The following is a 272776-nucleotide window of genomic DNA, read 5'->3' as shown; positions in this document are numbered from 1 at the left end:
AATAATGTTTTGGTGCTGTGACATGGACAGAAATCCTATAGCCTCCAGAGGGAATTCAGGCTCTTTGCTGGCTGCCCATAGCTGCTTTGACTTATTATCTGACCTGGATCTAAATTAGGTTTTGATTAGAGTCAAGAATAATTCTACTTGGAAAAATCTCACCGTTTAGGTTCAGAGTTAGCAAAACCTACGGGGGAATTAAAACTAATTTCTCACTTTGGGGACAGGGACCCGAAGGGACCTTAGATGATGCCCAGTCGCCCGCTGCGAGAGGCAGCCACACTGCGCCGTGTCGTTCATAACCTGACCAAGCTCCGCTTTCACAGCAGCCAGGTTCTCTCCCCACTTCTCTGAGATCGCTCCCGGAGAGACTGACGGCTCCGATGCTTGGTCAGCATCTCCTCATTTTGAGCGTGGGTTTATACATAGTCTGTTTATTCCTACTCGTTCTTGTGCCAAGGTGGTTTGGTCCATGTCCCTCCCTGGTTTCTGTCTCTTGATTGTCCACAAATGTGTCTTCTCTCAGCATTCATTTTGCTGACATCAGTGAGCCAAGTCACCTCCGTAAGACACTCTCCTTTCTCCTGAACAATCCAGCAAAAAACTCTCTCTGCACTAGTTTCAGGCTAAATTCCCTCACTATGGCTAACCAGAACCAGACAGCAGTCCGGAGCTTCACCAGAGCCTTTATACTTCTCTGTACCTCCCTCAAAATGACTCTCCTGAGACAACTTGGGATAATTCCCCTTGTTCTTGACTGCATCCCATTGGTGGATCACAGGTCTCCCATTGGTGGATCACAGCTCAACTGTTGGTGGATCACAGCTGTCCCGTCAGTGGATCACAGGTCTCCCACTGATGGATCACGGCTCTCCCATTGGTGGATCACAGCTCTCCTGTTGGTGGGTCACAGCTGTCCCCTTGGTAGATGACAGCTGTCCCGTTGGTGGATCACAGCTCTCCCATCCAGCCTCGGATAGGTGAACGTCTCAGACGCAGGCTGTGCGAGACACGCAGGGTCCCTTCGTGTTTGATGGAAAGAATAAGGCAGCTCCAGCGAGCGATTCGTCTCACTCCATGATAAGCGTTTAGAGCACCAGGATGAATGGTTTCCGAAGGTGCTCATCACCGCCCATTGACTGTAGAGGCAGTCGAGACACCCAGCTAACACTGGCCGTCCGGCTTTGAATGACCAAAGTTACGAAAGCCAAACACATCTGTAGTGATCCCATAAGTACATTTCTCTATCCTTTCCCAAGGAAGCACTTCCAGCTCCCAGCAGAAGTGATGGTTAATAACTCCTGAGCTCACTTGGTGCTGCTCGGTATCAGGCTACGTCCACGGATGGGTTTAGTTGCCCTGTACCCACCCCTCTGCCAGCCTCCCCGATCTCACCCAGCAGCACTCAGGGGTATTTGGTAAATGGTTCCAGTTTGGGTCCTATTCAAGTGCAAATCCAGATGCTGACCAACAAAACCAGTGTTGCTGGGGACAGCGCTGTCTCCAGCTGGGACCTGTGGGGCACTTGCTGCTGTCCTGCTGTACAGGACTTTTTACGTGGTATTTGGCTGCCCTCATTTCCAGCTGATAAACCGCCTTTAAAACAGCTCTGAGGAGAAGGGTACTTTCCAGTTATGACTTTCCCACGTAAGCTGTAAACGTAACTGTGGGGGTGTCCGAGGTGACGGCTGGGAAGTGTCCACCACTGCCACCCCCCTCATCAGCCGCTATCGGGGGGGGTGGGAGAGTCCCTGGCACAGTCCCGCACAGATTTGGGGGGGGGGGGGTGTGTCACCGCTCCCACTCTTCCCGGACCCAGCTCTCCCACCGCCATGCCCCACCTAGGATCCTGCCAGGCTCTGACGGAAGGAGCGGGAGCCGGGAGCAGAGGCTGAGGACTCGCTGTGCCCGTGGTGCCGGGGGCACGGCGACGACCGACCACTGTCGCTGCTGAACAGGACGGCTATGGGAAATACAGGGAATGCGGGAATATGCCTGAGCTGAATCAGTCCCTGCCCACTGCTGTGCCGACCCTGCCCTGATAAGCATCAGACACTTCAAAGGAAGGCCCGAGTGCTACAGCGAAAAAATGGGGCAGGAAATATCCTCAAAGGAAGCATCTTTCTCACTCCTGACCATCAGTTTTAGACTTACCTCTGAAGCACGGGTGCTTATCTCACCCTCCTCTTTCTTAAATCTGTACCTTCACAGGTGTTTCTCCTCCCAGCAGGCACACGGTCCTTTTGCATACACAAACACTCTCCGCGGTGATAAATTCCACTGGTTAGCTATAAGACGGGTAAAAATCATCTGGTTTTATCAGTCTGGATGACTCATCCTTCTGTTCATCATCCCTTTTTCTTCTACCTTGAGAAGGGACCTCTACGCACACACCATGTACCTTCTCTGGACACTCACTGTGCTACAGAGGTGCTACCGCAGCCTTCCCTCTTCATAGATTCATTGCATGGTTTGGGTTGGAAGGGACCTTAAAGATCATCTTGTTCCCACCCCCTCTCTCACAGGCAGGGACACCTCCCACTAGACCAAGTTGCTCAAAGCCCCATCCAGCTCCCGTCGCAGCTAAACTGCCCTGATGTCTCCAATTAAGCATTTTCTAGGTATTAGGATTGCTAATTCCTGATTTCCTTGTTTTCACCTACGTAAAAGAATAATCACAAACCAATACCATAGCCTGGAGTACCCCTACCTGAAAAAAAACGTTACAAAGAGAACTAATGTCTAGTTTATATTTGTTGAAAGTTACTAAGAACAACTTTTATTTATATAGTATAACTAGCAGTGGACCTGGAGTTACCACTTGTTCGTTCCGTCTATAAAAAAACCTGCAGCAGACGCCCTGCGCTGTACGCCACCCAGTATCTGTCATCCAGAACTGACAGTTTAAGGTGAGCACCACCAAACACTTCCACTTTTTCCCCCCCCTTTATCTATAAGGACAAGAGCGGCCTCAATATCATGCATTATAATCTGGCGTGTCACGAGATCGCTCATGCAGTGCAAGTTAAACCCTCGTTGAATCCGTGCTGGATTGGGACCTAAAATATTGACCTGAACACTCCGCCCCCGCGTGAGTGGTCTTCCCAAAATCCTCATGCCAGGGATAACAGTTCTTGGTTTGGCTGGCCTTGCCTGCCCAAACTGGGGAAACTCCCGTCCATTCTCCCCAGAGAGTGACCCTCTGTACCGCTTTCTAGGTGGACCCCCAAACCCTCTTCATAGAAGGACTAGACAGATTCAGCTACTCACATCAAAGAGCAGACAAAACATTTAACTGCAACGATTAATAAATCAAACCAGGTGGAGGACAGGAGAGACCCAGTCAAAGGAAAGGCTTGCAGGACATGGCTCGCCACAGCTAGAGGACCAGGACACAAAGACATCAAGCCCAGCGACTGCTGTACCCCGAACTAAGGTCATTCACTGGAAATAGCACGGTTTCCAGCAATTTTCTACAGAGAACAGTCACTGCTGGAGAGAAGACTGCTGAAGTCCTTTCCTTCCGTCAGCCAACCCCACCATTTGGCTGGAGCAACTGGCTCGCCCCAAGCCAACTATGCGTCCACCCAAACAAACTGCTGTCTGTGAGCAGGCTCAGGGAGTCTTGTGACCGACCGACCACCATGCGCGGCCCCTCACTCCTCCCTCAGCCCCCTGGGCTGGTTCCTTCCCCTTTTCTGGGACAGACTCACATCCTTCAGCTGATGCCTTCCTCTGCAAAGTGTCATTCGTGCCAAGGCGGACTGTCTATTCATCATTAAGGAAAATGTAATGCTTATCACTCTGCTTTGCACTGATGGAGCTAACGTTTGATGGTCATCATGACCAACACGGCAGTGATAAAACCCAAACTGGTGCTGTTCCTATGAAAATATCCAGGTTCAATGGACATGCAATCTCCTACCTCAGCTTCAAGTGGGTGGGCTAAGGTAGGAGAAGACTTCTGTCCATGCCTGCAGTGGTGTGGGAGGACATTCCCTTTTCCCGTGGCTCCTGAGCGGTTGAACAGCAAGGTGGGGAATTTGGGGAATTCAGTGATAACCTCAGATGGGGGGGGTCTGATCATGACGAAGAAGGCAGCACCACCCCTCGCTAGAGCAACTCCTCAGCAGAAGTGAAGTGTCCTTTTACTGTCTTCCTCACTCAACATCTCCTGCAGAGCAGCTGGACTCCAGTGCCGAGTGCTTCCCTGGCACTCCTGGACAGCGAACTTCCACCACAGCTCCTACAAAGCCTATTCACAGAGTTCTCATAGGAAATCCCACCCAACCCTCCGGCCACCCCAGTGCCAGCCAGTTCTGGACACTGAGTTCAGCTGGTCACTGCTTCGTGCCGTGCAGGTGGGATGCCCACATGCTGTGGCAGGCTAAGAGCTGAGCCTGACTTCATCCGCAAAGCCTTTGGGAGAAAGTTGCCCACCAGACCCCAACTGTGCAAAACATCCTTCTCTTTTCTGCCATTTCCATCTCCCCCAGATGCTCCTTGCAGCAGTGCCCTGCGAAAGCTGTACTTCCATGGCTGACTGAGGCTTGAAAGGATGTCCGTCTTCTTTTAGTGGTCAGCAAAAATACTGCAGTGCACTAGCAAGTTCCTGTAGGCATCCTGTATTACTTGGTAAAAACCCAAAAGAAGGAAGACCTTCTGCGCTCCCCAGGTCCCTCTCCATCAGCATCATATTGGGCCCAGTGCAAGCTGGATGGTTACACTGGGAATTTTTTGAGCAGTGCCCAGAGATCCAGTGGGGGTAGAAAGGCACAATATGAATTACGATGGCACATTTCAATAATCAATTCAATGCTCCAGTGTCACAGACATCCCCTATTTTCACCATACCCTCTCTGGCATGGCTAACCCATGGCTCAGTTCCTACAGCATTCAATTCCCACCTTGGGGATCTGTCAGATGGGCACAGTGTGGCTGGCACAGGGTGAGAGGCAGTGACAAAAACTGCCCTTCGGCCAGTGAAGTGCCCTCACCTGCTCTCCTGCCACCAGCCCCGGACTTGCGGCACTATGGCCGCCTGTGTGCAGGCTGGCTCTGCCACCACCATGCCCTGCACCTCCAGCACCAGCCTCAGACAACTCCCTGACGTGGGCATGGAGCGTACATGTGGCACCAATGGACAGACCAGGAGCACACACATGGCACTAATGGACAGATGGGGACCACATGTATGGCATTAGTGGACAGACTGGGAGCACACATGTGGCACCGTTGGGTGGGCATGGAGCATAGATGTGGCATTGATGGACAGACCAGGAGCACACGCATGGCACTAATGGACAGACAGGGATCACATGTATGGCACTGATGGACACACTGAGACCACATGCGTGGCATTGACGGACAGACAGGGAGCACACACGTGGCACTGCTGGGTGGGCATGAAGCACACAATGTGTCACCAATGGACAGACTGGGACAACATGTGTGGCACCGCTGGGTGGGCATGGAGCAGACATATGGCACCAATGGACAGACCAGGAGCACACGCATGGCACTAATGGATAGTTGGGGACTACATGCATGGCATTGAGGGACAGACCAGGAGTGTACATGTGGCACCGCTGGGTGGGAATGGAGCACACACGTGGCACCAATGGACAGACAGGGACCACATGTGTGGCATTGATGGACAGACCAGGAGCACATGTGTAGCACTGCTGGGTGGGCATGGAGCACATCCATGGCACCGATAAACAGGGAACACACGCGTGGCACCACCACGGCACATGCGTGTGACTGCCGGGGAGACACAGAGCCACAGAGCCACAGCTGCCGACTGGGACGGGCTGCCCCATGTCGCCCCCCGGGCCAGCTGTGACCGCCCACCACCACAGACCCCTCGGAGATGGAGAAGCGGGACCGTGGCCCGAGCTCCCCCCACCTCTTTGCCCCCCGCTGCAGTGGCGGGGCTCGGTCACGCCGCGGGACAGCTGCCCGGCCGCAGCCCCCCCCGCCGGGACAACAGGGAGGATGCTCTCCCGGCTCCTGCCCAGGGATCAGGCGCAGAGGGCGGGGGCGGTTGCGGGGGAGCGGAGCGAGGCACCGGGGCCGGGGTCCGGCCTTTGTCTCCCTCTCCGGTGCTGCCCCGGGGCCGGGCTCGGGGCGGGGTGCGGCTCTCCCGGTCCGGCGGGACAAATCCCAGCCGCTACGTTCAGCCCCGGTCGAGGGCGCTGCGGGGCGATCCCGGTTATCCCGGCTCCGTCCCGTTCGTTCCAGGCCGTTCCCGGCGGGGCGGTGGAATACACCCCACCACCACCACCCCCCCTTCTTCACCACCACGGTTACCGCTGCCCCCGCGGCTCCTCCCCGGCTCTGCGGCGGCTCGGCAGGTGCCCGCCTCCGCCCCCGCCGGCCCGTCCCGCCGCACACGTGCGCCCGCGCCCCGCCGGCCCTTTGTCTGGGACCGGCACCTGGACCCGCTTCCCCCCGCTTCGGCCGGTCCCCCCCCCCCCCGCTCCCCGCTCCCCGGGCCGTCCGGCCCGGGGAGCGGGGAGCGATGGGGGAGGACCGGCCGAGCGCATCCCACCGGCGGCGCTGCGGGAAGCGGTGGGCGGCCGGCGCGGAGCACGAGGGAGGCGGGGAGGGGGGGGGAACGGCGACCCCGGAGCGGGCTGGCCCGGGGGAGGGGGGTTGTGTGTAGTGGGGGGGGGGGGGGGGGCCCGTCGTCGTCGGAGCGGCCGCTCTAACAGGTGGGATCCCGCTGAGAGGAGGAGGCGGCCGGAGGGGGGCGGAGGAGGCAGGGACGGGCGGGCGGGCGGGCGGAGGGAGGGAGGGAGGGGGGACGAGCCGGAGCCGCCTGTGATCCTGTGACAGGAGCGGCTGCTGCTGCTGCTGGCGCCGCCGGTGCCTCCCTCCGCCCGGCTCGCCGGGTCGCTGTCCGAGCCCCCCGGCCACCCCCCCCCTCCCCTCCCCCGGTTCCCTCCTCCTTTCCCCGCTCCATCCCGGGCCGTCGCCCCCGCAGACCGTCCCGGGCCGCGTCAGCGCCAGCCGGGCTCACCGCGCCGCCCCGGCTGCCCCTCCGCCCGCTCCGGGACAGGGCGCGGGGCCGCCGCCGCCGCCGCTACTGCCGCCGCCGCCGCCGTCGCCGCCGCCGCCGCCGACCGGGCGATGCCGAAGCCGCCGCTGCTGCTGCGGGGGAGCCGCCCCGGGGACAGCGAGCTGGGGCGGCAGTTCCGGGACTGGTGCCTGCGCACCTACGGGGACTCGGCCAAAACCAAGACGGTGACCCGGAGCAAGTACCAGCGCATCGCCGAGGTGCTGCAGGGGGGATCCGGCTCCGGCGGCGGCTCCGGCGGGGGGGAGAAAGGCAAGTTCCAGTTCTGGGTCCGGTCCAAGGGCTTCCGCCTGGGAAACGGCACCAGGGAGGCGACGAAGATGGGTCAAGTGGTGGTATATGTGCCGGTGAAAACGGGAACGGTTAGTGCGCTCCGTGCCCCGGGGGGCTCTGTGTGTGTCTGTCTGTCTGCCTGCCTGTCCGTGTCTGTCTGTCCTCCCCAGGGGTGCGGGCGGGGGGGGTGGGGTGGGGGGGTTGCCCCGGGGCGGGGGCGGGCATCCCCGGGGCCCCTGTCCCCGCCACCGCCACCGCCGCTCCGGCCCTGTCCCGTCAGCACCGGGCGGCCCAGCCCCGCCGCCGGCCGCCGGGAGCGCGCATGCCCCATGCGGGGCGCGACGCGGGGCCCGGCCGCTCCCGCAGCCCCCGCCGCTCCCCGGGGCACCCCGCCGCGCCCCCGCCGCCCCGACCCGCCCGGGATGCGGATGGGGAGAGGCGCCCGCCCGGAGCCTCGCACCTTCCGCCGACCCCCACCCCCGCTCCATCCCCATCCCCGTCCCCGTCCCATCCGGTGCGGCCGCCGTCCCCGGGCGCTGCCGGCGCTGATGGCGGGGGGTGGCGGTGCCCCGCGCCCGCCGCCGTGCACCTGCCCCCGCGGGGGGGCCGCGCCGCCGCCCGGTGCGGGCCCCGCCGCCCCCTTCCCCCCCACCCCCCCCACCCCCCCGCCCCGTCCGATCACGTTCGCCCGGCATTTCCCATCCGCCCCACGGCCGGGGACAGGTCTGCAGTCAAGGGCAGAGAGCGGCGGGGAGGGGGCGCCGGCACCCCCCCTTTCCCCCCCCCCCCGCCGCCGCCGCGCCCTGCCCGCCCGGCCGCCGCGCCGAGCGGAGCGGAGCCAGCCCGGCCCGCTGCGGCTCGCCCGGCCCCGCCGTCCCGCGGCGCTGCCCGCCCCGGCGCGGCCGCTGCAGCCGGTGCCCTGGGGGTGGGGGGGTGAGGGGGGGTGCGGGCAGCGGCAAAGCCCGGATTAGGGCAGCCCCCCCACACACACCCGCGGGCCGCCGTCCCGGGAAACTCCCCCGCCGGAGCCTCATTGTTCGGCGCCCCGCCGGGCCGGCGGCGCGGGGCGCACCGGCCGCCTCCCTCCCTCCCTCCCTCCCTCCTCCGCCCCGCCGCCGCCCGGGGCTGCCCCGCCGCCCCCATTGTTCCCGTCCCGAGCGCGCTCCGCTCCCCGGCGCGCAGGGAAACGCGCAACTTTCGCGCTCCCCCCCCCCCCCCCCCCCCCCCCCCCCGGCCCTGTGCGCAGGGGTGCGCCCGGCGCGGCGGCGCTCCCCCGGTCCCGCTGTCCGGTGCGGGGGGGGGGGGGGTGGGAGGCGGGGGGAGACGGGACAGGGGACACGGCCGGCCCGCCGCCTCGCCGGGGGACCGCTCCGGGCCAGCGGGCACAGAAGGGCTCCGGGAGGGATTTTTTTTTTTTTTCTCCCCCCCTTTTTTTTCCCCTCCCCGTCCCTCCCCTCCTCTCCCCGCTGCTGCTGCTGCTGCCGCTGCTCTAAAGGGTGCAGTGTTTTCTGTGCACACACAGACTCCAGCATTGATGTGGCTGGAGGATGCTTCCATTGAGGGCAGCCCATCTGTGGCAAATGCTTCTAAACGCACTATTTACCTCCCATCTGGTCTGCCTTATTATTGGGGGGAGGGGGAAGGGTCATTATTTCTCCCTTTCCCTTCGTGGTGCTCAGAGGCGCCTTTCTTTCTCCCCTTGCAGCCCCCCTCCCCCATGCCATGCCCCAAAAAAATTCTTCGCAATTTTTTTTTTTTTTTTTGAGACCTCTTTGCAGCCCTCCTCTCCCGCTTCCCCCCCCACACACACCACCAAAGAGCCCCTGCCGAGGGCGGATGAGGAGCGGTACCCCCGTTCCGCAGCTATCACACTTCCCCCGGGTCCTCTCCATCTAGCCGGCGACTCTATCCCAGATCTTCCAAATGCTGCAGAGTCATGGTACCCCAGAGAGGCCGAGCCAGACTCCCTCGACCCTGCCGCTAGCTAGACGCCCCCTCCCCTTTGTCCGGGAGGGGGTCCCTAGGGTCAGCAGCTCAACGAGGCCGGCGCAAGCCCGCGTATTCCCAAAGGGCTTCCGCACAGATGAAGTTTCAGCAAAGGAGCGTGTCTAGGCCCCCGCATCTTCCGTGGCAGAGTCCCTGCAGGCTACAGATAGGAGATACACCCAGGCTCCTGTAAAACCAACAAACAAAAAGCAGGCATGCCCTCGGGGGACAACTGAATTTTCCAAGGGGCAATACTGCTTATTTCCCAGCGCCTGCGGCGCCTGCCGGACGTTTGGGCTGGGAGCGCTTTGCAGAGCCACTGGCTGTAGGGAACACCAGTCATCCCGCTCCCCCAAATCCTCTGGTGCTGGGTCTGTAGAAGTTGTTGCCTCTGTCCCGGCCCTCCCCAGCCCGCCATGCCCCTCTCTGCCAGGAATCCCGTGGACGGTTTCAGACGGATGCAGTTGCTGCCTTTTGGTTTTGCCTGAAAGTGGCTCTCAAATTTAGAGATAACTTGTCAGGGATTTTCTTCAGCTCCTGATAATTCAGTGCTCCCCTCGTCCTCAGTGGTTTGGGCTGGGTTTGTGGGTGTATTTCATTTCTCTCATGCATGGAGTCAAATAATTCCTGAAGCTGATACGAGCCTTTTGCTCGACAGTAAAGCGTGTATTGTGGTTTAATGCCTGTTTAGCTGCTTTTCCCAAATACTTCTGGAGTGGCATTTCGGTTGCTTTCTCCTGGCTCTGCTCTTCAGCAACCTGATCCCGCTCCTCCTGTCCGCTCGTCCTTCTCGGAGCACATCTGCGGGAGGAGCAGCGTGCTCGGGACTGTCCCACAGTTGAAGAGACAGGCAAAGCACAGCACCCAGGCGGGGTGCAGCACCGGGGAGGGCGGGGGGGAGGCAGGGGGTGCGCGCTGCTCTGCTGTATCTGCAGGTCACTACAGGAAATCGGAGGTACCGGGAGTGAAAGCTAGAAGAGAGGTGGTAAAGAGCGTGTAGAGGGCAGCAGTGGGGATAAGATCTTTCCTTCCCCTGACAGGGCTGGGGCCACTCATCCTCTGGAAAAAAAAAATATTAAAAATTATCCCAAATGCAAAAAATAATAACCCCCCCTGCAGCAGCACGGTAGAGATTTTCCTTTTGGCTTAACGCATCCTGAGCTGGTTTGTGCATTTTCTGCGCATCTGTAGCGAAAACATAATTAACATGTGGTTATTATTTTCTCTCCTGAGTAACTTTCCCTTGCCCTCCTCCAGGCCTCTCATCAGAACAGGCCTAATCAGATTTGGGTGGCTTGAGAGCTGGGACTGTGCACTGAGAAGGGGGCATCTGCCTTAGGTGGTGGTCAGAGCAGATGGTGGTCTTCTCAAAGAATGCACTGGGAATAGGAACAGCAGTGCGGACGGATGTCTGGCACAGAGACTGTTCAGATTTCTTTTTCCCAGATGAACGTCCCAAAGATGCTGGACATTTAACACATACAATTAAAAAACCCCTCCGCAGATAAACACATGAGGTTTAGCAGTGTAGGACATTGTTGTCTGACAGCCCTATTCAGGTGCGGGCTGGATGCTGCATCCTTTAGGACAAGGTGTTGGAAAAAAACGCATTTAGGCTGTGCCGAGGAGGAGGAGGAGGAGGAGCAGGGTATATCTTTGTGTGCTACTGCAGCACAGACAATGGATACAGCCCAAAGTGTCCAGGTCTGCCCTTCTTTCACATGGGTAACGGGCGCTAAGGTGTAAAACACCTCCTTATCTACAGACTGGACCAAACCCCGGCACTGGATGCGCAACCCCTCTCCCTTCTCCCCAGATTTGCTAAGAACTGTGGGAGAATCTGTTCGTGACAAGGTGCTAAGATGCGGTTCATTATAGTCTCGCGTCCCTCTTGTCCTAAGCATTTAGCATCATTTAGACAGTCTTTCTCATACAAATGTGGAGTGAGATGGAGACACACTGGCAGGCATGGGGAAATGGGCAGCGTGTTGGTGATGAGGGGCGCTGGTGACGAGGGGCGCTGGTGACAAGGGGCGCTGCGGCTGGGTTTGGCTGTAGCAGCAGCAGGGTGTGCAGGGGAGGGTCAGCCTCAGACTCGGGATCGGGCATTGTCCGCGGGGAGAGGTTACGTGTCCTCTCTACATCGATGCCGTACTTCGCCCGTGCCTGGTGGGAGCTTGTCACAACTCCAGAGCGGTGGCCAGGCTCGCAGGACAGATTCATCCTGGCAGCCCGTGATGGAGGCTGGAGGGCTGCGGGATGCGGCAGGGGGAAAGCCTGGCGTCAGACGGGCCCTTCGGGAACTGTGCGGAGGCTGGGGGATTCGGTAGGCTCTGCAGCGCTTTTGATTTGTCTTTCCTGCTCCATCCCTGTCCCCGGCAGAGCTGGCACAAGGTTCTGGGGTTCCTGTGGGCGTTACTGAAAGGCTGAGGACATTTGGGCGGGTGGGTTGGTGTTGTACAAGTACAGTTCACCTGTGCTGGCTCCCCCGGAGCCAGATGTTCAAAATTATTTCACAGTTGTGCCTGGTGAAACTCACCCGAGCAAAGGTACTATCGCAGGGGGAGCGCTGTAAAAAGAATTGACGAGACCAAAAAGCAAAATGGATGGAGGCCTTTCACTGACAGCAGGAACAGCATCACAGGGGACACCGGATAAATCTCACAGTACAGCCTATCCCTAAATACGTTTTAGCTCCAGAGACAGGGAGTGCTGTGATGCGAAAGCCGCGGTGCCAGGCCTTAGGACAGCACAGCTCAGTGGCAGAACGCTTGAGCTGAGAAGCCAGGCATGTTGGAAAGATGCTGCTCCAACAGCTAATAGAGGCTACATTTTTCCTGGTACAAGTACCCTTCAGTGCCCATATTCAGTGCCCCAAAAAAGCTGCACATCTATAACCTCTAAGAACATTAGTCAACAGAAGGTTTTCACTATGTGAATAACCACTTAGACTTTCTGTGGACTTCAAGTGATAAAAAAAAAATAAATCAAGCCTGTTCAGAAGAGCCTTAGACAAGGCAAATGGGCCTGAGGGTATTATCTGAGAAATTGTCTATTACTTCTATAGCACAAGCCTTACTTAGAGCATACAGAGCCTTCACCTGCTATGAAATAGCCCACCCCCAAGCACGTGGGGCAGCACCGGCTTTTCCAAGGAGCTGAACCGATGGCAGGTTTACACTGAAATGTGCACTTAGGAGACTGGCACGATGCTGGCCCAGGTGCGCGGTCCCATCCAGCCCCATCTAGAGAAAATCTGCTACGTCGATATCCCTTCCAGATTCAGCTCCAAGTCTGCACCACGTCAGGAGCAGTTTTTATTTCCGAAGCTGCTCGTGGTAAGAGTCACAGCAGTGATACCCAGTCCTCTGGGCCTGAGAGCTGGCTTAAGCTCACCAGGCAGCAGCAAAAGCCTCCAGCACCTCAGCAAGGTGAATTTAAAGAGCTCTGATGATCTGCAGTTACGCAGACTGGCAGAATGAAGTTCCTTGCCCAGCTGGGAACAGGAGAGTTGGCAGCAGAGCCCGTTTCCAGCTCCTGCCCACTCGCACCCCTCTGGGACAGCCTGCTGAAACCGCTTCTAGGGATAAGGGGGGAAAACAGCATCTAATTCAGTCCTTCCTTTTTTTTCTGCCAAGGCTCCAAGCCTGATTATAAGGCAGCCCCACCGTGGTTGTTGGTATGGTGGTAGAGCGCACATGGTGCAGCTCCAGCGGGAGACACCACCATCCCCAGACAGCCTCAGCCTCGGGGACTGGCTCTGGACGTAGAATCATAGAATCATAGAATGGTTCGGGTTGGAAGGGACCTTAAAGATCACCTAGTTCCAACCCCCCTGCCATGGTCACCAGCGCTTGCGAGACCTGGAGTCATATCAGCAAAGGTCCCGCATCCCACCGCTCCTCCTGGGCCCAGTCCCCTGATACATGTCTGACTGAATGGTTTCTAAAAGAATAATTTCTCTCTACCATCTACACTGTACATCCTACATGAGTCCAGAAACACCGACGGCACTGCTGATCCGAGAGGAACAGCTTTTTTTGGGTAACTTCCATCCGGAAGTTATCTCCCTCACCCCACAATTGCTTTCAGATTGGTGGTTCTTGGTGGGTATTGCTCTGAAGAAGGTAAAAAAGCAAACAAATGAAGCACAGCTCTGCAAGGCCTTGTTAAATGCATCTAAAATGGAAGGAAATCCAGGTCTGATGAGGGGCCGTTGTTCTGACTCTTCAGGTTATGTCCTGCCTTTGCAAAGGAAGAGGGGTCCAAGCCCTCAGGGCCCTGAATGATGGAGGAGCTGAGGGGACCGTCTGTAAGAGCGGTGTGTGGGCTGTTCTCAGCTCTCCTCGCAGGCCGTGACTCAGAGGGGTTCGCTCTGACCAGGGGAATTCGGTCGCTGACTAAGGAGAGCCACAGAGCCCCGGAGAGGTGGCCACGCTCCTTTCAGTGAGGACTTTCTCATGAATCTCTTTGTCCAAAGCATTCTCAGCAATAACCTCCTGCTAATAGCATTTCTACAGTCTGCTCTTACGTTAGGCCTGACATGAGCAGTCTGTGAACTACATTTTGGACAAACAAATGGCGGGGAAACCACGGAGGCGCAGAGGAGCATCGATGCGGTGTCTGTTCACCCGGCCCGCACGGATGCTCTGGCTTCCCAAAACCTCGTCCGCATTGCTGTGACAGGGGAACGCACGTTCATATCTCTTTCTTTAGTGCAAATTAGCAGTTATGTTACCCTGATCTTATATCAGCTGTGCCCGCCTCTAAAGAATTGAATCAAGATGGGCCAAAGCCACCCCTGAGTTTCGGTGCCTGGTTTAATTAGCTGATTGTAGCGAAGGCAGGTACCTGTTGGCCAAAATCGTCGTCTTTGTTGGAATGCTGCTGACTTCCATTTTTATGGCGGGTGCCAAAGAGCAGCGATTTATTTGAGGAGAAATAGCTGCAGACTGCGTGTGCGTGTACATGGGAGCAGACAGTAAGAGCAGAGGTTTGGCGTAAGGGCTTCTTCCCTGCGTCTCTGAGATGAAGGCAGCGGAGTTAAGCGGAGGGTGGTTGTGTCTTGCCAGTGCGGTACGGGGCCTCTCATGGAATGACAGGTGGGAAGGCGAGATGCTGTGTGAATGGTTTCTCTCTGTCCTTTGCTCTGCTTCGGCTCAGCAGCCCAGAGGGACGCGTTTCCCTTCCCACACACAGGCAGAGGCGATGCTGGTGGCTCAGGATGGACCGTTCCTCGCCGAGAGGGAGGGGATATTCTGGGGGAGACGGGGTAACTCAGTCTCCGTGAATCAGAGTTTGGGCTTTCTGCTTGCCAGAGACGGTGATGGGTCTGTGTTATGGGAATCTGTGGGCTAAAGAATGATGTGTGATCAGGCACCCCCCCAAAAAAAAAAGGAGAATAAACTTTGGGACTCCTGGCTTGGCTTGCATTTGAAGGAGTGACCCCAAAGCAAACCCTGAGTCATCCACTCATCCATGCTGCCGAGACATCCCAAACCTTCTGGGTTTCGATGCTGCAAGTACCGTTTGCAGAGGTGCCCAGTTACCCACAGGGCGTTCCAGTTTGCAGTCTCACAGCACTGGGACAAGCAGCCAGCCCGGGGGAGCTGGTCCCTTGGGGACACGCTCACATTTGTCATTCCCATCAGTGGTTTGGATGCTGGTTGTGCGGCTCCTTGAGCCGGGACCAGGCATCTCTGCCGGGTTGGGAGGAGGCCTGTCTGCTCCCGCTCACCTGCGCTGGGCGTTTTGATCCAGCAGAAAGCCCTTGAGCTGGTGACAAAGGTCTGGATGTGGGCTGGAAAGTACAGTCCTGTCTCTTAGCAACTGGTTCCTACCTCTGAGCTCTCGGAGCCGTGTGTGGGACAGAGAGCATCAGTCACGCTCCTGCTGCAGCAGCAACGCGCTGAGGAGGGGATGGGGGATCAGGCCGGCTCCAGCCACCGCCAAGACGCTTAAAGAAGCTCAGGCATTTCTAACACAAGCAGTCATCTGTGAGTCCTAATCAAAGCTTCGGTTTAATTGCTTTCCTCGTGCCCTTCTCTGCACGGGGAAGGGAGCACGGATTGGCTGGCAGTGGCGGCTGCCTGCCAGCTACCTCCAGAGGCTGCTCCGTGCTGCCCCGGCTTTTTTTGGTCACAGGGGTGGGGACCAGGGAGGGAGGAGGAAGAGGGAGGACACGGCCCATGTATTTCTAGAAAAATTAGATGTCATAGGGTCCTTCCCTGAACTCCCCTGCACCGCACTTGGGAATCCCCCGTCCCTCTTACGGACATTTGCATTGCTATTTTCTCTCTCGGTGCTCGGTTCTGCTGTTTCACCCTCATGTTTCCTCCTCCTAACCAAAAGCAGCTCCTCTCTGGTGAGCGTTTCTCAGAGGCTCCCTTGCCAAGCACAGTTTCATAAACACTTTCACGAATCCTCTGCTTTGTCCTCCTAATTAACCATCCAATTGGCCCCCAATGGAGCCTTCACCTCTCCTGCGAAGATCCTGCTTGCGCAGATTATAACCTGTCAGCTGCCAATTTATTCCTCATGCAGAGGGCAGGTTATATTAATTGTCTGGCTTCCCTGCCCCGTTTGGTTTGCCCTCCCTTTCTTCAGCTCCCAGTAGCATCCCTGTTTGGAGACACAGACTCACAGAAAAGCAGAGGGACCCAGATGTGAAGCAGCTCGGTGGGACCCATGTGTCCAACCTGCCGTGATGCAGCTCTTAGACCAGATGTGATGGGATGTTGTTGGCCTGTGTCAGACCTGGGAGAGGGGTCTCTGTGGATGGATTACCACGATGGAGCGTTAAACAACACACTTGACGTCTGCTCCCCCCACGTGTAGTCTCAGTCAGGAGCTCAAAAAAATCCATTTGGCCATCCCAGGTTAATGGGGAATCCTTCCTGGGCATCATTTACAAGTCAGAGCTCAGATTTTGGAGAGTTGGGGTCCACCTTGTGTGCTTACGTTGGAAACATCCAGAATATTGGGGGGGGTACCTGAATGCAGGGAGAGGTCTAACAGATTTCCATCAACATCTCTCCCCCATGCCCCCCCAGTTCCCTCCGTAGGACCCCCCCACCCTTACAGAGCCACGTGTGCAGCCCAGAATAAACGCGCGCAGGGACAACAGTAAGCGCCTGCTCTCACCGAGGGCACCTGCCGTGTGTTTTGCTGGGTTCCCACATTGGGAAGGGGGGTGATGGAGTCCAGCCTGACCGTCGTGGTTCAGCACCGTCCGCATTTAAGGCGCCGTATTTTTGAACCCAACGCGCGCTCATGGGGAGCAGCAGCAGCGAGCGACGTGGTGGGGTAAAGCGGGAGATCGGCATTTCCAGGCTCCGGCACCACGGACGGGCTGTGCTGAAGCCATCGCAGCTTGGCAGGGCTCAAGTCCTGCCTTGCCCTTACCTGGCGAGGAGGCTGGGTTTGGGGAAGGGAGGGCGTGCAGGCGCTTTACCCCCCACGAACGGCTGCTGAGCTGTCAGCGTTTTCCTAGAGGCACATCTTGCTGTTCCTGTGGGAGTCTCCAACTGTGGCCCACATACTCAGAATTGCCAGGGAACAGGGAGCTGACACTGGGATGCCAGGCATCCAGGGCTCAGCCTCTCAGCCCAGCCTGACCTTGATTCACTGTAGCATCATTTGTAACTTATTTTACATAATTTTGCTTGCCGTTGACGAGCTGAACTGCCGCTGCTGCTCTGTGCCGCCTCCTACTTAGTTTCATTTTGACATCCCCGTGTCCTCGCTGTAGGTGTGACGATGCTGCACGGCTGCCCTAACGCTGCTGGGTCTATTCCCAGGAAGAGAGGGGTCACCTTGCTGTGACAGGTAACCTCATCACTTGTTACAGTGCCTCGTCCCCCTCCAACTTGAAAGATTTTGCTTTGGTAGTGATCTTTATTAGATTAGTGCCTCAGTGCTGGGGAGATGGCTCACGCTGATAAGTTACTTCAAGAAAGAGCCAGCTCTAAACATGTTTGAGTTTGCGTTATAGCTGTATATTTTCAATATCTTTTAGATTTCTAGTTTTAGATTTCTCTCAAGATGCTATGGAATATTAACCCTCTTCTAATTATAAATGCAGTCTACCAGTTTCCCCCCTTTTTCCCACCCCTGCAGCTTCCCCCCCACAAATCACCTAAAACAAGGTTCAAATGATATTAAGCAATAGCTAGCCATCTTTACAGATTTATTACAAAAAAAAAACAACCCACAAAACCTCACATTTTAACTCTACCTATTTCAAAACAGTAAAAAATACTGCAACATTATAATAATCCCCAAATAATAATGTCCGTGGTACCGTCCCTGGTGGCAAGCCACTGTGTGACACTTCTCCTGCGCCGGTGGCATGCTGCAGAGCCGAGCAGTGCCATGGTCCCCAGTTGATGGGTGGGAAGACGGTGGCCCCAGGGAAGCGATTTTCTGGGCAGGTCAGTCAGATGTTCAGCCTTTCTCACCAAAACCAGGAGAAATGGTGCTCTGACAGTGTAAGAGACGGTCTGTAAATTCCCTGATGAGGGGGATCCACAACCCCCAGTATTTTGTTACCTTTCAAACATCCTTCTCGCCTGCCCTGTAACCCGCAGGCAGGGCAGTGCCGGCTCCCCGCTCCTTCCTGGCAGCCGGGCGTGGGGTCACGTTTATTGGGGAGCGCTGCACTTGCCTCTGCGTGCCAGATCCTGTGGCTCCTGCCGGTAGGCAGCCCGCTGCTCGCGGGGAGGCAGCTCTGCTCTCCTGCGTGGTGCAAAATGTCCTCTGCTTCCCAGGCGGAGTAGGCATCTGAGCAAACCTCTCTGCCTGCCGGGCTTCTCCCGGTCCGGGATGGAGAGCAGCACCCCGTTCTCCATCCACCAGATCCCGCGTTCACCCACCCCCCCTTGGCACCAGCCGGCGAGGCAGCCCCTCAGCAAAGCCCACCTGGGCCCTCTCCGCAGCTGGAGAGAGGGCTGCCATTTCCAGGCTCGCCCCTCCCAGGCCGCCGTGTTTTCATTCCCAGGGCTGGGAGCCGGGAGAGGAATAAGTCGAGGTCAGAGCAAAGGCCTGGACCCATCCTGACAGCTCAGCTGCGGCTGCTGAAAGAGCAGCTCGCTCCTAAGAGGCGCCTGTGCCCCCACTGAAAGACATACACCTCAGCTTTGTTTGCCGTCTAAAAATAATGCGCCCAGCTCCCCCTCACAAGGAAGTATTTACTTTGCAAAAAAAAAAAAAAAAAAGTATTGTGTACAGTTCTGGGTAGAGAAACAATGCAAATGCACCCAGAGCAGGCTGGTGGCCCGGGGCCTTGGGCACACCGGTCCACCGGCTCCTGGCCTGAGTCAACGCGTAGCTTTGGGAAAATGACTTATTCTTTGTGCTTTGGTTTCCCCTGGAGAAATGAAGTCTCCTGGGCTGGAGTGAAGCTCGGCTGATCAGCAGAGCCGGGGCTGGTTTTACTGCAGTAAGTAGGACTGTAGCTGGAAGCGCAGGATGGGACTTCATGTTTGCTTGGTGGTTCCCGGGAAATGACATAAATGCTTAGCGCAGAGAAAACATCATCAACATTTCAGCAACCGCTTTCCCCCCAGTTTTCAACCAGAAATGATCAGAAAAATTTCCCAGCAAAATATTTCCAGGAGAAAAAAGAGCAAAATCTGTAAAGGAGACTATTTCCCATATTCTTCTGATGGGTTCTTTTTATTATGAGAAATACATCTGGTATTGTTCTCAGCCTAGCATTTCCCCAGTGCCTATTTCTAAGGCACGCACTGTGCCCGTGGCATGAGGGACAAGAGGAAGAGGGAAGTTCGAGGAATTTAGCTCTTCTTTCTCCTCGCAGCATTAGCAGAGGGAGCCTGCTGTGGTTTAACATATCCCCCGCAAAAGCTGCTTTCATCCTACACCTAAATACCATGAGGAGTGAACTTCCTAAAGCCCTGGAGAAGTCTAAATATAGAAGCCAATCAAGGACTGACTTCCCAGAGATGAGAAGTACCAAGAACAGTTTCTTGATCAAAAGTTGTAAGAGCCCATATTGAAATAAAACGTCGGTTTTGGTACTGAGGCCTGTGCAGAAGGAGTAGTTGCAGAGGTGGGCTGTGCTGCCTGTGCTCGCTGCTCTGTCTGCCAGTGGTACCACGGCGCTGGGTGCGGGACGCAGCCAGGGAGGCCGTGGGCTGCCGGGGAGATGGACTCGAGGTATCGTCTCTGAAGCACCTGACGGGGATGTCTCTGACAGGGGTGTCTCTGACGGCACGGCAGCATTTCATCCCTTGCTGGATGTCGCAGTTTCTGTCTGACTGCTTTGTCCTGTGCACATTGGCTCCTCGTCACAGCTGATAATTTTTTTCTAAAGAACAGACATTTCCTTAGAACAAAACACAAGTTGTAGAAATTAGAAAGGCGCCTTAAGGAGAAAAGAGAGCAGAGTGCTCCAGGTAAAACACAAACCCAAGTTTGCTGATCTCAGAACAGGTATGTGACGGCACCTTTGCGCATGCGGCAGAGGGAACCACCGAGGGTTGTCAGTGCGGGTGAGGGACAGCTGATTGCTGCAGAGATAGCGCTGCCAGGCAAGGGCTGGGGAACACGCAGTCGTGCCGTGGGGTGGCTCGCTCCAGTGTGGGACTGGGGAACCCTTATCCTGACCCGTCTGGGGGAAGGCGGCCGTGCCTCGCTGCCGGCGGGCAGCAGGAACGCCAACAGAGTGAACCACGCTGCGTCTCTCCTGCATGCAGGGGAGGTGACCTTGAGGGGCAGCTCGATACAGCTGGCCCCAAACCTCCCGTTTGGGTGGCCTGGGGATGAGGGTGACAGCAGCCCTTCCAGACAGCAGTGGGAAATTAATGTTTAACATACTGTGGGGGGGAGATGCTGTGGTTGGGAGATAGGGAGATGAACGCTTTCATGTGGGAGATGCAAGAAGAGGTGAGGGCAGAGGGTCTGCTCCCCGGCCAGGGAACAGAGTGCAGCCATTATCAGGCAGGGCTCTGCTGGCAGGAAGCGGCTTTTGACTCACAGGAAGCTGAATTCGGCTGGTATCAGCCCCTCGCGCAAAGGCCAGGGGAGCATTTTATCTACCGTTGAACACAGCAGATGGGGAAGCGGTCGGCGCTCCCTCCCATCCTTCTGCTCCAGCACCCCCTACCCAATGGCCCTCCCGCGTCCCCCCTTCTGGAAGGGGCAACTTTTCTGTGGAGCAGCGAAGCAGGGGCAGCTTCCCAGGCCCCAGGGGAGCTGCCAGCCCTGCTGGAGGAGGCAGAGATTGTCCCTGCCAGCCGGTGCCAGGGCAGAGCCAGGACCTTCCAGGTGTTTGAGCCCAGCCCAGGCAGGTACTGGGTCTTCCAGCAGTGCCCACCCCAGTTAATCTGAAGAGGAGCACACAGGCTTTGGACAGCTGTCTCCCTGGCTTGCAGTGCAGATGAAATCCCCCCAGATTCTCCTAAATCAGAAAATCTGAGGCAGGGAAGGGCTCGCAGGGACGGGGAGCCCTGTGCGTGGGGCCTGCTGCTCGTCCCTTGGCCTCTCCGTGGAGCTGCCCCGGGCTGGGAGTCTGGTTTCGCGCCGGGGCGGTGGCAGCTCGCAGGGTCTCAGGGTGGATGGAGGTCACCGCGGAGGGGATCGGATGGCAGCTGCCAGCCGCAGACCTGCTGCCCTGCGGAAAACCCAGTTTGCTTGTCAGTGCCGTAGTTTAGCTGCGAATCCCTCCGGTTGTGACAGTTTTCACAGGCAGGCCGGGCAGCTGAGGAATGGAGGCAGGGGCCTGGGTGGCTGGGAGGGGGAAGGAGCCGGCTGGGTGGGGGGAGGCCGGCCATGGAGGCGTGCGGGTGCCGCTGTGGGGCTCCAAGGCAGGGCAGGTCCATGTGGGAGCCATGGCAGTGCTGCCAGGAGAGCGGCAGGGAGCAGGCGGGACAGCCGGCGCCTGGGGCGGCGGGAGCCTGCCCGGTCCCCGGGGCCAGCCCACACCCTGGGGTGCCCGCAGCCGTGTCGGGGCCCTGCCCGTGTCCGGTCGGGGCCCTGCGGGCGTGAGGAGGCGGCGGCGGCGGGCCCGGCCCGGCCCGGGGGAGCGGATTACCGCCGGCAGCGCGCGGCCCCGCCGGTTGCCATGGTTACCCCGCTACCTGCCGGCGGGGCCTCAGCCCGGGCCGGGCGGGGGGGGGGCGGCCTCCCCCCTTCCCTCCCTCCCTCCCTCCCTCCCCACCGCCGCGGCAGATGTCACCGGGCCCCGCCGCCGTACGGGGGCTGACCGGGCCCCGTCCCCGTCCCCTCACGCCGAGCCGGGCCGCCCCCGCCCTGAGGCCCTGGCCCCGGGGAGCGGCGGGGGCTGCTCTGCGGAGGGCGGGCCGGGGGAGCAGGCCCCGGGGGTCGAGCGGGCCCTCCGGCGGGCAGGAGGGAGGGCGGCTGCCGAGAACAAAGATGCCGGGGCAGGGGCTGGGCAGGCGAGCGCTGGCAGCGCCATGGCCGGTCCCCACGCCTGCGGTGGCGCAGCCCATCCTGGTGCCTCGCCCCAGGGCATCTTCTTCTGCCTGAAATGGCTGTCGCCTCTTCACCGGGCACGCTGGCCTCGGTGATGAGGGTCACCCCTGCGCGGTGAGGTGACCCCGGCCCGAAGCGGCCCCCTCCCGGCACGGCCCTCGGCTATAAATAGAGCCCGGTTGCCCGAGAGCAGGAGGTGGCTGCGGGAGAACGGGAGGTGAGGGCGCTGGGTGGGCAAGATGGAGCCGGGGAGGTGCGGGAGGGACCCGGGCACTGGGGCCATGGAAGAGGCTGGAGGGGGTGGCTGCAGGGGGCTACTGCGGTGGGCAAGGGGGCTATGGGGGCTGGTGAGGTGTGAGGAGGAGGCAAGCGAAAAAATGTGGGACTAGAGGAGATGGGAAAAACAAAGGGCAGCTGGGGAGGAAAAAGACCTGATGGGGAACCTGGAGGAGAGGAGGGAGAGCACTGACGATGCTGGGAAGGTGGGGAGGAGGCAGGAGAACGTGGCGGGGGCGAGATTTGTGGGATGGGATACGCAGGGATGGATAAGGAGAGACTGGAAAAGGGGGAGACAAACTAATGCTGGGCAAATGTAGGGAAAAGGAGGATGCCTGTAAGGTGGGAAAGGGACTTCCTCTCCTCAGCACCTGAAATGCCGCCCGTTCCCAAATGCTTATCTCAAGGCTGAGCTTTTGCTCCTGAAATCTTTTACTCATTTTGGGGGCAGGTGACTTCCCATAAAGCCCTGGCATCAGGAGGGGGTAAAAGCATCCCTTATTCCCATCCTTCTTCCCAAATTAATTTTTATTGCTTTTTAAACCTTAGGGTTTTTAAGCCGTTCTGAGATATTATGGGCTCTGACTCATGCCTTGAATACTCGTGAGCAATACGGGGTGTGGAAGGAGGAACCAGAGGGGCGTGGGCCCCTCTGAGAGGTAGGCTATAGTGTGTGTGTCCTCTTAAATCCTAGGTCAACATTTGGTTATATTGCCAGATATAAACCTCTGTAATCCTAGAAGCACTGACTTGATACAGCTTCTTATATCCAGTGGCTTTGATACCGCATGCATCTCACCTACTTCCCAGAGCTAAATAATCATCACGGGGAGAGAAGTCACAAGGCTGATGAGGGGATGGAGAGATGCAAAGAATCAGGGGAGGGTCGCTGCAGGGAATGGGATGTTGAGGAGGCAGCTCCGGCGTTCAGCCAGGGTGGAGAAGGCAGCGCTGGAGGTGCAGAGAGGCTGTAGTGATGCCCAGACCCTGAGGTTACCTTAACTGCATTCATTCTGAAACCGACGAGGAAATAGGGAACCGCTGGCCATGCAGGGAGGAGGGTTTTAGTTGCTTGGGATGGCCCTGGAAATAGTGATTTGCGCATGGGGTTGGTTACAACCTTAATTTTGAGGGCTGCTCTTGTTGCATCTGACTGTGCTTTTCTCCTGATGCATTTTTCTTTGTCCTGTTTCTGTAATTATCCTCATTTCAACCTTGCTCTGAGGATTATTGGTCAGTAGGAAGCCTCCTAATGCCCATTCCTCCTTGGCAGGGGAACACCCATGCCCTCGATTAAAGCGAAACTCCCTGAATGGTGACAGAAAAAATTAGATCTATATTCCTCAAAGACACTCCCGCGGGGGGAAGTTTCCCGACCCTCACCACAGCAGCACTGCCACCCTGCCCCTTGTGTTCATTCTCAATATTCTCTTTGTTACAGCCACCTTTATATACGGCTCAGGGCTCCCTGGGGAAGGCAGAGGTGGTTTGTATTGGAAAATCCTTGTGCCCGTGTCCCGGGTGATCACACCGCCCTGTTCCACTGTAGTCCATGCCCAGTAAGGCAGTCTCTTTTCCGAAATTGGGGTGAGGAGCCAACTTTAATAGGCAACGCTTTACATTAAAGCCTGCTTCCCCAAGAAAATAGTCTAACAGGAGGCGGTCCCTCTAAATGATTGATTTTTGAGAGTCCCTTGACTGGTGGCTTAAGAACAGCATTTATTCAATCTATAGACCGTGTAAGATACACAAGAGCCCAACCTCCAATAACAACAAAAAATGAAGGGTAGAGGAGTGGGTGTTCCCTTTGCCTGCAGACCTCTGCCAGCCTCCGCCTGCATTCACAGATGCCTGAATGCACGTGAAAAAAAGATAGTTTGCAGGTCATTGAGATGTGCAGGTTGCTGCTCACCAGCCTGGTGTGTACCAGCCAGACGGCATCCAAGCATACCTATTTGGAAAGCGGGCCTCAAAGGGACGCATTGTGTATATATATATGTATGTATATGTGTATATAATACATATATTTATGTATATATGCAGCTGTCTATGCAACAATGGCGTTTTTTCAAGGAAAAAGCTAAGCGACCTCTCAAAGCCTGGCCCTTTTTCAGTACCCCCTGCCATTACAGCAGCCTCCGATTGTCTCCATTAGCACTCCCGGCTCTGGCGCTCTGTGCTGGAGCACCGTTAGCAGCTGCCGGGTACCAAAGGCTGCCTCCCCTTCCCGCGGCGCACCCTGCCAGTGTGAGCTGACACTGACGGTGCCAGTCAGCTCGGAGGAGCACTGCTCCCCACACTTCCCACTCCCACCAGTCTGTCACCACTGCCGTGTGGCAGAATTACTGCCTCCTGCTCTCCAGCACATCCTAACACACAAAGAGCTGTGCTGCTGCTGCCAGCGCTCAGCTGCTCTGCGTATGCGAGAGAGGGAGGGTGCCTTGGAAAGGTCAGTGCAGGGAAGGAGGGCGATTCTATCTCCTTCCTTTAGGGGCCGTATCCTGGCATCGCAGTGAAACCTTGTCCTGCCGGCTGATCCGTGTTCATGGGGATGGCAGCCAGCGAGGGTTGTGGGGCTTCCCAGGGTGGTTTAATACCATGTGCAGGTCCAAAGAGCTTCCTCTGCCTGTTCCCTGCCTAGCAAAATCACCCTAAATTATGAAAATTGAATTTCTTCATTGGTTGTGACTCCACTCTGGACTCTTCCCTTTTTTTTTGTTCCTGGCCCAATTTCACTGGCAGCTTTAGCAGCACAACAGCAGCAGCCGCCACTGCCCTGGCTACAGCAAGATCCTCCCTGGAGCACTGTTTAATTTATCCCCCACATCCCCCATGCCCAAGGCAGCCCGGAGCTGGAACACTGCGACTCTGCCCCCTCCAACCGCATTAGCCCCGGGCCAATCTTGTCACCCCTGTCACCCATCGCTGACACTAACTCAACTTGCCTGCACTGTTGTAGGGGGCAGATGGACTGTCGGAGCCCGAGGGCATCTCTCTGAAACGCGTGGCGGTGGTGGAAGATTTCTTTGACATCATATACTCGATGCATGTGGAGAGCTCGTCGGAGCCGGGCAAAGCACCCAAACATGCCGGGCAGAAGAAAACCTACCGAGCGGTGAGACTCCCCCTTCGCGTGCTCCGGGCAGCGAGGGGATGGGAGCAAAGGGGCAGAGGGGCCGTGGGCATCCCATGGGGAGGGGGACAGGGATGGGAGGGCAGGTAGAAGCAGAGCCGCTGGCGGGAGGCAGAGGCGAAGGACAGTCCTGTTTGCCTGTGCGGGGAGGCGTGAGAAAGGAGTCGTTTAAAGGCAGAGCAGCTCTGCTTGGGAGACGGGAAACTGGGCTGCAGTGGCAGCACGATGGTACGGCTGCTTGGAGAGGAAAGATCAAGTGAATCATACAAAAACAACTCTACATGTCTGGGGGGAAAAAAAAAGAGAAACGCTCAGTATTACTGATGGACAAGGGGACGTTTGCCCAGTCCCCTGCGCACTCTGCCCTGCGCCATCTGCTTTGTCTCTGTCGGCCAGAGGGAAGTGTCTCACCTGGGTTTTGAAGGGCAGGAACAGCCAGAAAGAGGGACTAGGACATGGCCAGAATCTACCCCTCTTCCCCAGTGGGGTGGATGCTCTCACCAGCCCATGGCTGGGCTTCCTCTGTTGCAAAATGGAGGCAGCCACCGAGCTAAGTCTCGTCAGGTGCTCCGTGGATGCTGAGAACCAGCTCTATCCATCCTGAAACCACTCTAGTTAGGTCAGGAATAATTTAGCTTGAAGTGTGCTTCTCCAGGGAGCTTGCTGTTTCTCCTGACTCTGCAGAGCCCTTCAATGCAAACATTTGGGCTCTCCTTTTACAAGAAGAGCTGAATTTACTGTCCAAAACTGAGCTACTCCCTTGAATCCTACAGCCCTAAGGACCAAGTCGCTTAGAGACAGAAGTGGCTGGCTGGTGGCTCGTGTCTCTGGTGTATACATCATCTTGGAGAGGTCTGTGCAGGCTGCCCTGGTCTCTGCCATGATGCCTGAGATTATGCAGGGCTCGATGGCTGCCAGAGCCAGCTCAGGGGTGGAGTCTGTCCTGCCTGCCTGTGTCCCTGGGTTCAGCCATGGCTGTCTGTGCCGGCAGTGACCGAGGGGCAGCCCAGTGCCCTGCAGCCCCCCACGTGTGGTGGGAGCCCCCAGGGAGCGGGGCTCTGTGCTCACCACTCGTGGCACCACTCCATGCCCTGTGCATTCAACTCCTGCCCCTGCGGCACAGCCCTTGCAGCCAAGGGCAGGTGACCTCTTTATAGTCCGGGGGGGGAGCAGCCCCACCAGCACGACCACAATTCAAAAACTTTCCACTCATTTCCCCAGCAGACCACTCCGACCCTCCCCTAATTCCTTCAATTCAGCCCTCTGGAGGACTAATCTGTGCCCTGCACAGCCTCGGGGGAGCAGGCTGGATCCGTCTGTTTTCCCAGGCCTGCTCGCAGCAGTCAGAGCGCTTCACGCTCCACCCCTCTGTCTCCCTCTTGAGCTGAGATCATCACATTAGCAGCGTGTATCCCCTCCTGACCTGGCAGGACGCTGCTGGCTGGGCTGGCTGGCCTCGCTCATGCCCTGTCTCCCTGGAGCGCCTTTGCAGCCGGGTCTGGAAGGTGAAATGCTGCATAGCGGCACCCCGCGCCGTGGCTTGGGTGCACAAGGGGATGCTGCTGGGTGGTCAGCTCGGGAGGTTTCAGTGTCCCCTGCCATTTCTCTCCCTCTCCCTTTCCCCACCGTTTCTGATTAGAGGCACTGGAGAGTTTGCCCTTGTCCGTGACCTCCGGAGGGAGGCAATCAGAAAGGGAGTTTGGATGGGAGATAACTCATCAAGGAAGCTGTCTGCTCTGCAGAGCATCAAATCAGCTGAGAAATAACAACTGTATCACTAAAATTAGCTGAACGTTTGCAGCAGAGACTGTGGGCTTGCTGGAGCAAAAGAGGCAGGGAAACCGGGCTCAGCCCCGCAGGCAGCGCGAAGGGACATTTCCCTGCCTGCCCCACAACACCGCGTTTGCCACCGGCAATTTTCAGGCTCCTAATTTCAGCGTTTCTGTGGGAGTCCCTAGTGCTCATGCATTGATAAATATCGCAGAGAGGCAAAGGCTGAGCTGAGCAGCCCCTCAGTCACAACAGAGCTCGGTGGGGCTGGAACTAAAGAGGAGGAGAATCCCATGAGGACCGGGCACCGCATCCTCCATTTGAACGGCTGGGACAAGGTCCCTGCCTGAACTTTCCACCCATCTGGCATTAGCATGCATGTAAAACCTCGGGCTCTGCTGCCGCTCAGTGGAGATAAATGTCTCTCCCTCCCACGGCAACGGCGGGTCACGGGGCTGCTTTAGCCGTGATCAAGCAAACCCTCTGCCCCATTGCACGCCTTCTATAAGATTATTTTATTCCAGGTTTAAGCATCGCCCTTTCCCGTAGGGGAGAAAAAGGCTTGGAATTGAGGTATTTTTAATTTTTGTCAACAAAATAAGGTGGGAGGGTGATGCCCCCTGGCCAGAGGAGGGAGATCAGGACATCCCGGGCTCCTCTCCCAGCTCGGCCCATCACCAGCCATCGCTGGCGAGGTGTCTGGTTGCAGCCCTGCTTCCCGTTATGAGCCCCACTTCTGCCGGGCTAGCAGCCCCGAGGACTGGCACAAACAATTGAATTTCTGTCTGCTTTATGACCCCACTTGTAAGTGCTGTGACCCCTGCTGGGGTCACGGCCCCTGGTTTGGGAACCGCCGTGCTAGGACAAGTCACTTAGACCAAACAGGATGGGTGATTAACCGTAGGAACCAACCCCAAAGTAAGAGGTGGGCTCTCCACCTCTTAATGCCTTCCAATTAAGACCAGATGTCTTCCTGGAAGATGTTTTAGGCAAACCACAGGGCTGCAGGAGAACCTGGGTGAAGTTCCCTGACTTGTGCTACACAGAAGGTCAGACTCCATGATTTGATGGTCTCTCATGGCCTTACAGAAATCTATATTAAAATTGCCTCATTCCTTCTCCAAATAACCTAGTCTTGATCTTTAGAAATACTGTAAAATTGCTGCTGGCGGGGATTAATTGGAATAAGAGGACTCTGTGATAGCCAGGCATCTTCTGTGGGTGCTTAAGTCTGGATATAGTGTTTAACTTCAGGCATCCAAGTTTTAAATATTTATCCTTAGCTTTTCCTCATCTGTGAAATACAAATATCCCGCAAAGGTTCAGGAGACTTAATTCATTACTGTTTGTAAAAATGTTTTCAATTCCCTAGATAAAATATGTCACAGAAGTGCAAAGTATTATTAACAGTAATTGATTGTCATTGTGGGAAAAAGTGACCTGCCCTTACAAAAGATTAATGGATTCTTCAGGTTACTGGTGTGATGGTAATTAGCAACGCAAACAGAGCTGACGAGACCTTACTTTCCCATTTGATTCTTACACGTTTGTAGCTTTCCTCTTCCCAGACTTTGAGGGGGAATGGAAAGGAGTTTCTGGGAAGGAGTGGCTACGCAGGGAGCCCAAAGGTCTGTTCATTTGCCTCCCAGTGCCTTTCTGACACACCAGTTACCCTCCCAAAATGTTCTTCCATCAACAGTTGCTCCAGAGGGAGGGATTCTGGGATCCCAGGACTGGGCTGGAGGGAACGGTGTGTTGCTGTGAGTCGCTGATGTTCTCATCCAGCTGAGCAGGCGAGGTGGGAGGGTGCCGATGGCCTCCCGCGCCCCCCGCCCGGCTCTCCGTTAGCCATTCTCCCTCACCCAGGACATACAGCTGTCTCGTTATTTTCCCAGATTGCGGAGACATACGCTTTTCTCCCGAGAGAAGCTGTGACCAGGTTCCTGATGAGTTGCACCGAGTGCCAGAAGAGGATGCATTTCAACTCCAACGGACTGGAGCCCAAAGGTAAAGGCAAATGAATTCTGCCAGCAGAGCTGACACAGCGTTTCGTACCAGCGTGGTATCACTGATAGCTGTCGGGATACTGCCCCATCGATGAAATACTTCTTAACCTGATGGTTTTCTTAACCTGTCTTATTTTTCGTGCACTTTTATAGTCAAGCTGAAAGAATTGTTTAAATCTGGTTTGCCTGTCACTGTTTTCAGCTTAGAGAGCAGAAGCAGCCTAGCTTTCTTTCCGAGCATCCCCAGAGCAAAGCTTGGGTCAAAAATATTGCAGATATGTCTGCAATCAACTCATAATCGTATGTGGGTGGAAACTTCGATTTCTGAAAAAAAACATGAGCTAAAATTTTTCCTTTAAACTATTAATTTTGTAATGAAAGACACTGAATATGTCTGAAATAACTGAAGTTTCTGATAAAGAAGTAATTTGAATTAATAGATATGCACGTCATGATCCTATTTTTGATAACGGAAAGTGTTTTGATAATCAAAGTTATATTATGCCTATGCATACAACCAATTAGTGTGGCCATTGTGGTAGTTGGCTCATTATGGTTCTTTTGTAAATGGAACCAATCTGCAGCTCCTAGGCGGTACATAAGATGGGACCAGGTTTTCTTCCAGAGTAAATGGTTAAAGTTGACGTTTGTGTGTTTTTTTTCTGAATTACAAACTCATGGTCATGATCAAGTGCAAAGGATCAAACTGACTCTGAGAGGTTTCACCCAACAAAATTGCTTCTTTAAAAACACATAAGCAAACTCCAGAGAGTTAGACTATTTCAAAACTGTTAAGGCAAACAGGCTCATTTGGCAGCTCTTATCAAGCAGAGAAGCAAAATTAAATGAACAAAGGACCCAACAATAGAAAATTTCTAATATTAAATACCGATTTCTGACTGTTTACTGCTAGGAGGAGAGCTAGGGACAGCCCAGAGGTTCCGTTTAAGTGGATTATGTGTGCCAGCTACCCAAAGCTGGTGACTGAAATGCTTTGTACTTGTTATATTTTTTAGAAACTCTCCAAATAATCCTATGTGACATTTATTAGTCAAAGCTCCGTTACTGCGGCACTTCCCACTCTGCCAGCTAAGGGCCCGATCCCTCTTTCCAATTAGGTCAAGAGAAGTTTTGGCCTTTGGCCTCACTGGGAGCAAATCTGACCTTTACACTGATGGTGCCGCATCCGTCACGGGTGACATTCCGAGTGCTGCCGCTGCAGCTGTCAGCTCCATGGACGGGAAGGGCCATGGGATGAGTCAGGCCAACAAGGATGTCGCCTCTTGGCTTGACCCAAAGCAGGACACTGCACTAAACGCCTGGCAATAGCTGAGCCCTCCACCATGGAGCTCAGGATCCCTTTTCAGGAGGAGGCTGATGAAAAGGGCCATTGTTCCTTCAGGGACTCCCTCCTGCCCACCCACCATCCCCGGGTCTCCCCGGAGCACCCATCCTGGCTCAGAGGCGGCTCAGAGAACATCAGGTGCTCAGTACCCTCTCCAGAGCGGTCCTAGCTGTGGAAATTGGGGCTTAGATCTGGCTGTCCTGAGCAAATTTATAAATTAATGTCAATAATAATTTCATAAAGCTTTCCCTCTTAGCAGTTCTCTTCCAAAATAAATCAAACAGGAAAACAAAGGATCCCGCGCATAAAAAATCCTGCTTCTTACCCACCCGCACTGGAAGGACAGAAGTGCCTTTCTGCTCTGAATAGTACCTAAATAGTGACTAAGTACCTGTGAAAATGCATAGTGTAGATTAGATAAGGTAACTTTTACTGGGGAAACGTGTCTGATTTCACTAATACATACTCAGGAATTTATTGGGAGCAAATCACCTAAAAAACCATTGGGGTTGTAGAAGAGTTATGTGGGTGTACATAAATAAGCTAATATAATACACACACGTACAAGCATACATAGGTAAAGTTTAACTCAGTAAGGTGAAAAAAAATTAAGTCATTCCCATCTCTTGTCCATTAAACAAGTCTCAACACATTTCCTTAGTGATCACAAAAATCCCTGATTAAACATATCTGACATCAAACCCTGCAGGGCACCCACATAATTCATAAAAGCAAATTGTCTCGCTTATGGGAAACTTTGAACATCACTGGACTTTGCTGTGATCTCTTTACCCTGTTATTAAATTAGGACTAATTCCAGTGGAGTTATACAAGTGTGGAATTAGGATCGAAACCATTTCACTTGAAACCATTCTGCCTGCTCCATCTGTATGTCAAACACATGGGGCATGTGATACAGAGAACGTTTTGAAAAATGAGCTAAAGGATTCCAGTAGCCCCCTCTGGTGACGTAGGATGTGAGGATTGTACCCATGGAGTCCCTCAGGCCTTTTAAAACAAAGGTTTTCTTTCTTTTCCAGTTAGCTTAAAAAAGAATAAAGGTTTTGGTTTTTTAGGCTCAAGCTCTTATCTGTTGCAGTTGCACAAATTCACAGTAAATTTGCAGCTGCTAATGGGATTGTTCCAGATTTACATCAGGATGGTTTCAGGCAGAATCTAAGCACCAGAGATCATCTACCTCCTTCTTCCTCCCCACGTGAGGATGCTGAGCTGCTTCTGTTGAGCCTCAGTCATTTCTGCAGCGCTGAACTATTAAGCAGGGGGTGGCAGGAGAGCAACATATCATCCTCACAGGTCTGAAAGACTCATCCATGCCTGTGCTTCAAGGAAAGAGCAGCTCTATCTTCGTTACTCTTAGCAAATGCTTTCCTAAACTCTTCTTAAAGAAGAGTTATCGGAGAAAGAAATATTGATGACCCCAGCCAGCCTGGGTAAGGTGGCAGATTTTGTTCCTGGGAGCTGTTTCCCCTTTCACCACAGAACCAGCCTGCGAGAAGCACCCCTTGCACCAGGATTTTAGCATCTTTTCATCACAAAGTAACATCCTTGCACAGTAGAATAATGGCTTATTTTGGGTGCTTAATATATAGAGATGTAGAAGTGCTCTTAGTTAATCTGTAGGTCGAAGCATGCCAGACACACTGACATACAGCCGTGAGAAAAGAAGGGAGGAATTAGTTTACGAGGTTCCTAAAAGCTTTGCACCTTCATATTTGAGCAAATTGATGGCCTGAGTAGCTCTGGCCCCGCTTTCCTGTATCCACAGGCAGGAATGCTTCAGCTGCCCAGGATCAAATTAGATGGACCTGGAAAAAAAGCATAATATTTCCACAAACCCAGTTAGTATCTTGATACAGAAGATTTGCAAAAACCTATGTGATGTTTAAGCCTGTTACAGGCAGTTTTTCAGTCAGGTCATTTCTTAATCAGACATGATAGATCTGGTATTTCCAGAGGTGTGGAGCATCTTCGGGTCTGCTGAGTTTCACTGGGATTTTTTGATATTCAGCATTTCTGAAAAGCAGGCCCATTATGTTTGGGTTGATGGGTTTTCTAAGGTGCTGTAAAACATTTTGTGAAGGCTCTTTTTCAAGGGGCTGTGTCAGAGGTGCCTGTGAAACCAGTGACCCCAGAAAATGCAAGCCAGCCAGGGAGATTCAGAGATGGGAATGGAAACCTCCCACCATTGGTTCACCTTCTGCTCCTGGAAATCCTTCCCCATCCGTCGTTGTTTAAGCTCACTTTCCAGTGGACACCACACATCCCTTCAAAGTGTGCTGGAAGGCTGGATTAATTCTCCACACTTGGATCTGCCTGTACTGAGGGCAAAGAAATCTTCCTTTTAGCCAGCAGCCATCCCTGTGGGAAACGGCAACTTTCCTCTTGAACAAACCCATTGCACAAACCTGTAAATTCAGTGTTAGAATAGATCCTTCTGGTGGTCTTCATGTCCTACGTGGAGGGCTTGCAAGCTCCACGGTGATGACGGCAGAGCTGACAAATCTTTGAGGGTTCAGAAAAATCACTGAGAATTTGCTTTGTGGGGACTCCTCTGGTCTGGCTCAACAAAATGATCTGCAGGAGCAGTCTAAATCTAGAATGATCTCTAGAGCTCAATGTGATGCAGCCAGAGGAATCAACAGGAAGAATTTAAATTAAAGTTCGTTAAAATTAAGTTTATGTTTTAATGAGCGTGTTAAAAATAATCTTCATCACCAGATAGAGATACTTAATAAGTTGCCTTAATGTTAACTCCTACCTGAGGGAATCCCAGCAAAATTGGCAAGACTTTGCAATGCTAAAGCAAGCTGCAAATATATTCTTGTTCATCAACCTCTGCATAAATCCCATTTGCATGGAAGTGCTTCGGAGGCATCAGCAAGACTTGGTGCCTTCCTCTGCTACAATCTAGTTTGGTAGACTGAAAAATCATGTATTATGGGTAGTCTTTTCCGCAGGTGACAGCAATGCTTTTTTTTTTTTTTTTCCAAAACAACATCTGTTCTGTAATTATGTTCTTGGTGGGGCCGTGTTCTTATAGGAACCTTAGCTCAGCGGGCACCAGCTCTAGCAAGGGATTTTAAGCACTTCTAAATACATAAGTTTAACGATTATGAGAACACATCATAGCTTTGTGCTTCCACATCCCTGTATCTAAATAAAGTTTTTCTTCCGTTCTTCAGAGAGCGAACCACCTTCCTCTTTGGTTTCTGGGATCATTGACTACAACATGCCCCTCACCTCTACTTACCTGAAGCAAATGAAGCTGCGGGTAATGAATTCCCAGGAACAGGTGAGTCGCGCTCCGGACGCAGGGCGGTGCGAGGTACAGAGCGGGTTTCTGCCCATGCTTAGGGGGTGAAGGTGCTTGATTGGTGCTTGGCACATCAATTTTTGGAGGATGCTTTTGGAAATTGCCAGTTTGTCCAGGCGGGCCAGGCTCTGACCAAGTACAGCGAGTGTTGGTGCCTGGAAGTTGGAAGGGCAGCGTGTCTCTGGTCTTCTGGCTCAGAGAAAGCAGAGGGGGCTACTTCAGTCATGTCAGTGGAGAGCAGCAGAGGTGGAGTTGGTGCAGTTATTGCTTATAACAGTCTGCTTGTTCTTTAGATGTACAGTTCTTCTAAGAAATTGTCTTAAAAATAAATATGGCAAATAGAAATTTGTTTCTTTACCACCTCCTAATTGTCTGGGAGCATTATCAGAGGGGGTCTGACACCCAGACCTTGCTTCGGTTGCTCCAGTGCTCTCTTAAACGGATCGGCAACTTGAGGAAGTTCAACCGCAGCTACTTGGTTCTTGTGTCAAATTAGGAGAAGGCTCAGTTGTTTGATGAAAGTGTTAAGCCATCGGATTTTGATTTGGGAATGGATGGGGCAGACTGCCACAGGATTATACCCAGGCTGTGCAATTTTCTGAAGTTCTGCAGCTGCAGAATTAGCTATGGGAACCTCTGTGCACCATGGAAACAGTCTATAAAAAGAAAAGTATGTTTTAGTTGCTCCCCACAATCTGCACTGGAAGCCAGTGCTGGATTTTCTTTCCAGCACACTGAAACCTGAATCTGATCTCATACATTGCTGCCAGTTGCAAGAAGTGAAAGAATTTGCATTGTGCAGTGGTGGAAAACCTTGCTGATAGCTTGAGCTGTGAAGTTGTGCCCAGTGGGTACTTTTATCTAAAGGGACATTGGTTAGAGCATCTCTTGCCAGGGTGTAAAATTCCGGATGTGGGTTTGCTGTCAGGAACTGGAGAGATACCGAGCTCCTCCATCGCTTCGGCAGCAAAGCCTTCTTGCTGGAGGACAAAATGGCATCTGGCTGGAAGCACTTCTGTGTTTTGGAGCTTTTTTCCTTTGCGTGTGTTGGATGCTTGAGTGGGTTTAAGGTTTTGTTTGCAATACGTTATGTTACGGGCTTTTGAAACGTGAAAGGCTGCGATGTGCCAGGTTTGGCGCTTGGGCTGCATCGGGGGGTAGAACTATGGACAGCTCCGGGGCCGGCTGGGCTGGGGTAAACTGGGATGAGCTGGGCTGGGGTAAACTGGGGTGGGCTGGGGCAAACTGGGATGAGCTGGGCTGGGGACATGGGGTGGATGGCTGCACCGCTTTGTGACATCTGATGGCTGCTTCGCGACCAGTTTTGGATAAATAGGATCAAAAGCTGACATATTCCAACCACATCTGGCTTGTGCAAAGTGTTTGCCGGGTCTCGGTGCAACTCCTAGCAGAGAGGCGTTGAGATTGCAGGCCCTACCATTGTCCGTACCGATGACTACCAACCTATTTTTCAGAAAGGCGAGGAACTCAGTGGTCCATGAAGGCTAACTGTGCTTTTCAGCATTTGAGGCGGTTCTTTCAAGTTAAGTTTCATGTCTAAAAAGAGATGGTCTGAGAGGTTTGTCTAGTTACCATTTATGCATTTCCTACCAGTTCCTCTTGGCTCCAAACCTTTGTTCAGGAGAAGTGTGTTATGAAGCTTCATTAAACTCCCGTACATGGTTTCTACAGGTAGAAAATTGGATTTACAGTTTGATCTTATTTCCGTAATAAAAAACGCTCCAGAACCTGGCAGGCTTTAGTACTGAATCTTGAGTGTTGAAGCTGCACATGCTTAGGGATGCTTGTTTTGAGAACTTTGGTTGGTAATTTAGAGATTTGAGAATTTTATACCCTGAATTTTGGTTTAGCAGTTTGCACAGGAGCTATCACTAGATAGATAGATATAACGTGCTGCCGACACGAATACTCTTGAAGCTAGCTAAGATCGGAATAGAAGCATATGTCATATGGGAACAAAAAAGGGACCAGCTGAGGCAACCAGCAGTTGTTGGTTTAGATCATAAATCAAACGGCTTGATGTTATTCCCTGCCTCTAAAGTTTTTCTTTTCCTGAGCTGTCATCGGTATGTTGCAGTGCAGCTTTCTAAGCTTTTCAAGCTGTAGCAGCCAAGGGAAAAACCTATTTGGAAGAAGTAAAATTTGCCATTCGGTGTATTACTGAAACTGATTCCTGAGAGCAAAATAAGAAAAGATCAGTCTTATCGCTCAGACTTCTGAAGCATTAAAGCTTTCTGTCAGATCTGGAGGTAACGACAGTCTGGAGAGGATACAGGTGGTTGGACGTGGTGGAGAAAATCCAGCGGGGCTTGGGTGCTGACCGTTCTGAGATACGGGACGCTCCCTGACGTCCCCTGGGGAAACAAGTGCCATGCTCCTAAGGCAGCTCTGGCTCTAACTGGAGCTGCTAATCCTGAAGTCTGTGTGAAGGAAGAGAGGAAAAGCAGAATTAACCCAGGAATTGCCTGCTCAGCACAGCTCAAAACACGCTCTGTTTCCTATTGCCTGTGATAATATCAAGACCAGGCTTCGGTTCCTTCCACCAAGCAATCTCCTGCTGTTTTTTCCCTTCTTCATACTTTGCACTGGAGACACTACAGTACCATCCTTTTTTTCCTGGAGGATCCTGGCAATCTTTGTGGAGCACGGGCTATGAAACAGGGGCTGCTGCTCTGTCTCTCCCCAGGCAGGGAGCTTTAGGGTTAGGGAGTTGCAGGTGTTGGGGTTCCAGGTGTTTACAAGCTGTGAAATTCCTCTAATGATAATAGAAATAATTCTGACTTTGCTACAAATGCAAAACAGGAAGAAAATACAACCTGCTTTTAAAGTTTGTTTGCACTACCCAAATATACACTGCATGGGTTTTATATCTCAACATTTACAAAACGATGGTGGTTCCTCTCTAGCTCAGCTTTGCTGCCGTGCCGCCTCACTGCCTTGCACTCACCAACGTTTGATGGTGATAACAGAAAGAAACCAAGCGACTGCCTTGTGTTCTACTTGGCTTTTGCCAAAAGCAATTATTTGGATGCAGCAGCACCAGGAGGAACTTGCTTCACTTGGGGTAACAATGAATGAATTTATGCCAAAGTGGCCTTTTAACTTCATTATTAGGAAAAAAAAAAGTGTGCCTGTAACTGTAATTTATTAGTGCTGTTAAGGACGTCAGTATTAGGGCAGGAGTGTCTCCACAAGGAAGCACAGCCAGAAGAACCTTAAAGAAAGCATTTTATCTCTGCTTAGGGACAAAAAACAGTCAGGAGAGGAGCTCTTTACATGGTTGCTCACAAAATTAAGAGAGTTCCTGCAGAATATGTTTCAATATATTTCTTGGAGTCAGTACATTTATTCTGCCATGACGGAAAACAACTGTGACCCATGTTGCTTAAATTGGGTTCACTAGAACATGCAGGAGCTCCTGGGCTGTGAGTCTTCCTTCATTCCCATTTTATACCAATTCTCACATGGGTGAGAAAAATCAGGCCCCTTACCCTTGCCACAGAACGCTGCACTTCAGGGTACCTACTGAGGCATTGAAGCGTCTCTGAACTTCTGACCTTCCCGATCTAGCAGCAAAAAGGAATGAAAAGAAGATATTTGATATTTATCTATAATGATCCTTCCACCTCATTTTCAAACAATAAATATTAGCATTTTTAACTGATTGGTTATTTGAGTTTATTGCAGTCATTTTCCAGACAGTCTTTTCTGTCCTATTCAAACGCAGCCTCGGATTTATTTTTCATGCCACACTGTCGGGCATGATTTCCACTGGTGGCTGGTAGAATATGAAGATTTTAAAAGAAGAAATCCATGAAATACCGGGCTCACTCCTGCTCTGGAGATGAGATGTTCCTAATATCTTGGCAGACACAGTCTAGGGCCGAGTAACCAGGTTTAAATGATACAGAAACATTTTCAAAGGTTGCTTCAATGACTGCTGACAGAAGGTCATGCAATCAGTGAATGGCAGGAGCTGCTCTTGGATGGGAAATAACACAAGGGCTTTTCTTGTTGCTATGGCTTTGCTACACTGACTTGTGAGTGTTTGAAAGGGACGGAGCCTTGTCCTGCACCGTCACACACTCCATCCATCCAGTAATTTCCCTGTAAACCTGGAGTGTGTGACAGCGGGTGGATGTGAAGTGGTTTTCAAAACACAATTTCAACCTACGTTTTAACCCGAACAGCAGAGTAATCCTGGAAGGGGACATGGAGGGGTTCAGATCCCACGGATGTACAGGGAGTTGGCTTCGTCTAGTGCTGGCGAGGATCGAGCCTCCTCTGCAGGATTCGGGAGCTCATGGAGCCTCATGACTGTGATGTTAAGCCCTCCTCCTTCCACTCTCCTTTCTCCCTGGCCCACCTGTATTGTGCTCGCTCACTTCAGTGTCTCAGAGGGCTCCGGTATTACCAGAACAGCTAAGATGCATCTTCCCCTGGCAGCTCACTTGCTTCCTTCTGCTTCGGATCCATCTCCAGGCTAATCCTGGGGGTGCAGAACTGGCAGAGGCAGGGAGGGGAGTGCGCAGCTGGAGAAGAGAGCAAGTTAGATCTTCATTTTCAGTCTGTAAGTTCACTAGCGAGAATTGTGGACATCTCTTCTTATGCAGTCCAGAGACCAGACCCAAATCTGGCAGAGCTGGCAGCTGCTGTGTGAGATCCAGGACCTGAATTTATCTGTTTGAGTGCTTAGCGAAGAGATCCCAAAGAAACACTGTATGTGTTCATAGATGTGCAGAGAAGGCAGAAGCATGCAGTCAGTATTTGGAAGGAAGTGGGATGATGTGTTTGCATCACATGAGGATGATAAGGTACTTCCCAGTCCATTAAAGAGGGTGTTAAACATCATCAGGAATAAATATCTCTAAATCAACTTGACGAGATAACTCTTATTCAAACGGCCTTTCCTTGGCTTGGGAAGATGTTTCCTGATGTTAATTTTTAAGACGTTTTGGAGCACTAGAGAAGTTCCCTAATGCACCCTTACCCACAGAAGAAAAGGGAATATTGTCTGTATGCACAGAGCGAGGCACCATGACCAGAGCTGTTTGAAATACAGATTTAATCTATGCGATAAAGGCTTGCTCGTAGATCTGCATCAGCAAAGCCCTCTAGTGGAGATGCAGCTTCTGCTGGCAGAAGTGGGCTTTGCCAGATAAATTTAAATTATGCCCTCAATGAGAGACTTTGTCCAGGCAAAAGCCAGGGAGGCAGGTTCGGCCGTCATAACAGCATTCTTTGCTGGCAAAGATAGTTTAGCAAAACTTTCATCCTTGGCCTTAATGGCTCATGCGATGCAGGAGGTCAGATGATCAAACCATTTAGCCTGGTTTCAAACTCGTGTGAATGGCTTGCTTTCAGTGAAGGTCGGCTCATTTTTGTTATTGGAATTAACTCTGGCGTTCCCAGCTAGTAAAAACTTAAGAGCTTTTCTTTCCCATTGTGTAGATCTTTCAGTATTTTTCCTAGTGTAGCTGCATTACAGGTGAGCTTTGGGTTTCTTCAATGCGAGCTCAACACAAGCAATCAATTTGAGACCCTGACTTGGGCTGGCTGCAATAAATTCTGCTGCTGCAGCTTTCACCTTCAAATGAGGTGCGATGCCAAGGCCCTAACTCTTTGCAGTTTTGGGGCAAATCACGTTATTTTCTGTAAGAAAAGAGGTGTTAATTTAAACAAAGTGGCATTGCCTGATTCCAGTGATGCCAGGCACAATTTCCTCCTCAGCTGCTCAGGTGTGTTTAGTTGCTGCGTGCAACTGGTCTGGTCCATTTTCCTCACTGGGAGCTGTGCACTGGTGGAGAGAAGCTGGTCCCTTTCCCACTCTGTTCGCTTCCCTGTGATGTTGTGCAGCTTAACGAAGGTCCTGGAGAGGCGGCTGGGGGATGTTTAGAAATTTGTCTCACTCTTGCTGCTGTGGTTGTCATGCTAGTGAGGGCTGGGTTGGATCAAGCAGGAACAGGGCATGGCAGACCAGATGCGAACCGGGCAGTAGGAACCAGCAGCGAGAGTGCCTGAAAGGATGGATGGGTCGGTGGCACTTGGCTGGGGAGCGTGGAGTCCCCTGGGCTGGTGGAAGTGACTCCACGGAGCTCAGCACTGCGCGGACGTGGCCATTGGGACAGGATGGCCCACAAAGCCTGTGTGGGTTCCTTGCTCGCCCCACAGCAAGGCTCTTCGGCCCTGGGGCTGATCCACCCATGGGTGATTAGAACCAATTGCCCTTGGTGCACGTTATCCAGCGGTGCAGTCCGAGGAGCCTGATAAAGCTGAGCTGCCTGAGCCTGTTTCTGGGAACACTCAATGAGAAGGGCCAGAAACCACATTGTGTGTCTTTAATTCATCGTTTCTTCCAAGTAGCTCCCCTCTTGGTGAGGAGAGATGCTGCCCATTCCCTGTGCGGTAATCAGCATCAAAGGCAGCTGTTCCCAGTAGAACTGGAAACAAAGTTTTGGTTCAGGTCCTGTAAAGCAGAGCTAGGAAACATTCCCAGGGGAAAAACCTGAACCTCAGGGTGATAAAAGCATTTAACATCCATGGAATAGTCTCATGGATCCAGTTAAAGTTATCCCGTACCTGTGGAAAGATTTGCACGGTGAGGTTTTCGGCATCGTCTCCCAGGTTTGGGTGCTGACGTGCTATATGTTGACTTTGATCAAGTCACACAAATGGCTGTTTCTTAATTGCTTTCTCCCTTTAAAAAGGGGGTAATACCTTAGAGAGACTTCTGAGGTCTCGCTCACTAATAAAGCTCTTCAAGAGCTTGGATGGCAACTACTTTGAGAGTGCGAACTATTATTAATGATTTCCGTTATTATAGAAGATGAAGCTGTGTGGTTCAGCTTTTTAACCTTGAATCGTGTACTTGCTTTTGTTTCCGCTGCTGTTAAACCTGCGCAGGCAGGCTTGCACCTTGCCTGCTTGCACAGGCTCCTCAGACCCGCATCACGAGCCTTATGTGCGCAAAAGGAGTGTGTGTGTGTATCTGAAGAGTCGGTTTTACTCGCAAAGATGGATTCTGAAGAACGCAGTATGGCTTGAGAATGGCTAAAAATGGTTTTAGTGGGGGTTCTGTTTATGCTGACTTGATTCTGATCTGGGTGCCCAAGAGATAAGCTGTGAGGGTTGTCCTCAATGTGTAACGCAATGCAGACGTTCCTGCCAGCGCTGTGGGTTCAAGCTTTGGCAAGAAATGTTAGGGGATATTGGGCTGTGATTGACCTGGCCCTTCAAACACCCGTTCCCTGTACTCCAGAGGAAGTCAAATTCCATGCATAGAAAAACTCCTTTCCTTGACAGTGACTGGTGTACCCTGCGAAGTACAGAGCTGCATTTCCTTTCCATCTCTTGGTCTTGGCTCCTGGGAAAAAAAAACCCTTTTATTCATGCATATGCCAGATGCTAACAACTGCTACTTTTACAGAAGGAGCAACCAAGATGAAGTGGGAATGCAGCCCTCAGCCCACAACAAATCTGGTCTATAATAAAGTTTCCCAAATCTTTACTCTCCTTTTTTTTCCCTGACTCTGCTGTGGATGCCAGATAAGTTAAAATACAGTGTTGATAAAAGCTGCGTATCCCCCTCGTGCCATGCGAGTGGGGCCCTCCATCGGCAGCTCTTCTTGCCCCCCTTCCCTTACTGGCCTTGCCCCTGAGAGATTCGCATTTTAATGCTTATTACCCAGTAGGGTTTGATGGTCATGGAGGACCCGATGCAGGAGGTCCCATTTGTTATTTAACCTACTTTTCAGAGGCACAAGAACATCAAGTGACTCGCACAAGGTCGCCCGTGAGTCAGTGACTCCTCTGGCATGATGGCCGGATCCTGCCGTCCTGCAGTCCCCTGCTCTCACCACTTGATCACTGTGCTCACACTCCTCAACAACACAACTATTCAATTAAGCTCCTACGGTGTCTTAAATGTAGTTTATTCCTGGGTTTGACAGCAGCCCTGGCATTCTTGCAGAGCCTTGCCTTAGGAAATTACGACAGATGAGGTCAGGGCATCGTTAGCGATGCCCTTAGAAGCATTGCTGCCTGGGACGCAGGCAGGCTGCGGGGTGCAGGGGCCATTACAGCCAGGGCACGGCTCTTCTTGGGACCTGCAGCTCAGGTTCTGGTGGCATCCGATGGGAGCCTGTCTGGGAAGCACAGCCTGATAAGGAGCCCCAAGTTTTCTGCATGGGCAGATCTGTGTCCCTGCGAAGGGGTTTGCAGGGACCAGAAGTAATGAACACATTGCAAGGAGAGAGGGAAGGAAGCGACTTATAAATAATATATTTGATGTGTATTACATATATATAATATAATAACAGTAGTACGGGTTTATTATGTTGTGTTTTTTTTTTTAACGTGTGATCCCGTAAGGCACTTACCCCTGTTCCTGACAACTTGATAAATTATTATTACCAATTCTGTATCTAATTGCCAGTTATTTCCCCCTAGATAATTTGAATCTGAAAAATACCCACTAGAAAGGAGCTTGCCATGCCGTTTCCCAAAGCTTCCCTCCCTGGTTCTGGAGGCAGCCCCTCTTCCGCCAGTGAGCCCCACTTCTGCCAGCCTCGTGACCCCGCGCGCTGGCACAAACAATTGCATTTCTGTCGGGCTCGTGACCCCACTTGTAACGGCGGTGACCCCCCTTGGGGTCAGGACCCCTCCCCTACACGGGGAAAAGCTCCTGCCCAGCAGCTATTGCTGGATGCTGTTCCTCCCTCGCTCCCTGTGTGGACGCGGCTGTTCAACACTAAGTTTGCCGATGTGAAATTTAGGTTAATCCATTTCCAAAGTGGATTAACCTAACCCACACAAAGGCACTTAGTATAAAATAAGAGTGTCCACATGGTGAGGCAGCACAGAATAGTGACCGAGCTTCAAACTCGCACCCTGGCTGGTTTGTGTTGCCTGTGAGCTCCCCAAAAAGAGGGGCAGGCGCCTCACTGCCAGGGGGATGTGCTTTCCTAAATGGCTTTAAGCCAGTCTAGCTTGAAGCCGAAGGCAGCGCAGGGAGTAAACAAAGCCCAGCAATGGGAAGGGGTTAAAAGCCCGCTCCACTGAGGTCCACAGCAAGTCTCCTGTTCACCTTAAATGGTCAGGATTTTATTTTAGCTTCAGGGAGGAGCAGCAGCCATTGAGCTGGAAGTAAGCACGGAGCAGGCCCCCAGGCTGGGGGCTCACAGCCCGCTGCCCTCCCAGCCGGCCGCTTCCTGCAGGAGCACAGGAGGCTCCCAGGGCTCTGCTCTCACCCTTCAGCCTCCGGCTCCATAGATCAGCCTGGAGGAGATGGAAGTGCAATACTGAGCGATACTCATTTTCACCTCCAGCCTCTGATCTTCCTGAGCCGCCCCTCCTCCCTTGCACGCTTTCCCTGGCAGTGAAGTGGTTAACACTGGAGTAGAAAACATCATAATTGGACATCCGCACTAACAAGCCATAAACATGAATGTGGCGGTTCCCATCCTCGGCTCTGGCACCGGCCTACCACAGGCTCCGTCGCGGAATCCGTTACACTTGGTTTATTTCGTAAAATTTCCTTCATAACCATTAAACAGCAAGAGACTTGAGATGGGCTGGGGAGAGGGATGCTGAGATGCTGGCGCCCATCGCGGTGATCCCCAACCAGGCGGGAGGTCACCAACCCACTGCCCTCGGGGCCCTGCCTGGGAGCGGGTACCATCTTGGGGGATGCAGGACACCAGGCGCTGCCTGCCCCGAGCTGGGTCGCAGCATCCCGGTCCCCCCCAGGGACCTGGCAGCACGGTGCCCTGTACGGGGCTGTGCTGGGGGCGATGGCCGAGATCGGTGGGCAGCTTTGCTGTCAAGGAGCTGCCCTGAAGAGCTGCTGATTTAACAACAGCCGAGATCCAACGTTGAGACAGAGGCTGCAGCATTGAGTGATGCTGGTGCTGGCAGCGTAGGGTCGTCTTCTGCTCCCACGGTGGGAAAGGGAGAATCATCTGAAACAAAAGGATTCAGCAGAGGAGGAGGAGGCAGCGCAGGGCCTGGGCACCGCTGCACCCACCGAGCGCAGGGGAAGGGGGGCTGGGGGACACCCACCCGGCTCCGCGGGGACTCACAGCCGGGGGTCCCGTAACTTGCGCCCCGTAACGGACCTGCGGAGGCCGGGCTGGGCCGGGCGTCCCCGGGCGGGCTGTGGGTCACTGGGCCGTGCCGTGCCGGTTGCATCCCCGCCCCGTGCTGTGCCGAGCCGTGCCGAGCTGAGCCTCCCCGGATGGGTTACAGCCACCCACCGGGCCGTGCCGTGCGGAGGGTGCCCGGGCGGGTTGCATCCCCCCCGGGCCGGGCCGTGCCGTACCGATCCGTACCGAGCCGTGCCGCCGGCCGTGCATTCTCGCTGCTCTCCAGCAGGCGCCCGGCCCTGGACATTGTCTTCTTCCTCCCGGAGGAAGGGCCCTCCCCGGCCCTCCACAATGTGCTCTTCCAGGCGCGGCCCCCCGGTGCTCCCGCCCCCCGCGGCCCCGCTCCCCTTCCCCCGCCCCCTGCGCCCGCCGCCGGGCCCCGCTCGCCCCCCTCCGCCTCCCCGTCCCCCGTTCCCCCCCCTCGGGAGCCGGGAGTGACGCGCTCCGCAGCGCCGGCCCCTCTCCCCGGGCAGCAGCTGGTTGTCAGCCTCTCCGGAGCGCCGCCAGCCCGGGCCCCCTCCCTCCCTCCCTCCGTCCGTCCCTCCGTCCCTCCGCCCCGCGCTCCCAGCCGCGCCGCCGGGCTGGCGCAGGCCGGCAGGCCCCAGGCTCTGCTCCAGGTAGGCGACCGTCCGCAGGGGGCTCCCGGTACCGGCCCCCCTCCACCCCGACCCCGGGGCGGGAGGGGATGCGCGGGGGCTCCACGCGGTGCTGCGGGAGGAGGGGGGAGGGTGGGGGGGGAGGTTGGCGGGCGGGGCGGGGCGGGGCGGGGGGGGGGGGCGGCCGCGGGGCCCTGCCCCAACTCCGGGGGGAGCGGCCGCGCCGCCCCGTTTCCCCGGGAAGTTGCCGGTCGCCTGGCCGGTGGCGGGAGAAGGGGAGGGACGGGGCTCGGGGCGGGGGGGTGGGTGGGGGTGTGAGGTTGGCGCGTCCTTCCCCGCTCCCGGCGCGGCTCCCCCCTTCCCCGGAAGAGCACAAAAGCGCAAGAAGAAAGTGGGAGGAGGCGGCGGCGGGAGCGCTCCGGCCACATCAATTCCCGGGAACCGGCCCCGCCGCCATCGCCGCCCGCCCCGGCCCCGGCCCCGGCCCCGGGCGGGGATTGTGCTGGAAATAGCCGCCTCCCTGGAGGTAAAGCCCTACTTACGTGTCAATCCCCGCCGCACGCTGAGCCCCGTGCGACAGCCCCCGTTCCCCGCACACGGGCGGGCAGTCTCCGTCGCGGGTGTATTTATTTACCTGCGGGCGGAGGCACGCGGGGGACCGGGACGGGGACGTTCACCCGGTTCCTCGCCCCGCGCTGCTGCGGGGAGACACGCGTGGGAACCGCGTCCCACCGGGGGAAACGCCGGTTCCCGCGGCCGCCGGGGGTGGGGGGGACCCCCGGCCGCTCAGCCCCCTCTTCCAAAACCGGGACTTCTCCCGCCTCGGCACCGGCTTCCCGGTGCTCGTGGCAGAGCAAAGTGCCCTTTCACACCGCGCGGTTTATGGGCATCAAGGCACCATCCCCGCCTCGGGTGGAAAAGCAAACGCCTGCCCGGCTGGGAGCAAGTTCAGGTGCTGGGGAGGGGGGGTGCGGGGCACCGGGGAGGGGGACGCGACGGGTGTCTCGTCCGGGTCGCCCTTTCCTCCTCCCCGCCCCCCCCGGCCCGGTGGCCCCCGCGTTCAGCACCTCCCCGCTGAACAGCAGGAGCTGCGGGAAGGGGCTGCCGGGGCCGCCTCCATCACCCTCCTGCATCCCTCCACTTCGGGGCGGTGGGAACCCTCCTCCTCCTGGTGCGGGGGGGGGGTGTCCAAGGAGAAGAGCTCTTAGAGAAGGGGGAGGGGGGGGAGGAGGTGAAGATTCTCCCTTCCTCTTCCATTTGCCGTTCGCCTTTTAAATTAACTCTTTTGCCCGTTTTTGGGAACTAGCAAATGCTCGGTTTTGCCGTGTCCCGTAGAAATCGGCAGAAATCGCAGTAAATAAGGACGTAAGTGACCTGACAAAGAGAGCGCTGGGGATGTTCTGTTTGGTGTGTGAATTGCACACACGAGTAGGCAGCACAGTCACAGCTCGCTGCCACCACAGCCAGCGTACACCCTTGTGCTTTAAGGCTTCTCGGGCTCTTTGAAGCAATGACCACCACAGTATTTGTGGCTGCAGTATCAGTCTTTGACCTGGAGTGTTTTATCTTCCATTAGTAAGCCTTTCTCTGCGCTGAACTGGTTAAGTTAGGGTCAAATCTGGTTCAATACCTTCTTGGCATGCTCAGAGGGCCGGGTTTAAACAGTTGCTGAGACGGAGATGAGGCTGCCTTCCTGAGAGCTCGTCCCCAAGCGCTGTGCTGCTGCCGTGGGTCACAGCGGGAGGTGCTCTGCCCCAGCCAGGTTTGGCAGGTCTGGGGGCTGCCTGTGCCCAGCAGGTCACGGCTGGCACGGTGGTGGAGCAGCTCCGGGGGCTGGCGATCACGCGTTGTCTTTTGTTGACTCTAAAAACACGGCTGCTGCTGGTGGGAAGCTGAGCGTGGCTGCGTGCTGGGGAGGTTGCACGGCACACAGCCTCGGTTCCTGCTCCGTGGAAGGAAATCCCGTTGGGATAGTAGGCTGTGGCGTGAAAGGACACGTTTTAAAATAAAAGGACTCAAAGAGAAAAAATAAACCGTCCTGAGACTCGGAGCCTGGAATATTAACCGCGAGGCACAGCGTGTAAATGACTGGAGAGAGACTTGCAAGGCAGTCCCCGAGAAACTGAGCCTGGCTGTAAAATAAGCAGGTTACCGATAGCCTTGCATATATTTACGAGATACGGTTATAAGAGTAGCTTCCCCCCCTGCCCTGTTCCAGCCCACGCTATGGGAGGTTGTTCTCCAGGAAGGAGAGCCGCCGGTGAAGAAACCCTGTCTAGCAGTTAAAGCCTTGCCATCCGGAGGTCCTGATTGTGTTCCTGGATCTGCCAGCAACTCGCTGTGTTCTTGGACCAGCCAGGGCGGCTGTCAGTACCCGGGGTTTCCAGCTCTATAATAGGAAGAATACTTTTCTAACTCGGAGGGAAGTTGGGAGGCTCAGCAGACGCGTGCACGCGCGGTGCTGGAAGATTGGTGTATGGAAAGTGGGACAGAAATGCCGAGCGCGAGTCCTGCACATGTGAGTGTCTGCCTTTGCCGCTCAGAAAACATTGGCCGCGAGTGTCTGCAGAGCAGCTGTGAATGTTGGACTGTAGATAAGGAGGGGAGCAAGGATGTTGTTTTCCAAACCCTGCGCGGTGCCGGGAGCCCTGCTCCGATGTTTGGGTGTGGCCTGTGAATGCACCAGCAGGATCCGACTTCCCCTTGCAGAAGAGGAGCTGCACGCACATTGCCTGACCCTTGATCGCTCAATCTCTTGAACGTTGGAAACAAAGCGATGGGGCTTTACTGCGGGGTGAGGAGATCTCTCCGCAGAGCTGGGAAAGGCAGGAAGGAGGAGGGCGGCAGCGGCGATGACGGGGTTCAGGGTTTGTCTCTAGGCTGGCTGATTGGGGCAACCACTGTCACTTCCATCCATGCCACCAGTGGCGTGGAACTGGGGAAAAGGCAGCCGGTCCTGAGACAGGCGCTGGTAATGGATTGCGTTCTGTTTTCTAATGAAAGTTTCATTTGAAGTTTGTTTACAGGAAAGAAGAAATTAGCAGAGAGAATTCTCCTGAGAACCCAGAGAGGAAAAAGAATGAGCTGCCTGACTTGCAAGCCAAAAGAGGGTGGAAGGGTAGATTAGATTTACCGTATTGCTCCGAGTCGTAGCTGTTGCTGCTGTTGAGAAACGCTTCCTTGTTTGGCTGGATGGTGGAGCCCGCTTCGAGGCTCAGACTTCACCCAGGTTATCGGCATCCAGGGGAAATCTGGAGCTTAGATTTTCATCCTGCTCTGGTGTCCCATGTTTGGACACTGGGTCGTGTGCTGTGCTGTCATCCCTCCTCTCCAGCAGACTGAAATGGGGCTGCTCCAGGGCCGTGGCCGGGCAGTCAGTGCTCTGGGCATTGCTGCTGGGGCCTCCCATCCCAGGGATTGTCCCTGGCGTGAGGGGGGGCAGTGCCAAGAGTCACTGCTGGCTGTGCCGGGCAGCACGAGGAGGTCACAACACTCAGCCTTTGGTCTCTGAGGGGTGCCCTGAGGAGGGAGCTTGCTGGTGGCCCCTGGCGTCCCAGTGAGCAGTGAGGGATGCAGCCAAGGGGCAGCGGAGGATGCTGGAGCCACAGCGGTGGGGATGCCAGAGCCGTGCTTGCGGTCGGGGCCTTTCTCTTGCTTTAGGCAAGAAGCACAAAGGTGTGAGGAGCTCTGGGGCACCAGGGCACGGGCAGAGCTGCAGGGGCTGCCCCAAGCCAGCAGGCAGCAGATGCTCTCTTCGCAATTCCCACCGCCAGCTTTGGCCATCCTCCGCTGCCGTGAAGGGTTCACCCCGACGCCACCCGCACGGTCGGCTTTGCATTCACTCGGGGTCGGCTGTGCTGCGGGAGCTGTGCGCTGCTGGGAAGTTTGTCCCATTGGTGTTTTGGCCAAGGGTGTTAGTGCTGGAAAGCAGAACACTCTGGCTGGAAAGCAGGGGGTGACACTGGGGATGTGGGAACAGGCCTGCCTGGCAGGGTCTCACAGCAGGAACCTGCTCTTTCTGCTGGTGGCTGGATACTGGACCAGTGAACGTGCGACGGCCTTGTTTGACTTGAGTAATTTATAGCTTATCAGTTTCTGGTTTGATACCCAGAGTATTTCTAATAATAGGCAAATGTTATTGCACCTCAAGAGGATTGTACACATTTATAAAGCACTTTACATAGCACGTGCATGCGAGGCATCCTTCATGTCACCGCTTTTCCACCATGCATGAGTGTGTGGAGAGCGGGATGCCTCCCCTGTTGCGGTTTGGGTGCTGAGGCTGGGCGTCCTCCGCAGCTGAGCCCTGCAGACGCTCTGCCTGAGCCAGCCGCTTTCCGAAAACACTGTGGGTCGCTCCCAGGGCTCCTCCTCCTCCTCACCGGACAGGTGAGAGCCTGTGGGCAGCAAGGACCTTGGCATTCGTGTTTGTCTCTTAAGCTCTGACAGTAATCTTGAGTAAGCCTTGTGAAGAAGGCCAGATATTAGGGTGGCTGCCTCCCTGTAAATGCTTACAATAAAGAGACTATTTATAGTTTGCAACAGGGAGACCTTTGCAGTTCTGTTCCTGTATGTACAAGATGGAGTTTCTGGAGAGGCAGGATCGCTTGGTGGCTGGTGTGGCAGCAGTGCTGTGCTGAGCCGAGGGGATGCCATGCCTCCCCCCTGCCTCTCCTTCTCTGCTCGACCTGGGCGCAGGGGGGGCTGCACAGGGGCACCTGGCTGGCAGCGCAGGTGGGTCTGGGGGTGGGGGTCTCCCCGTGCTATTGGCGGGCGTGTATGGGGCTGCTCAGTCCTGTCCGTCCGTTGGTGCGTGCGGGGTTTCACAAGCCGTAAATTCCAGGAAACTCCCCGGGAGGCACATGGAGGGAGCGGGCTGGGGGCGGGCGCGAGCCCCGAGCCAGCAGATGTGTCTGCAGGGATGAGGAATGGGGAGGAAAAGCACAAACCTGTCTTTAAAGACATTTGTTTGTTCACAATAAAAACTGTCAGCCAGCGGCAGCCAGACAGGGCAGTTTTTATGAGGCGCAGGCGTAGGTTGGAGGGGTGCTTGCCAATTGCTTCTTACACGGAAAGGGAGCGGGGATTGTATTTTATCTCAGGACCAGGGGGAGGAAAAAAAATATGAGAGCAGAGAGTTTACAAGCCTTTGAAATGGTTCAATCAAAGGAAAGCACAGTTGAAAGCGGTTCTGGAAACATTTTCGGTGTTCCCCTGCACCCCAGGGCTCTGGATGAGGTCTCTGCCCATTGCTTTGGGAGGGGAGCGGGGAAAGGAAGGCAGATAAAGGGATCGCCAGCAGGAGCGTGTTAATACAGGGACACGTATCTGCTTCCTCCCAAGCTGCATGTTCGGAGAGTTCAGCCTGGGGAGGTCCCACAGCCCCTCCTCTCATTCAGGATCTCAGTGCTGCCTTTATGATGATGGTTTTGAAATCCTGTGGCTGACCTTTCCGGTGCTGGAAGCGATCCAAGGGCTGTGTCTCGAAGTACTGTAAAGGTTAGCGAGAAGGGAGCGAGAAGGAGAGAGAAAATGTCCTTTCAGCTGCAGGAGTGGGAGAGAGGAATGTCATCTATGCTGCCGGGGAGCAAGCGGCTGGGCGGGCTTCTCGGCCCGAGCTGGGGTGTCCTTGCCTTGATGGGGACCTCACTCCCCCAGCCCTTTCCCAAGGTGTGTGTTGTCATTTTTGATCAGGGTACGGAGGCAATATCCCTTCGGAGAGGGCTGGAGGAGCAGTCCCTTGGGGCTGTGCTCCAGGAGCCTCCTCGGCAGCATCAGGCAGTGCCGGTCTATGGGGATTGGTGCCGCTATCCAGATCTGCTCCACCGACCACTCCCTGCCGGTGCCAGTCCTCCGATGATTCCTGTTGTAGCAGATTATTTGATTTCAAAAAAGTCTGAGATGTTTTACGGTTTCAATGGAGTTCCACTCCATCCTCGGCTCCCACATGCCGCTGCCTCGCCAGAAACATGCTGGGGTGGATGGAGATTAAAGGGTAAACTCCAGGGCTCAGCCATCCGCTCCTACAGGATGCGAGCTCTTTCTAATTGTCCTCAATTAGAGACAGTGCCATTGCTCAGGCACGTCTTCAGGCAGGAAGCAGAACCCGGCCGTCCCTAGCCCGGCGGAGGGAAGGGCTGCTCGCTGTGGCCTTGGGGAGTGCCGAGGGGCCAGCAAGCGTTCTTGGGGGGCAGGAGCTGCCATGGCATTGTTTTTAGGAAGGAGTGCAGTGAGAAGATGTTAAAGCCAGAGAAAGGAGGGAAGAAAATAGCTCAGCGAGTTAACCCTTTCCTGCTTGCCTCCAGGATGAGACATCGGTGAGCAGCGAGGACTTTGATATGAACGACTCCACATGGATCTCAGCTGACCAGCACCTGAACTCCAGCCTGAGCCCCAGCCAGGACGAGAGCATGCGCAGCCCGCAGAACCTGCACGGCCAGGAGGACGGTGAGTGCCCCAATGGGAGGGAAGCACTCTGCGCCTCTGCCACAAGATGTTTTTGTGACTTATTAAACATTAACCAGTCCTTTCTGATCAGGTGTCCCACCTGTAGGATGGATTTCGTATCGGCACAGGCTTCGAAGCAGCGCCGACTCCCAGTCCTTCCCGTTTAGCCTCTGGGTTCTTGCTCAGGCAGGGCCTTCTCCACCTCGGAGCTGATGGTCCTTGTGTGGGGACCTGTGTCCCAGCTCCTCCAGAAAGAGGTCTCCAAATCCTCTCCTAAGCCATCAGGTTGTAGTTCCCCGGGTGTGACAAAGAAATGCTGAACTGCGGGCTGCCCCGCTGCAAAAAGGATGTCAAGGCTTCGCAATAGAGGTTACAGCTTTCCACACTTGGAAAACTGCACCTTTGGCAGTGTCTGGGATCCCCCAGGCAAGAAATGTGTAATCTGCAATAGCCGACAGCGATGAGGGCATGGGGTGGATGTGGGTGTCACCTCGCCCGGGGCAGGCGGTTGGAAGGGGCTGAAGGCGGCACACATGGGCTGGGTGGGAGGAAGCGTTTGGTGAAGAGAGGTGGTGTGTTAGTTCTGTGAAACACACCAGTTTAAAATAAAGGAGCAAGTAAATAAATGGTAGAAGTATGAGTTCGGGTCAGAGTTCATCTCCGTGATGCTTGGAAGGATTCGGTGGTTGGACTGTTACTGGCTTTTGCTCAAGAGGTTGAATCCCTCGTTATCCCCAGTCCGGCTGCTGCTGGGAGAGCGGGAAGGGAGTGGAGGAGTCGAGGGACAACCCGGGCTGGGTCGGTGCTGCTTTAAGAAAGGGAACTGGAAAATCACCCCAGGGGAAAGAAAGGGCTTTTGTGCTGGCAGGTCTCCCTGGGGTGGCTTTTAGCTACTTGTGTGGCCAGTGGCAGGGACAGCGGGGACGCTGCTCTCTTCAGCGCATTGTGGCACTTCAGTTTCTATTGCAAGTCTGCACTTCTGTTCTGAAAAACCGCTGTTTTTAACTAACCAGCACCAGCCCCGGAGTCAGGCAGCCTTGGTGAGGATGTGAAACCTGCCTGCGCTGCACCACGGCCCCGGCCGGTGGGACGGGCAGCGGCGCTTCTGCTTGTCCAGGGCCTGGCAGCGGGGCTGAGCCCGTGGCAGGAGGAAGGGTGTTTCGGTGGTAACGCAGCTGCTCACATCAGATGCGTTCGGCTCTTTGGCACCAGGCTGCAACCTCTGCCCCCAGCCAAGCGCTGCGTCTCATACCTGTAGTCTGGCTGGGTCTCTCTGCACCCCCTGAATTTTGCCATTTTCCCATCGGGGCATTTCAGACTTCCGTCTTATCCCTCACCACTGAATTCCCAAGTCTCATTTACAATCTAGAATGACATGGTTTTGATCCCTTTGCTGAACACTATTATTCAACGGGGCAGTAATTTAATAAGGGACTCACGTATTTAGGCAAATCAAGATGTTCTCACTAAAGCTAAATCCTCTCTCTCTCTGCCCTCTTAGGAAGTGCTTCCAATTTTTCATGCCCTGTGGTTTTTCTTCAGAAGCAGGTGTCCTCTTTGGGGCCCTTCTTGGCTCCTCTAATTTCTTTTGTAAGGTTCAGTGGTGAGCAATAAAGCACATAGAGTCCCTTCCTTTTTGTGAGGAACTCAAGTGTCCCAGGCTGTCCCCGGGATCAGCAGAAGGCTAACACAGGTAGACTTTGGCAAATCAGAAGTGATGGAGTCAAAGAGTCAGCAAGCCAAGCCCAGGGTTACTAACGAGATCCTTCAAGTAGAAGACAGGCATTGGGATTTCCATCAGGCTGTCATACTTCAGGGGGTATTTTATGGGACTGAAAAGAGGTTTTGTGACTGTGGTGAATGTCCCTGTCCTGTATTGGAGCTCTGGCTGATGCTGCGGGGGTGGAAGCCCTCGTATCAGTCTCTCTGCCAAACCAACGCTCCCACCCAGGACTGAAGCACGCATGAGGCTGGGAAGGGAAGAAGGAAGATGGACCAGCCCAGGCGACTCAGGAGGGCAGCAGGTGGTTAGAAGACAGGAGCACAGAGCAGAGAAGGAGCACGGTGAGAGAGGAAAGGCAAATTACTGGCACAGGGAAGAGAATGTGTGTGAATCAAAGTCTTCAGTTTCCTCTTCTCTTGATCCATGAAAGCTCTTTTTTTTGGAAGCAAGTGTGTTTTACCTAGTTCACACTGGTTTTCTAAGGCTGCGCACATGCAAGACTTTCCCGAAGAAATCATCTAAGTGTGAGTAACCAGCCTGTGTGAACTGCGTGCTCCTGGGAGCCCAGCTGGCCAGGATGCCCCGTGCAGAGCACCCACGCCGGGGCAGCCCAAGGGCTCTGGTCAAAGTCCTCCATGCCAAAACTGGATGTTTGTCCACATCTCCCGCGCTCAGCTGTCAACCGTGCCCCGCAGCAGCCCTGCAGAGCTCTAGCCTTCTTCCACCAGCTGTGGGAGACACAGCCAGTGCTGCAGCGAGCCCCGCTGGGCTCAGCTCCGAGCATCCCGGCACTGCAGCGGGGTCTGGTCGCACGCCACCTCTTTCAGTCGGGAGCTTGTTCAGGACTCGGTATTCTCCTCCCTCTGGAAATCCTTTTGATTTACTAAATTTCTCTTGCTTGCTGCTGTCTGACGGGCAGGATGTTTGGAGTGTGTCTTCTGTGAAAGGGTTCCTAAAGTATAAAGTTTTAATGAAGAGTTGCCTAGTAGGAGAGCAGTATCATCTAACGCGCTTGTTAAAAAAGTCTTGTTTAAAGTACCGAAGCACCAACTCCGGGTCTTTCAGAGACTTGGGAGGAGCGAGTGCTCTCCTATGGCATACAAGAAGAGCGGTATGACATCCAGAGAAGTGGGAGAGCAGGGAACCATCATCCCATGCTTTGATATGCAGGTATCTGCTAAATCTTCAGAGAGGTAAGAAGCAGCTAGGACGAAAGCCAACACCTTCTTTTGTCTCCGTGCCCAGAAACCTTGGCCCAGTATAACCACGCTGCAACCAGCCTCAGCCCTTGGAACAGCAGGGAGAACAAATTAGACCTAATGACTTTAGTGGGTAAGGGACAGAGAAGGCACCACTGGGAGAGTCTCGGCAGCAGAGCCCGGGCTCCTGCCGGGTTGGCGGGTGCACAGCGGGATGCAGGATGCACTGGCCAGCTCTGAGCAGGGACGCCGACATGCAAACACTCACTCCTTCCATTTTCCTTTGTTACTCATCCTGCGGGCCCCAGCACGGAAAACGTGAAGCTCCCTGCAACATCCCTTCCCCATCGGATGTTGCTCACAGCATATGTGCCCGCAGGAAGCCGTCGGCTACCCAAAGCGACAGCAAAATCAACACGAACCCTTTGCTGCTGAAACGGAGCTATTGTGCAGGACATCCTGGAGGGATGTGTCTGTGGGAGCCAGCACGCGTTCGGAGCAAAGTGACCATGAAAGCTGTGCTGTCTCGCTGTCCCCCATGCCCATTGCTGTCCCTGAAGGTGTTCCATGCCCACTCATAGCTGAGTGCAGGTCTGGTGCCTGGCCCTGTCTTGTGGCAGCAGCTTCAGCTGGTCTGTCCATCTTTGGAGCCTGTCTGCGTTCACAGGCGAGTGCAGCATCGCAAAACCTCCCGGTTTAGTCTGGTGTGTGGGTCTGAGCGGGGTTTCTTATCATGGGGACACTGTGACCTGGCGGTGAGAGCAATGGCCTTGAAAAGAAAGCAGCAGGCAGACCCTGAACTGCCGTGTATGTGACACGGCAAAGTACTTGAATTAATGTAGAAGACGCCTCCATCTTTCCTGCTAATAGGCTACATCTTGCCTCATCCCTGGCCGTGCATCCTACTCCATCGCCCACGAGCAGGGGTTGCTGCTTCAGCTCAGCCTGCCCCATCTTTTTGAAGAGCAGGGAAAGCTCCTAGGTATAAGATCTGCTTTCCCTGCATGGGGGGCATGGGATCACTTCATGGCACCATGTTGGGACCGATCCCGTTCCAGCTGCGGTCCCTGCGTGCAGTCCTCTCTGGCAGTGTCACCGCTGAGCCTGTTCTGCCTGGAGCAGCAGTGGCTAATCCAGACCTTGGAGAAAGGACTTTCTTAACCTACTTAACTGCGAAGGCACGTGCTCCTCGGGGGCATCCCTTGAGGTGGCTGGCAGGAAAGGCTCCTGGGTGTTGGGGACATCCCTCAGGAGTGCTCCAAGGAGGGACCTCAAGGATGTGCAGGCAGGCATTATTTCAGGACGCCGTCCCGGGAGTAGCTAGGGCATGTTGCTCCTCTGGACACCCTGCCCGGGGACCGGCAGGGACAGCACTGACCCGTCCCCAGCATGGTCGTCTTTCTTCTTGTACAGCATGGGTCCCACAGCTCCGGGTCACACCACCGTTATTTGGCGATATGTCCACGATGTGCTGCACATCACCAGGTTCCCTGAGCCACCAACCAAGCAGAGCATTTTCTGGGGAGGAGAGCAGCCTTCTTGCCAAGTGCAGACCAGAAGCCAAGCCCGTGCCTGCACAGTGAGCTCAGCCCCTGCCTGCAGGACCCCGTCCATGGCTCCGTCCCCAGGGCAGCCGTGATGCCCTGCTCCACACCTGCACTTCCCCGACAGCTGGTACATGGCCGCGGGGCGATGGCACCCTCCTCACGTCACCACAGCAAGGTCACTTACCGCAGGTTCCCGCTTCCCCACCACCACCGGGGCTTTCCTCGGCCGGCCCCATCCCTGCTTCAGGTGAACACAAACGCACCTTTGCCAGCCACAGAGAAGCCACAGCAGATGCACAGACAGCCATGCGGTGGCTGGCCATTGCAAGAGGTGGTCTGCGAGCCCTGAGACCCTTGCTTTTCCCAGGCTGTAAAGTCCTCACTGTTTTCAGGGCTTCCTGCACCAGCGTTGGATTTCACCCTCCCAGAAGCCGTAGCTCAAAGCTTAAACAAGACTAGGACCAGCATTCAGGCCTTACAGCAGTTAGACGTGACCTTATCTTATTTTGCTTAGGCATATATTTCCCCTCTCCCTCGGGTGTCCCCACACCACGCTGTCCCCGCAGCAGAAGTCAGCGAGCACGTCCCTGCCCTGCCTGAGCGGTCTCGGCTGGTGGCTCCGTTCCCTGTGACCTCTTTCAGGGGCACGTCTGCTCCTCCCGAGCAAAGGCCCTCGCCAGTGATAAACACCCTCCTTTCGGCTTCTTTTGAAGAGCTGCCCTTTCCTGCTGCAAGGCTGAGAAGTGCAGCACGGGCGCTGCGGGGCCATGGTGGCTTCACCAGCCCCTTGTGCTGAACTTGACTCAGGGCTCCCTCCTGGCTGATGTGGGCTCTGCCAAGTCGATCGGTTCATCCTGCTTGTGTTTTGGAGGGGGGCTATTCCCTGGTCTGGAGCAGAATCCGCAAATCTGAGCACCCCCAGCCTAAGGGGTGATCAGGGACAGCAGGGTGAGCCCCGCAGTGTGTCCCTTGCCTGGGAGGTGTGCAGAGCCCGGTGGCTTGGGGACGGTCCCTGCTCTGTCCTGACGGAAGGACTGGGGGTGAGCAGCAGGGTCTCTCTGGTGACAGGTCTGTGCTGGAGGCACTGGCTTGGCGTCAACCCTGCCCAAAGCCACCAAACCCGTTTGGCATGGGGAGAGGCAGTGCCCGGGCAGCGCAGGGCCACAGCATGTCCCCTCCCTGCGGCAGGATCCGGGTGGCTGCCAGCGGCAGTGGCACAAGGAGAGGCTTAGTCTGCACCACCTCCTTCCCCGCGGGCATCCCTCAAGCAGCGAGGTGGCTGGAGGAGCAGCCGCAGGAGGGACAGGGATCAGGAGAAGGGAAAACCGAGAGACAGAGCACATTTGTGGCAAGGCTGCTTTCTGCAGCGGGAGCTGCCGAGCTTCAGTGCACGGGAAAATGTCCGTCATGGGGCCAGAGCGGTGAGGTCCCGGTGACAGAGGGAGCTGCTCCCACAGGCTGGGCAGTGGAGCCGGGGGGAGACGGCACCGGGGGGCACCTTTCATGCCGAAGGAGGGGGAGCTGGCCGCACAGCGCTGCCTTGTCCGGCCGGGCTCGCCTGCGGACGCGCATTGTGTCCAGCCGTGCCAGATGTCTGGCTCGTCGAGGGCTCTGGTCGAAGGCAGGGACCCAGGGAGGGAGGGCAGAGGGTGGACACTTTGTCTGGGACATAACGAGGTTTGCATTAACGAAGGAAGACAGGAAATAGAGTGCCTTAACTGGACACCGGCCAGCCCCACTGCTCCCTGGCCCCCAGCGACATTTCTTTTTTCTTTCTTATGCATCTTGGAGGCAATGAGCCGGGCAGGACCTGGAGAAAATAGGCTTTGGGCTCCGGCCGTGTGAGCGGTGTGGAACTGGGGTGGCCATGGCAGCCAGTGCATGGCCAGGGCCTCTCCTGCCGCTCACCGCCCAGTCGTGGGTGCGAGAGCCCCAGGGTCCTGCTCGCTTGCCCTAATGAATGCGGCACTGCTGCCCAGCCATGGCCCCCCACGGGGCCCCCGCTCCCACTCGGTCTCTCTAATTTGTATTAAGTATCCCTTCCTTGCAGGCTTTCCTCCTCCCCTTCTTCCCCCTTCTCGTCTCTTTTGTGAGTGAATAATTTATGGCACTTTTCATCTTCCTGGCTGTTGTTCCAGGCAGGCGGCGGTGGGATGCTCTGCGCCCTCCCGACAGCCGCTCTCGGGCTGGGTGTACAGCTCCAGCCAGCACTGGTGCCACGGCGGGGTGGAAACGGGGCAATCCCCTCCCGGTAGTGATGGGGAGTCAACCGGCAACACCAACCTCAACCATCACCCTGCCGGCCATGGGCAGGCAGGGCCACGGCTGGTGGCTCCATGGTGGTCCACGAGGGACCAAGGCAGGCCCCGGGGCTGGCTGTAGCGCCCGAGGCCGGGCAGGCGGTGGCCAAGCCCAGCTGCCCCGGTGGTGGCTGGGGGCTTGCGCCACAGTGGGGCACGGGCAGGACCGGGTGGCCCCTGGCCCGCCGCGCGGTGCGGGGCTGCGGCGAGGTTTCCGTGGGCCGCTGGCTCTTATATAAGCTCATTGTTTTCTGAGTCAAAAGAGGTTTTGTCTCCGCTCTGGAGATGTGACAGGAGGAGGAACAATTTGCCCCATTCATCTTTAACTCTGCCTTTGGAGAGCGGTGCGGTGGCCTTCGCCGACAGAGACGTTAAACCCAACCACTTCCCCGCCGTAAAATCTCCTGGGGAGCAGGTGTTGGAAATCGCCCCTTCCCCTCCTGATCTCCGCAAATCCAGCGCCACAGAAATCAAGGATAATCCAGCAGCCTCTTCAAAATGAAAACGCTGAGCCCTGATTAATTCATTTAATAAGTGACTGATCCCCTCCTCCCCCAGCATCGCAGCCCAAGAAGCCATTTTGCTTCTCACTCTCCTGGGCTCGGCGCTGCCGAGGAGAGGCCGAGGCCACAGCAGAGGCACGAGGTGGCTTCCCATGGCCTCCTCGATGGCCTCGCCGCTTGCCCAGCCACATCCTGGCCTCTGTGATGGGGCTGAGGAGGGCAGTGCTCCAGGGACCTTGGGGCTGGCCAGCTTCCATTGGGCTCTCCAGCCTCACCAGCATCCCCCACGCAGTGCCAGGGTCTCCTCCACCTCCAGCGTGCGGAGCCCCGGCTCCAGGGGATTAAAACAGGAGAACGAAATATTCCGTTTTCCAACCCAAAGATCAAACCGGTTAGAAGTGACATTGTTTTTACAGTTCCATCTGCTTCAATTAGGGCACGGGGGTGGAGCAGGGGGGCTCCCAATTATCCTCATTAGAGGGGCTCCTCGTGCAGCCAAGCTCCAGCCGCGAGCGGGGAGCTCACCAGGCTCGTGCTGGTTGATAATGAATATATTCATGGCTGCGCAGCCTGGCCTTGCTCGCCTGCTGCTGCCGGAGCCCTGCTCGTTACGTGTGTTTTGGGCACTCGCTGGCAGTCTGCAGAAAACCTCTCCAAGCTCAGAAGTTTGGTGGGTTTTACCAAAACGGTGATTCTCTGGGAGCAGGACCAACACAGCCCCGCCGCTGCTCCGTGTGCTGCCACAGCTGCTGTCGGCAGAGCAGGAGCATAAACCAGGTCGTGGCATCCGAGGTGGGAGGGGTCCTGCTGTGTCTCCCCCAGGTCCTGCTTCACTGCGGGGTGCCCTGGGCACTGCTCGGGGCTGGCCAGGGGTTGGAGATATCCCAGTGAAGCTGTCTGGGGAGCAGCACTGGGCACCGGCACCGTCCCTGGCACCGTCCCATCCGCGCCAACCAGGAGAGCGCAGCGCTCCCTCCCGAGCACATCCGCGTTTTTAAGCTGGCTGAGGCCATTCCCGTTCGGACCCAAGGACCTCAGCAATCTGCATTTGTGGCTGTTTCTCTGCTTGCAAGGCTGAGATTAATCCACCACTTTATATGCGGAGCTTCTGGGAGAGCATAACCTGCAAAAATATATAAATAAGAAAATTATCTGTAGCTAGTGTGTTTAAAGACCTCGTTATTTACTTACGTTCAGCTTTGGTTTAAACTAAATTGTTCTTTTAGCAGGTGCTGGTCCCTTATGTTAGATTCCCATTTCATTTTCTTATTCCACCTGAACAGGTTCCTGGAGACATCTTCCTCTTTGCTTTCAATATTTTTTGGCTGTAGCAAACCCAAGGTTCGTAAATGCAGCGGAGTCGGGTAGAAATCTGATTTGCAGCTACTGTGTGTGTTTTGTGCAACACAAAAGAAATACCGAGACATTGAGAAATCGGGGATCCAGAATCCTGCCCACTGTGAGCAGCCAGTGTAGGACTGGCACTGCCAACTGGGACAGGATCTGCAGGGACCAGGGGCAGGGCTGGTGGCCACGGGGAAGCTGGAGGTGGGTGGACAAGGTCAGAGCGGGATATCCAGGGAGGAGTGGTGGTGCTTAAGGCAGTTTTGGGATGTTCAGAGAAGGTTGAAGGTGCTCAGAGCAATGCAGGGATGCTCGGGGCAGGCTGGGCATGTAATGGGAGAGGCTGGGGATGCTCAGGGCAGGTCGAACGTGCGCAGAGCAATGCAGGGATGCCCAGGGCAGGTTGAGGATGCCCAGAGTGATGCAGGAATGCCCAGGGCAGATTGAGGATGCTCAGAGCAAAGCAGGGATGCGCAGGCAGGTTGGGGATGTCCGGGGCAGTTGGGGATGCTCAGGGCACCTGAACTGTCTTCTCCCAAGTGATGCTTCTCTTGTTGCCCCTTGCCTGGCGGGGTTTTCGCGGCGTGGAGGGCCTCCAGCCGCCACTCTGTGCAGGCAGCCGTGCCGGGGGCTGCCTGTGGCCCCGGGAGCTGGCAGGAGGTCCCTGCCATTGGCCTGGGGGCCGGGCGCTGATTGGCCCCGCGGCGCTGTTGCTGCGGCTGTGCCCGGGCTGACGGTGGGGCCTGGCGTGCGGCTCGTGCCTCGGCGCACGGGAATAATTCTCCTTAATCCTTCCGAGAGGCATCGCTGGATGAGGCTGGAGCCTCCCTCTGGGAGCCCCGTCTCGCCTGGCGCGCAGAGCGGAGCAGGGGGAGGGACGGCCGCCATCCCACAGGCAGGGAGGCCTCCATGCCCCCAGCCACCTGCCCGCTGCTGCACGGGGCCATGGCGAAGCCGGCACCGCTCCTGCGCCCACGCTGAGGGCAGAGAGTGCCGGGGGTGGGTCTGGATGCGCACCCTGGCAAAGTGTGTGTGGGGCAGAGGTGCAGCAGCCTGGCTGGGGCAGAGAGCCCCGAGGAGCACACGCTGGTGTAGGAGCTGATCCAGGCAAGCCGGGCTGCATCTCCCGCAAGTTGGAGAGCAAAACCCACAGGAGCCTGAGAGCCCCAGACCCCAGTGCTTTGGGACAAGGAGGGGTGTAGGGGCAGGAGGTGGCAATGCCGCTGGTATCCTGCCCCTCTGGGCTGGGCTGAGCCAGCAGCAAATGCCCTGCTGCCATGATTCAGGCTGCAGCTGCCCGCTGGAGCCCCACTGTCCACGGCACAGGGGCAGGAGACCAGAGCCGGTCCTGGGGGGTGGCTCGGAGGGTGCCGCAGGGTAGTGCTGGCTGCTGAGTTCCCCCAGAGCCCCACACTCCAGAGCCAGCGCTCAGCCCCAGCCAGGAGCAAGGGGCTCTCCCTGGAGCCAGCCCTGTGCTGGGGAGGGTGACGCCTGCCGCTGGGCCGGAGCACCCGGCACTTAAACACCACCCCGGGGATTAGGTCAGTTCTGGTCATTGCTCAGACGAATAAGTGGATCAGCGCAAGGGAAAGGAGGGGGAGGGAGCTCCGCTGAGCAGGGGGCTCAAGAGGGGACCTTTTAATTTAGGGGCTCACGGGGCCAGGAGCAGCCTTGGCGCAGGCGTGAGGCTGGGCAGCGAGCACTGTCGCCCGGGGCAGCTGGGGACACATGGCGGCAGCCCCGGCCGGCCCCCACGGTCTGCTTGGATGCCCAAGTGTCCTCAAGTCTGTTTATTTTAAGGGATACAAAGTCCTGGGCTGCTGCGCAGTCACAGGAGCCCTCGCCGAGCCTCTCATTAAAGTTTGCCGCGGGCGCTGGCGGGGGGAGGAGGAGGATGGGTGGCAGCACCCGGGCGCCATCCTGACACCCCACACACCTTTGGACATGGCACCCATGCACTGGGAGCTGTCGTTACGGTGCCGGGACCACCCCGCAGTCCGACCCCATTGTCCTGCGGCGGCGCGGGCCGGGCGCGGGGACCGCCATCTGCTTGTCGCTGCCGGCAGCTTCTTTGTTCACCGCCCGGCGCACGCTAGCGCAGGAAGCGGCTCCCCACGTGCTTCGCCCTTTCCCTCTCGCGGAGGCACCTAATGAAATAAAGGATTTACTGCAGCGAGGGGGAGGGAAGGGGAAGCGGGCTGAGCAGTTTGAAAATGTCGTGCCTGGCCCCGGGGCTGGGCTCTTTGGCCGGGTGCAGGCAGGGCTGGGTGCAGGCAGGGCTGGGTGCAGGCAGCGCCGGGCATGGGCAGGGCTGGGCTCTCTGCCACGGCCGCAGTGTTCTCCAGAGCAGCACAAGGCAGGAGACTGGCATGGTGGGAGCCATGCACGGGCAGGGGACAGTGCCAGGCCCTGGAGGTGTGGATGTAACCAAGATGGAGCAGGAGCCGGGCTGTGCGCCGGGTGTGCGTGGCACCGCCGTGGCTGGACCCCTGGGCCATGGGGTCTCCCCGTTCAGGTGGTGGGGGAAAGGGGTGGCCGTGCAGCTGCCATGGGGATGGCTCTGGGCCAGGTGGAAACAGGAGTGTCCACGTAGGCTGTAGGAGGTCACTTGTGCTTTCAGTGGGACAGGAGGGACGTCCGTGCAGTCCCTGCCCCATCCCAGCAGCAGGGTGCCAAGGAGCCTTGCTGGGCAGTGTGCCCGCTGTGAACCAAGCTCCTAACGCTGCTTCCAGGTGGCATGAACTCAGGGTTTTCCCATCCAAGTGAGCCTGTCCTCGTGTGCCATCCCCAGACCCCAGCACTCTGCAGAGCAGCGTGTCCCCGAGCCACCAGTGCTGGAGCTCGTTGCCTCCCACCACACCCAGCCCCAAATGGGGCTGGGAGGACCGTGCCAGGAGGCGAGGGACCCGGCGGGGAGAGGCAGTGCCCCCTTCTCCTCCCTGCAATGCAAACAGAAACCGAAAAGGACCAAATTCCAAAGTTCTTATTCAAGCCAAACCGCCTGTGGCCCCAGGTGGAGGCGTGGGGACTGTCACCTGCCGGAGGGACTAGTGGCCCAGGCGCAGGGCATGGCAGCAGCCAGCATGCTTTGAGGGATGAGGGAGCAGAGATGTGTGATGGCCCTGCAGCCGTGGGCACCGGTGTCTGTCCCTCCAGCTGCTGCATCCCAGGGCACAAAGCACGGCTGTGCAGGCCTGGCTCCCAGTGGCACCTGTGGCAACTTGGCCACCAAGTGAGCCCAGAGCAGCCCTGGCCAGGCAGGGGCTTTCCAAGCAGTGCCGTGTCCTCGCTGCACGTGCCCGTGGTCCCGCAGGCGGGCTCTGGGGAGGCTGGCACTGTCAGGGGCAGAGCCACTTACCCACCTCAGGGACATGGTCGCAGGGCACCATGGGGGTGACCACACACCCTTCCTTGCAGATGACTCCTCGTCAGAGAGCTGCAGCGGGAATGGCTCCTCCACCCTGAACCCCTCCACCTCCAGCAGCACGCAGGGCGACAGTGCCTTCCCCGAAATGAACGGGAATGGCACCGCGGCCCCCATGGACTTCACCGCCTCTGCCGACGACCAGCCCATCAACCTCTGCGACAAGCTCGCGCCTGCCCACGTCACCCCTTCCTACCAGTCGGACGGCTGCAGCGCCGACGGGCTGCGCAGCAGGGTCAAGTACGCGGTGAAGACTACGGCAGAGGTACGGCCCAGGCTGCAGGTGGCTGCCACCGGGGCTGGGTGAGATGGGGTGGCCACGCATCCCCAGCCGGAGCTGGTGCGGGGCATGGCACGCTGAGAGCAACCGCATGTGAGGTGCCTGAGGCCAGGCAGGGATATGGCTCCTGCCCCCGTGCCAGGAAAGCACAGCGGGGTGGCCCGGGAGTCTGTCCCTTGTAGGGAGGGAAGGACAGATGAGTGCCACACTTGCTGCGGCAGAGCTGCTGTGCCTGGCCGTCCTCCAGCCTCAGGGCTGCTGCTGCTCGGCAGAAATCGTGGGGAGAGTTGGAGGGATGGTTTGGGGGAGCTGGGGAGCATCCCCCGTGCTTTGCCTGCTCCACAGCCAGAGCGCTGCAGGGCCTCCTCCCCGACCAGCTGTGCCGCTGCCCCCCTGCAAGGAGGAGCCCATTCCCGCTGGGTCCGGGCAGCGTTTCCCACAGGGTCAGGCAGAACCACGGCCCCCACCAGCCAGAGCTACACTGCCCCACGTGCTTTGGGCCATCACACGGTCCCTGAGGCTGGCGTGTCACCCCTGCCCGAGGCAGGCAGGAACTGTCACTTGGAGGAGCTCATCCCTCGGTTCATCTCTCCAAGTTGCAGTGGAACATCAGGAGATGGGCCAGAAGCAGTGAGCCAAGGAGAAAGGGCTTTTTCCTCAGGATTGTGGGCAGCGGCGGGCAGACGAGGGCTTGTGGTAACCCCTGTCTCCTCTCAGTCCCCTCCGTACAGCTCTGGCAGCTATGACTCCATCAAGACAGAGGTCAGCGGCTGTCCCGAGGACCTGACTGTTGGCAGGGCCCCCACGGCCGACGAAGATGACGATGATCATGATGACCACGAAGACAACGATAAGATAAATGACTCGGAGGGGATGGACCCGGAGAGGCTAAAGGCCTTCAATGTAAGGAGGGCTGCTCAGGGAGGGCGAGCCCACCTGCCTCTCGTCTCGGTGTTCCCACTGTCTGTCTTCTCCTTTGCAGATGTTTGTGCGCCTTTTTGTGGACGAGAACCTGGACCGGATGGTTCCCATCTCTAAGCAGCCCAAGGAGAAGATCCAGGCCATCATCGAGTCCTGCAGTCGGCAGTTCCCCGAGTTCCAGGAGCGGGCGCGCAAGCGCATCCGCACCTACCTCAAGTCCTGCCGCCGCATGAAGAAGAACGGGATGGAGATGGTGAGCGGCCGCCCCACTACTCTGCCGCTCACCACCGCCCCTGGGGCAGCAGGTCCCTGAGCACCTTCTCTGCTTGTGTCTCCACAGACCAGGCCCACGCCGCCGCACCTGACCTCGGCCATGGCGGAGAACATCCTGGCCGCCGCCTGTGAGAGCGAAACACGGAAAGCAGCCAAGAGGATGCGGCTGGAGATCTATCAGACCTCCCAGGTACAGTGCTCGTGGCCGGAGGTGGGTTTGGGGAAAATAAGAGAAGTTTCTGGCCAATTTGGCAAAGCATTTTTAAAAGCCTTTCTAAAAGTCGAAGGGCTACAGAGCAGGTTCCTGTGTTGCATCCTGAGACTCAGGACAGCGGGGCTGGGGACATTGGTTTGTGCTGGCCACACTGTGGGAGACCAGGCGTCCCCACGCTGTCCCTCCCACTGTCCGCAGAGGATGGTCGGGCTTCACGCTGGAGTAAGTCTGTGTTTCCTCCGTGCAGGACGAACCGATCGCTCTAGACAAGCAGCACTCCAGAGACTCCACAGCCATCACCCACTCCTCCTATTCACTGCCAGCTTCATCTTACTCCCAAGACCCGGTCTACATCAATGGAAGCCTGAACTACAGCTACCGTGGCTACGGGTCCCTGGGGGGCAGCCTGCAGCCACCCACCTCCCTCCAGACGGGCAACCACAGTAACGGTAAGTGGCCACATGCTGCACCGGGTCCCGCGGCAGCACAGGGAGCTCACCCAGCCATCACCTCCACCCCGTGCCCGGGCATTCTGCGCTCTGCTGGAGCTGGGCACTGGGGGAAAGCAGGGGCTGCTGCTGTGGCTCACACTGAGCCCGGTCACGGCAGCATCTCTCCCGCTGCCATGTGGAGCTGCTCCGAAACCCCTCTTCTCCTGCAGCCGACGGAGGCCTCTGCCCAGCTGCTCAGCTTGCCTCATCAGCAGGTGGTTAATTGTTGAATTGAACTTGGAAGGACAGCCTAGGTGGCACTGGTGGAGGGAAGGAGTGTCACTTAAAAAAAAGGGGAATCTGTACCAGTGATTAATTATTAACAGGAGCAGGCGCCTATCGCTGCCCTGATCTCGTTGCTAGTATGAGCTGTTCCTTTCCCAGCCTGTGTTGGGAGGTTGAGAGGAGCCTCCTGGCTGTTCTCGGAGGTGGGGACAGGGATGGGGACAGGGATGGTGAAGTTTGGGGGCTCCGCAGCAGCGCCTGGGGTGCAGCCAGCTCCTGCCGCAGATTGGAAGGATGGCGAGGGGCTGGGGGCTGCGTGGGAAAAGCAGCCGGAGCACCTGAGGCTGCAGGGAGGGATGGCAGGAGGAGGGAGCAAGCAAGGCTTGAGGGGTCGGCTGAGTTAGGAGCAAGTGAACAGAATGGAGTAGCCTGGGGCCGAGCAGGGCACCTGGGGAGGTGCTGTGGTACCTGGCGACTCCCTGGCACCCAGGCGAGGCGAAAGAGGTGCGGGATGGGGCAAAGGGTCTCCCCTTGGGCAGCAGCCCTCTGGCTTTGCCCTCCCGGCAGCCGTCGCAGGAGGGGCTGAAGCCCATGCCAATCCTTGGCCAGACCTTTGGCAATCTCCAGGCTACCTTCGCTTGCCCCGGTGTGCTCTGGGCTCCTGCCCTGCCCCTGCCCGCCCCAACAGGAGTGAGGATTTGGAAGGATGTGATTTCCGGAGCCCTGAGAGATGCCTGTCTGGGATTAACTCTTATCATCCCTTCCTAATGCTTCTTAACCCTGAATAAAGATCCCACCCTAGCCTCCAGCTGCTGAGACCTAATCCTCGCAGCCACGGCGGAGGCAGCTATGGTTCCTCCCCAGAGCCCCCTGCGCTGCCCAGCACCCTCCTCTCGCCCGGCCCCGCCGTGAGCGCTGGCTCCTTGACAAGAGGCAGCGAACTTGCAGAACTGTCTCCGAGCAGCCCCGGGAGGAGCAGCCGGGCCCTGGGTGTAGCACACAGCAGCAGCACACAGCAGCAACTTGCTTCTTTCTAATGAATTTTTAAACTTACTGCTTCGCAGTTATTTTTTTTTTCCCCTTTGCCCAAGCTCTTTGCCAGTCCTTTAGAGGTAAGAGCGTGCTGCCGTAGCGCTGGCAAGGAGCGCTGCGAGGAGCTGCGCCTTCTCCTCCCTCCGTGAGCACAAAGCCTGCAGGGGTTTGCTGCCCAGAAGTGTCTTCTCCCTCCATCCCCCACCTAAGGCGATTCTTGCTCAAACCCACATCCCCATTCCCAGCTCCTTCCCCCTTGGTGAGCCGGGAAATGGGCTCCGCTTACTGCTGCCTTTTCTGTCCAGTGAAATCGCTTTCGCATGAGAGCCTCCTCCTCCCCTTCACCGAGCGCTGATTAGCTTGGCGTGGAAGTCCTCTGCTGGTGCCACTCCTCCAGCAGCATTTGCTGCTCCAGCATTGCTTTCCTTGGATGCTTTCCTTCCCACCCCAGGGCAATGCTCTCCCCTCCCTGCCACCGTCACCAGTGGGACCCACCTGGTCTCGGGGGGGGCTGCTGAACTCTCCTGTCCCCGTTTGCAAACTGCTGCAGCCCCCGGTCCCTGCTCCACCTTCCTGCGTGTCCCACCGCTGCGTCAGGCCACCCAGCAGGAGCTCAGCCCTCCTGAAGCCTTCCTCCAGCATCACCAACTGCTCCATCAGCCTGCAATCCCCCCAGCCCACAGCCAGGGGATTAATTAGTTCAGTGGCTTCTCTTTCTCCTTACCCCCAGGCTGCAGCCTCGCCTGCCTCCTCTCCCTGACTACTGTCACATCTCTAGTACACATCTTCCCGCTTAGCTCCATTTCTAGTTGGGTGTGTGCGTTTAAGGGCTACCAGGATGATGAGGGGACTGAAACACCTCTCTTATGAAGAAAGGTTGAGGGATTTGGGTCTTTTTAGTCTGGGAAAAAAAGACGACTTAGTTGAGGTCTCATCAATGCTTATAAATACTTAAAGGGTGGGTGTCAGGAGGATGGGGCCAGGCTCTTTTCAGTGGTGCCCGGCGACAGGACAAGAGGTAACGGGCACAAACTTGAACGTAGGAAGTTCCATCTCAACATGAGGAGGAACTTCTTTACTTTGAGGGTGGCAGAGCCCTGGCACAGGCTGCCCAGAGAGGTGGTGGAGTCTCCGTCGCTGGAGACATTCCAAACCCGCCTGGATGCGTTCCTGTGCCACCTGCTCTGGGTGACCCTGCTCTGGCAGGGGGTTGGACTGGATGATCTCCAGAGGTCCCTTCCAACCTCTGCCATTCTGTGATTCTGTGATTCTGTGAAATGTGCAGCCTAGTAAGAACATTTAGGTCCCCTACCCCCAAACCTTCTACCTACGGCTGAGCAGGTAACCGCGTTGCTGGCCGGGGTGGTGTGCCAGAGCCTGGGCAGGGCAACCTGCCGGAAGGTTCCTCCTGGCTGCTGTGCTGGGCAGAGGAGCCGGGCAGTTACCCAGCACCAAACCAGGGAAACACGCCTCGTGTGGGATGTTACTCGCCATATGCAAAGGAAAAACCAGAACGTGGTGGGTCATTTGGATGGGTAGGGAACCTCAGGCACAGGTTTAGCTCCTGGAAAAGCGTGGCCACAGACTTTCCCTTTGTGGAGTGGATGGGACAGGCTGCAGGATGGGACTTTTGTCACCTTGACTCTGAAGTTGAAGTCTCTCCCCTGGTTGTGGCTGTTGTAGAGGCCTGTGCTGGCTGCTGCGGGAGCTGGGGCTTCTCACGGTGGAGCAGCGGCTCCCACTGGGAATCTCGTCATGGGAGAACAGACGCGGACAAGGCTGCTCTGCCTGAGCTTCTCTCTTGCTTTTCCTCGGCAGGTCCGACCGATCTCAGCATGAAAGGTGGGGCCTCCAGCACGGCCCCCTCCAACAGCACCAGCAGGGGAATGCAGGCTGCCCAGCTCAGCCCCACGGAGATCAGCGCGGTGCGGCAGCTGATCGCTGGCTACCGAGAGTCGGCGGCGTTTCTGCTTCGATCTGCAGACGAACTGGAAAACCTCATTTTACAGCAGAACTGACTCCCCGTGTCTGCATCGCTCCTCTGTCGAGAAGACAATTTATACCTGCTAGAAAGAGGCTCCCAGCGGTGTCCTGCTCAGGACCACTATCATCCTCCCGTGAAACGGCGGGTACATGTAGTTTTAGAAGGTGGAATCCAAAAGACCTGTTTTCTTTTACACTCCAAGCACCTGGGACTTCAGGCACAAGGACACGTTCTTGAAGCATACCAACACCCGTGCGTCCGGCCGACCAGAAGCCAAACCTGCAGCTTGGAAGGATGTGGGACTTTCAAGGGCAGAAGGGAGCCTGGGGAGGTTTGGGGCTGCAGATGTATTTAGAATAACCTTTGTGGACCCAAATGTTAGATTCCCGTCCCCAGATAATTTCCAAGTCTTAGGTGAGCTGAATCACATATTTATTGAGAAATGGACCCTCCTCTCCCCTTAGTAATTTATTTTTCTGAAAATGGATTCTTTTGAGTTTGTACAGATTGCCAGTTTTTTTGTCTGTCTGATCAGAAGGAATTTATTCCTGTGAAATAACACATTCCATATCACTACACTACTAATTTCCAGGCAGCTCTGCCTGTTTCTCTGGGGAGCCCTTGTCCCACAGGGAGCAAGTTTGCCATCCAGCCCTAGACTTCGAGGCTGCTCAACCTCCAGTAAGCGTAGGTGGCAGCTGACCGACGGAGCAAGCAAGCGTCCTGCTTAGACCTTCGTTCTAAGCGGTCCCGTAGCAGCAGTGGGGTCTAAATCTCCCGAGAGACTCGGCAAGCTCAGCAGACCTCCGCCTAGAAGGACGTCTCGCACTCGTTTAAGTCATTGCAGATAAGAGAAAGAAGGAAGGAAGGAAGTACCTGAGAAACACTGTCTTGCGGTCACCATCCGTACTCTACCTCACACTCCATTGTGGGCTTCTTCCAGGACTGGCCGAGCTGGGCCTGGGGGACGGTGAGTGTCGCAGACGCGTGGATCGCGCCGAGGAGGCTGGACCCAACGCGGCAGGTCCAGCGGATCCGCCGGGGTCCTGCTGCTGGGCGGCAGCTCGCCCCCACCCCGCTGCGCCCGGCTGGTTGTTCACCGGTCCCTGTGAAACCAGCCCTGGGGTAGCACCAGGAGAATAAACCGTTCAGGAACCGCATGGGTGTCATAAAGGCTAATGCCGAGTCTCTGCCCGAAAAGCGAGCTCAGCGTGGCGAGCCGCTCGCGCCTCTGCAGACGACAGAGACGGGCGACATTCAGCAGCAGAACTGACAAAATCCTCTCCAGGGCCCAGGATCCTCCCCCCCTCCCTGCTCACAGTCCTGGAAAAAGCCCACAATTCCCAAAGTGTGGAAAAACCGTAGTCCGATGACCATTCTGCCCCGTTACTGCCCCCCCCCCCTCACCTCCCCCAATAATGCACTTCGTTTTGCTCAGTGCAATACCTACTACCAGTGCTGCTAAACCCAGGGACTTCGCTCGGGCACGGTGGTGCTGAGCCGAGCCAAGCAATGGACCGTGCTCCGGAGCCACGTAGAGCAGCAGAGACGGCTGCCGGGGATCCCGGCTCCTCCTCATCCCCCCCCCAGCGCCGGCGCAGCTCCCCCCCGCCCGGGCAGGAATCCTCACCACAAGATGTAGATTGGATAAACGTAAACCCCTGTATGCTCCTTTTAAAGGTAGATACTTTCTCTCTATGGAGCCAGCTTTTTTTTTTTTTTTCTTCTTTTTTAACTTCTTTTTCGGCCACTCTGAGCCGGCGGAGGGAGGCTGCTGCACCGGGGGGGGCTGATGCCGCTGGCGTGGGCTCGAGCTCGGTGGCAGCGGCTGGTCCCAGCCAGGAGCGGACCCGGGCAGTTTATACTCAGTAGCCTTTCTACCCAATTATCCTCCCCACACACTGGAAGAGAAGCAAAACCTCTACCCTGCTCTTAGTCTTAGTATGGAAAAAAAGCCGCCGGCTCCTGAGGACGGGCTCTCCTGGCCCCGCCAGCAGAAGGGATTAACCGTTGCGTTGACTGTTTTCCCCAAACCTTAAACTTTCCGCAGCATTTGGAGAAAAGGGACCTAACTCCTGGCCGTGGGGCGCAGCCAGGGTGTCTGTGCAGAGATGAGGTGGTGCCTCGTTAGACCTGAGCCGATGCCGGAGCCGGGAGCACCGCGGCCATCCCGAGACGTGCCCGGGCTGAGCCCCCCGTCCCCCTCCCTGCCCACAGCGGGCAGGAGAGTGGGTGGGGGCCAGCCCAGGACATCAGCCTCCCCCCCAGCCCCGAGCCAGGGTTCAGCCTCACGCTTTCCCCAGCACTTCACAAGCCTGCTTGGTTTGTCCACTGCATCCTCCCATACTTGGAATTTATGTAAATATTTATTTTTGTGTGAATACCATGAAGTAACAAACCTTTGACAAAACAAAAAAAAAAAAAAAAAAAAGATATGTAACTGCAGCCATTCGTGAAAGTCTTAAGGAAGGAGAGGCAGAGACAATCGCTGTCCCGGAATTCTCTCTCTCTGCGCTATCCCACCCGAGTCGGTGCCTCCGTCCCCGTCAGAGGCCATCGAGAACATTTAGCCATAAGTTTGCCATCCAGTTTACTGAAAAAAAAAAAAAAAAAAAAAAAGAGTTTACCCAGGGGCTTATGGACAGATCACCATCAGCGACACTTTGTTTAAAGTTTTATTTATCCAAGTTTTTAGCTGTCGTTACCAGATCACCTTTGAACTTGTCTTAGCATGTGTTGAAGTTGAGTAGCTCTTACGCTTTGTTAAACTGCTGTAGCAGACAGATGAGGCTCACGGCTGCGTAGGAAGGTTTCCAACGGTCTACCCCGGCCGAACGACTGATGTTCGTAACTTGCAGCTGAATGGTACAGACTCAGATTCCCAAAGCCCCGGTGACAGCCACAGCTGTGACGAGTTATGAAACAAACGGGATTGACTATGAATTTCTGTCAGGGATCTTTTTCTTTCCTTTTTTTTTTTTCTCTTTTTTTTTTTTTTTTTTTTAATTTTGGTGAGCCGCGGCTTTATAGTTTCTTTGGAGCGAGCTCCACCGACATCTCAGCGCTCTTCAGCTGATCCGTGCTCAGTCGCGGCTCTTCTGTGCTCCAGGACTGTTTCACAGCCACATTCCTGCGCTCTCACTAGGCAGGACGGGGTCAGGAATCGCTAGTCCGGGTTCTCAACGCGAAGGAATGAGCAGGAGCAGAATACACCGGCTCTCCAGCTATTCTGAGAGGTGGAAGGAGAATGCTGGGTTAGCAAACGGTCTGGATGTTCTTGGTTTTGTTTAAGAAAAGCTAATCACTGGTCGAGAAAAATAGATTGTGTTTTGTTTTGTTTTTAATTTAATTTAATTTTATTTTAAACACAACCATCCTGCCCTGGATGTGCGGTTCCCATGACAGTGTTTCTACATGGGAGAGCGTTCCCGGGATTGCGAGCAGACGTAACTTGTACCTCCCCGATCCAAAGGGCCACTTCCCTCCCACGAGTGGCCGTCGGATTTAGTACCAGTTCATGAAAAAAAAAAAAAAATGCTGCTTTGAACTCAGAGGGTTAATATACTTTTGATTTGTAATTTTTTGTAAAACTTTTTACAAGGTAGCATAGTATTTCACCAGAATACCAACTACAATCCGTCCATGGTCTGATTTTTATATAATTTAGTGGTGCTTTAGAAACTTTTGTTTGGTTGTTTCGGAGCTGTACGGCTCAGTTTTTCGCCTGTATCTACCTAAGACCAATGTGAACCTTTGTATTTTTTGCTCCTAATTTTGGACTCAGTGAAAGTGTACTGTTTACATGTACAGAACTCCCGGCCCCTGTGTGTTCTGCGAGACCTGCTGTTGAAGAGGAAGATGCACCTCACCCAGTTCGTCTGCTTAACCAAGCCACAGCTTCACTCACCCACTGCCACACGCACCTAACCCTAAGGAAGACACCCCCCCCCCCCCCCCCCCCCCAGAAATTGAAACGCCCTTTAAGCAATTTTGGGTTTTGCACAAGCTATTGTATTTTATTTTTTTTCCCCCAGTAGTTGATTTACGGATTGGCTGCAATTCAAAAGCAGAGCTGAGAGGATGCTCGGTTAACTGAAGCGCCAGAACTCAACGGGCACCAGCGCTGCTGTTTCACCGTCCTCCTCCTCCTCTCACCCGAGGCGGGGGGGGTGAAGGCCACCCAGCTCAGCATAGGGTTCAAACAAGGCAGAAGACTCGAGCCAAGGGGGCTTGCGAGGAAGCCGGGGAGGGGTGGGAAGCGTGATGGTGGGGGGGGAACCACTCGTTGAGCATAATTGGAAACATCCTTTAACGAACCTGGTGGAATCGCCCGAGCTGGCCGCTGATTTCAGATGGAGAGGGTGGGAGCGCCTTCCCCCGGGAGGCGGGGGGCTGGGGGGCGAGGGGGGGGCGCTCCGAAACGAAGCGGAGGAAGAGAGCTCTTTGGAAAGTCCCCTCTTTCCTCAGGGCTCAGACAGAAAGCTTATGGCACTTAATCCAGCTTTTAAGGTGACACTTTATTGCTTAATCAATTGATTCATTTTGAAATGATATTTTTGCAGATAGGCACCTATGCAACTTAATGTGGCTCTTAAGCAGATGAGCACTTCCTCCTCAACGAGCTTGATAAGAGTTATTTGTGTTATATACTGTGGATTTTTCCAGTAAATGTGGCTTAATATTTTAATTCTTAGAATGTGTGTCTATTATATATGTGATGCAACTTAATTCTGTTCTGTTTGTGGAATGATTAGCACAGGCCAACTCCCTGTTCCCCTCACTTAACAAAGACCAATGAGCTGTTAATCGAGCTGTTCTCTCCATGGTATTACTTGCTAAATGCACTGATTTCATAAGTATGTGGAATCCTTTTTTTTTTTTTCTTTTTTTTTTTTTTCTTCTTTTGAATCTGTATATCATATATAAGACTGAATCTACTTAATAAACACTGTATAACAAAAAGGGCTTTTTCCTCCACTGTCGGGCACCGCTGGGGTGCTGCCGGCACCGGCCGCTGCCCCTCGCCCCGTCGCCGGCCCACGTTCGCTCCCCAGCCCCAGCCTACGCGCTGTGCGAGAGGTCGGTGCCGTGGGTCGCCAAAGCGGGATCTAAATTGAGGCGTTAAAAGGAAAAAAAAAAAAATCTTTATCTTTCCATAATTTTGACGTAAGCTGTGCTTTCCATTCCTTAACAGACAGCCGCGGGTACCGTAGAGAGCAGCGTTAGCACTCACGTGTGGGGCTAGTCACAAATTTTATGCTTAACTTATATTTTGACGAAATTAATTTTGTGAAGTGTCTGTTTTTTGTGGAAAAAAAAAAATAATAATGGCGTTTTCATTGAAGTTTGTGGAAAGTTCTCCCTCTCCTCATGGAAAATACTGAGTTTTCATTATCAGCTTTATTCACTAAGTATAATAAATCTTTGCCTCCATAAAACGTTTATCTCAAAGCACTGTGTAGATAAAATCTCCTCCTTTGCATCAGTCAGGAGGACCCAGGAAAGAGGAGTCAGTTCGCAGCTTTGGTGGAAACTTTGCCTTTCGATCCGCAGGGGGGGTGCCTGCGACGCGGCGTGGGCAGGACCTTCCCTGGGTTTGCTGCTGCAGCCTTCAGCCACGGCCAAAAGGACCCACCGGAACGTTTGTGCTTGGAAATAGTCACCCCAGGACAGCACATCCCAAATGGACCTTCTATAATAATTAGTTAAATTATGTGCGTACACACTCCCCTGCGCACACGGAGGTAGCACGTGGTTTTTGCAGTACACACAAAAAGCATCTCCCGCCTTTCCTTGACACCCGTTTAATAACACGAAGCCTCTGGATAAGGTTTGCTCCCAAATTTCAAACGGAGCAAGGGAGACGGCCGCAAACGGCGGGGATCAGCAGCGCGCGTGCGGAGTCGTTTTCAGAGCCTTTGGACATACCTGCTCTCGCTTCCGCAGCTCCACGGTCGCAGGAGGCTTGGCTGACTCGGAAGGTCCCCTCCGCCCGCAGCCAGGACGCTGCCGAGCACCGCGGAGCCGGACCCAAACAGCAGATGGTCTGTGAGAGAGAAAATCTATTATTTATCAGATAAATATCACTGAAAAAAAAAAAAAAATATTTGCTCTGTGAGAAATTGTGACGTTAATAGGATTTTACTCTTGAAATCTCCGAGCTCCTCCGTGCGAGAGGTAACTCCTGCCATCATCACGCACCACGCCAATAAAACAGAAAATTGATGTCAGTTATTTAGCGGTTTTAAAGCTTACCTAAGTAACAACTCTGCTTATTTTCTGCATTACTTATTCTTAGCATATTTAGATTATCTGGATATCTTTAACCACACCTGTGTTTGCAGACCAAGTCTGCCAGAGTCAGGAGGACATCAATGAACTTCCAAAAACCACAAAAGCCTTTTTTCTCCCAAAAAAGCCGGAGCGGCCACTGCCCTGGCCACAGCTCCTGTGCGACACAAAGTTTAAACCATAAACATTCTCCCAGGCTCGGGAAGAGCTTCCCTTTGCACTCAAACGCAGCAGAGCCCAGCTTTGCCCCTCCTCACCACGATTTTTAAAGCCAGAAGTTGGGCTTCGCTGCCGCTGCGCTTGTGCCACCAACCCCCAGCACCGGTGACGTGGAGGGACTGGGGGAACGGGGCACCATCGCCGCTGTGTGCCACACTGGAGCACTGCGGAACGTAAAGAAGTTAGATATTATATCACCACACGGAGGGGAACACTCCCACAGCCCGACTTCGGAGATCACCATCTGCCTTCCAGAAGATCCACGCGATGAGACCAGAGCTGAGACACGGAACATAATAATTCATGTTATTCTTCTAAAAAATGCTTACTACCTAGAAACGAGAGAGAAAGGCCATATCAATATATGAAGTTTACAGGTAGTTTCAAAAAAACAGTGTAATTGTTACACTCTTTAGAAAACATTTCCAGATCCAATTATTCAACAATTGAGTAAGACAGAAACATAAAAGCCACGTAGCAGCAGCAGCAAGACCTGCCTGGTGACACTTGGGCCAGTCCCGGTGCTGCTGCCCATAGGTGTTACCCCAGTAGGGCAGGAACCTCCCCCCTTTACTGGAGGGGGGGATGACACGGGACAGACTCCCACAGCATCCCACAGCCACGCTGCTGCTCTTGGAGCCCCCGGGGTACCTATTTCCCAAGAGCCACACAGTGTCCGCAGCAGGGACACTGTCTTCGGTTATCTGCAAGTGCATAAAAAACGATTTAATGAAGCAGAGAGAGCAACGCAGCCCCCCCACCTTATTAATCATCTGAGCAGAGCTCTGGAATGCTCCCGGTTAAAAAAAAAAGAGGAAAGGAAAAGCAGTATCGCCCGGGAGAACGCAGAGGATAATTTCAGAAAAAGAGGATTGAAACCACAAATGCAGGGTTTACAGAGTGTTTATTTTTCCAATACCACAAGGGACATACATGAGCAGGCCCCCCCGCGGAGGGCTCTGCAAACCAGACCAGTTCAATCTGTACACTACAGTGGCCCCAGAGGGGGCAGAGCCAGACCCCCCCACCCCAGCTCCGCTCCCCATCTTTGGTAAGCAGGTTTCACACCTCCGCTCCGTCCTCACCAAACCTGTAGTTCTGTCCACCCCAGGGTGCTTCGGCCTCCCTCCCTCCTCCCCCCAACCCCAGGCTGTCCGACGCGTTAAGGATAAACCATTGCAGAGACTAAACGTGTTGCATCCCTCGGGGTTGTGTTGTCTCAAACAGGGACTTGTACGGTTAACAAAAAAAAAAAAAAAAAGTGCATGGTGAAGGGAGGTAGGATAGAGCTAGAGAAGGGACAAGAAGAAAAAATAAAAATAAACCCCCTACAATTCTTGCTACTGCTGCTTAAATAAAAAATAGCTGACTTCTCCCCCCATGGAAGCAATTCACTCTTGATAATCAATTGCTGCAAAGGGGAAGAAGGTCACGTTTTTCCTCTCGATCTATGGATGCACAAGGATGTTCACCTTCTTGCAACGCAGCTACAGCCATGCTCTAGGAGAGCAGTTACAGCAACAACCGGCAAATGGCTCAGAGGAGTGACCAGCCAAGAACACCCGACTCGGAGCCCGGGGGGGGTCAGCCTGGAGCCCGCACCCCCCCATCCGCCCACAAGGCCCGGGCAGAACCGAGAGACACCTCTGCGTGTTGAGCCTCGCGTCAGGCAAGACAGAATACAGTGGCTCTGACTCCAGACGCAGATTAATAACTAACACCACTTTAATGCAATACTGCTGTAGAGCCTGAAAATCCAAGGGGGAAAAAAAAAAAAAGAACAAAAAAAAAGAACCCTTTATGTTCTATGTACATTACATCCATTTACAGAGTTGGCCAGTACTGTGTACAACATATAAATACATGATCAAACAGATGCATAGAGGATACTTACAGGAGCCAAATAATTCACTTTATACATCCAAGAATGAAAATTTAAAAAAAAAAAAAAAGCAAAAAACCACTGCTTTAAGTGTTAGATGATCGTCACACAGATGCACAGCTAGACGCTTGCAAGTGGTCAGATGCTGCCATGTCAATGTCCCCATTGCAGGGCTGCAATGCAGAGACCGCTGGCCACACACACGAGCTTCTAGGAGCCTCCGACGTTTCACACTAGGTGGTGGCAGGGCAGCCACAAGAGGCAGTCACATCTGCTGGTCCAAGAGTTCAGCCAGGCACACAGTTTCCCAGGCCACACATCGTCCTGCAGACCAGCAGAAGGCATTCAGTTGGCACCTGCCACGTTTTTTGTTGTTTGGTTTTTTTTTTCCTCCTCTTCTTCTTGCATCCTCCGAGTTGGCTCCATCCAGCATAGGGTTAGCTGGATCCGGCTCTACAGCCACCTGCGGAGTGCTTTACCGGGCACCACGTTCTGCTGTAGCATCCAAAGACCGTACAGAACCGTCGCTGTGGAGCAGCTCTTTGCTGAGACGTAACTGTACAGCGGTACTTCCCGCACAAACCGAGAATGGAGATGGCAGAAGGGGAGAGTGGAAGACTGTAGGGCCTCACCTAGCGCAGCCCTGAAATAGAAAACACCCTGTTCCAGTTCCTTTGGATGTAAAGATTTCCTCGACAGAGGGTCCACGGATTGCCACAGCAAACTGCCTCTCGCTCAGGTGTTGGCCTCAGGACGTGTACCAGAGCACAACCAGTATTTCCACGATAGCACTAAGCAGAAGGATCGCTCTGGCGGGACGCAGCCCACCGAGATTGGAGTGTAACCGTGAGCAAGAAAGGGTTTTGCACTGTAGATTTTTAGTGGGAAGGCAAGTCAACTTTCCTCACCAAAACAAAATGTAATAGCACTTCTACTATAAACAGAATAGTATTTTGTGTACAGGTTTTAGGATCAGTCGTTATCAAAATACACACACTGAATATACAATTTGTCCCATGGCCATAATTTATTATCTCACCACAAGGCACAATACACAAAGCTTAGAGGGTCCTATACAGTCATCGTGACAAAATGCCCCGCAGCCTTTACACATGATCATGGCTTTAAGGCTGCACGAGCACTTGAACGATATCTCGTCAACACTGCTGCTATCAGCAAACATCTGCACAGAGAGGGACGTATTATGGTTTGCAGCAAAGTTCGCTTTGTGGCTTAGCTGCATCATGCTTCCAGCAAGACTTCTGGGAAAAGCTGGAGTGTTGGATGAATAATTAAAGCTGGTGGAATTAAGCTGCAGCTTAGAAAGCTTCCCATAAAACGCTTGCTTGATATTGAGCTGAGAGGGTATGGAAGAAGGCTCCAAAGGGTGATTGTGTCCTTTTCCTGGTTCCCTCGAAAACTTGAAAAACGGCAAGTCCATAACCAACGGAACACTTTGCAAATGCTCAGTCAGCTCCACGGGGTTTTGCGCTGCATCCTTCCGGTTCTCCGCGTTACTCTTGGCTGAGCTGCCACACGCCAGCACATTCTCATTTTTAATTCCTCCCAGGGTGTTGGGGTGCTGCTTTGAAGTCCATTCTTCCCTTGGAGCCGGCATTCCTTCTCCTGATGCACAGCTCTTGTTCAGAGGAATCTGTTTGCTGGGGGACAAGGTTCCCATGGCTGAAACTTGATCCAAAGCCCTGGAATGATGTAGTCTAACACTGGGGTTGCAAGGAAAACCAGAACCAAAGAGTTTTTTGCCTTGAACTCCAACGTAATTTTTATTGACCGATGTACCCTCTGTCTGATTTGGACCAAGAGAAGTTAGAGCTGGAGATAAAAACCGAGGCTCTGTCGAGGTGTTCAGCTTCTCCGGACTTTTATTTGTGATGACACTTGTTAACGGGTTGTGCTGTGGCACCCGGTGGACCTTGGGCAACTCCTTTTGCTCCTCAAAGCTACAGGAAGAAAATGTTCTTTCCCGAGGGCCCACATCTTCAGGCTTCTGAGAGGCACTTGCCACATTTGCCAGTTGGTCTTGGCAGCTTAAAGTTGAACCAACTTTGGAATGTTTTTCTGGAATAGACTGATCCTCTGCATCCTCTGCTCTAGGCAATGCTGCCCCTGATCCGCACTTCTCCTGGGGATCTATGGAAGATCTCATTGAGTGTAAGTCATCACTCCTGCTTAGGGCACTCGTCTTTATTCCTACATCTGGGGAAGATTCTTTGCCAAAATAGCAACTGCTACCTCTCTCCATTTGCAGGGAGAGGCTTTCCGACTGCTTGTCCAGCGGTGGCTGTGTAATTTCCAACTTGATGTTGGCTTGAGGTACTGGGAGAACTTCTTCCAGGGGAAGGTTCCCCTTAAGCAGCTGCATCACCAAAGGGTTGTTGGATTCAATAGAGGACACGGGCCGAGCAGAACCTGTCGGCCGCTCGGGTTTCTTGGGCAATGGTGCATGTGGTCCCCATCTCTGAGCTGGAGGTGCAGTGCTCCTCACTGTGACTGCAGGGAAGTCCACAACGTAGGCCGGACTATCTGCTTCCACAGATGGTTTTGATCTAATCCTACCACATCTCTCAGCGCTGCTGTGACCGGAGGAGTCTTTCCCAGCCACCTCCCTGCAGCTGACACTTCTGAAACATACATCCATCTCTATATTCTCATCAGCGACGTCACCTTCAAAATCCGAAGCGGTATCTGTTGTTTCACTGTGTGTACTCTGTATTTCATCATCTCCGTTTGTCTTGAACTCTTGAGTCTCTCTCAGTGGCTGATGTGCATTTTCCGGTTCTGTTCTGGGGCACCTCTCCGTCAGCTGCAGAAGTTTTTCAGAGGTATCTATCCTATTCTGAGAAATAAAGCCATCGTGTAAAGAGTGTTTCCCCAGAGACTCTCTGCTCTGTTCTTCATTACTTAGTTTGCCATCACTCTCTTTCTCTGCCTGCAGGTGTGAAAAGTTATACAGCACAGGGACTGCTTTCTCCACTCCACTAGTCGCTGTTTTGGAGTTATCACTATCAGTGACAGATTTTTCCACAAATGTTTCAGAGCCATTAAATCTAAATCTAGATACCGTTTCTGGCTCGTGGCGTTCTTTACTGCCTGATGACAATTCTGGCAGAAGAGCAGGACAACTGGAGGAATTTTCCTTTATGTCAGAACGATAATCCAGCTGTACAGCGGGAGCACTAACACCTTTGTGTTCTGACACAACCCTGTCTCCCGTAGGACTGACCACAGCTCCCTGCACCTGAGAACACGACAGACCGTTTACTGGAGGAACCACACATTTCAGCTTTGTACTGTGCCTCTCCTGTGATGCAACAGAAGGTGGGGTTTCGGTCCTTGGGTCACAGAGGAGCTGCTCAGGGCTTTCCTCCTGCCTCTCAGAAGTTGCATTGTCTAAGGATGACCCAGTCAAAGCACCACAGAGCTGCCTTCTAGGTGACCCATCACCAGGCCGAGCCTCCCCTGAGCCCGCAGTGCACTCCAGAGCGCCAGTTCCCTCACTCTTTGAGGAAACAGGATCTTGTCTTGAAGGGACGAAGGAATTCGTGTTAGCCTCCTGAGCAGCCACCTCAGAGTTCGCCTTTTCTCCATTCAGATGGAGAGACGACAGTAATTGTGTTCGTTGTAGATCTGACGAACGCTTTCCATGAGTTCTCTTTGATCTCCTGTGCTCTGTATGGCTGCTGGATTCTCCTCCACCACCTCCTTCATCAGTGCTGCTTCTCCCTCCACCTGGGCCACCCCCACCTCCAATGGCGGCTGTAGCAGCTTCTCGCTGGGCTCGGGCTTGCAAAGCACGGGCTTTAATGTCTGCGAGTGTTCTGGCCCCAGTCCTGCCCCGGTTGGAGGACTCCGTGTTGGGGATGATCCTGGGGCATATCTGGTAAGCGGGCTGACCTTTAACCACCCAGGGTGGTTTAATACGTGAAAGTTGAATCTGAAAGAAAGGGAAAAACAATTAGTTCTATTATTTGACCATTTTCAGACAGTGAAATGCATTTTATTAGCATCTGTGCATCACAGTTCGTATCACAAGAATTCAACAAAAAATTAAAATTCCAACAGAAAACTGATTTTGGCTGAAAAGTAGCATGCTCCCTGTAACCTCTGCTTACGCACTCCGTCATGCGATGCGTAAAGCTCACTTAATATTAACATTTTTTTACCAGAGCCAGACAACAAATACAAAATGAGTGATCTGCATTCAGATCTGCAGAAATCAAAATGGTCTCCTTTACATCAGGATGACCACCCTGAAGCTAACACGACGGATACCTCTAGTCAAAATCGGGAAAGTCAGAAGGAACAGTAAGATTCTGCCCAAAAGGAAAGGAATGGAGAAATTACACAGGATATTACAAAGAATGTGATTTGAAGGTCTCTTTTGCCACAAGTCAGCCAGTTTCAGGAAAAGTGATTTCTCTATCCACAGAAATGCAAACTAACAGAGTAAGTCAAGGTTACCCCGTGCTCTTGTGCAAAGACCTTGGAATGATTTTCCATTCCTTGCCTGTCTAAATAAGATAGTAAACTGTGGTAATCAGAGGTACTTAGCCAGCTCTACCAATGAAACCCTTCCACTTCTTCTCTTAAGATGACAACACTTGACATTTTAATAATGTTTTGATGCTATTGAGCGTGACAGCCCTGAGATACCAAGCAGCTATAATTCTCTTTCCTACCCGGATGGGTGGGACTTTTGGCTCCTCTTTAGTAGGCTGTGGCTTTTCTGGGTGAACACTTTCAATTGTGTTACGAAAGGACTGACGATCTTCAAGCCGGGGCTTCTTTTCGGGGAAGGACGCAGAGGCAGCCTCCTCAAAGCATTTCCTCTTCTGGTCCTTGGGCTCCCGAGCAGAGTTCTCCTGGGGCAAACTGGGAATTCTGTTTGCAGCTGCCAACGACAGATCTTCCGATTTACTGTGCAATTTGGAAGGCTCTGGAGAGAGGTGCGGTTCTGAACTCTCTGGCTTCAGTACTGTGGCCGAAGGGCTCGTCAGATCATCTTTCTTCAGGTCTATCTCAGGCTTTGCCTCTTTATGAAGAGAGGAATCTGGTCCCACAGAAGCAGCCTCTTTGGAAGCCTCTGTTTGCTCAGGTTCACGCAATTTGTACAGGCTCCTCCTGGCTCTGCATCGCAGGTCGGCCCGGGTGCGTTTCTTGAAGTGTCCATCTCTCTGCCGTGTCGAAGGACCGCGTGGCAGTCTTGCCTCTCCTTTAACAGACAGTCCTGTCCTGTTCTCAGCATCTTCTTGCACCAAATTCTGCTCCTGGGATTCTTCTTGGGTCAAGCCCAACCTATGAGGCAAACATAAAAACTAGCTAAAAGCTAAAGCCCATCCTAATTTAAGCATTTCATCTTCTCCTTATAGCTGTACTGTCACCACTATACATAGTACCATACAGTTTACAAAACACAGACTCGTCAAAACCTCATCAAGTCGGTCTGCAATGAGATAACCTATACCTTTACTATCCCATATTACTATCACAGGGAACGAGAAAAATAAGAAAATGTAAAGATTTGCGATGGAAAGCGAGTAATATTAACTTGTCTTGAAAACACAATAGATGGGCTACAAAATTCTGCTGTGACCCAGCCAGTTCCCACTAAGGATTTCCCTGGAGCTGAATGATTCACCCCACAACCTGTATTTTTTCCAAGGAGTTCATGCCGCATCTTCTCAGGTATGCACAAGCAGAAACACCCTCTGCCACCTGCACAAACACAGATAAAACAGGACAGATGAGGTAAAATTTCTCACTTTTGTCCATAGTAGTCCTCAAAGAACTTCTCTTTCCATTGCTCCACTCTCTTTTCCTTTTCCATCTCCTGCCGAATTCGAACTTGCATCTCATGGGTGAATTCACCTACATGGAAGCAAGAGACTGAAATTCAGTTCCAAACAAAACTCATTCTGCAAATGCAACCTTTTGTGTTTTAGGAGTACAGTACAGTAGCTATATATACAAAGGACAGATTTTCTGCTATCGCCCTGCTCTCCACTTTACTATGGATCCACGTGCTGCCTGCAACTCCTTAAGAGCAATGATCACACAGGCTCAAGAGAGTGTGAAAAAACCCACCAGTGGTTTACCAGACACAGGCCACCATTTAAGGAAAGATAAGTCTGGCACTACTTTACACCTCCACCACTTTGTTTGGAAGGTCTCATGGCACCAAAGGAAAACACATCTGTGATTTTAAAGGAAAAAAAAAAAAAAAAAAAAAGAAAAGTTGGGGGCAACATAGCCAGATACATTGCAAAAGGTGGACTAAATTCCCATTCATTAACTGTAAAAGAAAAACAAAGAGATCCCATAAAATGAGTACCTAATTCTCCAGCCACCTAGGAAAGCAAACCCACTCACCATCAGCTAGTCGCTCTCTCCAGCTCTGTGCAGCGTGGGTGAAGAATTCATTATTCAGAGCACTGCCACTGAGACGCATCAGCCCGTCAGCCCCAACCTAATGGGACAAACCCAGGACAAACAGAAAACATTTGCTCCAGCCATTCCGCAAACAAGAGGGAATGCAGTGAGTGGAAAACACCCCAGTGCTGCACCCTCATACCTGTCTATCAACTTCTGGAAGGAGGTAAAGCAGCTGCTGCTGGAAGTGTGATGGGAGCGCATTAAAGGTTCTGGAGTTTATCAGAGCTCGCAGGTTTGTATTGACAAGAATGGAACCAGGTGTTTCAAAGTCAATATCCTCACCCCTGTTTCGTTTCATTTGCCCTGTAGTTTAAGGAAAGGCAAATAAGATAAACATAGTTGTATAAAAATATTTCATAATTATGGGAAAAAAATTCACGTTGAACTACTCCAGCAAAAGGAGCAAGATATATGAGAAAAGACCATAATACTCAAGTATGAAGAAAGGCTCTCAAACACAGTAATTAACAGACAAGCATCTGGAATTTTGACACGAGGTCACATTCCTGTCACATTCAGGTACAATTCTCAATACTGCTAGTCAGAGTAGGCAAACTTTTAAACAACTGTCTCACTAATGTTCAGGGAGGAATGTCCATCTTGCGAGCCTTAAGATCTTCACGTGCCTTCCGAAGGAAGGGAACCTTGTTTTCTCAGATACACGCAGACTCCAACATTGCCTGCTTTTATGGACAATTATCCTTCTAACTTTAATCCGAAGCACCTACCAGCTGTGGGCTTTCGGATACCTCTCAGAAGCTGCGGAGGATCCCTGTTTATTTCTGTTCTACTACGCAAGGTGGCTTTGCACAGGGCCAAAGAGCTGCTGCTGCTGCTGGATGTGCTACTGCTCTCCCCATCAGCGTGCCTTCCTGTGAAGCCTAAAAGCAAAACAATTTCATTAAATTTGCAAAGAACAGCAGAAGCCCAACTTGGGAGAGTTGTTTCATGTACAAGAATTATCTGCTAATAACAGATCCACTATTACAGGGTATTGCCCAGTTACCAACTATTTCGATGGAGTTAAACGTATACAGTCACATGCATTCTCACCAAGTGCTAAAGAAATCCTCAGGCAAACTTACAGATACCTAGGGATAACTGATTAAAAGCTATCTATGCAGCCATTAGAGAACCACCACAACAAAAGCAATGCTCACCAGAGGCAGACTCCATGTGTGCCCCATTTACTTTCAGTGGTGTTAAGACAACACGTGGCAGCATGACACCAGTCTTTTTCTTTTGTTTGGTTGTCTGCGGTCCAGAAAGAAATGAAAAACAAAACAAAGGAACACAGACATTATGGAAGGATAAAATATGATTTTAAGCAGCCTGTTTCTCAGTTAAAAAACTACTTGGCTCTTAGGTAAACCTTCAGCTGCCATTACATTTATGAACAGCAGAGCAGAGAATTCAAAATTACTTCCTTGTATATGATCCCTCCCCATACTGCAAACTCCCCACCTAATGAGACAGCCCTGTAACTCTCTCTGAGGCACCTGTGCACAACTAGCCCCGTCACACTAATCCAACTATCACACAGGAAGAAAAGCTCCCCTCGAGAGGCCTCATGCTTCCCATTAGTCCCACTTTTTCCTACCTGGGAGGCAGTTCTGTAGCTCTCCCTGGTAGTAGCGGGTCCCTTGCTCTGAGATTCAGTGGAACACGAGGCGTTAGAGGAGGTGTCGTCAAGAGACACTAAAAGAGACGGGCACTCAGTCAGACACCGAAGTAGATCCTATAGTTTAAGATTAATGTCATCAGACACTTACCATCATTATCACCACTCACAGTGCTTGCTTCATTGGACTCGCAACTTTCTGCATCTGCTGTATCCTCCAGCTCCTCCCCTTCTGGCACAGACAGGTTCCGAGACCACTGCAAGGCATCCTTCTAAACGGGCAAACAGAACCGGGGTGGCTACAGTCCTCCCTCCCAACCATTTCGACTTAAACCAACTGGAACAGATGGTTTAGTGTATATAGTTTTTAAGCTTTACTTTTTTCATCTTCCCAATTTTAATCCTTGATGCAGAAAGACATTTTTAAGTATATTTGGGCTCACAGTGGAACAGAAGTCATCTAAACTATTAGCACACTTCATCGACACCTCCTAGGTAACTCAAACATATCCAAAATACGTAATGTTAATAATTGGTTGCACTTTTCTGCAGGCAAGCAGTTTCTAATAAAGAGAAATATCTCGTTCTTACTGTGAAAGAACAGGCAGCATCAGAGTAGCCAACTACAAAGATAGTAAGCTTAGGAGATGTTTACTACTTGTATAATCAAAGCCATTTAAATTCCATCTGTTTTCAGCAAAATATGGCAATTCAACACAATTTTCTGAGAGGAGAAAAAAAGATGCAAATGCAAAGGCTGAGATACCTGTTGTCTATCAGGCTGATATTTATCAGGGAATCCAACAGTACAAAACAATGCAAAAGGAAAGCCTAAGACCACAAAGATTTTCAACATTTAAGATTATTGGGACAATAAACGAAAACACATTCCAGAGAGACTTCAAGATCTGAGGAAAATGGTGACACTAAATATACACAGAATGCAGCAGAACACAAACCAAACAACCAGAAGAATGAATATACATTTTCCTATCAAGATTTTACTTGTAGCTACAAGCTCTTGGACCAATTTAATTTATTGGTTGGCTGTGTTCCCTTGTGGCTGGCAGAAAAGGAGTGAATGGGACTGTTTCGATAAGCAGCCACCTGAGTTGGACACCAAGTACTGGAATAAGAGGATTTATCTTGCTTGTGCGGTTCAAGAAATAATAGGGCTTTTTTTTTTTAAAGGAATTTATCATATATGGCTGAATGTAGCCGAAAGGTACAAGCTCTAACAAAATAATGAATTCCAGACACTCTTCCACATGATGATCTCACATGCAGCACATTCAGCTCCTATGATGCTCAGTGGCAGTTTAACACTCAGCTGTGCATAACAAGCAGAACTCACACCTCGACCCTCAGCTCAGCATTTACCTTGAGCGTGAAAAGGCTGATGCGTCCAGGCAGTTTGTAAAAGAGTCCGTCACCTCCCCTTGAATTGGAATGGAGCATGGCGTTGAGGCAGGCTAGGGGAGAAGTGCCACTGAAACAGAGAAAGAAAGAAAACAGTAAGTTTTAAGAAACGTCCTTACCAAGAAAACAGCCTGAAAGACCTGTTTAAACGGGCATCAGTTAGCCGACTGAGGAGAACGGAGACGACGCTCATTAACTTTACGGACGGGCACTTCAGTCGGAGCAGTGTTACTGTTTTCCTTTTGGACCTGCACATCATCCTCAACACAGCACAGCAAAGTAACCGGCAGGAAACAGGAAATGTTATGCCAATTTTAAAGCTACTCGCAGCCATTTTTCAACATTTGTGATATTTATTACCTGTTTCTTCCCTTTCTCTGCTTCAAGCTTTCAGAGTTGGATCGACCTTACAAAAACCCCAGATTGATTCAGCAGTAGAAAGATGTGAACAAAACCAGCATAAATTGTACGTATGTGCTTCTAGAACACCTCCCCTGACATGTCACAGACAAAACTGCACTACTGGACTGAGATATAAAAGGACCGATGCACTAATTTGTCAAGTCCTATGTAACGCCCTGGTTAAAGTAACCATCCTACGCTCACACTGATGGAACTTCTGCGCCACGTAATCTCATGTTTTCCAACACGCCACACATGTACAGGCAGAAAGTTACCTAGAAGAGACATTAAAGCAGTCTTGATTTCATTATTATTAAAAGTGAAACTGAAAACCGGATCAAGACAAAATATTTCAAACAAAATCACTCTCAAATTGAAAACTCAGAACAATTTCTGTTTCTACCCTGAATGCGTTTATTTTTTGGACATTTCCTCACAAGCCTCGGCAACAGACAAAATTACCCTGTATCGCTTTTAGATACTACGAAAAAAATTTCCAGCCTTCTGTCCTGTTAGACAGTGGTTTCCCTTCTGTGTTTAACAGAAGGCTCCAAACATGCTAACCAGCCACAGAGCACACTTTCTCAGAATAGCAAAATAAATAGTTTTCCCTGAATTGGGAAAAAAAGAAACTATTAAAACTCTCGTAGGTGCTAGAACTCAGCTATGGTGCTGAGCCCAAGTGTCCTGGCTCGAGCAGGACCATTGCTGCCACCCATAAGGACATGGCCCCCCGAACAGACCAGCATGACCCCCAAACCAGGGAACATTGCTCAGGATTGATTCAAAGGGAAAAACATCTTGAGCCACCAAGCTATTTCCTTCAGGAAATGGAGTTTCAGGAAGGGCTTCTATACAAGTACCAGCAAAGTCCACTGCATATTTAGCTAGGCGGGATCACTGCCTTTATTCTGTGAACAATTACGCTCTGAAAAAAAAACAGTCTTTTCTTAAAGCAGAGAATTAATGGCCAGGGAAGGAAAAGCAGATATCCCGAGGGAAAAACACCAACCTTTAAGGAACGATTTAGCTCTATGGGATTTAACTTGACACATGCTCCAAAGTCTGGTCTTTAGTTATGTACTGTGACAGGTCACTTGTCAAAACTGGGAGGGCACCAAGATAATTCATATGTGTGAAGAGATCTGCTATTACCTTTAGCAGAGGACAGCCTATGCACGTAGATCTTCAACTACCTACTCAAGTGAAAGGACTGATGTAAGAAAGGTGCAGAGTACTGATTAAAACAAAGCTATAAAGCTATGTGAAGGTCCTCATTAAAAGCCTGTCTGAATTCTACTCAGAGCTGTGAAACCACTGTCCGTATCTAAACCAGCGAAGATCTTCTCGGCGAGGATCACCAGCGGCAGGTGGGCATTCTAACAGCTCCAATATCGATGCAGTAACACACACCGGCATCGTCCCTCTCCAGACAATGGCAACTCCTACACACAACATCTCTGTATGCATCACCACTTTTCACTATTCAAACCATCCCAGCTGCTTCCTGATTTCAGACACAAATAACAAGCAGAAACAAGCTAACATTTTGAGGTGTTAGGTCCCAGAAGAAATCGATTTACGTTCTGTAGCTGGGTAAGGTACAGGTTCAGGAAACACAAAAGCCACAGTGGAAAACAGTCCACAGAACCAAGGTGAGGGGGAAGCAAGACTAGAAACAGTCCATGCATCTGGATTCCCCAGAAGTCAATCAATGCCTGACCAATCTGATAGCTTTCTATGATGTTATAACGGGTTGGCTGGATGAGGGGAGAGCCGTAGATGTCATCTACCTTGACCTTAGCAAGGCTTTTGACACTGTCTCCCATAACATCCTCATTAGGAAGCTGAGGAAGTATGGGCTAGACAAGGTGACAGTGAGGTGGATCGAGAGCTGGCTGAGTGACAGAACCCAGAGGGTTGTGATCAGCGGCACAGAGTCCAGTTGGAGGCCTGTAACGAGTGGTGTCCCTCAGGGGTCAATACTTGGACCAATTTTGTTCAATATATTCATTAATGACCTAGATGAGGGGACAGAGTGTATCCTCAGCAAGTTTGCTGATGATACCAAGCTGGGAGGGGTGGCCGACACTCCAGAGGGCCGTGCTGCCATCCAGCGTGACCTGGACAGGCTGGAGAGCTGGGCAGAGAAGAACCTAATGAGGTTCAACAAAAGCAAGTGTAGGGTCCTGCACCTGGGAAGGAAGAATGCCAAACACCAGTATAGGTTAGGGGCGGACATGCTGGGAAGCAGCTCTGAGGAGAAGGACCTGGGGGTCCTGGTAGACAGCAAATTATCCATGAGCCAGCAGTGTGCCCTTGTCGCCAAGAAAGCCAATGGCATCCTGGGCTGCATAGGGAAGACTGTGGCCAGTAGGTCGAGGGAGGTCATTCTCCCCCTCTACTCTGCACTGGTGAGGCCACAACTGGAGTACTGTGTCCAGTTCTGGGCTCCCCAGTTCAAGAGGGACAGGGAACTACTGGAGCGAGTCCAGCGAAGGGCAACCAAGATGATTGCGGGACTGGAGCACCTCCCTTACGAGGAAAGGCTGAAAGAGCTGGGACTCTTTAGCCTGGAGAAGAGAAGGTTGAGGGGGGACCTGATTAATGTTTACAAGTACCTAAAGGGTGGGTTTAAGGAGGACGGAGCCAGGCTCTTTTCAATGGTTCCCAGCGACAGGACAAGGGGCAATGGGCACAAGCTAGAACATAGGAAGTTCCGTTCAAATACACGGAAAAACTTCTTTACAGTGAGGGTGACAGAGCACCGGAACAGGCTGCCCAGGGAGGTTGTGGAGTCCCCTTCTCTGGAGATTTTCAAGACCCGCCTGGATGCAGCCCTGAGGGATGTGCTTTAGGCAACCCTGCTCTAGCAGGGGAGTTGGACTAGATGATCTCTAGAGGTCCCTTCCAACTCTGAAGATTCCGTGATTCCGTGAAGATTCCGTGAATGCGCAGCAGCCAAAAGAGACTGCTTTTTCTGTCTCTAGAAGTCAAACTTTTTTTTTTTTTTTTTTTTTTGCCACACAGCACTAACTGAGGCATTTGGACTATCACGGTTACCTACTTTCTTTGATCTGCAAGACACTCTGTACTTCTCTTCTACTACTGTCACAAAAACAGATGGAAGTTCACAGGAACTTAACCAAGGAAAACAGTCTCGTCCCACTCCTGTTGTTTCTGAGGTTCCATATCAGATTCTTTTCCATACGAAACCCACGTTGAGATGGGCATCTCCTCCACACAACGTCAAGAGCCACAACAGCATGAGCTGCACTATCACAGTGCTTGAAAATCTGAGCAGAAGCCGGTACAGCAATAAAAAATAAGGACTTTTTTGAGTCTCATAAAACATAATGTCTGCTCTAGAAATGAAGCATTAGGAGACAGAATGTAAACCGTTCTCAAACTAGAGTCACCATAGTAGAAACTACTAGGAGCTACTTATGAGAGAACCATACAAGTGGTAAGTACAACACAATGCAGGAGTCTGAGCTGCAATAGGCATTTATTTTACAATAGATGGATGAAGGAGACTCTATGTTATCAAAAAAATCCAAGAACAGCTTCCAGTTATTGTCAAAGTAAAAAACAACCAACAACACACAGCCTGTATGGAAGTGCCTATACTGTCATCTGAAATTGCCATGCTGGAAAGAGAAAAAAGGAAGAAGAAAAGCGGGCTGGAGATGAGGCAGAACTGCACGAAGCAACACAAGCCTTCATATACAGCCTCCCCCATGGTCCACGCTATGTTTTAGACAAGATCATCAATACTAACCTCATTTCCTTTAGTCCTTCAGCCTCTATGACCTGCAGAATTTGTTTTGGGGTCATAGGAGCATCAGAGTAATTTTCCAGCACCTGAAAAGACAGAAAGACCACGTGTCATTACAGAATTTGCTTCTGCATTCACAGAACTACTCCATAAGCTGCAGTTCAGCTCCAATAATATGCCTCTTAAAACTTGACTCATCTGCAGAAGACACACGCTAAAAATTTCAGGCTACCTCAAGACTAGATCATGGTAAGCATCACAAAAGGCACCCCTTCATCTCGTCCCTAATTAACTAAAATACAAACACAAAGGAAAGAAAAAGACGCAGAATCTTGACCTCATAGCATGAAACCAGTGGAAGCTTCACCACAGACTTCAATATACATTAGACCGAGCTGCTGCCGCATACAACCTTCAAAACTGTACAGTGGTTAGTGACCTTTAATGGTGTAAAATCTTCTCCCTGCCATACACCTTCCTACCTCTCAACAAAGCATCCAGCATTTTTCTGCCAATAAAAGTATTATTGTATAACTACAGAATTCAATAGCGTACCCCCCTTGGATTACTGTGTTTGTTTCATCTTTGCTCCATCTCAAGAAGGGTACCATGGGTAAGAGTCAGAATTCTTGTCAGAGAAGGCCAGAATTCAGAAAAGGACAACAATAACAATAAAGGATGTGGAAATAAATTATGGCTAGAGACACTGAAGAGATTTAGACTGCTTGCCTTCGAAAGAAAACAAGTAAAATCAGATATTAAAAAGGCAATACAATAAAAAACAACTCATCCTTTCATATTTTATATGAAGAATAGAATTGTCACTTTCATGAAAAGAACTAAAGAGGCTATTACTTTTTTTTTTTTTTTTTTTTTTTAAAAAGCCTGGGGAACTTACTGCTCCAAAATGTCTAGAAGCAAGAACTCAAGGATTCAAAAAGAGGACCGGACATTTCTGTGGATAAGAAGATTACTCACATAAACAGGAAACAATGAACAAAAATAAGCTGCAGTAGATGTAAACCACGATGTTTCTTTGGGAACAGATTACCCTACAGCTGCCTAACACGCGCCGTCTCCTGCGCCTTCCATTGAAGCAGACAGTGCTGCTCTCTGAATGCAAAAGACACCGAACTCAACAGACCTCAGGGTCTGATCGAGCAAAAAGGCTGCGATGGAGGCACAGGACTTGGCCTGAAACACCCAAAAAAAGCAGCAGCGGGTATTCACTCGGGAACTTTCTGAACGTAACTGTGGTCTAAATTCCCCTAACATAATGGCCACGATGATGCACAAGCCTGATCTCGTTTGTCACCATGCTTTAGAAGAGTGAGCAACACAATGCTGCCTTTCAGTTTGACTTGTGTGAGAAGCCAGTGGAGGAACCCAAACGCCCCAATTTGTATCAGCAACATCTAGAACTGAGTCACTGCAGCACCATGGCATGGCACAAAGCCTGCAGTCTGCCTTCTGGGGTTGCACGAACTGGACATTTGCAAAAAAAATGTTGCACAGGGCACCATTTGCATCTCCATACCATCTCCAACCTCTGCAAGTAAAGAAAACCCCAACCCATGTCACTGTAGTTCTGCACTTCGACTATATTTTGTGATAAAAAGGAATTTCTTCACTCATATCCACCCAACATATAATTTTCAGATGCTTGAAGACTGTAAGCATCGGTGGTGCTAACCTGGTAGGGGATGGAAATTTGAGAACTACGTAATCTGAGATAAAACACAATGAAAACACAAAGAGTTTAAAGAAAAGATAAAAGAAAGTGATAAGCCATATTCAGAGAGAGCAAACAATTTTCATTCTGAATCAATACAGCTCCATCACACTTTTTCCTTCACTAACCAAAAACCTCCATAGGTTACGACATTTCCATGCCTTCCTCATGAACTGTCACCCCCCGTCACTCAAAGGGAGAAGGCAGCTGACAAGGGGAAACACATCACTCCAGGGCTGAGTGCAAGATCCACAAAATGGAACATGCCTGTTCTGAAAAATAAGGAAATTCTTCACAGCTTCTAAAGCCTCTCTCAAGTGGCAGACACAGCAAGCAAAATACACAGCCTAAAACTGAGCATGAACGGGCATTTACATAAAGATAAAAGAATCTATGCTCAGGGGAACAATTTCCAATCAACAGCTATATTAAGTGTACAGACTGCTTAATGGAAGAACCAGGGGAGCAAAGATCCTGCAGCTTTAGCCACCAAAGCCCAGTCTCCAGCACTGGTCCTTCATCCCTCTCCAGCCTGACACATCAACCTTCCATCAGGAGCTACAACTTAAACAACATTAGCTATTCATTAGCCCCAAAATGATTTTTTTTCTCCCCTCCACTATTTATAATACTGATAGTCAACAGTTCCTATGTCCCTAATTATGGAAGTTTACATCACTCCCTCAATTTACTAGACATCTAGCTCTGACAGCACTTGTTGAATAGTCCTATGTCTCTGGGTGTTAAAATGAATCTTTAAAGGCTTATTATATGGAACGTGCATAGTATTAGCTCCGTAGATGCAGCAGCACTGAAAAGCGCTTTTGCCTATGATTCTCAGAAGCATCGAGAGGAATACAAAATACAATAGTGCACGTCAGAAAGGAAAATTAAAAGCATTTTGACAGGGAGCATGTGTAAGACTAGTGTTAAATAAAGATCTATTTTTAGTGGAATTACAATCAGTCCTGCAAGCTGGAAGTGCAGCTACGCAACTGTAGGTCTCTCTAAGTGGATAATCTAGTATGAGATCGTTCTATTTCTGGTTCATCAATGGCTCTAAGATGCTGCTGAGGCTTAGATACCGCATGCACCCACTGTGCCTGAGGTTCTACCCAAAAGACAGGTGAGAGGAGCTGTGTGATCCCTTCCCCAGCACACAATGAGGGTGAGGAGGTGTGCTAGGAGGCAGCTTTAGAGTCACAGTCTCGTGTGCTGCTTTGGGCAGCCTATAAATACCTATTTTTTTCACCGTTAGAGCTCAAGATATTTGAATGAGATGACTTTGTGCATGGTCCCTTAGCACTGCCTCTGACCCCGAGGTCACCTACCAGGAAAGCATCCCTGCCACCTGCAGTGACACGCTTGGCTCCCAGAACCAGGACGTCAAAGGGAAATGCACCATGAATTACTGAGACCACCAGATTCCTGCAGCAAAGTTCTACAGGGGCCGGCTTATGTTCTTTCACGCAAATTCATATAAGATTCTACAATGTTATAACTTGCACACAAAAGATTATGCAAGTTGCTGGAAGACAGATGCTTGTCTGATTAGGATGCCTCCTGGCAAGCAGTAAGAAAACACTCTGACAGCCAAACACATCTTACGCAGGAGGAGCACCAAGACCTAACTCAAATACCCTCAAATACCAGACACAAGTCTCAGCTGGACTCACTCATACTGCTCCTTCCAAATGTTTATGCGCCCCGATGCATAACCTGGCCAGGCAAAACCAAAACAAACACACACACACGAGGAAACAAAACACCCTCGAGCCCTGTACATCCCTTTCTATAGATGTCCATACGCTACACGGCAAGGATGCCCATATCCTTGCAAGTCAAGTCCTACTGTCAGGGTTACGGAGAGAAAAGTGCAGAGATCCCTTCACACTGGCCATAGGTGGTCGGATCATCCCTTACTCCACACACTGGCACTCCCGTACCTGCACAGATCTGCATCCCCCTATCACCAAGAGAGAGCGGCTCTAAGGCAGGGGCCAAAGGGGGCAAGATCCTTCCAGCCAGCCACAGGAGCACAGACAGCGGCAACCACTGGTGCTCCATGGCAAGAAACAAGCCCAAACACCTCCAAATGCACCCCTTAAATAAAACTTCTGACTGGTTCATGTTCGCTACCTGGAAGACGCTGAAGTTATTTTTTCTTCTCATATTTATAAATGGGGTTCAAGGTAGACATGGCTTAAAGGCTTCATGGAGGGAAACCACCCTTCTCCTATTGCAGCATTCCAACAGACCTACAGGAACACCACCAGAGCAGTTCTGGGTTGGGAAGTTCAAGCCTTCAACAAGCAGATTCCCAAAGCCAAAAAAAAAAAGGGTTAAGATGGACCCCAGCGACATCCCCTAAAACCCAAAGTGACCAAACAAGGCCTGGTGGCAATAATGCCAGCCCCGAGGCTAGGCACGGCCAGACAGACGCCGCTCATGGTCCGGGCATGGAAGAAAGCTACAGCTTCAGGGATTAAAACCACAAACTTTTGAGAGCGGCAGCGCCCGGCCACCAGCCAGGCCTCCCCCGAGGGGCTCCGGTTCCTCCCGCCGAGCCTTAAGTCATCTGAAAGGAAGCAAACGAACCGTGCCCACCCCAAGAGCCCTGTCACCAAATACCGAACCGCCTCCCCGAGAGCCGGGCCCGGGTCCCGCCACCTCTCCCCGGGAGGCGGCAATGGCCGCGGGGACCCCCGAAGGGCGGGCAGCTCGTCCCAGAGCCCCCTCAAGAAGGCAAACAACCAGGGAGGAGACAGCGGCAACGGAACGCGGTGGGCGGCCCGACTTCCCCCACCACCACCACCCCACCGGCCCCGCTACTCGAGGAGAGGCCGGAGCCCGGGGGAGGCCCATCGGGGCCCGGCAGAGCCCCGCGCCCCCTCCCCGGGGCCCGCCCCAGGCCCTCGGCGGCGGCGGCGCGCCCCCCGCCCCGTCCTCACCAGGCGGGCGGCCTCGGCCCACGTGCGCTCCTTCTTCCTCCGCTGCTTCATCTCCTTCATCCTCCTCCTCCTCCTCCCGCGGGGCGCGGCGGGCGCGGACCGTTAGGCGCGCGGGCGGGCGGGCGGGCGAGGGCGGGGCGGGCGCGCGCGGGCGGGCGGGCGGTGAGGCGCGCGGGGCGGGGGCGGGCGGGGCGCGCGCGGGGCGGGGGCGGCTCCGGGCGCTGCGCTACGGGAGGAGGAGGAGGGGGAGGCGGCGGCGACGGCGGCGGCGGTTCGGGCCCGACATAACAACGGGGTCAAAGGGCTGGGGAGCAAAGGGAGGGTGGTGGGGGGGAAGGGGGCGGAGCTCAGCGACGGTGGCCGCGGCGGGACACAACGGGACCGCGAACGGAGGGGCGGGGCCGGGCGGCGGGAGGCGCGCGCGGCGGGGCTTGGGCCTGGTTTGAAGGAAAACAAACCGCAAGGGCTGCCGGGAGTTGTAGTCCCCGCACCGCACACAAGCCCCCGCCGGACTACAGCTCCCGGCGGGCCCCGCCCGCGCCGCATGACGGGAGAGGCCGCTAATTTCCACAGCGCCTCACGGCCGCCGGCGGGAAGCGGTAACGCCGGGGCTGGGAGGTGGCTTTGTGACCGGCATCTTTGGCCCCGGCAAACCGGGGCGGGAGGGCACGCGGCCGACAGCTGCGAGGATCGGGAGGAGGGAAGATGTCGGCCCCCGCCGCGGGTCTTCGGGTTCAGGGCCCTGAGGTTACTTTCCCGAACTGCCACGGGTAGAGGTCGGTGGGATTACACAGAATCGTGGAATGGTTTGGGTTGGAAGGGACCTTGAAGACCATCTCGTTCCAACCGCCCCTGCCCTGGGCAGGGACACCTCCCACCAGCCCAGGTTGCTCCAAGCCCCGTCCAACCTGGCCTTGAACCCCTCCAGGGATGGGGCAGCCACAGCTTCTCTGGGCAACCTGGGCCAGGGGCTCACCACCCTCACAGCAAAGAATTTCTTCCTTTCTTCCTAATATCTCATCTAAGTCACCCCTCTTCCAGTTTAAAACCATTACCCCTCGTCCTATGGCTCCCCTCCCTGATCCAGAGTCCCTCCCCAGCTGTCCTGGAGCCCCTTTAGGGACTGGAAAGGACTCTAAGGTCTCCCTGAAGTCTTCTCTTCTCGAGGCTGAACACCCCCGACTCTCTCAGCCTGTCCTCACAGCAGAGGGGCTCCAGCCTTCAGAGCACCTTTGTGGCCTCCTCTGGACTCACTCCAACAGGTCCATGTCCTTCTGCTGTTGGTGGCCCCAGAGCTGGAAGCAGCACTGCAGGGGGGTCTCCTCAGAGCAGAGGGGCAGAATCCCCCCTCACCCTGCTGGCCACGCTGCTGGGGACACAGCCTAGGGTGCAGTTGGCTTTCTGGGCTCTGAGCACACACAGATGTCTCATGTTGAGCTTCTCATCAACCAACACCCTGAAGTGCTTCTCCTCAGGGCCGCTCTCAATCCATTCTCTGCCCAGCCTGGATTTGTGCTTGGGATTGCCCTGACCCACTTATTTAACTCAAGAGGCACCGGGGGCTGCAGACCCCTCTGGCTTCGCCCCCGTTGGGGAAGGGACCCTGGCCAGGGCTCCTGCTCATGGTTCCTGAGGTGCCATGTGCCAGACAGCAACAGTGTTAGGTGGTTCCACTCTTGTTTACATTTTACAGTTTAATAATAAATTAGTATGCCCAGAGACTTTTTTTGTGGGAAGGCTTTGTAAAACATGAAGTCAATGACCCTGCCATTTCTTACAAATTAAGAATGAAAAACGGGCACATTTTGATAGATGCAATAAATCTTATTGACTTTATTACACATTGTATTTTAGGATCACTTTACATTCCTAGACAAAAGAGATGATACAAATAAATATAAGCTGTAAAACTATGGACAGAACTATTGACAGGTTCTTTGTCTACAGATCACCTAAGAGAAGGCGGAGATCGGCATATCTCCGAGGAGCTGTGAGTTCTCATATGGACAGCTGTGCCCGCAGAGAGCGCCACGGGCAATCCAATTCAAAAAGAAAGAGGACTGAAGAAGGGAGTAAGCGCCTGGACCGCGGAGTTAAACCCACCATCGCGTGGTGCAGCACAGACAGGACCAGTGTTCTCAGTTCAGTTCCATCTCTGCATCTAATTATGGCTTTTGCAGGTTATCTTTTCCCATTTGTGTTTTAACACAGCAGAAACAGACCCACAAGAGTCACACTGAACCGTTTAAAACCTGGTGCACATTAACTGTTACAGACAGAAGAGAGGACAGATCCAGGCTTATAGATGTCTCGCTGGCGCTCGGCAAGCACTCTATGTTCAGTGAAGGCAGACTTACTACACCTAAAAAAAATACTGAACACAACTCTGATCTGATCTGTATAATGCATCAGTGTAGCCCGAAATGCTATGATAGAGGTATGTATTTTAGAAGATTCAAGCAGCATGCAAATAGTTTAAAAAAGGCGCTAGACCTATGTTAAGGTTTTTAAGAAAGTGCTTTAATTCCTATGCTTCAGTGTCACGCGGTGCTTGCTCCGAGAGCCGAGGGCTGACTTCTGCTGCGTGTTCACTTTTAAAAAAAAGATCCCATTGTACAGATCAGAGCAAAGATGGGAAGGACATTAAACATTCCTATGGAGAAACTATGACAGCGCACACTGTCCGAGGGCCTCTTCCAGGAGTTGGCTGAATTTCCTGTCTTTGGCTGTTAACCTGCAGGAAGCCCAGATGGTTCAGATAACACCCAGAGAGGGGCAAACTCGCCAGGAATGTTTCTTAAAAACTTCAACCCAGAGCTCAGTATGTTTTGTACAGCTTAAGACAATGTATTTTATCTTAATATCAGTGCCACTGAGTATCTGGTAAGTCCATCGGAATGAGACTCTAAAAGCTTCTGTAACGATCTGAGATTGCCCATGAATACACTAACCAAATCTCCAACCACAGCTCCAATTTAAATACAATGACTAAATATGCAGTTTTATTCTTTTTCCACCCACCTTGCTAATGAATTTCTACGGACTTAAAAGCAGAGCCTTTCTGACATATTAACCAGCTAGCTTATCAACACTAAAACGAGAACAGTTCAGGTTTGCATGGCAATTTCCACTGTACCAGTCCTGCCACAAGGGGAGTTTCCAGCATATGAGTTTAATATAGAATTCCCTGTGGAATAGTAGTGACTGAGGAGGTGTGCGCATGTACAGACACAGAGGTGTCTGTGTATCACATAAAACATACATGTACATTGCTATGCATGTATTTTGTTGCCATTTCAGGTTTTAGACCCCCCCCCTTGTTTCATTTCAATTCTCTGAGCATTTATACCATACAATCATCTTTTAAAATGTCAATGTACATAAGATTATGTGCTAGAGAGAAAGAGGGAGGAGAGGGAAGAGAAGGTGACATTATACTATGCAACAAGAACCAATTAAAAGGCTCTCTGTACATAAATAGTGCTTTATAAAAAGGAAGGTTATGACAAGTTTCCGTGTTCAGGTTGAAAGAAATTTGTCAGATGCCTGCTCTCTCAATTATAAGGAAACTCCTCTTTCCTCCACCAAAACTAATATATATATATAGGCATATACATGTGTGTGTATGTATATATATATATTAATCTTTTCGTCCAGAACAGGACTCCATGTATCAAAGCAGCTGAGTTAGCATTTAACCGGGCCCACCTGGGCAGCTGGCTCACCGAGGCACCGTGCCCGCAAGATGCAGAGGTGAGCTGTGCTGAGCGTTCGGTTCCTTCTGCTCATGGGGGTCAGATAGGATGGAGTTCTCCAGCCTGGGTGAAGTCACTCAGTGGATATTTAACGAGCACACAAGGCAGAGTCCACACATCAGAGCATTTCTAAAATCAGGCAAGTCCTCATACACTCACACATGTCAGTCTGGAGAAAGTCATCAGTGAGGGAGAGGAAATAGGTAAAAACGTTCATAGGATGACAGTCAACAGCAACCAGAAAAAGTGAGATCCCAAGGCTCGATATACAGTGAACTAAAACTTACAAATGAGCTGTGAGACACTAGACAGGGACACCTTACTCTTGTCCTCAGCGCAGCAGCTGCACCTCCCTCTACCCTGCCACACGAGCCTGCAGTGTTACAGTAGCCTGCTTTAGTCATAGGGCAGCTTTGCAAAGAGACCATCAAAAGCAGGGGTCCTTCCTCCCTTGTTTTCAAAGAAAAACCCCTGGAATTAATACCAGATTCCGTTACCCAGACTTGGTTACATGTGCTTTCACTCCCAGTGGGCTCTGCGTAGGCTGGGAGATGCAAAGGGAAAGTTAACGTGGAACAGGCGAGGCACAAAAGGTACCAAACGCTGAACCTCCAAGGGAGGGGACCATACTTAGAAGAAGAGAGCACTCAAAGGCAGCTCCACATTACAGTGCTCTACCCTCTACCCAGCTTACAGGGGAGCGCAGAGTCAGCCCTATGAGCCTGCTAGGAAGATAGCTCTGAGCCAATGCTACATTTTCTGTGAACAGTGGGAGACATGAGAAAATGGCCATACGCCACCCCACAGGTTTAAAGACTTCGTATGGGCACCGGTTTCAAATGCCAGGGGTAAAGATGGAGGCAAGAGAGAGGAAGAAAGCTGTGGAGCTGGCACTGGTATGCAGATGAATTCTTTGACAAGGTGGTTCCTGTTGGTAGGGGTGAAGTCTGTAGGAGATCAGTTTAGAGGAGCTCTTACTTATGCCTGTAAACAAGGAAAGGACTTCAGTTTCTATTGCTTCCTTTCTAGAGAGCGCAAAGTTGCTTGCGAGACCCCTTTTTTCTCCTACAGTTCTAAAGGGAGACACAGCTATCTGGTGGTGAGTACACGCTGACCGCTGCCATCCTGCCTGTTCAGACCAACTTCTTAACCCCAAATGATGATGCCAGTCTTTCAAGCAGGAAGAGGAAAAACTATGCACTTAGATAAGTTTGAACAGATCCTCTGCTTTTTAACCTCGTTTGGTTCTCACTGTGGAGCTCTGGAGTGGTGGTTCTGTTGAGATGACTTTCAACTGTCTTCTTATTGCCCAACAGCAAAAAAACCCAGTGCAGCAAAAGGGCTAGTGCAGAAGGAGAGACGGTGATGCTGTGAGGTGGTCCCCATGCTTCCCATTGCTTCTAATACACTTTAACGTACCTCATGCATTTCTGATTTCCTAACTAAAATCTGTTTCCCACAGAGGCCAAATGCTGAATTGCAAGCACGCATTTTCCTGTGGCTCAGTGCACCTGGACTGGCTCAAGTCAGTTAAACAGCAAAGAGGCCATCTCCAGGGGAAAGGAGCTGGAGTCTGGCTGGGAGTTATCTCTGCAGGTTTTTACTTGTCTCTGCTCTCAGAAGGCAAAGGCTGTTCGTGCCCTGGAGAGGAACTGCTGGTTTTACTTTGGAACCAGCCCTCGGGACTGTGGGTAGAGCTGAGAACTATGGGTGCCTGCTGAAGAGGATCCCCCTGATTTCCTTCCAGTTTTAGGCCTGAAGAAGTAAAAATGAAAAAAAAATAAACAAAAAGCCCCAACAACGTCACCTGTTACTCATCAAAATTAATCTTCCAAAAGCTGAATTTTTTTACTGGATTTATTCTCTAATCAGTCTCAGCTTTCTCTTCTGTCCTATGTTCCTTTCACGATCTCTCTGCTTTACAGCCAAGCTCACCTTAACTTTACTGACGAGAAGTGCTGACACATAGCAACGGTACTCGTACTGTTGGCTAGTCTGCCTGCTAAAAGTCCAACTCACCTGGGTTTTGTTTTTTTATTTGAAGTACTCTCAAAGGTTGAAGCGTCCACCTGTATCTCATCTTCATCCTGCAGAGCTGCTTCTAGAGCTGCCTGAACTTTGGGAGCAATGGCTGGACCTTCATAGTCTCTCGTTGTTCGGCTGGGCATGTCAAGTTCCAGTAGTACAATGTTCTCTGCCTGAGATAGCAAAAGCAGAATCGAAGTTTGCACGCTTTCATACAAATAGTTTATTTTCCCTCCAGAAGCTTATTCTGAAGTACTTTATAAATGTATGCAGGATACTGGAAAAATTTACATCCCATTAAAAAACTAACAACCCTCTGCAATTCACATTCCCCTGATCAGGAGGGTGAACACAGGAAGGTTATAATCACATCTGGGCTTACCCTGTACCGAGCCTCTGGACGAATCATCATGGACGTCCTGGCGTGTTGGCTCAGTGGCCTTTTGTATCCTACAGCAGACACCGGTCGTTTCATCATCTGCTGGTTTCTAGAGAAAAAATGGATACTCACGTCTATTATACACCAAAACCAAAGACTCCTCTTGGAGTTTATGAGCTAAAACCTCTGAAAATTACACACACAAATATGTTTCAAGACAGCAGAAACTACCTAGGCTGCATTGGCAAGAACAGCTCTCTACAGTCAGAAGAAGATCGGATCGTTATCCTGTGTCATCTGTTCCCTAAACAAAGGGGAGGGTGTCTACATATTTCTACTATACAGATCGCAGCTGCACTCAGCTGCACCCAACTTTCTAAATTTGTTGTACAAAACCTTCTGTGTAGAGAGGCAGCATCAAGCCACAGCTCTCATAATAGTAATTATTTTTGAGAGCTTTCCTATATAAACTAGGAAAGAAATATGATAGGAATTTACTGCTATTTTAGTGGTGAATGCACTATTACATATATTTTACATAGAATTATTGGGCTCATCTAGAAGAAAAATCCTAATATTTCAAGAATTTTCCTAACTATGCATTCCTATTTTATTCAACCTACCAAGAGGAATAAATTTTTTTATTTTATTGTGCAGCATGAAGCTACGAACCCTAGAGGGCCAATTTAAATCCCCAATTCAGTCCCCCTTTTGGGGTGCCTTGTTCTTGACAGCTAGAGGGGTTTCTGTGACCCAAGAAAAGCTTAGAAGTACACTCACTCCAGACGGGTTATGGGATGCAGTTTCCACTGGTCTTCCTCTTCATCAAAGAATGATCTGTTCATGATCTTATTCTTTTCTTCCAAGGGAATAAAATTTTCGATAATCAGGTGCCTACATGCAACCACAAAAATGGGAAATACACAAGAAACATAATTAGCAGATGACTTTCTCCACTGATCCTCTCACACTGACTTAACACAGGCCTGGAAAAGGAGGAATGTTTTAGTTTTCTCATGTTTACATCTTGTCCCACAAGCATGTGCAATGCAGTCCCTCCACTCCCCACCCAAAACCCCCATCTGTGTTACAGTTAATAGCAGGCAATGAAGTGATGGGAGTTACTTTAGCTTTAGTTCCCTGGTAAGTTCATTCTGGGTCTGTTCCAGTTCCTGGCGCTCCTTGATGTGCTCTTCTTGGAGATCATGGATCTCTGCCTTCACAGCTTGCAGCTTGGAAAATAACTGGAACAGACAAGAAGAGCCAAAATCATAACTTGCCAATGTTCCTCTCACGTTCACACACAAGTTGATTTTGTTCCTAACTGGATAGATGTGGAATCATTTTACCTTTTTGAGTTTTTTTGTCTTTATGTCCACCTCTTGCTGAAGAGAACTGTAGGTCTCCTTCAGCTCTAGTGTTTCCTCGTCCCGACTTTCCATCTGTTGCTGGATTTCTCGCTCCCGGCGTTTCTGAAGAAGGTGACATACAATATTAAAGACCACAACTACATTGCCACCTCCAGGCTGACATACATGAAACCAACGCTCAGCGTGTTTACTTCCCTGGGTTCCAGGGCTTTTGCTTTAGCTTCTAGTTCTTCCTATCTCTTGCCTTAGAAATACCAGAAGCATTAACTCTTCTTTGTCTTTGTTTTGCTACTAAAATCAGATAGCGTGAATAAGTGCTCGAGTTTCAATTACAGGAATCAAATGTCATATTTAGATTCTTTTTTTTTTTCCTTTTTATCAATTTGTACTAGCCATTGCACTTAAAGACTCACCAACAGAAAATGCATAACAGATAATAAATTTTAGCACACAGTAAACATGTTTCCCTAGAGCTAATGGCTGAACTGTCACTCTTTGAGGTCTTCCAATTATTTCTACTTACAGACAGCTACAAATCAAGATAGGACATAAGTCTTTAACGTGAAAAGCTGGAATAAAACTATTATAAACCTTCTTTACGTACCTCATACAATGACAGCCCTCCCCGCTTCTGTTGAGATTAATGATTGCCATTAAGCTAATTTTAGGGTTAACCTGGGCAAATTTTCTTATGGTTTCTCCTGATACAATGTTTTATAAAAGTTCTGAAGCTAGGCTTTTTATACAAAATAACAAATGTTCTTCCTTGTACCTGTTCTGCAATTTCCTGTCGTTTCTGTTCCAAGATTTTCTGCTGTTCATTTGTGTGATCCACAATATTTTTCCCTCCCACCAGAAGCTTGCTTTCCATTGCCTGAAAGGAAAAACCAAGGTCAGAAGTTTCTCTCAGTGCCCATCTAATTGGTCTTTTCCACAGAAGGTAACTTCCTTTTGTACGGATACAACTTCTTCATCACAGCTCCCTTATTAAACCTTCTCTTTCAAGTTGGCTGCTACGAGAATTACTGTTTCTTAAAGTTCCAGTAAAACTGTGGGATTGGTGAAGGGGTAACTTACTTAGAATTGCACATTGTTGCAATGTGTGGCAAAGCTGAAGAACAAAAATGGGTGCTCTGTAAAGAACTTGTTAATGATCTGTGGCAGAATGAGGCATTTTTTGTGCTACAGCTTGTGAAAAGACGTATCATCACATTTTATTGTGCTGATTGCTTAAGATCCTACAAGATCGGCACATAAGAACAATGCAACAACTCATGAATATTGAAATATGTAATTAATAGTGGAAATTGTCCAGAAATAGTTTATTTCCAAATCTTCCAATCTAAACACATGTCACTATCCTGGAAACTTCTTGTGAAATATCTTTCCAAATTGGGAAACCCTCTATTCTCCCCACAGCCTAAATAAATTGCTGTCAAAAAGTAGGACAAGGAAGAGTTCTACCTTGATTTTAGCACTCAACATTTCTGTTGCTTCCTTCTCTCGCCTCAGGTCCTCCATTTTCTTCTCCTTCTCTTTCAGCAGTCTCATCTTTTCTTCTGCTACCAAGCTGTGATCCTCAACTATAGCTTTCTTCTCAATCTCCAGCTTTTCTTGTTGCTCCCTCCAATAGTCATCTTTGTCATCTCCTTCATCCTCACCCTCTTCAGTGTCCTCCTCCTCTTCACCACCATCTCTCCTCCTTTCCCTCCTCTTTCTTTTGCCAATAGACCGTTTTTCCAACTGTGCCTTGAGTCGAGCAATCTCTTCCTGGAATTCTCGTAGCAGAGCATCTTTAGGATCCTCATTCACTCGTGGCTTGTTCTTGATGTTTTTGGCACGATTGGCGTATCTCAGTGTTGTGAGAGTCTCCTCTACATTGTAAGAGGCAGGGCCTATATTGGCCACCATCACAGTTTTGGCATTGCCACCTAATGAGTCCTGAAGTAACCTTGTCAGCTTTGAGTCCCGGTATGGAATGTGTGTGCTTTTGCCATCTACTAGGGCAGAGATAACATTGCCCAAAGCTGAAAGAGAGAGATTGATTTTAGTAGCTTCCTTTAACCTTTCCCCCTGTGCTCCAGTCTTAGCTTGCCGCTCGCTGCCTGCAAGGTCTACCAGGTTGAGTTTCCCAACACGGATGTGATTCTCCCCATCAAGTCCTAACTCGCTGCATTCGATAGTGATCACAAAAATGGCATGAGATCGAGAGCTGTGTTCATTCATGTTGGTGGCACCAACGGAGCGATTTTGGTTTCCCACATTCATGACATGCTCTATCTCTTTGACACTTTTTGTAACAAAGGAGGACAAATCCTTAACATATACGCCTGTATCTGGTCTCTCCTTTAACTCCAGCCGCTTGGACTGATCCTTTGATAACAAGTCTCTGATTTCTTCTTGGTATATTTCCAAATAAGATGCTCTAACTAGGTATTGCTGATTTTGAGATCTAGAGATGTGGGTGAAGATGTGATCGAATGAATTGGGGATGACCCCTCTTTTTTCAGGATCACCGCGCACCCCTTCCATCGTGTATGTTTTCCCTGTCCCAGTCTGCCCATAGGCAAAGATTGTCCCATTAAACCCTTGCAGAACAGAGTCCACGAGAGGTCTGAAGGTCTCATCATAGAGTTCGACCTGTTTGGAATTCCAGTCATACACGGCATCAAAGGTGAACGTTTTAGGTAGTTCATGAGATGTTCCCCGCGGATTCTTCACGGAGACTTGCCCTAACTTGACATCCACGTTAACAACTTTCTCATACGAAGCTGTCTTCTCTTTGCTATTCATTGGCCGGCATCGTACCACCACCCTAACAGACTCAGAGCTCTTTAACTTAGACATGACAGCAGGCCTGTGGCTGGCGTGATCTGATTGATGGATGATCCCGTGTTAGAAACCTAGAACAGAAACAAAGGAGGAGTATGTGAAGGCAGTTTATATTACAATCCCCTCACATGTGACGTGATGTGTCATCAGGACCATCCTGCCACAAAAGGTTTAAAACTTGTGGCAGTTCAGGCTCTTCACACCCCAACATTCAAAGTCACTGCTGGTCCTGCTCTCTGCATGCCCACAGCCCCAGAACTCCTCATCCTTCTATTCCACTTCGAAACTGCCAAGTCAATGCTGATCTTGCGTTCGCATTTTTTTGCACAGGTATCTTCAGCACACTTAAAACAGAGAACAGCATTCCCCGCCCGCATTCATCTGGGAGCAGGAAGAAAAAGCTATAAAGGTGGAGTCATCTACACTATGCCTCATCTAATGCTCAAGCAACCAGAGGACATCAGGGTGTGAAGTGGACACCTGCCAGGATTTGCCCTTCTCAAGCTTCTGAAGGTGAGTTTAAGCTCCTTTCGCATCACTCCTTATAAAAATTTCATAAAGCACTCAGTCCTTTGAGGCCACCCTCCTCTTTCTGTAAAGTGATTGCCCTCAGCAAAAGGATCCTGCAAACCCGCATTTGTGTCTTCCACAACTAGAACTCGGGCATCTGTTTTTACAGGGAAGCTGAAGGCAACTGCTCTTGCTTGACATATTTCATGCACAACTGTTCACACAGACCTATGCTGTTATTCTTTCTTTTGGCATTATACTTGTACCGGGATTTCCCATGAAAGCCAGCTCTGCCCAAGCACATCAACCTACTGAAATACACTCCACACTCCTGGCTCTGGTCTTCCAACTGAATCAGGTTTACAAGATTCAGCATCAGTCTAAACTCACGCTGCATAAACCCAGCTCACAGATCCGAGTCCTTCATTACTCTGGGTAGAGAGGAAGAAACACGCTGTTGCACCCCCCTGTCATTAGCACAATGAGCTGCTATTTAAAATAGAACAAAAAGACTGTGTTACTGCACGGAAGATCTAAAAGGCACAGCTTGTGGAATTCAATGTGATTTCTAATAAGCTTTTTTTAAAAAAAAGTATCTTTCAGGAAAAGCTCTGAGATCCTTCTGCCAATTGGAACTAAATGTAAAACTAATACACACTGGAAACCCCAGGTAGCGCTGGCACACGTCCAGTCTGGCCTCCTCAGGATGTTCTCACTGTTCCACTACCAGCTGGATCTGCAGCAACCCATGGATTTTGTCTGTTTTTTACTCAATAATTGCATGTCTCAGGAGAGCTTCTCAAACAAGGAGACAGAGAACTTCAGGAGCAGAGCTAGAGGACTGAGAAAGGAGGCAGAACACTTCTAGCCCAACATCCCGACTGCCAATCTGCACTACAAAGAACAACACAAGAGCAACAAATAAACGTGTTTAAGAATTGTACGGAAACCTCAATATGGCCTTTGGAATTTCCTTGGGTTTTCGAGGGGAAACTCCTTGCTCCTCACTATTCCCATGAAAGCCCATGGTAACTACCAGGAGGAAGATGAGGAACACACATTGAATTCACCAAACTGGACAATCATGCAGAAGAAGCACTTTGCAGCCTGCACAGTGAATTCAAACCACTACAGGAATTTTGGATCGCTTCTGAATAAAAACATTTCCCTTCTAACTGACAACTCCAAATAAAGATGACCTCACTGTCTGACTCAGAAGGAATATGTATTCTAGAATAGCAACAGAGAAAGAATATGTGAAATGGGGACAAGTCTTGCAGAAGCATAAAAAGCAACACTCCTAATCATCATGAGTAGTTCTATATACAAATAGACACTTCTCCTTCTACACCTTCCTGAGATATTCCTGTAGTTCAAGTTCAAAAGAGAATTTTTTTTCAGACAAGCTCACATATCAACTGCTGCTTCATTTATCTGCATTATTACAGTGAATGTTCATATTGGCAAATACTCAAATTAGGCATGAATCCTGAAAAGCAGAGCGTTGATTTATTCTATGTAATTAATATCCAAAATACTATTTTGATGAGAAGTGCCGCTTTGTAAGTGATGCTGACTAACATTAAATGATCAGAACTAAGCTAAACTTAACATAGACTGTTTTTTTACAAGAGGATACATTGCCATCCACAGGCTCACCTGGAAGTTATAGGTGAAATATCCAGCATGTCCCCTCTGCAACAGCTTTGGCGGAGGTTTACAATGAACAAAAGTTATGTTGTATATTTGCTGTTCCTCATGGAACCTCACTGTTCCTCGCCACGAGCTTGATAATCTTTTGACATCTTTCCCCATTTCACTTGCAAGTCTCTCTCTATAGTCACAGATAAATTATTTTATTCCTGATTAGGGCTATTTTCATAACAACCTGTCAAAAATCATCTCCAATTATTTTATCTACTGCTATGAAGTTTACCGGAAGCAAAACAAATTATGTTTCTTCTCAGACTTACCCAAGTGCGTAACTGAAAAATAACACCAATTAGTTGGCAGTGTTTGTACTCCAGAAACTCCATGGCAACATTTGAGCTGCCCAGAGCAGCTGGACAGGGATGGCCAAGAAGACCTGGGAAGGCGTCCATGCCACCCACTCTCCTGCCACGGGGAGGGGACTTTGTTCATGAAATTACTTCAGCCTACAGCAACCTGGGCCAGGTACTTAAGAGTCAAGGTCAAGGCTGAGATGAATGCATTCAAAGATGTGCTCCAGATGACCAAGAAGGGAGGGTGAGCAGAAATCCAAACATTTTTGTTTATTTCAGCCAACATAAGGCTGAAAAAATAAACAATGCCACAACGTGAAAGTAAGTTAAGGTGACCGTGTCTCCTCAGAAACTTTCAGGAGTCGGGACCGGAGAGCTCTGCTGGCCGTGCCCAAGGAATGCTGCGCTCTTCCCAGGCACCATCACTTATCCCGTCTGCCTCTGGCAGGCTGAAGTCCCAAGGCCTCTCTACTTTCTGGCTTAAGTTTAAAGGCCTCAGGAAGATGTCCTTGGTACACTGGCTAAACCCTTCCCTCACGTCTCTCTGCACATCCCCACTTAAGATACCACTTAAAAAAAATTCCATCACTTTCTTGCAGTTTAAATCTTTCAGGTATTTGTGGGTTCATAATATCATGGCTTAATTGCTTGTGTCTTTTACTCCTTCACAAGCCAACTCTCTTTTCCATAATAACGCTCTCCTCCACCCTCCCTGCCCAACACACCGTGGACCAAACCAGACATCCCTAGTGCCGGTGGTGGAGCTGGGCCGGTGTGTGCCAGCTCTGCCACGGCATGTCCTCTGCTGCCGGGGCCCCGACTTCACTTAGTGCCTGTGGTCACCTTCCTCTGCTTCAGCACGGCGCCCCACGGGTGTCCCCAGCCCCCGGGGGAGGTGGCAGGTACAGGATCCCCACTCCAGCCAGGACCCTGAGCATCACCCGCCACCCTCGCAGCCGTGACACCGGGCACAGCAGGGAAGGGGGCCCGAGGACGCCCTGGACCCCCGGCTCGAGGGTCTGGGACAGCGGGCCGTGCCCGAGGGGGGAGCGGGGACTGCAGGACACTCGCCTGTACGGGGACACCCGCCCGCGGCCTCGCCACCGGGCAGGGCCTGCCGCCTCCCGGCCGAACCCCTCGCCGGCGAGGCCGTGCCCACGCGTGCAAACGCGGGGAGGCCACACGGGCAACGGGCGCCCCGGGCTGTCACAGCCGCGAGGCACCGGGGGAGCGGCGGGTCCGCCCTCGGGTGAGGGCGTGACACCTCGGGGCGGGCCCCCGCCGCAGCCGCGGGGGTGTCGGGGCGGCGGCGGGGCCCACGGAGCCGCGGGCCGAGCCGGACTCACCTGCGCCGTCACCATGGAGCCGCGCGGCCGCCTCCTCCCGCGGCACCGGAAGCGGCGGGCCGGCCCCGCCCATGACGCACTTCCTTGGCAACGCGCGCGCCCGCCCCCACGCCGCCACTTCCGTAGCGACCGGCCCCGCCGCCGCCCCCGGGGCCCGGATGGAGCCGGGACAAAGGGGCCACCGCCCCCGCCGAGCCCCGCGCACCTCCCGGAACCGGCGGCACGCCGAGGCCTGGCGGCAAGGGCGGCCCCGACCAGGCCGCACTTCACCATCCACAAACCCCACAAGTCGCATTTTTTACCCCAGCCGGGGAGCACCGTGCTGCTGCTCGGCCACCCCCGGGCCCGGGAAGGTGCCCGCCTCACGGGGCATCCAGCACGGAGTACAGCGGTGGAGGAAGGAATATCGATGCAATACGAGTGACTACAAAAGCAGGTTTTTATTATTACAAAAATTACATTTTTCTTTAAAAAAAAAAAAAACAACACAAACCACAAAACTTTTTTTTTTTTTAATACACTGTTTTCCCAATACTGTGCGGAAAGGCTGCCCTTGCCCTGCAGTGAGGCGAGGCGGCCCTGACAGCACCATCCAACATCACTAAGCGAGGAGCCTGCAGGTGTCCTGCTCCACCAGGACGCGGCCACAGGTCCCAAAACCACCAAATCCCAAAAATTTCTGAAAGCCAGCAACGAGGAAACAAGACATGAGTCTCTGCCACCCTGACATTTCAGGTACCGTCTCATTTAGCTCACTCCCTTGAGCCTTCAAACTCCTTTAAAGCTCAGGAACATTCAAGCAGGAAAAAACCCACCATCAAAAAGACATTTATTTAGCCTTAAACCCCAGTAACTGGTCAGACACAGCAGCATTTAGGCCGTAACAGTGCACTGGAGGCAGCCAGCCCTGGTACCACCGACTCACCTAAGGTGTGTTCTTAAAAAAAGAAACAGTACATTCTGTACTCAGTCTTTGGGAGAAAAAAAAAATAAATGAAAATATGTATATAAAATCACAGGAGTACCAAAAGGCATTGGTCAAGTTGAGTCTCACCACGCTGGGATTACCAGTGTTACCAGCGCTGAGCTGCACTGGGCCAAACTAAGGGGTTTGGGGCTGCCGTTTTACCGTCAGTGCATGCTTTCCACAGTTATCTCCCCACTGGAAACTAGCCCCACAGACAGGGGTTCTGTTGTCAGAGGGGTTACTTCACAAAGTACAAAAATAGACAAAAAACCCCACATAAACCCTTAAAATAGACCTAGGTATCACGTACACCAACCTCATTATGGCTACATTAAAAGTCCTAGCTTAAAACCAGTTCCATTTCTACCACAGACCTCCACCTGACACCAACAGCTACAAAGCTACAAGCCCTAAATCTCCAACTCTCAACAGGCTACAGATGATCTCCCGCCTGTGGCCCTGCAAGTGCCTGCTCCCCAGTTCCATACAAAGACGGGCTGAAGAGGCAGCTGCCACATTAAAACATTCCCCTGTTGCGCTTCAGTAGCACCACTGAAGAGATCCGCGTGCCCCACAGCTCTGCTGCGAAGCAGATATGAAACATCTATTGACAGGGGAATGGAAACTGAGGCACTGAGGTGACACAGCTCTAGTAAGGCAACAGCGGTACTCGATAAAACCTAGATCTTCTAATTTTTTTTGTCCTGAGGTTTATCTTGCACTCCTTTCCAGGGAATGTGATATTCCTGGCAACACTTCGCACTTAAAGAATTTATGGTCAGTTTTGGACAAGAAGCTTTCAAAACATTTCCAGGTAAAATTTAAGATTTAACGGAAAAAAAAAAAAGATATGGAAAAGAGGAAATCTGAGCAGCTGCTTCATCATGATTGCTGGCAAATCCCAAATACTGACAATGGAGAACTATATAAACTACATCTTAAAAACTATATATAGTTTATAGTTCCCTATAAACTACATGATTTAAAATTACTTTTCTGGTTGACCTCATGCTGGAAATACAGGAGAAGTCAGACAGAACAGTCAGTGAGGAGTATCACGGGCTGAAGCAGCTCTGCGGCAGCCTGACAGCGTGCTCTGCGGGCAGGAGAACACTGTTAGCACCAAGTGGTCCCTCAGCAAAGTACCAAGCTCGGAGCCCTGAAAACTACGGAGCTTGTTCCTCTTTCGATCAGAATTCATCCCGTAATCTTGGTGGGTGGTCCATGCCAAAAAATGAAGAGGGTTTTCCGTGCACGTCACGCTCTCTTTTCACAAAGGCAGTAAACGAAGAGACACAGTTCCCGATAAAATGATCGGACTGGCCAAGAATATACAAATCAATCTGAGGCACTTCTGGCTGCAAGCTAACAACCTTGATCTGCAGGGAAACAAGGAAAGCAAATTAATCCATTCATCTATTATTACAATCCAAATGCCTTGGCGTAATATTAGAAATGGGAATAGACAACAAGAAGGGAGTGGATTCTGTCTTAAGTTGCGCCATAACTCATTTATGAATACACAAGTGTCAAAACATTTTTGAAAATCACTTAGGTTTATTCAATTGAAGCCTTTTTCAGGGAGAAATTTACTACCGTGCAGGATAATGCTCTTCTTCCTCTCTAGGAAAGGAAGAGTTTTACAGTCTAATTTTTATTGCTATGAGCAAAATTTACTTTGAGATGCCAATATTTGTCTGTGAACAACGAATTACACAACTGCCTGCCTGCTGTCCGTGGCAGCAAATGGGCCAGAATCCAAGGAAGGTTCTTATTAACGCACTCCTGCCAGAACAGGTTCCCGAAAGACTCACCTTTCCTTGGAAGAACTGCTGTATTTCCGTCGTGTAGGGCTCAGAATCCGTAGCGATATAAACAGATTTAGCCTCTGTCTTTTTCACCCAGAGCTTGAGAGCACGCTTGATCTCTTTGAGGTCTGGCAGGCACATGTCCATGGTGAGAGGGACCGCAGCACTTCGGTCGTAGCCCACGCACTGAGGTGAAGCCATGAAGTGCGGCCCGGCTGTCCCGTCCTTTAACATATTGCAAGCATTTTTCTATTGGAAGAAAAAAAGAGAAAATAATCATGTTTGAACGGCAAGTGTGAGAAAACACTACCACATCCCCCACTTCTGCCAGCAGTGTTACAGCCTGTTTGAAAGAGGAATCCCGACAGCGTTTCTAACACACAGTGAGTTATCAAACACCAGCAGGGTTTGGGCTGCTGCCCCAGAAGCACAGCTCCTCTTTGGGCAGCTTCTTCCACAAGCATTAGCCACCTGAATACAGCAACCAGCCTCACACAGGAACATACCCAGTCTGAGCCGATCCTCAGGTGAATTCCTACGTAGGGCCTGACCAGCAGAGAATGAATATAGGCTTCTCCTTTCTTCACCATTTCATCAGACCACACCATGTACTTCTGGAGGGGCCGGTGCTCCTCTAAGACTGGAAACTGGGCCGGAGCTCCAGGTAAGGCGAGTACAGGGTGCTCAGACGGTGAAAACCTACAGAAAAAACCCCAGCAGACTGAAACACGACATAATCTTGCATGCTTCATCTTGTAAAGACTACTACACGTGGATTCTGTGAAGGTTAGAATGGAAACTAAAGCTGAAATACGCAGCATCTGTTGCTCCAAGTTTACCCAAGACAATCCTCAGCATTTTGCCATGTGAGCAGAATACTGAAGCATAACTCAGGTACTGTGTTTTACCTCAGACCCAGCAACAAATGAATTAGTATTATTTGACAGACAAAAGATAAGAATCTTAAACATATAGCACAAATAGCAATAAGAGCTTATGTTTCCACCCTGAACTAGAGCAATTCTGTCACCCAAACTTACTGATACAATTGAAGTAGCTCTGAAAACATGAAGTAACCAGCAAAATACAGTTCATGATTAGCAACTAAGAACGAAATTATTTTTGAAGAATAATTACCTATATAATCAATAAATACTGTAACTAAGTATTTCTGGATCAGAAATCAATCAGCCTAAGGGAGTTCACACCTAACAGTGCCCACAGGAAGAGCGTTCTCAGCAAATATTTAATGGAAAAAGCATTAAGATATTTAATTCTATTGCTAACTAACCACTTCAATTTCTCCCCCAAAATGCAAAGGCTTTACACAGTGACTCGCAGAACTGTTTCATGCGTTACTCATGCGTTACAGTGGCATGCCAACACTTTTCCATCTTCTTGCTACCTTTGGATCCAATGGTCCTTGTATGCAGAACTGAAGGAAATTCCCTTGAAGAGCTCAGACTTATCAAAATTCACTTGGAACTGATCCCAGAAGGGACCAAATGGATTTCCATCCTGCAAAGGAAAGACAAGTGCTCATTCAGCATATACGGAGAGCCTGAAAGACAGATCTAGCAAGATCCTGGGGTGCAGAGTCAAAGAGTTTTTCTGTTACAGGAGGAAAGCAGCCCAAATACAACAGCCTGTTTTTCACACATAAGCTCCACAAGGAAAGAGTGACACACACTAAAGAAAGTTAACTGAGAGCTAATGCAAAGACTGTTTTAAACGAACAATCTCTCAAACTTGTATTTAAAAGAGGTTGCTTTAAAACCAGGACAACTGTAACAGAGATGCAAAATGGGCAGAGACCAGTAAGCATTGTTGTTACAGATTTGCTCTCCTTACAGTCACGATCAAATCTGAAGTGATAAAACCTGTTTACACAAACCATCTTCCTGAATCCCGAGGATTTGCTGACAAAGAAAAGCATGAGAAGCTGGTGAAGGATCTTGAGCACAAATGTTATGAGGAGCAGCTGAGGCAGCTGGGGTTGTTCAGCCTGGAGAAAAGGACACTGAGGGGAGACCTTATCACTCTCTACAACTGCCTGAAAGGAGGGTGTAGGGGGACCCGGGGGGGAGGGGTGTTGGTCTCTTCTCCCAAGTAACAGGCAACAGGACAAGAGCAAATGGCCTCAAGTTGCACCAGGGGAGGTTTAGATTGGATATTAGGAAAAAAATTTTTTCACTGAAAGGGTTGTCAAGCATTGTAACAGGCTGCCTGGGGAAGTGGTGGAGTCGTCACCTCTGGAAGGATTTAAAAGACAGGTAGATGTTGTGCTGAGGGACATGGTTTAGAGGTAACTTGGCAGTGTTGGGTTAACAGTTGGACTCAATGATCTTGAGGGCTTTTACAACCTAAACGATTTTATGAGGGCACAGCATGCCACACACCGATAAACATGAGGAGGAACTTCTTTACTTTGAGGGTGGCAAAGCACTGGCACAGGCTGCCCAGAGAGGCGGTGGAGTCTCCGTCTCTGTAGATATTCAAAACCCACTTGGACGCATTCCTGTGCGACCTGCTCTAGGTGACCCTGCTCTGGCAGGAAGGCTAGATGATCTCCAGAGGTCCCTCCCAACCCCTATCATTCTGTAATTCTGTGAAAGGAATGCCATGTGGATGCATTTGGGGTGGAAAACTCATAAGTTTGCAAATCACTGGCAACCTAAATGAGTCGGTCATTCCCTTTGGAACCGCGACAGAATTAAACTGTGCCTACAGGGGATGCAGAAGGAACTCACCTTCATGGGACAAGTGCTTTTGTCAGCACTTCTCTGAGCTGCTGCTTCAAAGCAGTAAGCCACCCGCTTGCCAGGAGGCCAGTGAACGGGCGCCAGCTTCTCCATGAACTCCTCCAGGCTGATAACGCGGTGGTACTGCAGGAGCGGCTCCAGCTTGAAGTGCTCCATGTAGGGGACGTGCAGCTGGGAAGAACAGAGACCGCCTCAACTCACAGCGCCCCGGGAGCCGTACCTCACTCCACGGGGGGAGGCCGCAGCCCTGCCCGCCCCCTCCCCGCCCGGCCCCCGGGGGCTCACGTTGGTGTAGGGCGGGCGGTGATGGCGGTACTCGATCCACGGTGGCACAGCCAGGGTCCGGTTGAGGGCCCGGGCGAAGGCCAGGGCTCCCAAGAAGTGTTCGGCCTGGTTCCCGAACCGGCCTGCAAAGAGAGGGCGAGAGCGGGGCTCAGCCGGGGCCTGCACCGGGAGCTCTGCCGGAGGCTCCGCCGCGGCAGGAGAGCCTCACCCATGCAGGGACAGTAGAGCAGGTAACCGGCCGCGTCCCAGGCGAGCCCCGCGTCGCCTCCCGCCACCATCACCCCGAGGAGAAGGAAAAGCAGGAGAACCAGCGGCGCCGCCATGGCGGCCGGACGCAGGTCAACGAGAAACGGCCCTATCCCGGCATGCCCCGCGGCCCGCCGGAACGGCCTCTCTAAGCGGGAAGCGGCCACCATCGAGGCGGAAGTGAGAGAGCGACGTCACTCCCATAATGCCCCGCACAATGGGGCCGCCGGGGCCTGGGCCGGAGCCGCGCCTGGCGGGGCCCGGGGGAACGGGGTGAGTGTGGGGAGGAGGGGGGTGGAAAGGGGGGCGAGGGGCGGTGTCACGGCGGCCCCCTCCCCTCGGCGGCGGGGTCCCCTCAGGGGAGAGGGGGGCGTGTGAGGAGGAGGAGGAAGGGGGGGGCGTAGGCCGGGCCCGCCTCTCCCCCTCCCTCCCCTCAGGGCTGCGCCATGGTAACGGGGGGGGGGGGCGCGGCGCGGCACGTGTGTTCCCCCTGCCACCGGCCCGGTAGCATCCACGGACCCTTCCCCGAGGGGTGGGGGGACTCCTGTTTCCCTCCCGGTGCAACCGGCGGGGTGGGGGGGGGCGAGTTGCCCCTTCAACCGGCGGAGGTCCCCCCGGCACCTCCGCCGGTTGCAAGCAGCACGGCCGCACTCAGTCCTGGGGGCTTTGCAGCTACTTTGGAGCTGAGTGAGTTAAAAAACTTATTTTTTTTGTAGCATAAATAAATCATTCCGGAGACGTGTTGGCGTTTGGGGCTTTCCTGTTTGTGCAGGGAAGGCGTTTGGGGTTTTAAAACCCCCCTCTCTTGTCATGTCAGGGAAGCGGAGGGTGAAAAGGATGCTTTTCCCATCTGAAAATTATCCTCTGGGAACGGTGTGTCTGGTTACATCCTATGGGAAAGGTGCAGCAGCTTTTCCCTGGGATTTGAAAGTAAATGCAAATTTTACGCAGAGTTTTTCCAAAATCTGTAAGGGATCAAGCGCAGGAAACTGATAGTTGAGCTACCTGAGCAGCTCAACTAGAAAAATGAACCTGTTTGGATGTAAAAACTTAGGTATCTAGAAATGGACAAAGTCACTCACTGCAAAAAAATAGCGGTTTTCATAGGGGAAACCAGGGAATTGTAATGACACATGAGTTAGTGTTTGTGACTGTAGGAAAAACTGTAAAAAAAGGGTCAATACAAGATGCGTAGAGAGGTAGGAGAGTGATTTTTGCATCCAGGTGTGGCATTGGCAAGGCTGGTAGTGTGCATCTACATCTGGTATCTGCTTTTTCTTCCTTATAATTAATAAACCAATACTGGAAAATGACTGAGGACATAGAAAAGTCACAAAGTGGTCTGAGGTCTGGAAGCAGAGCCTTGCAGTCAGGTGTTGGAGCTGGACTTGATTAGAACGTTGTAAAGAAAAGTAAGGGGTGATTTTGTTATGCTGTGTGGGGGCTTTGAAAGGCCAGCTCCGAGGGATGTTGCTGCAGCGGTTTAAGGTGTTAAATGACCAGGTCACTGGTCATTGTGTAGGAAAGTCAATAAATGCACGAGTGCACCCGTGCCCCGGCCAGGCCGATGCCAGGCCTGACACTGTGGCTGGCATCGCTGCAGAAGCTGTGTTTGAAGCACGACGCAGGGCTGAGGCTGTACCCACCCTGGAGTCTAGTCTCTGCTTTCTGCCACGTAGCCGGTACCTTCCGCTTCAGCAAGTTTAAGCTTTAACAACTGAAAATAGCTTAGCAAACCTTAGTGGGGGACTGATCTGGCTGGCTGGGGGAGGGAAAATTTAAAAAGAGGTTGCTTTTCAGCTGAGTAAGTTCCTTCAACCACACCACCATGCAGCTGTAAAACAGCCTGGCCAGTGCAGTGCAGAAGCAGGTGGTGAAGACTGAGGGCGCACAGGAGTTCCTAGGTCAGCTTCTCTGTCCCTGCAGGAAGAAAAGGGACAGTGCTGGACCAGCCCCTTAGCAAAGGCAGAGCGGGACTCAGCAGGTAGAAACCAAGGACAGCCAGATACAAATCAGACAGAAGAGATGCCCTTTACAAAAGGGAAACCGCAGCGCCACAATCCAGGGGTTGGTCAGGCAGCCTGCCAGGCCCTGTGTCCCTGCCTCCCACTGCTGCTGCACACCCGTTCCAGCTAGATCAGCACAGCTTTGCTGTTGGTCCGGTCAGAGAACTCATCCAGGGTCCTTTTTATTTTTAGCCTAGGCAGTTCCCGATCTGGTTTCCAGCCTAGGTCACAAGGTTTTCCCGACCAGGCAGTGCTCCATCTCACAGGAGTGACTTTGAGGGGCAGAAATTATGCAGAAATGCTGTATCATTGAACCATACTTCGTGAAGGATTAAACAGTGGGACAAAATGGCAAAGCAGGTGGTGGACTGTATCCCAGGGACTTTCTGTGAAGCCCGAGAGCCTTTTTTGTACTATGTACCAACTCAGACATACCTCATTGTTTTCTGTGCAGTGACAAGTGGCTGGAATCTCATACATAGTATATGATCCATCAGTTTTTGTGAGCTCTTCTAGCTTGAATTTGCACAAACCTGATTACTGTAGTAATGGAGTGTTTCATATAAGTTAGCAGCCAGTGGGAATCCTCAGGTGGATCGTACTATTTTCCAGCTCTGTGTTCAAGCCACCAACCTTTTATCCTCTGTAGAACTGAAGCATAGAAAGATTCATCTTGTGATGGGAGTTTTCTGTAACTGACTTATCTGAGGTATCTGGAACTGTGTAGGCTAGACATATTTCCAGGACTAGTACAAAACTTTCTAAGATAACCAGGTTTCCTAGCTCTGCTACAAACACCGTGACCTACAAGATGTTCTCCAAACAAATGCAGGTGAAGTGTTTCCACACAGGCGGTGACTTTCTGTCTGGTAGCTACAGTTATAGTGAGCAGGGAGCATGTTGGAAACATTATTTGGAGCAATGTAACTAAGAAAACTAGTTGAGATTTTTAAAAATGTTAATATCTAGATCAGGCAGAGAGTTTTCTAGCCAAGCCTGAAGTATGTCGTTAAGCTTCCAGGGCTACTGTGTTTCACTGATACTAGGCGAGACCCTCATCTTGTTTTTTCTTTCTTATTCCACAGCTGTCAAGAGTGTCCTAGGACATGCATTTAGACTTAGAAACAGGCCCAAATAGGTAGAGTCCTTTTTCTTGCTAGACCCTTACAGTTTTAAAGGAAAGTTGATGAAATTTTACAATAATCAATTACAGAGATTACCATATCTTAACTCATTTGTATCTGGGCTTCTGCTCTGAAGGTGATAGTTTATGTGCCTTGCTATTAAAGACAGCAAAATTCAAATTCTGTCTTCTTTCAGGTAGCTTTGAAACCGGCACAGATGGCTGAGCTTATTCAGAGGGAAAGAAGCAACTACCTGGTGAAAGCGGCAGAGGGTCCCGTAATGTGTGCACAGCTCTGAAGCAGGAGGTAGAGAACACTGATCTTTTCCAGCACACATCTCATACAGAGGTGGAATATTCATGGTCTCAGACACCTAGATACGAAGACTGCTCTGAACTGCAGGACTCCTGCACCCTGAGGAGTAGGAGCAGCCGTCACATCACACTGGGTTGTACCAAAGCGGCACCTCAGCAGTTCTAGTCTTTTATTGTTCTGCTCTGCCTGAGTAGAGTCAGCCTGCACAAAACTCAATTCTGTTCTTAATGGACATTTCCAAACCTCATAATGACGTATTTTCTTGGAGTCATCCCATTTCCCGCTGTTTTCCATCCTGAGGGAACTGCTCACAGTATTGTGAGTGATGGTGTAGTTACAGTTACTGTTGTTTCAGCTATTCATAACGTTCAGTGGTGCACTTTCTTAATGGGGGTTGGTTAGTTCCCTCGTAGTTGCACATCCTGCCTACAACTGGCACTCGTGTTGATGTGCAGGCAGGAAGTTCCTCCCTCTGAAGCAATCATGGAGTGAGAAAGAACTTGAGGGTTTGATGCTATTTTAAGAAGAGTTTCTCAGGCAGCTAAATTCAGTGAAAGAGCTCTTTTCTGAGGTTTTTATTTCAGTTAATTGTTTACCAGTTTAGGTGTTAGTAGAACCATATAAAAAAGCGGTACTTTACCAATAAGACAAACAGAACTCAAGAACAGCCTACCAAGAGAGATTAATGTAGATTTTCATGAACATGAAAGCCAGCAGAGCATACAGGAGGTATATTTTGTTGAACAGGAAACTGTTTGAGCTCCCATTATCAATGGATGAGTGTGTAAAAGAAAAAAAATATTAAAAATGGCTCATTATTGTAGAAAACTTGCTAATCCAGAGAGGCAGAATCTGCCCGACAGTAGGAAAGTGAAAATACAATGACTAATCATACCCTGAAGAGAAGCAGCATCTGTTGCCTTCCTGAAAAAGGTGTGATGTTGCTGATAATAGTAAGTTTTCTTCCCCAGCCCTGTTGACCCCTGTGTGGTAATTCAGATTGGTTTCCTAGGAGATGGTTTTACTAGTGCACCAGGCTGGTAGCAAAGTGGATAAAAAAAAAAAATACAAGAGAACCTTAGTTTCTCTAAGAAGCTCTAGAAGGAAATTGCATGTAAGCAAAGATCAAGAGCAAGTGAGAACAGACTATGAAGAACATGAAAAAAGGGGATGAGGAGTGATCCACAAAACACATGGGGAAAGGTGAGGTATTCGGTGCTACAAAGAGACACGTATCTACAATATTTCAGGAGAAAAGGCATGTAACAGGTAACATTGGCTCTTAATAGTTGCAAAAATGTAATTCAGAAAAAATTTGACATAATTTCATTTAGGTAACAGGGGTTAAGGGAGAAAAGAATGAAACACATTCTGGAGATGGGAGTTTCCCGTGTCTGTGAACACGCATCTTCACATGTTTGTAATGCTTGTTGAATGCTCACATGCATTTGTGTGCACAGGTGAAAGATGCAGTGTCTTAACACCAACCCTTCTGTGATTTCAGATGAAGATGTTTTGCTATTAAAGCAGTTTGGTCACAGAGGGTTCCAACAGAAAACTGCACCAGGACAACATCCCAGCAAGATGCCTGCAGGCTCGAGTTCTGCTTGACATGGCCGTGTTCTACTAGACCTGCCATGACGGCATTTTTTCCTAGTGTTCCCAACTGGATTCAAGATGCAAAGCAGGAGGAGGAAGAGACAGGCTGGAAATTAGTCCCCAGACCAAGAGGTGAAGAGACCGAAAGTCAGGGAAAATGCCAATGTGAAATATCGGAGACCTCCTTCACTAATGTGGACAAGCTGAGAACTCACACACTTTCTCATACTGAGCAGAGACCGTACAACTGCCCTCAGCTGCACTGTGGCAAAGCCTTTGCTTCTAAGTACAAGCTATATAGGTAGGTAACTGCCGAACAGTGCTCCCCTACCAGAAGAGAGGGGAAAACCCCTCCATCATGTTTTTTTGCTTGAATTTCTGAGAAGGTGGAGGAGGGGAAATGCCCTTGTTGCCTCGCAAAGCAGTTGAGTCCCAGATGTTACCATACTTGGCATCTCTTTAAGCACCTTCCAGAGAACCTCAGTTAATATTTTATTCTGAGCTCAAGCTGTTTTCTGTTTTACTAAGGAGGAAATTGAATCAGAAAGTGAAGTTCACAGACTAAAAAACAAAATGAAAAGCAAGAATAGCATTCACATTTCTTAAGCTCTACCTCTGACTTTAATCACAGGAATATTTCTACTGCAGCTATTCTAGCGTGAAGCAGAGTTCCTACTTATGTACTGAAATATAGCAGAGAATAATTAAATTATATGATCGCTAGTAACTTGAAACTAGATGAACCACGGTGTCAGAGAGCGTCAGATACAAGGTGAAATCAGTCCACAGTGGCTGACAACAGACATTGCCACAGTCTGATGCCTCCTGATGAAATGAACCCATCTCACCGGCAGGCAAGCATTTCTTGTCATATACTACCAGCGTTTTCTTTGTCATTTCCCCCTTTGATAGCCTCAACAGAGAGAACAGGAGCCAAGTAGATGAGTGAAATAGACCTGTGCAGAGGTGGTGTATTCTAGGGAGGACAGGCACTGCTGAGACAGACTCTAACTGTTGCTTGAAACATTGTGCTTCTGTGCCTGGAGAGTCCCCGCTGCCCAGGCTGTCGGGGCAGCATCCTTAGTGGTGGTAAAATGCCATCTGGGATTTTTGTGGCCGAAGTGTAGAACACAAAGAAAATTTCAAAAAAGTAGCGTGTGTTGTTTTAGGGGTTGGACACTAGTCTAAACTTTCCTACTTTTCTCTCAAAAGGCATATGGCCACGCACTCTGCTCAGAAGCCTCATCAGTGTATGTACTGCGAGAAGATGTTTCACCGGAAAGATCACCTTCGCAACCACCTTCAGACCCACGATCCCAACAAGGAGGCCCTCCATTGTCCTGAGTGTGGCAAGAACTACAACACAAAACTCGGCTTCAGGCGACATCTGGCCATGCATGCAGCTGCCAGTGGTGATCTCAGCTGCAAGGTATGCCTCCAGACCTTTGAAAGTACCCAAGTCCTGCTGGAGCACCTCAAAGCTCATTCTAGGCGGGCTTCTGGTGGAGCGAAGGAAAAGAAGCATCCATGTGACCACTGTGACAGGCGCTTCTACACCCGGAAAGATGTGCGGAGACACTTGGTAGTGCACACGGGGCGGAAGGACTTCTTGTGCCAGTACTGTGCTCAGAGGTTTGGGAGGAAAGATCATCTGACCAGGCACATGAAGAAAAGCCACTCCCAGGAACTGCTGAAGATTAAGACGGAGCCAGTTGACATGCTGGGTCTCCTAAGCTGCAGCTCATCTGTCGCAGTGAAAGAAGAGCTGAGTCCCGTCCTGTGTATGGCATCCAGAGACATGATAGGTGGTAAGAGCTTCCCTGGCATGTTGCCTGTGGGCATGTACAGCACGCATCTCCAAACCATGCCAAGCTCAGGAATGCCCCATTCTTTGGTTCCTAATTCTCTTCCAATGGGAATGAGCTATCCTCTGGAGTCTTCTTCTCCCATCTCCTCCCCACCGCAACCTCCTCCAAAGTATCAGCTTGGATCTACCTCATATCTGCCTGAGAAACTACCCAAAGTAGAGGTGGACAGCTTTTTGTCAGACTTCCCTGGCAGCCTGTCTCTCTCATCTGGTGAGCCTCAGTCCTCTTCGCCTCAGCCGCCCCCCCTGGATGAGGCTTTGCTTTCCAAGAGCCCTGCTAACCTTTCAGAGGCTCTCTGTGCTGCTAACATGGACTTTTCTCATCTTCTTGGCTTCCTCCCCCTAAATCTTCCTCCTTGCAATCCACCTGTATCATCAGGGGGGTTGGTCATGAGCTACTCACAGGGGGAGACACAGCCACTGCTTACCACTTTGCAACATCAACCTCAAGAATCTCCTGGAGCTGGGGCCTCGCTGAACTTTGGGCCCCTTCATTCATTGCCCCCTGTCTTCACCTCCAGCTTGAGCACAACCACGCTGCCACGTTTCCACCAGGCATTCCAATAAGCTGAAAATGGCACTGGAGAACAGATCTTTCAGTCACCCTTTTGTGGAGAGCCTTAAAAACGCACAACTCTTACTTCCCTTTGGGGTGTGAAAGCTTTGCAAAGCTGTTTCAGACAGGAGGTTTCTGATCTCTGGAGGGAGCACTTGTAGACTGGAACAGCAGATATCCCCATGCAAGTCCCAGTCCTGTACAGCAAAAAGATTTCAGCTAATAGACTGGATATATTTTATCTAATTTTTAATCTGTGAATCAGGAGCCACGCTTAGCACTGACCTTCCCTGAGATCCTGGAGCTATGTTCCTCTTTGGGAAGGGACTGTCCCTGAGAAGGAGTTGAGACTCTTTCATCTTGGGCTAAACTTTTGAAGAGTCCAGCTTCCATTTCATGTTATCACACTGCAATTCTGGCAAAACAGCCAACACCTCCACACGGAGAAGGAGGAGAAGTCAGGATACCCGCTCTGTATGAAGCCAACAGGGAAGAGGCTGTCCTTCCCCACTACCTCTCATCCCATCACCTAATACAGCTTACTCCACCGAATACAGCTTACTCCACATCAGTGTTAAGCAACAAAACCGTTTACATAGTGAATTCGGAGACATCACCTCGTTCTTCTTGGCGGAGCCGTTAGGTTAAACTCATTACAGCGAACGTTGTTTACACAACACAAATCTGTTTCTGCCATTACAAAAATAGGAGGCACCAGAATACACTGGTTTTATATCTGGTGTAGCTAGAACACTGTTTACACAATGAAGTCAGGTTGCACTGATTTCTCTTCACTTACCATGTTCTTCCCCCATGGGGAAATACACTGCTTTTTGGACCACTTCAGCCCCTGCCACTGCAGGCAGCAGCTTCCCGCGTTCTCTCTCTGGCTATCCACATGTCAAGGGGATGGAGCAGCTCTCACAGCTTAGCTTGTTTTTGTGGTGTATGGATAGAGCCCTTTTAAATATCTCCCCCAGGCAAACAGATTGTGCATCTGTTCTGGAAACCAAAGCATGTGAAAAAGCTAGGTTAGGAGCTCGGGGCCGGCAGCATTGAGTACTGTCGTACAGATGAGAACAGGCTGTGGGCCCCTGCTCCGTAGGTTCCCTTGAGATGAGGAACAGAATATGAGTTTCTAGGTTTTTTTAACCATAAAAAAAGTTCAGTGAGGTCAGTGCGCTTTTGGCTTATCCATGAAGCAGTCTCAAGAGATATTTTACCTCAGTCCCAGGGTGATAACATCCACGAATCAGGAGGAAAAATTGGTCCCAGCTTCAGGTACACTCTTATCAGTGTATGCGGAGCATTTTCCCCAACACTAATAGCTCTAACAAACGCTGAGGGTTTGGGCCTGCAGTCACCCTTTCACTTAGGATTTGGTTCCACTGGCCTTTTTGTTCTCTCCTTCTCGAGCCTTGCCTCCTGAAGCTAAAGTCCTGCTTCCCCTGCTCCCTTCCTCACCTTTTAAATTCTTCCATGAACTCTCTACCTACCGAGGGCAGAAGGGTTACACTGGTAAGTGGCAGCCAGCTGCGGGTGTCACTTAGCATCTGTATCATCCCCTGCTCTCGTTTTCCTGGGCACTTGTACTGCAGATGGTAACATATGGAGGTCAATCTCACTATATGTTGGCGTGTGTTTATGAATATAGACACACAGATCTTCATACCTCAGCATGGAGGAACCATTGTAGGCCAATATTAACCAGGAAATTTGTCAATATTGTTCTCCATAAATCTAGAAAATGCAAAATCTACCTCTACTCTGTAATCAGCTCCTTCAATGAAGCCAGATACCGTTCTTCCTTCACCTCCCCAGAGTACATCCGTTCTAGTCAGTGCATATTAGTTTCTGCTGAGCCATTGATCCCACAGCGTGACATTAGCCATGCCTCGTTTGTCCATAGGCTTGTCCCCTTTCCATTTTACTCAAGAATTTTATTTTTAATTTAGCTTAGTAATTCTCCCCAGAATGACTGTTTAGTGATCCATTGATTCTCCAAAACATAGACCAGTTGTTTTAGGTTAGCCAGCAATGCTGCAAATAATACTTTTGTATCAAAATGTAATATAAGATTTATTTACCTCAGCAATATCCTGTGGCAATGATCTCCCCGAGTTAAATGCAGTACTTCCTTTTCTCCACTGTAAAATGTTGCCTTTCGAAGTTCAACGAGTGCCTTCTTGTTCTCTAACGTAGAAAAGGTAAATAGGGCGTTTCAGCTAGTCTTCTGTTTACCGTCATTGAATACCTCAGGCCTGTCTTCTTTTCTCTTTGTAAATTAAAGAGTTTCACACTGTTATCAATTATATGCAAGCCTTATCCCTGCCTTCAGTTGAGAGGATATTTTTTTTTTTTTTAGAACTAAATGGTCAGAACTGATCACTTACTGCAAGTGAGGATTATCAGATTTATGCAATGCCATCATACACCTTCTTCCGTTTCAGGACATTCAGCTTTCTTGCTTTTTGCCTGCATTGTACTCTGAACAGATGTCATCACTGGAATTCCTTTAGCAATGGTAGCTAAACTTAGAGCCAGGCATCTTTTTTCCTACCAGTAGTCTGTCAAAGAATAAATGGAATTCATTTTGCTATTATTTGCACGTGTGATTTGCTTTCCGCAGCTATTCTAACAAGCAGAATTGCAATAACGTCTGTCAATGAAAGGAAAGTCTAATCCAGCAAAGAGCATGTTCAGAGCCAGCGGGCTGGAGCCGATACCAGGTATTTGCACTGGAAAATGGATTCAAAGTTCCCGTTCCACAAGAGTTTTTAATCTGCAAGTATTTTGTCAGCTGGTCTAAACTAACGGGGCTACTTCCATTTGAAATACTAAGTATGCAATTCACCAAACAAGTTATTTCCTGAAGCTAGGTAGCGAAAAACTCTTACCTGTTCATAAGAAAAAACTTCGAGCATCTAAGCTACACCTCTTGGGAATCTTAAGTTCATTAGGAAGCACGTACTGAGCTGTTATGAAAATCAGTAGAAATCAGCTTAGACAAGCTCCTGCTGATGCGGCTGTAGGTAAAATACAACGTTAAACTTGCCACGCTGTGAGGATGATCGCTGCAGCACGGCCTGGAAAGCTGTTCTGGTGTATATGGGCAGGAGGGAATGGCAGCCATTATGCTAGCTGTGGGATATAAAAAAAAAACCCCAAACATTTCATCCCAGAAGGGGTTTGGTTTTGTTTTTAAAATCAAGGTTGAAGTCAACACACTACTTTCTTTCCTAACATCATTATTAATGTAGGTAATCGGAGACTGCAGGGAAGGATGGTGAATATGAAACAGACCCGTAGCATCAGTGTCCATGAACACAGGACCAAGCATTACAGTTACACACAGCCATTCTTTGGCCCATCACCAAGGACCACGAGTTAGGGGCTCCAGGTGCAGGATACTGCTGCCAGTCAGCCAGGACAAATACAAATTAAGCCACCTTGGGAGGGAGGTACAAAATATTTTTGATGGAAGAGAGGAGTTTTTAAAGTGGTATTTTCAGAGTCTCAATGAATACAGGAGACAGCAAGCAAGGCTGGACTTTACACCAAGACAGGGCAGCAGAGAAGCGCTGAGATTGGAAACACCAGCTGTGTGAAAGCAAGACAACTCAAGAGGATGAACCTGTCAGAACTGATGAAACTCACCTGTAATAAACATTATGTCTCACGCTCTTATCCCACAAATGGCGTACAAGGCAGCCACTAAAGATATAGAGCATTTTAAGTGCTAAATGGAGGACTGTATCAGAAAGGTAGCATCAGATTAAGCCCAAGAGGAGCAATTACAGCAAATAATTGGTCAGGAGGGTTTAGTTAAGTAAAGGAATATTTTAAAGTGTGTCTGACTTGGGGGGCGTTCGAGACCAATAGGAACAGTGCAGACAACTAAGATATAAAAATCATAGAGCTCGAGTCTGTGAAAGGACAGGACATGAATGTGCCACCCATTATAAATTAGACCATAGATTCTCAAGAAGGCAAGGACATATCATCCCCCTAGAAATATGTACAATTCCAGCGTGCTCGTTAGAAAATACACAAGACAAGCCATTTCCATGGCAGCAGAGGGTTAACTCACCTAGCCAGCCCTTCCCAGGCTCACATTTCTGGAGCTGTGTGAAAGTCTGAAGATCTTTTTCCCCATGGGATTACAGCTCGCTCAAAATCCATTTGTATGAAGGAACAACATGTTAACTTGCATTTGCTTCCACTGAATTTCACTTGACAGAATATCCACGTAGGGCGTTTTGACAGACCCCGTTCAGCTGTCTCACAATAGTGCCTGCTCTTTAGCCGTAGCGTTGAAAAATTTTGTCACTTCAATGGGAATCCCTTTTTTCCCTCCAGTAGATTGATGATTTCGGTACTTTTGTTGGGAGCTCAGCTCTTTGTTCTTTAATTCCTTCCTTGCTGACAGGTGAATAGCAGCTGCTTGGAAGATTTCCTGCAGTTCACTAAAAAAACCCTATTTCCTTTCTCTACCATTGCATCACCTTTGCTATCTGGAAAGAATAACCCCGCAGAGGCATTTTCTACTGCCTGCAATTAAAATTTTTACAAAGAAATCTTCAAAGATGCTCTCCCCATCACCTTACCTTCTTGCTTATCCTCTCTAATCCTGGTTACTCAGGCTCACTGAGTTCTCCCTCGGGTGCCTATTTTTAGTTAATTGCCTGCCCGAGCCGATAGTCTGCCACCGAAGAGTGAATTGGATGAATGGCTCAAACAGAACCACTTCATTAAAACTTCAGGGGTTTCCACCTTTATCCAACAATTCCTTCCTTTTCATAACTTATTTCTTATATTTTTCCCGGTTCTCAGAGATGGGAGTCGCTATCTGAAGCTCTGAGTACAATTCCGACACCCGCCTGGTAGGAGAAGGCAGTTTGGTTTAGCCTCGTCCGCTGGACCAGGACTCAGGAAACCCTGACTCTGTTTTCAGTCGTATCACTGACCCTGGCACCTCTCACCCTTTCCGTGCCTGTTTCCCTGTAACGGGCCACAGTGATACCGAGCCTCCCTTGTGACACAGGGCACCACTGACACGGGACCGTTATTTCCCGTTCCTCACCCATTCCCACCAGTGTCCAGTGTCAGTAGACTTCTCTCAGGTTCTGCTTGTCCCTGCACCACAATCAACGCACACTCGCATCGGGCTCACCTCCGTACTATTCCCCTCCCCTGTGATGTACTCACTTCATTCTGGTGAGTAACCAGGATCCTTCAGGAATCCTTCTGGGCATTTCAGCCGTTCTGTAGCTCCCAGTAAGGAGTTTTCTTCCAGAGCACTTCCTCAGCAGGCTCCTGCGTGATCTGCACCCGGAGCCATCTCCACACGGTTTCACGGACCGCTTGCCACTAAGTGCTTTAGACTGTCACAGAAACGGGTCAAGCAAGAATTGAACAGGTGATCAGAAAATGATACCCAGGACGCAGATCATGTTCTTCTCACAAATCTACACCACGAGATGAGCTTAGCTTTTCTATCAAAAACACATTTTATTTCTTATGTGCACAGGTAGGCTTGCAGGAAGAGACTGAAGCATCTTCCTCACTGTGTGCTCGTAGCTGAAGCTAGGTCTGCAGTAGCCCTTTCCACCAGTGTCTAAATACCTGCACGCACAAAGAATGTACACGACACGGAGGCAGCTTCTCTGTAGTGGGAGATCACAGCGACAAGGAAAGTTCAAGGCATTGCAGAAGATAAAGAACAGGGAATTTGGAATCCATTTTTCTTTATTACTACTAAATAGGTCAGCTTTTCATTTTCAGTTAGGGAAAAAAATCCTCAACTTTAAAGCCTCTTGTTAAAAAACAACCGTCCCTCATTTTACCAGCTGTCTTCACCTTCATTCTCACCATCTATGTCACATACCGTGTCTTTCTTTGAAACTACTATGCAAGCGGATCACCAGCTGCAATGCAGAATGCCCCGAGATGATAAAGCACAGCTCTGCACGAAGTCTGCAGGGCAGGAACAGCTCCAGCATCTCTCGCCCAGCACACGGGGCCTGGCTGGTTTAGCGTCCAGGTGAACAGCATCTGCCCCAGCAGACCATTTTCCTGTGCAGCTCAGTGTCTGTCACTTGAAGGTAACACACAAGCTTCTGCTTACGGAACTCACCAGCACGCCCTGCTTAAAGATGCAACTGAAAATGGTGCAAAGCCTGCGTATTCGAGCGGAGAGCTGGCATTGAGAGTGGGCAGATTCCATAACTTCTGCTGGAAGCTTGTCTTTGAGTTTATGACTTCTCCTTGCCCTACTGAGTGCCTCAGCCTTGACTGCTTTGTGGGTTTTCCCCCCCTTCTAGTGATCCCTGATATCTAGAAACTATTCTTAGAAAGGTTGGTTTGTAACATTTGTACTGGTATTTTCCTTAAATGAGGATATTGAATGAAAACCTAGAGATACCTGCCTTCGAGGTGGCCTGACAACCGGGTGGCTTCAAGAGGGACGGCAGAGGGAACGTGGGGAAGCCATGAAGACTCGCCCTTGGGCGCAGTCGAGCTCCGAAACTGCTGCTGGAGGGAAAGCTACTGCGTGGCCTTTGCAGCCAAAAGTCACACTGAGAACCCTCTCCTGGTCAGGGCGGCCCCGGCACGAGCTCTGCCGTCCATCGCAGGCTGGGGGGGGGCTGACCAGAGGGCAGTCTTTGATCCGGAACCAGCAAATATCCTGTTGCAAGGGAAAGGGTTTGGGATTTCTCAGCCCTGGGAGCTGGTGGGAGAGATTCGGCGTCTCTCGCTGGGGCTGCAATTCACGCTGCCCCCTCTCCTGCTGGATCTCGACAGGCCCAGTGCCTGACCTCCCTTCCTGCAGCTACCGCTGCCGAAGCCAGAAGCTTCCCATTGTTAGAGCTCCACTGTTTTTCTAAAAACAAACTTTCTAGCACTTTTACACAGTGAATAACTTCTTTTAACGGAGTATTTTGGGGGCTGTAAACAAGGTTTTTAAACTGTAAAAATAATAAGTGCCATTAGGAAATGTACAGTTCACCACTAAAATGAGCTCTTTTATTGTCTTGCAAAATGAAGTTTGAATTGAAAGCATTTTTTATAATGAAGTTGTTTATTAAAAGCATTTGAATTATCTGGCCCAGGTGTCGTCTTGGAGGGGAATGGAGTTTGTGGTTTGTTTTCTTTTAAGTAAAGATAAAGAGACACTCTGGGCAAGTCAAAGACCCAATTCCCTACATGAATCCACACAGACTTTGAAATTTCTTTCAAGGAAACAATTAGACCTCCCCCAAAAAAAAGGACACGGGGTCCTGTTGGGGATGTAGCGACAGCCGATACCATTATCTCCTATCAAGGAGAATAATGTTTGTTAGGAAGTTCTGATCTCTTGGTTTCACTAAAATTACCAGCCTGCGCGGAAGCATTTCAGACGAGTACAGCCCACTCCCCCCTTCCAAGGAACCCCCCCACATCCAGCTCCCCAGGACCGGGCCCTGCACAAAGGCAGCAGAACCAGAACCAAACCTTAAGGCTTAAGCCACGACCGTCTGCTGCCACCAGCCACAGAAACATTTTGACAGAGATGAATAAGGGCAAAGAACATCCTGCCCTCTTGGGAATCTCTCTTCAGAACACGGTTTAAAAGCTGACAACCATTTTCAGTGTTCAGATAGTTTTTCTAGATACGATCTAGTTTTCGTTCTTAATGCAGCCACTGGTAAAACGTGCCGTTTCCTCAGCAGTGCTCTCCCCAGAGCAGAGGGCTACGACAGGACCCGACTACAGAGACACTGCTCCTCTAGTCTGCCTAAAAACGAAAAACAATTCAGCACAGGTCGTCCTGTTGATGGAGCTGAAGCCTTCCTTTGCCTTTTTTTAAGGGGAGAAGGGACTATTCCAATGATTTCTGAGTTTTGATTAAGTATTTGCCTGCTCTGGTCTCGGCAGCTCACCAGGGTCACAGACTGTCACCAGCCTCTAACACTGGCATCCCCGTAATCCGTTACCAGCCACGGCTCTGCGCATCCATTGCTCTGCTGGGCAAAACGTCACAAGAAGAGCGAATTCACAATCCCGCCCTCAGTCGGCATCTTTAAGGGACACTCGCTGCTCTCCTGCCACATGGAATCATAGAATGGTTCGGGTTGGAAGGGACCTTAAAGATCATCCAGTTCCAACCTCGCTGCCATGGGCAGGGACACCTCCCACCAGACCAGGTAAATATCCCTCCCAGCAGAAACACCCAGGCTCTGGGAAAGACACCAAGCTGGAAGCTAATGATGAAGATTCTGCATCACCAACAAACCTCCAAAATACTCAGAGAAGGAAATGGCAGCTCCCTTCCTAAATAACTGTACTCTCACCTCTGTTGTCCTAAAGCACCGTGTATTTGCCCAACGCTCCCAGCCCGTCAGCCATCCCACAGTCCCGCTGCTCTCTCCATTAGCGCTACAACTCAAACAACATATTTCGCAGGCAAGAGATGAGTCACTTAAGTGGGCTTACCACGCAGCACACGAGAGCAGCAGAGAGAAACAGATCCAAATGCCTTGGATGGCATTTTGGTGGCATTTTAATGACAATATATGGCAGTACACAGGACATGCCACACTGAGAGAAACTTACTGCTCAGGAGAAAAATACTATAAAGAAAACCACAGCGTATTCCAAGCTGTGCTTCTGACTAAGGCCACACGTCAAAGATCACACAGATGTCAAACAAGCTAAGTGTTATGAAAAGAAAATCCCAAGAGGTGGCTTAGGAGAACCCAGGAGAGCAGGACAACAGGACAATGGCAGATTTATTTACAATAGGACACAAAGAATACATACATTAATTAAAAATTACAAAGAATACAGAGAAAACACTTCGGGGAAGGGGGAGAAATCAATGCTGGCTGAGCCTCTCCACTGGGGCAGGGGCAGGAGAGAGGAAAAAAAAATTAAAAGAAAAAAAAAAAGTAAACCAAAATCTCAGAGAGGGATCTCAAATCAGAACTGACGCAGGACTCCACAGCAGAGTTGGCTTGCACATCCCCTGCTCCCTTTTTCCATCCTTGATTCCTGGCTGATTAGACTTTGGCATGGCGGGCGGCTGAAGGAGCTGTTAGGCAAGGCTGGAAAGGCTCAGTGCCGAGGAGCCCAGCCGCCTGGGAAGCCAGCTCCCCACGGGGGGCAAGGCCGTCTGTAAGAGACACAGGTCCTTGCGTGGACCTGGTGGAAACTCTTACGGCAACTGGGGTTAAAAACCCCCCAAACCCCTCCGGGGTGCACATCAGTGCTGGTGACAGGGAGGGCTTTGGACACTCCTGGGTTGGAACAGTGTCCCCTGTGGCAGTTGGTCATTTGGAGACCTCACTGCTTCCTACAGCAAGAAGCAAAAACCAAAATTTTCACAGATCTCACAAAAAAAAAAACAAACCCCAACCCCTCTCCCCTGTAGCCCTGACTGAATCCAGCTAGTCTGGGGACAGAGGGAGCCTTCACTGTAATGTGGAACCTTTTTACTAGTAAACATCATTGAAGTGACCAAAATAAAAAAAACTTTAACCTTCTAAAAAAAATTCCCATGGACCGATTAAGGGATCAAGCCACGGACAAAGAGGAGCCCGCTGCAGAAGAGCAGCCCACTGCGGAAGAGCCCACATCGGCTATCCCAGAGGGCTTGGACCGTTCTGTGTAGAAGAACAAAATACAGCTATGGGATGTACACTTCTGTTCCCTGGAGGTAGAGAATCTAAGAGGAGGAGAAGAGAGCAGCAAGAACAGCTGGAGCACAAGGCGGGCAGTGAGACAGCCCGCTCCTGGCAATGGGAGAACTCCTCGGGGTCACTCCCTCTGTCCCCAGCCCCTTCTGCGCGACCTGCACACGCCTCACGGAAGCCGAGGCCCAATACTGCATCCGATTTCTTGGCACTAAAGCAGCGGCGTCGCAGCCTTCTCTCTGCAGGGCTCTGCACAATCCCGGTGTGGGTTCCCGGGAAGGAAGCCTGCCTCATTTCCTCACGCAGCTGGAGCAGAGCTATCCGCAGAACAAACTCTTGTAGTTACCTCGCGTATCCTTCCAGTCATATATTCTAGCACCAGCACAGTCGCCACTTCCACCAGAACGGTACATCCTGCTGCAGCTGGCTGCACCTTCCAAAAGAGAGGAAATCCCACCCTCCCGCAGCCCTTCCAGTGGAGGCATCCAAAGTGGCCCGTGCTGTCCAAGGCCGGAGGGAGGGAGAAGCGATGCCGAGGGTTGCAGTTCTCAAGCTCTCTCAGGGTGAAATTGCACTTCCCAGGCTCCGAATGGCACCTCCATCAAATTGTAAACAAGCCGAAGCCAGGACTTTCGCGGTCAGAGCACGCCAGGCTCATGCTGGGCAAGCCTTTAGGCTCCCTTTATTTTGCCATAGTCAAGCTCCCTCTTCCGTGTAGACATGAAGGCAGGAAAGAAACCCAGTCTGATATTTGTCTGAAGAGTCTCCCTGAATCCTAGAGCACCCTAAGGGCTGGAAGAAAACATTTTCACAAGTGTTTCCACTGCTGTCTCAAATCCGTTCGTCATCAACATAAAAAAAAAAAAGGGATGAATTAGCAAAAAGGGGGTTTACTTATACAGAGGGATATTTCTCTGCTAAAAAACTCCCTCAAATATGGAACAGGATAATAAAGTTAAAATGTAAGGTATCTACAGACCCCTTTTCCCCCCAGAAGTAGCCCAGAATCCATGTACACTGTGCCAAAGTTACATTCCAAAACGAGGAGTTATTTATTTCTCTTGTCACTCTCCCACTGGATTTTGATTCCTTAAAAGAGTTGGGAGAAGATGTCCCCTTCACTCCCAGGAGGACATGCATTCAGAGGTGTCTACTTGCTGCTGGGTCTGTGTATCTTCAGTCTATTTTCACTGCAGCATAGATCTTCCGGACAAACATGTAGGCTGCATAGAAGCCAATGGTGCCAGTGAGGAGCCAGAAGGACAAGACCATGAGGGCGGTGTAGCCGAAGTATAGTAAGGAGGGAATGAACTCAACAATATCCAGCTAAAACAGAAGAAGAGGGAAAAAACAAGCAAAATCAAGTACAGAGGTAACAAGAGTTGGCTCCCCAAACCAGCCAGTGCCCTCTACAAGGTGGCATTTGACAAAGGGAAGAAACCCTCCACTCGACTCGTTTTTCTCCAGCTGAAAAGAGATCCCCTTTGAGGACGGGGTTAGGGAACACCATTGCACACAGGTAATATGGGCAGGGGCCTCGGGCACTTACAACCTCCTCTTCCCTCTGGAAGGACCGTTTGCACCACTGGCTGGTGAGCTGCCTTGGGCTGGCACAGGGACAGACTAGGACCAGGCAGTCCCACCATTTCCTTTCCTAAATCCAACCATCTCCTCTGGAAAGGTGGCACTTTCATACAAGAGGAATAACAATACCTTGTTCACAAAGTAGAAGATGGCATAGATCAGCACATAGAAGGCAGATCCTCCAGACACCAAGAAGGTCCTCCACCACCAGCGGTAATCCTGACAGGGTAAAAAGCATCATTATCCCACAGGCTTCCTTCTCCTGTGTCACTGTCTCAGGGAAGCTGTGACCTTTCTGGGACAGGTAGAACACCACCCACTTTCCTTCAAAGGAAAACCACAGTTTGGGGCTGGGGAACTATTTTGTCACAGAAGTGTTTCCAAACAAAGAGGATGAAAAGCTGACAGCGAAGCAAAGCTGGCTCAGTATCACAGCACCTGCTACCGAGGAACACGGCTCAGCCTCTGGCCCTGCATTTCATTTTGGATGTGGATGGAATGAAGTAAGTTTCTCTGGGAGGACATGTCAGCTGGAAATACCCTGGCTCTCAGCATAATTTTTGGTACAAAACGACACTTCCCAGCCCAGCAGATAATCAAGTAGCTTCAGTTCTCCTTGAAGTCAAGAGGTGTTAAGAACAATCACGCTTGTGAAGCTGGGCCACACTAGATTTCTGCTGAGCTGCCGCAATAACGTGACCTGTGCTTTTCCAGGAGCAAGTCCCCTGAGCTTACGAAACTACAAACATGGAAATCTCACCTCAGCACAAAGCTGGAAGTACACCATGACAATGCTGATTTGGGAGCATGATACCACCAGGATTATAAACACCAGGAAGAGAAAGCCGAAGAGGTAATAGAACTGGTTCTCCCAGATTGCCTGAAACAAAGACACAGCAGAAATTTGTTTCTGTGCTATTGGGATCAGTCAGTCAACGTGAGACTAACTTCTAGCTGCTAACCCAAGGGAAAACGAGGAGTCCCTCAGCCTCATATAGCTGAAACCGCAGAACTAATGCATTTCACAATGCTGCTTCAGAGGAATCAGGTTGCAAAAAGGTGCCCAGAGACAGCTCTGAGGTACCTTGTTCATTCCCTTCCATCTCCCTAGCAACAGAACGGCAAATTCCTCCCCACCCATAGAAGGTGAAAAATGGGCAGCAGCTGGAATGGCTCAGTGAATGTCTTAAGATCAGAACACCCCCTTGGCATAACGTTACAGTAAGCTTTCATCTTTACCGCCATCTTTCAAATCACCAAGGAGCATCCCATAGACATCTCCAGGTGTCTACAGCAAGACAAGACAACAGTCTGAAGAGACCCACAGCCCAGCTCTCTCTGAAAACAATACTGAACGGCCTGGAGGGAACCTGCTAGCCCCTTCAGTAAGTACAGGAGCAGCAGACTGCTCCGGTGGAAGCGCGCTCCCTTTCAAAAGCTTTGGCACGAGAGGAATCCTATTCAGGAGCAAAGTGGGTTAAACGCTTACACTGAAAATGAAGAACAGTTCAATGAACATAGCTCCAAAAGGCAGAATACCAGCCATCAGAATCCTGTAGAGCGAGAAAGAAAAATCATAAGCAACACAATATAACTGTCTGGCGATTAAAAGTCCCCTGTAAGCACACAGAGTGCTCCCAGCAAAATCTCTATAGTTCCAGATTACTAGATTAAATTTCACACGCTAAATGGCACAGCTGCTCCCACTGCTGAGCACATATCGCTTTTATAAGCGCCAGTCATACCACATCCAAATTGTCAGGATTGCCTCTGATACTGCATTACTCAAGGAAACACATCTGCCATCTGTCTGTCGCAGACCAGCAGAAGGTGATGTTCAGCAACCCAAGGAAGCTGAGGGGAGGGGCCTTAACTCACCATATTTCTTGGACACTCATCACTTACCCAACAAATTTATTCATATACCACCTCTGCTCCGGGATCTGCCTGGGAATCTGATTTGTCCGCACAGGATTGTCATACGGCTGTTTGCGAAATCCGAAGTAGTAACCCAGGTAGACCAAGGGCAAGGAGATCCCAAACCACATACAGAGCAAGGCCACCATGGTAGGGAAAGGCACCTGGAATCACACCAGGAGTCACAAAAGTGAGAGAGACTGAAGTCACTGGCCAGACCAACTCTCCAGTCAATCACTGCATTGACACCCACGTTTAGAAAGATACCGTGAGACTCAGCAAGTCCCTGACAGCCCAGTCACCCTCCTCCCATCCAGCAGGCTCCAGGATGAAGGTGGTACCTACCGCTCCAGAGGAGTGTTTCCCCCAGATGAAACAGTTCAGGACAAAGCAGATACCAAAGACGACACCCGGATACAGGGTAGCTGTCTGCAAGAGCAAACACCGGTTAAGAGAAAACAAGTGACGAATCAACAAGATGTTTCTCTTTAACGAGTCTATTGCTGGGGCGAAGCACATGTAGGGGAAACATCCCTTTTGCTGCAGCACTAATACACAGCAGGGATGGGCCAGGGGGAGGATCTCAGACAATCCTCTTGCTTTAGTACGTGCTCTGGTGTTTGCCCTTTCATATAAAGCTACAAGGACTCAAAATCCACACCAAATCTCCACAGTACAGCCAGGCTTTGTCCAGCTACCCACAAATACGTGTGGAGCTTATCCACGTCTCTTGCCATGAGCAAAGCTGGATTAACAGCACAAACACCACAAGACTCACACAGAAGGCTCCCTTCTTCCATCGATGTCCTTTCAGAGTACGGTATAAGCGGCCAGCAAAGAATCCACCAAAAACCCTTGACAGAAACAAGCCGAGACAAAGAAATTAGTTTTCGTTGTTGTGGAGAGGGAGAGGAAGGGCAGGCAGGACAGCACTGCTGTGGGAAGCAGTGGAGACACCTACCCCATGAACATGAAGAGAAAGCAGGCGGTAGTCATCAACGCACCCCGGCTAGAAGGCGACAGCATCCCCAGCATAGCAACAACTGGGAAAAAAGGACAAAGCACAGCAGCTCTGATGTACGTGTGCTAGCCAGCCTCTGGAGAACAGGGGCCTGTCCCATGTGCAGACCACAGCTGCCTGGAATCTCTGCCTTCTGCACAGACCTCTTTTCCTTCAAAGCATAACGCATCCACAGCCTCCAGCGCTGGCCAGAGAGAGGAAGCCACAGCTTTGATCTCAAGCTACAGACCATGCTTTAGCTTCATTTTCCCCAGAGTTGAGCAGGTGCAGCTCAGAAGGCAAGGCACACGTGTGCGAAAGTCTCTCAGCCCACTATCACTCAGGGCTCATATCTTGATAACAGGCAATATAAACACAAAAAGATGCCTTCAGATGGGAAATGCTGCCTAGAAACTCAGAAATGCTGAGCAGAGGCCTATTGCCTTGATCAGCCCCACAACAGGAAGCATCCGTACATGACTTCACTCAAGCTCAGGTGAGCATAGGTCGAAGTCCATGGGAGCTACAAATGACCTTGAGCATCGTTCCTCTTCTCGTTACAGCCACCCCATGCAACACGTGCCACTTACAGATGACAATCAGGATCATACAGAAGAGCTGAATTCCAGAACCCAGGAGAGAGCTGAGGATCATCGGATACTGTGGAGGCCTGAAGACATCTCCATGCACAAGTTTCCAACCAGATTCCTCCATAGTATCTTCCTGTAGCAACAACAGGAAAAGAAGGCATTTAGATACAGTCTAATGATGGAAATGAACGTCCTACCACAGCCAACCTAAGCGACTGATTTCCCTGTATCCAGTTCGGCAGAACTTTATCACTCCAGTTAAACTTCTTTACTCTGGGGCTTAAAACAGTTCAGACCTGAACTGCCCAGTGCCAGGGCACACATTTATGGAACTGTTTTCAGTCATTACTTAGGTCTGAAGACATCTGAACTGGTAATTTGCCATTGTACAGAGAGCCAAAGGTGCTGTGACAGCACATGACAGAACTGCCCCTCCCATCTTCAGAGCTCGAAGCAAAACAGGGGCAAGGAAAGAGACAACACATCCAAGTCTTCAGACTAGATCCCTCCTCATCTGTGCCTCCCTCTCTCTCTGTCCCAGCCCCAAGAACAAGCACATACAATGTCATCTTCCTTGTTGTAGTTGGCGATGTCCTTCCGGAGAGTCCGGATGATGATCATGCTGAGAATACCTGAAAACAAGCACAAACTGAGTTTAGCTCAGAGGCTCCTACACAGCTGTGCTGCTCTTAACACTGTGCAACTACACAGCTCCCACCAACACACAGTTCTGGCTAGGAGAGGAGGCCTTGAGTCATCAGCCATCACCCACAGCCTTCAGCAAAGACAAAAACAAAACCCCAGGGAGTAGGGAAGGCAGTATTCTAGCAGGAACAGGGCACCGTGGCTTTCCTGTGGTTTTTGTTTCCCCCTTAAATATGGACATCCAAGATGTGCGTTAACCACGTTCTATTCCCTCAACCACCCCAGTCAGAGAGCAGAAGTGGGTAACCGTCTGACCCCATGGGGCACTGCCTGAACCAGGAGATTTTGTGTGCTAATGTTTGTTTCCTGCCCCTTCTGATCAGGTTCAGATGTGGCCATATCCTCCCCAAGCCACCGGCAGCTGAGTCTTAAAGAAAGTTCCCTGCAGATTAATGGTAAAGCCTTCTTCACCCCACACATCTCACTCACCTGAAAGGAAAAAGACTACCACAACCGAGTTAATGATAGAAAACCAATGAATCTGGACGTCACTCATGGTCAGGTAGGTGTCCCAGCGGGAAGCCCATTTAATGTCACTTTCCTGAAAGAACAGTAAAGTTCTTCTCACACCAGCACACTCCCAATGTCTTCCACAACACCTCTGTGACAGACACTTGGAGCACCAACTGCCAGCCAGCCAGGGGTAGCCAGCTGCCAGCCAGCTTCCCATTAATCCCTCACCTCCCAGTGGACAGAGTAGGTGAAGAGCAACTGGTTCTCTTTAGAGGGATCTATTTCCTGAGGGGCAGAGCCTGTAGCTTCAGGCAGGGTGCACATACTCTTCTCATCAGCCTTCAGGTCTGTAAGGGAAAACATGGGACACGCTATGTCAGCCCTTCCCTCGAGGCACCACCTCTCCCACTGATCACCCTGGCCCCAAGTACCCCTGAGGCACTGGGCTGCAATTACAGCAGGGGAAGCATTCATTCCTTTCTCACCTGCTTTGCAGCTTGCAAAACTATTCTCCCCATCAGAAGTGGAGCACCGTTAACAAACTTTAGGCAAAGCTATGCATAAGGCTGGAAGGATAAAAGCCAGAGGCTCTGAAGCCAAGGATCTAGATCATGAACAAATCCTCTATTCCACATGATATGCTGAGAAACAAGACCTCTCCATCGCAGCCTGCTGTTGCCAGGAGAGTTGCACGGGATGATACACACGATGAGCAACTTCCCTTCAAGACATGACCTGTGTCGTGTTGGGCTCACTGAGGTAAGAGTGTTTTCCCCCTATCCATTATTTATAACATTCAGTCCCCCTAAAACAGTTCCAAACATTCTGTGGGTCTCCGGACTAGCACGTAGTATCCCAGTGGGGGACATCTGGGCCACAATAAGAGCTAGATGCCGTGCATGCTTCATGCTAGATGACACAGTACAAAAAAACCCAACCCCTAAACCCCAAACTCCAATCTTTTTATATGAATTAATTTTCCATGGACGGCACTTCAAGGATATCTCTCTATTTTTGGAACTTTCTTAACAACAAAGGGGTTTATTGTTCTTACAATTCAGACTCCCTCATTTCTCTACCTGGAGACCATAACAGAAGCAACAACTGGCACCCTGATACACAAGTGGCATTCAACTCTTGGCCCTACGGAGATTCTTCTCCTTTGCTCCCCTCCCTAAGAGTCTCTCACCTTCTAGTTTAATACTTTGGGGAATCACTTCAAAGCGCACAACCCTGTAGGTGGGCTCCTGGTTCTCTTCTACATCCTCTCTGTGGTAGTAAAGGATGAAGGAGAGGTGGTTGTGCAGGTAGAACTAAAACAGATTGACATTAAATAAAATGTTAGCAACCCAAGGGAGGAACAGGCAAAGTTTAGCAGCAAAAAGCAGCTTCAGTGTAGAAAACTAGAGTCCAACTGTTCCCAGATGCATTGTGCTACACAGCAAGATCAGGCTAACACCTTCCAAAGCTAAAAGAACAAGAGGAGAGAACAGAGATGTGGAAAAGGTAACACCTCAACCACTCCAGGCATCCGGGACAATGTTTCAGTCTATTTCTGGCCTGGAAAATATCATTATATCTCACATCTCAACCACACATTCAGCGGCACCAGAATCACCAAATTTAGATTGGAAAGACCTCAGTAGCTACAGCCCCGAGTTTCCTTCCTTTTTCTACCAGGCAGACATACATTACGCAGACTCTGTGGGGACCTACAGCTGTCCTAAGCTTGCGCTTTCAAAAGGCTCTTACATCACCTATTACATGACCAAAGTACAGTGTCCCCAAGCTGCCGCACCAGGTTCATTCACCCACAAGAACTTGGGCTCAAGCGTTCAGAGCTGCGTGTGCAACTGAACGCTGGAGTATGATAAACAGATGCATCTGTTAAGTCAAACAGATAACCTTAGGGCACAGAATCATTGAAAATATCTGCAGGAATACATGTGCTAAGTTCCCATTTGCAAACTTAAGCAGCTTTTCATCCGATAAACACCTGAATTATTTTGGGGTTTTTTGACAGAAGATACTCCAAGACTGTCAAAGATTAGCTAGCCTTTGGGGTACGCTGCCTTTGATCTGCTGAGGGGAAACCACTGCACAAGCTTGTCCAACGTTATACAGCGAGTCAAAGCTAGGACTCCTGGCAATTGTACCAGTAGTCCAGCACCCACCTCCTTCTTTCAATAAGGGACAGTTCTCTCATTTCCACTCTTTATAAAACCTTTTGGGGGCATTCCCAATTCTGATACTCTCTGGTTGACTTTTAACACCCTCTGACAGACACCCAGATCTCCTCCAGGCACCCCTCAGCATCTGGATTCTCTACCTTGTTACCGTCCATAAACCCGAGCCTGTATCCGTGCTCGAACTGCACATCCTTCTCCTTCTTCTTCTCCTCTTCCTCACGATTGGAATAAAACTCCAGCCGTGTTGCCACAGGGAGGTTATCAGCAATGCTGAAAACACAGATTTCAGATCAAATTTGTCCACAACACAGAATCCCCACCGACACAAACTCATGCTTGAGATGACTCACAGATGGACATAGTAATCTTCCCTGATGCGCTCAGCGATCAGCTTGCTCTGCTCCACTGTCAGAGTAACTGGCTTATTGGGAAGGTTGCACAGAACTTCACATTTCTTCTCCACATTCATGGAAACCTGGAAAGGTGTATTTACAATTCGGTCCCCCCGAAGAACCTCACCTGGAAAACAGGAAAATAAGGGCAGGGTTGAAGACTGCCAGGCTTCTTGCCACTCATCCCACCACTGGGTTGGCAGCGTACTGTGCAGCTGGAATGATGCCAGCAAGTCTCCTTTGCCACCACAGATGGAAGGATAGGACTGAAGGACAGTGTAGCTATTTTGTGGAAGCATCAAGCACTACTTATGAAGCAGGTTACATGCCCTCCTTCAGGAAAGGCATTTCCTCTTTCCGATATACGGACATCCTAGTTTGCAAACAGCCAGCATATAATAAATTAGAGGAAGCAGGCTCTCCACAAACAGTTTATTAGAGATGACATTTGCAATTGCTTTTACTCCTGTAAACATACCCTCAGGCAGCTCATAAATGGCAGCCCACTTACCGCTGGGGAACATGCTGTTCAACAGATACGTACCGAGATTCTCAGCCTTGTACGTTATCTTGGTGGGCTGGCAGAAGGGCAACGAGTAGTACTCATACGGTAGCTGGGTTCGCGAGCTGGTGAGCTTCACAGCCTGGAGGAAAAACGGAAGGATTATCCCCATGAAAGAACTCGGTTTCCTATCGACTCGGCATCAGCCAGATGCTGAAGCTTACTTCAAGACACCTCCCATAAAGCTCACTTTTGGAAGCTGTTAAATAAATAAATTTTAAAAAAATGAAAAAAGGAGACAGATGTTCCTGGGAGAGCTCCAGCTTTCTTTCCTTTTGCACAATTCCCAGCTGTACATTCTCTACGCTACGATTTAGTAGCAATTCATACACAAAGAGATGCACTTGGAGAAAGTCTCCAAGAGAAACACTTGGAGAAAGAAGCATGGTGGATTGGTTTCACAAATTTATGACTCAGCAGAGTCCTAAGAAACAACAAAGAACTCAAAAGAGATTCAAGAGTCACATTTCATACAAGACTGCAGTTATTTCCTAAAAAAAAATAAATAAAAAAATCATGTCACACTGGACCTAGAGGTCTGGCCTCTAGTGATACGAAGAGTTCAGCAATTTTTTTTCCCTATAAGGAAAGCCAGAGAGCCATCAGATTGGGAAGACAACGGTGGTGATGTCTTCCCACATCAGATGGTGACAAAACCCAAAGATTTCTGGAGAGTTCCCACAAATCACATGGCACAAGGGAAGTGCAGAGACATACCGCGAGAGTCAAGGCCAGAGCTGCTCCAAAAAACAGAAGTGTTTTGTAACGCAGCCAAGCTCATTTATTGGAAGAGCACTGGCAAACACGCTGACTTGCCTTATCACTTGAGGAAGCATTTGGCTCATAAAATCCCTTTGAGAACAGCCATTCCAATACTCCCTTCTTCTGGGAAGCTTACTGTAGCCACAGGCAAGTCTCATTTGCTTAAAAATAGCCTACGTCTGGCAGCCTGTGGCCAGAGAGCAAATTGTGTTGTGCTTCGAATGGGAGCAGCAAACCTCAGCATCCCCAAGGGTGATGGGTTTTGCTGAGACAGAGGCCACAGCTTTAGAAAAATAAATGAAATGAGCTATAAATTGCTGATGTCTGGAAACAAAGCCTGGCTTCCTCCTGTACGGGTGAAGCAGTTCCATCATTCACTACCAGCAATACTGCGCAGGAACAGCTCTTCAGCAAGCCTGGGTTGTAAGATCTGCAACACTCAAGGACAAACGCGTGAACCTGGAAAGGGCTTATCATAGATTTCACTTGACTTGAAGACACAACATGAGCAAACTGGGTAGAAAAGAAAATTGAAAAGGTCTGATTCAAACCACTTCTTTATTCTACCATTCAGCTACCACCTTATCTACCTGAAGTCATGGCTAACTGGTGAGGTCCCAATGGACTGGAGGGTAGCAAATGTAGCGCCCATCTACAAAAAAAGGCAGAAAGGAGGATCCGGGAAACTATAGGCCTGTCAGTCTGACCTTGGTAGCAGGGAAGGTCATGGAACAGATCATCTTGAGTGCCATTACAACTCATATAATGGACAAGCAGGGGATCAGGCCTAGTCAGCATGGGTTTATGAAAGGCAGATCCTGCCTGATGAACCTGATTTCCTTCTATGACAAGATGACCCGATTATTGGATGAGGGAACGGCTGTGGACATTGTCTACCTAGACTTTCAAAAAGCATTTGACATTGTCCCCCATAGAATTCTCATGGAAAAACTGGCGGCTCATGGCCTGGATGAGCATACGATCTGCTGGATCAAGCACTGGCTGGATGGGCGGTCCCAAAGAGTGGTGCCCAATGGAGTTAAATCCAGCTGGCGGCCGGTCACAAGTGGTGTCCCTCAGGGCTTGGTGTTGGGAGCATTTCTGTTTAACATCTTTATTGATGACCTTGATAAGGACATAGAGTGTATCATCAGCAAGTTTGCAGATGACATGAAGCTAAGTGGGAGTGTTGATCTACATGAGGACAGGGAGGCTCTACAGAGAGACTTGGATAGATTGGACCGATGGGCCAACGCTAACGGTATGAGCTTCAACAAGGCCAAGTGCCGGGTCCTGCATTTGGGCCACAACAACCCCACGCATCGCTACAGGCTTGGGGAAGTGTGGCTGGAGAGCTGCCTGGCAGAAAAGGACCTGGGGGTTCTAATTGACAAGTGGCTGAATGTGAGCTAGCAGTGTGCCCAGGTGGCCAAGAAAGCCAATGGCATCCTGGCTTGTATTAGAAACAGTGTGACCAGCAGAAGTAGGGAGGTGATTGTCCCCCTGTACTCAGCACTGGTGAAGCCACACCTTGAGTATTGTGTCCAGTTTTGGGCACCTCAATACGAGAGAGATCTCGAGGTGCTGGAGCGAGTCCAGAGGAGGGCAACGAAGCTGGTGAAGGGCCTAGAGAAGAAATCTTATGAGGAGCAACTGAAGGAGCTGGGACTGTTTAGTTTGAGGAAGAGGAGGCTGAGGGGAGACCTCATCACTCTCTACAACTACTTGAAAGGACATTGTAGAGAGGTTGGTGCTGGTCTCTTCTCACAGGTCATTAGCGATAGAACAAGAAGGAATGGCTTCAAGCTGCAACAGGGTAGGTTTAGGCTGGACATTAGGAAAAAATTCTTCCCAGAAAGAGTGGTCAGACACTGGAATAGGCTGCCCAGGGAGATGGTGGAATCACCATCCCTAAATGTGTTTCAGAGTCGTTTAGATGTGGTGTTGGGGGATATGGTGTAAGGAAGAACTTTGTAGAGTGGAGTTGATAGTTGGACTCGATGATCCCAAGGGTCTTTTCCAACCTAAATGATTCTATGATTCTAAAGGCTCACCCTCTATAAGCACTTTGAGAGTCAGTATAATGCTGGAGAAAAATCTCTCATTAAATTCACTTCAATTGAGAAAGAGGGATCTTTTCCCAAACAGAGCAACATCTTGAGGACTTTGGTGCAACTGCAGAAGGAATCTGGTAGAAGATAGCAGAAGCAAGAAAGAGAATCATGCTGGGAACCGCAGGGTAAGGTGACGACAGTGACCACTCGAGGGCTGCTCATCCCCAACACCCTACACGAATGTTGTGAAAAAGAGAAAATATCTGCCCCCAAAATTTTAGCAACAGGATCCCCCAATTTGACTTTCTAGTCCCAATTAGCTGCTATAATATAAAGACAGAAAAAAAACAAACCACAAGAAAACCCAAAACAAACCGACTAACAGCTCCATCCAAGTTCATCCTACCTTTATTTCTACAGGATCATTGCGGTGGAAGTTGATAGGAGCCACACCAGGTACATAGAAAGAGTCTGCACCGTGCAGAAACAAGAGCAAGAGCAGCATATATCTTAGCCTTTCCTGCAAAAAGGAGAAGGAACATTAATACAACAGAAACATATCAACAACATCAGAGACGGACAACAACACTGAAAGTGTTCATCCCAGACATTAGAAAGGCTGCACAGCCAGGTGATTAAACACAAATTAAATTCACAAAGCTATTCTTAACTTTGTTTTGTGACTCTCATCAAGTCACTTTCCACTCCACGTGTCTCTGACTCTTCATCTGCAATTAGGAAAACATTGGCTTTGTTCAGCCACAAGAAAAATGCACTTATCTGTAACGTGCTTCATCTAGCGGGCTGCCATCTGACTTTTCTACTCCCACCCATCCACACCTATATGTTAGAAAACACCATGGATTATTAGAGAAGAGGGCTGTAGCCTTGGCACTGGATTTCTGTCAACTCTGCCCATCAGGCGTTACCCTGTAGCCACTTATGGACTGATGCTCACACGCCGCTACCTGCAGTGGAGTAATTAGTGTAGGGTAAGGTCTGACACAAAACTAACCACTCGCTGTACCCAAAGGGATGGTCACATCACCGCTCCCTCCTATTCCACTCTTCTTTCCTCACCCCTCCAGGCCACAAAACAGCTCAGTAACATGGCAAAAAAGTGTTCACCCCTTTTTCAGGGAGCAGGGAGACAGGTCGGGCTGGAAGGTTCAATCAATTCCACAGGGACTCCAACACAAACCAGACCCCACACACCAGCAGCAGCAGCAAACCCTTTAACGGACTTTGCTGCTTCCTCAGTCCCTACCATTACCTCAGGTAATCCAGCCCAGCTTGAGCACGAGCAGGGGTGAAAGGAAAATTGAGCTTTAAAGAGTTATTAGACAGCAGCAGCTTGGCTGGATTAGAATATCAACTCTGGTATAATCTCATTGTATTCCTAGCTTCAGCCCATTCTCCTAAACTCCCTGTGCGTACGGCACTGTTGGAAAACCACAGAAAAAAAAACGGAGTCCAGTCTGGGACAACTTGAGCTAATGAAGCAGCAATAATAAACCCAATTGCTGCCTTCTGCATGTCCTCAGCAGGGCAGGCAGAATCGGTCTCTGTGACCTACTGTCCATCCACCTACACGCAGGAGCTCTGCAATCAGGGGCAGGGAGACAAATATAGAAGGGAAAGGAAAGAGGGAACATTCTCACCGAGTGAGATGGGCTTGGACTGGAATGAGCCACCACCCGCCTGGTGCCTGCTCTGGGTCAGCAGGGAGCGGGGTTCTGTACTACCCTCCCTCCCGTTAACATCGTCTGGGAATTAAACACGAGGAGAAAGCACGCCAAGCTTCAGGCTCCCAGCAGCCACCAGTAGAGCCCATCCCAAATGTCCAGCCCCAGCATGGCTGCTCCCTGGTGGCAGCGATCCACAGGGAAGGTGGAGGGGAGCTGGGAGCCATGACCCAGAGAGCGGCTGGCAGGAGCTCTGGGCACAGACACAGACCCCAGGGGACCGGCACTGCCAACAGCACCGCTCCTGGCTGGAAGGGGCAGGCTGCTACGCTGCTACAGCCACAGCACCTTTCTCAGCACGGCGCTGGATCACAGTCAGCATGCCCACAACGCCAGACTAAACATTCAACAGCTTCATCTTAACAAGCCAGGTGTGGACAAAAAGCAGCTGCATCACAGGGATCCTGCATCAGGTCAGGAACGGGGAGGAAAAAAAAAAAAAAAAAAAAAAAGAGAGAGAGAGAGAGAATCTGTGTTCATTGCCCTCACACCCCCTTCCTCTTCATCGCCTTCCTTTTGCCTTATTCTGAGGCTAGTAAGGTACATTTGGCCCAGACACCAGTGAGGGCCAATAGAGCATCCAGAATTACTGGCACTGAGCAGGATGAAAAAAAAAAAAAGTCATAAATATTGGCGTTTTTAAAAAATCTAAAATGTATTTAAGATGCAAGTGCTAGGCACCTACATAAAATGTGTTAATACTAAATTATTAGATACATCTTTTTTGCTTACAAGGGAGATTTTCAGATCTATTCTAAGCACAGCTCAATACAGTTACAACAGGCAAAAAGCCTGGGAAGTACTCTTTTTAAAATCGCTTGGACTTCAATACTGATCTACCTTGAAACAATGTGTGGCTTGTTTTCTGTGCTTCACTAGATTTTGTCTTCTCCGATCCTGTCAGCGTGCTCTGTGACTCTCCAACCAAGTAGGAAAAGGTGTCTCAGGCAGGTGAAGCACTGGAAGGAAAGAGCACTCTTGGCCTACATCACGCTCTACAACAGCCAGCGACCTGTAGCAATTATCTCGCTTCATTTGTCACCGAAGTGCCAGACATACACAGCACAGTATTGCTTAATAAAAACCAAAACCACACCGCTGCCATCCTTGCCCTGAAGAGCTTGCAAGATGAAAAGATAAGGACAGAACTTCGGAAGGAGCTCAGGAGACATGCAAGCACATAGAAGATGAAATTTTTGATGACACCTTTGGCAGAAATCAGCCTCTTTGCATACAGATGACGATGACTCAGGCAGCACCAGGCAACAGAAAAGACAAGGGGGGGACTATGGAAAGCCTTGCCAGGAAAAGACATTTGGTAGCAAAAAATGGGAACGCTGCTATGCAACAAGTTGGGGGAGCTTTGGAAGTGAAATTTGAAGGAAATGCCCAGCGCGGGTTTCTATCGCGGCAGCTCATGCCTGGCAGAGCACGTGCAGGCTGAAGCCAACAGCCTTCCTTATCAGGATCTTTGCTTTCGTATTGGCAGATGTGCTTCACCTTCTCCAAATGAAGGCAGCAGCTTAGCAATGACAACACAGACACATGCCAAAACATCTGCATAACTCATGACCAAGCAATCATCTCATTTGGGACATGCCTGCAAGCTAAGTTATCTCCTATGCAAGGTCAAAATTTGCAGGATGGAGCTCTGCTTTAGTTCAGTCACAGAGCCCTGGCGAGGCACAGGCTTCCAGCAGACAGGAGACACTGCCTTCACGGCCTTTACCAATTATTTACACTTAAAACACATCCACAAAAATAATCTCTCACATGTCAGTCTTGCATCTGAGGTGCCAGGTAATCGTGAGGTGCCAGGACAATGAAGCAACAAGTAGCACAACAAATATGCACAACTCCAGATCAAGAAAAACCCAGCTGCATGTAGACAGAAATAATTTGGAATGACTAAGCCTTATTATTTTACTATATGTGTACATGCAGACACAAGCTTGCAAAAGACCCCTTCTTAGGGGGATATGACATAAATGACAGAAGTAATCTCTTTCTCTCTCTCTCTCTCCCAATTTCAAATGTCACTATATTCCTTCTGCACACAGGACCCTGGCAGAAGTCACACTCAGATTTCTCTCTTGCACCAGGAGAACGCAGCCTGGGGAAATCATGGCACGAGAGCGGGCAGAGAGCGTCACCCCAGGAGCACCTGGCACGGTGCAGGCAGGACACTGCCAGCACTGCTGCAACCACAGCTACAAAACCACCCCTCGGAGCAGTGGCATCAGCCGCTCCCCCCATTGCCACATAACTTGGCACACCCGTCCCCTAAAGGCACCAGCAACTATCCTGAAGTCTGTGGGATTTCTCTTGAAAGATTTTGAAAATCTATTCCCATAAATAACTTCAGAATGAAGCACTTAGCTGTAAGAATAAACTAACTCAAACCTTCCTTGCAGCGATTCTAACACAGTATTTTTCGTCCTGTGCACAGCAAGGAGAACAGGTATTTGCACACAAACCCTCTCCAAGAATGTACTTCTGGATAATTATCACTAGACTTGATATTTGCAAACAATTTCAGGACACAGTTTCTCTGATTTATCTGATTTAAAAAGACTTAAAAACAATATTGCCATTTTCTACGAATTCACAAAAGGTTTACAAAACACGCTGCCAAACAGAGGAATCGCTTAGCTAAATCCCCGCCTGCCCAACCGTGAAGAGACCCTACAACGTGCATTTATGCCATTACCACGCACAAGCGTGTGCTCTACTACAGCTCGCGGTCCCCGAAGCTACCACTGCCAGTCTGAACTCCAACATTTATTTAAGGGAAGGGGGAAACGGAAGCTGACAAGAAGCTTTTCCCTGTGGCACTCTGCCAACACGCTCTAACGTAACCCAGAGGGCCCACAGCCGGGCCATTCGCATCCAGGACATCCCTGCCCAGGTTACCGACAAGCGTCTTCTATAGACTGACAACTTGGAGAAACCTTCAAGTAGTAGCAATTTCAAGCATTCTGCAAGCATTTCAATAGGGCTGGTACCGTATCAAGGCTGGTTTAGGCCTTAGAGTTCCATAATCCACATATGAACTTAAGAACACTAAATTGTACTTGCTCAAAGGGACAAAAAGGAAGTAGGAAGTGACAACGATGGCTATCACATAAATGAGATGATAGACAACATCTCATTTCTTTTCCACAGAGGGACATCAAACAGCCACAATCAAGAGCTTCTCACTTTCACAGACAGTTTTGAAGAAAAATGGGGAAAACACAAACTATGCAGAGCCATTTGTCCATCCGGATTCACAAAGCTCTGATATCCTGTTTAACTTACCGAAACTTTTTAATACGGTGACAGAAAGGAATGAAAAACATGATCCACTACTTTGTGGGAGGAAAAAAATCCACATGTAACAGAACAAACTGAAGCTCTCTCCCACACGTAACATTTATTCGACTCTCAGGCACATTAACAGGACACGCACAGTGCTGACGGCACCTGCTCTTCACCCCCTCCGAGGTGCCAGCCTGACACTTGCCCCTCTTTTTCGAGGGCTGCCTTGTTAGACGTTCTTGACAACTGTTTGGACAAGCTCATCTTTATTGCATGTCTGCCCAGCTCACCCTTGCACTCGGAGGAGCCACTGAAAGCTTTTCGAAAGGAGACAAGTGCTGCATTCACATTGATTTCAGAGAGCTCCTTTGACACCAGGAGAGCTGTTAGCAGTCTTCTCTGCCTTTCATAAAAGAGGAGGCTACAAGGAAATTCCCAGTAGGACCATCTTCAGCTCTCAAAGCCAGCTCAGACACTCCCTCCTCCCTGCCTGGGAGAAAGCCAGCAGAGTATGAAGATGCTTAAAGCAAAATAAATTAAAACCTCCGCTCCTCCAATCTCCTTTCCAGTTTCTGCCAATCTTTATGCTACATGAGTCACCTCACATCCCACACCCTGGCCAACAGCAACCTTTGTATCAGCACACATCATTTATTCATACAGCTATTCTTACGACACATTATCAAGGAAATATCCTTCGATGAAAGCAAGGAGGAAAATCCATTTTTCTACTACAAGACTGCAGGCAGATACTTAACGTCTCAGCAGCTCATCTTCTCCTCTGTGAGGTAGCACCGATGATCATCTACCTTAGCACATTCCCACCAGAAACACCTTCGCTATCCAAGGACTCGGGGAATAACTCAACAATAAGAGAGATGCCAGGGGGGTAAATCAGCTGCTCACACCCCAAGTTGATAAATGCTGCCAAACACTTGTGACAACCCCACGCAACGCGAAAAGCCTCTTGACTTGGCGCAAGCACCTGGTTCGGGACTACACTTCCCTTCGAGAGAACCGCACGGGGGGGAAGAGGATGGACGAGAGCCCCCGCAGCCCCCGCTCACACCACGGCAGAGACCCCCGGCCCGGCCCCGCGTCCCTCCAGCCCACACAACGCCGTGAATCGTGGAAACTGAGCCGGTTTTGCTGCTGAGGGAGCGCGGAGCCCGGCGGTCACCGAGCACCGGCTCTGCCGCGACACCGCTCGCCCCTGCCCTCCTCCGGTGACACCGCCGCCCGCCGCCCGGGCCGCGGGGACACACCCGGGGCGGCTACAAGGCCCCAGGCGGAACCAGGGCCCGGCGCACTCCGCGGGGACGGGGCGAGAGGCGGCGCGGGGCCCGGCGGGGTCTGCGCGTCCCTCCCGGCGCGGTGCAGGCCCGACACGGATCCCCCTCACAGCCCCCCGCGCCGGGGCCGCCACCGGGCCGCGCCGCCTGCCCGCATTGGCCGGGCCGGGCCGTGGAGGAGGAGGAGGCGGGCGGGACGCGGAGCCGCAGCAGAGCCGGGCCCCGCCGTCCGCTCGGGCCGCCGCACTCACCATCGCCGCCGACGCCGCCATCTTGGATCCACGTGTCGGGGAGGACGTCAGCGGAAGTGGCGCGCGGTTGGCTGCGGGGCTTATCGCCATGGCGACAGCGGCCTCGGCGGGCCCGGGACGGGCCGGGCGCGGGGCTCCGCGCTACCGCTGCAGGCGGCGCCGGGACCGGGCCCAGCCCAGCCCTGCCGCCGGGCGGAGCGGGACAGAGACCGCTGGGCCAGTCACCAGCGGGTCTCCGGCCCCTCGCAGAGCCGGCCGGGGAAGGGGCAGCCCGCGCCGCCATCTTTGCTGAGGGCAGCGGCCTTCGCGCTGAGGCCCAAGGCGCCACGTTCGGTGCGGGCGCTGGGGCAGAGAGGCCCGGAACGGCCCGGCCCGGTCCCTCCGGTACGACCACCCCGCTCCACGGGCCAGTCGGGGCCGGCGCCGAGGGGCGCTGCGGGCCCCCAGCCTCGTCCCATCCGCGACCCCCCCCGCCCGGGGTGGGGAACGTGAGGAAAGGCCGAAAGACAGGAGGGTTTGTAAATACTTTATCGATTACAAAAAGAAGCTTCCAAAGCTGATACAAAAACATAGAAGCAACGTTTTTTGCCTCTTTGTATGAGGAAAATAGAAAGACAGGCGCAGAAGCTCCCTCCTGTAAGATGTGCAGGGCACTCTGAAAAAGATACTCCACCTTTTCCCCATATAACCAATCAGTAAATACTAAAAATAAACAACAACATAAAATGAGTGTGCAAGGAACGCTGGGTTTGTTGCTGATACTGTCTGTGCCCTAGTAGATGTGAACTCATGCCTGTGAGTGGAGCCATGGGCCTTTGCCATGGAGGGGCAGGGCTCCTTGGGCCAGGGCCAGCTGGAGAGGTTCCTCCCAGGGCAAGCTTGGGGGGATCCATCCAGGATCTGCCTTGTAAAGCACCATCGATGTCTGTCCATACCCTGCAGCACGCGCTGCCCACCTCCTCAGCACAGCCTCACCCAAACCGGCGCTCTGCAGAGCGGGGTACCACGAAAAATACTGAGGAAGGAAACCCAGGAGAGTGAGGAGAGAGACATATTTCTGCGACGCATGACATTTAAAAACCAGGGTCACGCGTTGAGGACAAGCCAATGTGCTACGTCGCAGCATGCCCGTGTGAGAATCCACTGGGATTTCCCCAACACACAGGGACTGGGAGGCGTGGGCGCTGCACAGCATGCCCGGAGCGTAACGGCATTTCGCAGAGGCGAGTGCAGCTCAAACACTTGCAAAACAACACGATAAGATCTCAGGAGTTAAAAACAAAAACAATAATCTGGGGTTTTTTCCTTTGTAGCTGAAACAGGCCTGGCCCCAGCCCTCCTTGCATGGTGCTGCCAGCGCAGGCAACCATCGTCCAGCCAGCGCTTCTCGGAGCAGCTGCCTTGCGGGCACTCAGGCAGGTGTGAAAGGCACAAGGTATGGCCCCGCATCGCTTCTCCCTCTGTCCAGCAGCCCTGGGGGGGCTGGCCTGAGTGTGGCTTCCTCCTGCCCCTCCTTCCAGCCCAGCCACACCAGGAAGGGTCTAGGTCCTGGGCCAGTCTGGCAGAGGAAGGCGCGCGCGGGCAGATCACGAGTGGGACAGGAAAGAGCAAGGTGCATGTGCTGGCTGCCGCTAACACAGTGGGCATAGTGCAGGGTGTCTGCTGCCTTCACCAAGCTTCCTGAGTTATGGCTGCTGCTGATACTGGCTCTCTGTTGCAGTAAAGAAATCCTCCAAAACGCTCTGTGTGTACTCGAAGGTGGGACGATCCTCTGGTTTGGTCTTCCAGCATCTCATCATAATATCATACAGCTCCTCGGGGCAGTTCTCTGTGCGGGGCATTCGGTACCCGTGCTCCAGGGCCCTGATCACCTCCACGCTCGACATCCCTGGAGAAACAGGGCAGGTGAACATTTCATGGTTTATCACTTGATTTCTTTAAAAGGCAAAAAAACCGCCCAAACCCAAAACTACTCACCCTTTGGGCAATGTCACTAGGAAGATAAAGGACAGGTTAAAAGGGTTGGGAAGGGGGGAACTCCTACTCCAGGTCGGGGAAATATGTGAACAACTGAGATGCTGAGTTAGTTGAAGCATGCAGTTTTGTACTCCAGGTGAGCAGGTCAGATGGGAATTAGAATTGTTTTGTGTAAATCTTCACAAAATAAAGGCTACACTTCTCCATCTGCCGAGTCTTTAATGAGCCATTCTTTCCAGTGTCACTGATAAAAATAAGTTAGTGTGAAGGCAGAATTGGTCCTTCCCCAACAACCCTTTATGCCACCCCACATCCTTCATGGTCGGTTGGTGGCAATGTTTACTTTTCTTATAGAGAATAATTTCCCATGGAAAAAAGGTACAGAGTAAACAATTGGTATAAAATATAGGGCTGTTGCTAATGATGACGATTTACAGATTGTTCAAGCCTTCCCAAAAACACCTGGCACAGCTATCAGTCATGAACTGATGGGCTACTTCCAAACATGCTTAATCCGCAGGAAGCAGAAAACCACGGGGTAGTGCTGTGACACAAACCCATGAGCCAGGAACATGTGGTGCCTGATACCCGCTCTCCCAGGGACATGCAGCACATCCCGGGGAAAGTCAATTATCCTCTCACATTAAAAACGTGATCTTCTATTTTAGAAAAAGAAAGACCAAATCTTTTCGAGATCCGGGCTACTGTTGGTTTCTCATGGAGCTGGAGGAGCTCAGGACCTCCTTGCAGGATCAGCCCCAAGGCAGTACATAATGTAGCTGCCCTTCTCCCCAAAGCGATGGGCACCCCAAAGTCAGCACTGATTTCGTGGACTGATTTTGTGGGCTCCCCACAGGAGGTGTCCCAGCGCTGCTTTGTGGAAACTGAGAAGAGGGGACCCATGTCACATCAGCATGGATTTCAGGTCAGTGAAAACAGCTGGTGTCCACTCAGGACTCCCAGGGACAAAATCTTGATGATCTTCCTAATTGTCCATCCTGGGTGAGCTCTTGTCCATAAATGAGTGGTGCAGAATGCTCGGTGACTGTCTCATGCTCTGGGCTACTCTCCATGGCTCACAGACAGAATTGCCATCTTGAGACCTTGTGCTACCATCTTAGAGCTCTGCTCCCAGCGTGAGATTCAGATTTCTCACTATTCCCTCTGTTTTCAGCGATCTAACTTCATGGAGAAACAGATCGCACGGATGGGCCCAGAAGGTGGAGCGTGTCTTTTGGAACCAGATCAGAGGAGGCATTTCACCACCTTACCTGGGTATGGGATGCGCCCGTAGGTGATGATCTCAGTCAGGAGGATCCCAAAGGACCAGATGTCTGATTTTATAGTGAAAGATCCGTAGTTGATGGCTTCTGGTGCAGTCCATTTAATGGGAAACTTGGCACCTGGACAAAGAGATCCAAGGGGAAACATGGCCTCAAAAAACCCAAATGCTGAGAAACTGGTGGCGAAATACAGGGAACAAGAAACAAACAAACAGAAGAGGAAGGTGTGAAGCGATGCAAATGAGAGGAGCTTCCTTCATCTGCCCGTTTACACAGCATGTCCTTCCTGGGGTCCTTGCCACCAAGGTTACGCATTGATAAGTGGCTCTAAGGGAATCCCACAACCCTTCACCGTCTCAGAAAGTGGCCACACGCCCCCCGCATCTCCCGCACCTTCCCGGGCCGTGTACTCATCGTCTTCAATGACTCTGGCCAGGCCAAAGTCTGCAATCTTGCACACCAGAATCGCCGACACCAGAATATTGGCAGCTCTCAGGTCTCTGTGGATGTAGTTCCTCTTCTCAATAAAAGCCATCCCTTCTGCAATCTGTAAAAAGGGGAAAGACAAAAATGCAAAAGAGGCTGTTTGAAATAACACAACCTCCCCAACGCAACTGCTACCAGGAATAGAAGGAGGTTAACTGCTTCTGGTCAGCGCTTGGAAAAGGGGTGAAAGGAGGCTGAGTCACAGCAGGAGATGTGACCAACTCTCCTCTTCTGCGTGGGAGCCACTCTCCGCGGAGGGAATCCCTTGCAGAAGAGGTTGGGGTTTGGGTGACCAGCCTGATGTGACCCATTTGAGTCCACGTGCAAGAAAAGCAGCGAGAACTGCCATCCGAGGAGCTGGTGTGGTCACAAGCAAGTGCCTGTGAATGTCCACAGGGCAAGGTACAACTGCTTCATCCGAAGCCATGCAGACGTGAAGAGGAGTAAATCATTCTCTGTTCAGAGAAGATGTGAGACCAACCTCCAAATACCTCAACAGCTGCTTGAGGGAAGCAGGGAGCAAACTGTCCTCTCTTTCTACTAAGGCGACAATGAATGGACTTTAATTGCTGCAGTGAGGGTTGGCCAGTGTTGCAGAGCTTCCTCGGTGAGGACAGAAAAGCACTGTGGTGGGTTCTCCCAAGGAGGGTGGGAAGATGCCTGGGGTCTTCAAGAATAGTTTGTGAAGAGTCAGTCCTGCCTGGGGGCTGTGATGACCCCTGTAAATCCCTCTTGGCTCTGTCTTGTGAAGCCTCTACACTCATCAGCTGCGGCTGTGTGTGCAGCTATTAGCGCCGATCAATGCAGAGATACCTGGCACGTGCACGACCAAACCCCAAATTTGTGCCAAATTATCCCATGCCTGGATGCTACCAGCATCTGGGAGGGGAAGGGGCTGGAGCAGCCAGAGGGGACACTCCCCCCCATCCCCGTCACACTCACGCAAGCCAGGCCAGGGTAAAGTACAGTTGCTCACACAAAATACAGAAGTACGCAAGCCCTGCAAGAGCGGAAGGATTATTTCCATGACCACACGCATGGTTTTGCTCGCAGTGACTCAGCCCCAGCACAAGCCTGCCTTGCGAGCTGCCTGCCTGCTTGCCTGCCTGCCTGCTGCCTGCACATGAAAGCGCTTCAGCCTTTGCTCCTCCGTGCTGCAGAGAGCAGCCCCTCCGAGCGACGGGGACAAGCCGGGCGGTTTGCAGGAGCCAGCTTGCTGGGAACAGATGGCGCGCACGAGTGCACAGCTGATCAGCAGACGCTGGCGCAGCCGGCTCGAGTGGCCAGTGACCCGGTCTAAGCCCTTGGGGTCCGGGCTCCCGTCCTGGCTTTCCTGTTGCACGGGTACCTCTATGAATTATTTCGTAGAAACACCAACCTTGGCTCAAAGGGTCCCTGGATTCAGCCAGCCTCTGGGGACACTGCAGAAGCAGCAGGGACAAGACAGTGGTTGCACAAATGATTGCACACACAAAGCTAGATGTATAACAGCACGTTCAGCTGTCCTCAAAATCACCTCCTGAAAACATCCCCCAAATGATTTTCACTGAGTCCTCCTGCCTCTCCGGCTGCCTTCCCACAGCCCGTGACAACCCTTTGGCAGGTAGATGATCTTAATGAACCGCAAACCTCCTGTAGGCATTCCTGTGGGGTAACAACACGCTACACTCCCTTCTAGAAACCGTGCCCGGCTCAACCTCCCAGGCACTGCGAATGCAGCAGAACGGTCCTACTGTGGATTTCCTATTAAACCCATGAAGCTTAACACTGCCACAGCTGAAGATGGGTCCTTGCCAGGGGCACAGCCCTGGTGGGTGTAAGACGCTGCGCTGGTGCACCGCAGCTCGTGCCAGGGTGGCACAGGGTGGGCGTGCGGCCACACAGGGTTTTGTGGGGTTTTTGCAAAGTTTGCAGATCGCACTGAGCATGTTGTTTGCAGGTAACCATCACATCAGCAGCAACGGATAGGAATCGATAGCTTTGCCATGGTTGCTCCCCGGGGAGCCATGGGCTCAGACAAGCCACTCCAACCAGCACCAGGACGTCCTGGAGAAAGGACCGTGCGAATGTCCGCAGTGAAAACAAGCATCAGCCCTCACCCCCCACAACTTCCACAAAACACAACGGCACTGCGGGCTGCAGAAACCACAGTGGCCTTAGCAGACATGGATTTCCCTGATCCTCAGAGGGAGCAGCCTGGCCAAAACCCCCCGGGCTCCGTGCAGCTCCGGCGAGGGACTGTGCTGCAGTTAACAGGCTAGCGGGAAGGAAGCCACCACTTCTCCTTTCACACACACCTGCTGCTGTGCGGGCAGCCAGACCCGCGGGGCGAGCAGGCAGCTTGCTGCCCGCAGGGTATGAGGGCAGCACCGCAGGGAAACCTCGCCGTCTCCTTTCCTGCTTCCCCGCCATCCCCAGTGTTTGCCTGTTCAAACAAGGCACTGCCCAAGTCCCGCGTAAGCTCCTGGGCCCCTCGATCCCCCCACTCACCCTTCACAGGGGCAAGGGGGAACAGGAGTGGGGAGCTGGGGAAGGTCTGCTCCCTCCTCACCTGGGCAGAGAAGTCGATCAGCTTCGGGAGCGGCTGCTTTTTCCCCTCATCACTCTTCAGGAAATCCAGCAAACTCCCTGCAGACAGGGAAGGGCTGGGGCTGACAGCTCGGCCAGAGCCTGTGCCCACCCTGGGGGTGGCAGGGGTCCTGTGGGCGGCACAGGGTCCCGGGGAGCCGAGCATGACATGGGGACTCAGTCAGGAAACACACCTGACCACCCACTCTGCTCCCATGGGTTGTGCAGAGGAGCAAACTCTGCTGCAGGCTCCCTCCTGCCTTGTGGAGCGCTTCTCCTCATCTGCTCCCCTGTCCCCATCCCTCCCTCTCCCAGGGCTGTGACCGCAAGCCCCTGCCCCAGCCCCTTGCCCCAGAGTGCTCAGACACACAGCGGCAGGAGCCGGCCCCGCTCCCAGCACCCCGGCAGCCGGTGCAGAGCCCATGGCCAACCCCGGGGATGCAGGAGGGGCCGATCCTGCACCATCCCTGGGACAGCCGGGTACTGCCGCCTGCCCTGGCCCGCAGCGACCACGCAGGGGCACGGGCAGCACCTTTCTCCATGAACTCAGTGATGATGTAGATGGGCTCCTCCTTGGTGACGACCGCGTGCAGCTTCACCAGCTTGTTGTGCTGCAGCGTCTTCATCAGGTTTGCCTCCTCCAGGAAGGCATCCACGGACATGCTGCCTGGCTTCATCGTCTTCACCGCCACCTTGGTGTGCTTGTTGTAAGTAGCTGTGGGGTGGTACAACAGACCATTCCCAGCCTGCCCAGTACCCAGGCACTGGGAGCACTGGATTTTGGACCCAAAGCACCCACTCCTGCAAGACAGAGCTCCTGCACAAGGGCTGGAGACCACACACAGCCCAGGGCTGTCCCCACGCACCCAGCCCTGAGCAGTCCCTGCATTAAGGCCAGGGCAACCTCCACTTCCCCGTGCTCCTCTCCCGCAGGTCGCCCCCTCCCTGCCTTTTCCACCTCACCATCCCTCCACCTCCTCTCCCATTCCTCACCCTTCCTTCTCCACCATCACCACCATCTTCCTCCCAGCTGCCTCCCCCTCGCGCTCACCCATCCACACTTCTCCAAACTGCCCGGCTCCCAGCTTCTTCTCCAGCCTCAGTGACTCCCGAGGGATCTCCCAGGCATCTTTCTCCCAGGGCTTCTGCGGTTTGGGCACGCAGCAGGGGTAGGTGAGCTTCTGGCACAGCCCGTCACTCTGCCCTGCCGGGGAGAGCCAAGAGCCATCAGCCAGCCTGTCTCACCGGCCACTTTGTGCTTCAAAGCAGAGCCCACAACAGCCTCCATGGCCACGGGGCATGTCCTGGCACCACGCACCCCACTGCAAACGCTGAGGACACATCAAACACTGGCCATCATAGCCCAGCCCCGCTGGCATCGCTCTGCCCTGCCGGGCATTACTGCATCGGGGCACCAGCTGGCCCAGGGAGGGGGAGTCCTGGCCACTGCAGGCATATGGGGACACTGACACCTATGGCTGTGATGGCCAGCAAACCATTCAGTGTGCCAGGGGAAGGTCTGGGATTCGCTCCACGTCACAGCCAGAGCCACAGCAGAAGCCCAGTGGTGATGGGCAGGAGCCCCTCTGGCTCTGCACAGCCCCAGCTGCCCGGCGGCTGCTCAGCTTGGGGACAAAGCCCTGTCTGGGCTGGCGGGGGCAGTCACCCCAGGGCTCACCCTTGTAGTACTGGACCAGCTCCTGCAGCGTATCGAAGGTGCTGCGTGGGGAGATGTAGAAGCCGCCATTATCCAGCGTCCGGATCTTGTAATGCTTCACCGTGCCGCCCTGCAGGTCGTTCCTGTCCCGCACAGACAGCGAGTAGCAACCTGTTTGGGAAGGGGTGAGCTGTCGTCCCCCGTGCAGAGGGCATGTCCCCACTGCGACCAGCCATCCCAGCCTCATGGCACATCTGGTGCCATCACCCAGCAGAGCCACCACTGCAGCCCCTGTCCCCACTGTGCCACCACTGCCCCCTCAGCCCCCAGCAGGAGGCCAGCTATGCCTGCACCCCAAACACTGAAAGCACCCTCAAAGGGGGATGTCCCCCCTGTCCCCACCACGGGCCTTGGATATGTAGCACCATGGGCTTTTGTGGGGACACTCACAGCAGGACCGTGTGACCCCCCAGTCCCTGCCCCACAGCAAAGCAGGGCCCCCGGTCTGGGTAGGTGTCTCCCACCATAGGCAGTCCTCCAGACCTTTCGTCGTCTCGCTGTCCCGTATCATAAAGGACCCGATCACATTCCCAGAGCCAAGGAGCTGCCGCTCCGCGTCCTTCCGGCTGATGCCCTTGAAAAACCACCTGCAGCAGAAACAAATGAACCAACGAACACTGATGGGGCTGGGAGAGCTAAGGCTGGCGTGGGGCAGGGCTGGGGGCAGGACATGGGGCAGGAGTGGGGACAGCTGTGGTGGGGGAGTACAGGACTGTGTGGGGCCAGGGTGAGCCACTGAGGGATGGACTCACTCCTCCGTCTCCAGTGAGTCAGCTCGGGCGACGTAGTTGCTGGGGATGAAGCCTTCACGCCCTGTTGCCAGCGACTGTGCTTGCCACCACTCCCCCGACCTGCGACAAAGACAGCATCGGGTTGGCCCATGGCACCCAGCACTGGGCACTGCTGGCTCCTCCAGGGGCAAATTCCAGAAACAAACCCCAGCAGGGCCATGCAAGCCTCCAGGAGACCCCAGGGCAAGGGGACGCCAGCAGCACTTACTCCTCCAGCACCTTGAGCCGCTCTCCTTTCTGGAAGCTCAGGTCCCCAGTGTGCATCGCCTCGTAGTCGTACAATGCCAGCACCACATTGTCCCCCGAGCCTGCAGCGAGGGAGCTCCCTGGTCACCCCTCACCGTGCTGGGATGGGGCACACAGCCACCCCTGCCATGTGCAGCCAGGACCCTGACCAGGAACACCGCAGCAGCCAGCACTTCCATCTTCATCATGTCACAGCCACGTCCGGCCTTCGAGGAAGCCCAGAGCTCCCGTCCGGCCAGGACCAGCAGCGTTTAACCCAGGCAGGATAGGACCTGGTCACCCTCCCCACACACGCTCCTGCCTTGTGCACCCACTTGCAGCTCCCCCTGTACCTACCATCCTCAGGCGGGGACGCGGCCACACTGGGGACATCATTGTTCTGCAAAGCGGGACAAAACCAGAGAGTGATGTTGCGGGTGGCAGAGACTCGTACCCCATGGAGGTCTTGGTCCCACCACGGCCCCAGCCCCCAGCAGCAAGGGGGCACCCGAGGGGCAGCACTGGCGCTGCCTTCCACAACTTGCCCAGCGCCAGCATCTCTGTCCCCTCCCAACACCTTCAATTTTCTCTCCCTTTTTCCATAATTCCTTGATTCCCATCAGATTCGCCCTGTGCTTTGCCCCAGCATGGACTGGGCTCCCATCCCATGGCCAAGCCCCCTGCCCCAGGGCACAGGCACTGCTAGCACCTGCAGCTGGCCCTGCTCTCGGTGGTGGCAGCTCTGGCGAGGAGAGGGGCTGAGCTCCCCATGATGGTTCAGCCCTGCACCCGCAGCTTGCCCAGTAGACCCCACTCACCCTCCTGTTGGTGGCCGTGGGGTCCTTCACATAGTGGCCCTGCTGCAAGCTGGGGCCAGGGTCGGGGTCGGTTTTTATTATCTTATCTTGGATGCCGGCTTCCTTTGACTTCACGCAACCCATCCTGCAGCCAAGGGAGGGGAAGTGAAGCTGTTGCGACAGAGGTGAAAGCCCCGCTCCAGTCCCGTTCCCAGCATCTCCCGCCTGGCACGGCACGGGGCTGGCACATGGCAGGGAGAGGTGATGCCCACCCAGCTGCAGTGCCATGGGCAGAGAGGGCTCCGCTGCCCCATCAGAGCCGAGGTGGGTGGCAGCCATGGGGTGCTGGGGCACCCAGCCATCCCTCGGTGTGGCCGTGGCCCCCGCACTGCTGTGGGTCACCGCTCTCCACTGCGCTGCCCGGCTGCTCTCTGCCAGGTTGGAGCTGCCTCAAACAGCTACCAGTCCAGGGCTAATGCAAATGCTCAACTTTCTCCAGCTCCCTGAGAACCACCAGCAGGAAAATATGCTGCAAGAAGCAGTGAGTGTGGGGGAAACTCCCCGCAAAGGCACTTCCCTTGTCCGGGGGAGACCTCAGTGCAGAGAAAGGAGAAGGTGTTGTTGGTGACAGCGAAGGAGGAAGCTCAGGGCTAAGTGAGGCCCCACGATGTGCATGGGACCACTGGCCTCGGTGGGGGAGCAGCCAGGCCTTATCAGCACCACCTTACTCCCACAGTCCCCTAGGGACGTCACTGTCACTTCCCAGACACCCTACAGTCACTCCTCATCTTTCCAAGAGTGCCAAAGCCTCGGCTGTCCCTGCTTCCCAGGGCAGAGCAAGAGCCGCAGCAGCAGTCCCAGACAGCACATCCCCCTCACCAGGGATGCCCCAGGCTCAGGCTTGGGACTGGCCACCAGAAAAGCCCAGCACCAGTTCCCCTTGGCAAACCCACGCAGCCCCTGGCTGAAACACAGCCACGGCCTGTGCCGACACTGCGGCAGGTATTTTCTCTGCCCATCCTGCACTGGGTTGAAGCATTCGGCCCTACAAAGCACAGACACCTCTGGGGGGTCCAAGCGTCCCGCAGGCGCCCAGGCCCACAGCATCCTGTGTACCGCCACACAGTGACCAGGGGGCCATGGCTTTCCCGACGGCTCCTGCTGCAGAGCACTGAGGCCTGCTGGCACAGGGAATGCCGGCGGGAGCAGCTGTTCCTGGGGTGTTCCACCCTGGAGAGCCACGTCCCACAGCCCGTGTGGCTGTCCCCAAGCCATGGGGACCGGGTCGGGGACCAGGTGGGATGGGGTGAGCCCATCGCTCCGAGAGCATGGCTGCCCGCTGCCCTGTGCCCTTGCTGCCCCGTGCCCTCGCTGGCAGGGCAGGTGGTGGCGAGTCCCCAACAGCCCCTGCAAGGCCACCGATAAGGGATCACCTCCCCGGGAGTGCATCGTGCCCCTCCCGGGACACCCCGGCATTGCCTCCCCCGGGGCCCCCAGGGGCCGCCGCACCGAGCAGATTCGGGATGGGACCGGCACGGAGCAGGACCGAGCCAGCGGCGGCTGGACAGGGGCAGGGACCGACCGACCGGGCTGCCCGGGACCGGCCCCGGGGATCCCCTGCCCGGCCCCGCCGCCCTCGGGGCTCCGCGCACGGCTCGGCTCCGCTCCGCTCTCACCTCCGCCGCCGTCCCGGGGCACGTCCCGGTGCCGCTCGCCGTCCCGGAGCCGGGGCTGCTGCCGCCGCTGTGCCCTGCCCTCTGCGCGCCCGCCGCCCCGCCCCGGTAAAACCACGCCCCGCCCCGGTAAGGCCCCGCCCCCGGTGCCGTTCCGGGGCCGCGGGACCACCCGACTCCGCCGGTGCCGCCCGACGGGGGGGGCGTGGCCGATACCTCCCTCTACCGGCCCGGGGGGACCCAAACCGGGATGGGAGCGGGGACTCCCATCACGCACCAAACGGGACCCCCCCGGTCCAAGCGGGATCCCCCCGGTCTGAAGGCAGTGGAAGCATCTTTCCCGGCGCCAGTGCTGCCCGCAGGGACATCCTGGCCCGGCTGCTGTCAGGGTTGATTTTACATCCTCCCGATGGGTGCCAGAGCCCTTCTCTCCACCCGCGGCCCCCCAGGCTGTTTCCCTGCCCGGCGTGGGGTCATGGGTGGCAGCGGGGGGCACGCGGTGAGCGTGGGGTGGCCACGGTGTGAGCCTAGTTCGCCATCCCCAGGGAGAAGAAAAGAGGAAACCCCTTAGCATGGCCCCATGATGGGGTGCCGGGCATGAGGGGGTGCAGGACACAGCGGGGTGCAGGGCATGGGGGGGTGCAGGGCATGGCGCCCGCACTGTGCAGCCCAGCTTGGAGGGGCCAGGGGGGCCATGGGCTTTGCTGTGTCTCTCTTGGCCCTGGTGTTTCCCTGATAAAAGTCTTCCCAGGTCCCCTCCCCAGACCCCCAGGGCTCCAGCCTTTGCTCTGGTTCGCTCAGAGCACCCCTGGATCTGGGATGGGGACAGCAGCAGCAAAGGGACCCGCGTCTCTGCTGCAACAGCGACCATCACGGACAGGCATGGCCGGGCTGAGTCCCTGCCCTTGCTCAGGAGTGGCAGAGAAAGCAGCCAGGGTGGCGAGCACCTCGCCTGCATGAGGATTTGCATATGGAAATTTTCTAAGAGAAAAAATAAGTTGCCGCTGGTAACCCCGACATTTGCCTGCCCACGCACCGACCTCAGGGTGTAGTGCCATCCCGCAGCCCCTGAGGGATGGTGGCCGGGGAACATTGGCTGGGGACATCAGCCATGGGACAGTGGCTGCAGACCATTACCTAGGGGCCATGGGCCATGGGACGTTGGCTGGGAGCCATCAGTGGGGGGACAGCTGACCAGCAGGGACCACAGCCCTGTCCCTCGGCGGCAGGAGGGCTGCAGGAACCCGGATCCTGGGGCAGGAACTTCCTTTTGTGAAACGCCGGAGGCCCCGCAGCTGGCCGGGTGACGCACGGACGTCACTCACAGAAATTGAGGACGGCTGCTCAGGGCATTACCTGCATCTGAGCATCCCCCAGCCCCCAGGTTAGCTGTAGCCACCAGCCCCCCAACCCAGCACACCCTCAATGGCCCCCCATGTTGTTCTGAGCTCCGCGGGATCCTGCACTGCCAAAAGCATCCCCTGGGCACAGCCTGGCATGGCTGGGAGCTCCTCAGCTCTGGGAGTGACCTGCATATGGCACTGGGATGGACAGGGTGCCCAGACCAGCAGTGGCACAGTGCCTGCCAGGGCTGCAATCATCCCCCCACCCCAGCTTGCCCCCCGCCACAGCAGTCCCCCTACCCTGGCATGGCCTTTCCCCAGGGAAGAACCTGCTGCACTCCCAGTGCTGGCATTTAATTGCAATCTGCAGAAATTACAGCACATGGCATTGCCGGCCGGGGGCTCCCCCACTGCCAGGGCTGCCCTGTGATGCCATCAGCCCTTCTGAGAGCTGCCAGGGTGGTGCGAAACCCATGTCGCCTCCCATGGTGACAAACAGGGGGACAACATCCCCTGTCCCAGGCACTGTGGCAGAGCTGGGCACTTGGCAAGTCTGGGCTTGGAGGTGCAGCACTGTGTCAGCAAGCAGGGAGCTGGGTTTTGGCACACCCTCACAGGTAGTTGTCCTCTTCCTCCTCCTCCTCCTCTTCCTCATCCCGTGCCAGCGCCTCGATGTCGTGGGTGATGTCCGTGATCATGCGGTTGAAGGACTCGGACTCTGAGCGCAAGGACCAGCTGTCGTAGCTGCGCACGGCCGAGGCCGATGTGTTGCTCATGCTGCGCTTGATGCGGCCAAAGCTGTCGGTGAGGATCCCGCCCTCCCGGATGCCAATGCTCTCCAGGAAGGTCTCAAAGTACCCGATGTCTTGGTCGGGGATGAAGGGCCTCATTCCTGCCATGGGCACCGTCAGCCTCAGGGTGACCCTGCCCAGGCGGGCAGCGCTGGGGTGTGATGCCACCCAGCCCCACTGTCTGCTTGCAGGGGGGCTCATCCCATCCCATCCCATCCCATCCCATCCCATCCCATCCCCTGCAAGCAGTGAGGTCGCAACACCCCCAGGAGCACACCCAGCAGCAGCACCCTGCCCCCAAGGGATGCATGGACATCACTAGGGTGACACTCACCCAGGAGGAGGAATTTCCTGCGGTCCCCGTAGAGGCGCAGGAGCTCCCCGCAGTACTCCTGCACCGGCGTGCCCAGGCGGTACTCACGGAGCAAGAGGGCAAACTGCTGAATCTCCTGCGGTGACAGCTTGTTGCGCAGCTGCGAGGACACGGGGACAAGTCGGTACTGGGGACACCGGCAGTGCACAGCCCCAGCCCCCCCAACTCCGCACCCCACCGGCTACTCCCTGGTGCTGGGGGCTCAGACCCTTGCAGGGTCCCTCCCCTTTCCCTGTCCCCGCACCGTGACCATGTAGTCCTGCAGCTGCTCCAGCCCTGCACTGCTCTGGTCGCTGCCGCTGCAGGCAGTGGCCAAGCTGTGGTGGGACTGGTGGAAGGAGGGTGACGAGGCGCCACTGTAATACGCTTCGAAGGTGTCATGGGAGCCGTTGCTGCAAGAGAACGGGAGTCAGTGGGTGCTGCCACCCCTTGTGTGCCCACACTGCACAGCACCCACCATCGGGCAGGGCTGGGGCATCTCTGCAGCTGGGACAGGCACCCAGCTGGGGCTGGGGCACCCACCCCAGTGCAGGGGCACCTTGAGGGGAGCCAGACTCACAAGGAGCTGCAGCAGCTGAAGTCGGCGTCGTAGCCGTACGTCCCGTCCGTACGGCAGCTGTCGCCTGGGGAGGGAGAGATGAGGTCTAAGAGTGGGGCCAACCCTCTACCATGGCACCTGGCCAACACACCCCTGTCTGTCAGGCCTGTGCCACCCTGCTCGGCATCCCCATGCCCGTCCCCAGCCACTCACTCCTGCTGGAGAGCCAGGGCCGCGTGGGTGTGGAGGTGTAGTGGTACCCGGCGCGATCCACACACTCGATGCTCTGGTCCCCATAGATGATCTGGAAGACCTGGCAGATGAGCGCGCAGGACTCTTCGCCAGCGTCCTGCAGTGGGAGGGAAGGAGCACGGGTGGGCTGGTGGCCATGTGCCGGTGGGTGGCCATGTGCTGGCAAATGGCTCTGTGCTGGGGCCACTCACCCTGTTGGGCACGGCGAGGATGATGAGGTTGGAGTAGGCGTCGGGGCAGGGGTCCTGAGGGTCCAGGGGGTTGCTGCCGGCGTGCCGCCGCTCCCAGCTGCCGAAGCCGGCACCACGCTCCCAGCTGCCGCCGACGGTACCGGCCCGCCGCCGCTCCCAGCTGCCGCCGCAGGGCTGCCGCCGCTCCCAGCTGCCCGAGGGCCGCCCGCGCTGACGCCGCTCCCAGCTGCCGCCCCGCCGCCGCTCCAGGCTGCCGCCCTGCCGGCCCTCCTGCCCACCCCGCGCTGCCCGCCAGTCCAGGCTGCAGATGGTGTGCCGCCGCTCCATCGGGCCCCCCCAGCCGCCCACCCTCCGGCCACGAACCTCCCGGCCGCTTCTCAGCCGGGAACGACTCCAGCAAACCGATGGGGGCCACCTCGGGGTGCGCTCCAGCAGGGACCGGGTCCACCCCCAGGCCTGGGGCAGCGAAGGAGAGACTGGGCATCAGGGTTGGGGGCTGCGCTGCCTACCCTGCCTGGCCCCCAGGCACTGGCTGCCCCATCCCACCGGCTGGGAGGGATGCAGAGGGATGGGGGGAGGACGGGATGGGGAGCCCCAGTGGGTTGGGAACAGTGGGGCTGCAGTGGGGCTGGGGCAGGGGGATTAGGGGCAGGAGACTGGAGGATTAGGGGCAGCAGGGCAGGGGATTAGGGGACCGCTCTGTGTGCAGGCTGGAGTTCAGCCCAGCGCAGCCCCCTCCCCGGGGACCCTGCCTGCGGCTGGCAGCTGAGCCCAGGTTTGCTGATCAAAGTGCAGGAGTCCCTGTGCCCCCCTGGGGCTCCATGTGCAGGGAGGGGGGTTGACACAGGGACAGGGGTCACTTCCAGCCTCCTCTCCTCCTGACGTTAAAGGCAACGGGGCTGGGAGCACAGCTGGCACCTGCCTGCCGGGGCAGTGGTGACGCAGAGGACGGGGAGCCCTACAGAGCAGAGATGGTGGGGAGCCTGAAGCAGTGCCCCGCTCCAGCCCCAGGAAAGCAGACCCCCACCAAGCCCCTTGCCGAGCCAGTGAGGGCTTTTGAGCTCAGCCCATGCTGCTGCCCTCACAGGACCCAGCACCTCCCCAGCACCGCCCCCCCTGGGCTCCAAACCCTGTGGCCTGGGGACACTGGGCGCTCGGGACCAGCTGTGGCACAGCTGGCCCAGCCAGACACCCGCACCGGTTTTGAGGATGAGGAGATGCAGGGCGTCATCGCGCAGGTAGGACGCCGCGGCGATCTCGTGGGTGGGGATGCGCAGGATCAGCTCCTCGTTGTCGCGCCAGGTGAGCAGGAGGCAGCGTGCGGAGAGGCTGAGGATGCTGTCCTGCTCCGGCGTCGTCTGCAGCGGCAGCTCCTTCAGCTGCTGCGGGGGCAGAACAAACGCCAGGGGCGTGGGGGCACCCAGCTGTGTAGGGGGGTCACACGGGGGCGGTGTCGGGACCCCTCTTACCCTGGCTGTGTCCAGCAGCTGCAGCACCTCATCCCGGCTGGAAGGGTTCAGGGAGGCTGTCACCCATGTCAGGTGGCCTAAAAACTATGGGGGGGACAAAACCCAGGGCAGCTGGTGGGGGGGTTGGGGCCAGGGGGCTTGGGGCTATGCATCCTCCCCACCCCATGGCCCAGAGCCTCCCCCAGAGCACCCACATCCACACAGAGTGCAGGGAGACCCTGCAATGGGGGCATCCTTCCTGCACCCCCAGCCCACCTTCCCCTTCCCTGGGTGTTACCCAGGCAGGGAGGGGACCGGGACCCTCCTGGCCACCGTGGGTGGTGGCCCTCTGTGTGGTGTGGTGGCCTCGTCACCCCCACCGCGCAAAGGCAGGGACCCCGAGCATCCCTGGGGACCTCCCACCCCCTTACCTTCACCTCCTTCTCCACGTAGTCGTGCAGCAAGATCTGGGGGTCGATCAGGTAATCGGGGGGGTAGAGGGGCACTGAGTGCAGCGGCCGCCGGTAGACGCTGCTGCGGAGCGCCGGCCTCCGAGCCGCTTTGGGGAAAACCAGCCGCTTGATGGGCGACACAAAGCCCTGGGAGGGAGAGCGGGCACGGGGACGCGTCAGCGCTGGGCGTCCAACCCCGGCACCCATGCAGGGGGTCTGCGGGCACCCAGCGCCCGAGGAGGGGCTGGTCACCTCTCTTCTCACTGACCCCAAATTTGCAGCATTTGGGCGGTTTGGGGGGCAGCAGGTGGGGACCCCACCTCTCACCACCACACCAGGGGAGGGTTGCGGGGACACTCGTCCAGTGTCCCCATGTGTCTTGCCCGCTCCCACCCTCCTGCCAGCCCCCCAGGACACCAGCCCCAGGCCCACGCACCTTCTTCCCCTTCTTGGCCTCGCAGTCCATGGCAGGGCCGCGGTGCTGCCTCCCAGCACGGCCGCCCCCACCGCCCCGCTCGGCGCCGCTGCCTTTTCCTGTGTCGGAAACTCCACCAGGATGGCTGGGATGTGAGTTCCTGCCCCTCCTGGGGGGGTGCTGGGACTGGGCTGGGCTGGGACTAGGACAGGACTGAGACTTGGACTGGGGCTGGGGCTGGGGCTGGGGCTGGGACTGGAACTGGGACTGGGACTGGGATTGTGATTGGGACTGGGGCTGGGGCTGGCACTAGGAGTGGGTCTGGGCTGGTACTTGTGCAAAAGCAGGGGCTGAAGTTGGCTGGGACGGAACTGGAGCAGGGGCTTGGACTGGGACTGGGGCTGGGCTGGAACTGGTGCTGGGACTGGACTGAGATTTGAGCAGACGCAGGGGCCAAAATAGGCTGGGATGGGACCGGAGCAGGGGCTGGGGCTGGGGCTGGGGCTGGGACTGGGGGTGCCCGCAGGACCCTGCTGCAGCGCAGCCCCTGCCCCTCACTGCCGCAGGGCTCCCCCCTGGGTCTGGGGCCTGTTCCGCTGCCCCACAGCCCCACATCAGCCCCATCACCATGGGGCAGTGCTGGAGGCTCCTGGCCCTCTCTGGCCCATCCTGCCAGGCCCACACGGAGCCCCGGCACAGGGAACGGCACCGGCAGGAGCCCACGTAGTTGCACCCAGCACCCCATCCCCACGGCCGGCCATGGAGCCTGAGCCCCCCGTAGGTCTGGGGGTCAGCCACGGATCGGGGCCTCCGGCAGGGAGGAGATTGTCCCTGCAGCGCTGGCGACAGGGACAGGGCTGTGTCCAGCGGCTTCCTCCCCGGCACGCTGCATCCTGCCCGCACCCCTTCCCTGCCGGCCACCAGCATCGGCCAGGGCTACTGACACCAGATGGGCAGCACCGCCGCAGCCCTCCTGCTCTGTCCCCCAGTGTCCCCAAGCACCCCAGTATGGAGGGGCAGCATCCTGCCCTGGTGCGGAGCCCAGGGCATGAGCCGGAGGTGCTGGCAAGGACAGGTTCCCGCAGGCGGGGCTTATTGAAATGAATTTAATATCTCATGTTGCAGCAAAATTAAAAATATACAAAAAGTTTGTGGTATACAAAAAAGTCTTGGTACGGACCACGGCCTACCGCTCGCCCCCCCGCCCGCGCCGAGGGTCCCAGAGAAGAAGGTGGCACACAGAGTATTTACAGTACGTGACAGTGGCCGCCAGGTCCCGGCACTGGAGAGGGGCCAGAGACGTGGCAGAGACCCCCCCGGCAGCCCCCGCTGGGAACGAATGGCCCCAGCCCAAACCTCTCCCCGCTCCCTGAAGCCGGGAAGACCCTGCTGCCACCCCTGGGATGACACCCCCCCAAGGACCAGGACCCCCGTCCCCAGTGGGAGCTCAAGCACCCCTGGAGCTTCCCCCATCCCACAGCGCCTGGCTTGGCCCTGGCTCGGTCCCCGTTGCCATGGTCCCATTGCTGCCACTGGCACCAGGGTGCTGGGTAGGTGGCACCACAGGCCTGGTGGGTGGCAGGAGGGTGGGCTGAGCCCTGGGGCTGGGTCCCATGGCTGCCCTGTGCCCCCCGCATGGCTCAGTGCCACCTGCCGCTGCTGAGATCCCTGCCCACAGCAGCTCAGGGCTGAGGGTACCGTGGCTTGAGTGCATAGAAAAGTGTCCCTCTGTCCTGCCAGTGCAACCCCCGTGTCCCCACGCAAACCCTAGGGGTGAAGGGTATGGAGGGGGGGTACAGATTGCCCTGACTGGCAGCTCCTCTCTGCCCTTGGGGGGATGGGGAGAGGGGATGGGGCTGGGGGGAGCCAGGTGAGCTGCCCCACACTGGTCCCTAGTCCCCATGCAACCCAGCCCTCGTGGCTCCCCGGCTCCAGAAGTGGGACCTGGCAAGGAGATGCCACCACCTGGGCACCCATGCGGGGGCTGCAGGTGAGCCCCGGCCTCAGCCCGGCTCCCCCGGCCACTGCCCCTGACCTTCCCTGAGGAAACGAGACCCTTCCGCAGAACCACCCTGCGCCCAGAGCTGTCCCCGGCAGGGTCGGCACCCACCACTGGGGTCTGCCCATTACTGGCGGTGAAGGAGGGATACAGGTCGCAGGGGGCCCGGCCTGCTGCCCATCCCCCGGCATCCTTTGCACCCTCCTCCAAAAGGGTTTCCGAGGCTTCCAGTTAGCACCAGTTAGCACCAGCGACCCCAACGATGGCCCACCCCGGCCTGCTGTCACCCCGGCCTTCCAGCTACAGAGAAATGGGAAACAAAAACAATGTGATGCCACCAACAACTGCCACCCTGTGCCACAGGGATGGGCACCTGCGCCATCCTTCGGGGATCCCACGCCCCGTCCCAGTGGGTGGCAGCCAGAGCCGTTCCCAGGGGCAGCTCCCCCACAGCAGCCCTCCCCGTGGCCGGCGCAGTTTCTTGTGGGGTTCCTCGTGGGGTGGCACGGTGGGGCCGGTGCGGGGATGCCCACACTCCCCTGCCCAGGGCTTGGCACCGTGGCACAGGGTCAGCCAGGACCGGCGTGGGGGGCACGGGGCGTGCGGGGAAGGCACAGGGACCGTGGGTGCGGGGGGCAAGGGGCCGAGGTGGTGCACAGCCGCGGGGTCCGGCAGCTCCCCTGCCCTGCGAACCCCTGCCACCCCCTGCACACACACACACATGCACACGCACACGCATGGACACGCCTGGCCCTGGGGGGGCACAGGGTACATTCAGCACAGCCCTTCGGGCGGGCACACGCCAACGGATCCGGGCAGGACCAGGGGACACATTCAATCCCAGAGCCCAGGGCAGCCCCGCTCCCCTGGGCAGGCAGGGGGGCAGGCAGGGGGGCAGGCAGGGGGGAAGGCAGGGGAGAGCAGGATCCCAGCTCACATTTATACTGGGAAGCTGGAGGGGGCTGATGCCAATGCGGGGATGGATGGAAATGCTCCCAGGTGTGAAGCGGTGCTAAACCCGGGAGGGGAGAATGGCTGTGGGGTGAATCCCGCTTTGGGGAGCCCTGGGAATGCTCGCAGGCCCGCACACACCCCCCAGCAGTGCCAGCCAGGCCCTGCCTCCCCCGGCCTCAGCGGAGGTAGAAAATGTCACACAAAATGTCACTATTCAGGTGAAAACAAACCCGATGAGATGAAGCAGTTCCCATGGGGACTGGGGGGTACGATGAGGGGGAGCCATCCCCTGCCACCCCAGCTGGAGCCGGGGGCCCAGCTCAATGCTGGGGGGATCGAGGTTGGTGCCCACTTGTGAGGGGCTCCCCCAGCCAGGGTTTGCGCCCCACAGGACAGCAGGGACCTGTGGAATGGGGGCACGGCTCAAACTCAAGCCAGGGGGACCAAGGATGGAGATGAGTGGACTCCCCCATGGATGGCATCACAAGGCAGGGGGAGACAGGAGACACAGGGGGGCTGGCCGGACCCTGGCAGTCCCCTGCCCCAGCTCCCTGGGGGTGACAGGAGCCTCACACACACCCCAGTGCAGCCACGTTCCAGCCCCACGGCCCTGCCGCGGCACAGACATGGGGCAGCCCCTGCACCTGTGTCCCCACGTGCTGCCCACCTGGGCCATGTCATGCCCCACCATGCCCCAGGCCCCTCGCAGCCCCTACAGCCCCCAGCCCGGGGGTGCCCCCGGTCCTCATCCTGCACCGCCGACCCGGTCGAGCACTGTGGGGCCACAGCACCCACTGCTTTGGGCTGAGGCACCGGTGAGGTATTTTGGCAAGGAGGAACCCCGGGGGGAGCTGGGGTGGCCGCTGCGGGGTAGGACAGGGGTCTCGGCTGCAGGAGGGTGGCATGGGGGGGCATAGCACCAAGAGACCTCCCTGGCCCCCACCCACGGGGCGCTCAGCGTGGCAGCACGGCAGCACCGGCAAACCCAACAGAAAGGCAAATGGCTGTGAAGACGCGGGGCAGCCAGGATGGCACCGGGAGGGCCCTGCCACGGCCCCACGTCCCCTGCCCTACACGGTGGTCTCGTACTCCAGCACCTCCTGGGGAGCACCAGGGGTGCGGTACTGCAGGCGCGGGGTGGTGGGCGATGCGTACTCCAGCGCCAGGATGGTCTTTCGCAGGCGCCGGTCAATGAAGTGGGCGTCCCAGGCTGGGTACTTCTTCCTGGGCAGGTCAATGCGGATGACGGGCCCCTCTGTCCGCGGGGCGCGGGCGGCCGGCGCCGGTGGGGCACAGGGTCTCACCTGGAAGACAGGCACGCAGCTGTCCCGCTCCCCCGGCGCCCCTTCCCGCTCCCCCCCTGTAGTCCGCGGCAGCGAGCGAGGAGGGCTGGTGACGGCGTCCGTGGGGGACCCCGGCACCGGGGCCGGCCGCTGCCGGAAAATGCAGCCCCCAGAGTGGGGGCCGAACATGGGGCCATTGGGATGCAAGAGGCAGTAGTAGATGAACATGAAGAAGATGCCGAGGGCAAAGCTGGAGCTGACCACGCAGACGAGGATTAAGGCGTCGAAGTCGGAGGTGGTCTTGCGGTCATAGTAGAGGAACCAGAGGACGGTGAGGGCAGCATTCTCCGACAGCGTGATGACGTAGTAGATGCACATGCGGTAGCGGCTCCGTCCCTCCTTGACATTGAACCAACAGAAGATGTAGATGATGCCCACCACCATGTTGTAGATGATCTCCTCCCACTTAGACATGCAGAAGTCCGTCTCGCCCTGGATGATCCAGAAGGTCATGATGCACCAGTGGGTGACGATGAAGATGCCGAAGTAGAGCTGGAACACGGAGGCGAAGAGGGCGAAGGCGATGGCACGGGCGGCGATGGTGAAGAGATGCCACAGGATCTGCACCACAGCGCCCTTGTAGGACATGGGCATCTTGTCCTCCCGCGAGTCTCGCAGCACTTTCTGGTAGGAGGCGATCATCCATGCCAGGGAAACCAGCGAGGCCGAGGCTGAGAGCCCTGTGGACACAAAGCAGGGAAGGGCAGTGAGAGCCTGCGGCAGCCCAAGATCCCCCCCTCCAGCCATCCCTGTCCCCTGCCGCGGGGCCGTGTCCCTTACCCTGCAGCGGCTCGATGCTGTTCTGCTGCACCATGATGCTAAGCTGCAGCACGAGCTGGGGCGCGCTCTTCAGGAAGGTCTCCAGCAGCCGCAGCATGCTGATGTCCGCGCTCTCGAACATCATCCGCCAGTAGAAGTGGCGGCGGCGGTGCTCGGCCTGCCACCGGCTCTGCAGCCCCAGGTACAGCGTGCGGAGGTACCTGCATGAGGAGGGGGTGGGAGGGTGAGAGGAGCCCCTGCTGCCTGGGCAGCTGAGCTCACCTCCCCCTGCCCATCCCAGGCATGCCCCGTGACCGCTGCCAACCTGCTCAAGTGAGCAATTCCTCCCTGAGTCGGAGCCACAGAAAGTCCCCCACACCGGGGCTGCAGGGCGATGGTGATGCTGAGCACATCCCTGTCCCACCCCGGGGGCCCCGAGGTGCCGGGAAGGGGCAGTTTGTGCAAAGCCAGCTCAGCACCCTGCTGCCCTGGGACTCACCTGGCCATCACCCCACTACCCACCCGGCCATCACGGTGCCCACTCAGCCGTCATGGTGCCCCCGGTGCTTCTCAAAGGGGATATCTTTGTTCCAGCTGGCACAGAGCCCACCCTGCCTCCCCCTGCCCCGGCCGGGATGGAGGCACCAGCTGGTCGTGCTGCGGTGCCTGCGGGAAGCTCCTGGGCTCTTGGCAGGGCTGCGGGTGCACGCACACACTGGCCCTGGCCATCTGGTTGTCGGACGGGGGTCAGCGGAGGTGTGCGTGGCACCGACGCATGCACCGGCTGAGTCACCGCCACCGGGGACCCCTCCCCACGGCACGGGGCCAGATCCAGGCACCGCAGGAGGGGACACGGAGCCGGACAGGCAGGGCATTCCCAGGCAGCCGGTGTCTCTGCTGCCTCTGGGGAAAGAGGGAGCCGGATGAGGAGGAAAACAGAAAGATGAAGCGGGAGGATGTTGGGCCATACAGCTTCCTCCCAGCCGAGTCAAACCGTCACGCAGAGCGACGGCCTCTCCATCAGCTCCGGGAAGTGCTGCCAGCCGACTCCATTAGCCCGGAGCACAGGAGAAACCCTGATCCCAGCACTTTTGGCTCATCCGTCAGCGGAAGGAGGCAGAAGCCGGCCCTGCTCCCGCTGCAGGGATGACCGGATGCTCCTGCCCCTGGGCTGCACAGCCCTGAGACCACAGTGGGAGCCATCAGCTGGGACCACCGAGGCCTCCGTGACACCCCGCTGCCATCTGCTCCCACCCCGGGCAGCCTCGCTGGCTCACTCAGCGTGCAGGAGGGCAGGGTGGTCATGCTGGTCCCACAGGGCTCCCGTGGTCCTCCCCGGCAAAGCCGCTGATGCGTCATCAGCCCCATCACCACCTGCCCATCCCCTCCCACCTGCCCTGCTGGAAGCCCCGAAAAGCCCTCCTGAGAGCTGGCTACGGGGCAAGAAGTTGCTGTCAGCAAATAACACGATTTTAGTAGTTCCGCCGCAGTTTCAGCGGGTGCCGGTGGCTGCAGGGGCCATCCCACAGCCAGTCCAGCTCCAGGTCCCTGCCGGCTTCTTTGTGCCTGTGTCAAAATGACGCTTTAACCCCCTACTTTGGGGGGAGCAGCTAATTTTAGCCTTTTCTGCAGCCCATCCCTTGTTGCTGCCTCCCTTTCCTTAACGCCCCTTGCATGGAGCAGCACGAAGTGAACCAGGGGGAACACAACTGGGGCTCACCCACGGGAAAACACCGGGGGCAATGACGCCGGTGCTCCCAGCCCTGCAAAGGGGCTCCCGGCACAAGTTCTCACCCTGGTGCCACCTGCTTGTGGCCAGCCAGACCAGTGCTGCCACCACCTCACATGCCAGGCCACCGCTGGCATCGCAGCACCATGGTGCTCCGGCCCCTCTCCATGCCAGGCGCTGCTCCTGGACATGCAGAAGGGCCTGGGGGTGGACCCCCCCTCACTGGCAGGGTGTGAACCGGGAGACCCCCCTAGGGACAGAGGGCACAGCGTGGGGGGAAGGCAATGGGAGAAGCAATGCAGAGCCGGGGATGCCACAGGGCATCACTGATGGTCCCAGGGCACCCATGCGCGAGTGAAACGTGGATGCTGATGACCTCATCCTCTCCCTGTAATCAGTCTCGCTAATTGGGCTCGTCAGCACCGGCATCCTGCCATCTGCAGCGCACAGCAGCTGCCCATGCACAGACCCCAGAGCCGTGCCGTCCCCGGCTCCTCAGCCACTCAACAAGTGACCCGCGGCCCCCCCCAGCTTTCAGTGGGGGCACAATTATCCTCCCATCTTCCTGTCAGCTCCATAGATCTCATTAAAATGAGATTTCATCTCCCATCAACTTGCCAGAATGAAATGTTGGTTCTTATTTGTTATGCATTTGATCATCCCGTGGTGTTTCAGCCCAGAGAAACATCCCCACGCTGACAGCGCACGGTGAGCGCTTACCAACCCAGCGCCACAGCAGCTGCATGGGAAATACAGAATCAATCACTTGAAAAAAAGATCATTTAATTTTCAAAAAACTGATGATGAGGCAGAAACCGACCGCGAGAGCTCTCAGGGCTAATTGCTCCCTCCTTTGTATTACAAAGAGTAATCCAACGAAACCCCTGCAGTGGGAAGGCGGTGGGCTCGGGTGGGTGCCGGGTTTGCTGGAGCCCCGCCATGGCCAGGTTTGCCACAGCCCCAGCATGGCTGGGTTTGCTGTCAGTGTCACCGTTTGCCCCCAACTCCCAGCTACTGACTCCAGTTTTCAAGTGCTGGAAAAAAAGAATTGCAAGGAGAAAAGCCTGGCCTGTTTTATAACCAAATCCACTAATCATCATCCTCAGACGAAAAGGACGAGGGACCCCCCAGTCTAAGAGTGAGCGATACGGAGTGTGATTTTCCTAGAAGGTAATTTGGGATATCATCCCTTAATCCTTTATTTAAAGAAGGAGAAAATTGCTTCCCTGTTGCAGCCATTTTAATCCCTTACACATCCCGCCAAGTCAGGTCATCAGGGAGAGCTGCACGTGCGCCTGGCTGGCACATCACGGCGCTGATGAAAACCCCTGTGTCCCACTGTCCCCACACCCCAACGTGCCCTGGGTCCCCAGGGTGGATGAGAGCAGCTAAGGCCACTCATGCTCAGGGAAAGGCTCAATCTGGCCCTAAAAACCCTCTTGTCCTGCACACCGGGGCCAGGCGGGGACCCCCAGCAAGTGACTGACCCCAGCACTGGGTCCTGCAGCAGGACAAGCTGACATCCCAAAGCTGGGTGCTCCCAGGGCTGAGACAGCTCCTGAGCAGACAGAGCAAAGGAGCTGAGGGGGGAACATGTAGGTCCCAGATCTGACACCCCCCCTGAGCCCACCCCGGGAGCTACTGAGGTTGTCCATGCCCCACTGGACTGACAACAGGACTGAGGGGTGGCACCAGGTCCCCACGCCAGCAGAGGATGGGGGGACACAGGCTCATGGGGGCATTTCAGGGAGGACCTGCAGGTGGAGAGGACACCCTGGGTCTGGCCCTGGTGACCCCCAGGCAGCCAAACTAGGTGTGACCCTGGGTTAAAGAGACACAAGGGCATAAAGGGCACAGGCAGGGCTGTCCCCAGCGCAATGCAACCTGCAGAGACACACCAGCCAACTGCCAGCGCACGGAGGTGTCAGGGGAAACCTGGGGAACGCTGCTGGGTGGGAGGCACACATGGCGTGCGCAGCATCCCTTCCCTTCGGCGTTTCTTGGGTGAAAGAGCTGGTGACTTTTTGCAAGCAGAGTGGATAACATTTCCTGAGTGGCAAAACCATCCAAGAAGCAGCCCCCCAGTGTGCTGCTGCTGCTTACACGAGCACATGGTCATGCAACTGTCACCGTCACCGGAGAGCATCCGTGGCGGAGTATTTGTATGTGCATCATGAACGCACTGATGACAACTAGCTTCAGCAGCTTCTTGCAGCAGCTTTAATTTGGGATAATCTCAGAGTTAGTGCTTGGAGCTGCCTTTGCAGCTGGGAAGCAGCTGTATTTTTGTGATTTGGGGGTCTTTGACACACAGCTGGGGCTCGTGGCTGTGCAGTGATGGATTTGGTAGGGGTGAGACCTGCCGAGGTGATCGCAAGGCAGGGAGGAGGCAGGTAAATCAGGGAAGGGGGGATATTTGGTGAGGGGCATGGTGCCCTGGCCAGGGAAAAGCCTTCCCTTCACATGCAGCATTTATTCAACACTTCTTTAACTACCACATCCACCTGCACCGGATCCAACTGCCCTAATGGGTTTAGCAAACTGCATTTAACTGGTCACCCGAGCTAATCCCAAATCCCGAGATTAGAAAGAGCCTCAGCTGCAGCTTGAGACCAACATGTCCTGGAGGGTCAGTGCTAAGAGTTACTGCTTTAATTGGCTTAAGAGCCTCCGTGGTGCAGCAGATCAGGAGAGCATGGCTGACACCACCGGGAGCAAAGCCCCCAACCACAGCTCGGCCCCAGCTCAGGCCAGAATCAGGCAATTGCACACAGGATGCCAGGGCCAAGACCGGCTACAGGCAGGCTCAGCCACTGGTGGGCCAGAGAGCTCCAGTCCTCTCCCTCACCAGCTCCTCCAGCACATTAAGGCAGAGTCTGCACCCGTCCTACAGCCAGTGTACACCAAGAGCTGCCATGGAGATAGAATGGGATTGAGGAGGGTCAGGCAGTGGCTGTGTTGGGAAGAAAAGGAGTAGGAGCCTCTATAGCATAGTGCGCGCTGCACTGTGAAACAAAGTTAGACATCCTAGGAGCATCCCAGGAAGAGTAGCAGACGAACAAACACATGCAGACAACAGGGAGTGGAGGAGCTCTGTACTACAGTAGCTCAGGAGGGGAAACAGCACAGAAACCTGAGCCGGGAGTGCTGTCTGCTCAGAGCATTGTTCCGGGAATTTGCCATTGTCTCCACTCCCCTCCCAGCACCGGCCTCCCTGAGAAGCAGCTCAGTGCCAGAGCCACAGCTCTTCCCCAGCGCCCGAGGATGGAGCTCAGCGGAACTGGGAGGGAGTGGTGCCGGCTCCACAGCACAGGGCAGGAAGGTGCCAATAAATCATCAGCTCAGGCTTTGGAGGGTCTGCAGAGAAGCAGGAAAAGGGCCTCGAGCCTGCCCAAGTCTGCCAAGCTGCCACTCACCCTGCCTGCACAGCCTGCCCTCCCCCAGGCCCAGGAAGGGGCAGGCAGCAGACATGCAGCCCTGGTGGGGAAGCCTGGCCAGGCTGGAGGACAAATGGCACCTCTTCACCCACGACCCCACAGACCGCGGTGAGCTCTGAGCAGGAGCATAGGGAGGTGCCTGGGAGAAGGATCCGAGCCTGAGGTGTTCGGTGCCCGGCAGAAGCACTCCACACACCCCAGCGCCTGGCTGCCATGGACAGGCAGGCCCCCCAGTAGGCCCAGCACTGCCCAGCCACAGGAACGGCGGGCCTGTGCCATACAGCTGGGATGTGGGCTCCTCAAGCCAGCTCCTGCCGGCACCCACAGCTCCTGCCCACACCCACCCGCACCCACAGCTAGGCTCTGCTGGGGGCTCTCCCCCACCATGCATCCTGCTGTGGCTGCGGAGGAATTGATCCCCATGCTCCCCTAGCCACCTGGGCCCCTGCTGCACTTCGCCACCCCCACCCACTTCCCCCGCATGCCCTGCCATCCCCACCTGTGTCCTCTGTGCTGTACCCTGTTATCCCTGCCCGTGTCCTGCTGCACCCTGCCACTCCCTCCAGCCCCAGACCGGCTCCATGACCCTCATGCCTCCAGACCTGCCCCAGCTGCAGCCGGGGGATGAGGCCCCACAACAGCCCCATCCCCGTCCCCTGGCCATACAGTACCCCCATACCCTTTTGCCTCCAGACCTGCCCCAGCTGCAGCAGGTGAACAAGGCCCCGCAGCAGCCCCCTCAGCCCCATCCTGGCTCCTTGTCCTCCCCACCCTGTCTCTGTGACCCTCGTGCCACTCCCCAGTGCCTCCAGACCTGCCCCAGCTGCAGCAGGGGGATGAGGCCCTGCAGCAGCCCCATGCTGACCGCTCCATACTCCCAGTCCCCCTGTCCCCCCTGTACCTTCAGACCTGCCCCAGCTGCAGCAGGTAGATGAGGCCCTGCAGCAGCTCCATCCCGACCCCCCGGTATCCCCAGTTCCCCCATACCCTCGTACCTCCAGACCTGCCCCAGCTGCAGCAGGTGGATGAAGCCCTGCAGCAGCCCCATCCCAACCATCCCATACCCCGAGTCCCCCCATAATCCCAGTCCCCCCGTCTCTCCCATACCTCCAGACCTGCCCCAGCTGCAGCAGGTGGATGAGGCCCTTCAGCAGCCCCATCCCGATCCCCCCATACCGCCAGTCCCCCCCATACCCTCGTACCTCCAGACCTGCCCCAGCTGCAGCAGGTGGATGAGGCCCTGCAGCAGCCAGACGCAGAGGCGGCAGCAGCCGCGGGGGCCGCGGGCGCTGTCCTTGGTGCTGCCGGCGCTGTCCTTGGTGCTGGCGGCGAAGTCGTAGACGAACCACCTGAAGCTGAGCAGCTGCACCACCAGCGAGGGCAGCAGCACGAAGAGCAGCGTCAGCCCGAACCACCACCGCTGCCCCCGCACGTAGTAGTGGGCCGCCAGCCACAGGTCCGAGGCACCGTCCGCGAAGCAGACCAGGAGGGCGCAGAGCACCCAACAGCCGTCCCGCAGCCGGTACCGCCGCGTCGGGGGGACCGCGCCGCCCCCCCGCCTCCCGCCGCCGCCCTCCGGGCTCTCCAGCCGCACGGCCGGGCCGCCGCCGCCGCCGTCCGACTTCGCGGCCATGTTGTCGGGGGAGAGGAGGAGAAAGGAGGGAGCGGGAGAGACTTCCGGAGGGAGGACGGCGCCGCCGAGCCCGCCCCGGCAGCGCCCGCCCCCGCCGGCCTCGCCCCGCGCCCGCCGGCCGGCCCGGCCCGGCCCGGCCCCGCCGAACCCCCTCCCCCGGCCGGCCCCGGGAGCCTCCGCCCCGCCCCGCCGCTCCCCCCTCCGAAAAGGGCGGCCGCCTCCCAGGCGCCGCCGCGGGGTCCCGGGGGAGCTCACGGTACCGGTGGGCGCCTCCCCGCGCTCCCGCCGGGAAGGGCAACCGGCCTCTCCACCGGTCGGTCCCGACCCCCCGGGCTCCCCGCCGGCAAGGGCCGCCTGGGCCCCACCTAGCCCCCGCCCTGTGCCAGCGGGTGCCTTCCTGCACCCCGGCCCCATCCCGGTGGAGTCCCCCGGGATCCAGATCCAACACTGTCCAACACCCCCACCCAGCTCGTCCCAGGAACTGGAGTTCCCTGGGCAGCTGCTGTGTATCCTTGGGCTCCCCCGGCCCCCAGTCTCAGCCCAGGCAAGACCCTGCTCATGGGTCCAGCCCTGAAGTGGAACAGGGTGGTGTGAGCCCCCCACGGGCCTGGGCGGATGGAAACGCTGTGGATGCCTCTCCTCCACCAGGGCAGGGACACAGGCCACCAACTCCTGCCCAAGACAGCCTGAGGGTATCCTAGCAGGGACCTGCTGGGCTGGACTTGAGCCCTGTTTTGAAGGGAGAGTCACAGCCTTGGGGAAGTCCCCGAGGAGCCCCATAACCAGCTGAAGTGCCAGGGTCTCCGAGACGACATGGGGCACTGGGGTTTGGGTGCACATGTGCCTAGATGCTGCCCTGCTCCTTGGCTCTGCCCCACTATCTCTCTGCCATTTGTTGCCCATCAGAGTTCAAATGCAGCGTGTCCGGCAGAGACAGGCTGCCCTGAGCTGTCTGGCAGTGCGAGGGGCTGGTACTGCCACGGGACATGTGCTCGCACAAGGAGCAGCACTGTGCCGGCATCCCTGGCAGTGCTGGGAAGGAAAGGGCTTTTTGCTCCTTTGTAGGGTGTCTCCAGGGAGGATGATCGCATGCAGGCAGCTGCCTCATGAAGGCAGCTTCAGCCTCCAGCCCAGAGGGACAGACTTTTGCTTGTTCGCTGCATTTCAGGCCCCAAGGCTCAGCCCTGTGTGTCTGCCTGCGGAGGAGCCACGTGCATGGCTGGAGCCTGGCCCACAGTGAGCACACCGCAGCACTCAGTGAGGGGCAGCATGTTTTAGCCCAGGAAATAAGTCAAACTTCCAAACTCTGCCTTGTAGAGCAGCAAGGTCGATCATCACAAACCTAGTGTGAGTCTGGGTTCCTGGCGTACAAAACTGAGGGAAAAAGTAGGGAGGGGGGTAGGCGTTAGTCATCACAAGGGAGCAGAGTCAGGCCCTCGGCGAGGCTCTCCCACTGCTGCATGTATTAGCATGGGTAATATGACTTAAATACCTAACCTTGAGATGCTCCTGACAGATCCCCTCGACAAATGCCTGCCTGGGGGAGGGGAAGTTCCCAGCATCCCAGAGCCCGAAGAAAGGAGCCTTTCATCCACTGCCGGTCAGCGGAAGGGCTCCACTGGCCAGAGTTCCCGCTGACACCTGCCCAGCCCCAGCCCTGTTTGGGTTCAGTCCCAGGGGAATCTCTGTCCTGGCTGGGCAATGGAGCAGAGCTGGTGCTGCCTCGATGGTGGGCACAACACCAGGGAGCGGGGACCTGGAGATCAGGGAGAGGTGGACCCATCTTCCTTCACAGACACTGAAATGGTCCCTCTGAAAGCAGAGTGAAACATCCACAGCCTGAGAACACAGGGACTGTGGTTTGAAGTCTGATTTATCTTAACAACAGGCCCTAGCAGCCACAGGGAAAAAAGAGAGAGAAAAAAAACCTATAAACATCCCTGAAATCTGCCCGTGCAGCTGTCAGCAGGCAGGCAGGCAGGGTTTCTAGCTGCATACATAAAAGTGCTGCAAGGAAGAAAAAGGAACATGCTGAAACCAAACCCTTCTCTTTTCACAACAAAATACACAGCAAAGCAAAGCAGCCTTTGGCGGTGGGCAGGCAGCCGGTCCCTCTGACTCTGCCCGGTTCCTGGGAGTGCACATAAACATGCAACTGGTCCAAATGGACCTCTGGTCCCTGGCCTGAGTCCAGCTTACCAGCAAAAGGCCTGTCCCCAGTGCTGGCTCCAGGAGGAGAAATCCATGATGAGTTGCGTTTGGCTCAGAGCTTGGCTGGGGAGAGGCCCGCAGAGCGCAGCACCAGCCGCCACTCGCTGCCCTGTGAATGTCTTCCTGGTGTCAGTGGCTTTGCGATCCCACTCAGCTGCAGCTTCTTGCATGCCTGTGCTGAGCTGGGTCCCTTGGTACTGGGGAGAACGGCCCCCTCCGCTCCGTGCAGCCCAGCATCCCTGGCAAAACCCTGCGTTCATTGCGCTGTCACTGGCAACCCCAGACGGACACTGCTTCCCTCCACTGCTGCCAGGACATGGACAGCCCATCCCCATCCCATCCCTGCCCCCATGTACACCCTCTCCCCATTCCCATCCCGTCTCCATCCTCATCCCATCCCTATCCCATCCCCATCCCTCCTGCACAGACTTTAAAAGCGCTCCCTCCTCCTCCCCTTGCTGGGCAGCGCAAAGGCTGCTGGTGGAGGTAGTGGGAGAAGGTTTCCAGTCCGCTGAAGGGGACGGTTACCAGTCAGCCAGGCCATGCTTCCCAAGCACCACACCCAGCTCCAAGCTCTGCAGCCAAACCCCAGTCTCAAGAGGCTGTGTCTGTGCACGTGCGGCAGGACAGATGGACGGGGCTTTCACTGCCCACAGAGCTTTTTGTCACTGGTCTGAAAAATATGTCCCCCTGGGAGGTAAATGTAGCTCCAGCTCTAGTTAGGGTCCCAGCACACATTGTGAGAATCAGACGCTCTTCTGATCCCATCAAAGCAACAAGGATCAAATGCTACCTTCATGCCCGGCAGAAAGCTGAGCCAATCACTCCATGATGGATGCTGTGGTGTGAGGCTGCAGGAAAAAAACAGACCTGCATCCCGCATCCCGCATCACATGTCCTGTCCCATGCCCTGCATCCCACTCTGCATCTGACCCCAATGTCCCTGTCCTGCTGAGACTCTGCAGGAGCCAACACTGAGATGGTGGATGGGAAGCAGCTGCCCCCCAACCCAGTCTGTAGATCTCCAGGCAGCCACCCCCCTAGAAAAAGGAGCATTTTCCATCTTTGGCATCCAGCCCCAATCCTGCTGCCTCTTTTGGTTGATGTCAGGAAAAAATCCAACCTGAGTCTGAATCACTCCCAGCCTGGCCAGGATGCTGCGCATAACTGCTCGTTTCCACCACTCGCCTGGAAGCCACCTTATTTTAGCACACACTGCCGCAGACGGAGGAGCTCTCCCCAGTTAACTGCAACAAATGACCTTATGGGATTAGGGCCAGTAATCTTCCAATCTGGGTAATCTCCCTTAGGGGATTATTTGCCCACAGAAGTGTGGTGACCACCAGCTAGCCACTGCCTTGCTCCCTCCATCCCTGTCCCCTGTGGTCCCCATGTGGCCACCCCCACCTCCAGCAGACAGGAGGTGCTGCAGTGCTGGGGGTCACTCCACACCCTTTGGAGAACTTCTTGCCAAGATGAGTCCCATGAAGAGGGCAAGCCAAAAGGTCAGGTCCCTCCCTGCCACTGGTGGTGCTTCCCTCCCCCACCCCACGATCAATGCCTCGGGGATGTCACTGGGGCTTCCACCCATAAAAGCACCAATCCAAAACAGACTGGAGGTCCCTCCACCATCAAAGGGGAAGCAATGGTGTCACTGTCACCACAGGACACTGAGTGGCATTGTCAGGAAGGCAGTAACGGTGTGGAAGGGACTCGGCAGCACGGGCCAGAGTTTATGACCAGGGAGCAGCCCCGGTTGGGTACTGTCATGCTGAAGATCAGTCAGCACTTTCTGGGCAATTTGGGGGTGCAGAACCCCAGGCAACCATGCAGCACATCGTTACCAGTAAGCGACAGGAGCGGGACCAGCACCGACACAGGTTCTGAGCTGGGAACCGGGCAGTTTCACCAGGGAGGAGCAGCAAGGACACAGGACATGAAAACCCGTGTCCCCCATTACCTGCCAGCCCGGGTGGGCTCCCAGGGTTCCTCTCCCACTGCAGAGCTCACATGGTGCGGGTCTGCCAGTCCTTGCCATCGGTGAACTGGGTCTCCCTGTGTCTCTGACACCCCATTTCTCCATCTCCTCTACTTCACAGGTTGGGTGGGCTGGAAAGAAGGGGACAAAAGCCATTTTGAGGGGTGATATTTCCCGCTTCCTTGTAGGCAGGGTCATTCAGGGCAGAAGATTGATGAGGTGCCCTTGGCAGAGTCTTGTCTCTGCCCTGACCTGCCAAAAGGGCTGGTCCTCGCCTGGTGCAGGCCGAGGGGCACCGGGGCCGGCTGAGGGCGAGCCGAGCCACCGGGAACACAGCTGGCTCCCCTCCCCGGGGACGGCAGGCCCTCACCCCTGAGCTCCGGACGAGCCACCCAGCTGCGCGACATGAAATCTGAGCTCGTCACCCCGCGCTTTTAGGGCTCTTTAGTGCGTTCTGGGGAGAAAAAGGGGGCAGAGAGGCAACCTGATGCTCTAAAGAGCCCAGCTGCCTGACAGCGGCACCGAGCTAGCAAGAGGCGAGGGAGGGCAGGCAGGGGGAGGGGGGAGAGGGGACGGCTTGTGACAAGGCATCAATAATTCACACGCCGTGGGGACCCGCGGCGAGGCGGGGGGGTCCCAGCCCAGAGCCCCTCCGGGCTGCGGGGAGCGGGGCTGGGGGCCGGGACCCCCCCGCCGCCGGCTCAGCGCCGCTCGGCCGCTCCGTCCTTCTGCCGGGCGGCGGGTCCCGCGGGGCCGGGGCCGTCCGCATCCCGGGCTTACGGAGCCGGTCCCGGGATCGGTGAGCAGCGCCCAGGGCGGCCGCCAGGGGGCGCGCTGCCACCGGGCCCCTCCCGCCGCGGAACCCGGCCGCGCGGCGGCGGCTGCCGACCGGCGGGGAACGGCGGCGGACCGGGACCGGCACCGGCACCGGCAGCGCCATGGCGAGGGACCCGGCCTTCGTGCTGCGCTACCTGGCCGAGGTGGAGGAGCTGGCCGAGGACGTGCTGGCGGCGCGGCAGCAGGTACGGCCCGGTTCGCCCCCCCGCCCCCGTTAGCCCCTGCGGGCCAACCCTCCCCCCGGTCGCCTCCTTCCCCCGCCGCCGGTAGCCCCGAGCCCCGGCTGCCTCTCTCCCTTTTGCAGATCGTGGACCTGGACGTGAAGCGGAACCGGAACCGGGAGGCCCTGCGGGCGCTGCAGAAGGACCCGGAGCCCGATGGTGAGGTCCGGGCCCAGCCCGGTGCAACCCCGCGGGAGCCCCGCAGCCCGGGGGACGGCTGCGTGACCGGGGAGGAAAGCCCCTCTGACAAAGCCTTCCCCTTTCCCTTTTTTTCTTTCCCTCTTCTCGCCCCACCCCCTCCCCAACCCCCCAGGCAAGGCCATGGTCTGCTTCGGGGACATGTTCATCGAACTCCCAAAAGCCCAGACCAAGGAGATGCTGCGGAAGGGTAAGGCCGGCTGCCCCGGGGACTCTGTGTACAGGTGGTCTTAACCCTAATAAGATTTTAGAAAAAGGGCTGCAAAGGGCCCAAAACCTCCCGCTGGCAGGCGCAGGCAGGTCCTGGCCGTGGCTCAGCTGTCCCGGGCAGTGTCCTGGGAAGCGCCTTTGGGCACGAAGCAATGTGGGGCCCAGCCCCGTGGGCAGCAGAGCAGCGGGTGGGACCCCAACAGAGCTGGGGAGGAGCCCTCTCCTGCCCCTCGGGCCTGGGCTTCCACACCGAGCGCCCCGCAGAAGGTTCAGCCTTCGCCCCAGAGCTGTCACCTCCTCACTCCTGTCCCGCTTGTCTCAGACCAGGAACATCTGGATGAGGAGATAAACAACCTCCGGAAAGAGCTGCGCCTGAAGGTCAACCGCCTCTTCGAAGCTCAAGGTAAACGCTCCTGTTCTGGAACCTTCTCAGTATCTGGGAGCAGACGTTGTGTGTCAGGAGGAGGGTCCAGAAACTCCTGAGCTCTGTGCGTTCCTGTAGCCCCTTTCCCGTTGGCTTTGCAATTCCTGCCCTGCTCCAGCAGTATCGTACGGCTCCTGGTGTGGAGCTGTCACCCCCCAGCACACTAAATGGGCTCCCACATCACTTCCAGGGCTGTCCCTGCCCTCCCCGCAGCCCCTCTATAGAGTTTCACATGGACTGCTTCACTTCTTTTGTAGCCAAATCCTGATTTTTTTTCTGTGTGTTCTCTCAGGTAAAGCTGAGCTGAAGGGATTTAACCTGAACCCCATGACTGCTGAGGAAATGAAACTAATCAATCGCATCCTGGAGGGCTGAGGTGGCCGGGCCATCGTCACGTCATTGGGCTGGCACCCCTGGAGCTCACACTGCAATAGCTGCAGCTTTCGGGGTTTGCAGGAGGACATTGGCATGGCCAGAGTCTGCCTCAAGTGAGATCTCTGGCAGGTGCTGGGAAGCGTTTGGCTCCTTAGCTATGACACTGCAGTTTTCTTGGATCACAAACCCTTTCCTGCTCCTTGCTGGAGCTCAGGTGGCGGAGCCGTACGGAGGCACGGGCTGGGACACAGCGATGGGCAAACGCCTGTGGCTGGTGGAAATGGGATTATTAAAATCAGAGCAGCGGAGCATTCCTAACTCTGTGTGTCTGTTCCTTGTTGGGTTTTTGTGCGAGTGCTTCTGGAGTTTGGCTTCAGAGTTGGTTCTTTGTTGTGCTGGGAACAGGAGTAGGAGGAACTGGGACTCCACAGTGTGCCCGAAGCACAGAAGAGGAGTTGTGCGCGCCTGTGGTATTAAAACAAAGCCAAACTATACATCTGAAGCACGTCAAGAATTTCTTTAAGATTTGTAGGGAGGGATAGGGAGAGGCAGCATCCTTTTATTCTTGCTTGGAAAACATGTTCTGCTGTTAAGTTGTAAGGCGAGAGACCACAGAAAAGAGGTTTTCAAAACTAGATGAAGGGATAAAACGTATGTATATTTAAAAAAAGCAGCCTGAAGAGGGCTGAGCAGCAATAGTCACAGAGCCTGTCTTGTAAAAGGACAACTGATTGGTTTCTTCAAAGGTTTTAACATTATGCTACCCTTAGTCTGAAGCACAACTTGGTTAAGACCATAAGAAGATTTTTTAAAAAAAAAAATCATAATTAGAAATGGACTACAGTAAGTTTTATTTTTTTTTTCCGTGTACAGGAAAGTGTCTGAGACCTGCTAAGCCCTTTCTTTTTTTCAACTTCTGTAAAGATATTTCTGGATAGAATTTAAAAACTTTAAATATGGCAGTTGTCCTTCTGTCTCCAGCTCTTTAGGTAGCTCACCTGTTCTGTCAAACCTCACACACGTAACACAGAGGCCTGATCCCTTGCTCTCCTCCCTTCTGCACAGCCGTGCAGAACTTTGAACATGGCACCACCGTTTTCCTGGCTCCCTGACCACCCTCCAGCGGTCCCTCCTCCAGACAGCCTGGCACTGCCTTGTCCGGTTCCACACGTTCTTCAACTTATACATAGTTCCAAAAATACCTTGTTTCAGACTCCTTAAAACCGAGGTGTGGTTTCTTTAAATCTAAAAAGCCAACTACCCTTGCTTGATCTAAGTTTTAAAATTCTGTAGCTAATGCCACGTACCCTAAACGTACAACTGCAAGAAGCAAGGCTGTCCACTTCAAGCTTAAGTTTCAGATACACAGATTAAATATAACATCGACTTATCACCTGAACTATCTTGCCTGTAGCTTTTTCAGAAAATTGCATCTCTTCTGGAAGCAAGCGGCAGTGCACAGTGCCAAGTCCCGATGTTAGAGCTGCACTCTTACACAACCCTGTAGTACAGCCAGCCAGCGTCTCCCTAACATGTGATGGCGAGGTTATTTTTACAGTATCGTGGCAACAGGTTTTCTGCTCTGACATGTTTCCATAGTAGTAGCAGTAGGAGGACCAGGTGGCTGTCCTCCCTAAGAGCTTAGTTTTGCTGTACAGAATGTGTTTATCCCCTTTATTTTCTTACATGGTACAGAAGTAAGCTCTGCAAGTGCAGGTGGACAGCTGAGAAGCCAGCGTCCCTTGTGTCTTATGTCAGCCACTATGAAATACTTCATTCAGGCTTCCAAGCTGGGGAACCTTCAGAAGCAGGCGGCCAGCATCTTGCGCTGAGCCAGCAGTGTCCTGAGAGAAGTGGGAACTGCTGCTGCCCGATACGAGGAAAAGAGAGCAAACTTCATCCAGGCTGATCGCTCCCATCCCAAGCTCGGGATCAGCACTACACTTTCTGCTGTGCAGGAAGACTCCTGAAAAGCTGCTTCAGTTGTTTCTTCCTGTCATCGTAGCAGCCTGCAATGAAAACGTTAACAGGGGAATCACACATCACCTTACTCTACCTTCCTGTAGAGGTGGGGTAATGTCCCACTTTCAGGTGAGGCTGTACTCATGTCTTGTTAGTTAGAAACTACAGCCAGAGAGGACTGTAAGCACACTGAGCTGCGTGCTGCGAAATAAAGTTACAATACATGTCAGCCTCCCAGAAGTATGACTTCAGAATCTTCCCAACAGTAAGATGCACAGCTAGGTTCAGGAAAGTGCCCAGTAAACAGTCCCCACAGTGACTGTAGAGTGTTTTTTGCAGCAAAGCTGGCATATGAAGAAGTCTGCTGTGACTTAATGCTTGAAAAGCAGGACTATGAACGAAACTGTTCCTACTACATTTACAGGCTTGTTTTCATCAGTGCTTCTGCAGCCTGGTCACTTACATCCACTTTTGGAAAGCATTTGCTCCTTTTGGTCTCTTAACCCCATAAGAGCTCACACACACGTTCTTGTTCTTTTGTTTTTCAGTGAAAGGTGTGTGCTCTCCTCTTGCTGATGGGCAGATGCTATAAGGACTTGAGCAGGGCACCCTGCCAGCCCTGGATGAGTACGCACCTAAACGTGTGCTTGTCATGATGTTCTCATTCACCGGAGTACCTGGGTCTTCCCCTCTGCTGACAGACCCATTGTTCCGTATCAGGTCAAAGCCTCCAACACGCTTCTCCTTCCCCACCAGCCTACAACATCAAATACACACACTGAAGTACCTGAGCAATGACAATTATCTGTCTGCGCACAAGAATAAACTCACAGACAATCAGAGACAAAGCTGGACAGCTGAAAACAGTGGATGAACATCTTTCTACTATTAATATGTGAGGTTAGCACAGTTGTAAAGTCAGCCACAAAATGCTGCAAGACAAGCTGCTTGAAACAGAGAGCTGCAGAAGCAGTAAGTGTAGGAGGCACAATGGAGAAGGGCCTCTGAAAGACAGCTCTTGTGCAAGTCCCAGCTCTGACACAGACTCCGTTCCCTTTGCAGCCCCGTGCTGCTTTGTTTTCCCACTCTGAAGTGGCAGCACGCTTGCTTACTTTGCTCTGTTTCTGGAAATTCACCATTTAATCGCTATAAAGGTTATAGAGTATTACGACCAGTTGCCAAGACAGACATGGAACCAGACCATCCATTCCAAACAGTTTAATAAAACCCCTTAGAAGGTAATAAACATCTTTGCCCGCCTGCTCTCCCTGTCCACACTATGAAGTGTGTCTCTGAGAAGATGACATTTGAGTTCAGTTTTCCTGGCTACTGTCAGTGAGGGAAGGTGAAGCATGCACCTCCAGAAGCCAAGGGGATACAACAACAGTAAATTAGGGAGAAACGGCAGTTTTGCCAATGGTTCATCTAAGAGAAACGCCTGTCTACAAAAATCATTACTCTGCTAGAGGCAGGAGTAAGTGTGAAGCAATAGGAAATCCAACCCCAAATCTCTTTCCCATGCGCCGAGCCAAAGAACATTCTGAGCTTATTGCAAAGTTTCTATTCCTGTTCTTGATGGTACTAAAGAAAAAAAAAAAAATCCCTCTAGCTTCCAGAAAGACACACAAGTGAAAACCAAAGTCTAGCTGAAGCCGTAAATGCTGAGGAGAACTCACAGAATGAGCATTAACCCTTTTTTAGCAGCGGAATGTGGATGTCTCCTGGAAACAGTTTCCTAGCACAACACAGTGTTCAAATAGCAATTCTACGAGAGCCCAGCAGCGCTACCTGAGCACTGTGATGACATCGAGGACTTTCATTCCGATTCATTTGTTTCCTGACCAACTGAAGTTACTCCAGCTCTTTATGTGCAGGCTGCCTAAGCAGTCATTTGGTTTGAGGCTATGAACTGAGTAGATTGTGCAAATTAGAGCTATCCAGGACCACAGCTGAGCTGCGTTTATTTGCTCGTTTGAAATAAAGCTGTCCCCAATGGCATCACGTGAAATATTGGACTGATGCTGATAGAACACAGAGCTGTCTTGTTAGACAGAAGAGGTAAAAAAAAGTAAATTAGAGGAGACGTTTGACAGGAGAGCACCGTCAACGTAAATCATATCTAAGGGAAATTTCCTTACCTATGGTACTGCTTGCACTTTACATGATTAAGGCTGAAAGACTAAAAAAAAAAAATCCTATTTGCTTGTAATTTCTGAAGTACTATTTGCTGTTTCTGTTTTTCTCAACTCCTGTAATTACAAGTCGGTTGCGCTCTCGGGTTCCTGCTGTTGCAATACTTGGGTTGCGTATGTAGCAGATAATATTCTGAGAATTTCAGCTGAACTTTAATGATACATAGTTTTCACTTAGCCAGTGAGAAAACTTGTATTTAAGAAAAAAAAATATCTAGAGTCACATTATGTTTTAAAGGGTTTTTTTTTGTTGTTTTGTTTTAAATACCGTCAAGTCCTATGGAGTCCTTTTCTCCACAACTGGCAGGAGGGACATCTTTCAGTTGGGGTCTGCCTTTTAGCCAGTGCACTACAGACACGGGTCATGTTTAGTGCTGGCAGCCAAAGGCACCAACTGGAGGTTTATCAGGGCTGATGGGGCACTGCTGAAAGATACACAAGCAGGAGAAGAGATGATGGTAACCCTCCATCTCTGGCAAGTGCTGTGGTACTTGTGATATGCTGATACTTGGAAGGGAACATATTCCAGAAATAGCCAAATTGGCAGGGTTTCACAACACAGTGCTAGAGATTCTACAGACAAAGTTACAGGGTGCCGCGCCCAGCTAATAAACTCTGATACTTTGAGCAAAACCAGCTGTATTTCTTCTGGACACCAGCTTCCTTCATGTAAAACAGTTCAAACCTCTCTACACTTCACTTGCAGTTCCAGACTGGCTCACCCAGAGCCAGCTTGCAAGCACCTACCTACAAGACGCAGAAGCATCACAAGACACCCCTGTCCAGGGAAAGTAGCTGCCCTGATACTCTAACCCCTTGTATGTTTATTAACACCCTTAAGGTTTTAGATCCTGATGGATCAGGATGTCATAGCTGTAGAGCTCAAAGCAGTGTTTGTCACTGCTAATCACCTTCTGAACACTCTGGAGGCTGGGGATGAAAGTGTTGTCTGTATCCACAAAGAGAACTTCCACCAACCCTGCCCCATGTTTGCCCCACTTGCAGCCCTGAGACATCCAAACACAACTATATGAAGCCGTTCCCAACAGATGACCATGGATTTAGTCCACGTGATTCTTTTCAATCCTCACCCTGTAGTCTCCACAGCTCAGCAAGAATTCTTAGTAAAAAAACAGAGACCAGAAGGTAGGTGCCACCAGCCCCACAATGCGGTTAAACTCTTCAAGCATGACAGCTGTACAGTTCTAGGGAAAAAAGGTCCCTAGTTCTCCACCAGAAGTTTTCTAACAGCAATCAGCATCTTATCTTCCATCAGGGTATTGCAGAGACTCTCCTTTCCACACAGACAAGAGAGATTTATAGAAGGGAGCAGCCCATAAAATGGGAAGTTCAACACCATCCTCCATCACTCTCAAACGTCAACCCTCATCTCAGATTCACGAGGAATCTGACATCCCATTTAATATTTTTTTTCCTCCCTCTGTCTCTTTCTCTCAGCTGCCACTTCTTGAGAGAGGAAGCTTAACAGTGACAACTGTGTGCAGCAACGTCAACCTTGTTGTACCGCTGAGGTCTTAGAAGTGAAGGGCTAAGCTATGAGATATCCGCATCTCAGAAAAGCGCTAACCAGAAAGTTACTAGGTTTAAAGTCAAAAAATCAGCCCTGTAGATGCGCAGACGGCTGCAAAGCAACGGTTAAAGCAGAACACTCACCCAGCCTCTCACCTAGAGCTGCTACCAACAAAACCACATTTATGGGTATCAGGAGACAAGGCAGCACAGTTAAGTGGCTGCAGCACACGTCCACGGCATGGCAGCTGGCAGGATGAGGTCAACTTGCTCGCATCTGCCAGAAGAGCCCCAACGGCAGGCGGCAGGGGAACAGTCTGCAGACAGTGCGTATCCCTCACCTTCCCGGGATCATAATCACATACAGTCTTTTGCACTGCCACATTTGTGAGATGAACATCTGGAATGAAGTAGAGATAAGGATCAAAGACAAAAAGACACTGAACAAGCAAATATGTAATTCTCACTCTAAACAGTCCTCTTCTGCCCCGGCGCCAATTAATTATCTTCCCTGTCTGTAATCACAGGCTTCAACTACCTGTGCTTAAATCCAATACTGCATGATGATATCTTACTAAAAATTGTAGGAAAAAATTAAAAATCAGAAGTAATCAAGAGTAGTACCTGGAAAATGAAACAGTGACTGGCCTGAGCTAGTACTGTACCTCATGGCTGGCACGAAGCTTTTCATGTCAGCACGTCTCAAACCTCAGCATGCCTTCATCCAGGGCAGCTTGTACCCCCATTCTGGAAAGGCTTTTGATCATTTAGAGAAAGCATGAACTCTGCTGAACTTTCACAGAGAGAAGTGATGGATTTTCCTGTCTCCTAAGCCATCAAATTGAGGTGGGATACCTTTTAGGAAGATGTGTTAATCAAATGAAAGCTATCAAACTCAATACAGTAGCAAGTGTGACACATAGGAAATCAAATAGTTCTCTCTCATGAATCACCCTGTCCTTACATTCTGTGAAGCTAAGGAAGAAGAAAGGCTGCCAGCATTCAACCACTAACAATAAAACCAGGACTGACATTTCAGCTTCGGTCCTAGCTGATTTGTCAAACTGACATTTCCAGTGATCTGGTGACACCAGTTTTCCAGTGAAAAAAGACAGGAGAGAGACAGGGTGACAGCAGCAGCAGGAGGACAGCTGAATCCTTTAGGTGTCTGCAGGAGTCCGAAGTGACAAGGTTCATCTGATGCATCCAATACCAAGCAGTAGAATCGTACATTCCTTTTCTTAGCCTTCTTTATGGCACACGCAGACAGGTAGGATACAGCGATCATCTCCGTTATTCAGAGTAAATCCTGTCTTAGGAAAGCGAGCAAATCCACCTCTGGATAACCAGGCCTTCAGTGGGATGTACTGGGAGAAGAGGAAAGGAGCAACTGGGCATGAAGGCAGGGAAATGCCATTCCTGGCATAATAATGGTGGTTTGCCCTTAGAGATGTCACTAGAACATAAACTCTCAACCTATGAAGTGCAGAGAAATATAACCCATTTGCTGATATTGCTGCCTAATGTTATACCTACCCAAGATCAGAAGTTTATACATTAACATGCACACAAAGCAAAAGAAGTCAGATCCCAGACGAAGTATCTCACCATTTGGGAAAAGCCACAGTCAGAAACTTTGTTGTTGCCCTGGGGAATGGTGAAAGAGTATTGCACGAGACAGGCACAGGAGAACAAGAACAGAACGCGTCACTAGCAGAAGGAGAGAATGAAATAAGAGCAAAAAAACCCAAATGCCTGTTGGATATTCCCCAAGGCAAAGACGGAGAATCATTCTCACCTTCTTCAATCAACGATATCCTTCAGTTTTTGGAGCAGGGAAATTCCTTCACCTTGTGACCTGCCAACACACAGATGGAAGAGCAAAGTTACCAGCTTTAAGATTAGCATTTCCTGCTCTTTCACAGTATTTCAGTGTAGACGATCTGCATAACCTGATTCATCATCTGTTTGTATGCAGGCACATTTATTTAAGGTTACAGGGGCAGGGGGATCCAACAACAGATTTGTAAGTGTTAGGAGGATTCCTGGAGGAAAGGGCATGGCAGGCAGCCAGCCTATGGGGAACTTCCACAGTATCGAATAAACAAACTCTGTCACGTGCTTGCGGAAATATAAGTAACGCAACATATGTTGTCAGGAATTTTGTTAAGTCACATTTTAAATTTGTGTACACTATAGAAGAACTTAATTAAACAGAAAAGTCATGAAAACTGTCAGAGAGCTATGGCAAGCAAGAGCAGAACAATGCTGAAGACAGCCTAGGCTGCACGATGTACTAAAAGCGGGTGACAAGTAGCCCAGATAAGCCACCCGAGAAGCAAGGCTCCCCAGGACACCTTCCCAAGGAGGTCCAGACTCCCGCAGCCCCAGGATGGGGCACTGGTCACGTCCTGACCTACTACTGCATCTGAGTGTGGGAGCAGACAACCTGAGCTGTCACAACATGGGGCTTCTCAAGAGCACAGACCAACAGAAGGAGTAACATGGAGTTTATTTTCACTTGTTTTTGAGTTTTGAGGTCAGCCACAAACTATTTCATTTAAGTTGTTGGTATAATCTCAGTAATCACAGGCTTTTCATACATCCTTGTTTACTCTGTTTTTGTTATTTACCATGTTAATTGAGGTTGTGGGCACAAAATCAGCTTAATATAAGGGGTTTTGTTGCCAATTAACACATTCCCATTTGTAGAGTTAGATAATCACTAGCTGCTATCCTCCTGGCTGTAATTCACATGTTAGTTTGCATAATTACCTCCCATTCACTTCTCACAAGCGTGCCCTTACTGGTGGGCCTGACTTGCAGGGTAAGGTGAATCCTCCTGTCCCAGCCTCCTCGCCAGACCTGCTGCGCAAAGCAAAGCGACTGCTCGCTCGCAGGTCTCACAGATGGGTGTATTTTTAATTATGCACCACGGCACGATACTCGTGATGTTAAATGGCTTGAATCATCTGGCAGAAGCAAGGCGTTTCTCAGCATCATGTATTGTCATAATTTCTAAAGGAAACACATTTTTTCTATTGTTTCCCAGGACACTGGCTGAAGTGGAAGTTGCTGTGTTCAGCACAGCCCCAGCCAGCCATAGGCTTGAGGGGACAACCGTGATTCAGAGCATGAGGCTACCCCTGAGGTCTCTAACTGCAGAGCAGAGAGAAGCTAATGCCAACCAAATCCACCCCAACTTGTGCTCCACACTGCTCATGGAGCCTCCCGTAATCTCTTCACATTCTCAGGATGAAAGTCCGCTCAGTAAGTGGCTGGATTTACACTGGCTGACATCTAACATAGTGGGATTTCCCTAAACCAAACAGATGTTTTCATAGCTCCATCTTTAGGGGCTGCCCTAGAATGCTGCTTAACCAGAAGCCCAATTAGACAGCCGCCCTCCACACACCCACCTTCTTGCACACCTGCAGCCAAACTGAAAGATTTCATAGCATGAACTTGGCCATAACCCCAGCACGAGAACCCCTGGGAGTACAATCCGTTCCTCCACACAAGAACTCTGCACTTTATACCTTCACCACTGAATTAACTTTGGCTCTACAAATAAACTGAGTCGCCTTTCTACTGCTCAAATAAATTGTTACACAAGAAGAAGTGTTTTGGTAGTACGTGTTGACTAAGACACTGGCCAGGAGCACTGCTGCTTCTAGCCACCCTGCTCTGCCCAGTTCTTCCTGTGGATTTCCTGCATATTTTCTTCTTCCTCCGCAGAACGAAGGCATCCATTCATCTGTGTCTCACTTTCCTTGGGAGAGCACATACTTACTGGTTTCAGAATCCAAGTGATGCCAGGATTCTTGCGAAATTCTTCCACAAACAAATGGTACTCTGAAGGCATTTTGAAGGTCTTGGGAATAAAGGCACGTTTTGTTGCCTCAAGCTTTCCTGCTTCTCTTTCTAATTGCTTCCGAAATCTCTTCAGATTCTTCACTAAACAGTTCTTCTGACTCAGCTGCATGGAAAGAGAAATTAAGGTTCAGCACAACAAATTCTCCCATAGCCTGACTCACTTTAATTGCCCTTGAGAAGCTTTTGGGGATCAACTGCACCACACACGCAGAGAAGAAAAAAAATAAATAAATACAGATACCATTGAGAACGGCTTTTTCTTTGTGGAGGAGGAGGCTTGATGGCGATTTTCTCTATCTCTGTGTGACCATGCGGAGCTAGAACAGGGCAGGTCTTACAATCCACGCTCCACTATTTCTACTGTGGCATCCCCGTGCAGTCAGCACACTCCTCTGCAGGACAGGCAGCACAAGGCTGACTTTTAGCCCCCAGGGCAGCAGCAGCCCAACCCCACCATTCCTGAACCGCTGCAGGTTACAGCCCAGTGTTACAAACCACCTTCGGCCTCCGCTTATGCCATGGCTGGCGGGTGCGAAGGTCCAGAGGGGGGACACGTCCAGCTCAGCCCCCCCGTGCCATGGTGGGAGCAACACCCTGGAGAGGACGGGGCAAGGAATAGTTTTACCTGTGGCAGCTAAACCTGCCCACGGACACAAACGAGCCTCTGCAGCCCCCTCACAACACACCATCCTCGGGTGGTTTTAAGGCAAAAGCTCCTCGTGCCGGGCAGGTGGGATGCAGCAGCTGGTCTATGGGGCAGGAGGTCCCGCTGGCGCTGTGCTCGCCCTCACCCGCGCTGGGAGGGTCCGGGGTTTAACACGCTGCCTCGGGGATGTGCAAGAGCCGGGGGGGGAACCCGCCGGACGCCCCGTTCCAAGCCGTTACTCCCCGCTTGCCTTTGGCTGCGGCCGCCGCCGCCCCCGGGGCCTGCGCCGGGGCCTGCGCCCGCCAGGCCGCGCCCGTCCCCATGGCAACCGCGCCGCCGCGCAGCAGGGGGCGCCCGCGGGACCGGAACCCCGACACTGCCCCCCCCCCCCCCCCCCCGCCGGCGTGTTCCCACTGCCGGTGTGTCCCCGACCCGCCGGTGTGTCCACTACGTGCGCCACCCGCGCCGGGGCCTGGCCCTCTCGGTGTGTCCCCCCATCCCCTCTCACCCTGCCCTGCGTCCCCAGGTCCCCTGCCGTGTGCCCCCTGCCCCATGTCCCCAAGTCCCACGCTCCATGTCCCCCCCTACCCTGCACCCCCAGGGTCTCCCACTCTATGTGGGGCCGCGGCATGGCACCCCACAGGGAACAGGGGTAGGGATGACTTCTTCCCTGGCCCGGGCTGTCCCCAACCCCTGTGACACTGAGGAGCCACCTGCTCACACTCCGGGCAGGTGGACACCATGCAGTGGGCGGGGGGGCAAGGATCGGGGCTGCAGGGACCCTGCAGGCAGCCTGGGATCCCTGCCTGAGCAAGGCTGGGGACTCGGGCGGTCCCCAGACCCCTGGCTCTGTCTCTGCCACCCTCCTGCTGCCAGGCAGGGACGGGGACCAGCACTTCCCCAGTCCCAGTGAGACCAGTATGGTGCTAACGGCTGCTGGGGCTGGTGTCAGAGGGGGAGAACGAACGGGTCTAGAACCTTCTAAAATCCACTGCCTGCCCCCAGGTGTGGGGCCGGGGTCTCGCACACCCTGCGGCGGACGCAGGGAGGGGAGGTCACGGCACAGGCAGGGGAGGTGATGGCGCAGGCAGGGGCAGGCAGGGATGGGCATGGCGCAGGCAGGGGTGGGCATGCTGCCACAGACCTTCCTTGATGGAGCAGGACAAAGGTTTTGTTCTTCTCCCAACACTGCAGCCTTGTGCGGCGGCGGCGACAGGCAGCAGCCAGCGCGGCCCCCGCGCTCCCTCACCACAGCGCAGAGGGGGAGTTTCTCCTCCTTTGTCTGTTCCCGGCGAGAGCAGCCGCCAGGGAAAGGCCTCAGCAGGAGCCGCAGAGGACGGCGGCCGAGGTCCCCTCTGCCCCGGTACAGCCACGCTGGGAACGATCCCGCCCCGCCACGGGCAGTGATCCCGAGGGAGCCAAGCTCTTCATGACGGAAACCCGACCAGGGAGCGTCCGGAGCGGGGACGGCGGCTGCGCCTGGGGACGGGGAGGACGGCAGCACTGGGGACAAGGACACCCGCGCCCTGTCCCCCCCTCCTCGCCAGCTGCCGGCCATGGGAAACGGCATGAGCCAGGTAACGGGGAGCGCTTGGGCGGCTGCTCTGCGGGGACGGCCATGCCGGGGCAGCTTGTCCCGGCGCTGGAGGTGGGAGACGCTTGCCTGGCTTGCCCTGCCGTGCCAAGTGGAGTTTCACCCACCAGCACCGGATCCGGCACAGTGCTCGGAGGTCAGGCAGCTTGTTTACCTGCTGGCGGAGTGAAATTGGAGGAGAAGCAGGCAGGGACCCTGTGCCAGCCTGCAGCCATGGCTGGGGGGTGTGGAGGGCAGGGATAATAGTGATCCTCTCCGAGGGAGGGGGGGAACCTTTCCCAACGCATTTAAAACCAAGGCACCAGCTCCCAAACACACACCAGGGGCCCTGTGCGACCCAGAGCTCCGCAGTCCCACACTCCCTGCTCCGTGGGGCCAGCTGTGCTCAGCGTCACTGCCTGAAGGGGTTAGGTGCTATTTTGTGGTTGTTTGAGCTTCTCCCCATCACAGGTGAACAGAGACACCTTCCTGCAGGAATATCCAGCTCCTAAGCTTTAAACACCCCTCCCCAGCCCCATAACTGCTCATTATCTGGGGAAGTGCCCAGTGCTGCAGACGGGGCTGTATTGCCCCGTTTTCTCCAGCGAGGAGTGGGTCAGAAGGGTGCTAGGGACGGAACGTGCTGCTATTCATGGCTCAGCGTTCTGCCCTTGGGAGCTGCCCTTGCTAACTGGTGCTCTTCTACCACCTCCTTTCGGTGCCGCAGCTGCAAGTTAAAGGCACCCTGTCAGTAGAAAATTGATCTAAAATCTTAGGAATCGTAATAAAACCCTCTTTAAGCTGTTTGACCAAGAGAAACATTTCCAAATGGGGGAAGTGAGATAAGTACGAGTCCAGCTGTGCTGGTAGAAACCACCTCTGCCTGCCTGGGTCCCAGGCACCAAACATCGCAGCAGAGAGAAGCTGGAGGGGAACCATCTGGACAAGGGGCTGAACAGTCTGGGGAGCCTTGCTGGCCAGGCTGGGAGACAGGGAAAATAAAAAATATCTCTGAGTGAGAAGGGCTGCAAGGTATCCCACTTCTGTATCTGCAGTGCAATTAACAGAGGCATTGTCAAGTAATTATCTTTTGAATATGAAAAGTGGAATTTCACAAGGAAAATAAGATGAAGACATGGTGTCCAGAGTGATCTGTTCAAAGAGGGCTCTCTAAGGCATAAAGCGAGGGGAAGCAGAGCTTGGGGCTGAGGGGGGGACCACCGCATCCACCCCAGGCTTCTCCGTGCCTGTTGCTTCCCCGTCCCTCGGGCAGCAGGACTTCCGCAGGCCGTGGGTATAGTCCAAGCTGTACGGAGGCGTATGTATCTTGCTGAGCTCAGATAAAAAAGCCCTAACAAAGAATCTATTGATAATAAGCAAGAGGAGCAATAAAAACGTCGTGGCTGAATCCCAGCGCCCGTGAGGGCGCAGTGCCAGGCAGTTGTGCAGGTTGGGGTGCCAGCACCCCCTGTGCTGGATGCCAGAGCAGCGGCAGCCCCGGTAGCAACCACGGTCGCAGCCACCGATCCTGCCCTAGGGCAGGTGACTGTCACGTTAACCGCAGAAATTTGGCCTTTCTGGCCAAAGTCACTGCTTCTCGGGAGGGTTCCTGGTGCGATGGGTACCACAGCCCAAGGTTGCTGCTCATGCTGCCACTTCTCCTTGTGTCCCGCAGATCCTCCCCGGCCTCTACCTTGGGAACTTCATCGGTAAGCAGAGCCCCACCACCACAGAGACGTTCTCCGACGGGGAGCTGGGTTTGCTTGTGTTCGTACCTCCCTGCCTGCCAACGCTGCCCGATGCCCTGCCGCATGCACCCACCACGCGCTCTGCTCTGCCCCTCGGTTTGTGTCGGCAGCGGCAAGAGTGGAGGCACCAGGGGAAACGCAAGGCAGAAACCCTCTGCCTTCACTTTGGTTTCCTTATTTAACGTCTGCCCTGGGCTCTCGGGACACCCGGGGGGAAGGGGCCGAGGGGGGCTGTGGCCTCGCCAGGAAGGGTCCCAGCAAGATGTATCCCTGACATGACACCGCTGGCTGGGACCAGGAAGCCCTTGCGGCCATCCCGCTTCCTCAGTGCAAGGCAGTGAGCTGGGCAGGCTGGGAGGGGATGGGAGCATGCAGGGTGGCCCAGGGAAAGCCAGGCTTTGCTTTCAAACCTCCCCCAAGTCCTGTGGGAGTTCACCCGCCGCGGTGAGCTGTGCCATGTGCTCGAGCTGGCATGGATCCTGTGCCAGGAGCAGAGGAGCTGGTGGTGACACACCAGTGCGAGGGAGCAGGAGCAAAGCCACTCGGAGTGATGCACCCCAGTTTCGCAGCTGTAGGAGCGGGCTGCCCACTCTCAGGATGGACTTTCTCCTGGAGACATTCACCTCTTTTCACATCAGTTCACTATTTTAAGGGGTTTTCAGTGTCAGAGGGCAATTCACGACGAAGTACTGGCATCTGCCATGACAAACCAGCACTTAGTAGCGCTCCTGCCTCCCTCGTGGCACGTTTGGTAGTTGATTCCTGCTGTAAGTGCTGAGAAGGTTTATAACTGCTGGTGTGAATTGCTAAGAAAATGCCATCAGAGCCTGAGCAGCAGCAGCCCCGGCTGGGACAGCCCTGTGGTCCCTGCACCATGGAGCACCTTGGGGTGGGCTGGGGGCTGCGGCTTGCTGGGAGCAGAGGGGCAAGGGCACCCAGTTCCCGGGTTCATCATGGGGGTTTCTGCGAGTAACCACTAACGTAGGGGCCTGATGCCACCTGAGCATCACTCTACCAAGCAATGCAGCATGACAACAGAGATTTCAGGCCTGCTACGTTAAGCAGAGGTCACAGAGACATTTTCTCCAACTGAAAGCTTTTCCAGCCACTGTAAGCCTTGATGCCGGTGTCACTAATTGTTGTCATTCTGCCTGCCCAAGGCAGGTGGGAAGGTGGCAGGTTCTGTGGAAGTCCCCATGAGGGTCCCCACTTCCCTCCCCACACACACAACCAACCTGGCTCACCCGCAGATCGACTCTCTGGAGGCTCACTGCTATTAAAATTCACATCACGCTGTTAGCACATTGCGGTCTGGATTCCTGAGCCAAGGTTTTACACCACGTGGAAGTTTAGAAACCCAAAACAACGAGATGGGAGAAATGTTGCTCCTCCTCTCTGGCAGCTTGTGCAGCATCCACTGGTCATGGCATGAAAGGGAGATGGCTACAAAGCTGCTTGGCCAGCAAGACGAGCACGCTCTCCTCCCAGCGTAACAACCGCTGGGCTGGACCAGGGCCCAGGATCACAACCAGGGATGCTGAAGCATTAGCGAGAAGCAGGTCATTGCCCCAGAAAGCTGAGAAAACCCAATTTATTTGCATGCAACTGCAGCGAGGATACATGCAGAGTGCTGCTAATCACCCTTCGGGTGTTTTCCACAGCCCCCTTGGGTGCTAAAGGGGAGCTTAGACAGACCTGGCCAGACTCAGGGGTGATGTGAATGGCTGCAGCTCCGCTTCCATAGTTCACAAGATAAAGCAGATCCCTCAGGCTGCAGCAAGTCCCATTGCCACATGCGTGTTTGCACAGGGGAGGTGCAGGCAGAGGACACATCTCCTCCCCGAACTGGGGACAAGTACAGGCAGGCGGGAAGCTGCCTGCTTGCAAAGGAGGGAGTTTTTTCCATGCCGATGTGAATTCTCACCCCAGCACAAGCAGTGAGGTCAAGTGCCTTTGGAGGGAGGAGGTCTCTGGTTTGGTATCGTGGCGGTCGCATTCCAGATTTTGAGAACATGTTTGGGTATTTGCCCGTGTCTGCGCTGCTGCGTGTGGGGGGTGTGATGCAGCCGATCCTCAAGCAAGGCTTTTGTGTGCTGTCTGTCCACAGGAGCGCAGCAGATGCACTTGTGGGAAGAAAAGGGCAAGAAACAAATAAGTGCTAATATCTAGTTTTATCCTTTAGATGCCAAAGACCTAGAGCAGCTAAGCCGGAACAAGATCACCCACATCGTTTCAATCCATGAATCTCCCCAGCCGTTGCTGCAGGTAGGGTTCTGTGCCTGACACCACTGTGCGTATTTCTGCAGCTCCTTCCATGCTGCAGCACCTTCCTTCCTCTTCTGAGCACCCCACGGCACGTACACCTCTCCCCTCTCCCCACCAGCAGTCCCAGAGGAGCTGGGCAGCCGCCCCAGCTCTGGGAAACGGGCTGTCTTGTGACTATAACCTGGCCTTGAACGGGAAGCTATTTCCAGCTCTCCAGCATCATCTTGTTTCCCACCCCCTCCCACCAGCTGCCTGTCCCCTGCTGCTCTCCCCACGCTCCTGCCAAGGGAGAGAGCGGCCCCATCCCAGCACGGGGGGATGCTGCGTTGGGGGAGCGAAGCGCAGGCAGCACTGGGACGGGCAGCAAAGGCACTGCAGGACCAGCTGCGAGCACCCATGACACCCCGACCACAACACCCGAGTTTCTCCTCTTCCTTTTGTGTCTTCCAGGACATTACCTACCTCCGCATCCCCCTGCCTGACACCCCCGAGGCCAATATGTGAGTACCGCAGGGAGGTCAGGGCCAGCCTGGGGTGTGCAGGAGGGCTGGGCTCTGCCGGGCAATGGGGGGGTGAGGGTTCACGGCACCCTGAGCCCTCAAGGTGCCACCTCCAGCTCCTCAAGTGCAATGACCCGCAGGCCAGAGGCGCAATGCCCCAGTGCTGGGAACTACCTTTGGACGCCAACAGCTTCCCAGCTCAGTAACCGCTGGAGAGCAGGTCCCATTCCCAGGGTGAGGTGAGGGGCAGCCCCTCTGCAGCACTGACAGAGAGGGGCAGCCAGCATCCCCCCGGGAGATGCCTGGAGAGGGGAGCGGGTAAAGGGCGTGGAACCAGCCAAGGGTGCTGGCATGGCATGACCTGTCAAGCTCCCGCTGTCCCATCACGAGTCACAGGAGTCCCAGGGCAGCTGAGCAGCCCCACATGTCCCCAGCACAGCTGCACAAAGGCACCCACTCCTGTCCCCAGCACGGCATGAGCTAGCCCATGCACCTTCCCTTGGGGGGAAGCAGCACCGAGTTGCTCAGGTCTCAGCAGGTGCTCATGGTGCTTGTAAAGCAACAGGCGGTTTATATCAGTGCTTCATCCTCAAACCCTCAGGGCTGCACTGCATGCAGCCTAGGAGTCATGTTCCACCCCTGAAGTCCTTATTCTGTCTGGTTTGTTTTTCCTGCTAGCAAGAGGCACTTCAAGGAATGCATCAGTTTTATCCACCAATGTCGCCTGCATGGAGGGAACTGCCTCGTCCACTGGTAACACTTCTTTCCCCGTGCCCAATGCCGTGTCCCCCCAGTACAGCAGAGAAGAAGTGACCCAGCCTCCCATTTTGGCTGCAGACCCCTAACCAAAGCCAGCCTGTGCCAGAGGGCTCCATGCCCACGGATCAACCCAGGATCCACCCTCAGCTGTGGCTTTTGCCTCAAACCAAGTGGGATCCAGGCAGCCCTGGAGACCGGGCAGCATTTTACTGCAGCTGAGTTGAGCGGGAAGAGTGGGGTTTGGGGCAGGCAGCCAGGCAGCAGCCACTGCTCTTGCTTCCCCAGGGAGGAGCGGGTATTTTTAGGCAGTGATGGAGAAGACCTTGGAAGGGCTCAGGCCTCCCAGAGAGCAAGTTCTTGGAGAATAGGAACTGAAATAGCTGAAGCACAAGGGTGGAGGAAGGGGCGAGCGTGGGGCCAGGGTGCACTGCTGACAACAGCCCTTCTGCCCTTTCCTTTGCCAGCCTTGCCGGCATCTCCCGAAGTACCACCGTGGTTGTTGCCTACGTCATGGTTGTCACAGAACTGAGCTACCAAGAGGTGCTGGATGCCGTCCGAACCATCCGGCCTGTTGCCAACCCCAACCCTGGCTTCAGGCAGCAGCTGGCTGAGTTCAACGGCGGTGCAGCCCGCAAGGTGGGACCAGCTTCTGCCACCCATGCTCTGCTCCACAGCTGAGCCTGCCCATGGGTCTCAGAGCAAGGATGAGTTCCCAGGGTACTAGGTTGCTTCCCTGCTCCCCTTACTGGCAGGCTTGGGCTTGTCCTTGGAAACAGTCGCCTAACTCTGCTTCTCCCTCCTTCCCTAGGTCCGCAGGCACCTGAAGCAGAGATATGGGACATCCCCTTTCAATGACGAAGAAGAAATAAAGGCCCTGTTGCCAGCAGGGAGAGGAGGACCATCCAGGACAGAGGGAGCTCTGCAAGGACTGGTCCCAAGAGCCAGAGACATCAGGAGCACAACTCCCTTCCTGCTGCGGGTGAAGAGGACGTTCTCCTGCATCCCAGCTTGTCTGAAGTGACCCCGGCCAAGGGAGAGCGGCGAGAATCACCCAACAGCCTGGGAGAGACAAAGGAGCCGCAGCACAGGGGGCCGGGGGAGCACTGCACAGGGGAGCTGCTTCAAGGCCAGCTCCTTCTTCTCTTCTGGGGTGCGAGCGTGCCGTCCTCTGTCCTGTCTCTCAGCTGTCGGGGAGGGATTCATGTGCACTGCCGGGCTCTGCAGTGCTCAGTGGGCTCAGTCTCTTCGTGTCCAGCGTATTGGGGATGCCCGGCGAAAGGGCAGCTGACAGCCCCCAGGTCACCGCAGGCTTTTGCTTGGGACAGTGACAGAGGGGGTCTCTCCTGCCACAGGGCCAGCACCCAGGCGATGCCAGCAGCAGCTTTAGCACTTGGGTACCCACTGCATGGGCCCTGGGGTGCACAGGGTGCGAGAGAGCCGGCACTCCCCTCGGAGCGGTTTTCCCACCAGCAGCACAAGCTCCCAGAGCCAAGGTGGCTGCGGAGCAGGGGCAGACGGATGGAGCAGCAGGTAATGCCACTGCACTGGCTCCCAGGCAAGGGTCCAGCTCCAGCCCTGCCAAGCACAAGCCCTGAACAAGCACTGTAGCTTTAGGAATCCATTGCACCCCATTCCCTTCCATCCCAGGGCACAATCTTTAAAAGATGGGAACTAAGCATTTAACCTGGCCAGACCTCACTAAAACAGAGCCTTAAGCCATTTTGCTTAAAGACTTTCTATGTCCCCCCAGTAATAAACACCTCTTCTCCAAGGTCTGCCTGGGGCACAGCCTGACTCCCCTGCGATGGCCGGATCAGAAGGGGGACACTGAGGAGGAAGGTCCCAGCATGGGGCAGGTCTGGAGGCTGCTGCTGGTGGCTCTCTGCAGCCCGGGGAGGGGTGGGGAAGGAGTGCAGTGGGCTGGGGACACTGGCATGCCCAGACAGGGGACCACCCTCCTGCCCTATGGGAAGGTTACAAGAGAGGCCAGAAACTCAGGTGCCACAGCAAGGCTCTCTGTGGGGACAGGGTCTACTCCAGGAGAGCTCAGGCACTCACGTGGAGCCTGTTTCACTGCAGCCTCTTCACTCACCTGAGATGGAGCCTCCCAAGAGCACTGTGTCCAAGAGCTGGCTGGCTTGGAGTACTGGGAGCCTGGCACCAGCTGGATATCACAAGTCCCAGCTCCTCCCCAGACTTGTCCTATTTACACCTTTCCCTGAGGCAGAGTCACAGGTGAGGAAGATGGTGGGGATGCCCAGCTGGGTCATCAGCAACTCCCCTGCTGGGAGCCAAAGCATGATTCTGGGTCCTCCCAATCCCTGCCATCCCTCTCCCACAGGGGACAGTGTCCCCCAGGGGCCAGAAAGGGACAGGGACAGGCACCTGCAGGGAGTTTTCCAGCTCTGCATTGGACAGGGTGCCAGGCACAGGGTCCCAGAGTGAAAGAGCTTCCTGGGGAGTGGGGACTGCCTCTGCCCTGGCTGCTTCCAGGAGACATCAGCATGGGACACGCCATGTCCATCAGTAATTAATAATTGCTCGTTCGCTTCTGCGTGGCAGCTGTGGCTGAAGATGAGCATCCCGAGGGCCCCTTGGCACCCACTGTGCCCGTGCTCAGGCGGTGCGGGCCCCCTGCACCAAGAGTGCTGCATGGGGTGCGCGGAGCAGCAGAGGCAGGAGGCTGGTGGCTGAGGTGGCGTTGTAGCCACCACCCCAGGCTGGTGTGCCATGCCATGCTCCACCTTTCGGTGCCCTAAACCTCCCCTTTCATTTACATTAGGGTAATTTAGGAGGGTGCTGCAGCAGCTGCTCCTCCTGGAACCCAGAGGTTCCTGTGTAAACAGCCCCTTGGCAGGACCCACACACCCACTCCTTTTCCACCTCCACAGAGCTTCGGGGCCGTGGTTCCTCCTGCTGCCAGCACCTGGGTGCTGCCTTGGGGTGACCCAGGTGGGCTGGGAGCCTGACTCCCACCTTGCTGAGCCCACAGAGTAACCGGGGGTTCATCATCCTGCATCCATCATCACTGCACCCTCTGCAGTGGGGTCACCGTCTCCTCCCAGCTCCTGCCAGGCTGCTCCCCCAACTCCCTCGCCCCCAGACCACAGCTCTCCAGTGCCCTTCGCCCCCCCAGCACCCAGCAGGGTGATGGCCCTGCACCCCAGGACCACACACGCGGGACGGACATGCACCTCGTGCATGGCTGCACTCGCCCTTCAGCCCCACACCAGGATATGCTCTGTGGAGGCATTTACACCCAGGATTTCCCTGTTCACACTGTAAACCCATGGCAAGGCTGAACACTGGGCAATGGCACCTCCAGCCCAGCTCCATCGCACCACAAAATGTATTTATTTTGGTAGATCTGGTTTGCACAACTGGAAAAACCCATGCAAGGTCAGGGTTAGCTGTGAGTTAATGTTTGACTCCTTTCGAAGTTCATTTCAGCATGAAAAGTTTAAGGGTTAAGCAGCTTCGCCTTCCCTGCGCAGGGAGCAGCACGGTGGGGAAACCGGCTCTTGAGCATCTTCGCTGATGCTGGGGTAATTAGATCCCATGGGTCCGGCGCGTCACTGCGCGGCTGTCACACAAGATGAAATCCCTGGTTGATAAAGGCTTATCCTGTTGGGCTGGGGCTGGCTAACAAGCCGGCGGCTATGATTATCTCCCAGCCTTGGATGTAATCTGTTCCAGCCGTTGCCCTTTGCCATCACCCCACTTCCCAAAGCAGAAAAGGGAGATGCAGATCCTCCATTAGTCAGTTGCAGGCCCTTTTCCTGCAACATGGCCCCTGGACAAGGAGCACGGCGGGGGCCAGGGCGCTGCCCCAGCAGAGATGCAGCGGGCTGGAAATCCCCTCCTCGCTGGTGTACGGAGAGCGGAGCGGCTTCCTGCGCTGCCTCGAGTTGCAGGCGTTGCCAGCCCAGCTGCAGCAGCACCGGCGAGCACGACCCAACGCTGGCTGGGCCTGGGGGTCCTACCTGCCCCCTCTCTCCCCCTCCCCAAACCTGGACTCCCGCAGCTCCCTGCACTCAGAGCCGCAGCGCTGGCATCGCCACCTCCTCCTCCTCGCAGGCAGGGAGAGCCACGCAGCAGGCAGACCCCAGGTCAGCTGCAGCCCCGCACCCCGAGCAGGCGGAGGAAGGGCTGGCAGGCTTTGCTCTGCAGCAAAGGGGTCACGGACAGGCTCATACACCCCTGTGTGGTCCCGTGTGCCGTCCTCCTGTCCCTGTGCCCTGCGGGAAAGCCCGGGGCTGGGTGCTGTGCTGCTGCTTATTCATTTTGAGGCTTTGCAGCCCACCAGCTCTCGGGACTCTCGTCTCTCCTCCCCATGAAAGGTGACTTTCTCTGACTCAGAGCTGGAAAGGAAATCCAGCGGGCTGCGAAAGGAGACCCGGTGAGCTGCGGGCCGGGCGGAGGAGCTGGGTTTCCCCACACAACGACATGTGGCTCTGCAGTGGTGACGGAGGAGCAGTGTCACCTCAGGGTGTCCCAGTGAGCCCAGAAGGCAAAGCCCACCCAGCCCATGCCCTGCTGCTGGGGTGGGTGGGTGGGGGTCACGCTGCCAGTCCTGCTGCAACACAGCCCTTTGCAAGGGCAACCGGGTGATGCTTGGTACCAGCCAGCTCCATCCCTGCCCTCTGCAGGGTGAAATCCCGGTTCCTGCTGAAAGGACAGCTGAACGGGGCTCCCCACTGGAAGGAGAGAGGGACAAACCCTCCTGGTAGCCACAGCCAGGAGCCAGGAGTGAAGGGGCTGTCTGGGACTCCGTGCTGGGCTCAACCCTCTCCTCATCTCACCCACACGGTCACCCACCTCCCTACAGAGCAGCGCAGGCGCGGGAAGCCATTTCCCAATGTGTGGGAAGGCCAGTGCCCAGAAGTGCCATGACCACAGTCACCGCGTCCCCTCTGCAGGGACGGCTTCTGCCAGGAACCCTGAGGCCGGCGGGGAGCCAGCATGGGCACGGGATGAGTCAGGCTCCTTCGCTGGCCCCCAGCAGCCCTTGGCACAGCTCATCTCTGCCCTTCCCACCCAGTTCCCTTTCGACTCAGCACCCAGAGCCCCGCAAGGCAGATGTGAGTGTTAGAGCCGAGGAGAGATTTGAGAGATGGGGCAATGTCACTGCTCACACCAGCCTGGAAACCCCATGCCTGTTCCTGCAGCTCCCCACACCCGTGGGCTGAAATGCTGATTCCACTGGAGGACACAGCCCCTGGTGCAGGGAGGTGTCCTAGTCCCTGAAGCAGGAGGATCGAGGAACGGGGTCCCTTGGTCCCTTGTCCCCTGCGGGGAGCATGTGGGAGTCCTGAAAGTCTGAAGAAATGCACCTGGGAGGGGTGCACGGGTGCAGGGGAGTCCCCTGTGCTTTCCGGTGGCCTCTCCTGTGGGTGCGAGGTGCCCACCCCCGTCCCCCCCGCCTCTGTCCTCTCTCCCGTGGGTGGCCCTGTCCCCTCGTCTGTGGGTTGTCCTGTTCCCGCTGCCGTGGGTTGCCCTGCGTCTTCTCCCGTGGGTGCAAGGTGCCTGTGCCCTCTCCCGTGGGCTGCCCCGTGTGTCGTCGTCCCCCCCTCGCCGGGCTGGCAGCGCAGCCAGAGCCGTCGGCGTCGGGCGGGAAAGGGAAAGTGAAAGCGGGAGCGGCGCTTTCGCTTTCGCCGCCCCAGCACGTTCCCTCGGGGCGGCGGGGCCGGGCCGGGCCGGGCCGGGCCGGGCCGGGCACGGGGTCGCGATGGCGGAGCCGGGGGGCCCCATGCGGTTGAAGGAATGGCTGATCGCGCAGATCGACAGCGGCCGGTACCCGGGGCTGCGCTGGGAGAACCGGCACCGGACGCTCTTCCGCATCCCCTGGAAGCACGCGGCCAAGCAGGATTACCGGCAGCAGCAGGACGCCGCGCTCTTCAAGGTACCCCGGGCTCCCCGGGACCCCCGCCCGCCTCCGGCAGCATCCCCGGGACCCCCCCACCCAGCTCCGTGCGCACCCCCGGGGTTCCCTATTGCTCGGCCCTGTGCATACACCCGGGACCCCCTGCCCGGTTCCACGCACACCACCAGGGTTCCCCATTGGCCGGCTCTGGGAATTCCCCCGGGACCCCCCATCTGGCTCCATGCACGCCCCTGGCACCCCCTGCCCGGCTCTATGCATACCCCCGGGGCTGCCCAGCTCCATGCGCACCCCTAGGACCCCCCACTTGGCACCATGCACACCCTCGGGACCCCCCACCCAGCTCCATGCACATCCCCGGGGACCCCCTGCCCGGCTCCACGGGCACCCTTGGGACACCCCACCCAGCTCCGTGTGCACCCCCGGTGCTCCCTATTGCCCAGCTTCATGCATTCCCCTAGGACCCACCACCATCCAGCTCCCTGCAGGCCCTCAGGGCACACAGGCCCCACTCCCCACTGCCCGCCGCCCAGCCCCTCGTACCCCAGTGGGCCCCCTTGGCCAGTGGAGCAGGGTTCTGGGGTATGGGCAGCCCCCACAGTACAGGGCACCCTCTGCCTGGCAGGCTTGGGCCATCTACAAGGGGAAGTACCACGAAGGGACGGACAAGGCTGATCCCTCCACCTGGAAGACGCGTCTCCGCTGCGCCCTCAACAAGAGCACCGACTTTCAGGAGGTGCCCGAGCGGAGCCAGCTGGACATTTCCGAACCCTACAAGGTGTACCAGATCGTGTCCGATGGCACCCGGGACACAGGTATGTCCCTGCTGTCCCTCCTCTTGCACCAGGCTTGGGGCTGATGCCTGTGCTATGCCTGTACGAGCCCCATGTCCCACAGACATCACCCTTTGTCATGGTTTAACCCCAGCTAGCAACTAGGACCATCCAGCCATTCACTCACTTCACCCTCAGTAGGGTAGGGAGAAGAGGGGAAAAAAACCTCGTGGGTTGAGATAAAGATAGTTTAGTAGAACAGTAATGGAGGAGAAAATAGTAATAATAATGGTAAAAGAATATGCAAAATAAGCGATGGAATACAGTTGCATACCACCCAGTGATTGATTGCCCAGCCCATCTGGAGCAGCAATCGCGGATTCCTGCCCCCCAGCCAACCCAGCATAATGTCTGTGGTATGGAATATTCCTTTGGCCAGCTTGTGCTGCCTGTGCTCCCTCTCAGCTGAAAAAGCCCTCGACTTAATATAAGCATTATTTAGCAACAGCTAAAACAGTATGAGTTACCAACATTTATTCTCATATTAAATCCAAAACACAGCAGCTACTAGGAAGAAAATTAACTCTATCCCACCTGAAGCCAGGACACCCTTCCTCCCTAGTTGACTTCCTCTCTGGGTGTCCCAGGCAGCCAGGTGCCTTCCCAGGGTCTGTTCCTGCCATTTGCCGGGGGCTTAGTGGGTTTTTCTTGCTCTCCGCAGAGAAGGATGGTGACATGCGGTCCCCAGCCGGTGAGGATCAGCAGGTGAGCCAGCTCCCCGCCCCGTGCCATCCGCCGCAGGAGCTGCCTGCAGGCTGGAGAAGGTGGGAGCCCCAAATCCTGCCTCGTCCACCGGCTGCTCCCCTGCCTGCACACTGCCTGCGTCCGTCGCACCAGGCAGCTGGTTCGCTTGAGCATCACCGAGAGTCTCCTGTGCCGCGCACCTACCAGACTAGGCAGGGGATCTGCCGGCATGTGGGGTCCGTGGTGGAGGCAGGAGCCGGCTCAGGGCCCCCCGCTGCCAGCTCAGTCCTCACTACAGCCACTCTCCTCCCCAGGGCAACGCCACGAGGAGCCCGGAGGAGAAAAGCCAGAAGGGCACAACGGAGACATGCCACGTGTCTCCACTGCCCTTGCTCTCTGCCCACCCGGCCGAGCGAGGTGAGGAGGGTCCCCGGCAGTGGGATGGGGCTGGGAGCACACGTCGTCTGGCAGGAGCGACCCCGCTCTCCGCAGCCTCACACCCTGTCCCTTGTGCAGGCAATGCCTGTGGGGATGGAGATCGGGGCTGGGGGCTCCCTCCATGCCCCAGAGCGAAGCCCCAGATCGTGTACTTATGGGATTTAATGAGGCCCAGTAACGAGCAGCAGTGGTGAGAAGCACCCTGCTGCCCATCTGTCCCAGGGGTTGGGGCTAGGACAGCACCTGAGGTCCCTCAGTGTGGCTGCCCGTGTCCCTTTGCCACCTCCTCTTTGCTCTGGCCCAGGGTACCACGTGAGGGGAGTCTTCTATGGCTGGAACCCGACCCACCACCACCTTCTCCCTGGACCCCCATCCTACCTCCCTGTGGAGGATGTCAACCACTCAGGTAGGAGCCGTACTGGCCGGGCAGTGCCCTGGGTGGCCCCCCAGGACCAGGCTGCCCATAAGTTGACTCTCCCCTCACCCCAGACTGCTGGCTCCACGTCCGACTCTACTACTGTGACGTGCTGGTGAAGGAGGTCACCACCCGCACGGCCGAGGGCTGCCGCATCACCTCCCGCGCTGTGCCGGCCGACAACGAGCACCTCTACGGCCCCTCCTGCATGGAGCAAATCGAGTTCCCCCCGCCGCGGGCGCTCGGCGGCAGTGGCCGGGTGGCCAGCATGACCGATGTGCTGGAGAGGCTCCTGCCCCACTTGGAGCGCGGCGTGCTGCTGTGGGTAGCGCCCGAGGGGGTCTTCATGAAGCGCCAGTGCCAGGGCAGGGTGTACTGGAACGGGCCACTGGCCCCACACAGGGACTGGCCCAACAAGCTGGAGAGGGAAAAGACCTACAAGCTGCTGGACACGCAGCAGTTCCTGCAGCGTAAGTGCCCGCCCGCCACTCCAGGCACGTGGCTCCACTGGCCCCTGCCCTGGGAGACCCCGATTCCCTCAGGAATGGGGCCAGGTCCTGCCCTGGCATGGCTGCTCTGGGCTGTGGGGCCTTGGGGACCCCATGTCCCCTGACAGCGCCAGTGTCTTGCAGAGCTGCGGGGGTACCTGAGCCATGGACAGCCCACACCGCAGTACCAGATCCACCTGTGCTTCGGGGAGGAGTTCCCCACCAGCGCCGGGCACCACTTCCAGAAGCTCATCATGGCCCACGTGAGTATGCACTGGGGCTGGTGCTCATGGTGGCACCGAGCTGGGCACCGGGTCAATCGTGGTCAAAGGGGGAAAATATCCTGCACCCGTCCTCCGTCGGCTCTGTGCCTCCGCAGGTGGAGCCTGTGTTCGCGCGGGAGCTCTTCCATCACGCCCAGCGCATGGGGCCGACGCTGCTCCGTGACTCCCCCCAGCCCTGCGCCCCCGGTGCCTCAAGCCACATCATCCGCGTCCTCAAACAGCTCTGCCAGCCCTGAGCCCGGGCGGGCGGGAGAGGAGAGCCCAGTCGCGATGAAGCCTGGGAGGGGGATGCTCTGCTGCCCCACAGCCCCGCTCCGGCCACGTTCCCCAAACCGGTGTGCATGGGGCGCTCAGTGCTGCGGGTCCGGACGCGGGCAGGCATTGGCCGGGGGGGGGCAGACGGCTGCCACCCCCACACAGATCACTATATTTATTCCCTGGGTGGGATTTGCTGTGTGCTTGTTTGGTGAGCCGGGGCAGAGCCAGCTCCATCCTTGTGCCTTGCACCGCCTGGACTCGCTGTTCGCGAACCTTAGAAATAAAGGTTGTGTTTCAGTACCGCTGGCTCCGGTGGGGGGAGCTGGCTCCGGTCTGAGGGGGGCACGGGTGGCCAGGGAAGCCGAGCCCAGGCAAAGCCTCATGCTGTGGGCAAAGCTAGCTCAGCCCCAGCTGTGGGGGACAGCACGAGTGACCCCCCTGCCCCTGTGCTCTCCCAGGTCCCATCCTGCCCCTGGTCCCCAGCCCCTTGGCAGGGGGTGCAGGCAGTGGTGAGGTGCCCAGTAACTGCTCTGCTGACCTGGCAGTGCTTGAGCCTGTCCCAAAGGCACTCGCTGCCTGTGCCTCAGTTTCCCCTGGTGAGCAGGGTGAGGGGGCTCCTGGGAGGCGGGGGCTGTGCTGCACCCTGGAGGCCATGTCCCCGGCTGGATGACCACGGTGTGGGTACCCAGCATGGTGCAGGGAGCCTGCATAGAGCAGGGATCTGGCACAGTGCACAGGACCCGGCACGGTGCACAGGATGCGACACAACCCCAGGCTAAAGGAGGGGGCTGAGACACTGGGGTGGGCAGGGGGTGACTGGGAACCCAAGGACTGCCAGTAGCCCCCAGCCCTGCCAGCAGCCCCCTGCTCAGCGCCCCCACCACCCCTGGCTAGGTCCTGGCTGTGCTCCGTGGGCAGGGCAGGATGAGACCCAGGTCGTGGGAACCTCCCGTGGGAAGAGGGGACGGGACCGTGCCCAGGGCTCGGCTGAGGCCAGCGCTGCCCGCCTCTGCCCCGGGGAGGACGCAACCGTGCCAGCCCCGGAGCCGCTGGCTGCTGGCCGCGGGCCTTGGCGGCGCGTCCGTCCATCTGTCCGCAGGGACCAGCGCTGGACAAGCGTGGCCCCGCTCCGCCCTGGGCGGCCCCGGAGAGGAGGGGCTCGCCGCCCCCTCTCCGGCCGGCCATGGGAGGCTGGGCCGTCGGCGGGTTTTAACGGGCTGTGCCGGGGCTGTGCGGCAGAGCGGGAGGACTGCGGCTGGCCGGGAGGATGCAGCCGGACCTCCCCGTCGGCGACACGGCGCTGCGCAGCCCGCCGGCCCCCGAGCCAGACGGTGGCCCCTTCCCCAACTCCGAGGCCACCAAGCCACCCTACAGCTACATCGCCCTCATCACCATGGCCATCCAGAGCGCGCCTGAGAAGCGCATCACGCTCAGCGGCATCTACCGCTACATCATGGGCCGCTTCACCTTCTACCGCGAGAACAAGCAGGGCTGGCAGAACAGCATCCGCCACAACCTCTCCCTTAACGAGTGCTTCGTCAAGGTGCCCCGCGACGACAAGAAGCCGGGCAAGGGCAACTACTGGACACTCGACCCCGATTGCTACAACATGTTCGAGAACGGCAGCTTCTTGCGGCGACGCCGACGTTTCACCAGGAAGAGGGGCCTCCGGGATGCACCGGGCACCGAGGGGGACGAGGGGCGCGGGAAGACACCCAGGCACCGGGCGCGGGGGCTGCCCGCTGCCCCACTGCCCGAGGAGGGGAAGGCAGAGGGGGGCTATGCCTCACCGGTGGCCACGGGGCGCCTGCCAAGCCCCGCCACGCTGCCCGAGGGTGCCGGGGTGCCGGGGTGCATTGAGCCCTGCACTCGCCGGCAGCCGCCCAAGGCCAGGCAGCCCTGCCTGTACCTGCCGGACACGCCGCAGCCTAAAGGGCCATTCTTCACCCCGCCGGAGAGCCGCCCGCCCAAGGAGACTGTCTTCGGGGGGCTCCCGGCGGCGCTGCAGCTGCCCCGGCCAGGTCAGTACCCGCTGCCCGCTGAGCGCCCGGCGCCACACCCTGCCCTGCTGCCCACCCTGCTGCCCGCCCAGCCCAGGGAACCCCCGCAGGACTCCCCGGCGCCCCCAGGAACCCCCCCGGGGCAGCTGGAGGGTGAGGAGCCGACAGCCTCCGGGCTGGGACCAGGCCAGCCCTTTGGGCAGGTGCCCCCCGCATTCCCGGGCACCCTCCTGGGCACAGGCAGGACAGGGGGGTCCTGCTTCCTGGAGGGGGAGGGCTATGCACAGCCCCCCCTGCCCGTTTTCAGCTCCTTTGGCCGGTCAGGGCCCGAGGCGCTGGGCAGCAGCTACCAATGCCGGGTGCAGGCGCTGAGCTTCTGCATGAAGGAACGGCCATGCGGTGCAGCACTGGAGCATCTCCTGGCTGCGGCCCCCCCAGCCCCTGCTGCCCACCGCCAGCCGACCTTCGGGGCCACGGGTCTGCGGGCAGGCGAGCAGAAGGAGCCATGGGGGCCGGGGGGCACCATCCCACTGCAGGGTGGGAACGGCTACCCCCTGGGTCTGCCCCCCTGCCTCTACCGGACACCCGGCATGTTCTTCTTCGAGTGAGGGACTGGCTCACCCCGGAACACCCCCAGCCCCGGCACCAAATAAAGCACGTTCCCCAACGCTGCCTCTGTGGTCTCTGCACCCTGTTCGGGGTGGACAGTGGGCAGGGGTGAGCTGGGGACCCTTTGACCCAGCTCAGGCGCTGGCTGGGGGACACGCATCCCCAGGGCCACCCGGTGCAACTCTCATCCCCGCTGACCCCTCCACCAGTGATCACCGGCTGGACGGCAAGGCCACAGTGGGACGGGGCATGGCCTGGGTCCTGTGTCCCTGGGAGATGCTGGGGACAAGGTCCTGCCGCAACATGGGGCCAGGAGCCCCTGAAGCCCCTTCCCAGGATGGCAGGAGGGAACTTCATCCCTGAGGGGCAGGGGGATGCGCTGTGGCAGGAGCGAGCCCCCATGGAGTCCCGCTGTTACCTCCCCGCGCCTGGGACTGCTCAAAGTGCCTGGCTTCACCCCAGGTGCCACACATGGCACAACTGGCCCCAGCCCCAGCGCCTGGCCCCACTCACACAACAGCATGGCCCCAGAGAGATGCCGGGTAGGAGTGCGGGGGCTCTGCTCTGGAGGGAAAAGCGCTCCCTCCCCTCTCTGTCCCTGCTCAGGGCCATGCTGGTGCCCGGGTGGGGTCCCACCAGGTCCCTCCAGACACCCCGAGGCCAGGGCACCCCCCCAGAGCCGGGCTGTGCCAGGGGCTGTGGCTGCGATGGGAAAGGCTGGGAAAAGAGGATTCCTCCGACCTGAATCACGCTGGGCGGCTGCTGGTGAGGAGGCACTGGCTGAGTCACCGCTGCCGGCACCGGGCTGGGCACGGGGGCCTGCCCCATCCAGCAGCCTGGGGAGCACCGGGGTGGGCAGACTTCCCCACACAACTCTGGGCTGGGACCTGGCTGCTATCCCCTTCCTGTGCACCGCTGGGACACCTGGCCCAGTATCTCCACAGCATTCCCAGAGTGATGCTGGCAAAGTGGGGGCCGGTGCCCATGCCCCCATCTGCCCCACACCAGCTTGGGAGAGGGGGGGACCCCAGGAGCAGCAATGCCCAGACCCCACGGCACAGCCACAGGTGGAGGATGCTGGGTTAGCGGGGGCTCTCCACGCTCCATGGGCAGTGGGTGTGTGGCAGAGCCTCCCCCCGGCCCCCCAAGGCCAGCAGGACCCCAGCTTGGCCAATCCCGGGGGTCTCTGCGGGGGCTGCACTGGCACTGAGGGACAGCACTGGCGTCACTGGGGGACCGGGAGCACTGCGGCCGCGTCAGCCCCGTTATCAGCCCCCAGACGGCTGCTGCCGGGCCATGGCCACGTCCCAGCCCCGGGTAGGGCAAGGGGGGGGGCCGCCCTTCGTCACTGGGGGGGGCCGCCCTTCGTCATCGGGGACAGACACTCAGCCCTGGGCCTCTCTTTTCTCTCTCTTTTTTTTTTCCTCCCCAGTGAAAAACAATATTTAAGCGCCTACATCATGCTGGCGTCTCTGGAGCGGCCGGCGGCGAGCGCGGCTGACCTCAGCCCCCTCCTTCGCCGGTCCCCGGGGGCGCGGGAGGAAGCGAACGCCGCAGCCGTGCCCAGGGGCCGTCTGGTTCCCACGCAGCATGGCCGGGCCCATCTCTCCCGCCACAGCCTGGGAACGGGTGACCCCAGCTACACGCGGGGTCCCTGTGCTGGGAGCAGCGTGGCATGGCGTGGCGCGTCCCGTTGCCCACCCTGAGCTGCAGCACTCAGGGATGGGGACCCCCCCCATCCCGCAGAGCCGGCTGCCTGGGCATCCGCTCTCCCGGTGCTCCCCTTCTCCACGCCCGCCCCGGCTCCTGGCTCCCAGCCACAGGCCCGCTGCTTTCCCTGCTCTGCCTCCGCCCCGGCTCGTTCCCGGTTCGTGGTGGGTGGCCTGGCCCCCCGCCCGCTCGCCCGCTCCCAGTATGGGCTGTGCCGTGACCGGGGACCGGGCTGCACCCGCTCACGGGGCGAAGCTGCCACTGGTGCAGGGGGTCTGCCCGCTCCCCGTCCCTCCCTGGGCTGCCTGCAGGGCCCCTGGCTTGTGTAGGCAGGGTGGGTGCCACAAGTGCGGGGTGCAGATGGGGATGGGGAAAGGGTCCTGCTCTGTGCGAGTGCTCAAGACTCCAGGGACAGATGCTGTGGGCTCCAGGCCGTGGGATGGGACCACGGCTGTTCCCACAGGTGCCAGCCCCATGGCCCCACTCCTCCGTCCCCAGTGGGTACCTCGGTGGGATCCTGGGACGGGAAAGGAGGGGCCTGGGAATGCCAAACTGGGCTGTGGGGTGGTGGGTCCCCCACCCTGGGCTTGGGGCACCGGAATGTGCCGGTGTCACACAGAATAATCACACAGAATGGTAGGGGTTGGAAGGGACCTCTGGAGATCATCTAGTCCAACCCCCCAGTGCACGGAAGTCCGTGCATCCCCGTACCACAGCCATGCACACACAGGGCTGTGTCCAGGAACCGATCCCCTGGCGCGGCTCGGGGCCCCAGGAGTGTCTGGGGACAACGGCCCAGGCGGGAGCCCTGTAGCCCCTGTGGCCTGTTGGGGCCAGGGCAATGCTCAGCTCCCGGGGCCAGGCAGGAAGGAGACGTCACCGCCACGGAGTGTAACTCAAACCAGATGGGGCTGCGCTGGCGTCCAGGCCCGCAGGGTGGTCACCGACAGGAACCGGTCAAAGGCTGCCGGCAGGAAGCGGCTGGGAGGGACGCCCGCGGCGGGAGCCGGCGTCCGGGCCCGGGCAACCTTAACCACTTCGGGGCCGGCTGCAGCCCCACTGGGCAGAGGGGCACCGACCCCCCCCCTCAGCCCTTGCCTGAGCATCCCACCCGACTTGGGCAGATGCTGAAGCCATGACGATACCTCTGACCATCCACCCACCCACGCATCCATCCATCCCCCTCCCTTTCCCCAAGCACCCTGGGGTCCTCAGAGCCCATTGCAGCTGCACAGCCACAGGGTGCAGAGACTGGACCCCCCCCTGCACCGTGGGCTGCACAGCCCTGCCTGGGGCTCACCAGGCGGTCCCTGTCCCCAGCACGGATGGGACCCCTCTCTGTCCCGGGGATGAGACATCGCTTCCCATCCCTCCTCGCTTATCTGCAGCCCTCAGACCGCGGCTGCACGGCCCACGCAGGCGGGGGCAGTGGTTCAGGGAGGGGGCTGCGAGCAGCCCCTCCGGAGAAGCAGGGCAGGCGTGGGCTGCGGGCAGACCTGTACATTTATTTACAAGAAGGCGAGAGCCAGGCAGGACTCTGGCATTGGGCAGGACCCTGCAAGATGTGTCCCCTACCCGGTGGGGATGAGCCCAAAGTCCCTTCACCTGTTGCAGCCAGTGGGACTGGGCGGGGGGCAGTGCCTCCCCCTGTCTCTCCCCCGTGTGTTTCCAGCAGGCACAGAGGGCACAGGCAGCCCCGAAGCAAACACACAGCCCTGGATTGGGGGTGCTCGGTCATGGCAAAAGCCAAAGCTGGAGGGCAAGGGGAATCTGGGACACCTTGCCAGCCCCCCCATCCCCTCCTGCAGCAGGCAAGGCTGGAAGCTGCAAGGCCTCATCCTCTTTGAGCACTGGGGAGCCCCGAGGGGTGCAGGCAGAGGGGGGACGGGGTGAGGTGGAGGAGTGGGGGCAGCACCCAACTCCCCCAGGCCGGCCGGTCCTGGGGAGCCCCCACGCATGGTGGGGGGAGCTGGCGGCCGCAGCCGCCGAGCGGTAGTTCCTGTGTGTTGGTGGTCGGGGCTGGAGCGATGCTCGCAGGAGCGGGGGAGCGCGGTCCAGCTGCTCTGCATTAGGACGCCTCGCTCATCTTGATCTGGCTGGGACGGGTGAAGCAGAGGTTGTGTTTTTCCCCCGCTGGCAGAGCCGAAGGGCAGGGAGGGCAGGAGGAACACAAAGACTCCTTCTTCCCTCGCTGGCTCCCAGCTGGGGATGCTGCTGGAAGCGTGCTCGCCGCTTCCTCCCTTCCTGTGCGAGCAGCAGCTCAGGGCCAGCTCCGCTCCCGCACACCCGGCTGGCCAGGGAGGAGGCGCTTCAACCCCAGCTCCAGTGCCATAAACGCCAGGGAGAGGGTCCACGCCTACCCTCTGGCATACCCGTGCCAAGCCATGGTGCCGGGAAGGGAGGTCGGGCAGCTCGGGGTCCAGGGAGAGCAAGGGCAGGGCAGGGCTGCAGCATTTACAGGCAGTGAGCCCAAGTCTTGGGTCCAAGGTAGCGGCAAGCGCGCAGGGCGGCCCAGGCAGCGGGGCTCAGGCTGGGCCAACCTTTCTCCTCCGAGGCCACAGGAAGGAAACATGAGCAGAGCAGAGGTGCTGCCGGTCGGGCATTGCACAGCCGGGCCAGGGATGAGATCAGAAACCACCACTAAGGAGCAGCTTCGCAGTCCAAGGAAATCCAGACAGGAGCATTGGCTGGATGGGAACGGGGAAGGCTGGAGCCCCAGGAGCCCAGGAGGGTGCTGCTGGTGTCCTCAGCAGGGGGTCCCTGGTACAGCAATGCTGCCCGAGGTGGGAAGAGCTTGGCATAGCTGCTCCGCAGCAGCGGGTGCAGGCAAGGAGCCCAGTAGGGTCCTGGTCCCTGAGCAGTCCCGCAGCCGCTGGGCGGTAGCCCCAGGGGACATGTCAGAGCAGGATCCATGGTGGCGGTGGTGGCGTGGAGCAGGGTTGCAGCACATGCCGCAGGGCCCAGAGCAGCCATCTGGCAGCAGCACGGGCAGAGAAGGGGCTGCACAGCTCCTGGCCCCTGTGTTGGGAAGCGGGCAGGGACCAAACCCAGCCAGGTCCTCCTGCCGTCCAGAAGCAAGACTGAGGAGGACTCGGGCACGGCCCCAGGGGCTGCCGAGCACCCTCTCAAGCAGTTCCTCTCTGGCCTCAACTCACACACGGCTCAGGCTCCCCCAGGAGCCCCCGCTCAGACGCCCAGCGCCGTCAGCGACCCTGAGCTGGTGATCTTCTTGAAGCGGTTGGCGGCACACACCCCGATGAAGTTTTTCTGTAAAAGGGGAAGAAGAGAGATGCTCATCCTACCATGAGGGCTGCAGCTCTGGAGGTTGAGCCTCCGGAGACTCCACTGTCAGGGCTGCTGAGGAGCTGGGCTTGGAGCGAGCAGCTGCCCGGGAACCCATTCAGCCGGGCTGCATGGGAGGGCAGCACAGGGCATGGGGAGGCGCAGGGCTGATGCTGGGGATCATCCATTATACTCTGTCCTGACACCTGCCTCTAAAAGGTGTTTTTTGGATCAGCTCGGGGGGGAGACCACCACAAAAGCACCTATATTTGCGGGGGGATCCCACCATGAGGACACTCACACAAGGACCCTAGTGCTGGGGAGCCCTTCCTCCAGGCTCAGAGGTCCTCAGTCCTTGTGCCCTGACTACCAGCAGCACAGCGAGACAGAGCCAGCCCAGATACCATCCACCAGGATGGGCAGAGGCTGACAGCCCCCCTCCCCCCAGATCAGCTCCCCCAGATGGCATTGACACTCCTCCCCGTGCCAGCCCCACACCCCACACACCTTCCAGCGCCGTCGCATGACGTATTTCTTAAGCAGCACCTGGGACTTGAGCCGGCGGTTGCAGCGTTTGGCTTTTTCTGCCAGGTTGTTGAGCCAGGGATGCTGCAGGCACTGGCCAGCACTCATCCGGGCACTGGCAGCGAGAAGACCCTGGGTCACTCCTGCTCGATCCCCTCTCCCTCAGCCACCCCCTTATCCAGCCACCCAAGAGCCCCAAAACTCCAGAAAACCACAGGGGAGGAACCAGCTGGAGGGATGTGCCCAGGGACTGGTGGAGCTGGGCAGGAGCCCGAGTGGTTGAGCACATCCTGCTCGGGGCAGATGACCCTGGAGGGATGCGGGGCTCTGCCGGGGACAGCCAGCAGCCAGGGCAGGGCCCCACAAGGCTCATTTGGCACAGAACATCGGCGGCACATGGTACCCAAAGGCCTGGGCATACGGCTCTGGGGATGCCCACCCCAGGACCCCCAATGGCTGCTGCCAGCCTCGCACCTTTTCTCCTTGATGATGAGGTTTGAGACGAAGTCCTTGGCCTCATCGGAGACACTCTCAAAGGTCTCCTCGTCGAAGTACCAGTTGGCAGCCAGGACATTGTTGAGTGTCTCCGTGTCGTTGTCACCCAAGAACGGGGAGAGGCCGCTGAGCCTGGGGGTGCAGGGGGGTGAGGAGCTGGGTGCCCTTAGGCTGCGGCATCTCCAGACCCCCTCGGAACGGAGCAAACCTGGCTGGGGTGGCCCCAGGGAGCAAAACAGGGTGGCCCCAAGAAGGGAGGTGGTGTGAGGCTGCTGGCACCATGCTGCGCTCCTGCCTGCAGCTGGGCTGAACTGTTCCCTGCCTGCACACATGGGCACAGACACTCCCTGGCCCCACTCGCTGCCCCCCAGCCCCACCTGCCCATCTCCCCATCCAGCACCCTCCACCAGCCCACCAAGCAGCTGGGTGCCTAGGGCACATGTACAGCCTGGGGACGGCTCCGTGCCTGGGGGAGCTCTGCCCTGACCCCCCGGCACGGCACTGGCAGCCCCCCCACGCAGCCCTGACATACAGCATGTAGGTGATGACGCCCATGCTCCACATGTCCGTGGAGTAGGAGACCTGCTCGTAGTTGACCACCTCGGGAGACAGGAATTCGGGGGTGCCAAAGTTGACCTTCAGCTTCTCCTGGGGGTTGTACCTGCGGCCGGGGTGGGTGAGTCAGCAGGAGGGGGACAGGCTGCTCCCCCAAACGGCTGCCCCCCTCCCAGCAGGCACTGCCCTACCCAGCTCTCCTGTGCCAGCCAGGGAGAGCTGGAGCTGGCAGCCATGGCCAAAGCCACAGCCCAGAGCAGGTCCCGGGGCTCCCGGCACATTGAGGCCATGCGGGGCTGAAGGATGGGAGGGGGACAGGGAGGAGCAGCAGAGCCAAGGGGGAAAGACTGCACCTTCGAGCCAGCCCAAAATCGATGATCTTCACCATGTGCCCAGTCGCAGCGACACAGAGGATGTTCTCGGGCTGTGGGGACAAGGATTCCATTGCCCCGCTGCCAAGAGGGGATGTCCCCAGTGTGTGAGTCTGGCAGCCCATGGGTCCTACGGCTGCCCCGTGCCAGAGTGATACTGACTTGCAGGCATCCCTCCCACAGCTGGCCAGTGTTGGGGACACGCTGCCCTCACAGGCACAGCAGGGCTTGGGCCAGCACACAGTGGTGTCCCCTTCAGTAGCTGCAAACACCCACTACCCCCCTGTGCCCCAGCCTCCCCCATCGCTGTGAGCCCCTGCTGTCACCCCCGGCCCTGCACCTTGAGGTCGAGGTGGAGGACGCGCATGTGGTGCATGAAGCGGATGCCCTCGCAGATCTGCCGGACGAACACCATGCAGTCCACCTCCGTCAGGTGGTAGTCATCGTCGATGATCCGCTCAAAGAGCTCGCCGCCCTCCACACTGCATAGGGATGGACCGCGGGGTCACCCAGGGCTCCCTGTCCCATGCCACCCTCCTGCAGAGCCCCCTGCCCACCCCAGGGACCTCCAGCCCAGCCCCATCATGGAGATGCTGGTGTAGAGGCTGAGCAGAGCCACGGGAGGACATGTGTGTGCTGGGATTAGAGAACCCCTCAAAGGCAGGCACATGGGGAGGTTAGCCCAGGCCATCCCAGCTTCACTGGGATTTGTAGAGCAGAAGAGCCCCAGCACAGCCCCAGCCTCCCTAGGGCAAGTGGGCAGGAGGAAAAGGAGCTGTTTGGGAAGGACTTGGGTCATCTCCAACCTCAATATAGCCACAAGGGAGGGAGACGCTGTCCTGGCCAGGCAGAGCCTGAGGTGAGCCCAGCATGAGACGAGGACATGCTTGAGAGGGAATGGGTGAGGTGAGGGACGTTCCCTGGGGCCAACCCCTTCTGTTTGGTCAGGGACTAGCACATCTGCTCCGTCTCTGGGGCATCGCTTGCAATTGTGTCCCTCACCCAGGCATCAGGCCCCACACAGCGCTGCCCCAGCACTCACAACTCCATAAAGAGGATGATCTCCCGGGGCGTCTCGATGGCATCGTACAGCTGGATGAGGTTGCGGTGGTTCAGCTGGTTCATCACATCAACCTCCAGCAGCACCATCTCCTGCAGAAGGAGCCCCATGGTGGTGCGGGGTGTCAGCCCTGGCTGAGCCACCAACACTGGGACAGGTTGTGCCACAGCACTGGGGACGCACCGGGCACAACACTGCCACGCATCACCTTGGCCATGCCACTTGCTGGTGGCACCGTGGCCAGGAGGAGCCCCCCACCCCCGCATAAGTCAGACCTTGTCCTTGGCTCCCTGCTTCCGGATCACTTTGGCCGCCAGCTTGAGCCCCGTCTGCTTTTCCGTGCACGTGTGAACTTCCCCAAACTTGCCCCTGGGGAGGGACAGAGGGAGAGATGCCAATGCCATAAGCCACCCAGGCTGCTAGGGACCTCCACACTGCTCCGGGGTGCTGCCCCATGCTTCCCTCTGCACCCATCCTGCCCGAGGCACCAAACCATCATGGCCAGAGAAGTCCCATCAACCCACAACCATTGTTGAAGGCTGGACAACAGCCCAGGGCAGTGCTGGGGGAAAGCTGGCCATCCCACTCCCTCCCAGGACCCTTCCTTACCCTCCCAGGATCTCCTTGGAGCTGAGGTTGTACTGGGAGCTGACGCTGGCGGACCGTAGAGTGACGATGCGGTGAGCAAAGGGCGCAGGCGGTGGAGGGACATCATCTGCCCAGAGAGGAGGTCTGGGGTGAGAAGGGGAGCTGCCCGGCTGGGGGACCCCACTCCTGGGCACCCCGGGGTGCCCCAGGCTGGAAATACACCCCGGTGCAGAGTGAAGGCACCCAATGGCACATCCCAGCCAAAGCCTGTGGGTGCAGGATTGTGGCCGGGTACCAAGCACCTGGCTGCAAATCAGGGTCACCCGGCTGCCCGCAGCAGCGGGGATGCAGCATCCCCCAACGGGTCCCTCACCACTGTCCGCAGCGTCGCCCTGCTGCATGGCACCACCCCCGCTGCATGGCACCCCCCCCGCTGCATGGCACCCCTCAAGTTGCCCCCCTGCTGCACGCCCGCTCCCCACCATCCTGCGTGCCACGCTCGCCCTCTCCAGGCCACGCTGTTGCCTGTCACCCTCTCTGGGGCACCACGTCCTGCTCCCCCTCCCAGGAGGGACCCCACACACGGTGCACCCCACGCTCCCCGTCCTGGGCCACCCTTCCCGGAGCTGGCCTCGCAGGGACCCCCGCCAGCACCCGCCGCCCCCCGGGCTGGGTGAAGCCCACCCCCAGCCCTGCAAGGACAGAGGTGCAGGACACGGGGACACGCTGTCCCCTGCCACCAGCCAGGCGGTGGCTGTCACTCCCCGGGCTCCTCTTCCTCCCGGGCAGCCCCGGACGGAGCAACCCGGGGAGGGGACGGGACACATTTAGCCCTGTTTACAGTGAAACAGGAGCTCGAAGGCCACCAGGAGGGCGACCAGCCAAGAGCATGAGCCAGCAGCATGGGAGGGCAGCGCAGGCAGGGCCATGGGAGACCCCAGGCTGCCACCCCGCAGAGGGTCCCGGGGTGCAGGGACGAGGCAGGCACCTCACAGCCTTACCCAATATCTCGAAAGGGTCCTCCTTCCCAAAATCGGGGGTGAGGTAGGGGCTGGGGGGTGGTTCTGCCTCTGTCGAGGACGGTTGCCACCCAGTGCCAGGCTGTTCTGCAGACCCGGCGGGATCAGGGGGCTGCCCCACAGCGCTGGGCAATGTCCTCTCCTGCGGGGTACCAGGGGTCCCAGCGGGGACAGGTGGCTCCGAGGGCTGCAGGTCCCCCAGGGCTAGCAGGGCAGGGCCAGGCTCTGTTGAACCCTCTCTCTGCTCCACCGCCATGGTCTCCTCCGGTATCATCTCCATCACTGCCGCCTCCGCCCAGGGCTGCTCCTCCCTGGAAGCAGGAGCAGGAGGTGAGCAGAGCCCAGCCAGCAGCCCCCCCGAGCCCAGCGCCCACCTCTGCCCAGAGGGACACGGGGCTCCCCAGGGAGCAGCGAGGGGAGGGGACCCCATCCCAGGAGGGCACGGGTACCTTTGGCAGGTGGCAGGGCAGCTCAGGCTCTGCAGCAGAGCCGGGCGCGGGGGCTCGGGACCCTTCGGCTGCTGCTGCTGCTCCGTCTCCTCCACCTTTGCCGCTTTCTCCCCTTCACCCTGAACCTTCGCAGCAGCCATGGCCGCTGCCTCTGCGGGTTCCTCGCCTCCATCCCCAGCCTCTGCTGCAGCTGGGGGGGCTTCCACCTTTGCAGCTTTCCTCCCTCCATCCTGAGCCTTTACAGCAGCCGTGGCCTTCTCCTTTGCAGCCGCTGAGGCCTTCTCCTTCACGGGTTCTTCTTTTCCTCCATCCTTAGTCTTTGAAGCAACTGTGGTTTTTTCCACCTTTGCGGTGTTCTTCTCTCCATCCTGCGCCTCTGCAGCAGCCAGGCCTTTCTCTTTTGCAGGCTCTCCTTTGCTTCCATCTTGAGGCTTCTTCGCAGCTGGAGTTTTATCTGCCTTTGCTGATGTCTTCTTTCCATCCTGAGCCTTGGCAGCATCTGAGGCCTTCTCCTTTGCAGGAGCTGCGGCTTTCTCCTTTTCAGGCTCCTCTTTGCCTCCATCTTGAGACTTTTTTGCAGCTGGGGCTTTTTCTGCCTTTGTTGCTGTTTTCTGTCCATCCTGAGCCTTGGCAGCATCTGAGGTCTTCTCCTTTGCAGGAGCTGCGGCTTTCTCCTTTGCAGGCTCCTCTTTACCTCCATCTTGAGGCTTTTTTACAGCTGGGGCTTTTTCTGCCTTTACCACTTTATCCTCTCCATTCTTAGCCTTTACAGTAGCTGGAGCCTTCTCCTTTGCAGGCTTTTTATCAGCTGGGGTTTTCTCTGCCTTTACAGCTTTCTTCCCTTCATCCTGAGCCTTTGCAGCAGCCGGGACCTTTTCCTTTGGAGACTCTTCTTTGCTTCCATCCTGAGCCTGTGCTGCAGCCAAAGCTGTTTCCTCCATAGGCTTTGCCTTCCCTCCTTCAGCCTCCGCTGGAGCTGGAGTCTTCTCCTCTGTAGGCTCTGCTTTCCCACCACCCTCAGCTTCTAACCCACCAGGAGTTTGGTCCTTCCTGGGCTCATCCTTCTCTCCATCCTGGCCCTCTGCTGCAGCTGGGTCCTTCCCCTCTGCGGGCGCTGCCTGCCCTCCTTTGGGCTCTCCCGCAGCTGGACCTTTCTCCTCCGTGGGCTCATCCTTCCCTCCATCCTGAGCCGCAGCAGCAGCTTGAGCCTCCCCCTCCACGGGCACTGCCTTCCCTCCTTCAGGCTCTTGTACAGCTGGAGCCTTCTCCTTCCCAGGCTCATCCTTCTCATCCTTCCCTCCAGCCTGGGCCTCGGCAGCAGCCGACACCTTCTCCATAGAAGATGCTGCCTGCCCTCCATCGTGCTGTGCAGCTGAAGCCTCCTTCTCTGATGGCGCTGCCTTTCCTCCATCTTGGGACTCTGGAACAGTCGGGGCCGCCTCCGCCTTCCCATCGCCGGCCTCTCCTGCAGTCTTCTCCTTCCCAGGCTCTGCCTGTCCGCCATCCTGAGCCGTAGCAGCAGACGGAGCCTTCTCCTGCCTGGGCTCATCCTTCCCTCTGTCCTGTGTCTCGGTGGCAGCCGGCACTGTCCCCTCTTGGGGCTGGCCAGCCTGTGGAGCTGCCAGGACCGGCTGGGTTGTGCTGCCCTCTGCTTCAGGGGGTGCTGTGCCACCAGCCCCCTCAGTGCTGGGCACACTGCCCGCCCCGCTGCCCGGCTCCATGGGGACTCTCTGGGCAGGAGGCGGCTGCCCTGCGGTGCTCCCTGTTCGGCGAGACTCCTGCAGGAGAGAAGACAGAAGCTGAGGGCTCCCCAGACCCGACGCCCCACAGAGGGGCACAGGGAGATGCGGGCAGTGACTCCGCTCCTGCAGGAGAGGAGCGAGCTGCTGCCACCCAGCCGACAGCCGTGCCCCCGCTGTCCGGCCGGTGGCACTGAGCCGGGGGCCCCACGTGGCCAGTGGTCCCTTGCACCATCCCATTGTACCCCGGTATCTGCTCAGCCATGACTGATCGATGGCCTGACGCCGGCACCTGTCGCTGCCATGGGGCCTCCAGCGTGCAAACAGCCAGTGCGGCGCAGCCAGCGTGCCAAGTCAAGGCCACGTCCCCCCATGGCAGGGCAGGAAACAGCTTCTCTATGCCCAGGCTGGTGGGGTAGGGATCAGGTGAGGTGAGCATCCCTGGCACAGCCCCACTGCTGCCCACCCCAAACCGTGCAGGCAGGTCCAGCCGCGCAGGCAGAGCCCTGTCTGCTCGGGGGCCACGCGGACCCCCGGCCCCAGCAGCCGCCCGCGCTGCCCGTCCCCCTGCCCCGATGGGCACCACAGCTCCTGCCTGAGCGGTCCCCACCAAGGGGACCTGTTGGTGCCTGCGTGGGCTGCCAGCACAAGCTGCCACCCTATTCGCTCCAGCTCAGCACCCGATCCCCAAATCGCCGCTCTGACCTGGGCTCTGCTGCCTGTCCCTGCCCGGCCACCTCCCCTCACACTGTCCCAAAACACCCCCCTGCACAGCCTGCACAACCATCCAGAGGCCGAGACAGCCCAGAATAAACCCACCAGAGGCCATCCCAGCAACAGGGGAGTCACTTGCTGGTCTTATTGGGACAGGAGCTATAAGCAGTTGTTTCCCAGCCGAGCACTCCCACATCCCTCAGCTCAGCACAGGGAGCCTGGGGGATCCGAAGCGTTCCTCCCGCTGCTGGGGGCTCCACTCTCCCCAGTACCCCGCACTGCTATGCCCCAAGCAGGGGGCCATAGGGGACCCCCCCGTCCCCTTTACCTGGGTCCCGGTGCAGGGGGCGGTCAGGAGTGCAGCATCCACACTGTGGCAGCGCCCAGAGGGAGCAGCCTCTTCTATCTCGGGTGTAACGGAGCTGGATTAGTGCAGGCAGAGGAGGATCCTTTACAGCAGCGGGAGCCGTCCCGCTTCGCCTTTCCCAGCACCTGTCACTGCTGGAGCCCGTTCAAAGGACACGCCACTCTTCCCTGTGCCCCGCGGGCCGGGGACGCACAGACACAGCGCCGGGGATGGAGACACAGGGAGGGCTGGCACCGGGCACCGCAGCACCCCAGAAACATCCCAGGGGGGTGGCCTGGCTGAGCTGGACACGGTCCAGGCAACCAAGTGCTTCTCAGGTGCCCAGAGATGACACAAGGCAGCCACTGGCCACCCCACAGGGATGGTGGCTGGGAGCAGCCTGTGATGGTGCTGGCCAACCCCCCCCGCCCCATGCCAGCTCTGCCCACTGGCAACAGCTCTTGGGGGGAGCAGCGCCAAAGGACCCTGCACTCCTCCAGCGCAATGTGACACCCGAGGGCACTGCTGGCTCTGGGCACTGCTGATGGTCCCCGAAGGAAAAGCACCAGCAAGTTGTGAACCTGACCAGTGGCTGCAGCCTCCTCTGGGAACCAGTTAAAAGACTCCGATTTCCTGCAACGTGAAGTGTTTTGGGAATCAGGGAAAGAAACAAAGGAGCTGGGGGCTTGTGCTGGAGAGGTCGGGCAGTGGATGGGTACTGCACAGGCATCGCCAGCCCCTGCTGAAGGTGCAACGTGTGCTGCCGCGGTGCTGCACCCCAGGGCACGGCATCAGGGATTGTGCAGGGCTGAACCCGGGCACGGAAAACCCCTGGGGAGGGGGACACCAGGGGCTGCGCCATGCCAGGGGCTGCAGAGACCTCCAGCAGAGCTAGGTAAGGGCACGGCCACACAGGGTCCTGAAGATGATCGACTCCCAAGGGCTACGCTAGGTTTCCCCGCCCAGCAGAGCCCTGTTTACTTTAAATCTTTGAACTTTAAGAGGAGGAAAGCCTTGCTGACCAAGGGCACACTGCTCGGGTTGCTGCTGAGCCGGGGGGGGCTTGCAGGAGGAACCCCCGGTAACTGGACCCAGCCCTCCCCAGCCAGGGCAGCCAGGCGAAAGCACTCCAATAATACCAACTATTAAAAACCTAGAACATCCATTTATCATGTCAGGGCAGCAGGAATGCCAGTGCAGAGGAGAAAGGGCTTGGTCCCTTGCCCACAGCTTGTGCTCCTTTGGAGGGAACAGAGGAGGCTGTGTCTCGATGACAGGAGATAAAGCAGTGAGAGCAGCTCGCAGCAAAAGAAAAAGAGATGGCAGAGGCTGCCGGGGGTCAGGCGACTGCCCACACCAGGCATCCTCCTGGCCCCCCATGCCAATCACTCTGTGCTACGCCAGCCGGGTGCAGGCTCCTCCATAAGGCTCTGCCGGCAGCCGGGGCAGCGAAGGGCTGAGTGCTAGCACTTTCCAGGAAGGGGGGACGCTCCCCGGGGCCGAGCAGGGCTGGCTGGGTGCCCTCAGGGAGGCTGAGATTACCAGGGGCTCCCCCAGCCTCGGCCCCTGCCAGCTGACAGCCGGGTCTCTCCTCTTGAGCTCTCCATCCCACGGCCACGCGGAGCTTGAGTCCTGCCAGACACGGAGCCCGGCTGCTCCCACATGGGACTCACGCACAGCCAGAGCTGAGCCCAGACCACCAACACAGGCAGCAGCAGCCCAGGAAGGGTGTTCACTTTACCTACAGCACCTCCCAGGGGGATGCGACATGGTCCAGGCAGGGGAAGGGACTCTTCTCCTTGCCAAATCCCAGCTCCCAGCAAGCCACCAGCTTCTGCGCACCATGGGCTGGCTGTGCTGGAGGAGCTGTGGTTCACACATGGCATTGAGAGGGAGATAAGCCAGGATGGGGACAGGGCCATCGCCCCTGTCATGGAGGTACTGCTGTCCTGCCTCCCCCCAGGCAGCTGCTGGGGGAAGCACAAAGGCCCAGGGCATCACCCAGGAGTAGGCTACCAGCAGGGCAGGACTGCAGCCCTCCTCGCTGCTGCCGAGGAGACCACCCACGAGCAGTGCAAGGGGAGAAAGAAAAGGTCTCCCTGCACCATTCCCCTGCCACAGGCAGCTGCCCAAGGTGGGTACATGCCTCACCCATGGGAGAAGTGCTGCTCTGGCCTCAGGTGTCAGCTGGAGAGCAGGGGAGCAAGCCAGGGCTGCCATGGCTCACCCTGACCCCAGCACTGGCCCAGGAAACCTTCCCACCTCCCTCCCTGCTGCAGCCTCCAGCCGTGACACGCAGCCCAGCCGTACAGGCTACCCGCAGGCACGGTTTAGGCTAAGGAGAAAGCGAAACTCACGGCTAGAGCTTCCTCCTCTGGAGCCCTGCTAGTCCTGACAGCAAAACCAGCAGCCCCTCAGCAGTGGTAGAACCACCTCAGGCATCTGCCACCACCTCAATGCAAGAGTAACAGTTGCTCAGCTGGACGCAGCCGGGGGGTCCTGAGCAGACACCGGGCTCTCCCGTTCCAGCTTCGGCAAGCCCAGCTCCACGGTGGAGAACCTCCCTCTTCCCAAGATCAGGGGCAGGACCTGGAATGTGATGAGAACCAACAGGATTCACTCAGGAGCCCACACACAGCTCCTACCAACAGTGCCGATGGTGGTGTGTAGGTGTAGAGGCCGGAGAATCACCAGCACCCCCGCCATCCATTCCCAGCACAGCCGCCGCTCCCATGTCAAGCGGGAGTCCCCCAACTCAGCCTCTGCAGGACACACTGGCAGGAATAACTGGTAAGATGTCGTGCCTCGGGTAGCAGGGACTCTGCCCACCGACTGTCATCACTAACGTACAGTTTGGAATTGTCTCTTCCCTCCTCTGTCCAAGGGCTGCCAGGCACCCGGAGGCCACCAATGCCTCCCGAGGCACGCACTGCCACCGCTCCGCCAGCCTTTGGCTCTGCACCCTCCCGGCAAGCCCCAAGTGGAAGGAGCACATCAACTCAGGGGAGCAGGGGCCCACGGGCCGCATCCGTGCCCCACAGCCCCCACGGAAGGTTTGGTGCAGTGGAAGCTGGGATAAAATTCTCCAAGGAGAGCAGGAGCTCCTGCCTGGAAGCTGGCCAGCCTTCCCGGGGCACTTGCAATCTTACACGCTCACTGAGAGTCAGGGTTGGCATCCAGGCGTGAAGCCTTGGGACAAGGTGAGGAAGCAAAGTTGAGAGCGGGCATGGCGGTGCTGGGGAGCCATGGAAATGGTTCTCCGAAGGCGACGTGGGTGAAGGATGGCTGCCCCATGGTTTGGCACTGCTACAAGACAAAATGTATTTGTGGGCAATGGGAAATAAGCTGAAGACAGTCGCCTCACAAGAAAGATTTGTAGTACTGCATGAAGGGCAGGATTTCAGGTGCCTTGGTCCAAAACCCCACACCCCGATGACCAGCACGGTGCTCCAGGTCTCTGTGGGACACAGAAGCAAACCAAGCATCACCAGGGTTTCTCAGGCTGAGGTGCTTGTTTTTTTTTTTTTTTTTTCCTCCCCATTCAGGAACTTAAGCCAGTCTACATTGGCTGCAGCTGGAAAACAGCCTGTCCTGAGGATATCTGGCAGAGCATCAAGCACGCCAGTTCCCTAGCTACGCCGTTGTCACAACTCCGGCAGCACACTTTAACCTTTATGCTTTTCATGGGTAAGGGAGGTTTCTCTGCGCAGCCAAGCCCTGCCTGTTCTCCAGGAAACCCTATACCCTGTCTAAATCGAGCGGCAGGGCAGGCGAGAACAACATCCCCACCTGAATCCTGGCCATGCCACTGTAACACAAGCCAGCCGGCCTCCCTCTCCCAGTGGGGACCAACCTGGGCACACAAATCGGCAGCTTAAGTGCTTCCATCAGCACCCAGGACTTCCCCACATGAGCTGTGCTTAGGTCCCATCAAAGGGATGGGAAAAGACAGGGAAAAATCCCAATGTCATCAAAAGAGCTTCCAGAGCCATGCAGCAGCTCAAGGACAGTAACGTGGCTGCCAGCAGTGGCACCAGGGAGCACCGAGCATGGATCCGAAGCACCGGGATCTGCCCACGCACGGGCTGCCCTTACCAGCTTCACGGCAGCCAACAAGGCATCCCAGCAGAGAGACCAGTGAGAAACAAAGCTGTGGTTTTGAGAACATCACCAACCCTTTTCATAAGAAACTCACTCACCAGCTAATAAGATCTTGCAATTCCCAGCTACCTCTCAACACAAGAGTCCAGAAAAAGCTTTGGCTGCCTTTTAGTTCCATCTCTCAGCAACTTACTTTGGTTACAACTGATGTAGAAACGCGTCAGAGAAAGATTTTCTACCCAGCTCCAGCTCTCCTTGGTCACCCCTCCTTCCAGCCCCACTCGCTCTGAAGGCATGCTCATAAAGATGATGAGTTTTGAGTTCTTGACTGCAAGAATGCTTTTGCAAAATCCACACAGCAAGAATATAGGTTTTACCCTGACTCTAAAGGCACGTACTGAGACAGCACTTGGTTAAATCCCAACCTGCTCCAGTCCTGTCACTTTATTCTCTCACTTCAAGTCTACTGGGACTGGGAAAAATCACCTGCCCTGTCTCCCTGTTGGAGCCTTCGCTGAACCCCACCCTCACTAACATTCAGCTCCTCCAGAACACCCATCATTTACGCATTTTCTACACTAGACCAGTTTTTCCAGCACGCCAACACTTTCCCCCACCCCGGTTAAGAGGGCAGGTTACACCAACCACCCCCCCACCACCAGCCTGCGACAATCCGCTGGATGACTCCGCGATCTCCACCAAACGCCCCATACCCTGGCAGGGCACGGCAGCCCGAGGCTCCCTTTCACTAAGTCCGCAGTGTATGAGGAATATAAGAGGCTGTGTTTGCGGGAAGAGGTAATGTCTTTTATTAGACCCAATGATACCCTTGGGAAAAAAACTGACAAGCCGTCAGGCATACAAAACCCTACCTCAGGTCTGAAGCAGAGGCCATGTAGGGCTGTCACAGATATGCAGTTGCTCCATCCTTCAGGGATCGATATCTGCTCCAGCTCAGCAGCCTTGTTATCTTGCTTGCTTTTACATTCTTCCCCAGCTCATCATCATTCCGGCTTTCCTCTGACTCGCCGCAAATATTTGCTGCTGCCCCCACGCTGCCTGCTCCAGAGGAGCTGGCACTCCAAGCCTGCAGCAGAAGTTTTCTTGACCGCCCATCCGAGGGTCCTGCCACGGCCCCGTCCAGCAAATGACATGGAACAGCCCCACTGCGACAGAAATAAGGCTGAAGGCAAGCTGAGGGGAAAATCTGCGTGCTTTTGGTCAGATCCACGCAGATCTTTTTCGAGAGGATGCTCACAAGTTCCTCTTGCTCCAGTCATTCCTGTAAATTGTACATAAGCCGGGCTGTCACGTTACCTGTGACAAACAGCCAACTGCTGCCAACAGTCCCCCGTTACCCTCAGCTCAGTGACATGGGGCTATCGGCAAAGTCAGCAAAACGCAGCTGACGGCATCCTGTATGACTGGGTCAACCTTTCAGGCCCAGTTCTGACACCACCACTTGAAGAACCTTTCAAGAGAAAGGAAAGAAAAGCTGAAATTTGGCCAAAAAGGAGCCTTGTCCCTTACCTCACTGTTTTGAAAGGGGCCATGCCGTCACAGGCTCATTCACCCGTTAGTACCACATGCTTCTTCAAAATACATTGCCCTCCAGTTCCTCAGTTATTAAGTGCACAATACCTTTATTTTTATTTTTTTAAAGAATCCTTATGTTCCAGCAGGGGTGCCTTTTCTCTCTTTTGATGCGAGCAGAGTAGAAGTTTGAAGCTCTTTGAAGCGCCAAAGTTCGGTACATTCACACAAAACACTTGCTCGCTGCCGGCCGCAGACCCTGTTCTGCAACAACAGCCCTTGAGCATTGCACTTTTCCAGAGAATCCCTGCAGAAACATCATGCTGAGGTACAATAAATGTTGGCCTTTGAATTCAGCGCTCTCAGGACTTTCTGCCTCTGTCATCGCTCTCAGATTAGGGGTGAAACAGTAGCAATTGCCTGATACGCCTTGGCAAGGCTAATGAGACAGTACCATGCCCCTCAGCCGCGTGCCAACACCTAACAAGCTTAAACTCCGTCTCTTTCTCCACCCAAATGAAAATCTGAATAAAAGGCCACACACGCTAACAATACCTGTCCAATGGTATCAAATTCAGAGGAAATGAAAGCAAATGTTTGCCATAATCCCCAAACAAGTAACATTTTGTCCTGGACGTATTAGTTCTAAGTTTCCCGTGTTTTCCTCTGCTCAAAACAGCATCACAACAGCAGCGAGCAGCCCAGCTCACACGGGTTCCAGCAAATGATAAAGGTGAAAGACCCATAAAAAAGCCAAGCCACCCTGAAGAGCTCTATGCATTTCCAAGCCTGAACTAGAGGGTTTGCTGTCGTTCTTCCTGCCAACAGCTTCAAGCTCAGTTCCAGCCACCGGCCATACCAGGCTTTCTTTGCAAGTCCCTTTCCAGCTCAGGAAACGGCACCATGACCACCTGCGTTAGAACAGGTAACAGCATGGCAGACAGCTGAGCAGGCAGCGCTGGCATCCAAGAGCAAGATTTGGAGTAGTTGTATCCCTAACCCCAATTCTTGCCCTCACACAACCTTTTGGAGTTCCCTTTCTTGTTAAGACAAGGCCAAGGAAAGGGCTAAACACAGTCTTACAAGGACAAAAAAAAATAAAAAAAAAATCACATCACAATGCTAAGGTAAGAAGCCACGCTTAGTAAATTTTAATCTAAGTTTGATCACGTCTTTACAATGACGGAAGCTTTGCCCTCCAGCACATTAGAGCACTTGGTCTATATTCCGTTCTGCTAGCCGCACTAGACCGGCTAGGAGATGATGTGTCTTTAGCCAAGAGAACTGTGCTGGCAGGAGCCAGGGAGGCAGCTTGCAGCAAGTCATTTGCCAGTTAAGTGGTTCCCCAAACAGAATGACTTCAGCTATAAAACAGCAGGTTTAGTGCTCTAATGTACAGAGAACTACTTTAAAGTGCGGGCAAGATTCATATTAGCACTCATCTGAACACCAACAAGGGGTCAGGCCTGCAATATGTTGGCTTGCAGAAGCCCCATTACTTAACACAATTCAAGCGTAATACAGACTGAAAGTTTAAGAAACAGACACTTGAAACCAACACTTAGATGTCCAAAGACAAGCCCGCTCTTCCAGATGTGCGCATCCTCATGTGTTCACTGACTGCCCTTTACTGAAAGCTCTTCTGCAGGAGAAGGACCGGGCCCACTAGCAAAAGACAGTGATAGGGTCAGGAATTTTTATTTAGTTCAGGTACACAATATTTGTATACAATATAAAACCTGGTTTAGTCTTTAGTGAACAAGATGTCTAGATGCGAAGCAAGGCTGTAAGGCACTGCCTGTATGCCGTGCCTCAGCCACCTGCCTCAGGTGGAGTTAAACTACTCAATGTAACAATAAACGGAACCAAGTATAGGAGTTGAGACTGAGCAGTCACGCAAAAACAACGGTTCCCTCTCTGCCTATCGAGAGAGTGGAGAGGGACGAGATCTCCCTCCTACTATCACATGGATGTGTTGTCAGCACCGGAATCTATCCGAGAAGTTGGGAGACTTCGGCATAGTCAGTGGCTGATCACTGGGCTTCACTTCTACGCTGCGGTATTTGCGTATTGGGTTTGCCTTGTGAACCTGTAGGAAAAATAAAAATCAAGGACAAAAATGAAGCAAATGGTTGCAGTTGTTATGAAGCTGAAGGCTGCAGGCGAGCCATCCGTGGGATGAAGGCAGGTGTCTATCTACAAGACTACATACTGCCTAGGACACCGGAGGGAGCCACCAGGAACATACAAGGCACGCTTTGGGGTTGTGGATTTTATAGAGATCATTCTGCTACAATGACTACATGCATACAGCTCCAAAAAAATCAGTTATCTCAGTAGAGCTGCCTTTTTTTTTTTTTTAAGACCTGCTTTAAAGTTAATGAGGAGTCAGTTTGCAACAAGGAAACTTGAAAAGGCAGTCTTAATGCAGCTCAACGTTGACATTAGCTCATTTAGTACATTCACACATCCCTTTGGGTTACTTTACAGCCCCTGTTCAGAAATAGCTCACTTACCAGTTCTTGTCTTAGCTTAGCAACTTCTTCCTTTTCACGCTCCTCTTGTTGCTGTCTGAACTGCTCCTGATGCCTCTCCTTCATGGCTTCTATATATGCCAATCGCTTTTCAAATTCTTGCCGCTCTTTAGCTCTTTTTTCTGTTGCCAGCTCAAAGCTTTCAGGAACTATGGAACCAGAAAGGCTCTCTAAGTTTAGAAATAGAGGAGATAATATTGACGCAAAGACAGGTAAAGCAGAGCAGCACTAGCATCAAATGAAGGCTCCCTCTGGAGCGCTTCACCTCGCGAGGGTCGTTAGTAGATACCTCCAGGCTTCAGGAAAAGAGAAAGCCTTACGCCCAAACATGAGCAGTGTTAATGCAGACGTTACCCTGTCGCGGGTGTTCTCATAGGAGAGAGCAAGCACACAATTGTTAGTACAAACAAGTTTTTGGCCGATTCTATACGCTACGAAGCTTAGCTCACCCTAAGCTGTATAGATGCCTTCGTCTCATTAGAAATGGAAGGAAAAGACTGACAGCTGCTGCAGAAATGCCAGCTGTCTCTACAGGGAGCTCCTTGCATGCTGTTTACCCTTATCCCAAACTAGCACACATCAATCATCTGCCAATTGTAGCATAGCTGTTAAATACAGCTGCCATGTTAGTGCAGGACAGGGGGGCAGTGGAGAGGAAACTCCTCTGCTCCCTGGGGACACAAGCTGTTAGGGAATTAGTTGATTAAGTACAAGGCACTATTGGCTCTGCTGATAAAGAAGAGGCAACAGCCAGCCTAAACATCATTTAATTGCATCAGTTCTGAGTTACCAGCCAAGCCTGTGTAGCAAGTACTTGTAACTCCACCTGATAACAGCGTATTTTCCTTCTTAGGCACAAAAGGCTCCTGGTACACCACCGTGTTGGGACGAGCTTTGAAACATGCTGCCTCTTTCTGCCTTTTCAGGTCTTCTTTAAGCTGCAAGAGAAGAGAGCCCATCAAGTGCCAGGCATAACAAAAAAACCAACTCCCCCCACCCAGACTTCATCACTGTAAAAGCTAGGCTGACTTAGATCAAATCATTTGCATAGAAAATTACATTAAAGCCAAGAAGTTGTGTCACCCATAGCACACATCTCATGCCAAGGACAGGATAATTCATTGCTCAAACTTGGATCCTGATTCAACTCAAGCAGGACGCTTTCTGAAGTCGATCACAACTCCACGAGCTGCCTTAAGTCTAGTCAGACCCATTACGCTTTTCATCCTACCTGCTGCTTCCAGCTCTGCAGCTTGGCAGCTCCCCGTTCATCAACCTGCAGATTGAATGGCTCAGGCTGAGTTGGGTTTTTGACCTTCTTTTCTGGCAGCTTAACGTGGTCAAAGTAAGGTAGAGGTAGCGCTTTGAACTTTGGCACCTGAAAGAAACAATTTGAAATATTTCTTACCCTTTCCTTAAGGGCATAAAGATTTGGAAGTTTAACAACCAACAGCAAGAGGCCAGTCCTGCCACATCCTTTTTACTTAAGGAGTGGAAGCCAGGGTAGCTTTTAGTTCTTACCTCTTCCTTCTGCATTTCTTCTATTTTTTTCTCTTTTTGTATTTGCCGCTCTCTGTCACGAGCATCGAAAGAGAAGGGGCAAACCTCCACATGCCTCTGCTCTGGCATTTTAGGTTTGAAGGGCACTCCATAATGTGGCATCGGGTTAGCTTTGATCACAGGGACCACCTCTTTTTCCTAAAGGGATGTTAGCGTTAGCATCTGACACAACACCAGATTTTTTATTTTTGTAGTAAGACTGTAACTCCTGCCAAACTAAGCCATGAATACTAGAGTTCCTCTAACAAGGGTCACAAATAACATCAAGCAAACGCTCTGGACACTGCAAAAATTCGTAATACAAAAAAGTATCAATTTACAGGCACCAACTTGCAGGTGGCAAGTTCTTCCTCTTTCCAAACAACTATCAGTTCTAGTACCCGTCCAAATTAGACTGTAATTCTTTAACATCCTCTTCACAAGAGGGAAAAGAGGACAGACTTGGTGCATTCTGAATCCTGCTCCCCACCACCAGGAATCTAGAGTGACTGCGAGGAGAAGAAAGTTCATGTGCAACATCTACCCTTCTCAATAACAGAATAGGGAAGGACAATGTCCTTTAGAAATTTAAGGAGTTACTTTCCTCATTCATAGCAGCAGCACCTCGGAAACCCTAGTCAGTGCCCTTGTGTTTAAATTGAGTTATTTCATTTTGTACGAGAATTTCTGTAAGATGAGTAGCAGCAACTAGAAGGGAATGGCACAGAGAAAGACGACCACTGGAGGAACTGCCTAACAGAAGGGAAGGGACTAACCAAACCACACCACCACACCCAACTTGTGTGGGCGGTGGGACCAGAATGCTTGACTACAGCCCATTCACAACAGTCACCTTTTCTTCATCTCTGCCAGACGCTCGGGTTCTGCTTTTCAAGGTGAAGACTGGGGACTTGGGGACTGTAACAGGCAGCACTTTCTTCTCTGGAACACCCTGTTCAGAAGAGCCGGTAAGGAGTTACACAAGCCTAAGTACCAAGAAAAAGCACTACAGAGAAACAACCCAGCACAGTACATACTCATTGCAGTTTTTACCTAATGACAGACAGTGTTTACCAAATATTAAATACATAATGCAACATTTTGGACATTTGCTACAGACATTTTGAAGCTAATTGCCACCTCAGTCCTAATTCCCAGGTTTGGGTATTACTAAGCTTCTTACCACAATGTCCTCCAAGATTTTTGTTGGACATGGTCTGGAATGGAATTCAAAGTGCTCTTCCTCCTGCTGCTTCTTACTCTCACGCTCCTGAATCCTTTTTTCTATTTCCAACTCAAAGCCAATAGGTTGCGTGAGTTCCTTCACAGGGGGCTTCTTGGGCAGGAGTGGTCCACCCTCAAAGATCTTGTGATCGAGTTCTTGTGCTTTGAATTTGTACCTACACAGGAAAGACGGAGAGAGTCACCACACGTTGTACATGGCAAGATGCAGCTTCTAGCAAATGGCTTCTCACACAGCATAAGAGAGCAATACTCAGGTATAGAAGCAGTTGTGCCACACACACACATTACATAGTGCGCAGCTCTAGTTAGCAACTCCTCCTTTGCTTTTCAAACAGCCAACATGTTAAGGAAAACCTTATGGATTGCTTTCTTGGAAATCCGAAACATTGTCTACCAGAGAGTTCTGAAGCATACAGTCTGTACTGCTATATTGTGTTTGCTTTACCAATCATAAGCTGTACTCAATCCAAGATTGGCTCTCCTAAGAGCACTTTCTTCAAAATGAATTGGCTACTTGCACATCCCTATGATCAGAGCCATAGGCTTGTGCGCAAGCTAGAAGAATCTCAATATTTTTATGCTACTCATTCTTTTATGCAAAAAGGGTATTCCTGAGAAGTGATGTTTTGGTATCTGAAAGATATTTTCAGTGTGGTACAGTTCTCTCTTGGAGGACTAGAGTAAACCTGTACTTACTGTTGAATTTTCTCCAATTCCTCTGCTTCTAACTCTGCTGTAGTTTTGCAGGTGGCAGGTCTGAAGCGCTGCTTTGTTAGAAGCACTGGCGTTTTAGGGTTTGTAATCCGAGCCTTCACAACCTTTCCTGGAACTGGGCCTATAAATTCAAGTCAGAGAGACTAGCAGTTAATGGCAAGGACACAGATTGTTTGCTCAGTAGAGTAGTCAAAGCGTTGTTCTTGCTCTACCACCATCTCTGTGGACAGCCTCCTGGCTGGACATAGCCAGGGCTCCTCACCTTCATCAGATTTCCTGCTCCTCAAATGGTAACGAGAGGGTGTGCGCTTTTGGAATGCTTCTACCTGCTCAGCAAGGGACACATATTCTGATGTGGTTTCTTCGAGTTTTCTTTTGTTTCCCTGGGACAGGTTGAAAGGTTTGGGGACAGTGGGTCCCTTCGGCATTCGCCCCTGGAGACAAAAAGCTATGGTCATTATGGCCGTTTAACACAGGCTGCTTTAATGACATTTCCTTTCCCCAACGATTCACAGTATCTGTCCCTTCCCCTTACTGAAAAGATGATAACACTTTAATATTAGACCTAAGTCTTAACTGTCTGCACATGCTAGTCATATTGGGAAACTGTATGAAGTGGAAGATTAAAGCATGAAGTGTAATGACTGGAAGATATGACATTAAAATTTTCACAAGGGTCCTTTAGAGTCTTGTGGCAATGCAGATATGCAGTGAGCTAACAGTTATGTTTGCACAACGCTTGCCTCTCCTATGGTAACCCTCTCTGCAGGTGCGTTGCAAAAGCAGAAAGAAGGTGATGTCAAGAATTAGTCAGGTGACTGCAGGCAATATTCCAGTTCTCACCGGAGAGGGAGGATGCTTTCTCAGTACCGCTGCAAAATCCAATTCCTTGTACTCATTCCCAGGCTGACTTTCCACGTGTTGTTTAATTCTACTCTCTGTGCAGAAGTGGAAGTCAACTGGCTTTGTTATTTGACCGACAGCTCTCTTCACGGGTTGTCCTAAAGAAAAAAAGCAGGTAAGGTCTGGAAGGCTGCTTTTTTTTTTTTTTTTGAGGCAGGGGGAGTGGTATTTACTTCCTAATAACTTGAACCATTTTTGGAGACATCATCTATAACCTTTCAAAACATGACAAAACCCAAACAAACATGTTTCCAGACAGTTTAGATCAAAAAGCCACCTAATCCTAATACTTGTTACAAGATCTGGACTGTTTTTAGAGGTACTTGTACAGCTCTATGCTGCACTCTCCAGCTGAGCCCAGTACCGCTTCAATTTGCAATTCAGCTAGAGCCCACCTGCTCCAGCAATAGCTGCTTTCAGAGACTCCTCGTTCCTCTTCCGCAGCTCCATAACCTCCCGCTGCAACTGCTGCATCTTCTCCAGCTCCTGCTCCTCTGTACTCTTCAGCTTGCCAGAAACATTGGTCCTCCTGCAGAAGGATGTTAAAGACTGAGATATGCCTTCCTGCTTCAATGGTTCACAGCATGATGTTAGTGCAACGGAACACGCTTATCTCTGACTTCGTTGCTGAAGCGTCATGCATTATAAAAGTATACTCTTTAGAAGAGATCTGTTTGTATTTTGTTTGCTTGAGAAAGCTTGCAGCTAACTGCTATCCTGCACACACATTTACTGTATGGATGCTTCATCATCCATTAGCAAGAACAACTTTTCCCTCAAATTAAAAGCAGAAGCTTTCCTTTGCAGAGGATCAGTTGATGAAGTACATTTCACCCTAATATCATTGCCTTGATCTGATGTTTACTAAATGTGATACCATCACATGCTAAGTTGAAGCTGAAAACAGTCTAGCCAGGGCTGTCACCTAAATCAACTGTGATTAGCAAAGACAAGTCACAAGAAAGCTACGTACTTTAACGTTGTTGGCTTGGAGGGCACGGTCAGTTTGTTTTTCCCTCTCCCCGGGGAGAGGTCAGGATTCTCCAGGGGCTCTCTCTTCGTGGATACTTCTGTCAGCTTCTCTCTGCTGCTAGAACTAAGGTAACAAGTTGTCATGGCAAACCACTCCAATTAACTGTGCTCTAAGTGAAAGATCACCTGCAGTTCTCACCACCGTGCATAACATCCCAACACCTGGCAAATTCTAAGGTATGCCAGACTGGCCTTACCTCACCACAGGCCCAGGTATAGATCCTCTAGTTTTCCCTGGTACTCTAAGGCTGTAGAAGGGAAGGTGAATTACTGAGTTTTTGGAACTTAAGATTTTCTTGAGGAGGTAGGTGTACTGGAGTTCATCTAGGTACAGCAGTGTTTGAAAGATCACACTTCAATTTCCTGACCTCAAGCTTATCACCATATGATATCTTAGTGGTTAACTAATTTGAGAAATATTTTAGCTGCGACTCTCACAGCTTATGACTGCCTGATGACTTCCTGATGGACAAGTTAAGCCAAATTTAAAGCTAGCTGACAGACACTGAGTATGGAATAAGAAGCTTAAGAAACCCAAGCTTATTTCATTCACATCTCCACCTCCAAATAGAACGTTTCCCTCAGGTCTTACAGCCATTTCTTCTTGTTTATGAAACCAGTATCAGGAATCAGGTTTCAGTCACCTCCTCCTACCCTTCCTTTGAGAACCCTCTCAGACAAGTGGAAATCCTTTCCAAAGAAACAGTTGTATCCCCCTTTCCAGCCCCAAACAGAAGGGCTTTGATGACTTACATTCTCATTTTTTTCAGGGGTGGAACCTCTTCTGTATTAACCAAGGCATTAGCATTTCTCTCCGCTTTGATTCTAGCTGGCTGTTTGCGTTGCTGTGTTTTTCTCTGCTTTGTAGCCTGTCTTCTGCCCCCTCTAGAGTAGAAGGGAAAATGGAGGTTAGCTTTCCCACAGGTCTGAGAAAGCACACAATCTGTATAACACTTTTTACGTCAGTGCATCACCTAACACCAACACGCCCCTTAGGCAAATTGTGTGTTTAACACAACAATCCAAATGCAGCATGAATTATTTAAGTTTAACAATACATAAACTTAATATTCCTTGATACACATGAGCATAGAGCCTCTTGCATTCATATCAAGAATGAGTTCTGCCCAGCTCAGGCAGATATAAACAAAGAAACTTTATAAGCCACTTCAGTTTCAGATATCCTCACATTCCAGAAGCTCCTAGTTGCTACCAAGTCTCATTTGACAAGTATGTGAGACAGTGCATTACATTTCCACCCCTAGAAATTGTCCCTCCAGCTTAGCAAGCAGATCGGCTGTCCCAATACACAATCTCTGCACTGGAGAACTCCAGACGCACAGGATGGCCCAAGAACAGCTAGAACTACAGATCCTGAGAGCAACCTGCTTAGTTACACCGTCATCAATCTTCATGCAAACTGAATACAAGTATTTCACCTTTGAGAGGCTTCTGCAGGAGCAGCAGCTCTCCAGGTCTCCAGGGATCCAACAATATTCTGAGGAACCACATCGGTCTGCATGCCTTCTGCTTCTCCATCCTCTTCATCATGGCTTTCACCTGAGAACAGTGACAAATGTCAGCTCCTATATATACACACACACACAAAGAAACACTAAAGTGAAACCACATGAGGCCTCGCTAGACAACAATATATGAAGATGGTCCCACAAAAGCCAGATTGAGGCCTTATTCTTTTGCCAGTGAAAAGCAGGTAAATTTCTTTCTCTCCCCACCCCAAACCACAGCAGCTTACTCATTGTTACTCCTTGTGATGTGACAGAAGACAGAACAATATCAGACTTTGAAAAAGCAGGGCTGTTCTGCGAGACCTTTGCCAGATTTTCTGCAGGAGGGACATTCTCCAGATTGGCTTTTTGGTCTGTGAGGAAAGAGAGAATTTCACTACACATAGTACTTTAGTAATTTTTAACAATACCTCAGAATCTCATTAGGATGTTAACAAAGTCATCTGTCAAATTAAAGATAACAATCAAAGTTTAAATACAAAAACAAAACCAAAAAAATGAATGGCATGATGAATGGTGCCATTAACAACATGACTAATCCACTAGCACAGAAGCCAAGCCCAAAACAAGGATCACGCCGAGCCCTCATCCAAAGAGAAAACAAATCAAGGGGTTGGAAGCAACTTACCAAACCACGAGTCTGGATTGTGTACGTCATCATCGCTCAGAGTCGCAAAGTTGATGCAAGGGTTTGGGACATCAAAGGAATAGCGAGATTCTGGGTGAGACATCTTCACCTTCACGCTGTCCCTGCGAGTCCTCCGCTTGCACTGCTACAGTCCTTTAGACAACAAGCATTGGTGACCTGTTACACCAAACCTCAATGCAGGGGTCGGCTAAATCATTCTCCACCTCTCTTACTCTGCAGTTTCTAGAGATAGATGCTGGGACAGGCTGTGGTACCTTTTCCTGTCTTGCAGTTCACAGCCTTCAGACAGAATGCCTCCTAATGGTTTCTTATTCTCCTACTGACTGGCAAGGGTAAGGGGATTTTACCACTGTTGACATTTGCAGGTTCAAAACTATTCAAAAAGATCAAGTTTTGAAGGTTTTCTTTGTACCTGTAGGTGCTAGAATTGTGGGTTTTTTTAAAGGAAGTAAAGTACAAAGCTTTTCCACAGAGCAACTGACTTGCCCTTCCCTCCCTCACCACGCACAGCAAATAAAAGTTCTTATCCTTATCAGAGCACAGACTTATGAAGCAAGAGCCTCACGATGAGGTTGACCCCAGAGCACTGCAAAGTGCAGCCTTTCTCCCTCTGAAGGTCTACAAACAAGAACTAATGACGCAAAGATGCTCTTCTACAGCGTAAATTGACTTCCTAAGCAGGAAGAGAGTTCTGTATTGTTACTGGGCAAAAAGTAGGAAGAAGAACAGTGTAGGATCCTTGCTACATTCCACAGCACTACCCCGATGCTGGCCAGGCTGTAAACAAACCAAGCACTGTGACCATGTCAAGAACAGCCCCTGCAGTTAATTAGTGGAGCACTGACAGCAGGAGGAGTCCCTGTGTCAACAGGCAATATAAAACTCAATGGAACAGGAATAAAGCCAGCGACAAAGTTATAAACCCTTGGTTTTGCAAAGGTGTTTTCATGATGCCTCGCACAGCTGCAAGGCAAAGCCCATGAGGATATGTTATAAAACACTCCCTAAGGAAATCACCTGAACTTTGCTTTTATGACTCCAACCACCTCTAAAGCAGCATATTCTTAATCCACAAAGCCTCACACCTAAGCCATCTGTCTAGGCAGACCACACATAGTTCAACCCAGACAGTATGCTCCATAAACAAGAAAATGTTCAAGCCTAAACGATCAGCCCTCCCTCATGAAGACAGCTGTACCAAGAAGCCTTCAGTTCCCCCACACAGAATTGTAATAGTTAAGGGGAAAAATGTCAGTAGAGAAGCATTAGCTACATGACTGGGAAGATGTCAGGGTAGGACCCAAAGAAGGCAAACAGAAGAATCGGAGCCAAAACCAACTGTAACTGATCTCGAGACATGGCTGGAATCAAATGCTTTCCTACCGCCCTTAATCAATATAGAGTTTCTGTCAACACTATCCACTTTTTTAAAAATCAAATGCGTCATCCGCATTCTCCCCTCACCCTCCCCAGTCAGTCCACCAAGTCGGAGCTCTGGGAATCATGTTTCACCGCTACTTGTGTCCATCGTTACATTGCTGCAGTTTCCAGCTTTTTACCGTGTAAAGTCCATATTCTTTCATAGTGTCAGCACCCTCATCACCAACCCCTTCTCTCTTCCCCTCCCTCCATCCCAGACAGAAGCAAATAGTCGTGAAAGAAGAGGAGTGCATCAATGCCACAGTTTCAGACTCCAAGTTTCTTGAAAGAGCCAGTGGCGAGGTAAAAGTTAATCATGACTGAACTCCAGAGGGTCTGTTTCAGTCAGATGAACTGAGTCTGCTTTTCAAATCCCTAAGTATCCTCCCAGTCCTGCGCAGAACAGGATTTACTGTGAAGCAGGAGTTGACTGAAAAGCACCTCACTCCTCCACCCATCGACTCAGCTTGGGACGGAGCTCTCGTCAGTTAGGAGTGTTTCCGTGATGCATCACTCCAATGTGCCCACTGCGATGCTTCCGCAATGGAAACAGGCTCAGCCAAGCACAGCCCGAAGCCTGCTGCCCACTCCCTTCAGGCATTTTTAAAAAACCCAATTGTGATTTTAATGGCAGAACCACTGTTATCTCAATCTTTGCTTTAAAGACAGGAGGCAAAATTCTTTCTCTCCACCGTGGCACTCTTCCACCAGAAGTGAGGTGCAGAAGTTCCTTCTCATGAATAGGGTCATTACCTAATTAGCAGGCACTATGTGCCTTTACCAGACGGTGGTTACAGGCACACTGTAATCCTACATATCTACAGCATGGATTTAAAGCATAACCCTGCTCTCCCCGACATCCATCACCTTCTGTGTCGACACTAGTGTGTGCAGAGCTTCGCAGCGAGCCAGCCGGGGAACCCTCACCCCTGTTCTGCGGGATCAGCTTTCACCTGGTTTGCAAAGAGCTGCTCACTCCACAACCTTGTAGAAAGAAGGAGGATCCAGTCTCTCAATTTCAAAAATAGGCCAAATTCCTTTGATAAAAGTGACCGCCTAACTAAAACCTTAATTCTCTTTCTAAGTCTTTCCAGGACTTCTCCCCTCACTGACCTAAACGTGCTACACAGCTGTGGCCCTGTACGGTTTCTGTAAGGAACAGCACAGCCGTATCCACAAAGAGAAATAGATGACGAGTTTCTTTGCACATCAGGTTTCTTTTGAGTAACTACACTTTGGCACGTTCCAGAAGAGTGCCTTGGCCTGGTTTAGATTAGTTAGCTTTGAAAAAGGATTAAGCTAAATTGGAACGAGCATTCCTATCCCAGAATAAGACTGATCCAACAGCAAGCGCAATAGGTATTTCAGAATAACTTCACACCTCACTCTAATCCAAATTAGCTTTAAAATGCTGACACGATTCCATCACAGATGTGCTCAGCGTCTTTTTCTCAATGTAGTTGTTAATTTCTTGCCAAAAGCATTTAGGCCAGACGAGGCTAGAGAGGAATAACTCCAACAAGTATTGGCCTAGCTGCAGTATATGTGAAACAGCACCAAGCACCATGTAAGGGAGCACTTCGCGATTACGACCTAACAAAAAGAGCTTCTTAATTTTAGATCAGCAGCCCAGTACGGATTGATGATCATCAGGCAATACAACATCAGCACCCACTGCCTAGGACAAAGGACCCTCCCAGCTGTACGAGCCTTTGAGAGAGGAAGCAGAGTTCCAAGATGAGAAATTAGAGGTCAGAAGGAAAGAGAATAAAGGAGCTGGGGTTTGGGGGAGCAGCAAGGCACGAAGGGAAGGAGGGTGCAGAGAGGATCTGCTCTTTCTTGCTGTCTTGCAACGTAATTAGATAAGCTGCTGATCAATTTGAGACAACACTTAACACAATACACCACTGAAGCTTCGTAAGCTACAGGTGTTACTTACTCTAAATCCTACCAGGATGGGAAAGGGGGAAAAACAGTACAGATACACAAAAGGGATATTCCAAGTTACATCAGCAGATAAATCTGAAGCCAGTTGATCCACATGCCTCAAAATCCAAGATGGACAATCAGGAACAAGCAAGAGAAGCTTCTCCAAGGCTGAGGAAGCTGCATGGCAATGGGGAGCAGTAATTCCAGTACCTTCTGCTGGGCATTCGATACCGACTGCCGTTTAAACGCAGGATGCTGCACTAAACGGGCAACTTGCTTAATTCAGTCTGGCAGCTTCTTTATTCTCTTACAACCCAAAGCTTTCTGTGCCTTTTATAGGGACGATAATCCAGAGTTCCCAGATGCTTTTCACAGGCTAGTATGTAAACTGGACAATTACAAGGGGCTGAAAACTGCCTCTAGAGATACAGTCCTGTCACCACAGCCTCTAGGAAGCTATCCCACCACAAGGGATAGCCTTCAGCACAATGCCAACAACCACTAACAGAAATCATCCTCGCTTTTCCCTGAGCAGGGTTAAGTGAGCACTTTTAACAAATTCTGAATCTACAGCTTCTCTTTCCTCTCTGGTGCTCCTCACTCAATGCCCAAGAGTGCTTTTCCACAGCGTGGAATCAACACTGAGCTCATCATCTCAGGTACAGAACAGAGGCAACGCTGCTGCTCTACCACATAATACTCAAATTGGGAGATAAGGCCTTGAACTCTATGCAGGCGAGAAATGAGAACGCAGGGAGCTCCGCGGGCCACCCTGACCTGCCAACATTAGCCAAAGGAGGAGCGAGGTGCTGGAGCAACAGCTTTTCTTCCAGGCAGCTAATGGCAGCCCAGAGCCACCTCCCTCCCAACAGCCCAAAATAAACAGCCCTGACATCTCATGCTCTGTAAATATCCCATAAGTTTTAGAAGACAGGAAGATGGGACATTCTAAGAATAGCTCTTCAAGGAAAAGTAAATTATTTTTAGCCTGTATAACCTCAACTTATTGCTAGATATGTTGAAGCCCCTCTAGTTTAAAAAAAGCACTGTATAAAAATAAGTAGCTTGATACCTTTTCTGTTACTTAAGCCAGGTTTTGCCAGGGTATATTCCCTCCTTTTCCTAGGAAGCAGGATTTGGTTTGAGAAGAAGTAATGTAGTTTTTCTTAGCTCCAAGATGAAGCTGGTTTTGAGCAGCGGGTGCAAACGTAAGGCTAACAACACAGCACAGCAGGCAGCCCGCTCCGGGCAGCCATTAGCACAGCACAGCACTCTAGGTTTGCAATTAGAGCTCGGGATTTAGGCCCACTCCCCGGGGGCCCCGGGTGCGATCCTGCCCTCCGGTCACCGCTCCAGGCCACGGCAAAACCAGTCCTGGGCTAAGAGCCTGGACCCGCTTTCCGCCTCCCTTTCCCAGCGGTGCTGCGAGGGGCCGAGGCCGCGTTACCGATACCTGGGCTCGGAGCAGGCCCAGGAAGCAGCCATAGCCCCCCTACAGCCAGAGAGACCCAACCGGATCCCCGGGGAGTGCCACGGCCTAGGCCACCGTTACCGGACGGCATCTGCCGGGGAAGGTGAGGAGAAGCCGAGAGCGCCCCTAAGACCAGGGGACCACCCTGTACCCGGTAACCCTCGCCCGCTCCCACTCACCTCAGCGCCGCGGCCGCCCCGCGCGCTGCCTCCGCCGCCGCCGTTAACGGATTTCAAACAGAGCTCGTCGGTCCGAATCGACCAATCAACGCCCAGGGCACGCCCTCGGTGCGTGCCGATTGGGCAGGCCGCCAGGAGAGCAGGGGACCCGGATGAGCGCTGCCCGCAAAGGCTGACGGTAGGCGTAGTTCCCGCACGCAGAGCGCCAGAGCCGCGAACCAGGCGCGAACCACAACTCCCACAAGGCACTGAGAGGGGAGAGCCGAGCCAATCAGGTGAGGCAGCGCTTTAAGTGTTGTTCGCAGACGGCCTATCAGCTGCCGGTAGGCGGGTCCCTCGGGCAGGCCCGGGCGGGGCGGCTCGTGGCCGTGACCAGCAGCACACCAGGGCCGGCAGCGCCGACAGTAAGGCAGGCTGCGCCGCCCGGGCGGGAGCCCACCGGAGACGGGTATCACGGCAGTACCTTACGTGGTCGATGGACTGTCTGGCTTGTAGCTTTGAGTAAGCACGTAGCGGGCCTCTGTCTCCCTCCCGCCTTGATCAAGCACAGGCAGCATCCCTCCACACGGGGCGGCGGAGGCCAGAGCTCTGGGAGCACCGGGGCCACCGTGGCGTGGGCTGCCCGCGGGCCTGTCGGCGCCGACAGGGGGCGCTAGAGCCCCGCCCTCGGCCCGCCACCCCCGCGCCTGCGCAGTAGCACCAACCGCTCCGCGCAGGCGCTCTGCCCCCCTCCCCGCGCTGCCTAACGGACGCTCCCGCCCCGCCCTCCCCGCGCATGCGCGCTGCTCCCCGCCCAGCCTGGCAGCGCCGTGGGCATGCGCACCGCCCCCTCCTGCCCCCTCCCACCCTACCGCACCCCCCCGGCGCGGCCCAGGAGCTCGGCGGCCGCTCGGCGGGCGATGCGGAAGGAGCCCGAGGACTGCTGAGCGGGCCGAGGCCCGGCGGGGCTCCCGGCGACCCCTGGCGTCGCTGCCGGCCGGGCCCGCGGGGCAGGGGCGGGGAAGGACGCGGACCCTCCACCGGCCGCTGAGGTGAGGGGCGGAGTGGGGCAGGCCGTGAGCGACGCGCGGCTCAGCCAATGGGAGAGTTCGCTTATGGGCCCCGCCCCTCGGGGCTCTCCCCGGCGGGTGATTGGCTGGCGAGTGAGGGGCGGGCGGCGTGGGCGGGTGCCGTCCTCGCGGGCGCCCCGTCGGCCCTCGTGCGCGGGCCCCGTGCTCGCCGCCCCGCCCCGGTACGGCGGCCGAGAGGGGCGGTACGGTGGCCGGGGGAGGGGGGGGGCCAGGCCGCCCCCTGCGGCCCTCCCGCCTGCCGCGGCCCAGTGAGTCACCGGCCCGGCCCCGGCGGCAGCGCCTTGTTAGCCGCAGCGAGCGACCGGGATAGCTCCCGTAAGAACACAGGGCCGAGTGGTGGTATGGGGGGGGCTGCGCCGCGGTTACCGTCAAACCGGGCCCTGCACGGGGCTGCCGTAACCCTTGGGCAACGCTGCCTGTCCGCTTCCGCCGGCCGCCGTTGGGCAACGCCGGTGGAGGGGGGCGGGGGGAGCCGGGCCCTTTAACGGGCGGAGCCGGAGCGGGTGGGGGCGGTGCTGCGTCCGCCTCCGCGGCACTCCGGGACTGGCGGAGCGCGGCCGGGCCGGCCCGCAGCTCCAGCAGAGTGAGAGCCGCCTCCGCTCCGGCCCGGCCCGCAGCCGGTCTGCCAGGCGGTGCCTGCACCCGGTGAGAGCCTGGGGTTGGGGACCGGGGGCTGCTCGGAGCGAACCGGCGGGGTCCCCTGGGGCTCGAGATTGGTTTCCCGGGAGGTGGAGGGTGGGTGTTGCGGTCGATTCTCCGCGCGGCTTCAATCCGGTGGCCCTGAGTCTCGGCATAAGGCTGTGGGATGATCTCAGTCTGATGATAAGCTATCGGGGTTCGTGGCGCGGGTGCATCTAAAAGCTGTAGCATTAACCGTTTCTTTGCCTTTCTCCTTTTCTGGTGTTTGTCTGTGCAAAGGTCAAATGTTTCCATCCGTCGTGAAGAAGAAGAGTGGAGTCGGGACCTGCTAAGTGCTGATCTGCTTGTGCTCTGGACCATGGACTCATTGAGGGCATCCCAGGTGTGAAAATGTCCAGCAGTAACCGGGAGTTAGTGATTGACTTTGTTTCCTACAAGCTCTCACAGAAGGGATACAGCTGGAGTCAGCTGGAGGAGGAGGATGAGAACAGGACTGACTTTGCAGCGGAGGAGGCCGAGATGGACGGCGTCCTCAACGGGAGCCCCTCCTGGCACCCGCCCGCCAGCCACGTAGTGAATGGAGCCACCGTGCACCGGAGCAGCCTCGAAGTCCATGAAATCGTTCAAGCAGCCGATGTGAGGCAGGCGCTGAGAGACGCGGGGGATGAGTTTGAGTTGAGGTACCGGCGGGCTTTCAGCGACCTCACTTCCCAGCTCCACATCACCCCTGGCACGGCATATCAGAGCTTTGAGCAGGTAGTGAATGAACTCTTCCGCGATGGAGTGAACTGGGGTCGCATTGTGGCTTTCTTCTCCTTCGGAGGAGCCTTGTGTGTGGAGAGCGTTGACAAGGAGATGCGGGTATTGGTGGGACGCATTGTATCTTGGATGACCACGTACTTGACCGACCACCTAGATCCCTGGATCCAGGAGAATGGCGGATGGGTAAGAACTCCTCTTCTCGGTGGGAGTGGCAGCCCATGTCCTCCCTTGCTCCAGGCCAGCAGCAGTACTGGCCAAACCAGAGCGTAGCTCCCTGCATTGTTTTTGGTAGTGCATGTCCTAGACCTTGCAGGGAGATAAAGGGGTGTGTGGCCTTTCCCTCTGTGCTCATAATACTCTGCCTCAAGAGGGTCAGTCCATCACAGTGACACAGTTTGTGCTCAGTCGTGTCCTTCTCCATCCCTATTTCTTCTCCTTCTCCTTGGATGTTATGTAAAAGACCTGTTTTCCAAGAGCCTTTGGAAATCTAATGTCATCCAAGCTTGTTCTTCAAGCAGGACCCCTTGCTCTTGGGCATGTTCCTGGTGTCATTTAACAGCAGGGAGTGGAGCTTCCTCCTCTCAGAGCTTGAAGTGCTCTGGCGGGCTGGCCTGCGGTCTGCTGGGGTAACAGCTACTTCTTCATTCTGGAGACAGGACTTTGCCTTCTGCCGTGCTCACGGTGAAGTGAATCCCATGGCAGATCCTTGTGGGTGGGTGGGCTGCTGGGCCAGTGGGAGCTGATGTGGTGGGAGCCAGGGCTGAGGTGGGAGCAACCTCTGCGCTGGCGAGCTGCTAAACCTGCAGCTGCTTCTTGCTTGGCAGGGAGCAATACTCCCAGCTGCCCCAGCAGCAAACCCTGTAAGCTTTCAATGGTGAGGTATTAACATGAATAAGCATTTCTTCAGGAAGCATTCTTGAAATGCCGGGTCCGGCTGCGCGGTGCTGCCTGGGACTGCCAGCGGGAGGTATATGACCTACAGATGTCTGAGTTTTCTTTTTGCTTTTGCATCTTAGTGATTCCCTGCTGGTGTAACCTTTACTGGTGCCCCACTGGAAAGAGCTCATGCTGTCAGGCGTTAGCATCTAAACGGTGGGGAATTGCCTTGCTGGTGAGCTAAGGGCTTTCAGCCCTGGTCATCTCATAGTCCATCAGCAGGCCCCTGCATCTTGAGGAGAGGGCAGGAAGCTTTGAGCCCGGCGTTGTGCTCTGCACCCTCCTGATAGAGAAGAGGCACAGGAGCCCCACAGAGCTCCCCAGCTCCTCGCGCTTGGCCGGTGGTGTCGGGGTCTCTGGAGAAGAGGGAAAGTGGGTGCACCCAGGGAGAGGGAGCAGGTTCACACAGGGTGCAGGAATTCCAGGAATGCGGGCTGCCCTGGGGCACTACCCGGGTGGGGCTGCTCGGGCTTGGTTTCGATTAATAACTGGGGATCTGCTGGCCATTTCATCAGGCTGTATCTGGCCCATTAGCTCTCTCGTCCTGCAGATAACCCTGGCCAAATGCTGAGTTCCTTCCCCCTCCCTCTGGCTTTGGCTTTTAAAGCCACAGATTAGTCTTGGAATTGAGTGATCAAATTGAGGTTTCCAAGCTAGTGTGGCTGTTGCTGTTAGTGACGGATTGGGCTGTATCCTGGAGACCTAGGCGATAATGCAATCTGATTTTTTGTAAATGAACTCTCTGGGGGATTTAGATTAAATCACTGGTGGAAAATCACTGGTCCCTGCTTGTGGGGAATGAAATACCTCCTCCCTCTGTTCCCCACCCCCAACCATCATGGTTAAGACTCTTCAATTTTTTTTGTGTCTGTCTGTAAATTCATTGTTTGGAGCAAATATTTGTTCAACAGATTGCGGAAGGGTCAGGACTCCTCTCTATCTGACCCGCCCACCAGCTCTTGCTTTGAAGATCACCGTTAGCCGTGTTTCCCACCCAGGGGAACAACCTTGCTCTCTTCTTCTAACCTTGAACGGGGCTTCTAACTTCATCGCTCAGGCTGGGCTGCTGCCCAGGCTGTGCCGGTAGCTGAAGGGGAACCAGGCAGGGTGGTAAAGGCCATAGTTGGGGGGGATCCGCCCCACCAGCCACCAAAAAAAAAGGGCTGGGCAGTGTTGCTGCTGCCAGCCTGTTGCAAATCCCAACCCAGTTCTTGTTCGACGTCTCAGCATTAGCTTTCCTCCGCACTCAGGTTTCACCGTGTCCCTTCTCAGGGGACAGCCGTGCAGCTCCAAGCGTAGGGATGGCGCGGTGCGGCGGCAGCACAGGAGCCATAAGAGCTCCCGAGTGCCTCACGCATGGGGTGTGCGTGGAGATGCTCTGCGACTTCAGCTGCAGGGGGGGAGAACTGCTGGCCTGCTGCCAGCAAGGAAAGGCAGTGCCACCTTGCACTTACTGTGACGGAGCGGTCCCTCTCCTGCCGCCCTGTTTGCACAGGGAGCCTGTTTGGTGCATCTGAGCTGTTAGAGCCCGTCCCATACAAACAAAGCTCTCCCGAGAGGTGCAGCAGGCGGGTCCTGGTGGGAGAGATGCAAGTTCTGGCAGGCCTGCTTGGCAGGGACCAGGTGGTTTGTGTTTTAGAGCGCTGCAGCACTTCTCTTCCTGGAAAGCCCCTCTGAAAGAGGGAAGGAGCGCGGCTCTATCACAGGTATCGCGCAGCCTGGTCGTGTAGGAAGCTCTATTTCATTCCTCACCAGTGGAACAAAGGCAAGCGTAGGATGGCTGTGGGGTGCAGGTTGCCTTTGAAGGGCCCTGTAGGCTGCTCTGTGCTGGGCTGTAGCAGTTTTCTTGAGAAATCATTTTTTGAGGCGAAGGGGAAATGGCAAATCTATCTCCATAGTATAGTGAGTGTATTTTGTCACGTTTACTGTCCCTGCCTTGGTTTGCCCTCCTCTCTGCAATCTGGCACTGAGAAAACAAACAAGAACAACCCAAGGGGGCCATTTAATAACCAGCCAGAAGAGAGCTGCTGCCTTGGTGAGCCGTCAAAACCAAAGAGGAGGCTTTCCTGAGGCAGTTGTTTTGGCCAGGACCAGATTCCACTAGCTGTGAAGTTCAAACAGTGATCCCAGTGGGGATCGGGAGTCATGGGGGGAGAAATCTGATGAGTGGGAATGTAGGAGGGGGAAGCGCAGGGCGAGCGGGAGAGAGCCTGGCAGGCAGAGATGTACTGACCGTGTTTAATCTGTTTGAGAAAGGAAAGTGAGCAGTAGTTCCTGCCTGGTTGTGACCCTCCAGTGGATGACAGTTTTTCTTTCAAGGTTGAATCTATGTTCAGAGTGAGGTTTAAAGAGGGTGTTCCTTGGGGGCTTGGAGGTAGATCGATGGACATAGAGGCAAGAGGTTTCCTGTTTGCAGGGGGTGTGGGGGGAACCAGCGGGAAGGGTCTGTGCCAGGCCAGGACTGAAAGCAAAGCGCATCTTTGCCACCAGTCTGTGACATCTGAATCCCAACAAGCTGGGCTAGGCTGAAAGAGGACTAACTGCTTCCCACCTTGGCTCTGTGCATCCCAGGCTCTCGGCTGGCCCTGACCACGCAGGGCTCGATATGCTGGGGTGTATTTGTTGTGTCGCTCTGTGGTGGACTGAAAGCTTGTGGTTCTGTTTGGGGAAAACCCTTAGAAGATGTCAATATAGCAAACTCATTTTCTACCTTTTAAATTTTTTTCTTGAATAATAGGAAATGACTCAGCCTGTGTCATATGACAAGAGTGCAGCTGGGATTTCGTCCTGTGCTCTTGCTGCAAGCTTCTCAATGGTTTCAGGTTGAGGGCAAGCCTTTGGTTTTCAGCTCTTCAGAAATGCTTTTTGGCCCTATGCCATCACCCAGGTAAGGCGCACAAGCCTTCCCTGCAGCCACCACAGTATCTAGCTGATCCCGGGTGCCCCAGGATCCTCATGTTTTGTTGGTCTGAGCTTTTTGGGCAGTGTAAGATAAGTGCAAGTTTGAATTCTGCTGCTGTTGTGCCCTGAGACTCAGAGAGGAGTGGCCTGCTAGGTGTGGAAGGGGCACACCTGCGCGTTGCACTGAATGGGGAACGCAGCTCCCTCCGGGGTGAGCGCTGTTTCCCAAAGCTCTGCTGTTCTGAGTGTTAACACGTTGGGTTTCGGGGATGACACAGCACTGCTAATCCAGTTTGAGATCGCAGCCATCGGTTTAACTTGCTGGCCAGTAGGCAGCAGAGCTGGCTGTAGGAAGTGACTGTGGATAGCCAAGGCCACGCTTTGCTTAGAGATGAATCCCAACCAGTGGTCTGCGAAGCTTAGCCGGGTTATCGCTTTCCACTTTGTCCTCTGTAATTATTTTACAGTCTGGATCCCTTGCAGATGAGATGATGCCTCCATTGTCATCACCTGCTTGGGATGAAAAAAATACTCTTCCCCTGCCAGCTGGGTCCCTCGTGTCCCTTCGCAGTACGGGCTGTTCCTCTCTGGCTGTGGGAACTGCCTGCCTGACGGTCACTGCCTGCAGGGTCTTGGCTCGGTCTGTCCTGCCTGGCGTAGCCATCCCAGGTAGCTGTATCCTTGCTGGCGGCTGGAGATCTGGGCTCAGCATGCAGATCCCTGGCAGCTTCTCATCCTGCCTTCGACCTGGGAGGCTTTTCTGCAGTGCTCTCCAGGAAATGCCATTGGAATGACTTCCACTGCAGCTTCCTGCCCGGCCCGCAGCAGCATTCCTACCGCTAGACCAAGAACGACGCAGAGGCGAGTTTTGAGAGCTTTGCTCTTCGCCCCATTTACTGTTCTCCTTCTTTGGGGCCCTGCGTGTTTTCCTTGCTGCCTCTTGGTGTGCGGTGCAGTTTGATTAAGTTGCTTAGATCTGTGATTAGAGCAGGCGCCTGAAGGGCAAAGCTCCTGCCCGTCACTGGCTGTGGCTCAGAGCAGCCCACTTAACCCCGTGGTCTTTCAGGAAAAAGGATAGCGTTTCCTTCCCTCCCAGGGGAGACACTGGGAACTCGGATTCATAAAGCACTCTGAGGTTCTTTAATCCGAAGAATGGAGTGTCGTTTACAAAAAAAGACCTGTGAAATAACTAACGAACTGTTTCTTGCTCCTCTGTGTTCACAGCTGCTCTGGGTAATGTCAGTCTTCCTGATCATCCTGCTCCTGTCTGAAACTGGAGCTGGGTTCCCCCCAGCGCTGCCTGGGGTCTCTCCCCATTTCAGCAGCAATGGGGTGTCCCACCACAGCAGACGGGGTGGGAGGGAGCAGCGTGCTCTTTTTGCCCCATGTGGAAGCTGCAGCTTTCTGTACGTATTTGGGGTGCTGCACCTGATTTCCTCCCAGCTTCCGTATGGTTTGTGTACGTGGTTTACCCCAGGGAGCAGCGATACGCCTGCGGCCCACAGCGGCTACAGGCTGAATGGGTGTGCAGTGCTTCAAGGCCTTTGCTTAAGCTTCTCTCCTTTTGATTTTTACCAAGCTGCTGACGGCTGTAAGCACAGTCCCATCTTGATGTTACAAGGAGTATTTCTCCAGCAGCTCTTTCCCCACTAGCTGTAAAGCCGGAGTGCTCCCAGGAGGAGCTGGGGGAAGGGAAGGGATGGCTATCAGTTGTAGAAGTGTTGCAGACCTGCTGAACCGAGAGGAGAGGGATTAATGGTGGCTTCTGCTGTGGGAGCAGAAAGGGGCTGGGGGTGGCTGCTGTCTCCCCTCTGGTGACCCCGATGGCAGTCGGGATGTTGACCTACCTGCTGGCTGATTCAGTGCAAAGGTATGCTCTGCGGGGTGGCTCTGCCTTTGCATGGCAGGAAAGCAGCAAACCTCTCCTCCTCCTCCTCCACCCTCCCGAGAGGGATGTTACCCTTAAATGCTATTGTTCTGAGCAACTAAAGATTAACGCGGATAATGGAGGCATGAAAGGGAAGCCATGTCCCTCGGTGCCAGGGCACTCCTTGATTTGCCGCCCTGGCCTTGGACAGAGAAACCGTTCCTCCTCTGTACTCCCCATGTGGAAGGACAGGCAGAGGGGTGGTTGGTGCAAGATCTCTCTGAAGTCCGGCTCCTAAGCGTCCTTGGGATGCCAAGGGCTTAAGTTAAGGGGACGTGCTTTCTAGAGGCGTGCAAGAGCGTTCCCCACAGTGTGCCCATGGAGGGGGGATGCGATGGCTTTGCTGGGTGCACAGGGCCAGCTCCAGGCTGTGGGCTGGCCCTCACCGCGTTCAGGTGGGGAGAAGGGTTACTCTTTGCCACAGAAGCAGAACAGCCCAGTGGAGCAAGGGGGCAGAGGGCTGTGGGAGGCAGAGCCGTTAGCAGATGGCTCCAGCTGGGCTTACCGGGGGAGCAGGTGTGGGTTTCGGGAGGCAGCCTTTTAAGAGAGATGTCAGTTTTGAACCCGGGAGGCTTGAGGGGCTGAACCGTGGCTGCCACGACTCGCGTGCTGGGGAGCTGTGACCTAGTTGTGCTGTAGAAATGCTCGCTTTATTTTTTATTTTTAGGTATTTTGCTTATTTTATCCTCATGTTTAATTTAGTTAACAAAAAAAAAAAAAAAAGAATCCGAGGGCTGAGCAGTGCTGGGAAGGACTGCCTGCAGGCGGGAACGCCCGCTGCAGCTCCTCCGTGCAGCCAGCATCTCTCCAGCCGCCCGTGTCTTCTCTCGGACACGTGCTCACGTGTACCAGCCCAGTGCTGTCTCTCAGGATCTCTTTAATGGGAAACCCAGTGCACTCGGCGCTGCTGCCTGCCTCCGGGGTAGCGAGAGAGGGAGGAGCGGGATTCGGAGCATTAACCAGAGAGGCTCCCATGGCCACGGGGGGACTGTTTGAATGTCGTGCTGTAACTGGTCTGCGTTCCCTCTGCTACTGGGAGCAGGGAGCTGGGTGAGCATGGCGTTTCAGCAGGTTCGGGGCTGGTTACTCTCTCAACCACTGCTTGCCCCTGCGTTTGCACAGCATGCCCGGGGAAGGGTAATAGGCTGTATCTGTGAAGAGGGAAGTTTCAGGGGTCTGTGCAATTCCCTTGGGGAGAGCTGCTTGAATTTATTGCATTATCCTCCTTCCTGCTCAAGCTTGTGTTTCAGCTGTGTCTGCAGACGTAGCTTCTGATTTAAGTAGATCCAATTAGTAGCTAGCTTCTGGCATCAGTATCCTGCCTGGGGAGATGAGCCCTGGAGATGGGGAGCCTTCGGTGGGAGAGAGGCCGGGCTCAGCCTTTCTGCCCCGCTCCTGATCTAGGATGGAGCTGGAGCTCCCCGTCTCGCAGCCCTGGCCCTGAGCTCAGGAGGAAACCAAGGCAGGTGTCGTCTGCTCCGCGCTCCACCTGGCTAAGAACAAAGAGCAGGCAGGTTCTCCCTGCCTGTACCGCTGCTAGCCAGGTGCTCTTAAGACTGAAATCAAATACTCCAAAACGTGGCATCTTGGCAGCAGGCAGGGCTTGGAGCAGGAACCGCTCATGCTGGGCGGTGTGCGAGGCGTCGATGGGCAGAGCCCTGCAGGGACCTGTCTGTTGAGGGCAGGACTGTGTGCCTGAGGGGAGAGAGCTGCTGAGCTGGCTGCTTCCCGAAGGAGCATGGAAGGGTTTTCTTCTCTACTGGAGGGTGAAGGGCTCTTTGGGAAGCTCAAAGAAGAGACCTAGGCTGGCACAAAGCTGGTTTGGTTTGAATGCAGCTAATGCCACGCTCAGGTGGAGCGGGACAGCTGTCTGCATCACTTCATTAGTTCTCCAAGTGATGCTAGTCCCATTTGCACATCTCTCTTTTGCCATCATTGAGGTTGAGGAAGGTGCATGAGCATTGTGCAAGGAGCGCGGCTGGCAGCAGTACGTGACATTACTCTGTGTGTGTAGCTTGTGGCTCAGGGTTTGGGCTGGGATGTGGGAGCTGGGCGTGTATGTGGCCCTGGGTAGTGTCTGGGTGACATATGACTTATGTATGGAGAAAATGAGGTGTTGCTACCTGTATATCAGCCATCACAGCAGTGTTGCAAGTGCTTCCATCCTGTAATGGTATGGCTCACCAGCGTATTAAACTTGCCGGAGAGCTAATATCTTTTATTAGAGCAACTGACCTCATTTAGAAGCTTCCAGTGCACCAGCCAGTGATTATTTCATGCAACAACACGTATGGAGGAGCCCAGGGCAGAGCACAAAGTCTCCTCGTGCTGCTCCGCTCTCTCACACATTTGCTGCATCAGCTGCCTACTCTGCTTCCTGCCCTCAAGTCAGCAAGGATTTTGCTAAAAGGGACTTCGTGGCCTGAATCATTTGAGATTTCATGTGGACTAACAGGAAGTGAAAACAGAATGAGCACATCTTCCTCCTCTTCCTGCACCTCCACCCTTTCCCCTTTTTCATTCAAGTGGCATGTAAGAATTACAGCAGCCTCATGAGGTGCCGGGACTGAAGTGGGAAGTGGCGAGGCTTGGCCAGCACTCCTCCAGGATGCTGGAGGACAAGTGGCTCGAGGCAATCGTGTGGCCCTTCCCCAGGACCTGTCTCCCACGGGGACTGTCCCTGCATCCAGCCTTGCTCCCGTGGGCTCTGGTAATGCTGCCGTTCCCTGCAGTGGGGGCTTGGGGTAAGGCTCGTGGTGCGGTTGAGAGCTGGAGAGGTCCATCAGCATCGCATGACTTGGCCTCTGGATAGGAGGGAACATGGCACTGCAGCCGGGCACACGTGAGCGTGGCACGTCTCCTCGGTGCAGGTTTCCCCATAGTTACACAAGGGCACGATTGCACAGGAGCTGTGACGTCTGGGAAGAGCAATGACAAGGTGAAAATTGAGCTTTGTTCCTCGGGTGCGGGGGACCCTGCCGAGGTGTTTGTCCAGCGCAGTGAGCCGGCCACAGCGCTCGGGCTCCCCAGCACCGCAGGCAGCAGATAACCGTGAAATTAAAGCAGGAGCCTTCCCCTGCCCCCCGAGCGCGCCCCTCGCACAAAGGCGGGCAGGCAGGCAGGCTGCTCTGCCTGCCGGGGCTCAGACACCATCTGTCCGGTGGGGAGAAGCATCAGAGAGACCGTCTTTCCTCGGACTATTCCACTTAATGCCCTTTGGAAAACAATCCCATTCCCAGCAGGTGCTAATCTCTTGAGTGGATCCGGCTCAGCCAATGTGTTCTTTGCTGTGCCTTTGTACTGGAGCCTTGTCGCCTGCCAGCCGTTCTGCTGCCGAGCTCGCCCAACGCCGGCCGGGGCTTCAGCACCTTCGGGAGCCTTCAGCCTGGTTAGTTCTGGGAGAAACACTGATGAAAGATGGATGCAAGTAGATTAGTCATTCACACCATCTCCCGCTTTAATACACATGAATGTTTCAGCAGATTTCTGGAACGGAGAGCGCAATTCCCTGCTCTCCATCTCGTGCTGTGCGCAGCAGTCTCCCGGGGCAGGGATGGGGGTTACAGCTGTCACCGGAGCCCCTTTCATGTATTTGGAAAATGCTGAAATTGTACTGAATGGTGTGGGGTTATTGCAGGTTTCCTGGAGCTGGTGATGAAACCAGTTTGACAGGAGGCTGCCACAGCGAGGATTAGGCATGGAATGTGCTAGTGAGGGTTTGTTTCTGGTTAGAAAGGAGCTGGCTCTGGCCCTCGCTAGGCTGAAGCCCCCGCAGGTTTGTTGGGCTTTGGGCTGCGGCCCCATGGGCAGCCTCCCCGCATGGTGCAGCCCAACGTGTGTGGGGAGGTGGGGATGTGCTTATTTAATGAACCTTTTTGAATTTATGGCTGCGTCCCTCAGGGTTGCGGGTTTCTCTGCACGAAGAGCCCTGGAGCTTGGGCAGGGGCAGCACCCCAGCGCCTGCAGCACCCTGGTGCCCGCTCCCAGGGCAGGAGAGACAGGAGAAGCAGCAGGGCTGGTGGCATTCCCTGCCATTGTCATGGAGATCAGCAGCTGCTTCCCTGGAGGTCATCATTTGCATAACAGTTAGAGCTGGGTCTCTGGAGCATTTGCACCTGCGAGTGTGCTGTCCCCAGAGCCCCTTCCCCACCCCATATCAGGCTTGCCCAGGGTGCAGGTGGGGACCAGAGGGGTGAAGCTGAGGATGTGGACAAGCTCGGAGACCCCTCTGCCTAGGATGACATGTTTCCTTGGCATGCTGCCAGGTCCGGGGGGTCACATTGACCTCCAGTCCCGATACCGCAGGCAGTACTGTGTGACTGGCGCAGGCACGCTCGGTGTCCCTGCTGCCCTCATTTCAGGCCTGGGCTTCAGACAGGGCTGGGGATGGTCAGGGCCACACATGGATGCAGTGTCTGGGGGACAAGGGCAAGGGGAGGGCCTCCAGGATGTCTCTTCCACTTTCATAGTGTGTAGGGACCGGCTGAGCTGTGTTTACAGGATCCTAGTGGCAGCCTTTGGGAATATTTACGTTTTCTTTTTTTCTGAAAGATCTCAGCTGCCTTTTCCCCTCTGTGCTTCACCTCCAGGTTCACATATGCCAGTCCCATGTGGTGAGCTGGCAGCCCGAAGGGGGTCTGGGAGCAGGTTGCTGTCGATGCAGGGCTTTGTTGAGGTCGGCGCTGAGCTGCTGCCTTTCTTTTTTTCCATGCTTGTCTCGCTGCTCAGCACAAAACTGTTCCCAGCATCTCATTAACAAATGTCTGGTCATCCAGATGACTCCACTCCTGGCCGGCGATTGGTGTTAGACCTCCTAGCAGTAACACAGCTGTAGTTACGGCGAAGGTATAACAGAAACAGCCTTGTTTTCAAGTGAAACATTGCCTCGTGACAAGCATGCATGGATTGAGAGTCAGACGCTGTGGCTCATGCTGCTGGCTCGTATGCAACTCTAGGCAAAGCATTTAACTGCTCTGCACCTCTGTTGATCTGTCTGGGAATGATGTTGACTTATTCCACGGGGGGGGTTGGAAAACCAACTAATTTTTGATAAAACACATTAAGATCCTTGTGTGAGAAAGGCTTTTGTACATGCAGAGCTGGTTGCTGTGGGTGTCTGTCTCGGAGACAGGCTGGCTGGGTGTCAGGGGTGTAGCTCCTGCTGGAGGCAGATTCTCCCTGTCGAAGTTGGACCGAGTGACGCTGGTTCACTATGAATAGTCTGGGTAAAGCTTGTCTCTTCTCTGCTGGTTATCAGAGCTTCGTACTGGTGTCTCAGTGACCTCCATACCCTTCACCTCCCTGTGCAAGGGAAGCTTTGAGCACCCAAACTCTGCCCTTCCCAGCGGCCAGCACCCTCCCCTCCCACTCTACCCCTGGCTTAAGAGAGACCAGATGGGGATTCATTGCCCACATCTGCTTCCTTCACCTGCCCTCAAGGTTCAGTGTCGTTTACTGAATCCTCTTTCCTCCAGAGTTGGGGCTTATCTTGAAAGAGGAACCCGCTCTACTCTGCTCTGCATGCCCTGAATGGCAACTGTTCTCCCTCCCGCTTGGCCGGGGGAGCTGCTTGGGCAGCGCTGGTGAATGAAACCAGCTGAACCTCTGGGGGTGGCTACCAGCAAGAGGCTGAAACTCTGCGTCTTCCCCTTCTCATTTCCAGGCTAGGATGTCAACACTGTGTCAGCCAGACCTTGTGCTTAATTAGTTTGCTCTGCCATCCAACATAGAGCACTTTGGGTCAGACCTACTCCTCTTTTCTCTCTGCCGCAGTGTTGTGTATGGCTGGGCAGTGTTTAAATGGCTGCTGCGTCTTCCCCGGTGGCGGGTTGCGGTTTGGGGCACTGCAGGTGCCTCCAGAGCCTTTGGCACTGCAGAACCTCCCTGCCCTGTGAGGTGGTGGGCACCGGTGGAGTCTGGATCTCCAGGTCCTCTGTCTCCTGCAAGCAGCCCGTGCAGCTGGAGGGAAGTCGTCCCCCCCAGCAAGTGCTGGTTTAGACTCCAGCAAGAAAACGTTGTGTCCTTCCCCAGCGCTGGGGGAGGAGAGGCAGAGCCGGGGGATTGCCTTTTGCATATGCATAACCTCGTGCTGCTTCCTCCTCGCCTGCCCCAGAGCATCCTCCTCTCGGACGTGTCTTACCCGGGGTGGGGAAGGGGATGTGACGGGTGTTCGGTGGTGGAACAGCCTGTCCTCTCTGGGGTGGAAGAGGCCCACGGGCACACGGAGAGGGCGGTTGAGACACTGACGTGCTGTTGCTACCATAGTCCTTGGGAGCTACTCAGGAATTCCAAATATTTCCTCTCAGATAAAGGTGACTGGGGGAGGCCAGAAATATCTGGACGTGTCTGGGCAAGCCTGAGATCCCAAACACCAGGCCAGAGAGGTCAGAATCGGTACTGGGAGTGCTGGGCTTCAGGTGCAGAGCAGCCGGGGCCCGGGGCGGTGTGGGAACTGAGCAAGCTGCCTTTCCCTAACCTTCAACCCACCCCAAGGATGGGGCGGGAGGACACTTCTGCCTGTTTTCCCACTCCCTCTGGTCTGGGATTGCCATTCCCAGGGGACACATCTGGGATCACAGTTGGGTAGGGGCTGAGCTATTGCAGCCTCCTGGGGATGGTTTCCCTGAGGAAGGGCAAGGCGCTCTCCTCCCGAGTCCCCCACAGCCCCCAGCTTCATCTCCAGCAGCTGCTGCTCCGTCCCCAGGGGAAGGAGAGGGGCTCGTGTCCCCTCCCTGCCCGTGCGGGGCTCTTGTCGTGCTCTTCTCCATCTGTAGCACCCGATAGCTCTCGGTTCACCGTATGCCATTTATCTCTTGTTCAGCAAACACTTCCTTTTCTTAGAAGTAAGGGCTTCAAAACATGCTTCTTGGAACTGCCTTTCCCCAAGCTCGGCGGGACATACCGTGGAGAAGGCAGCACCAGGGCTCAGCTGCCAGCCCTCCCCAGCTCCCTGCCCTGGCTGTGGGGGCCCTCTCGTGGTGCCTGCCCCACTGCCAGCCCTGTGGGGAGGCCAGGTGACTCTGCAGCCCCTTCCACCTCGGCAGCCTTCCTGGGGATGGTGGGGACGTCCCCTGCCATGGGTCATGAGGAGCCTGCAGAGATGTGTGGGGCTCCATGGGGCAGGCCTTACTGCATCCCTGAGCAAAGTGGCTTTTTCTGAGGAATGCATCATGAGGGGCGTAACCTCCCTCCTCCCACTGGGCGCTCCCGCAGCATCGGGTGCTGTGGGTGCACGGCTGGGACATACTTCCAAGGGAAGGACCTTCCCCAGGGATGAGGGCCCTGGTACAGAGGGATGTTGTAGGGGTGGTGGAGGCACTCCACAGCGGGTGTTTTTGGACAAGTTCGTGTATTCTGCCCCAGTTCCCTTCTGCCCTCTATCTGTGCCAGCCTGCGCACTGCGTGCTGAGCTCTGTCACCGCTCCGCTGCTTGTCACCACCTATCAGCAGGGGGATTTCCTGTGCCATAATTAAAAATATCCCTTCCCTGGGTTTGGGCTCTCATCCCTCTCCTGCAGCACGTCCCTGCAGGATGTTTCCACTATTTCCATGGCCATCACCTGGGCAGGCGGCCGGGCAGAGGGGCTGGGAGTGGGCGGCAGCCCTCACCTTTCTCCCTGGATGGCAACCCGCATGTGAGCCGCCGTCCTGCCCGTTCCTGTAGGGCTGGGGTGCAACACACCACCTCCGCGGAGCCTGTGCCAGCTGGCAGGGCCGGTGGGAAGCGAGCTGCCTTCTGCCACTCTGTGTGGGTGGTGGGAGTCACGGGGACGGTTGTCACATCCCCGGAGAGCGCTCTGAGTGAGGCAGCAGCAGTGACGTGCCCCAGGGTGAGTTAGCAAAGTCTCTGTTATCCCAGTGCCCTGCCCCCTGGTCTGCTGATACCTCCTCATGGTCGAGGGGGTGTGAAAGGCAGCCGGGGGAGTTGGGAGATGCTGGAGATGGTGTTTGGTGTAAGGCAGAGAAGAGCTTTGGTGGGGCAGAGGTGGGTGCTGAGCTGCCACCTCACCTGGGTGGTTGTTCAAGTACCTGATCCCCTGTGGTGGGGATACCTGTGGCCGAGGAGAGGGACACAGCCCAGCTCCCTGGAAGCGAGTGTGCCTATCTGTTGCACACTTTGCTGTGAAAAGTTGTGTGTGAGCTTGATCTTGTGTGTCAAGACGAGGAGATACCTTGCAAGCTGTGACCGTGATGGGGCTGTTTTGGGGGAGCCAGGGGAATGGCACCGTGTATCCACAAGTCATGGAGAGGCACCTGCCTAAAGACCCTCTCTATCCCAGCCATGATCCGGGCACCAAACCCCCCGCAGGTCCTGTGGGACAGGCATGGGAGGCATCTTAGGGGCAGAGCTGCCAGACCCAGGCAGGCAGGGATGCTGCCTCTGCCCCCAGGGAGGCCATGGTGAGGCATGACACAAGCACAGCGTCAGCTGGGCTTATCTCTGCTTTCCCAGAGCAGCCGGGTTACTGGAACTGCATTAACTTATCAGGGAACAGGGGACCTTGCTGGGAAGATGGGCTCAAGATGCGACAACGTCAAACCCCTTCTGACGCCGAGGTGTCCAGCGCTCTGAGCTGCTGGCGATCCCTGAGCTCGCAGCTCCAGCTCCCTCTAGCCCCAGCGCTCCTGCTCAGCCCTGATAAACCTGGGAGCTGCTGGGGCATAAAGTTCTCAGTTTCATGTTGCCTGCCCATGGATCCCTCCTTCCCTCTGGTGTGTGTGGCCTGGGGACATGAGCTATTCTCATGGTGGTCTGAGGTCCCTGGGTGCCCAAGGGAGCAGGAGGGGTGACATCGTGCCGTGGGGGTGCTGCACGGGCGCAGGGGGCAGATGTGCTCTCTGAGAGCCTCTTCTCAGGAGCAGTTCAGCTCTGGTGGTCTTCTCTCTCTCTGCCCTCTGTCTCCCCTCATCCTAGGCCACGACAATCTGTCCCCAGCCCCATCACATGCCTCCCTGTGGCCGTTTGCTGCGCAGTGGCTCTGCTGAATCTGACCAGCTCTGGCTGCTGCAGGTGAAGGACTGGAGGTGGCCGGCTCGGACAAGCTGGGCCGGAGTGACTGCATTCCTGGCTGGGCCTCGTGCTTGGCCCGCTCTCCCGAAGCCAGGGGGTAGGCAGGAGTTTCGCGAACCCGAAGTGGTCTGCCTTCGCCGCAGGGATTCGCAAAATCCACATCATGCTGTGGAGTAACCTGTGATGGCCAGGACATGAGAGTGCTTGTCTTGCTGGGATGCGGCTCTGGGGAGAGGGAGGTGGGAGGCTCTGCTTTGGACCCAAAAACGGCGAGGGGGATGTGAGGTGTGGGCTCCTGCCGCAGCCGTGGGCACCAACCCTGCTTCCGCTCCCTCAGGCCTCGGCCATGGAATAAAGCCCAGCGTTTTCCTGCTGCAATGATTTCTATCACACTTCGATGCTAATTTTAGAGAGCCTAGAGCACGTGATGCATCTCCTGCCCTGCCCGCGTTGTATTCTCCGTGCAAATCCTTTCTGGCATCCACTTTTCTCATGACTGGTCCTGTGCTTCCCCCATCGCCCTCTGTGCATGATTCAGAGCGAGGAAGCACAAGGCGTCTGTCATCCGCCTGGTCCCCACCACCGCTTTCCTGCCAGCAGGAGCCCAGCAGCCTTCCTGCCCCTTCCCGTGGAAGAGGAAGGAGCCCCAGAAAGCGTCAGAGATGGTCTCTGTGCTGCACTCCCACCCCTCTACTCACTGCTTCTCTCTTCCCACAGGAGCGGTTTGTGGACCTCTATGGGAACGATGCTGCTGCCGAGGTGAGGAAGGGCCAGGAGACCTTCAACAAATGGCTCCTGACCGGGGCGACGGTGGCAGGAGTGCTTCTGCTGGGATCCCTGCTGAGCCGCAAGTGACCCACCGCCGAGTCCCCCCCCGTCGCCAGGACGACCGCGCCTTCACCACCACATCCACTACACTCCGCTCCCGAGCACTGTCACCGGCGCGGGGGGCAGCTCCTCCAACTCCCGGGCGAGCGCCCCGCTCCACGGAGCTTTCTCCCTCGTGCCGCCAGCTCCTTTTATCGTAGCCTCCTCTTATTTACCGTTCCGTTGTGTTTTAAAAGGCGCTGAGACCAATGCAGCACTTCAGGCAACAGCTCCCAGCGCTGGGAAGATCCAGGCAGCCGGGGAGAGTACTGGATAGAAAGTGTCCCCAGCCTGCAGGGTCCTCTAGATCACTTTCAAGAAAATAAACAGACTTATTTTTGCATGTGTGAGTGCGTGCGTGTGTGTAGATGTGTCACTAATATAAGGTTCCCCAGCCAGAGCAAGGGTTGAGGCTCCGTGCCCCCGTCTCCGGCATGCTCAGGCCCTGGGAAGGGGCAGGCTGCAGAATGGGATGGAGCTTCCCTGCAGCATCCCTGTCCCGTCCCCGCTTCCTCCGGGCAGAGTTCATCCCTGTGGTGGGTGGGAGCCGGGAGGAAGAGGCAGAGGTTGGGGGCAAGGAGCTCTGCACTCCTGTCATCCTCTGAGCCCCTTTCACCCCAGACATCAGCTGCTGGGAGTCTCGGGCGAGGATGATGTGTGAGGCCGAGGGTTGTGCCCGGCTGGAAGAGATCCTCCTCCTCTTCCTCCTCCTCCCTCTGAATGTAGATTGCTGTGGGGCTGTGCACATCCCTCCCCACACCTGCTCCTCCGGGCTGGCAAAGGAAGAAGGCAGACGAGGGAGGAGAGAGCTTTCCTTGGGCCCTGCGCTGGCAGAAGGGGCTCTGCAGAGGGCTGGAGCCGTGGCATCCAGCAAGTGCAGGAACAGAGACTTTGCGGGGGTGGAAGGGAGGGGGGGAGCGATGCTCCTGCCCTTCACTGGGGTGGCAGCAGCCCCACCATGGCCAGTCCATGGGGGTAGTGGGTGAGCGAGCCCGGGGAGGCTGAGAGCCGTCCCTACCACCGGGAAGCCTCTTTGGGGACAGCAGGAGCCGCTGGCTTCTCCTGCACTGCCCTGGTTGCTGCCGGTCCCCAGAGCACAGGCAGATCCCTGTCCCCGTGGCATGGCTGTGACGGGTGTGTGCAGTGGCAGAGGTGTCTGGCTTCCCCCCGCTCCCCGCGCTGCTCCTGCTGCCACTGGGGCATGGGACCTCCAGGCTTTGAGCTGAAATTAGCTTCAAAAATAACCCCTTGTCCTTCGGAGACCACCACCGGCAGACCCAGCTGTCCAGGCGGGCTTGTCTGTGTACATACCGCCCACGCTCTGCTGTACATATCCGAGTAGTTTTTAATTCATTTGTGAATACTCTTAATGCTATTTTTGTTATCTTGTTTGTCCGTATTTATGTGTGGGGCCGTGCTCCCTGCAAAGGCCAAGGTGGGATGGAGGTTGGGGGGGGGGGGGGACGGGGGCCGGAGGCTCCTGGGGGGTCCCGTCTGGCCACCGAGCACGGACTCGCACTCCCCATATAGGATCCTACGTGGGGAGTGCGAGGATTAGCATTAGCCCGTTGAACGCTTCAGTTTGCAGGTGGAGGTGTCCACTAATAAACTTGTCATTGAAGCTGCTGATGGTGCTGTGGTCTTTGTGGGCACAGTGGCGGGGGGTGATATGGGCATGAGCTGCCTTCAGCAGGATGGATGGATGGATGGATGGAGGGGGACAGATCATCTCCCTGCCTGGGAGAAGGGTTGGGGTGCTCTGGGTGCATTGCTGTTGTCCCCGAGGGGATGGTGCTGGGTAGGGTTGGCGTGATGAGGTGCTGCCTGTTTGGGCATGGAGGAGGACATGGCTGCCTGTCTCCGTCACAGGCAGCATCGGGGCAGATCCCCTGCCTGTTCCTTCCACTTCTCACCAGGTGCAGGCTCCTGTGTCACAGAATCATTGAATCAGAATGGTTTGGGTTGGAAGGGACCTTAAAGACCATCCAGTGCCACCCCTGCCCTGGGCAGGGACACCTCCCACCAGCCCAGGTTGCTCCAAGCCCCGTCCGGCCTGGCCTTGAACCCCTCCAGGGATGGGGCAGCCACAGCTTCTCTGGGCAACCTGGGCCAGGGGCAAAGAATTTCACCTTAGTATCTCATCTAAATCTCCCCTCTTTCAGCTTAAAACCATTAACCCTCGTTCTATCGCTCCACTCCCTCATAAAGAATCCCTCCTGTAGACCCCCCCCCCAGTCCTCGTCGATCGGGCTGGAGAGCCCAGTCCAGGCTTTTAGCTGGGCTGGGGGGGGCTGGTTTTGGGTCTGTGGGCTCAGCACCGGCAGGGAGCCGGGCAGAAGGAGCATCCATAGCCACGTTGGAGTGAGGCGAGCAGGGGCCCGCAGCCCCCGGCGTCCCAGTGGGTGCCTCGCTGGCTGTCACAGCCCCCGCCCCAGCGTTCCCAGGGCTGCCCATCGCCCCCACTGAGCTGGGAAAAGGGGAAAGCTCCCCCCAACCCCACCTTCTCTTTTGCGGGGGGGGGAGGCTCATGTCGGCATGGTTTGAACCCCACACCCCGGCAGGATGGGGCACCACTGCTTTTGCGGCTCAGCCTTCCCCACGACCCCCCCCCGCATCATCCCCTCCGGGGTGCGCAGGGGCCGGGCGGGGCGGTGTCGGGATGGGAAGGGGCGGGCAGCGGCGGGGACAGAGCGGGGCCTGGCCCCGGGCCGGCGGGAGGCGGTGGGAGCCCACGGACACGAGCACCATCCCGTGGGCGACGGGGGAAGCTGCCGCCGAGCCGCCGCCGCAGCGGCCACTGCTGGGGCCGTTGGAGGGCAACCGCGTGGCCAGCACAGGCACGAGGATTTGGGGTGTCGCCCCCGGTCCCCGAAAGCCACCAGCCCCCCCCCCCCGAGCCCCCCACACCCCTGTGATCCCGACGGGACCCCACGCTGCCGGGGACTCGGCCATGCCCCAGCACGGAGCTGGGAATGGGACCCTGCCTGGGGGACCCGGCCGCGGTGGGGGGTGTCCCCAAGCATCACACACCACACCAGGCTGAGCCACACTCCCGGCTTTAATGTTTGCTGAGAAGCCCCCAGCAAGTGGTGGGGTCAGTGGGTCCCACGGCTGGGTGGCTCTGCCGGCCATGGGATCCCGATGGCACTGGCTCATCCCTGGCTGCCAGCAGGATGGTGATGGGGACACGGTTCATGGGGGGCTGGTAAGTTCCCACGCAGCTGCTGGTCTCAGGACTCGACCTCAAAGGTCCTTTCCAACCATGAAGATTCTATGATTCTATGAGTCTGTGATTCTTTGACTTCTACTGCAGGTCTGTGGTGATGAGCATGAAGCCCTGTGGGGAGACGGGGTGAGAGGGGGGGACATGGGGGATGTGGGGGGCACCGGGGTGAGGGGACAGTGGCAGCACCCACCTCCTGCAGCGAGATCCGGGGGTTGAGCAGACTGAGGCCGTGCGGGGTGGGCAGGGGGATGCCGGCCTGGAGACGCTCTGCAGGGAGAGCAGAGCGTGAGGGGGGCAGATGGGCGGGTTGGGGGGGGGGTGAGGATTGGGGACAGGATGGGGACAGCACTCACTGTTTGCCCAGGGCACCCCGAAAAGCCACAGCGCGAACTTCAGCAGGTTCTCCAGCCTCTTCACCTGCGGGATGGACAGACCCCTGAGCCCAGTGCGGGGCAGGCAGAGGGGGCCGCGGCGCAGGCAGGGCTCAGGTCCCCTGCCAGGGCTGCACCCATGCTGGCCTTGCTCAGGGTCCACAGCACCCCCAAAACCCATCCCCCCCAGGCAATCCCCGACCCCACTGCCAGGCTGGTGTGGAGCGTGAGGGTCCCCTTGGCTGCCCCATCGTGCCCCCAGCATGGCTGCTTACCTCCACTGGGCCCACATGCGACGTCACCTGCTCCACGCTGAGCCTGGAGGGCAAGAGCAGGGTGAGAGACAGGTATGGGGACGGGGACTGTCCCCTCCTGGGGCAGGGATGGGCTGAGCTCCATGGCAGGGCTGGGAGCCCGGCAGAGCAAGTCCAGCTGAGGACCTCGCCAGGGTACAAGTGCCCGGGCAGTGGTCATGGCCAAGAGCTCGGGGGAGGGTGCGGGGGCTCTGAGCAGGCAATACAGGACCTGAGGGGGCAAAAGGTTGGAGGTGGGGAATAGAGGGAGCTCTCTGGGGTCATCCATGGGGAGGCCAGACTCAGCATGGGGCTGGGGACTCACCCCTTCAGGCTCACGGTGCCCCCGAGCCTGTTCCTGGTGATGATCGGCTTCCCCGTCACGTTGGCATCCTGCAGCCACAAGAGACGTCAGAAAGATCAGGGCAGTCCCTGCAATTCTGCATCGCCCAGTATCACCTACCATCACCCACCATCACCCAGCATTGCCCAACATCACCCAGCATCATCCGGTGCCACCAACTTTGCCCCAGCATCGTTCCGCACTGCAGAGCATTGCCCAGCGCGGCCCCAGCCTGGAGCGCAGGCAGCAGACCCTGATCCACGGCATCACCAGACACTCACGATGTTCAGCAGAAAAGCAGGGACACGGGTGGCATTGGGCAGCACCACGAAGGCCTCAGCAGAGCTGAAGAGGGCCCCGTGCAGGGCATCGGGGCGGCAGAAGAGCCGGGGCTGCCGGCGGGCTGAGAGGCGCAGCTCCATGGGGTGGTCCGGGGTAGCGCTCCTGCAGCTGGGGGGACGAGGACTGGGCTGGTACGGAGCCACACTGGCACTGCCAGCACCACGGGCACCAGCCTGGGCTCCCAGCCGTCCCCCACCACTGCCCAGGGCCCGTGTGCCCCATCACCGTCCTGTCCTGCGCTGGGTCAGGCAGGGTGGGCAATGAGTCCTGTCTTGCCCACATCCTGTCCTGCCCATGTCCCATCCCGACTGCATCTCATCCTGCCCATCCTACCTGCGTCCCATCCCGTGTCCCATCTCCCCTGCATCCCAGTCCCCCTGTTTCCCAACCTGCCTGCATGCCATCCTGTGTCCCACCCCTCCTGCATCCCATCCCCTGTCCTGTCCCTCATACATCACATCCCATCCCACCTGCATCCCATCCCTTGTCCTATCCCTCACACATACCACCTGCATCCCATCCCATGTAACATCCCTCCTGCATCTCACCCCTCCTGCATCTCATCCTGTGTCCCATTCTCCCTGTGTCCCACCC

The 272776-nt window shown here is 54.5% G+C and overlaps 18 protein-coding genes and 2 long non-coding RNA genes across 53 annotated transcripts in view; 8 read left to right on the top strand and 12 right to left on the bottom strand.

Moving 5' to 3' along the window:
* Nucleotides 1-7134: 7134 nt before the first annotated feature.
* Nucleotides 7135-68826, top strand: NOL4L (nucleolar protein 4 like). 4 transcript variants are annotated; one of them, XM_054218288.1, is made up of 11 exons: nucleotides 7135-7443; nucleotides 25029-25184; nucleotides 28868-28979; nucleotides 33527-33636; nucleotides 50722-50863; nucleotides 62897-63168; nucleotides 63901-64086; nucleotides 64166-64357; nucleotides 64445-64567; nucleotides 64839-65040; nucleotides 68158-68826. In XM_054218288.1, exons 1-11 carry the CDS (start codon nucleotides 7135-7137, stop codon nucleotides 68355-68357), a joined length of 2004 nt encoding a protein of 667 aa, XP_054074263.1. In that variant the 3' UTR covers nucleotides 68358-68826. The 4 variants fall into 4 exon arrangements, with proteins under 4 accessions (XP_054074263.1, XP_054074266.1, XP_054074265.1 ...); XM_054218291.1 differs by lacking the exons at nucleotides 7135-7443; nucleotides 25029-25184; nucleotides 28868-28979; nucleotides 33527-33636 and adding an exon at nucleotides 44343-44437; XM_054218290.1 differs by lacking the exons at nucleotides 7135-7443; nucleotides 25029-25184; nucleotides 28868-28979; nucleotides 33527-33636 and adding an exon at nucleotides 44794-44942.
* An 8892-nt stretch (nucleotides 68827-77718) lies between these two features.
* Nucleotides 77719-95192, bottom strand: ASXL1 (ASXL transcriptional regulator 1). Of its 6 annotated transcripts, XM_054218283.1 has the most exons (12): nucleotides 95072-95187; nucleotides 90392-90474; nucleotides 86170-86278; nucleotides 84941-85061; nucleotides 84769-84866; nucleotides 84329-84422; nucleotides 83897-84049; nucleotides 83308-83471; nucleotides 83106-83202; nucleotides 82499-82604; nucleotides 81416-82031; nucleotides 77719-80670 (listed from the first exon to the last, which is right to left on the bottom strand). In XM_054218283.1, the coding sequence occupies exons 1-12, from the start codon at nucleotides 95129-95131 to the stop codon at nucleotides 77746-77748; spliced, it is 4626 nt and encodes a 1541-aa protein (XP_054074258.1). In that variant the 5' UTR covers nucleotides 95132-95187; the 3' UTR covers nucleotides 77719-77745. The 6 variants fall into 6 exon arrangements, 4 of the variants coding, with proteins under 4 accessions (XP_054074258.1, XP_054074260.1, XP_054074261.1 ...); XM_054218285.1 differs by lacking the exon at nucleotides 90392-90474 and having other exon boundaries at nucleotides 95072-95192; XM_054218286.1 differs by lacking the exons at nucleotides 77719-80670; nucleotides 82499-82604 and adding an exon at nucleotides 82383-82451 and having other exon boundaries at nucleotides 81891-82031.
* A 1682-nt stretch (nucleotides 95193-96874) lies between these two features.
* On the bottom strand, nucleotides 96875-109360 carry KIF3B (kinesin family member 3B). Of its 2 annotated transcripts, XM_054218822.1 has the most exons (9): nucleotides 109292-109360; nucleotides 104065-105503; nucleotides 103373-103474; nucleotides 102580-102702; nucleotides 102356-102474; nucleotides 102011-102124; nucleotides 101234-101339; nucleotides 100846-101024; nucleotides 96875-100581 (listed from the first exon to the last, which is right to left on the bottom strand). In XM_054218822.1, exons 2-9 carry the CDS (start codon nucleotides 105445-105447, stop codon nucleotides 100488-100490), a joined length of 2220 nt encoding a protein of 739 aa, XP_054074797.1. In that variant the 5' UTR covers nucleotides 105448-105503; nucleotides 109292-109360; the 3' UTR covers nucleotides 96875-100487. The 2 variants fall into 2 exon arrangements, with proteins under 2 accessions (XP_054074797.1, XP_054074799.1); XM_054218824.1 differs by lacking the exon at nucleotides 109292-109360 and having other exon boundaries at nucleotides 96875-99810.
* LOC128916784 (uncharacterized) lies at nucleotides 103473-107789 on the top strand. 2 transcript variants are annotated; one of them, XR_008469050.1, is made up of 3 exons: nucleotides 103473-103540; nucleotides 105763-105945; nucleotides 106536-107789. It is a non-coding gene; the product is annotated as an uncharacterized LOC128916784 (long non-coding RNA). The 2 variants fall into 2 exon arrangements; XR_008469049.1 differs by having other exon boundaries at nucleotides 106112-107789.
* Nucleotides 109361-109712: 352 nt separating the features above from the next.
* Nucleotides 109713-115529, bottom strand: POFUT1 (protein O-fucosyltransferase 1). The gene is made up of 7 exons (XM_054218722.1): nucleotides 115322-115529; nucleotides 115114-115235; nucleotides 114817-114999; nucleotides 113472-113584; nucleotides 112573-112765; nucleotides 112073-112315; nucleotides 109713-111637 (listed from the first exon to the last, which is right to left on the bottom strand). Exons 1-7 carry the CDS (start codon nucleotides 115527-115529, stop codon nucleotides 111449-111451), a joined length of 1251 nt encoding a protein of 416 aa, XP_054074697.1. The 3' UTR covers nucleotides 109713-111448.
* Nucleotides 115500-130925, top strand: PLAGL2 (PLAG1 like zinc finger 2). Of its 4 annotated transcripts, XM_054218829.1 has the most exons (5): nucleotides 115500-115632; nucleotides 118686-118795; nucleotides 120309-120704; nucleotides 121616-122211; nucleotides 130744-130925. In XM_054218829.1, the coding sequence occupies exons 3-5, from the start codon at nucleotides 120442-120444 to the stop codon at nucleotides 130890-130892; spliced, it is 1008 nt and encodes a 335-aa protein (XP_054074804.1). In that variant the 5' UTR covers nucleotides 115500-115632; nucleotides 118686-118795; nucleotides 120309-120441; the 3' UTR covers nucleotides 130893-130925. The 4 variants fall into 4 exon arrangements, with proteins under 4 accessions (XP_054074804.1, XP_054074801.1, XP_054074803.1 ...); XM_054218826.1 differs by lacking the exon at nucleotides 130744-130925 and having other exon boundaries at nucleotides 121616-125428; XM_054218828.1 differs by lacking the exons at nucleotides 120309-120704; nucleotides 130744-130925 and having other exon boundaries at nucleotides 121616-125428.
* On the bottom strand, nucleotides 125145-151386 carry TM9SF4 (transmembrane 9 superfamily member 4). 4 transcript variants are annotated; one of them, XR_008469047.1, is made up of 20 exons: nucleotides 151297-151386; nucleotides 145115-145228; nucleotides 141875-141974; nucleotides 141289-141457; nucleotides 141079-141208; nucleotides 139939-140062; nucleotides 138978-139096; nucleotides 138726-138837; nucleotides 138153-138223; nucleotides 137592-137724; nucleotides 136963-137044; nucleotides 136780-136855; nucleotides 136347-136430; nucleotides 135990-136165; nucleotides 135574-135637; nucleotides 134845-134964; nucleotides 134214-134303; nucleotides 132847-133826; nucleotides 125724-128210; nucleotides 125145-125393 (listed from the first exon to the last, which is right to left on the bottom strand). XR_008469047.1 is itself a non-coding variant. In XM_054218825.1 (18 exons), exons 1-18 carry the CDS (start codon nucleotides 151384-151386, stop codon nucleotides 133677-133679), a joined length of 2004 nt encoding a protein of 667 aa, XP_054074800.1. In that variant the 3' UTR covers nucleotides 131580-133676. The 4 variants fall into 4 exon arrangements, 1 of the variants encoding a protein (XP_054074800.1); XR_008469048.1 differs by having other exon boundaries at nucleotides 125145-125967; nucleotides 128035-128210; XR_008469046.1 differs by having other exon boundaries at nucleotides 125145-128210.
* A 430-nt stretch (nucleotides 151387-151816) lies between these two features.
* On the bottom strand, nucleotides 151817-162895 carry HCK (HCK proto-oncogene, Src family tyrosine kinase). The gene is made up of 13 exons (XM_054218773.1): nucleotides 162817-162895; nucleotides 161162-161285; nucleotides 160701-160743; nucleotides 160327-160426; nucleotides 160080-160178; nucleotides 159811-159914; nucleotides 159289-159438; nucleotides 158662-158814; nucleotides 158143-158325; nucleotides 157594-157670; nucleotides 154950-155103; nucleotides 154545-154676; nucleotides 151817-153184 (listed from the first exon to the last, which is right to left on the bottom strand). Exons 2-13 carry the CDS (start codon nucleotides 161282-161284, stop codon nucleotides 152982-152984), a joined length of 1521 nt encoding a protein of 506 aa, XP_054074748.1. The 5' UTR covers nucleotide 161285; nucleotides 162817-162895; the 3' UTR covers nucleotides 151817-152981.
* A 1620-nt stretch (nucleotides 162896-164515) lies between these two features.
* Nucleotides 164516-168742, bottom strand: CCM2L (CCM2 like scaffold protein). Its single transcript, XM_054218428.1, is given in 11 exon segments — nucleotides 164516-165048; nucleotides 165282-165420; nucleotides 165565-165712; nucleotides 165880-165943; nucleotides 166072-166207; nucleotides 166302-166637; nucleotides 166639-166757; nucleotides 167500-167683; nucleotides 167771-167854; nucleotides 168181-168348; nucleotides 168638-168742. Coding segments are annotated over 11 exon segments (1689 nt in total). The 5' UTR covers nucleotides 168668-168742; the 3' UTR covers nucleotides 164516-164767.
* A 3620-nt stretch (nucleotides 168743-172362) lies between these two features.
* On the bottom strand, nucleotides 172363-180470 carry XKR7 (XK related 7). The gene is made up of 3 exons (XM_054218409.1): nucleotides 180040-180470; nucleotides 173693-173892; nucleotides 172363-173592 (listed from the first exon to the last, which is right to left on the bottom strand). The coding sequence occupies exons 1-3, from the start codon at nucleotides 180468-180470 to the stop codon at nucleotides 172640-172642; spliced, it is 1584 nt and encodes a 527-aa protein (XP_054074384.1). The 3' UTR covers nucleotides 172363-172639.
* A 2596-nt stretch (nucleotides 180471-183066) lies between these two features.
* LOC128916538 (uncharacterized) lies at nucleotides 183067-186515 on the bottom strand. Of its 2 annotated transcripts, none has more exons than XR_008469006.1 (3): nucleotides 186420-186515; nucleotides 184642-184790; nucleotides 183067-183532 (listed from the first exon to the last, which is right to left on the bottom strand). It is a non-coding gene; the product is annotated as an uncharacterized LOC128916538 (long non-coding RNA). The 2 variants fall into 2 exon arrangements; XR_008469005.1 differs by having other exon boundaries at nucleotides 186193-186449.
* On the top strand, nucleotides 185523-187242 carry PDRG1 (p53 and DNA damage regulated 1). Its single transcript, XM_054218406.1, has 5 exons — nucleotides 185523-185681; nucleotides 185801-185876; nucleotides 186031-186105; nucleotides 186448-186528; nucleotides 186842-187242. Exons 1-5 carry the CDS (start codon nucleotides 185598-185600, stop codon nucleotides 186922-186924), a joined length of 399 nt encoding a protein of 132 aa, XP_054074381.1. The 5' UTR covers nucleotides 185523-185597; the 3' UTR covers nucleotides 186925-187242.
* A 1342-nt stretch (nucleotides 187243-188584) lies between these two features.
* Nucleotides 188585-198411, bottom strand: TTLL9 (tubulin tyrosine ligase like 9). Of its 12 annotated transcripts, none has more exons than XR_008468998.1 (6): nucleotides 198275-198411; nucleotides 196402-196587; nucleotides 194407-194466; nucleotides 192765-193008; nucleotides 189522-189643; nucleotides 188585-188933 (listed from the first exon to the last, which is right to left on the bottom strand). XR_008468998.1 is itself a non-coding variant. In XM_054218408.1 (3 exons), exons 1-3 carry the CDS (start codon nucleotides 190704-190706, stop codon nucleotides 188863-188865), a joined length of 225 nt encoding a protein of 74 aa, XP_054074383.1. In that variant the 5' UTR covers nucleotides 190707-191009; the 3' UTR covers nucleotides 188585-188862. The 12 variants fall into 12 exon arrangements, 1 of the variants encoding a protein (XP_054074383.1); XR_008468997.1 differs by lacking the exon at nucleotides 198275-198411 and adding an exon at nucleotides 196726-196808; XR_008469001.1 differs by lacking the exon at nucleotides 198275-198411 and adding an exon at nucleotides 194217-194255 and having other exon boundaries at nucleotides 196402-196536.
* Nucleotides 198412-198576: 165 nt separating this feature from the next.
* Nucleotides 198577-209329, top strand: DUSP15 (dual specificity phosphatase 15). The gene is made up of 7 exons (XM_054218405.1): nucleotides 198577-198707; nucleotides 200379-200412; nucleotides 202634-202716; nucleotides 203167-203216; nucleotides 203895-203969; nucleotides 204440-204611; nucleotides 204784-209329. The coding sequence occupies exons 1-7, from the start codon at nucleotides 198687-198689 to the stop codon at nucleotides 204994-204996; spliced, it is 648 nt and encodes a 215-aa protein (XP_054074380.1). The 5' UTR covers nucleotides 198577-198686; the 3' UTR covers nucleotides 204997-209329.
* Nucleotides 209330-209631: 302 nt separating this feature from the next.
* Nucleotides 209632-213556, top strand: LOC128916755 (interferon regulatory factor 4-like). Its single transcript, XM_054218772.1, has 8 exons — nucleotides 209632-209877; nucleotides 210482-210671; nucleotides 211351-211394; nucleotides 211688-211790; nucleotides 212116-212217; nucleotides 212301-212696; nucleotides 212859-212977; nucleotides 213094-213556. The coding sequence occupies exons 1-8, from the start codon at nucleotides 209704-209706 to the stop codon at nucleotides 213232-213234; spliced, it is 1269 nt and encodes a 422-aa protein (XP_054074747.1). The 5' UTR covers nucleotides 209632-209703; the 3' UTR covers nucleotides 213235-213556.
* A 133-nt stretch (nucleotides 213557-213689) lies between these two features.
* On the top strand, nucleotides 213690-216125 carry FOXS1 (forkhead box S1). Its single transcript, XM_054218771.1, has one exon. The coding sequence runs from the start codon at nucleotides 214524-214526 to the stop codon at nucleotides 215862-215864; it is 1341 nt and encodes a 446-aa protein (XP_054074746.1). The 5' UTR covers nucleotides 213690-214523; the 3' UTR covers nucleotides 215865-216125.
* Nucleotides 216126-219060: 2935 nt separating this feature from the next.
* MYLK2 (myosin light chain kinase 2) lies at nucleotides 219061-229104 on the bottom strand. Its single transcript, XM_054218860.1, has 12 exons — nucleotides 228701-229104; nucleotides 225920-227697; nucleotides 225453-225781; nucleotides 224473-224578; nucleotides 224139-224232; nucleotides 223846-223955; nucleotides 223144-223285; nucleotides 222786-222856; nucleotides 222410-222538; nucleotides 221857-222009; nucleotides 221365-221497; nucleotides 219061-220842 (listed from the first exon to the last, which is right to left on the bottom strand). Exons 2-12 carry the CDS (start codon nucleotides 227638-227640, stop codon nucleotides 220762-220764), a joined length of 3069 nt encoding a protein of 1022 aa, XP_054074835.1. The 5' UTR covers nucleotides 227641-227697; nucleotides 228701-229104; the 3' UTR covers nucleotides 219061-220761.
* Nucleotides 229105-235475: 6371 nt separating this feature from the next.
* Nucleotides 235476-251010, bottom strand: TPX2 (TPX2 microtubule nucleation factor). Of its 4 annotated transcripts, XM_054218031.1 has the most exons (18): nucleotides 249959-250184; nucleotides 249496-249743; nucleotides 244477-244629; nucleotides 244076-244201; nucleotides 243759-243879; nucleotides 243073-243204; nucleotides 242261-242383; nucleotides 241683-241816; nucleotides 241228-241385; nucleotides 240647-240818; nucleotides 240367-240505; nucleotides 239609-239825; nucleotides 239279-239377; nucleotides 238408-238584; nucleotides 238118-238264; nucleotides 237713-237824; nucleotides 236869-237056; nucleotides 235476-236441 (listed from the first exon to the last, which is right to left on the bottom strand). In XM_054218031.1, exons 3-18 carry the CDS (start codon nucleotides 244577-244579, stop codon nucleotides 236331-236333), a joined length of 2259 nt encoding a protein of 752 aa, XP_054074006.1. In that variant the 5' UTR covers nucleotides 244580-244629; nucleotides 249496-249743; nucleotides 249959-250184; the 3' UTR covers nucleotides 235476-236330. The 4 variants fall into 4 exon arrangements, with proteins under 4 accessions (XP_054074006.1, XP_054074008.1, XP_054074007.1 ...); XM_054218033.1 differs by lacking the exons at nucleotides 249496-249743; nucleotides 249959-250184 and adding an exon at nucleotides 250932-251010; XM_054218032.1 differs by lacking the exon at nucleotides 249496-249743 and having other exon boundaries at nucleotides 249959-250185.
* On the top strand, nucleotides 250375-267950 carry BCL2L1 (BCL2 like 1). 3 transcript variants are annotated; one of them, XM_054218037.1, is made up of 3 exons: nucleotides 250375-250526; nucleotides 251484-252149; nucleotides 267458-267950. In XM_054218037.1, the coding sequence occupies exons 2-3, from the start codon at nucleotides 251595-251597 to the stop codon at nucleotides 267593-267595; spliced, it is 693 nt and encodes a 230-aa protein (XP_054074012.1). In that variant the 5' UTR covers nucleotides 250375-250526; nucleotides 251484-251594; the 3' UTR covers nucleotides 267596-267950. The 3 variants fall into 3 exon arrangements, with proteins under 3 accessions (XP_054074012.1, XP_054074011.1, XP_054074010.1); XM_054218036.1 differs by lacking the exon at nucleotides 250375-250526 and adding an exon at nucleotides 250725-250880; XM_054218035.1 differs by lacking the exon at nucleotides 250375-250526 and adding an exon at nucleotides 251064-251210.
* Nucleotides 267951-270715: 2765 nt separating this feature from the next.
* Nucleotides 270716-272776, bottom strand: part of LOC128916617 (bactericidal permeability-increasing protein-like) — a 4166-nt gene continuing 2105 nt past the window's right edge. The window contains 7 exon segments of the mRNA XM_054218549.1: nucleotides 270716-270944; nucleotides 271024-271100; nucleotides 271187-271250; nucleotides 271480-271522; nucleotides 271823-271890; nucleotides 272122-272274; nucleotides 272276-272290. Of these exon segments, the coding sequence (XP_054074524.1) occupies nucleotides 270912-270944; nucleotides 271024-271100; nucleotides 271187-271250; nucleotides 271480-271522; nucleotides 271823-271890; nucleotides 272122-272274; nucleotides 272276-272290 (453 nt within the window). The 3' untranslated portion in view covers nucleotides 270716-270911.

Source organism: Rissa tridactyla, chromosome 12 (genome assembly GCF_028500815.1).
Source record: "Rissa tridactyla isolate bRisTri1 chromosome 12, bRisTri1.patW.cur.20221130, whole genome shotgun sequence".
NCBI lineage: Eukaryota > Metazoa > Chordata > Aves > Charadriiformes > Laridae > Rissa > Rissa tridactyla.
Note: the sequence above shows the minus strand (reverse complement) of the source record. Positions and strands in the feature narration are given on the sequence as shown.

Excerpts from the sequence above, each read along its gene's own strand:
- NOL4L (XM_054218288.1), top strand. The coding sequence starts at position 7,135 with ATGCCGAAGCCGCCGCTGCTGCTGCGGGGGAGCCGCCCCGGGGACAGC. Across the intron at positions 7,444-25,028 it reads TGCCGGTGAAAACGGGAACG|GGGGCAGATGGACTGTCGGA; the intron begins GTTAGTGCGCTC and ends GCACTGTTGTAG. Across the intron at positions 50,864-62,896 it reads CCTGCACGGCCAGGAGGACG|ATGACTCCTCGTCAGAGAGC; the intron begins GTGAGTGCCCCA and ends CCTTCCTTGCAG.
- ASXL1 (XM_054218283.1), bottom strand. The coding sequence starts at position 95,131 with ATGAAGGAGATGAAGCAGCGGAGGAAGAAGGAGCGCACGTGGGCCGAG. Across the intron at positions 84,423-84,768 it reads GCTACAGAACTGCCTCCCAG|ACAACCAAACAAAAGAAAAA; the intron begins GTAGGAAAAAGT and ends TCTGGACCGCAG. Across the intron at positions 83,203-83,307 it reads TTCCAGAAGTTGATAGACAG|GTTGGGGCTGACGGGCTGAT; the intron begins GTATGAGGGTGC and ends TTGTCCCATTAG.
- KIF3B (XM_054218822.1), bottom strand. The coding sequence starts at position 105,447 with ATGTCTAAGTTAAAGAGCTCTGAGTCTGTTAGGGTGGTGGTACGATGC. Across the intron at positions 103,475-104,064 it reads TGTTGAGTGCTAAAATCAAG|GCAATGGAAAGCAAGCTTCT; the intron begins GTAGAACTCTTC and ends TTTTCCTTTCAG. Across the intron at positions 102,125-102,355 it reads ACCAGGGAACTAAAGCTAAA|GCACCTGATTATCGAAAATT; the intron begins GTAACTCCCATC and ends GGTTGCATGTAG.
- POFUT1 (XM_054218722.1), bottom strand. The coding sequence starts at position 115,529 with ATGGTGGCCGCTTCCCGCTTAGAGAGGCCGTTCCGGCGGGCCGCGGGG. Across the intron at positions 112,316-112,572 it reads TGAGGATCGGCTCAGACTGG|AAAAATGCTTGCAATATGTT; the intron begins GTATGTTCCTGT and ends TTCTTCCAATAG. Across the intron at positions 111,638-112,072 it reads AGCAGTTCTTCCAAGGAAAG|ATCAAGGTTGTTAGCTTGCA; the intron begins GTGAGTCTTTCG and ends GTTTCCCTGCAG.
- PLAGL2 (XM_054218826.1), top strand. The coding sequence starts at position 120,442 with ATGACGGCATTTTTTCCTAGTGTTCCCAACTGGATTCAAGATGCAAAG. Across the intron at positions 120,705-121,615 it reads TCTAAGTACAAGCTATATAG|GCATATGGCCACGCACTCTG; the intron begins GTAGGTAACTGC and ends TTCTCTCAAAAG.
- TM9SF4 (XM_054218825.1), bottom strand. The coding sequence starts at position 151,386 with ATGGCGATAAGCCCCGCAGCCAACCGCGCGCCACTTCCGCTGACGTCC. Across the intron at positions 137,725-138,152 it reads ACAACAAGGAAGATGACATT|GAAGATACTATGGAGGAATC; the intron begins GTATGTGCTTGT and ends TTGTTGCTACAG. Across the intron at positions 136,431-136,779 it reads GGAAGAAGGGAGCCTTCTGT|ACAGCTACCCTGTATCCGGG; the intron begins GTGAGTCTTGTG and ends TTGCTCTTGCAG.
- HCK (XM_054218773.1), bottom strand. The coding sequence starts at position 161,284 with ATGGGTTGCGTGAAGTCAAAGGAAGCCGGCATCCAAGATAAGATAATA. Across the intron at positions 160,744-161,161 it reads CCACGGCCACCAACAGGAGG|AACAATGATGTCCCCAGTGT; the intron begins GTGAGTGGGGTC and ends CCCGCTTTGCAG. Across the intron at positions 157,671-158,142 it reads CACTGAGTTCATGGAGAAAG|GGAGTTTGCTGGATTTCCTG; the intron begins GTGCTGCCCGTG and ends CCCTGTCTGCAG.
- XKR7 (XM_054218409.1), bottom strand. The coding sequence starts at position 180,470 with ATGGCCGCGAAGTCGGACGGCGGCGGCGGCGGCCCGGCCGTGCGGCTG. Across the intron at positions 173,893-180,039 it reads CAGCTGGGGCAGGTCTGGAG|GTACCTCCGCACGCTGTACC; the intron begins GTACGAGGGTAT and ends CTCCTCATGCAG. Across the intron at positions 173,593-173,692 it reads CAGCATCGAGCCGCTGCAGG|GGCTCTCAGCCTCGGCCTCG; the intron begins GTAAGGGACACG and ends TTGTGTCCACAG.
- PDRG1 (XM_054218406.1), top strand. The coding sequence starts at position 185,598 with ATGGCGAGGGACCCGGCCTTCGTGCTGCGCTACCTGGCCGAGGTGGAG. Across the intron at positions 185,682-185,800 it reads TGCTGGCGGCGCGGCAGCAG|ATCGTGGACCTGGACGTGAA; the intron begins GTACGGCCCGGT and ends TCCCTTTTGCAG. Across the intron at positions 186,106-186,447 it reads CAAGGAGATGCTGCGGAAGG|ACCAGGAACATCTGGATGAG; the intron begins GTAAGGCCGGCT and ends CGCTTGTCTCAG.
- TTLL9 (XM_054218408.1), bottom strand. The coding sequence starts at position 190,706 with ATGAAAGTCCTCGATGTCATCACAGTGCTCAG. Across the intron at positions 189,644-190,674 it reads GATGTCATCACAGTGCTCAG|GCTGGTGGGGAAGGAGAAGC; the intron begins GTAGCGCTGCTG and ends TTGATGTTGTAG. Across the intron at positions 188,934-189,521 it reads CATGACAAGCACACGTTTAG|GCTGCTACGATGACAGGAAG; the intron begins GTGCGTACTCAT and ends TTTTCATTGCAG.
- DUSP15 (XM_054218405.1), top strand. The coding sequence starts at position 198,687 with ATGGGAAACGGCATGAGCCAG. Across the intron at positions 203,970-204,439 it reads GGGAACTGCCTCGTCCACTG|CCTTGCCGGCATCTCCCGAA; the intron begins GTAACACTTCTT and ends TTCCTTTGCCAG. Across the intron at positions 204,612-204,783 it reads ACGGCGGTGCAGCCCGCAAG|GTCCGCAGGCACCTGAAGCA; the intron begins GTGGGACCAGCT and ends CTCCTTCCCTAG.
- LOC128916755 (XM_054218772.1), top strand. The coding sequence starts at position 209,704 with ATGGCGGAGCCGGGGGGCCCCATGCGGTTGAAGGAATGGCTGATCGCG. Across the intron at positions 209,878-210,481 it reads AGGACGCCGCGCTCTTCAAG|GCTTGGGCCATCTACAAGGG; the intron begins GTACCCCGGGCT and ends TCTGCCTGGCAG. Across the intron at positions 211,791-212,115 it reads TGCCCACCCGGCCGAGCGAG|GGTACCACGTGAGGGGAGTC; the intron begins GTGAGGAGGGTC and ends GCTCTGGCCCAG.
- FOXS1 (XM_054218771.1), top strand. The coding sequence starts at position 214,524 with ATGCAGCCGGACCTCCCCGTCGGCGACACGGCGCTGCGCAGCCCGCCG.
- MYLK2 (XM_054218860.1), bottom strand. The coding sequence starts at position 227,640 with ATGGAGCCGGGCAGCGGGGCGGGCAGTGTGCCCAGCACTGAGGGGGCT. Across the intron at positions 224,233-224,472 it reads TCCAAGGAGATCCTGGGAGG|GGGCAAGTTTGGGGAAGTTC; the intron begins GTAAGGAAGGGT and ends GTCCCTCCCCAG. Across the intron at positions 223,286-223,845 it reads ATCATCCTCTTTATGGAGTT|TGTGGAGGGCGGCGAGCTCT; the intron begins GTGAGTGCTGGG and ends ATCCCTATGCAG.
- TPX2 (XM_054218033.1), bottom strand. The coding sequence starts at position 244,579 with ATGTCTCACCCAGAATCTCGCTATTCCTTTGATGTCCCAAACCCTTGC. Across the intron at positions 240,819-241,227 it reads GAAAGCATCCTCCCTCTCCG|GGGCGAATGCCGAAGGGACC; the intron begins GTGAGAACTGGA and ends TTTTGTCTCCAG. Across the intron at positions 238,585-239,278 it reads CTGGCAGAGATGAAGAAAAG|GAAAAAGAGGTGGTCCCTGT; the intron begins GTGACTGTTGTG and ends ACATCCCTTTAG.
- BCL2L1 (XM_054218037.1), top strand. The coding sequence starts at position 251,595 with ATGTCCAGCAGTAACCGGGAGTTAGTGATTGACTTTGTTTCCTACAAG. Across the intron at positions 252,150-267,457 it reads TCCAGGAGAATGGCGGATGG|GAGCGGTTTGTGGACCTCTA; the intron begins GTAAGAACTCCT and ends CTCTTCCCACAG.